This window comes from Tamandua tetradactyla, chromosome X (genome assembly GCF_023851605.1).
Source record: "Tamandua tetradactyla isolate mTamTet1 chromosome X, mTamTet1.pri, whole genome shotgun sequence".
Classification (NCBI taxonomy): Eukaryota; Metazoa; Chordata; class Mammalia; order Pilosa; family Myrmecophagidae; genus Tamandua; species Tamandua tetradactyla.
Genome location: NC_135353.1, coordinates 33086599 through 33311226, shown reverse-complemented (window position 1 = coordinate 33311226; position 224628 = coordinate 33086599). Strand labels below are relative to the sequence as shown.

General features: G+C 38.7%; 3 protein-coding genes, 1 non-coding gene and 4 pseudogenes across 16 annotated transcripts; 5 read left to right on the top strand and 3 right to left on the bottom strand.

Moving 5' to 3' along the window:
* Positions 1 to 13008: 13008 nt before the first annotated feature.
* Positions 13009 to 145195, top strand: SLC25A14 (solute carrier family 25 member 14). Of its 13 annotated transcripts, XM_077145895.1 has the most exons (16): positions 13009 to 13492; positions 13524 to 13781; positions 47529 to 47576; positions 68129 to 68316; positions 82407 to 82453; positions 83491 to 83680; positions 84544 to 84661; positions 108141 to 108234; positions 110696 to 110843; positions 120087 to 120181; positions 121667 to 121752; positions 126368 to 126463; positions 127851 to 127975; positions 136795 to 136930; positions 143867 to 143947; positions 144768 to 145195. In XM_077145895.1, the coding sequence occupies exons 8-16, from the start codon at positions 108171 to 108173 to the stop codon at positions 144807 to 144809; spliced, it is 873 nt and encodes a 290-aa protein (XP_077002010.1). In that variant the 5' UTR covers positions 13009 to 13492; positions 13524 to 13781; positions 47529 to 47576; positions 68129 to 68316; positions 82407 to 82453; positions 83491 to 83680; positions 84544 to 84661; positions 108141 to 108170; the 3' UTR covers positions 144810 to 145195. The 13 variants fall into 13 exon arrangements, with proteins under 13 accessions (XP_077002010.1, XP_077002012.1, XP_077002013.1 ...); XM_077145897.1 differs by lacking the exon at positions 68129 to 68316; XM_077145898.1 differs by lacking the exon at positions 83491 to 83680.
* On the top strand, positions 26578 to 28569 carry LOC143671768 (serine/threonine/tyrosine-interacting protein pseudogene; annotated as a pseudogene).
* On the top strand, positions 46681 to 46751 carry TRNAG-GCC (transfer RNA glycine (anticodon GCC)). The gene has a single exon. It is a non-coding gene; the product is annotated as a tRNA-Gly (tRNA).
* Positions 145196 to 154299: 9104 nt separating the features above from the next.
* On the bottom strand, positions 154300 to 155345 carry LOC143671765 (heterogeneous nuclear ribonucleoprotein D-like pseudogene; annotated as a pseudogene).
* A 13432-nt stretch (positions 155346 to 168777) lies between these two features.
* Positions 168778 to 170098, bottom strand: GPR119 (G protein-coupled receptor 119). Its single transcript, XM_077145421.1, has one exon. The coding sequence runs from the start codon at positions 169783 to 169785 to the stop codon at positions 168778 to 168780; it is 1008 nt and encodes a 335-aa protein (XP_077001536.1). The 5' UTR covers positions 169786 to 170098.
* A 3554-nt stretch (positions 170099 to 173652) lies between these two features.
* Positions 173653 to 174149, bottom strand: LOC143670871 (S-phase kinase-associated protein 1 pseudogene; annotated as a pseudogene).
* A 19363-nt stretch (positions 174150 to 193512) lies between these two features.
* LOC143671764 (non-structural maintenance of chromosomes element 4 homolog A-like) lies at positions 193513 to 195827 on the top strand (annotated as a pseudogene).
* A 3128-nt stretch (positions 195828 to 198955) lies between these two features.
* RBMX2 (RNA binding motif protein X-linked 2) lies at positions 198956 to 210824 on the top strand. The gene is made up of 6 exons (XM_077147050.1): positions 198956 to 199033; positions 199240 to 199355; positions 200723 to 200774; positions 205589 to 205718; positions 208220 to 208397; positions 209783 to 210824. The coding sequence occupies exons 1-6, from the start codon at positions 199029 to 199031 to the stop codon at positions 210283 to 210285; spliced, it is 984 nt and encodes a 327-aa protein (XP_077003165.1). The 5' UTR covers positions 198956 to 199028; the 3' UTR covers positions 210286 to 210824.
* The last annotated feature ends 13804 nt before the right edge of the window (positions 210825 to 224628 follow it).

Here is a 224628-nt window from a genome sequence, read left to right as displayed (position 1 = left end):
TCCACATCCGACCTTCAGTTAGATCGGATTTTGCCTCAGGCAGATGACCAGAAAACATGTATAAAACCAAAATTCCAATTTATTCTTTTTTTTCATGAAAATAATAAACTGCCAAGAAGATCAGAAAATTATGATAAACAAATTTTCTAGCAAAGGAAAACCAATAGAAGAAGCCAAATTATAGCAAAAGGATGCATTGTGAGAATGGAATTAGCATGTGGGAAATTGTTTGGTTGATTTTTACTACTCTGTCCTTAAACCTCTTCCCTAGCTTCTAGAAAACCACTCTTGGTTCTCTTGACTTACTGGTCATGTCTTCTCACATATTTTCTCCAGGACAGGTATTAAATGAGGGTTTATTCCTGTATAGCCATTTTTTTTTTGCAATTTTTAAATTGTTATGAATTCACATAACACAAAATTTACCAATTTTATGGATGGACTGTATGGTGTGCAAATATATCTCAATAAAATTGCATTTAAAATATTACCATTTGAAAGTGGTTTTTAGAATATGCACAATATTGTGCAAACATCAACACTATCCAATTGCAGAAGATTTCCAACACTGCAAAAAGAAACCCCATACCTGTTAGTAGTCACTTCCAATTCCCTATCTTTCCACCCCCTGGCAACCGTTAATCTACTTTGTGTCTGTATGGATTTGCCTATTCTGGACAGTTCATATAAATGGAATCATATAATATATGGCTTTTTGTAACTTCCTTCTTTCACCAAGCACAATGTTTTTGGAGTTCACATATATGGTAGCATGTATAGGCACTTCATTCCTTTTTGTATTATTATTGTTATTAACTTATTGAAAAATGCAATATAGGAAGCAACACCAAACACATATCTAAACATTGCAATCACTTCTCTTACATCAAAAGGTCAAGATAGGGTGGGCCACGGTGGCTCAGCAGGTAAGAACGCTTGTCTGCCATGCCCGAGGACCCAGGTTCGATTCCCGGTGCCTGCCCATGTAAAAAAAAAAAAAGTCAAAATAGCAGACCTAATCATTGGCTATTTAATCTAAAGATTTCTACTAATTTGATTCTGCTGCCATAGTTCTTATTTCGTCAAGAAGTCTAAACAACTACTTGATATGATTCATAATTTGGAAAAAATTTACAAAGTTCCTTCATTCTTGTCACCAAAGTAATACATTTGAGAGAGATTTGTAAAAACAAAACCAGCCTGGGGCTGAGATCTTAGGCAAAGGTTTCCGGCAAGCATCCCTTGGTGTTCGGCAAGCCACGGGCTCTGACTCTGCTTCTCAAGGTGGACTGTTGGCTCCCCACCTCCAGCTGCCCTGCAGAACTCATGGTGGTGTAGCCAGAGTTCAGGTCTGCTTGGTGGGTGGGGGTGGGTGGCAGGGACCTCATGTGGCTTGGAGGAAATCTTTATTTTTTAAGAGAAAATAAAACTGAAGTGAGAGTTGTTAATGTGGTGTGTCTGAGTCACTTTAAGAAAATTGCTGCCAAGTCACTGACCCTGGAAATGTAATTTTCCTCCCTGTTTTTCACCATTTCCACCTAGACAGAGTCTGTGTTTCTTCACACATGCGCACACACACACAAACAAACACACAACTGCCAAACCCCAAGATCTGTTGCCTGAGAGGGAGGAAAGGAGAGGAGGCTTGGAAGGAAACCCCTTGTCCAAATCATGGCTTCTGAGGTCTGGAAGGGCATTAGTTTCTACTTCATTCGTTTTTATGGTTGCATAATAGTCTATATATTCTATAATTGCAATATTCTATTGTATGAATATACTACATTTTATCTATTCATCAATTGATGGACATTTGGGTTGTTCTCACTTTTGACTATTATAAGTAATGCTGCTACGAACATTGGTGTAGAAGCTTTTGTGTGAACATACGTTTTTAATTCTCTTGGGTTTATACCTAAGAGTGGAATTGCTGGGAAACTGCCAAAGCAGCTGTACTATTTTATTTTCCCACCAGCAGTGTGGAGAAGTCCTTTCAAACTCAAATAATTACTCACTTTCCTCTTTATTGTGAAGAGCCAAGTGAACAATTAAGGTTCTATTTCTGTATAGGAGGGGCTTAATGGACACAATGTAGTTGGAAGTAGGTCTTAGAGCTTTCCCTGTACATAAGAATGAGAATCTGAATTATCAATACCACTGAGAGTTTGGGACCTAAATGACAAGCTGATGGAGAGTATGTAAAAATTAAACATGTAAGAAAGCCCTTATATCATTCTAAGAATGGTGGGTTGCAGAAAGCAGTTGAACAGAAAAACAAAATAAGAAAACAAGTTTCTCTACTTCTTCTGATATTTACTCCGAAGAGAACTCTTACAGGCTTATATTCAAAAGAAAAAAAATCATTCCAAAATCAAGTAGAAAACTGTGTGGGTGTTATATATTTTGCAGGGGGTGGGGCACTCTTGGTCCCAATTCCCGCTACTGTCTAAAAAGGCAATTGCAAAGCAAAATGATGCCTTCATAAAAGAAGTTTGTCTGTAACTCCTCTACCTACTTCGTGTGTGTGTGTGTGTGTGTGTGTGTGTGTATGTGCTCTGTATGGCGGGGGTCACATTTCATTTTTTTCTCATATGAGTGTCCTATTATTGTAGCACCATTTTGTTGAATTTTTTTGTTTGTTTTTTCTTTCTTTGCTTGTTTGTTTTGTTTTGGGGAGGTGCATGGGCTGGGAATCGAACCCAGGTCTCCCACTGAACTACCCTTGCACCCCCTTCTCTACCTACTGTTCTCTTCCCCTACCTACAAAACACAAGTGCGTGGGAAACTCATGTCTCCCCTTGCCTGCCTATGGCATCTGCCAGAGCTTGCCTTCTCCAGATAATCCCTCTTTTGTGGCCTTTCACTCTTATACCCTGCCTAATTCTTCTCTCAAACTTTACCTACCAGTAGGGATAACACTCAGGACTTGCTCTTTATAGCCGGCTATGGTGACTAACAAATCCGGGCTAACAGACTAGTTTTGCTCTTGAAGAGTAATGTACACAGGAAAGTATGGTGGTTCTTATTTCTTCAAGAATATCAGTTTGAAAGAAACATTTTATTAATTCACCTTCTGGAAATCGATAACATAACCATCAAGCACTGCTGCCCATGCTCAGCCTTTTGCCCAAACATTTGCTAGATGTGGCCTCAGTGACCCAAATGTTTGCTGATAGGGGCCATTTTCACAATGGCAGCATGTACTTTCTTGGATTTTTAGTTATTCATTGTATTAATGGTGCTAATACAATAAGTTTAAACTAAGAATGGGAGCAAAGACATGGAAATGGAAATGCTAAAATTAAATTCCTATTCCACAAATAATTTATGAATAATAACAAAAATGCAGATAATACATCCTGCACTGTAGTGGCTTGAGAGAGGTGATTGAGATTTATTTATCTTTTTTTTTTTCTTTTTTGCATGGGCAGGCACCGGGAATCGAACCCGGGTCTCCAGCACAGCAGGCAAGAACTCTGACTGCTGAGCCACTGTGGCCTGCCCTATTTATCATTCTGAAAGCTGTTGTGCCAGTTACCAATTTATTGCCTCTCAGTTCCAAATTCACTTTTCAGTGAAGGATGCTCTATGATACTAGACTTGACTTTTAAAACATTTCTCCCTATCGGTGAGCACAATGTTAAGCTTTGACATTAGAGAGTACTGGAGGGACATGGCACAAGGAAGGGAGCTCCTCTTCCTCTGCTGTGTTTTGCTTTTTTTCTTTTCCTTTCTTTTTTCTCTAGTGCAACGGCTCACCGTATCATCACATTGTATTTTTAAAAAAGATTTTTGGTGATAAATCTTCTCACACATGCACATACATGGTGTGCAATCATCACACTGTATTTTGCTTTTTCTTGCTGCTGCTGCATAGTCCATCAGCTGTGCATGTGTGTATAGGGAGCATATCTGGTGGTCCTCTGCCCCAGCTGTGCACGTAGAGCGTGAAGTTCTTCAGTGACTTCATAGTCCCAACCCAGGCCCATTGACCACCTCACCATGGCCCTCCTAATGTTGACACTGCACATTCTGAAACTCATGCTCACAGTGGGGCCTCAGCTTCCTCTGAGCACCTGCTCACCAGTCTTAGCTCACATGTACCTAAGTGAAATCCAGTTACCTGTTAGGATGTTCTTTCAGTAGACTAGGGAAGATATAATAGTGGCTTAAAGGAGGATTATTGAGGTGGAGATAATGAGAAATAGTTGAATTCCAGATATGATTTGGAGTTAGAGCTGATAAAACCTACTGATGGATTGGATGTGGGATGTGAATTTAAAAATGGCTTTTTTTTCTTTTTTTTTCCCAACAACTACTCTGTCCCTCCAGAGCACGCCCCCCCCCCGATGAAAAGAATAATAACTGAATGTGATTAAACTTAGTCCAGCTTGATAATTTAAATAGTCCCTTAAGCTAACATTCAACCCCCACCCCCCTTAGATAATGCTCAAATTCCATATAGTTTCCCCATCCCTGAATTTCTTCCTAGGATACTGTCTGGGCTTGCGAATGGAAGAATGGAGACCCCAAATAAGATTTCCTCTGTCTCCTCTTTTCTCGGCAGTGACCCCTATCCATCTGGATGCTGGTCACCCTGAAGGGCATTCAAGGCTAAAGTGTGTGGCTTGTGAATCTGGCGCTGCAGTCTGGGTTTATTCTGAATCTAGTAGCAATCCCTGGCTGATTTGGCCTCATCTCAGTTTCTGCTTGTTCCAGATCTTAGAATTTCCACTGCTTCCTACAGGTCAGCCCACAGGCTTTGGGGGTTCAGCCCTGGATCTGCTGTGGTAGGATCTCCACTCCACAACCAAATCACACAGGAACTGAGACCAGATCAGGGAAACTAAGCGTCACACCTGCCATCTGCCTGACCCTGAGGGGCTCACAAGTTCATTTGTTGCTACTGTACTTTGTGTTGGTCCAGGTCAGCTGAAGAAGTAGTCTCTTTCCAGAGCAAGATAGCAGTAGGAAAGGAAGAGGAAGAGAAAAGGGAGGAGGAGGAGGAAGAGGAAGAGAGGGGAAGAAGTAATGGAGGAGGAAAGAAGGGGAAGGTGAGAAGGGAAAAGAAGAGAGGGAAAGAGAGGAGAGGGGGAAGAGAGAGGTGAAGGAGGAGAAGGTAGAGGTAGGAGAAGGATGTGAGAGGGAAGAAGGGGGGGTTAGAAGGGAGGAGGGGACAGGAGGTGGGAGAGAAGTCAGGAGAGAGAAAAGAGAAGGAAGGGTATGAAGTGGAGAAGGAGAGGAGGAGGAGGGAGGAAAGTATTGGTAGGAAGAGATAAATATTCAAAGCCTGAAAAGAAACTGAATCCTCTCTTCTAGCTCCATTTCCAGTTTCTTTCTAGGCCTGGATTTATTTTGAATCTGATGTTCAAGGTAGGTGTTCTATGAACATCTGTCAGCTATAATATTCCCGAACACAGAGAGGCTTGAGGCAATTCACCCTAGAATATTTATTTGGCTGCCCAGGCAACCTCATGACATGTATGGAAATTATCTGTGATTTCAATTTACTCTACTTATTAGTAAAACTTGCATACAATTTTTATTTATTTATTTATTTTTTGTTTTGTCTTCTTTTTTCTCTTTAGGACTGTGGTTCCTTATGTTCCTCGATGGCTTTTGGTCAATTCATTCTCCTGAATATGGAGAAAGATTGGAGGCAAATACATAGAATGCTGAAATGCCAGCCCTTTGCCCTCAAAGCTGACATTGGTAAATTTTTAAAGCTAGTGCCCTGTATATAAATATCTTTCCCCGTCTGGCAATCATGATCACACATCCCTCCCCGACATTCTGACAGTCTACCCAAGCCCCAAGTCACCTAAACTCTCCCTGGTCATAAATTCGAAGTCCAGAAATGCTGGAGAAAATTGATTTTAGTGGTATGCTGGAGTTGACTCCTATTGACTTGTTAGCATTTCTTCTCAACTCACTCAGTGTTATCATGTTCGTAGCTTGAAATTAGCCATGATGGAAGTATTAATACCATGGAAAATCAGCAAATGCTGCCAATCAGAGCTTACTCATTTGTTTGTTTTAGTCCTGGTTTACTGGTTTACTCCTTTGTTTTAGTCCTGGTTTAGTTCTGGTTTACCTGGTTACTGTGTGCTGGTTTACTGGCACACTGGTTGAATCCTATGGCTTCAATTGCTACAGCCTATGCTTAACCAATAGGCATCTAAGGAAGCTCCAAATCTTCCTTTTAACTCAAAGCAGCAGAAACTTTAAGCATCCTCCTAATATTTATTGGAAGAAAAGTTTCTACGGGTATAAAATAAATAAGCTTTTGAAAACTATTGCTCTAGGCCAACTCACAAATTTTAAAGATGAGTCAGTGGAGCCTAGAAAAATTAAAATTGTTGTCCAGTATCACACAAAGAACAAGAGAAAAATGGCAGGTATGACCCTAAGAAAAATTTTTATTTGTGTCAAGGTGATGGTAGTTTTACTCATGACTGATATTGCACCATCACTGAAAACATTAAGACAACAAAAAAGGCAAATAATATACTAGAATTATTAGGAAAATAATTTTGACCCCATGGACTCTTTGAAAGTTCTCTAGGATCCCCAGAGGTCTAGAGACCATACAGTGAGAATAACTATTTTGCAGTAATAATAAAAAAAAAGAACTTCAGGAACATACATCACCCAGATGCATCTTACAAATATAATGTTGAATAAAGGAAGCCAGGCACAAAAGGCAGCATATCATATAATTCAATTTATATAAATTTCAAAAACAGGCAAAACTAATCTGGGGTGGGAAAAAGATCCTGGGACGGGGGCAGGCAACTTCTGGTTCTATATCATGATGGGTTGCACACTTAATATATGTAAATTTTAATATGTGGATGTTATACTTCAATAGAAATATAAAAAGAAATAGCATGAAAAAGCCCTTCTTTAACAGTTTTATATCTTTCTTTTTTCCATTTGAACTTATATTGTTCTTATACTTTCCTACAAAATTTTACCCTAATGAAATATATTTCTATATTTGAAGGTCTTTTATTAAGCATCCTCTAATACATCTATGAAATAAACTGTTCTAGTTTGCTAGCTGCTGGAATGGGAATACCAGAAATGGAATGGCTTTTAACAAGGGGAATTTAATGAGTTGCTAGTTTACAGTTCTAAGGCTGAGGAAATGTCCCAAATCACAACAAGTCTATAGAAATGTCCAATCAAAGGCATCCAGGGAAAGATACCTTGGTTCAAGAAGGCCGATGAAGTTCAGGGTTTCTCTCTCTCAAGCGAGAAGGCACATGGCGAACACAGTTAGGGTTCCTCTCTCATCTGGAAGAGCACATGGCGAACACGGCATCATCTGCTAGCATCTTCTCCTGGCTTCCTGTTTCATGAAGCTCCCCGGGAGACATTTTCCTTCTTCATCTCCAAAGGTCGCTGGCTGGTGGACTCTCTGCTTCGTAGTGTTGCTCTCGCTGAATCTCTCTGAATCTCTCATTCTCTAAAATATTTCCTTTTTTATAGGACTCCAATAAACCAATCAAGACCCACCAAAATGGGTGGAGACATGTCATCCCTTAATCCAGTTTAACAACCACTCTTGACTAAATCGCATCATTCACAGTTCTGATTACAGTTTCAAACATACAGCATTTAATAGAGATTATTCTACCTTTAAGGAATGGGATTTATATCAAAACATGGCTTTTCTTAGGGGGCATACTTCCTTTCAAACCAGCACATAAACCATACGAATATTTGTCAAGCAGATCAATTTTCAGAAAGAATTCATAGTGAAGGTGAAAATCTGGACATGATGGTTTGAAGATGATGGAGTACAACAGTCATATGGCATTTACTACCTTAAACTGCTAACTGACTTCACTAGATAGTTAATTCTGTGAAGACAGGGATGCATCTCAGTTCTTCCATAACACAGGATCTGGCACACAGTAGGTGACTCATCCATTCATCTTCTTATTCATTCATGCAACAAAGATTTCTTGAGCCTTGCAACCCCCCCATGAATGTCTCTTGATAATTGATAATTAGCAGGTGCATTTCAGAAAGAGTGTAATTTTCTTTTCTCCTGAACTCCAAGTACAGGTGTACTACAGGTCTCTTGTGAAAGCAGGAACACCAAGACACAGAGATTAATTTATCTGCCTTGCTTAGGTCATGTACTCTGTTGTGAGTACAGTAGGGATTAAGGCTCTTATGTTGCTTACCCTGAACAGAGGTGCTAAGGAAATTCATTCAGATTAACTGAGGTTCTTCATTTAAATGCTCTCATTTCCTTTCTGCTACATCCACGTTCTTGGATTCATAATTGAGGACCTGCAATACAAATTGGTTTACTTCCCTCTCCAGATACTGCCAGGATAAATTAGTCACCAAGAATCCATGATACCATCTGAAGCAGAAATACTATTAGTAGAAAAATATAAAATTCGTTTTATATTTCCACAGAGTGTAGAAGGTTTTTAAAGCATCTATTTTTTTTAAATAAGCATGAAAATGGGAACAAAAAATGGGAGATTTTTGAAATGTAAAAAAAAAACCATTAAAATTTCATTTTACTATATATCCTTAAGCGAGTGTTGACAAAGAAGGAAGGTAACAGTAATTTTTTTAATCTCCTGACAATGCATCTACAAGCCACTCTGCTGAATAAGAGCTGTCAGATTCTTAACTGTAAGCAGAGAAAAGGTAATGATGATGATACACAAACCTGCATCAGATACAGGCAGCTCCATTTTTGCTGTAATCATCCATCCCTGGCCTAGGTGGCTCAGCTGATAAGGCATACCATTAATAAAGTGCATTGTATCACAAATACATTGCCCTATACGGTGTTTATCTTGTTGGGAACTGTAATTGTATGAAATAAATGCCTCAGTGAAAAACATGATATGTTATATGCTGTGTAAAGATCAAAAATGATGTAGACTAATAATAGTAGTTGTTTGTGAAGGATTAAAACATGGGTTACACTGTATTAAGTTAATAACTCAACATAGCTGTTATGTTCTATTTCCACTCTGGTCCTTGTGAGAAAGCCTTGACTTTCGAGCCAAGCATTGTGGGAGAGACAAAGGTCCCCCACCAGAGCATCAGCTCCATGAAGACATTGGCTTATTCATCAATATTCCTCTAGCACCCAGCACAGTGCTTGGAATAGAGTTTAATATTTGTCGAATGAATGGGAGTGTAGGAAAGAAATGAAACAAGTTTCAGGTTTAAGCCAATTCATTCTCAGAGTTCCTCCAGGATGGGGCATAGAAAATTAGAATAGAACCCAGTCTCCAGGGAGTTGGGACTGGTGGATAGGGAATGGAAGCAGAGTCCAGCCAAGTGGCTGAGGATACCATGTGGCACTCCCATTGCCTGGATTTGGAGAGATAAATGCAGTGTATAGAATCCTAGGAGGAAAAAAAAAAAGAATCCTAGTAGGAAAAAATAAGGCATGCTCTTGGTCCTTGCATTCCCACCCTCACCCCACTTGGAAGTGTTTTTGTTATCTTTTTTATTCTGAAAAATAACATTTTATATATATATATATATATACACACACACAAAAGCAATAAATTTCAAAGCACACCACAACAATTAGTTGTAGAACAGATTTTGGAGTTGGGTATGGGTCACAATTGGAAGTGTTCTTGTATCTCTAAATCTGGATTTTCCTGGGACCACAAAGGGGCTTCAGATCTCCTCTGATTATCACTAATGGAGTGCCAGGTGGAATGGCCTGTAGGTAACTGCATGCAGTTAAGGGACCACTGTGAGGTGCCAAGACAAGAGCAAGGTCAAGGATCAATCAGATAGAAGGGCCTGGTCTTGAAAGGAGGTGGGAGAGTTACCAGTTCTAATTGAGATAGTAAAGAAAGAATATGAGTAAAGGTAGAACTTAGAGGCGATGACTAGAGATAGATTCAGAAGTGCTTTGTAGGAGGGGGTAATATGTAGAACCATTTCAAAATGGTGGAGAAGGTAGGTGAAGGAACTTCTTGGGGCCTAAGCCACAGCCACTTTTCCTTATTTCCTTCTGGCAAGATTTGATGTTACTTGTTGCATACCCTGACACGTGCTCTAGGAAGGTGGTTTCCCTCCCCAACATGCAGGGTGGATTACAATTAGTTTCATTCTCCTTACAAGGAATTAGTTTATGATGGCATGTGACACTATCTTGCTCAAGAAGACCCAAGGGATATTCTGCTATAGGCCTTTGAAAGGGGTTTCCTTCTTTATTTGAGAAAGCCAGAAGTTGGCAGGTATGGGAGGTTTCCTAAGCTGTTCATGCAAATACAATGAAAAGGGTCAGGTTAAGCAATGGGGATTTATTAGTTCACGGTTTGGGGGCTGGGAAAATATCCAAATCAAGGTATCATCAAGGCGAAAGTTTTTTTCCCCAAAGACTTTGGTATTCTGGGCCTGGCTGCTGGCATCTTTGGTCCTCAGCTCCTCTGTCATATGGTAATACACATGGCATCCTCTCCTGGCCTCTCTGTTTTCTCTGTTGAATTTCAGAGAAATTCTGGCTGCTCCCTGTGGCTTTCTCTCTCTCTCAGTCTAAATTTCATTCCACTTAGAAAGGACTCCAGTAAGAGGATTAAGACCCATCCTGATTGAGGTGGGCTACACCTTAACTGAAGTGACCTCATCAAAAAGTCCTACTTACAATCGGTTCATAACAACAGGAATGGATTAAATTTAAGAACATGTTTTTCTGGGGTAATATAGCTTCAAATCACCACAGGAGGCAACATCTCTCTTCTTTGCTGGTGCACCCTGTCTACATCTGATCTTTAGGAATGCAGATGCCATGGTGCAGCCATGATGGGGGATGGCGGAAGATATTACCATCATACTCAAAGTGGCAGCAGAAAGAAGAAATCCACTTGTGTCCTTGATGACATCATCGAGTATTCAATGAACTAAACCTGGAGCCATTCTCCCCAAAACTTATTTTATGAGATAATAACATTTCTTATTTGTTTTAAAATCACCCCTAATCAGGTATTCTGATGCTGGCATTTTTGTTGATACCTTGATTTTTTTAAAGTAGGAAGTGAGAGCACGTGTTATGAATGTGAAGTGTGTGATTTGTAAAGTTTGAAATAGATATTTCACCTTTCACCTATAGTCTCTGTTCCTTTTTCTCTCCTTCATCCCCTTCCCACCCCCACTTCCTATTGGACTTACACAAGGGCCAGGAAAGACACAGGACTGGACTCAGTAGGATCTCTCCCTTCTGACTGAGTCGTTCCTCAGGCTCATTGTGTTTGGCTCCTTTTTCCTGGAGGATGTAGTTCCTCAGTCACTCGAGTAAATGGGCTTCTGTGGCATTGCCCCATGAGTTCCAAAGACATACACATATATGTCTGAACCCCAGGTCACAGCTTTTAGGCTCAAACGAGGAGCCCCAGCTATAGCACCGTTTTGTGCCTGTGCCTGTACTTAGCAATGCTCTGTGGGTTTTGAGTATGAGTAGAAAGAGGATGAAAATGGTCCAGACTCAAGATTGGAACTGGCATAGGCAGAGAAGAAGGTTTGCATATGCAGGAGTGGCATGACTCCACTAGATCATAATCTCTATGAATGTCACATAGCACTAAGCCCAGAATATTGTCTGAGCACAGTTAGTGCTCAACAGATATATACTGAATTTAATTGAAATGATTGGCTTCCAAGCTGAAGGTCAAATGACATCCTTTTACAGAATCTTCCATCCAGAGAGTGATTTTCAACTGCCACTACTTTCTTCCCAAACAACAAAATTTTCAATACTTCTCCCTGTCAATAAAAACAAATCCGGACTTAGATAAGGAAAGACTATTCAGGAAGAGTTATTGCAATAGGAAGAATGCTGAGAACTCAGGAATGACAAGCATCTCAAAAGCAAGTACAAAAGGCATTTCTTTTATAGGGAGGGGTAAGCAGACCTTAGCAAAACGGAAGTTGGGCAAGCAAGAGGGCATGATAGAGGGGTGGTCTGGCAGGAAATATGTCTTCCTGTGGTCAGCAGATTCTCCAACTAAGTTGATAAAGGGGCATGTTCTGCATTTTAATACTTTCTTAGGCTTGGGGGCAAGCAGAGTTCAGGCGTCTGTGGGGAGGGGAGAAGGTTGACTAAAGTTTGGCCAAGACAAAGCAAAGAGTAAGAAATGGTCAGTTGTGAACATTTGATTAACTTCAATTATCGAAGTATTTTTTTTCTTTTTTTATTATGAATACAACATATATACAAAAAAGCAATAAATTTCCAAGTACATTTTAACAAGTAGTTATAGAGCAGATTTTAAAGTTTGGTACAGATCACAGTTCCATGATTTTTTGTGTTTTTCTTCTAGTTGCTCCAAGACACTAGAAACCAACAGAAATATCAATATAATGCTTCAGCATTTGTTAAATCCTATGTTCCTACTCATTTGTTAAATCCTATGTTCTCTATTATACTTCTCCTTCTCTTCACGTTTGTATGTTTGTCAAGATTTAAACTAATACTCCTCCTTCTCTTTAAATAATATATATACATAAAAGCAATAAATTTCAAAGTACATCACAACAATTAGTTGTAGAACAGATCTCAGAGTTAGGTACGGTTACAATTCCACAACTTTAGGTTTTTATTTCTAGCTGCTCTAAGGTATTGGAAACTGCATCAGAGTATTTTTATAACATAGTTGTGAGATAGGGAGTGGTAAGAATGGTTTTATTTAATTCAATTTATCAGGAAGAAACGACACAAAAAGATGATTTGACTTTGCCAAGATCTCATAAAGTATCTACAGCACAGCTTGGAAGGTCCATTAAGTTCCTGGTCGCTCAAGCCATTGTTCTGATATCTATTTATGTATTTGTTTTGATACATAAATGCAGATTCTTCCTCCTCTCTTAGTAGCCTGCTAATCACACAGAGCAATCATTCAGCAACATCGTGGGCCTCAGGGTCTGCAACATTCTTAAGAGCGAAAACAAGACACAGTACGGTATTTTCTCCCTCAAGCACACATATCTGTTGTGACCTCATAAGAATGAAAATGTGTATAACAGAGACTGGTGCTGTTTTTTTTTCCAGATAGAAAAATGGAAAGATATATCAAGTGTCCTCAATGGATCATAGCTGAAAACCAAGTGAGAAATCCTCAAGTTTCAGGATCCTTTTAATAGAGAACACACAAGACTGTCTAAAGCGATCTTGATCCAATTTCAAGAAAACCAGGAGGGAGGTCCTCTTTTTTCCTCCTCAACCAGAAGTCCCCTTTACATCACTCTTTGTAAGGCGTGTTACAAATCTTTGTTACGAAAGTCTGGACGGTGATGGAACATTAGCATTGATCTTGACAAAAAAAATGCTAATTGCTACTTTCCCGGAGGAGCACTTTGACTTTTTCCTCTACTTCACTTTCACTTTTGAGAACATCAAGATGCTCAGAAGACGAGCTCCAGGCCGGAACCGGAAGGAGGCCGGGAGATGAAACACTCCTGGGAACGCGGAGTGGGAAAGGGAGAGTGCCTAGGGGCGTGAGTTCTGGATTTGTCATTGTCCTCAGGCGTGAGTTCTGGATTTGTCACTGACAAAGGCTGCGGATCCAGCATTTCCGCCCCTTCGCCCCTCACCACGAGTGGAGCGTGGAAGGACAAATAGTAATTTCCCCGAACCTGCTGGACTGGTCTCAGGCTGCCGCAGCGGGAAATCGGGGTGGGCACAAAAGAAGCGACCGCCGGTAGTCCTGGGTCCCAGAGCATCTCCTCCCGGCCAAACACTGGACTATCCTTCCCTGGGAAAAGCGTTCAGTCCCTCACCGTAGGTATGATGATGAGCTTTTTTTTTGGGGGGGGGGGGGGAGGAATGGGAGTTGACAAATGCTTTTTCTTGGTCTATTGCTATAAGCGAACGACTTTTCTTCTTTAGCCTGTTGATAGGGTGGATGGCAATGAATGATTTTTGAATGGTGAACTAGTGTTTCATACCTGGAATAAATTCCACTTGTTTGTGGTGTATCGTATTTTTATACATTATTGAATTCGGTTTGCTAGTGTTTTGTTGTGGATTTTTGTGTCTAAGTTCATGGGAGATATTGGTCTGTAGTTTTCTCTTTTTGTACTATCCTTGGTTTTGATATAAAGGTAATTCTGGCCTCCTAAATAAATTGGGAAGTGTTACTTGGTATTTTATTTTCCAGAGGAAATTGTGTAAAATTTGATAATATTTCTGTTTAAATGTTTGGTAGAATTATCTAGTGAAACCATCTGGGCCTGGAGATTTCTTTTTGAGAAGGTTTTTAATTATAAATTAACTTTCTTTAATAATTATAGGGCTATTCACACTCTCTTTCTTGGGTGAGTTTTGTTTTTGATTTTTGCACAATTGTTCTGCTTCATCTGAATTCTAAAATGTATCTGCATAGAGTTATTTGCATTGTTCTCTTATTAACCTTTTGATGTCTGTATTAATATCCCCTGCTTCATTCCTGATATTGGCAATTTGTATCGTCTCTCTCTTTTTTCTTTGTTGGATTTGTTAGTGGTTTGTCAGTTTTATTGCTCTTTTCAGAGATCCTGTTTTCAGTATCATTGGTTTTGTTCTTTAAACAGAGGCCTTTTGGGAACTCATTACATAGAAGGAAAAAACTTGTGTAACAAATAAGTATAATTGTACTTATTTGAAATACCTAGAAAAGGCAAATCTATAGAGACAGAAAGTAGATTAACAGTTGACTGGGGCTAGGCATGGGAATGAGATTAACTATAAATGGGCCTGAGGGATCTCATTGGGGTGATAGAAATATTTCAAAACTGGATTATCATGATGGTTACACAACTTGGTAACTTTATTAAAAGCCATCGAATTGTACACTTGGAATAGGTCACTAATATTATATGTAATTTATATCTCAGTAAAGTTGTAAAAAATCCAAATAGTTTAATATAATGTGAATAAATGCAATAATAGAAGCATGTAGTCCTATCCCCTTTACACAGCTGAGGAGAATGAGGCTAAGGGATTTGTTCAAAGTCACATAATAGTTAGTGGTAAGGTTAGCATATGAATCTAGCCCTATTAAACGAAGATAAGGTCATTTAGTCATTAGAAGAGGTAATAATAAAAGAGGAGATACAGTGGTGTATTTAGGGAAGTAGATGCTCTTCCTATAAGTGGAGGTTGCCTCTCTTTCAGAATAGTTCTTACTCTGAGACAAAGATTACCTTGAGTGGTGACCTAGATAGCATCCCATACACGTACCACCAGCTGATGGGCCCGGCAAGCCTGTTAGCCTCTGGCAGACACTTTGGCTTGATCAGACTCCTTAATTCCAAGCAACAAATATCAGTTTTCAGTGATTTAAGTAGAAAAGGAATTGAGAGGCTCACAGATTTATTATGAGCTTTGAGAACCATGCTCCGAGCTGTGCAACCATGCCCTAAACCAGGCTGCAGAATCAGTCTGGTGAGAAGACGCTGTTACTGATGTTGCTGAATGTGCTGTACTCTGCTCATTCCTCTGCAAACCACCACTTCCCTGGGAACTCTATTTGGCTTGATCAGACTCCTTAATTCCAAGCAACAAATATCAGTTTTCAGTGATTTAAGTAGAAAAGGAATTGAGAGGCTCACAGATTTATTATGAGCTTTGAGAACCATGCTCCGAGCTGTGCAACCATGCCCTAAACCAGGCTGCAGAATCAGTCTGGTGAGAAGACGCTGTTACTGATGTTGCTGAATGTGCTGTACTCTGCTCATTCCTCTGCAAACCACCACTTCCCTGGGAACTCTATTTGGCTTGATCAGACTCCTTAATTCCAAGCAACAAATATCAGTTTTCAGTGATTTAAGTAGAAAAGGAATTGAGAGGCTCACAGATTTATTATGAGCTTTGAGAACCATGCTCCGAGCTGTGCAACCATGCCCTAAACCAGGCTGCAGAATCAGTCTGGTGAGAAGACGCTGTTACTGATGTTGCTGAATGTGCTGTACTCTGCTCATTCCTCTGCAAACCACCACTTCCCTGGGAACTCTATTTGGCTTGATCAGACTCCTTAATTCCAAGCAACAAATATCAGTTTTCAGTGATTTAAGTAGAAAAGGAATTGAGAGGCTCACAGATTTATTATGAGCTTTGAGAACCATGCTCCGAGCTGTGCAACCATGCCCTAAACCAGGCTGCAGAATCAGTCTGGTGAGAAGACGCTGTTACTGATGTTGCTGAATGTGCTGTACTCTGCTCATTCCTCTGCAAACCACCACTTCCCTGGGAACTCTATTTGGCCATATCTGTGGCTGTTGCAAGAGAGAGAACTCAAGTTGCTATCTTGCTTTAGGTGCCGTTAGCTCCTACCTCAAGTTGCTATGCAGGTTCTTTAATTAAGGACTTGTGTGAAAGGCTTGAGGAGGATTTTACCGTCTGCTCAGGATCCTTTCAAAGATCTGGTTTTCAGCACCACTGGCTTTGTTCCTAGCCATAGGCTTTTTGGGAATCACTATATAGCAGGAGTTTCTGATTGGTTGAGTGTAGGTCATACACCTGAATTCAGGCTGCAAGGGAGGCTGGTAAAGTACTTGACAACTTCAGTCAGTTTCTGTAGTGGGAATCTAGCTCTACTTTCTTCCAAGACTCATGCTGATGAATTTCTTACGTGCAGAAAGTGAATTCAGATGCTGAGCAGCCAGAAAAAATAACATGTGTTCTACAACCTTGTATAAACTGTGGTATACAGACCAACGGTATCAGCATCAACTGGAAGTTTATTAGAAATCCAGAAATTCTGGTCCTGTTCCAGAACTGCACAATCAGAATCTGCTTTTTAACAAGTACCCCAGGTAAATTAGTATGTACATTAATGTTTGAGAAGTGCTGCTTTACAATATACAATATGGGCTTCCTTTTAATTTTGAAAGATCAGTCACCATTACCCTCTACTTATCCATAGGATTGCCATATTTAGCAAATAGAAATACAAGCCACCCAGTTAAATTCGAATTTTGAGATAAACAACGAATAATTCTTTAGTATATGCATGTCTTGTATTTTATCTGACAATGCTACTCATCCACATACCCCTCTCTTCCCAAAATTAGCAAAAAGAACAAAACGAAGGAAATTAACATGTCTGCATATATGAACGCATGTATACCAGCTTTATACTTTGTTATAAAAGTATGAATGGGAGCAGGACATGTAAACTCTCCACAGTTTCAAGCACACTGAGTTCTGCTTAAGCATCCCGTGCCTGAGGTCCTGAAAATTTGAGGGTCCAATAACTTCCCGTATCAACTGTTCTGTAGAATAAGGGATTTAAAAATATATATGCTTATGAATTGCAGCTACTTTTACTTAATGAATTTTGACCAACATCACCTTTACCTCACAGAATCTGATTTACACTCCTTTAAAATATATATGAACTGAGTTTTAAAGGAAATATGTGGCAAAAATCCCTGCTGGTTTCCCTCTGGAGATTGCTTCATTTTCTTCCTAAAGAAAAGACCCATGTCTGGAAGTCTTAGAAAAATAACTTCCAAGTATTCTGTCTGGGAAAGAGGCAGATTATATGATGTATCAATCGCAATTAGAAGCAACATGTTCAAAAATAAAACTTTTAGTACTCCAAATTATATACCAATTGCATTTATTCATAAGATAGTTTAACTCACTCTAATATTTTAACCAGTCCAAACAGTGCGTAAAACAAAATAGGGAATTTTGAGTAGTTGAGAGAATGACTTTCCTTTTATAATTTTAGGGAGTAAAGGAGTTTTCAAGATAAAAATTTCTTGTGTAGGTGAAGAAGAGCCTTCTAATTATAATTTCCCCCCCCACATCTGTAAGGGTTTTTGTTTGTTTACATGGGCAGGCACCGGGAATCGAACCCGGGTTTCCGGCATGGCGGGCGAGAACGCTGCCACTGCGCCACCATCGCCCGCCCATCTGTAAGGATTTTAATGAACAAAGAAGTTGAATATGAACTTTCATATACAAAATAATTGTATAACTGGTAACCTCAGAGCCAAGTCTTAAATCTTTATCCACAAATTTCAGTGAGGGGTGGGGTGGGAGAATGTTAATCCTAATAAGTACCAAACTTAATTACAACTTTATATAGAAAAAAAACTTGGAGGAAAAATAGCTTTAATTTGAATAGTATTTTTTGAAACCAACGGCTCAGGCCAGCCCTTACAATTCTGAGCTTTACCCTCAATCTGATCTGGGATGAAAATGAAGATGTGGGGTTTACAGTTATTTCAAGTCTGTTTTTATGAGTCAGCCACATAGCCTCACTTCCGGAAAGGGAAGTCTCTGTATGATGACTACCACACTCTTCTGAAGATACCTGGCTAGCCAGAGTTGTTTTATATTTTTATTTTCTTAAAAATTTTTATTGATACAACAACGTACAAGCACATACATTCTTTTTTGTTTTTGTTTTTTTTAAATTAAAAAAAATTTAAACATAACAACATACAAACATGAACTTTCTTACCATATGGTCATTCCATTCTTGGTATATAATCAAAAACTCACAATATCATCACCATGATCATTTCTTAGAACATTTGCATCAATTCAGAAAAAGAAATAAAAAGAGAAAAGAAGTCATACATACTGTACTCCTTACCCCTCCCTCTCATTGACTGCTAGTATTTCCGTCTACCCAATATATTTTAACCTTTGTTTCCCCTATTTTTTTCTATACCCTTACCACTCCTTTTCATTGATCACTAGCATTTCAATCTACTAAATTTATTTTAACATTTGTTCCCCCTATTATTTATTTATTTTTAATCCCTATGTTTTACTCATCTGTCCATACCGTAGATAAAAGGGGCATCAGACACAAGTTTTCACAATCACACAGTCACATTGTGAAAGCTATATCATTATGCAATCATCTTCAAGAAACATGGCTACTGGGACAAGTCTCTACAGTTTCAGGCACTTCCCTCTAGCCTAATACACCTTAATCTAAAAAGGGGCTATCTATATAATGTGTAAGAATAACATTCAGGATATCCTCTTGACTGTTTGAAATCTCTCAGCCACTGACACTTTATTTTGTCTCATTTCTCTCTTCCCCCTTTTGGTTGAGAAGGCTTTCTCAATCTCTTGATGCTAAGTCTCAGCTCATTCTAGGATTTCTGTCCCATGTTGCCAGGGAGGTTTACACCCCTGGGAGTCATGTCCCATGTAGAGAGGGGGAGGGCAGTGAGTTTGCTTGCTGGATTGGCTGAGAGAGAGATAGGCCACATCTGAGCAACAAAAGAGGTTCTCTGGGGGTGGCTCTTAGGCCTAATTTTAAGTAGGCTTAGTGTGTCTTTTGCGGAGATAAGTTCCACATGAACAATCCCCAAGATTGAGGGCTTGGCTTATTGATTTGGTTGTCCTCACTGCTTGTGAGAATATCAGGAGTTCTCCAAATGGGGGAAGTTGAATTTTCTCCCTTTCTCACCATTTTCTGCTTTAGTCTTCACATGTAAGTTAAAGTTTTAAAATATGAATTACCATCTACTTTCAACACCCTGCAATATTGACATTCCTTTGTTCTTCCTCATGCAAAAACATTTTTAAATTTGTACATTTAGTCACTATCATTGTGCACTCTAAGCATTCCTAGATTATACCATCTCAGTCTTTAGCATCTATCTTTTCTTCTGGTTCCATTTGTGTCCCCCAGCCCTCCTCCCTCTGTCATTCTCACATTCAGCTTCATTTGGTGTACTAACATTATTGTGCTACAATTAGGAAGTATTGTGCTATCTATTCCTGAATTTTTACAATCCGTCCTGTTGTACAGTCTGTATCCCTTCAGTTCCAATTACCCAATCTCTACCCTATTTCTAGCTCCTGATGACCTCTGTTCTTAATTGAAATTCTCCAAGTTCATTCATTAACGTTAGTTCAGATCAGTGAGACCATACAGTATTTTGTTTTTTTGTTTCTGGCTAATCTTACTCAGCATAATGTCCTCAGGGCCCATCCATGTTGTTACATGCTTCATCACTTTATTCTGTCTTACAGATGCGTAATATTTCATCGTACGTATATACCACAGCTTGTTTACCCGCTTGTATGTTGATGGATCCTTGGGCTGATTCCATCCCTTTAGCCAGAGTTTCTTGACCATAGTTCCACATTTCCACAATACCATGCCAAAATTATAGTGTCAGACTTCCTCTGATAGGCACTCAGAGCCCTAGCACACACAGTATTTCTGGCATTTTCAAGCCTCAGAAAGTAAAAAGAAGCAAGACCTCCAGCTTCAAGTTGGCCGTTACTGCACCAGCATTAGTTAGAGAAGTTAATGAACACTTCTTTCCTCCCATCACTGATCGCCTTCCGGATCTTCAGCAGGTAGTGGCAGTTTGATAAACATTCCTTTCAGAAACAAATAGTTCAAACAAGTAATTTAGAGTTTCTGAAAAAGACCAGAGGGAAATGGCCGCTGCCCATTTATGTTTGCAAATGAGCAAGCAAATGATACATATGAAGAAACACACAGAGAAACAATTCGTAGACTAAATCCTGAATTTCCTGCATTCATAGGGAAGTAATTAAAAAAAAAACAAAAAAACAAGTATAGTTAGCATTTGTTCTTATGTGGGTTGAATAGTTCAGGGCTCTGAGCAGGCACAGCCCTGACAAACAGGCTTGTAAACAACCCTCTGCACACCGACTCAGGACTGGGGTGCAGTCAGATGCCTTGGGATGCACTTTTTTTTGTATGCTGAATGGTGGGGTCACATTTCATTATTTTTTCATGTGAGTATCCCATTATTGCAGCACCATTTGTTGAATTTTTGTTTGTTCGTTTTTTGTTTGCTTTGTTTGTTTGTTTTTTGTTTGCTTTGCTTATTTGTTTGTTTTTTGGGAAGTGCATGGACCGGGAATCGAATCTGGGTCTCCCGCATGGCAGGTGAGAATTCTACCACTGACTTCATGCACTTTTGACAACTCAGTACCTGTAAGAGAACAGAGGTGATGCAGGGACTTTTTTTTTTTCTTTTGTAGCTTAAGTGTTCCTTTATTTATTTGTTCTTTTTTATTGTGTAATATAATATATATACAAAGCTAAGAAAGAAAGAAGCACTCTTCAACAAGTAGTTACAGGACAGATCCCAGAATTTGTCATGGGCTACCATACCATCATCTCAGATTTTTCCTTTTAGCTGCTCCAGAACGTTGGAGGCTAGAAGGACTATATATACATATAATTGGTGCATGGTCCGGGAAAGGAATATATATATTTTATCATCAGTTTTTCTCTTTTTTTGGTGAAGAATAGCATATAAACAAAAAAGCAATAAATTTCAAAGCACAGCACAACAATTAGTTGTAGAACAAATTTCAGAGTTTGGATAGGTTACATTTCCACAATTTTAGGTTTTTACTCCTAGCTGCTCTAAGATACTAGAGACTAAAAGAAATATCAATAAAATGATTCAGCAATCACACTCGTTTGTTAAGCCTTTCCTTCTCTGTATAACTCCATCTTCACCTTTTATTGTATCATATAGTATATATACAAAGCAAAGAAAGAAAAAAGCAATATTTTTCAAAGCACTCTTCAACATGTAGTTACAGGACAGATCCCAGAAGTTGTCATGGGCTACCATACCATCATCTCAGATTTTTCCTTCTAGCTGCTCCAGAATATAGGAGGCTAGAAGGAATAAATATTTTTTTATTGACAAACAAAAACAACATATAAACACAAATGTTCTTAACATACTAACAGTCCATATGTGGTGTACAATCAGTGGCTCACAATATCATCATATAGTTGTGTATTCATCACCATGATCATTTTTTAGAACATTTGCATCACTCCAGAAAAAGAAATAAAAAGAAAAAAAAACCTCATACATACCATACCCCTTACCCCTCCCTCTCATTGACTACTAGTATTTCCATCTACCCAATATATTTTAACGTTTGTTCCCCCATTTTTTTCTATACCCCTTAGCATTTCCTTTCTTTAATCACTAGTATTTCAATCTACTCAATTTATTTTAACACTTGTTCCCCCTATTATTTAAGGAATAAATATTTTTTATCATCACAATAGACTTTTTTCCTTTTTTTGTGAAAAATAACATATATATAAAAAAGGAATAAATTGTAAAGCATAGCACAACAATTAGTTGTAGAATGGATCTCAGAGTTTGGTATGGGTTACACTTCCACAATTTTAAGTTTGTACTTCTAGCTGGTTTAAGATACTGGAGACTAAAAGAAATATCAATTTAATGATTCAGCAATCATATTCATTTCTTTAACCTTACCTTCTCTGTATAACTCCACCATCATCTTTGATCTTTCTCCCACTCTTTTTTATTTAATTTATTTTGTATTATCAAAACAAAACAACACACAAACATGAACATTCTTAACATAGAAACATTCCATGTATGCCATACAATCAATGGCTCACAATATCATCACATAGTAGTATATTCATCACCATGATCATTTTTTAGAACATTTGCATCACTCCAGAAAAAGAAATAAAAAGAAAAAAGAAAGAACTCACACATCTATACCCCTTACCCCTCCCTCTCAATGACGACGAGTACTCCATCTACTCAATAGATTTTAACCTTTGTTCCCCTATTTTTTCTATGCTCTTTATCATTCCCTTTCATTGTTCACTAGTATTTTCAATATACTCATTTTATTTTAACTTTTGTTCCCCCAATTATTTCTTTATTTTTAATCCCTATGTTTTACTCATCTGTCCATAAGGTAGGTAAAAGAAGCATCAGACCCAAGGTTTTCACAATCACATAGTCACATTGTGAAAGCTGTATCGTTATACATTCATCTTCAGAAAACATGGCTACTGGAACACAGCTGTACAGTTTCAGGCACTTCCCTCTAGCCTCTCTAATACCCCTTAATCTAAAGAGGGGATATCTATAAAAGGCATAAGAATAACCTCCAGGATAACCTCTCGACTCTGTTTGGAATCTCTCAGCCACTGACCCTTTATTTTGTCTCATTTCTCTCTTTTCCCTTTAGGTCAAGAAGATTTTCTTAATCCCTTGATGCTGAGTCCCAGCTAATTCTAGGATTTCTGTCCCACGTTGCCAGGGAGGTTTACACCCCTGGGAGTCTTGTCCCACGTAGAGACGGGGAGGGCGGTGAGTTTGCTTGCCATGTTGGCTGAGAGAGAAATTTTCTCCCACTCTTTAGGGGTGTTTCGGCTATGGCCATTCTAACTTTTTCATGTTAGAAGGGGCTGTCGATAATATGGGGTAGGAAGATGGAACTATCTGATGTTATGGAGAGGCTGGGCCCTCTAGGCTTCAGACTTATCTGGTCCAGGGACCCATCTGGAGGCTGTAGGTTTCTCGAAAGTTACCCTTATGCATGGAACCTTTGTAGAATCCTTTTTTTTTTTTTTTTCCAAATAGGAAGCCTGTATATTTTAAGCCTCAACATTTCATTCTGTATCCCCACCCCATCTTCTGGTAACCTATATTCTAGATTCTGGCTCTATGAGCTTGCTTATTCTAATTGTTTTAACTCAGTGAGTTCACACAATATTTATCCTTTCGTGTCTGCTTACTTCACTCAGCATGATGTTTTTTAAGTTCATCCATGTTGTTGCATGTATCAGTACATCATTCCTTTTTACTGCTGAATAATATTCCATTGTATGTGTACACCACATCTTATTTATCCATTCACCGGTTGATGGGTACTTGAGTTGTTTCCATCTTTTGGCAGTTGTGAATAATACCACTATGAACATCATGTGCAAATAATCTGTTTGAGTCCCTGCTTTAAATTCTTTTGGGTATATATCTAAAAGTGGGTTTGCCAGTTTATATGGTAGTTCTGTACTTAGCTTTCTGAGAAACCACCAAACTGTCTCCATAGTGGCTGCACTATTTTACATTGCCATCAGCAATGAATGAGTGTTTCTGTTTATCTGCATCCTCTCCAACACTTCTTATTATCCTTTTATTTTTTTGATAGCAGCCATTCTAATGGGTGTGCAGTGGTATCTCATTCTGGTTTTGATTTGCATTTCCCTAATTGCTAATGATATTGTGCATCTTTCATATGTTTTCTGGCTATTTGTATATCTTCTTTGAAGAGGTGTCTATGCAAGTCTTTTGCCCATTTTTTTTATTAATTAAAAAAATTAACTAACACAACATTTAGAAATCATTCCATTCTACATATGCAATCAGTAATTCTTAATATCATCACATAGATGTATGATCATCATTTCTTAGTACATTTGCATCGATTTAGAAAAAGAAATAGCAAGACAACAGAAAAAGAAATAAAATGATAATAGAGAGAAAAAATAAAAATAAAAAATACATAAAAAAACAGGACAAACAAACAAACAAACAAAAAACTATAGCTCAGATGCAGCTTCATTCAGTGTTTTAACATAATTACGTTGCAATTAGGTAGTATTGTGCTGTCCATTTTTTTTTATTAATTAAAAAAAGAATTAACAAAACAATTAGAAATCATTCCATTCTACATGTACAATCAGTAATTCTTAATAACATCACATAGTTGCATATTCATCATTTCTTAGTACATTTGCATCGATTTAGAAAAAGAAATAAAAAGACAACAGAATAAGAATTAAAATATTAATAGAAAGAAAAAAAAAAAACAAAAAACCTATACCTCACATGCAGCTTCATTCAGTGTTTTAACATAATTGCATTACAATTGGGTAGTATTGTGCTGTCCATTTCTGAGTTTTTATATCCAGTTCCGTTGTACAGTCTGTATCCCTTCAGCTCCAATTACCCCTTCTCTTTTTTTTTTTTTTTAATTAACGGAGAAAAAGAAATTAACCCAACATTTAGAAATCATACCATTCTACATATGCAATCAGTAATTCTTAACATCATCACATAGATGCATGATCATCATTTCTTAGTACATTTGCATCGGTTTAGAAAAACTAGCAACATAACCGAAAAAGATATAGAATGTTAATATAGAGACAAAAATAAAAGTAATAATAGTAAAGTCAAAACAAAACAAAACAAAAACCTATAGCTCAGATGCAGCTTCATTCAGTGTTTTAACAAGATTACTTTACAATTAGGTATTATTGTGCTGTCCATTTTTGAGTTTTTGTATCCAGTCCTGTTGCACAGTCTGAGTCCCTTCAGCTCCAATTACCCATTATCTTACCCTATTTCTAACTCCTGATGGTCTCTGTTACCGATGACATATTCCAAGTTTATTCTCTAATGTCGATTCACATCAGTGGGACCATACAGTATTTGTCCTTTAGTTTTTGGCTAGTCTCACTAAGCATAATGTTCTCTAGGTCCATCCATGTAGAATCCTTTTTCTTTTTTTTAAGTTTTTGTTTATAGTATAACATATATATAAAGCAAAGAAATAAAAAAGCAACAGTTTTCAAAGCACTCTTCAACAAGTAGTTACAGGACAGATCCTAAAGTTTGTCATGGGCTACCATAAGAGCCTCTCAGATTTTTTTCCTTCTAGCTGCTCCAGAATATAGGAGACTGGAAGGCTTAAATATTTTTATATCATCACAGTTGGCTTTTTTTCCCTTCATTTCTTGGGTGAAAAATAACATATATACAAAAAAAACTATAAATTTCAAAGCACAGCACCACAATTATTTGTAGAACATATTTCAGAGTTTGACATGGGTTACAATTCCACAATTTTTACTTCTAGCTGCTCTATGATACAGGAGACTAAAAGAGATATCAATTTAATGATTCAGCATTCATATTCATTTGTTGAATACTATCTTCACTATATAACTCCACCATCACCTTTGATCTTTCTATCCCTCTCTTTAAGGATGTTTGGGCTATGGCAATTCGAAATTTTTCATATTGGAAGGGGCTGTCAATAATATTAGGTAGAGAGATGGAACTACCTGATGTTCTGAAGAGGCTGGGCTAGGTTTCAGGCCTTATGTGGACCATGGACCCATCTGGAGGTTGTAGGTTTCTGGAAAGTTACCCTAGTGCATGGAACCCTTGTGGTATCTTATATATTACCCTAGGTGTGCTTTAGGATTGGCTGGAATGGTTTTGGTTGGGGTTTGGCAGGTTATGATAGGTAGCAAGGTCTAACTGAACCTTGCATAAGAGTGACCTCCAGAGTTGCCTCTCGACTGTATTTGAACTCTCTCAGCCATGGATTCTTTATTAGTTAGACTTCTTTTCCCTCTTTTGGTCAAGATGGATTGTTGATCCCATGGCGCTAGGGCACATATATATAAAGCAAAGAAATAAAAAAGCAATAGTTTTCAAAGCACTCTTCAACAAGTAGTTACAGGACAGATCCTAGAGTTTGTCATTGATACCTTTTAACTCTTTGTTTGTAAACCTAATCTAGAGGAAGAAAGATGTCTTTAATATATGAATGATGCACCCTGCTTTATAGGCTGGACCATAAATGGGCCAACTGACCGGGTTTTCTTTAAATATTCAATAATAGATAACATTCATAAGCACACCACCAGTCACTTATACATATTATTTCAATAAAAATAATCCAGTATTTAGTTTATAATAGAGTATAGTTACAAAATAAATAAAGGTTTTTCCCGCCATATAGCATAATAGTACATCCATAAGATGCAGCCATTAAAAAGCATCCTTACCACGGCTCCTTGGAGGTATGTCCGATTTCAAGACTGGAGCAGGTAATTACAAGATGATCCTGGAACATCTTGTCAGTGAGAAGATAAGTATCAGAGATCACTGGGTCATGTGAAAAAAGACTCAGGAGACATTGTGAAACTGCTCCTGCTGGTCAGAGGGGACCACTGGAGCATCAATTAAGATAATAACTGAAATGGATTGAAACATATCCACTCTGTTTCAATGCATTAGATCCCTTTTGGTACTTTTGGAAAATGCTGGGGAACTAACTGATAATTTTGGACAATGGAAAAGAAAAGTGAGAAGCAAGCATTTATCGCCACCTTTCATATGCATATTGTACCTTAGGGTAACACATAGTTAATAAGAGAGACGTTTCTCTTTACAGAAGTACACTTAATGGGTGAACAAGAAATGATAGAATGTCATCAATTTATTATCCTCATGAAACAGTGCATTTAGGCAATGATCTTCAATGGCTTTTAACTACACAAAGAGAGACAAACAGACATTATTTTGCTTCCTAATGTCAGTATACACTACCACATATGAAGAATTCTTGTGAAAAATCAAACTTGAATCTGATTAAGCTTCTGTATCTAAATAATCATTTACAGAAAATACAGAAGGTAAAAAACATTAAATAATATAATCAGAAAGCCCAGACAATGGAATACTCTATGACAAATAACCCAGAATTGCTTCAGCAAGTAACTTGAAAGAGGAGGGAGACGTTTTAGATTTAAAAACTCTTAAGACATCTCACACAAAGCAATGAGCAGAGCGTATTGGATCCCAACTGGAACAAACCAACAAAAACACTCATGAGGCAGAGTACTGGGGGTGGGAGGTGGCGGCAGCATAGCGGGGTCCGAGCCGTCCAATCCTCCTGTTCCTTGCTGTAGCTGCACCCAGGATCCTTTAGATTGCGTGTGTTAGTTGTAAGCCGGCCAGAACTCCGGCCCACCTGTTCTTCCTTGCACCGGCTCTGAGTTTGGCTGGCCGGGTAACTCGTCCTCCCACCCACCAGCCCATTGGCCGGGACCACGGAGGACGTGAAGCTGGAGTTCCCCACCCTAGCACAGTGCAAAGAAGATGCCGAGGAATGGACCCATTTCGTGAAACGAAAGATGCAGGAAATTTTACCTGGATTGTTTTTAGGTCCATATTCTTCTGCTATGGAAAGCAAGGCATGAACTTCGGGCTACATTCACCAAGAAACCTTATTAACCAACTTTTCTGGGCTTCTTATACTACAGAAGCATGGAATAACTCATATGATATACATAAGACAAAATACTGAAGCAAACGTTATTAAATCAAACTTTCAGCAATTATTTAGTTATTTAGCTTTGGATATTGCAGATAACCCAGTTGAAAATATAATAGATTTTTTTTCCCCCATGACTAAAGAATTTATTGATGGACGCTTACAAACTGGAGGAAAAGTTCTTGTCCGTGGAAATGCAGGGATCTTCAAGAGTGCTGCCTTTGTTATTGCAGACATCGTGGAAACATTTGGAATGAAATACAGAGATGCATTTGCTTTTGTGAAAGAAAGAAGATTTTGTGTTAATCCTAATGCTGGATTTGTCTGTCAACTTCGGAAATATGAAGCCATCTACCTAGCAAAATTAACATACAGATGATGTCACCACTACAGATAGAACGGTCATTATCTGTCCATTCTGGTACCATAAGGAGTTTGAAGAGGACACATGAAGAAGACGATGATTTTGGAAACATGCAAGTGACAACTGCACAGGATGACTGACTCAAGAACAACAGTATAGAAGATATGAATTTCTATTTGGGAAGGAGAAAATACAAGAGGCGATAATAAAGTGAAATGGTAAAACAAACAAGCAAAAACAAGCAATTTCTTTTCAAGTATATGTTGCTTCCAGACATGTTTCTCTGCACTCGTTCAGCAACACTTTAAGAAGCTGTTGAACTTCTGCAATAGATGGCACTGATGATTTTACTCCTTTTTAAAAAAATTTTCACTTTACGGTTTTATTGTAAACCAAGAATTTTGGACTTGCAAAGAGGTATTATTGCAATAATGCATTTTTCATACTTGAAATGTATTTGTATGATATAAAGTTATTACTTTAAAGAAAATGCAAGTTAGGGGGATTTGTTCATACAATTTGGGTAATTTATAACAAAAGAATTTACTAAGAAATTCATTTTGTGTTTTATATATATTATATATTTAAAATAATCTTACCATTCAGTTTTATGATGGAGCCTTTTACAGAAACATTAACAAAATGCAGGAATCTGCCCTTTTTTTCTTTTTTAGCATAATTCAATATGTTAATTGTCCTTTTATTTTCCTAAACTCTTCTTTTTTTTTAACCCAAGCTCTTCTTGAGCCTTCATTAATATTCTTTAAATCATGTCATTAGCTAATTTTCCTTACTTTAATGTGATCCAGTTATTATGTCCTGTCCTGTTACCTTCCTAATTTGTTTATTCCATTAAAAAAGTTTAATAGAGGAAGATGTTTTACTTTGTAGTATCAGATTCTCCCCCACAAATGTTAGTGTTAGATATTTCAAGTGGCTTCCCTTTTTGCATTACTTTTATCTATTCTTTTGAGAACATGTTTTTTGGTCTGAGATGGTTCTAAATAGAATATAAAACACCAGTGTAGCCCTATTTGCTTTTTTACCCTAAATGAAACCCAAAAAAGGAAAGTGCCTGGTATCATTTAAAATATAAAAAGATAAATCCTTATGGCCTCCAAAAAAAACCACTCATGAGAAAATTGGAGGAAATCTGAACACTGAGTATTTGATTGTATTAAAAATTATTATAAAAATGTAGGTGTAATAATGGTATTGTTGTATTTAAAAGTGCTGTTATTTTTTAGCTATGTCTAATGAAATATTTATGGATGAAATTATTTGATTATGGGATTGGTTTCAATTAATCAAGAGATAGAGATGAAGCAAAATTGGCCATGAGTTTAATAATTGTTGAATCTGAGTGTACGTACATGGAAGTTAATAATACTATTGTGTCCACTTTTCTGTGTGTTAGAAAGTTTTCATAAGTGTAGTTTATAAAATTATATTTAGAGTATGAACTCACTTCTAGTTCTGAAATATATATTATATTTGTATATGGACACACACACACAAGATTAGAAGAGAAAGGAAACATACAAAAAGTCCTTAGTTACTATCTGGATTTGGTGGGATTAGAAATGAAATAACATTTTTTTATTGGTTTTTGCATTTTACTTTTAGAGAAAACACTTTTATTTTTGGTATGCTGTATGGTGGGGTCACATTTCATTATTTTTCCATTTATAGTATCCCGTTATTGCAGCACCATCTGTTGAATTTTGTTTGTTTGTTTGCTTTGTTTGTTTCGCTTATTTGTTTGTTCTTTGGGAAGTTTATGGCCCAGGAATCGAACCCGGGTCTCCCCTGTGGCAAGTGAGAATTCTACCACTGAATGACCCTTGCACCCTCGAGACATCATTTTTTTTATTGGGATATAATTCAAATACAACACAATTCAACATTTTAAAGTGTAAAATACAAGGTTTTTAGTATATTCAAAATGTTGTGCAACCGTCACTAGTATCTAATGCCAGAACATCTTCATCATGTTGAAAAGGAACCCTGTACACATTGAGCAGTCATTTACTATATCCCCTGTTCTGGACTCCTATGAAACCATACTTCTACTTGCTTTCTCTATAGATTTGACTTTACTGGACATTTAGTGTAAACAGATTCATGCATTATGTGGCCTTTTGTATCTGCTTTCTTTCACTTAGTATAATTTCAAGGTTCATCCATGTGGAAGCATATATCAGTACTTCATTCCCTTTCATGACTGTATAATATTCCACCATATGGGTGGACCACATTTTCTGTATCCACTTGTCACCGATCGACAGTTGGGTTGTTTCCATTTTTTGCCTATTATCAAATATGCTTTTATGAACTTTCATGTACAAAGGTTTCTGTAAACACATGTTTCCAGTTCTCTTGGGTATATACCTAGGAGTGGAATTTCCAGGTCTTAAGTTAAACTATCTGTTTAAGTTTGTAAAGAATTGCTGAAGTGTTTTCCACAGTGGCTGCACCTCACATTCCCGTCCAGCAATGTGTAAGGGTTCCGATTTCTCTACATTCTCTCCACACTTGTTATTTTCAGTTTGTTTTTTTTCCCTTTGGGTGCATGGTCCAGGAATCGAACCCAGGTCTCCCGCATGAAAGGTGGGCATTCTAACCACTAAACTATCTGTGTACCCTTTTCAGTTATTTTTTTAACCATTTTTTTTATTGTATGGTAACACATATACAAAGCAAAGAAATAAAAAGGCAATAGTTTTCAAAGCACTCTTCAAAAAGTGTTTAACGGATACATCCCAGAGTTTGTCATGGGCTACCATATGATCCTCTCATATTTTTCCTCCTAGTCTGCTCCAGAATATAGGAGATTAGAAGGCTTAAATACATTTTTATCATCACAATAGACTTTTTTTGCCTTCTTTTTTTGTGAATAACATATATACAGAAAAGCTATAAATTTCAAAGCACAGCACCACAATTAGTTGTAGAACATATTTCAGACTTTGTCATGGGTTACAATTTCACAATTTTAGGTTTTTACTTCTAGTTTCCCTAAAATACTGGAGATAGCAATTTAATGATTCAGCATTCATGTTCACTTATTAAGTCCTATCTTCTATGCATAACTCCACCATCGAGTTTGATTTTTCCATACTTGTCTCTTTAGGGTTGTTTGGATTATGGCAGTTCTACATTTTTGCTATTGGAAAGGTCTGTCACTAATATGGGGTAGGGAGATGGAACTATCTGATGTTCTGATGAGGCTGGGCTAGGTTTCAGAACTTATCTGGACCAGGGATCCATCTGGAGGTTGTAGGTTTCTGGCGAGTTACTCTAGTGCCTGGAATCCTTGTGGAATCTTATATCTTGCCCTAGGTGTTCTTTAGGATCGACTGGAATGGTCCTGGTTGGGGGTTGGCAGGTTAGGATAGGTAGCAAGGTCTCCCTAAAGCTTGCATAAGAGCAACCTCCAGAGTAGCCTCTCGACTCTATTTGAACTCTCTCTGCCACTGATACTTTATTAATTACACTTCTTTTCCCCCTTTTGGTTAGGACGGAATTGTTGATCCCATGGTGCCAGGGCTGGACTTCCTGGGAGTCCTCTCACATGTCACCAGGGAGACTTTTGGGGAGGGCAATGATTTCATTTCATGTATTTAAAAAAATTATTAATAAAACCAATCTACATACAATATGAACATTCTTTTATTTTTTTTCATCACATAGTTGTATATTCATCCTTTTCACTTATTTTTTTTTCCTGGTGTTTTTTTTTTTTTCTCATGGGTAGGCACTGGTAATCGAACCCAGGTCTCTGGCATGACAGGCGAGAACTCTGCCTGCTGAGCCACCGTGGCCCGCCCTTTTTCAGTTATTTTTTAATGGCAACCTTAGTTGGTATGAAGTGATACCTCATTGTTATTTTAATTTGCATTTCCCTAATGACTGATGATGTTCAGTGTCTTTTCAAGAGCTTATTGGACACTAGTATATTTTTGGAGGAATGTCTATTCAAGTTTGTTTTAGTTTACTAGGCTGTTTAAAGCATATACCATGAAATAGGTTGACTTAAAGAGAATTTTTCAGCTTATAGTTTGATGCCAAGAAAATGTCCAAAGGTGGTTGTGCTAGTTTGAAGCTGCTATGTACCCCCAAAATGCCTTGTTCTTTTAATTCATTCCTAAGGGTGTAGACCTATTGTGACTAGGTCCTTCGGATTAGGTTGTTTCAATTGAAATGTGACCCACCTAACTCAAAGTTGGTCTTAATACTTTACTGGAACCCTTTATGAGGATAAAAGACAGAAAAAAAAAAGCCCAAAGAAATACCCTTGGAGAGAGAGCTTACAGAGGAAGAAAAGCCCAGAAATGCTGAAAGATACTAACAGACACTCTGAGAGAGAGCCACTTGGAATCAGAGGCTGAAAGTGATGAAACTGGGGCTTGAAGGACCAGCAGATGCCAGCCATCTGCCTTCCCATGTGACAAAGGTGTCCTAGATGCCAGCGGCCTTTCTTCAGAGTCCAGGTATCATGCTGTTGATGCCTTAATTGGGACATTTTCATGGCCTAGGAACTGTAAATTGTAAGCCAATAAATCCTCGTTGTAAAAGCCAACCCATTTCTGGTATATTACATTTTATCAGCTTTAGCAAACTGAAACAGATTTTGGTATGAAGAAGTGGGGTTTGGTGAATTGCAAATACCAAAAATGCTGGAACAACTTTATAAATGGATATGGGGACGATTCTGGAGGAATTGTGAGATGCTTGATAGAAAAGGCCTAGACTGCTTTGAAGGGACTGTTGGTAGAAATACGGATGCTAAAGGTACTTCCTTTGAGGCCTGAGACAGAAATGATGAATGTGTTATTGCAAACTGGAAGAAAGACGACCCTTGTATTAAAGTGGCAGAAAATTTGACAAAATTGAGTCCTGATGTTGTACGGAAGGCAGGATTTGGAAGTGATATTATACTCTGGGATGTATCCAGGCATTATATCAATCTATACAGGATTAAAGGCCCTCTTTCTTATTCTGGGCTCCGTGTGTTTGGATTGTTTAAATGATCTATCCAATTTGTCTGTAACATTTTGTGTGTCCTGTCTTCTAGTTCTCTAATTCCTTCTTCTGCCTGTTTAAATCTGCCATTGTATGTACCTAATGTATTTTTAATCTCTTCTATTGTGCCTTTTATCCCCATAAATTCTGTTATGTTTCTTTCTTTCTTTCTTTTTTTTTTGCATGGGAAGGCACTGGTAATCAAACCCAGATCTCTGGCATGGCAGGAGAGAATTCTGCCACTGAGCCACCGTCGCACTGCCCTGTTATGTTTCTTTTTATACTTTCAAATTGTTCTTTATGCTCATACATTGTTTTTTTAATATCCTTTATCTCTTTAGCTATTTTTTCCTCTATCTCTTTGAATTGATTTAGGAGATTTGCTTGAGCATCTTTGATTAGTTGGTCCAAATTCTGTATCTCATCTGAGGTTTTAATTTGTTCCCTTGCCTGGGCCATATCTTCCCTTTTCTTACTATGGCTTGTAATTTTTTGCTGTTGTCTAGGCATGTGATTACCTTGATGAGTTTACCTTGAAGCTAAGTTTCTGTCTTGGCTAGGGTTTTATTGTTGACTAGTTTTGTGGTCAGGCTCTTTTTTGAAGCTTGGTTCCCCTTATTCTAAACATTTAGAATAGCCTGTATTTAACTTATCAGATTTTTTCAGCTTTTCTTCACTCGATTTTTGCCCTGGGTATGTGGTACAATTTTTAAGACTGCACTGTTTGTGCAATTGTTTCACCTCCAGGAGAAAGCTTCCTTTCCTCTATTCCTTCTCTGGAAATCTTGATCTGTTTTACTTGTTTTTGCCTTTATGGGTTTTTTACATTCCTTTCCTTTTCTGGCTGTTTTTTCCTGGAGGGCAAACTTTGAGAGGAGGTTTCACCCAGGAGAGGACTTGCCCAAGTCAGGATCTCCCCACCAAAACTGGGTCAGGGACCCACAAAGGGGGCACAAACTGTGTCCAAAGTGTCCTGGGAGCATATCAAGAAGGCTGCTGGAAGCCTCTTTGACAGCTTCCCAAATCTGTGCTTTCTTGGCCTGCCCAGCTAATACAGTACTTCAGCTAACCATCCCATGTAGCTTTGAGGAAGCACTGCATTTTAAAATTTCCACTGTCTCTACCCCAGTCTGGGGCAGGGAGAAATAATGGTTGCTGCTGCCTATTTCCAAAGTAGGTTGAAACACTAGCTCAGGGCTAGGACCCAGCGATCCGAATTCCCTAATCAAAAACCATGATCAGTGACCCACTATTCTAGGGGAAGAGGATTTTTTTTACAAAGGAGAACTTGTGCCTTTATTTTTTTCCCCTATATCCAAGAAGTTGGAAGGTTGACAGCTCCTGAGCCATTTTTTAAAATTATTTTTGTTGATAAATCTTCATACATATACATTCCATACATGGTGTACAATTGATGGCTCACAATATCATCACATAGTTGTATATTTATCACCATGATCATTTTTTAGAACATTTGCATCACTCCAGAAAAAGAAATAAAAAGGAAAAAAAAACATACACACAATTGACCATGAGTATTTCCATCTACCTAATTTATTTTACCTTTTGTTCCCCCTATTATTTGTTTTATTTTATCCATGTTCTTTTTTATTAATTTTTTTACAATACCAAAAAACACCAAACAAATGCAAACATTCATACCTTTTGATCATTCGGCTCTACATATGTAATCAGTAACCCACGATATCATCACATAGTTGCATATTCATCATCATGATCATTTCTTGGAACATTTGCCTCTATTCAGAAAAAGAAATAAAACAAAAACAGAAAAACTTTTTTTACATACCATACCCCTTACCCCTCCCTTTCATTGATCACTAGCATTTCCAACTAAATTTTTTTTAACATTTGTTCCCCCTATTATTTATTTTTATTCCATATGTTTTACTCATCTGTTGATAAGGTAGATAAAAGGAGTGTCAGACACAAGGTTTTCACAATCACACAGTCACATTGTGAAAGCTATATCATTATACAATCATGGGAAGAGGATTTTTATGTCACTTTCCATCCCCCAGTGAGGCAGCCAGGGACTGAATCCCAAGGTGGCCTACTGCGTAAGTCAGGGGTGCATGCCTGCAGCTACTGTGTGGGGAGATCAACTCACTGTTTTTCACTGGAATTTTTTGCCTTTTCTTTTGCTCTTCCTTGGATGCTGTATTGTGTTCTTCTGTCTCTGGAGCATGAAAAAGTTGTTTCAGACAGTTTCTACCTGTTTAATAGCTATTTTAGTTAAAGGAGTGAATCCTGGAGCTCCCTATTCTGCTATCTTCCCTGGACCTCCCATTGCCCATATTTTTAACTGGGCTGTTTATCTTTCTATTGTTGATTTGTGAGTATTCTTTACATATTATGGCTATTAGTACGTTTTCAGATTTTGATTTGCAGACATCTTCTTGCTTTATGTGGGATTTTTCACTTTCTTGGTAGTTTCCTTTAAAGCACAAACATTTTTACTATTCTTTCTGAAGTTGAATTTGTCTACTTTTTCTTTTTGTGTGTGTGCTTTTGTTATCATATTTGTTAAATTATTGCCTAATCCAAAGTCACATAGATTTACATAAATGTTTCTTTGGAAGAGTTTATACTTTTGAACTTATATTTAGGTATTTGATCCATTTTGAATGAATTTTGTATAGGTATGGAATAAGAGTGCAAATTAATTATTTTGCATTTAGATATCCAGTAATCCATTCACACCATTTGTTGCGAAGATTTTTTTCCCCATTGAATGGCCTTGGTACCCTTGTTGAAAATCAATTGGCCGTAGGTGTCTGGGTTTATTTCTGGATTTTACTTCTGTTCCACTGAAGTATATTTCTAATCTTATGGCTGCCCCAGATTACTGTAGCTTTGTAGTATGTTTTGAAATTGGGAAGGGAGCATTCTCCAACTTGTTCTTCTTTTTCAAGACTGTGTTAGGTATTTGGGATCCTTTACATTTACATGCTAATTTTTTTTTTTTTTTACCTTTTATTTTGAAATACTCTCAAACTTGTAGGACAGTTACAGAAATAATTCAAATCTCATGCAGAGAACTCCAACATTATCATCCCCCCATATATCCAGATCCACCAATGTTGACATTTTGCCATATTTGCCATATCATTCTATCTATCCATCCATCTATCTGTCCATCTCTATTTCTATCAATCCATTTTCTGAAAAATGAGTACAGGTTGTACACATCATGCTCCTTGATCACTTAGTACAGTTATACACATTTCTTAAGAATAGGGATATTTACTTAATATCATAGTTATCAAGGTAAAAAATTTAACATTGATAAAAAGATTACAGTCTGTATTTCAATTTTTATATGTCTCACTAATATCCTTTTGAGCTTTTTCTCCTCCCTTGTTAGTTCCCATTCAGGATCATGTATTGCAACTGTTTGTCATTGTCTATTTAGTTAAACTTTTTTTTAATTGTGGGAAAATATATACAACATAAATTTTCCCATGTCAACCACTCCCTAGTATACCATTCAGTGGCAATAGTCACATTCACAATATTATGATATCCTCACTATCTTCCTTTACTAAAACTTTCCCATCTCCCCACAGGGAAACCCTACAGCCATTATGTGTTAACATCCCATTCCCCCTGTCTCCTCCACCTGGCAACCTGTACCATACTTTCTGTTTCTATTAGCTTGCATTTTCTCTGACAGTTTCTTCGTAGTTATCATGGGGCTCAAGTTGAACATCTCACATCTTTAAGAATTTTATTTGCTTTGTGTTTTAGTTCCTGTGGCTGTTCAAGCAAATACCATGCAATGGGTTGCCTTAAACAATGGGAACTTGTTAGCTCATGGTTTTGAGGCTAGGAAGAGTCCAAATCAAAGTGTCATCAAAGCGATGCTTTATTCCCGAAGGCAGACATACTGGGGCAGGCTGCTGGTGATTCTTGGTCCTGGGCTCCTCCATCACATGGCAATGACCCTGGCAGACTCTCCTTGCCTCTCCCTTCTCTTCCAGGTTCTGTTGATCCTCACAGCTAATTGCTTCCCTTGACTTTCTCTCTATCTATCTGAATTTCATTCTGCTTACAAAGGACTCCAGTAACGGGAGTAAGGGCTATACTGATGTAGGGCCACACCTTGACTGAAGTGACCTCATCAAAAGGTCCTACTTACAATGGGTTCACACCCACAGGAATGGATTAAGTTTAAACACAATTTTTTCTGGGGTACGTAGCTCCAACCACCACACTTCAATACCAACTTGACTTCAATAGTATACACAAATTATGTTCCTATACCTTTCTATCCCCCAACTTTATGTAGTTCTTGTCACAATTACATGTTTATACATTATGAGTCCCAAGCCACTGATTTATCTTTGCATTTAATGCATTTGCCTTTTAGATCCTATAAGAAGCGAAAAGTGGAGTTACAGACCGAAAATACAGTATGCTGGCATTCATATTTACCCATATCATTATCCTTACTGGAGATCTTTATTTCTTCATGTGGCTTCCATGTATTGTCTATTATACTTTCCTTTCAACTTGCAGAACTCGATTTCGGCATATTTTGTAGGGCCAATCTAGTGATGACAACTCCTTCAGCTTCTGTTTGTCTTGGAATGTCTTAATCTCTTCCTCACTTTGAAAGACTTATTTAGCAATTTCTTTTACTGACGTTTTCCACATTTCTGCGTTGTGTACCACACTTAGGTATACGTTGTGTACACATTTAGGATTTTTGTCATATATCTGTATATTTTTTATTAACGTAAATGTTTTTCTTAGTTTTCTCTTCTTTTTTTCTGCAATTTTTTTTTATTAATTAACGGAAAAAAAGAAATTAACCCAACATTTAGAAATCATACCATTCTACATATGCAATCAGTAATTCTTAACATCATCACATAGATGCATGATCATCGTTTCTTAGTACATTTGCATCGGTTTAGAAGAACTAGCAATACAAACGAAAAAGATATAGAATGTTAATATAGAGAAAAAAATAAAAGTAATAATAGTAAGAACAAAACAAAGCAAAACAAAACAAAACAAAAACCTATAGCTCGGATGCAGCTTCATTCAGTGTTTTAACATGATTACTTTACAATTAGGTATTATTGTGCTGTCCATTTTTGAGTTTTTGTATCTAGTCCTGTTGCACAGTCTGTATCCCATCAGCTCCAATTACCCATTATCTTACCCTGTTTCTAACTCCTGCTGAACTCTGTTACCAATGACATATTCCAAGTTTATTCTCGAATGTCGATTCACATCATTGGGACCATACAGTATTTGTCTTTTAGTTTTTGGCTAGACTCACTCAGCATAATGTTCTTTAGGTCCATCCATGTTATTACATGCTTCATAATTTTATCCTGTCTTAAAGCTGCATAATATTCCATCGTATGTATATACCACAGTTTGTTTAGCCACTCGTTTGTTGATGGACATTTTGGCTGTTTCCATCTCTTTGCAATTGTAAATAACGCTGCTATAAACATTGGTGTGCAAATGTCCATTTGAGTTTTTGCCCTTAATTCCTTAGAGTAGATTCCCAGCAATGGTATTGCTGGGTCGTATGGCAATTCTATATTCAGCTTTTTGAGGAACCGCCAAACTGCCTTCCACAGTGGTTGCACCATTTGACATTCCCACCAACAGTGGATAAGTGTGCCTCTTTCACCGCATCCTCTCCAGCACTTGTCATTTTCTGTTTTGTTGATAATGGCCATTCTGGTAGGTGTGAGATGATATCTCATTGTGGTTTTGATTTGCATTTCTCTAATGGCCAGGGACATTGAGCATCTCTTCATGTGCCTTTTGGCCATTTGTATTTCCTCCTCTGAGAGGTGTCTATTCAAGTCTTTTTCCCATTTTGTAATTGGGTTGGCTGTCTTTTTGTTGTTGAGTTGAACAATCTCATTATAAATTCTGGATACTAGACCTTTATCTGATATGTCGTTTCCAAATATTGTTTCCCATTGTGTAGGCTGTCTTTCTACTTTCTTGATGAAGTTCTTTGATACACAAAAGTGTTTAATTTTGAGGAGTTCCCATTTATTTATTTCCTTCTTCAGTGCTCTTGCTTTAGGTTTAAGGTCCATAAAACTGCCTCCAATTGTAAGATTCATAAGATATCTCCCTACATTTTCCTCTAACTGTTTTATGGTCTTAACCTAATGTTTAGATCTTTGATCTATTTTGAGTTAACTTTTGTGTAGGGTGTGAGATATGGGTCTTCTTTCATTCTTTTGCATATGGATATCCAGTTCTCTAGGCACCATTTATTGAAGAGACTGTTCTGTCCCAGGTGAGTTGGCTTGACTGCCTTATCAAAGATCAAATGTCCTTAGATGAGAGGGTCTATATCTGAGCACTACATGCTAATTTTGAGATTAGCTCATCCATTTCTGCAGAATGGCATTGGTAGTCTGATAGGCCTCTCCTTGAACCTATAATTCTATATGAAAACTATTGTCTTCCAATCTATTTAAACTTCTTCCCTTATATTTAGGTCTTCTTTAACTTTTACAACAATATTTTGTAGTTTTCAGTGTATAAGCTATATGCTTCCTTGGTTCAAATTATTCTTAAATATTTTGGTAAGAGATGGTGGTGATGATAGTATAACATTGTGAAATATCTGAATGTGATTAAAGGGGAAATACTAAATGATAACAGAATTAATTTTTTTTTGTATGGGCAGGCACCAGGAATCAAACCGGGTCTCCAGCATGGCATGCGAGAATTTTGAACTGAGACTTCTGCCACTGAGCTACCATTGCACCACCCAATTAAAAAAAATTTTAAAACCCATGTGTTCTGGTTTGCTAGCTGCTGGAATGCAATATACTAGAAATGGAATGGCTTTTAAAAGGGGAATTTAATAAATTGCTAGTTTACTGTTCTAAGGCCGAAAAAATGTCCCAATTAAAACAAGTCTATAGAAACGTCCAATCTAAGGCATCCAGGAAAAGATACCTTGGTTCAAGAAGGCCGATGAAGTTCAGGGTTTCTCTCTCAAGTGCAGAAGGCACATGGCGAACACAGTCAGGGCTTCTCTCTCATCTGGAAGGGCACACGGTGAACACAGCATCATCTGCTAGCTTTCTCTCCTGGCTTCCTGTTTCACGAAGCTCCCCGGGAGTCATTTTCCTTTTTCATCTCCAAAGGTTGTTGGCAGGTGGACTCTCTGCTTCTCATGGCTACATCGTTCTGCTCTTTCAGAATCTCCAAAATGTTTCCTCTTTTATAGGATTCCAGTAAAGTAATCAAGACCCATCTGGAATGGGTGGTGACATAGCTCCACCTAATCCAGTTTAACAACCACTCTTTTTTTTTTTTTTGAGGGTGTAATATCATATATTTAGGTAAAAACAAACAAACCTATAAGCAGTGCATATTGGTATATCCTGAAGGTCATTTGGCAATATCTATCAATTATTTTTTACATTTTTTCTTATTTATTTATTAATTTAAAAATTTAACAACAAACAAACAAAAACAATAACATATGATCATTCCATTCTACATATATAATCAGTAATTCACAATATCATCACATAGTTGCATATTCATCAATTCAGAAAAAGAAATAAAAAGACAACAAAAAAAATAAAGATTATACATTATACATACCATACCCCTTACCCCTCCCTTTCATTGATCACTAGCATTTCAAACTAAATTTATTTTAACATTTGTTCCCCCTATTATTTATTTTTATTCCATATGTTCTACTCGTCTGTTGGCAAGGTAGATAAAAGGAGCATCAGACACAAGGTTTTCACAATCACACAGTCACATTGTGAAAGCTACATCATTATACAATCATCTTCAAGAAACATGGCTACTGGAACACAGCTCTTCATTTTCAGACAGTTCCCTCCAGCCTCTCCCTTACATTTTTAAAAATTTATTTATTTATTAATTAAAAAATTAAGAACAAATAAACAAAAACGTTAACATATCATTCCGTTCTACATATATAATCAGTAATTCACAATATCATCACATAGTTGCATATTCATCATTTCTTAGAACATTTGCATCAATTCAGAAAAAGAAGAAGACAACAGAAAAAGAAATAAAACGATATTGGAGAAAAAATAAAAGATTATACATACCATACCCCTTACCCCTTGCTTTCATTTATCACTAGCATTTCAAACTAAATTTATTTTAACATTTGTTCCCCCTATTATTTATTTTTATTCCATATATTCTACTTGTCTGTTGACAAGGTAGATAAAAGGAGCACCAGACACAAGGTTTTCACAATCACACAGTCACATTGCGAAAGGTATATCACTAAACAGTCACCTTCAAGAAACATGGCTACTGGAACACAGCTCTACATTTTCAGGCAGCTCCCTCCAGCCTCTCCATTACATCTTGAATAACAAGGTGATATCTACTTAATGCGTAAGAATAACCTCCAGGATAACCTCTCGACTCTGTTTGGAATCTCTCAGCCATTGACACTTTGTCTCATTTCACTCTTCCCCCTTTTGGTCGAGAAGGTTTTCTCAATCCCTTGATGCTGAGTCTCAGCTCACTCTAGGATCTCTGTCCCATGTTGCCAGGAAGGTCCACACCCGTGGGAGTCATGTCCCATGTAGACAGCGGGAGGGTGGTGAGTTTGCTTGTTGTGTTGGCTGGAGAGAGAGACCACATCTGAGCAACAAAAGAGGTTCTCTTGGGGGTGACTCTAAGGCCTAAATTTTAAGTAGGCTTGACCTGTCCTTTGTGGGGTTAAGTTTCATATGAACAAACCCCAAGACTGGGGGCTCAGCCTATAGCTTTGGTTGTCCACACTGCTTGTGAGAATATCAAGAATTCAACTTGGGGAAGTTGAATTTCTCCCCCTTCTCACCATTCCCTGAAGGGTACTTTGCAAATACTTTTCCACTCACTGATCGAATCACTCTGGGATTCACTGGGGCATCACTCTGGACAAACCACCAAAAGCTCATGTCCTATACAAGATTCCAGTACTTATGGTGTTCAATCAAGCTATCTACATAAGTTATATTAGGAAACGCACTTGTTAAAATATACATTTTTTGACAACCACTCTTGATTGAGTCACATCTCCAGGGAGATGATCTAATTACAGTTTCAAACCCATAGTACTGAATAGGGATTAGAAGAAATGGCTGCCTTTGCAAAATTGGATTAGGATTAAAACATGGCTTTTCTAGGGTACATACATCCTTTCAAACCAGCACACTATGGAACCGCACCACACAAACAGTGAGCTCTAAGTTAAACCATCTACTCTATTTGATGGTACATTATAAAAATGTGTTATCAGTTGTAACACACCAGTGTTAAAATCAAATGTTCCACACCAGTGCAAGGTGTTAATGATAGGGTGGTGTGCTAGACTGAAGATGTTATGTACCCCAGAAAAGCCATGTTCTTTTTCGTAATCCGATCATGTGGGGGCAGACCCATCATTCAGGGTGGAAACTGATTGGATTGTTTCCATGGAGCTGTGCCACACCCAGTTGTGGGTGCGATCTTTTGATTAGATGGGAGATGAAACTCATTCAATTTGGGTCTTAATTAGTTTACTAGAGTCTTTAAGCTCATGAATAGGGAAAGAGCTCAAAAGTGATATAGATACAGATGCAGACACAGATGTTTGGAAATGCAGAAGCCGCAGGAAACCCCTGGAGGTGAGAGAGCCGACAGACGCTAGACAGGAACCAGAGTTGACAAAGACACAGACATTTGGAGATGCTTGGAGTGCCAGTAGAGAAAGCAGATGCCTAGACGTGGGCAGAGCCCAGCAGACATTGCCATGTGCCTTCCCTTGAGATGTTAAGCAAGCCAGAACCCAGAGTTTTGCCTCAGAGAAGCTAAGTGAAGGCTCGCAGGAGTTCAGAAAGGAAGCTATTGGAATCAGGACCTGGAAGCATAGGAACAGGGAACAAGGATCAGCAAATGCCAGCCACATGCCTTCCCATGTGACAAACATCAGCCTTTCTTGGATCAAGGTATCTTTCTCTGGATGCCTAGTTTGAACATTTTTATGGCCTTAGAACTATAAACTTGTAACTTAATAAACTCCCTTTATAAAAGCCAAACCATTTTTGGTATATTGCATTCTAGCAGCATCAGGAAACTGAAACAGGTGGTATATATAGGAATCCTGCATTTTATGCGTGATTGTTCTATAAACCCACAAGGTCTCTGGAAGAAAAAAAAGACAAAAAGTATTTTATCCTTCTGATGCTACTTTTTTTCAATTAAAAAAAATTTTTTAAACATAACAAAATGCAAACATGAACATTCTTACCATATGATCATTCCATTCTTGGCATATAATCAATAACTCACAATCTCTGAGGCTGTTTTAAATGGAATCGTTTTCTTCATTTTTGTTTCCATTTCCTCAATGCTAATATATGGAAATATAAGGGATTTGTTTGGCAGTTATATTAAGATATAATTCACATACCACACACTTAAGTTGCTTTAGTATATTAGAGATATGCATAACCACAGCCACCATCAATTTTAGAATATTGTCATAATTTCAAAGAGAAACCCTGTATGCTTTGTCTGTCAAAGCCTTATACCCCTATTTGCCACTACCCTAAGGAATGCAGAATCTGCTTGCTCTCTCTACAGATTTCCTTATACTAGACATTTTTAAAAGATGGAATCATACAATATGTGACAGTTTTTATCTGGTTTCTTTCACTTAGCACAATGTTTCAAGTTTCATCCATGTGGTAGTATGCATCATTGCTCCATTTTTTTTAAGGCATAAGTAGTAAAATTTATTAAAAGAGAAGTTTATTAAAGAGAGAGTGTACACGTTAGAGAGGTTAACACGGGCGTACCCAAGGGAGGGACACACACTGAATGGACTGGGCCAGATTGTTTTATAGGAAAATTTTGGTGGTAGCAGGTTTCCATAGTAACTTTTGAATACTAGGTGTCTTCTTTGTTCTGGGAGGAGATAGCTAGCAGAATCCGTGGTTTGGTATCACATACTTAAAATTTGTCTTTGGGCAAATGGTTAACAATCTTTCTTTTTTTTTTTTTGGTCTTTTTAAAACTGTATAATAATAGCATATATATAAAGCAAAGAAAGAAAAAAGCAATAAATTTCAAAGCACTCTTCAACAAGTAGTTACAGGACAGATCCCAGAGTTTGTCATGGGCTACCATACCATCATCTCAGATTTTTCCTTCTGGCTGCTCCAGAATATAGGAGGCTAGAAGGAATATAAATTTTTTATTATTATTATTTTTCTTTTTTGTGGAAAATAGCATATATACAAAAACCAATAAATTTCAAAGCAGATTTCAGAGTTTGTGGTATGGGTTACAATTCCACAATTTTAGGTTTTTACTTCTACCTGCTCTTAGATACTGGAGACTAAAAGAAATATCAGTATACTGATTCAGCAGTCATACTTGTTTGTTAAACCCTACCTTCTCCTTATAACTCCACCATCACCTTTGATTTTTCTCCCACTCCATTCTTTTTTCAAGACTGTAAAATATCCATTATACGTGTATACAACATTTTGTTTGTCTATCCATCAGTTGATGGACATTTGGATTGTTTCTACTTTTTGGCTATCTGAAATTGCAGCTGGAAACATTCTATACTAATTTTTTATGAACATATGTTTTCACTTCTCTTGAGTATATACCTAGGGATGGAATTGTTGGGTCATTAGGTAACTCTGTGCTTAACTTTGTGAGGAACTGATAAAACATTTTTCACAGGGGCTTCACCATTTCACATTTCCTTCAGCAATTTATGAGAGTTCCAACCTTTCTACACCCTAACCTATTACTTTCTGTTTGTTCCTTTACAGCGATCAGAGTATTTGTGAAATGACATCTCATAGTGATTTGCTTTTCATATTCCAAATGAGTAATGAGGTTGAGCTTCTTCTTATGTGCTTCTCATTCCTTTTTTTTTTTAACTTTCTTTATTGTATAGTAAAACATATATACAAAGCAAAGAAAGAAAAAAGCAATGGTTTTCAAAGCACTCTTCAACAAGTAGTTACAGGACAGATCCCAGAGTTTGTCACGGGCTACCATACGATCCCTCATATTTTTCCTTCTAACTGCTCCACTCATTCCTTTTTATATCTTCTTTGGAGAAATATCTGTTTAAGTCCATTGCCCTTTTTTTTTCTTTTGCTTGTCTCTTTGTTGTTGATATGTAAGACTCTTTATATATTATGGATTCTAGCCACTTATGATATATGATATGCAAATATTTTCTCTTATATTGTGAGTTATCGTTCATCGTCTGATAGTGTTCTTGGACGCACAAGAGATTTTAATTTTTTGAAGTACGATTTATTTGTCTTTTTTTTTTGCTTGTGCTTTTGATATCATATTTAAGAAATTATTGCCTCATTACTAGGTCACAATGATTTAAATTTATGTTTTCTTTTAAGAGTTTTGTTGCGTTAGCTTTTATGTTTAGGTCTTAAATCAATTTTAGCGAATTTTCCTATATGACATGGGGTAGGGGTCTAAATTCATTCTTGCGAATGGGGATGTCCAGTTGTCCTAGCACTAGCTGAAATATTTTCCCCATTATGTCTTGGCACCCGTTTTGAAAATAAATTGACCATACCAATATCAGTTTATTTCTAGACTCTCTTTCTGTCCCACTGATCTAAATTTCTATGCTGTTAGTACCATACTGTTTTGAATACTGTACCATTGTAGTAATTTTTGAAAATGGGATTATAAGCCCTTAAATTGTGTTCCTAATTTTTAAGTTTGTTTTCGTTATTTCAGGTCCTTTAAAATTCTGAATTTAAGATCAGCTTGCCTATTCCTACAAAAAAGGCAGGTGATTTTTTTTTTTAGCTTTTTATTGTAGTAACATATACTACTCAAAATTTCCCATTTTAACCACTTTCAAGCATACAATTCAGTGGTTTAAATTACATTCACTATATCGTGCTGTCAACACCAATATCCATTACCCCAATTTCATCACATATACCTTGCATTGAATCTGTAAATCCATTTGGGCAGTATTTCAAGTGTAACAGTATCAAATCTTCTAATCCATTTAACCTGAAAATCTTACAATCTATTTGGTCTTCCTTAATTTCTTTTAACATATTTTGTAGTTGTAATGCACAACACCTGCACTTCCTTTGTTGAATTTATTCCTAAGCGTGTTATTTTATTGATGCTATTTTAAATGGAAATATTGTCTTTGGTTTGGTCAAAGCTAGTTTATAGAGATACAATGGTTTGTTTAACAACTTTATTGTGATATAAATTTCATATCATACACTTCATCCATTGGAAGTGTACAATACAATGGCTTGTAATATATCCACAAATATGTGCCACCATTGCCACAGTCAATTTTAGAACATTAGCATCACCTCAAAAAGAAACCATGAGGAACGGTGCAAGGGTGGTTCAGTGGTAGAATTCTCGCCTGCCATGCGGGAGACCCGGGTTCAATTCCCGGCCCGTGCACTTCCCCAAAACGAAACAAACAAGCAAAGAAAGAAAGAAAAAACAAACAAAAATTCAACAAATGGCACAGCAATAACAGGATAGTCACATGGATAAAGAATGAAATGTGACCTCCGCCATACAGTAGACTACAAAAAAAAAAAAAGCAACCATGGTCAAGATGTCAGTACTACCCAAAGTGGTTTACAGATTTAACAGGAATTCAATAAAAATTCCAACAGTTTTCTTTGCAGAAGTGGAAAAGTTAATCATCAAATATATTAGAAAGGACTAGGGATCCTGAATAGCCAAAACCGTCTCAAAAAAGAAGAGCAAAGTTGGAGGACAATCACCTCCTGATTTCAAAACTTATTATAAAGCCACAGTAATCAAAACAAGTGTGGTACTGGCATAAGGACAGACATACAGTAAAAAGAAACAGAATTGAAAACGCAGAAATAGTTCCACACATATATGACCAGTTGATTTTTTTTAACATTCAAAAAATGTGTGTTGTTTTTACCATGTCATTTGTCATATTTCTCAATACCAATGTGTTCCCTCCTAATGTAATTTTGGTGATCCCCTGGGCTCATCTTATTTTCTTCCTTCTGGAATCTGTCATAAAATTTGTCATGAAAATCTCTAGATAACAGCTGCTTTTGCTATGTCCACACCTATCTTATTTAGTTTTTAACTAAATGCTCAATTGTCCCTTCACATTTACTAATTTCACAGAGTTGCTAAGTTTAACTCACCATTACTTGGATGACTAAAGTTCTGTTTCTTTTCCATCAGTTTACTGTATCCAGAACACAGAGAAAATCAAGATCCGCTGTCCAGTTGGTAAGGTGACATTTCAGATATTTACTAGCTTAAGTTTTATTTATTTATTGTTAATATGTATTATATATTGACATACCATGTTATAGAACAGATTTCAAAGTTTGGTATAGGTTACAATTCCACATTCTTTGGTTTTTGCTTCTAGCTGCTCTAAGGTACTGGAGATGAAAAGAAATATCAATATGATGATTCAGCAGTCAAACTCATTTGTTAAACCCATACTTCTCTGTAGCTCCACCATCACCTTTGATCTTTCTCCCACTTTTTAGGAGCATTTGGGCTATGCCCATTCTAACGTTTTTACATTGGAAGGGGCTGTCGCTAATATAGAATAGGGGGATGGAACTAGTTGATGTTCTGGAAAGGCTGACCCCTCTTCATTTCAGGACTTATCTGGTCCAGGGACCCATCCGGACGTTGTAGGTTTCTGGAAAGTTACCTTAGTGCATAGAACCTTTTTAGAATCTTACATATTGCCTTAGGTGTTCTTTAGGATTGGCTGGAATGGTTTTGGTTGGGGGTTGGCAAGTTATGGTAGGTAGCAGTGTGTAACTGAAGCATGCATAAGAGTGACCTCTAGAGTAGCCCTCGACTCTATTTCAACTCTCTTAGCCACTGATACCTTGTTTATTACACTTCTTTTACTCCTTTTGGTCAGGATGGCCAGTTGATTTTTTTTTCTCAATTTTTTATTAATTAAAACAGTTTTCAAGAAAGAAACACAAACATTCTTAATATATGCTCATTCTGTTCTACATATATAATCAGTAATTCACAATATCATCACATAGTTGCATATTTATCATCATGATCATTTCTTAGAACATTTGCATCAATTCGGAAAAAGAAATAAAAACACAACAGAAAAATAAAGCGAAAACAGAAAAAAAAATTTTACATACCATACCCCTTACCCCTCCTTTTCATTGATCACTAGCATTTCAAACTAAATTTATTTTAACATTTGTTCCCCCTATTATTTATTTTTATTCCATATGTTTTACTCATCTGTTGACAAGGTAGATAAAAGGAGCATCAGACACAAGGTTCTCATGGTCACACAATCACATTGTGAAAGCTATATCATTATACAATCATCAAGAAACATGGCTACTGGAACATAGCTCTACATTTTCAGGCAGTTCCCTCCAGCCTCTCCATTACATCTTGGACAACAAGGTGATATCTACTTAATGTGTAAGAATAACCTTCAGGATAACCTCTTGACTCTGTTTGGAATCTCTCAGTCATTGACACTTTGTCTCATTTCACTCTTCCCCCTTTTGGTCGAGAAGGTTTTCTCAATCCCTTGATGCTGGGTCTCAGCTTGTTCTGGGATTTCTCTCCCACGTTGCCAGGAAGGTCCACACCCCTGGGAGTCATGTCCCACATAGACAGGGGGAGGATGGTGAGTTTGCTTGTTGTGTTGGCTGGAAAGAAAAGCCACATCTGAGCAACAAAAGAGGTTCTCTTGGGGGTGACTCTTAGATGGCCAGTTGATTTTTGAAAAGGGTGACACATCCACTCAATGGATAAAGAATAGTCCCTTCAACAAATGGTGTTGGGAAAACTGGGTATCCATATACCAAAGAATAAAAGTGGGCCCCTACCTCATACCATATACAAAATTTATCAATGATAAATTGAACTAAATTAGGGACTTCCGGAGAAGATGGTGGCTTAGTAAGACGCGCGGATCTTAGTTTCTCCTCCAGGACAGCTACTAGGGGAGTAGAAACGATACAGAACAGCTCCCAAAGCCATGACAGAGATAAAAAAAGACAGCGTACCCCATCCTGGAATGGCTGGCTGGCTGAGAGAACCCGCTCTGGTGAGATCGCCGAGGGGCACGGGCTTCACCGGGCGGGGCGGCAAGCGGCCGGAGTCACTCCCTTCCCCCTCCCCGGGCCGGCTGGGAGAATTGGACAGGCGGTCCCCTCAAACCGTGGCGGCTGGTGCCCACACCACGCGCGGCCCCCCGGACCAACTGAGAGAATTGGATCGGAAATCCCCAGGCCGCGGAGAAAGGCGACGGGTGGGGGGGCCCTTCCAAACCCGTGACTCCCCGGGAACGTGCACTCTCCCGGGCGGGCCGCTGCGGCTGGCTCCCTCCCGCCAAGCTTGGCGCCCCAGGGCCGACTAGGAAATTCGGATGGGCGCTTTCCCGGGCTGCGGCGACCAGCGACCCTCCCCACGTTCGGACCCCGGGCCGGCTGGCACTCTTCCAAGCTGCTTCGGCTAGCGAACCTCCCGGACGGCGAGAGTTTTCCAAAGTTAAAGGACCCACAGCACCTTTTACTAGTGGGACCCGCAGACAAACGTGTGCCACGAGCGCCACCTACTGGGAAGGATAAGAAAAACAGAACACAGATATTTCACAGAAAAATCTTCCAACCTGTTGGGTCCAACACCCAGGGAAATCTGACTAAATGCCCAGAGGCCAGCAGAAGATAACAGATCATGCTCAGAAGATTGAGAATATGGCCCAGTCAAAGGAACAAACCAATAGTTCAAATGAGATACAAGAGCTGAGACAACTAATGCTGAATATACGAACAGAAATGGAAAACCTCTTCAAAAATGAAATCGATAAATTGAGGGAAGACATGAAGAGGACATGGGTTGAACATAAAGAAGAAATAGAAAAACTGAAAAAACAAATCACAGAACTTATGGAAGTGAAGGATAAAGTAGAAAAGATGGAAAAAACAATGGATACCTACAATGATAGATTTAAAGAGACAGAAGATAGAATTAGTGATTTGGAGGATGGAACATCTGAATTCCAAAAAGAAACAGAAACTATCGGGAAAAGAATGGAAACATTTGAACAGGGTATCAGGGAACTCAAGGACAATATGAACCGCACAAATATATGTGTTGTGGGTGTCCCAGAAGGAGAAGAGAAGGGAAAAGGAGGAGAAAAACTAATGGAAGAAATTATCACTGAAAATTTCCCAACTCTTATGAAAGATCTAAAATTACAGATCCAAGAAGTGCAGCGCACCCCAAAGAGATTAGGCCCAAATAGGTGTTCTCCAAGACACTTACTAGTTAGAATGTCAGAGGTCAAAGAGAAAGAGAGGATCTTGAAAGCAGCAAGAGAAAAACAATCCATCACATGCAAGGGAAACCCAATAAGACTATGTGTAGATTTCTCAGCAGAAACCATGGAAGCTAGAAGACAGTGGGATGATATATTTAAATTACTAAAAGAGAAAAACTGCCAAGCAAGACTCCTATATCCAGCAAAATTATCCTTCAAAAACGAGGGAGAAATTAAAACATTCTCAGACAAAAAGTCACTGAGAGAATGTTTGATAGAATTCACATGTGAAGCCGTCTGGTCCTGGACTTTTCTTTTCAGGAAGCTTTTGAATGACTGATTCAATTTCTTTACTTGTGATTGGTTTGTTGAGGTCATTTATGTCTTCTTGAGTCAAAGTTGGTTGTTCATGTCTTTCCAGGAACCCGTCCATTTCATCTAAATTGTTGTATTTATTAGCGTAAAGTTGTTCATAGTATCCTGTTATTACCTCCTTTATTTCTGTGAGGTCAGTAGTTATGTCTTCTCTTCCATTTCTGATCTTATTTATTTGCATCCTCTCTCTTCTTCTTTTTGTCACTCTTGCTAAGGGCCCATCTATCTTATTGATTTTCTCATAGAACCAACTTCTGGTCTTATTGATTTTCTCTATTGTTTTCAATTTCATTTATTTCTGCTCTAATCTTTGTTATTTCTTTCCTTTTGCTTGCTTTGGGATTAGTTTGCCTTTCTTTCTCCAGTTCTTCCAAGTGGACAGTTAATTCCTGCATTTTTGCCTTTTCTTCTTTTCTGATATAGGCATTTAGGGCAATAAATTTCCCTCTTAGCACTGCCTTTGCTGCGTCCCATAAGTTTTGATATGTTGTGTTTTCATTTTCATTTGCCTCAAGGTATTTGCTAATTTCTCTTGCAATTTCTTCCTTGACCCACTCGTTGTTTAAGAGTGTGTTGTTGAGCCTCCACGTATTTGTGAATTTTCTGGCACTCCACCTATTATTGATTTCCAACTTCATTCCTTTATGATCCAAGGAAGTGTTGTGTGTGATTTCAATCTTTTTAAATTTGTTGAGACTTGCTTTGTGACCCAGCATATGGTCTATCTTTGAGAATGATCCGTGAGCACTTGAGAAAAAGGTGTATCCTGCTGTTGTGGGATGTAATGTCCTATAAATGTCTGTTAAGTCTAGCTCATTTATAGTAATATTCAGATTCTCTATTTCTTTATTGATCCTCTGTCTAGATGTTCTGTCCATTGATGAGAGTGGTGAATTGAAGTCTCCAACTATTATGGTATATGAGTCTATTTCCCTTTTCAGTGTTTGCAGTGTATTCCTCACGTATTTTGGGGCATTCTGGTTCGGTGCGTAAATATTTATGATTGTTATGTCTTCTTGTTTAATTGTTCCTTTTATTAGTATATAGTGTCCTTCTTTGTCTCTTTTAACTGCTTTACATTTGAAGTCTAATTTGTTGGATATTAGTGTAGCCACTCCTGCTCTTTTCTGGTTGTTATTTGCATGAAATATCTTTTCCCAAACTTTCACTTTCAACCTATGTTTATCTTTGGGTCTAAGATGTGTTTCCTGTAGACAGCATATAGAAGGATCCTGTTTTTTAATCCATTCTGCCAATCTATGTCTTTTGATTGGGGAATTCAGTCCATTGACATTTAGTGTTATTACTGTTTGGATAATATTTTCCTCTAACATTTTGCCTTTTGTATTATATATATCGTATCTGATTTTCCTTCTTTCTACACTCTTCTCCATACCTCTCTCTTCTGTCTTTTAGTATCTGACTCTAGTGCTCTCTTTATTATTTCTTGCAGAGCTGGTCTCTTGGTCACAAATTCTCTCAGTGACTTTTTGCCTGAGAATGTTTTAATTTCTCCCTCATTTTTGAAGGACAATTTTGCTGGATATAGGAGTCTTGGTTGGCAGTTTTTCTCTTTTAGTAATTTAAATATATCATCCCACTGTCTTCTAGCTTCCATGGTTTCTGCTGAGAAATCTACACATAGTCTTATTGGGTTTCCCTTGTATGTGATGGATTGTTTTTCTCTTGCTGCTTTCAAGATCCTCTCTTTCTCTTTGACCTCTGACATTCTAACTAGTAAGTGTCTTGGAGAACACCTATTTGGGCCTAATCTCTTTGGGGTGCGCTGCACTTCTTGGATCTGTAATTTTAGATCTTTCATAAGAGTTGGTAAATTTTCAGTGATAATTCTTCCATTAGTTTTTCTCCTCCTTTTCCTTTCTCTTCTCCTTCTGGGACACCCACAATATGTATATTTGTGCGGTTCATATTGTCCTTGAGTTCCCTGATACCCTGTTCAAATGTTTCCATTCTTTTCCCGATAGTTTCTGTTTCTTTTTGGAATTCAGATGTTCCATCCTCCAAATCACTAATTCTATCTTCTGTCTCTTTAAATCTATCATTGTAGGTATCCATTGTTTTTTCCATCTTTTCTACTTTATCCTTCACTTCCATAAGTTCTGTGATTTGTTTTTTCAGTTTTTCTATTTCTTCTTTTTGTTCAGCCCATGTGTTCTTCATGTCCTCCCTCAATTTATCGATTTTGTTTTTGAAGAGGTTTTCCATTTCTGTTCGTATATTCAGCATTAGTTGTCTCAGCTCTTGTATCTCATTTGAACTATTGGTTTGTTCCTTTGACTGGGCCATATTCTCAATCTTCTGAGCATGATCCGTTATCTTCTGCTGGCCTCTGGGCATTTAGTCAGATTTACCTGGGTGTCGGACCCAACAAGGTTGGAAGATTTTTCTGTGAAATATCTGTGTTCTGTTTTTCTTATCCTTCCCAGTAGGTGGCGCTCGTGGCACAAGTTTGTCTCCCGTGTTTGGAAGGGATCCCCCCGGTCACCATTCTCCGCGGCCTGGGGATTTCCGATCCAATTCTTTCAGTTGGTCCGGGGGGCTGCGCGTGGTGGGGGCGCCAGCCGCCGTGGCTTGAGGGGACCCTGTGGCTCTTTTATTAATGCCCCTGTTGGTGTTTGGTTGGACCCAGTCCCTGCCACTGTCGGAAATTCCCTCCTATCCCTGGAGGCCTGCCGGTCGCCGTCCTCCGCGGCCCGGGGAACTCGCCACCGGACCAGGAAGCTGCCTGTGGGGGACGGGCACCAGTCGCCGGCCGCCGCCGCGGCCTGTGGAACTCGCCACCGGACCAGGAAGCCGCCCGCGGGGGAGGGGCGCCGGTTGCCGGCCACCGCAGCTTGGGTAGCCCTCTGATCCGAGACTCGTAGCCGGTCCAGGAAGCCGCCCGCAAAAGAGGGGCGCCGGCCGCCGCGGCTTGGGAAACTTGCCTCTCCGAGACTCTCAGCCGGCCCGGGAAGGAGGGAGGGAGGAGCTCCGGCCGCCAGCTGCCGCAGCTCGGGGAAACACGCGCCACTCGGGGATCTCACCGCAGCAGAGTCTCGCAGTCAGTCTAGCCAATCCAGACTGGGGTACGCTGTGTGTCCATTCCCTGCTGTTGCCCCGGGAGCTGTTCTGCACTGTTTCTCTTCACCTCGTATTTGCTCTGGAGGAGGAACCAAGACGCGCGTACCTTACTAAGCCACCATCTTGGCCCCGCCCAATGTATTGTTTTTTAGTATATATGTTATTTTTCACAAAAAAGAAAAAAAAGTCAATTGTGATAATAAAAAAAAATTTATTCCTTCTCGCCTCCTATATTCTGGAGCAGCTAGAAGGAAAAATCTGAGATGATGGTATGGTAACTCATGACAAACTCTGGGATCTGTCCTATAACTACTTGTTGATGAGTACTTTGAAAACTACTCCTTTTTTCTTTTTTTACTTTGTTTATGTCATATTATACAATAAAAAAAGTAAAAAATAGTCATCCTGATATGCGTGAAACTTTATCTTCATTGTTTTGATTTGCATTTTCATAATGACTAATGATATTGAGCAACTTTTCATGTGCATATGCATATATTTTCTTTGGAGAGATGTATGTTTGAATCTGTTGGCCATTATTTAATTGAGTTGTTTATCTTTTGTTGTTGAGTTGCAAGAGTGTTTTTATATATTATGAATAGTAGCCCCTTATCAGATATATATTTGACAAATATTTTCCTGAATTCTCTGGGTTGTTTTCACTCACTTGATAATGATGTCCTTTCAGGTACAAATTTTTGGGTTTTCATGATGTCCTATTTATGTACTTTTTTCTGTTTTTGTATTTTTTTTTTTTTTTTTTACATGGCAGGCACAGGGAATCAAACCCGCATCTCCGGCACAGCAGGCGAGAACTCTGCCTGCTGTGCCACTATCACCCACCCTGTTTTTTTTTTTTTAATATCATGTTTAAGACGCTGTTGCCTGATCCAAAGTTATAAGGACTTACGTGTATGCTTCTTTGTAAGGAATTGTTTTAGTTTCCTAAGCTGCTCCAGCAAATACCATGAAATGGCTTGGCTTAAATAATGGGGATTTATTAGCTTACAATTTTGAGACCAGGAAGATGTCTAAATCCAGGCATCATCAAGACAATGCTTTCTTCCCAAAGACTGACTGCTGGTGATCCTTGGCTCCTCTGCTACATGGCAAGGCACAGGGTAGAGTCTGCTGATCTCCTTTCTCTTCTAAGTTTGATTGATTTCACCTTCTTGCTTCTGTGGCTCTCTCTGTCTTCATCTGTCTCTTCATACCATTTATAAAGGACTCCATTAAGAAGATTAAGACCTTTCCTGAATGAGGTGGGTCATTTCCTAACTGAAGGAGCCTCATCAAGGGGTCCTACTTATACTGGGCCATCCCCACAGGAATGGATTAGATGTAAGGACATGTTTTTCTGGGGTAAATACAATTTGAAACCACCACAAGGTTCTATAGTTGTAGGTGTTACATTTAGTTTTCTGATTCATTTTGAATTAATTTGTGTATATGATGTTGGGTAGGGTTCCAAATTCATTATTTTTAAGGTGAACATCCAGTTATCTTAGAACTACTTGTTGAAAAGACTTTTTCACCACTGAATTGTCTTGACACCCTTGTCAAAAATCAATGGACTGTAGATATGTTTGTTTATTTCTGGGTCTTCATTCTATTTCATTGATACATATGAGTATCCTTAGTCCTGTGCCTTAGTGTCTTGTTCACTGTAGTTTTGCAGTTAGTTTTTAAATTGAGCCATTTGAGCCCTACAACATTGTTCTTCTTTTCAAGAAAGCTTGGCTATTTGGGATCCTTTTGCGATTCCTTGTGAGTTTTAGGACCATCTTTTCCATTGCTGCTAAAAGGCAGCTGGTATTTTGAAAGGGCTCACCTTGAATCTATAGATCAATTTAGGAGTATTGCCATCTTAACAATATTAGATTTTGAATCCATTCAACTGGCATGTAGGATATCTTTTATTTTATTTAGATCATTTTAAATTTCTTTCAACAATAATTTGTATTTTTTTTGTGTATAAGTTTTGCTCTTCCTTAGTTGATTTTTTTCCTGAAGTATTGATGCTTGCGTAAATTAAATTATTTTCTTAATTTCATTTTTTGATTGTTTATTGCTACTTTACATAAATATAATTGATTATTTTATATTGGTATTCTATCATGCAACTTTCCTTAACTCTTTAATTAGTTTATATTGTTTGGTGGATTCTTTGGGGATTTGTCCATATAAGGCCATGTCACCTACAAATAATGATAGGTTTATTTCTTTGTTTCCTATCTGGATGACTTTCACTTTTCTCTTCTTGTCTAATAGTCCTGGTTACAACTACCAGTACAGTGTCGAAGAGAAGTATTGAGAGTGGCCATCTTTGTCTTTTTCCTAATTTTAGAGGGAAAGCTTTCAGTCTATTATTACTAAGTGTGATTTTAGCTGTGGGCTATCCATAGATGCCCCTATTCAATTCCTAGTTTGCTCACTGTTTTTTATCCTCAAATGAATGGAATTCACAATTTAATGAGGAAAATAAAATAGAAAATAAAACAATATGGGCCAAGGGTGGTGTCATCAATATGGTGACATAAGATGTAAGAAAAAGAAAAGTCTCAGTAGGAAATTTCTGTCCTGTACCCACTGGTCCATTCCTTTCCCCTACATTTGGTCCACTACAGCTTAGGAGTCATATAGAGTCATGGCCTGGGTCCCTCCCACAGTAGACAAAGATTATAGAGCCTCTCACAGCAGTGGGTTAGAATATCCGGACCCAAGAACCCAAGTCCACACTCCAAAGAATAAAACCGGGCTTTATCTCACACAATATACAAAAATTAACTCAAAATGTACCAAAGACTTAAATATAAAAATCAGGACTATAGAACTCCTAGAAAAAAGTTTAGAGAATTTCTCTTGGGAACAATGGAATTATCTAAAATTAGGAAAGTTGATGGACTGTTGGCTTTGGCATTATATATGTGGCTGAGAGATGCAGTGACTGAGTAGACTGGTGAAAGATGGCATAAACATATGATTGAACACGGTGCTGCTACAAAAAGCGGGGGCACTAACAGACATTTGCATGTTGAAGATGTTCATAGCAGCATTATTTGCAAATGCCAAAAGATGAAAACAACCAATATGTCCATCAACCAATGAATGGATAAACAAAATATGGTATATACAAATGATGGAATATTATTCAGCTGTAAGAAGAAATGAAGCCGTGATGCATGCGACAAAATGGATAAACTGGGTGGACATTATGTTGCGTGAGATAAACCAGACATAAAAGAACCATATGGTATGATCTCACTAATATGAGCTAATTATAATAAGCAACTCATGGAGTTAATACCTAGAGTATAGGTTACCAGGAGATAGAACAAGGGTAGAGATTGGGGAGCTGATGCTTAATTTGTGCATACTGTTTAATAAGGTTGGTGGTAAATGTTTGGAAAGGGATGGAGGGGATGGTAGCACATGATCGTGTGAATAATAACAGCCCTGAATTGTGCGTGTAATTGTGGTTAAAAGGGGAAGTTTAGGGTCATGTATGTCACTAGAAGAAAAGCTAGAAGATGAAACGTGGGGCTGTGTAACATAGTGAACCTTGTGGATGATGAAGGTGGTTGATAGTACAAACATAAGAATGTTCTTGATGAACTAAAACAAATGTACATTATTGCAAAATTTTAATAATGGGGTAGTACATGGGGAAAAAACACCTAATACAGACTATAGACTATAGTTCGTAATATTTTAATATTCTTTCAACAGTTGTAACAAAGGTCCCACACCAAAGCTAAGTGTGAATAATTAAAGGTTATAAGTGGTCTAGGATTTTTATTTTTTAATTTTTTGAGCAATGGGAAATGTTCTAAAATTGATTGTGGTGATGAATGCACAACTCTATGATTATACTGGGAGCCATAGGTTATTGTACACTTTTGATGGATTGTAGGGTGTGTAAATAAGACTGTTTAAAAAATGGGCAAAATACTTGAGCGGATGTTTCTCCAAAAACAATAGTAATTTCTCCAAATGACTAAAAAGCACGTGAAAAGATGCTCAACAACACTAGCTGTCATGGTCAGGTTCATGTGTCAACTTGGGCAGGTGGTGGTGCCCAGTCGTCTGGTCAGGCAAGCGCTGGCCTGTCTGTTGCTATGAGGACATTTCATGGACTTAAACCATGATTCTGTCAGCTGCATCGACAGCTGATTGCATTTGTAATCAGCCAAGGGGAGTGTCTTCTGTAATGAGTGATGCTTAATCTAATCACCAGAAGGCCTTTCAGGATGATTCAGAAGAGACAGTCTCTCTTCCTGCTTCAGCCAGCCAGCCAGCCTCCCCTGTGGAGTTTGTCCAGACCCGTACCTGGAGTCGCCAGCTTCACAACCTGCCCTATGGATTTTGGACTCTTCCATTCCTACGGTTGCCCAGTCAGCCTCTCCTGAGAGTTCACTGCGGACCTTCACTGGAGTTACCAGCTTGTGGCCTGCCCTACAAACCTTGGACTCTACATTCCCATGGTTACGTGAGACAATTTTATACATTTTATATCTACAGCTATCTCCTACTGATTCTGTTTCTCTATAGAACCCTGGCTAATACACTAGCTATTAGGGAAATGCAAATCAAAACCACAATGGCGTATCATTTCACAGCCACTAGAATGGCTACTATTTGAAAACTCAGAAAATTACAAGTGTTTGAGAAGATGTGAGAAATAGGGACACTCATTCATTGCTGATAGGAATGAATGGTACAGCTGCTGTGGAAACAGTTTTAGCAGTACATTAGGAGGCACAGTATAGATATTCCATACAACTGACAATCCCGCTACTAGGTATATACCCAGAACATTTGAAAGCAGGGACAATTAACAGACATTTGCACACTGATGTTCATGGTGGCCTTACTTGCAAGTGCCAAAAGATGAAAACTATCAGAATGTCCATCAACTGATGAATGCATAAACAAAATGTGGTATATACATATGATGGACTATTATTCAGCTGTAAAAGGGAATGAGGTCCTGAAGCATGCATGACACGGTAGAACCTTGAGGATATTATGCTGAGTGAAATAAGCCAGACACAAGAGGACAAACATGGTATGATCTCACTTATATGAATTAATTGTTACAAGAAAACTTATATAGTTAGAATCTAGAATATAGGTTATCAGGGAATAGACTGGGGGTAGAAAATGGGGTGCTGATGCTTAATTTGTGCAGAATTTCTGTTTAAGTTGCTTGTGAGGTTTTGGAAATGGATGGTGGGGATGTGAAAAGGTACACATTAGTGTGAGTGTAATCAACAACACTGGGCTATAGAGGTGATTGTGGTTGAAATGGGAAATTTTAGGTCATATATGTTTCTAGAATAAAAATTAAAAAAAAACACAGGACTGTCTAACACAGTCAACCCTATTGTAAATTATAGGCTATAGTTAATGGTACAAATATAAGAATGTACTTTCATGAATTATAACAAATGTACATCACTAATACAGGGTGTTAATAATAGGGTGGTATATGGGAAAATATACACTTAATGTAAATGATAAACTATAGTTAATAGTATTATTTTAATATTCCTTCACCTGTTGCAGCAAAGGTACAACACTAATGCAAAGTGTCAACAGTAGGGGGTATATGGGAATACTGTATTTTTCACACAATTTTTGTGTAAACCTACAACATCTCTAATTAAAAAAATATTTAAAAAATAGGTCATATTTCATGGGCCTGAGTATTGGGTACTTTAAATGTGGTAATCCATGTAAATTGCTTCACACAGTGCCCAGAATATAGAATCTCTCAAAAAATGCTGGATACTACTGTTAACAAAAAGTACAATTATAAAAAAGTGTTATAAATTTTAACAAATGTTCCACACCAATGCAATATGTTGGTGATGTGGTGGTATATGGGAATCTCTTTTATTATGCATAATTGTTCTGTAAACCCACAGGTTCTCTAATAAAAATCTTAATAAACGATCAAAACAAGCAATATGTGTATAAATGGCATGAATAATTTCACCAGTTAGTCTCCTCTGTGACTGAGGATTTAGGCAGATAGGTATTTCTTCCTATGAACCAGTTATAACAAATGTTGTGAAGCTGGTTTTCCTTTACTCTTAGAACAAGCATGTATGTGCTATGAGGTATGTTTAACAGGAAAACATCAGCAGTACCACAGCAACAGCAGGGGTAAATAATGAGGGGAGGAAGAAGAGTTAAGGGGAGGTTTAGATTTCCTATTTGGTGAGGGTGTGTTTATTGGTTATCTTTCTCTTGGTAACAATGAAATTATCTGAAATTAAGAATGTTGATGGACTGTGGACTTTGGACATTATACATGATGCCTAATGAATTCCAGTGGCTGATGGATGCACTGACTTGGAAGTAGATTCGTGAATGATGGGGGATACATATGATTGAATATTGTGCTGCTAGAAAAAGGAACGAAGTTGTGAGGCGTGCAACAGTATGAATGAACCTGTGGGACATTTGGTGAGGCAAAATAATCCAGAAACAAAAGAAGAATTATTGTATTGTCTCCTTTAGAAAATGCTTCTAAGAAAACAGGGGCCTAGATTGTAAGCTTTTATAGCAGACACATTTAGTCCAGATTTGGAGAGGCTGTTTTATATATCTATAACCTGGTATTTGGAGATAAGAATGAAGCTGATCAAGTCGGGATTAAGGTCATTCAGAACACAGGGGTAGGAAGACATTGCCTATATTTAGAACCATACCTACTCTTTGACACCAAAGGAAGAAAAGATTATTTTGTCTGGGACCTAAATTTTCTGTAGCACATACTCTAACTCAACCTGTCTGGATAACTCATTTGAACAGTTGAGTCACAGGGAACCCAGAATAAGAATGAGGGCCTTTAATCCCATATAGTTTAATGTGAGGCCTAGATACATCCTAGAATATATTAAGCAATTAATCAAAAAGTATTGGCAAACATGACAAGCAAACTCACTACCCTCCCCCTCTCTGCATGGGACATGACTCCTAGGGGTGTGGACCTTCCTGGCAACGTGGGACAGAAATCCTAGAATGTGCTGGGACTCAGCATCAAGGGATTGAGAAAACCTTCTTGACCAAAAAGGGGAAGAGAGAAACGAGACAAAATAATGTGTCAATGGCTGAGAGATTTCAAACAGAGTTGAGAGGTTATCCTGGAGGTTATTCTTATGCATTATATAGATATATAGATATCACCTTTTTAGTTAAGGTATATTGGAGAGGCTGGAGGGAAGTGCCTGAAAATGTAGAGCTGTGTTCCAGCATGTTTCTTGAAGATGATTGTATAATGATATAGCTTTCGCAGTGTGACTGTGTGATTGTGAAAAACCTTGTGTCTCATGCTCCTTTTATCTATGGTATGGACAGATGAGTAAAACATATGGGTTAAAAATAAACAAATAATAGGGGGAGCAAAAAAAAAAGTATTGGCAAAGTCCCTTGAGGGATGGGAGAAAAAATATGGAACTATTAAACTTTACCATCAGGGACTCCACTGATACTGTGTCAAATATTAGGGACACCCAAATCAATAGGCCAAGCCCTTGATCTTGAGGCTTACTCTTGTAACACTTATGTAGGCAGCAGAGAAGCTTACCCTACCTATAGGTATGCCTAAGTTGCTTCTGGAAGACCTCTTTTGTTACTCAGATGTGGCCTCACTCTCTCTAAGCCCAACTCTGTAAGTGAAATCATTGCCCTCCCCTCTACATGGGACTGACATTCAGGGGTGAAAGTCTCCCAGTGGCATGGGAGATGACTCCCAAGGATGAGCCTGGCCCTGGCATCGTGGGATCAACAATTCCATCCCAACCAAAAGTTATACTTTTTAACTAATAAAGTATCAGTGGCTGAGAGAGTTCAAACAGAGTTGAGAGACTACTCTGGAGGCCACTCTTACACAAACTTCAGTTACACATTGCTTCCTGTCATAACTTGCCAACCCCCAACTAACACCATTCCAGCCAATCCTAAAGAATACTTAGGGCAATATATAAGATTTTACAAACTTTCCATGCACTGGAGTAACTTTCCAAGACCTGCAACCTCCAAATGGGTACCTGGACCAGATAAGTTTTGAAATGCAGAGGGCCCAGCCTCTCCCGAACATCAGGTAGTTCCATGTCCCTACCCCATATTATTGACAGCCCCTTCCAACATGAAAAAGTTAGAATGTCCATAGCCCAAGTACCCCTAAAGAGTGGGAGAAAGATCAAAGATGATGGTGGAGTTATACAGAGAAGGTAGGGTTTAACAAACTAATATGATTGCTGAATCATTAAATTGATTTCTCTTTTAGTCTCCAGTATCTTTGGAGCAGCTAGAAATAAAAACCTAAAATTGTGGAATTATAACCCATACCAAACTCTGAAATCTGTTCTACAACTAATTGTTGTGCTGTGCTTTGAAATTTATTGCTTTTTGTATGTAATTTTTCACAAAAAAGTAAAAAACATTGATTGTGATGATTAAAAAATATTTATTCCTTCTAGCCTCGTATATTCTGGAGCAGCTAGAAGGAAATATCTGAGATAATGGTGTCATAACCCATGATAAACTCTGACATGAGTTACATGACAGAATTGCAGGGTCTGTCCTGTAACTGCTTGTTGAAGAGTACTTTGAAAACTATTGCTTTTTTCTTTCTTTGCTTTGTATATATGTTATATTATACAATAAAAAAAGTTAAAAATAAAACAAGCATGTATGAAAGTCAGCAGTACCCCATACAGGAACTGTTTAAAAAGTTGAAAAAGTGATCAGGCTTTGAGTAGAGATATGAATGACGCTGATCTGGATAGGATTAAGGTAAATTAGAATATAAGGTAAAGGATGATATGGTTCATATTTTAAAATTTCAACTTCTATGTGAGACTAAAGGGAGAGAAGTTTATTTGGTGCAAAATTTATATTTTGGGTAGTGCATTTCCTAATTTCACTTGTATGGTCAGTTTAGTTGAACACATAAGTACATGGAAACTTGACTAGGGTGTGACATCTGGTTGGTTTGTCCAGGTTAGTGTGATGCCCTGATACATCTCAGAGTAATTTGGGCAGTGAATAAAGAAATTTTTGCAAGGTCCCCTTGGGGGAATGGGGAGAAAGGAGGAAATATTACAGTTCTCCATTTGGAGAATTTTTGATACTCTCACAAGCAGTGGAGACAACCAAATCAATAGGCTGAGCCTATTTGCCCCTATGAAACTTATTCCTGCAAAGGATAGGCTAAGCCTACTTAAAATTATGCCTAAGAGTTACACCCAGAGAACCTCTTTTGTTGCTCAGATATGGCATCTCTCTCTAAGCCAACTCAGCAGGTGAATTCACTGCCCTCCCCCCTACATGGGCTCCGATGAGCCAGGACCCATCATCAAAGAATTGAGAAAGTCTTTTTTGACCAAAAGGGGGAAGAGAGAAATGAAACAAAATGAAATTTCAGTGGCTGAGAGATTTCAAATGGAGTTGAAAGGTTATCTTGGAGGTTATTCTTATGCATTATATAGATATCCCTTTTTAATTTATAGTGTATTGGAGTGGCTGGAGGAAAGTACCTGAAACTGCTGAGCTGTGTTCCAGTAGCCTTGATTCTTGAAGACGATTGTATAAAGATATAATGTTCACAATGGGACTGTGTGATTGTGAGAACCTTGTGCCTGATGCTCTTTTTATCCAGTGTATGGACAGATAAGTAAAAAAAATATGGATAAAGAATAAATAAATAATAGAGAGGGGAACAAAAGGTAAAATAAATTGGGTAGATGGAAATACTAGTGTCAATGAGAGGGAGGGGTCAGGGGTATGGTGTGTATGAAGTTTTTATCCCCTTATTTCTTTTTCTGGAGTGATGCATATATTCTAGAAAAATGATCATGGTTGAAAGATCAAAAAGTAAAAATGGTGACTTTTGGGTTTCACTAAGTAGCAAAGCTTAGATTTTGTGTTCGCAATAGTTCAGTGAAAAAGGTTTTTTCAGTACCAAACATCAGCGTTTTAACATAATAGTGGGGATAAACTCCTAGGTTGTCTTTTGCCCTCATTTCTCCTGGGAGTGGAGACATAAACACTTCCTAGGATGGGCCAGGGATATATATATTTTTTTACCTGGATAAGAGAGGAGTTGTTGGGGGGCACTGTGTTCACTGTCAGCTCTGAGTCCCTGGATTTGGGTGGTTTGAAAGTATAGACTCAGAGTACTTTGAGGATCTCGGACCAAAAGAAAACTGTGCTTTATTTTCCAGCGTGTATTGTGTTGAGGCTACATATTTGATATAGAAGTTGAGGCCAGCATATTGCTGGAACAGAAGTACTACAAAGACTGAGAGGTATCTAGGAAAAGTGACGATGGTGTCATAAGGTTCAACTACCTATGTATGTTTGGGCAAAAGCAGTATAGCTAGACTTTTCAAGCCCATAGTAAGAACTTGGAAAGTCTAAGAGAGGGTCAGTAGCTGAAAAGGGATCTTGACAATTGGGAAATGAGGATTCATGGTGGGTGTCCACGTGACGTGAGCACACACAGACAGGGACTGGGAAGATAAATTACCTCGTCATTGGAGGATAGTTAGTGATACCCAGGGAATAGTTGCCTTCCCCCACCTCCATCTCCATTTCAGGATGATATCTACATTCCTTCCCAACTTCCAGGACATAGGTCAAATCTTAGAAGAAAGGAAGGAGAAGGAGCTTCCTCAACTAATTAGTTTCCTAGAGACTAATCAAAATTGGAAATTGACTCAGTTTACTTGAAAGTGAGTGGGTTATTACAAACATTATCATTGCTATTATTATTGCATCAAGGAGAATTGGAGTTTATAGACATAAATAAAAATGAATTGCAAAAAAAATTATCATGGTGAGGAATACATACCTATGTGATGATATTGTGAGTCATTGATTGTATACCATTTATGGAATGCATGTGTGTGAAGATTTAGCAATAAAAATATTAAAAAACGAAACAAAACAAGGATGAATCCCTCTGTTGGAATCCTCCTTCCCCAAAGTTTCTACCCAGTTCTACCATTTAGGTGTAGGAACTTAGCACTGGTATATGTACTTAAAAATTACCTGGTCCACCTGCTCATCTGATACTTGGGTCTTCACTATCAAAAATGACCATTGGGCCTGTATCAGTCAGATTTAACTGTTTTAAGTAACAGAAAACCCTGATTCTGCTGGCTTAGTCAATGAAAGTAGACCTGGATTCAGGTGTTTGATTCAGAGGCTCAAAAATGGCACCAAAGTGAGATTTTCTGCTGATGTTTTCTTGATGTCTGCTTTAACTTGGCTCTTACTTGTGGCTGGAAGATGGCTGCCCACAGCTCTAGGGGCTACTAGCTTCTTTGAGCACGTGCAGAAAGAGGGGGTTTCTGAAACTCTCCCAAAGCTCCCAGCAAATTGCTCCTCTCATTGGTCCACGTGTTGTCATGTTCCTTGTAGGCTAAAGTAGCCAGTGGGACTATGTTGATTAACTTAGATTGGAATCAATGTATGGGAATTTGCTTAAATTGGAACCACTTGCTCCAGGAGGGAACCAGGGCAGGTACATGATGCTCAAGAACAGGGAGCAGTAACCAAGATAAGGAGGAGTGGATATAGTACAAAAGGCCCACTGGATCCTGGTTTGGTCACTGATATCATGGAACCACCACCACCACCACCACCAAGCTACAGTCCCCTTCCCCCACTCCGGGACGTGGACAACTCTGGTTTTAAGAAAGTACTTCCATAGTTTCAGCTGAATTCACTTCCCTGTTAACATTCAGGTTAGAGCTCCAATGATATCGTGAGCCACTGATTGTAGACCATTTAAGGAATGTACGTGTGTGAGGATTTATCAATAAAAATATTTTAAAAAAACCAAACAAGCAAGCATGAATCCCTCTGTTGGGATCCTCCTCTGTCTTGCCATGTTGTTGCCCTCAGGTGTTGGCTGCCTTCTTCTAGTCAACTCTGATGTGCCTTTCTCTGAAGTGTCTCTTCTGCCTGGGTCTTATTGGGCTTCACTGTACCTACTGACCCAAAAGGTCAAAATGCTGGCTGCCAGTGGAGAAATCCTTGCTTCCATCTCCGAATTGAATGGTATTGAGATTTATTCTTCCTCAGGCCAAGTTCAGACCTTGCTCCAGATAAGGGCTGTGTGACAGAACTTCTCAAACACTGCTCTGTAAAGTGAAAGAACTTGCTTGATCCATTCCCTGGGACTCATCAAGCTCTGCAATTCTGTGGTCCGGAGGAGGATTTGGATGGGAGGAAGTGATAATAGACGTGGGGATTGAGTGAATGGATTGTTTGGAAACCCGAATCAACTATCTCCCGCATTCGGTTCGGCACTGAATTTGACCAATGCACCCTACACCAAGGCCTAACCCAAGTGGTCGGACTTCCCTTCCCCACGGCGCTCTTCAGCGCCAAGCGCTGGACAGTCTCTCCTCAAGGGAGCCTCCAATGTCCAGCGTGGTTGGCTCCGGGACAGCAGCCTTCAGCGCCCTCCGGCCGCGGGCTCAGAGCAGACACGGTCTGGGTGTCCCGGGTAGCTGATCTACATGCGATGCATTGGCAAGTGCCTCTCCAGCTGGCTGTGCCAGAGGCGGGAACTTGGAGAGCTCGAGGAAGTGCCGCTATGCCCACGGCGTAGTGCTCCCCAGGGAGGAGCTCTGGGAGAGAAGTTCGGCCCTTCTTCGCAGGGTGCCTGTACAACTCTTCCATCCGGCTCCGATCTCGGTGCTCCTCAACTTACTGCGGGCTTTGTCCACTGGCTGCGCCAGGGCCTCTTCCTACTCCCGCCGGCTTCTCGGCGTCCCCTCCGCTGGCCCCACCTCCTCGGCGCCAGTGGCGGGAGTGGACCGGGAACCCTGAGGTTAATTTGTGACTCTTGCCCGCATGGAGGGCGCAGGCGCAGGCACAGGACTTGACCCAGGAGTCAAGACACCGAGCGCTATTCCCAAGCCAGGGCCCAGCGCGGTGCTGAGACCGCTTCTCAGATCTGATAGCCTAGGCGTGCGGGGCAAGGTGAATCAAGGAGCTGGGCGGTGCAGGGGGAAGCCCAGGGCCGCTCTCGGGCCAGAGTGAACTTTAACGGCAGTGGTTGAACACGCATGAGGGGCGGCAGGTAATTGCGGGCTGGCAAGGAGGAGGGGGCGGGGGGGGCGGGCCTGGGGGGCAGCCGGGCGCGGAACCAGACAACCAGAGCGAGGCACCCCTGGACCGCTCTCCAACTCCAGCGCCCCTTTGATGGTCCCTTTAGGTTGGCGGCGCTGAGTGGGGCCACAGGCGCGAGTCTGCGGTTATGAGCCTGCGGGCGGCGCTCTCGACCTGCGCGCTGCTCTCTGCTCCGCTCCACCCTCCGCTTGGGTGGGCGCCCGGGCTCCTGGGCGCTCGGGAAAGCAGATGGCTTCGACCGGCGAGCCGGCTCCGTTGTCTTGGCAGGTCCAGGGCCGGCCCGAGGCGGGCAGGGCAGCAAAGGAGAGAGGAGGCCGAGCCCGGGTGAAGGACGGTGGGTGAGAGTGAGACTAGTTATAGGTGTTTCTTTTTCTTCTTTCAAACCAAGACCCTTGGGCATGCAGAGAGGTGCTTTCCGACCCCCCCCCCCCCCCCACGGCTGGGACCGTCCCCTCAAAGTGTCTGCCGAGCGAGTGGGTCACTTCAACTCTCCCCTCGCCGCCACTCTGCTTGGGGGTTGTCAAACTGACCCCTCACCCGGCCCAGGCCCCGCGCGCCCGGGTTCCCGAAGCGCCATAGGGTAGGGGTCCTGGACAGAGGGAGGAGGAGCCACTAGGAAATTTGAGAGAGAGAGAGAGAGGCGATGATTGCCAAGGCTGCCCCATCGCTCCGTGGCAGCACGGGAGGAACCGGTGGCTCGACCTACCGGGCGCAGATACTGGGCTTCCCCGTCCCCTGCCCACAGCGCTTTGGGAAGGAGTTGGGGGTACTGGAAGTCCACCTAGCATCCTCAATCCTCTTCCTTTTCCCCAACGCTCTCCTCCACCACCACCACCCCTCCCTCAAACACACGCACACTTTGGGCCTGAGCCGGTTTCTTCTGCCTTAGGAGCTGCAAGAATTGGCTGAAGATGAATCCCCAGCAGCATCGCGTGGCAGCTGCAGGGACGGAAGAGTTGCTGAGCGACCTTCTGGACGTTAGTGCGGTTATGAGAGCTTTCCGGGGCCTCTTGGGATTCTGCTGAGGTTTACACGGAAAGGAAAGAAAAGAAAAGAAGAGGGCGATCTGGACATTAGGTAACTTGAAATCCCATCTGCTTTGAACAGCAGTAATTCTCGGGGCTGGAGTCCAACTCCCCTCAGTTGGACGCCTGAATTTTGATGAAATGCGTGGACATTCAGATTTAAAGCTTTAATGCTAGAGGGGTCATTTGATTTAACAATGTAATCTTGAGTCACTCCGTCCCTGATGTTTATTAGGGATGTAGGGTTTAAATTTTAAAAAGAAAATGATTTTTTCTTCAACATCCCATCCATCTCCCTTTCCAAGATCTGATTAATATAGTTTATGGTACTTGAAAGATGTCAGTTACAAAAAAGCCAGTCCAGGGCTAAAATTTACAGCTGTATAAACTGGACACTTTTAAGACTGATTTGGATTTTTTCTTTTTTTGGGACATGGGCAGTAATTTAATGACTTAAAAATATCAGCTGAAAAAGTCAGCCCACTGCCTTTTTTATTTCCCCCCAAATTGCCTTTACATTTAATGGGTTGAATTTTTCTTTTCTTTTTTTTTGGGGGGGGGGGATGCATGGTCCGGGAATCGAACCCAGGTCTCCTGCATGAAAGGCGAGCTTTCTATTACTTGGGTTGAATTTTATTAATTCCTATTAGGGGGCAGGACCAAGAGCTGTTCTATATAACTGTGTTAAATAAAGAATCTTTATGCAGTAGTTTCATTGGACATGATTTTGACTGTGTGTGTGTAAAGGTAATGAGATATACTTAGTTCCAAAGTGAAAATCATGGGCAAAAATTTATAGTTTAAATTTAATAATCTTAGAATCTCTCATATAAGGGACTGGTTTTCCAGAACAGCATATAAGCAACATTTCCAAGTAATCTTAGAAAATAATGTCACTCAATTTACTTGCTGTTCTAGTTTGCTAGCTGCCGGAATGCAATATACCAGAAATGGACTGGCTTTTTAAAAGGGAAATTTAATAAGTTGCTAGTTTACAGTTCTAAGGCAGAGAAAATGTTCCAATTAAAACAAGTCTATAGAAATGTCAATGAAAGGCATCCAGGGAAAGATACCTTGGTTCAAGAAGGCCAATGAAGTTTGGGTCTCTCTCTCATCCGAGAAGGCACATGGTAAACACAGTCATGGTTTCTTCCTCAGCTGGAAGGGCACATGGTGAGCACAGCGTCATTTGCTAGCTTTCTCTCCTGGCTTCCTGTTTCATGAAGCTCCCCGGGAAGCGTCTTCCTTCTTCATCTCCAAAGCGCTGGCTGATGTACTCTCTGCTTCATGGTGCTGCAGCATTCTCTGCTCTCTCTGAATCTCCCTCATTCTCCAAAATGTTTCCTCTCTTATAGGACTCCAGACATTTATCAAGACCCACCCAAATGGGTGGAGACATGTCGTCACCTAATCCAGTTTAACAACCACTCTTGATTAAATCACATCTCCAGGGAATGATCTGATTACAGTTTCAAACATACAGTATTGAATAGGGATTATTCTACCTTTGTAAAATGGGATTTTGATAAAACATGGCTTTTCTAGGGTACATACATCCTTTCAAACCAGCACACTTGACTTATATTTTGTTGACAATTATTTAAAACGTTAATGGAATGGATATTACACATGAATGGAAATTTAGATTTATCTTCAAATGCTACCTGTTAGATGACTGAACTCTGTCTTACATTCAGATTATATTAGGATATCATTTTGAGTAAATTAAATTAGATTACTCTTCCTTCTGTAGTGCTCTTCTGTAAACTTACTTTCTATATATTTATGACTAATCTGCTACATTTTAAAGCATTTTCCCATCTATATATTTTTGTTCTTCTAACTATTACATTCATATTTTTTATAAACATTTCAGAAGGAAGGTCCGTTTTATCTCATAAGGAATGAGTATGAGACTGAAACAGAGAAAGCTTTATAAAGTTTTCAGCACAATATCTGGACTTTATTAAGCACTCTGAGTGTTAATTTCTGTTTTTACTTCTGGTCTCATGAAAAGTTACATACCTATTGTGATAGGAAACCATGTTAGGAATTCTTATAAGTCTTGGACACTCCTTGGGAGAGGCAGATGTTTTGAATTCCTAGTGAAGATGATGGATCTGTTATGGTTTTAAAATGCTCAATAAGAAGTTCTGTGAGTCAGGAAGATTAAATTCTGTTTATAAAATTGAAGTCATTGGAAAAGGTCACTGCATAAATAATCTCGGGGCTTGAAGATTATTGGGAAAGGAAATGAGACAACCCAGATTCTTATGATGATGCATAAGAGAGGATGCTTCACTTCCTCAAAATTGTTTAAAAGGGTTGGGGTACCTCACGGGGTAGTTTATGACACTTAAATGAGCTTATGTATTGTCGAGAAGTTAACATGATCAATAAATGTTAGTTCCTTTTGTGGGAAAATTTTCATTTTCATATATTCTAATATTTTATTTTGAGAATAACAAACTTGAAATGATTTCCCTCAATATATTGAACTGATATTTAAACTTAAATCTTCAAGTGCTTTCAAATTTAAATAATTATTTTAATGTGGTTATTATGTCATAATGTGCTGATTTTTGCATGGAACAGAGCATATTCTTAGTGTTTAGTATAGGTAGTTAGTGATTATGCAGTAACACACCAGCTGTCCTGAACCAAGTATCTTCTCTGCGCTGGTGATACCACTGCATCTCATTGGGTTTACTTTTCTGAGCCTTACTGTGTTAATACTATTCTTAACTTCCCATTAACCCTTTCTCCCTCTTTTCTTTCTCTGCCTCCCTCCCTCTCTTCCAGAAATACAACTAGTTTCATTAACAGCTTTATGGAGGTATATTTCACATACCATACTGTATTAGCTAGGGTTCTCTAGAGAAACAGAATCAGCAGGAAATATCTGTAGATATAAAATTTGTAAAAGTATCTCACATAACCGTGGGAAGGTAGAGTCCAAGGTCCGTAGGGTAGGCTGCAAGCTGGTAACTCTGATGAAGGTCTTTAGTGAACTCTCAGGAGAGGCTGGCTGGACAACCGTGGTAATGGAAGAGTCCAAAATCCTTAGGGCAGGCTGTGAAGCTGGCGGCTCCGATGAAGGGTCTGTACAAACTCCACAGGAGAGGCTGGTTGACTGAAGCAGGAAGAGTGACTGTCTCTTCTGAATCCTCCTTAAAAACCTTCCAGTGATTATATTAAGCGTCACTCGTTGCAGAAGACACTCCCCTTAGCTGTTTACAGATGCAATCAGCTGTGGATGCAGCCAGTGTAATCAAGATTTAAGTCCATGAAATGTCATCATAGCAACAGACAGGCCAGTAGTTGCCTGACCAGGCAAACAGGCACTACCACCTAGCCAAGTTGACACATGAACCTAAACATGACACATACATTTCATCCATTGGAAATATACAATTCAGTGGGTTTTGATATCTTCACAGATATGTGCATCCATCACCATCATCAGTTTTTAAACATTTTCATCACCTCAAAAAAAAAATACACTTTAGCTATCAACACCCTATACCCTCATCTACCTTAACATTAAGCAACTACTAATCTGCTTTTTTGTCTTTTCTGTATTTGCCTACTCTGGACATTTCTTGTCAGTTAAATTATATAATATATGGCCTTTGAAGTTTAGCTTCTTTCACTTAGCTTAATGTTTCCAAGGTTCATCCATGTGGTAGCACGTATCAGTACTTCATTCCTTTGTTTGGTTGTGTAATATTCCACTGTGTTTATTTTTCACTTGTTGGACATTTTTTCCCCCACTTTTTAGCTATTGTGGATGATGCTATGAACATTTGTGTATGTAAGTTTTTACCTTGCTTGGATGTATACCCAGGAGTGCAGTGGCTGTGTCTCATGGTTTACGGGTCTTTATTTAACTTTTTGAGAAACTGCCAAAGTGTTTTCCACAGAGGCTACACCGTTTTACATCCCCCAAGCAATGTCTGAAGGTTTCAATTTCTCCAGATCCTTTTCAACACCTGTTACTTTCCATATAAAAAATTATAGCCATCCTATTGGTTATGAAGTGTTATCTCATTGTGGCTTTGATTTGCACTTCCCCAATGACTAATGATATTGAGCATCTTTTAATGTGCTTAGTGGCCATTTATATATCTCCTTTTGGAGCAATATCTGTTTGAAGTCCTTTGCCCAGTGTTAAAACTGGGTTATCTTGTTGGGTTTTGAGAGTTCTCTATATATTCATCAGAGATATGATTGGCAAACATTTTCTCCGTTTTGTGTGTTGTCTTTTCACTTTCTTAACAGTACCCTTTGAGGCACAATTTTTTTTTATGAAGTCCAGTTAATTGATTTTTAATTTTGTTGCTTGTGCTTTAAGAAACCATTACCTGACATTCCCTGCTCATAGATAGGAAGGTTAAATATAATTAAGACGTCAGTTCTACCTAAATTGATCTACAGATTCAACGCAGTACCAATCAAAATTCCAACAACCTACTTTGAAGAGTTAGAAAAGCTAGTTACCAAATTCATCTGGATGGGAAAGAGACCCCAATAGTTAAAATATCCTAAAAAAAGAACAATGTGGAAAGATTAACACTTCTTGACTTTAAAACTTGATATCAAAACAGCACGGTACTGGCACAAAGATAGAACTATTGACCAATGGAATTGAATAGAGAGTGCAGAAATAGACCGCCAAATCCATGGCCAGTTGATTCTTTTTTGGGGGGATGGGGTGCATGGTGTGGGAATTGAACCCAGTTCTCCTGCATGGAAAGTAAGTATTCTACCATTGACCCACTCGTGCATCCAAAGACGACTGGTCAACTGATTTTTGACAAGTCCCCCAAATCAAATCCACTGAACTGGGACAAAATAGTCTTTCCAATAAAAGGGCATGGGAGAACTAGATATCAATAGCCAAGAGAATGAAAGAGGACCCTTACCTTATACCTATACAAAAATTAACTCAAAGTGGATCAAACACCTAAATATAAGAACTAACACCATAAAGCTTCTAGAAGAAAATGTAGGGAAACATCTTCAGACCTAGTAATAGGAGGTGGCTTCCTAAACTTTATGCCCAAAGCACAAGCCAGAAAAGAAAAAATAGGTGTTCTAGTTTGCTAGCTGCCGGAATGCAACACACCAGAGACGGATTGGCTTTTAATAAAAGGGGATTTATTTTGTTGGTTCTTCAGAGGAAAGGCAGCTAACTTTCCACTGAGGCTCTTTTCTTACGTGGAAGGCACAGGATGGTCTCTGCTGGTCTTCTCTCCAGGCCCCTGGGTTCCAACAACTTTCCCCGGGGTGACTTCTCCAAAGGCCTGGGCTGAGCTGCAAGTGCTGTGATGAGGACTGCTGAGCTGCTAGACTGTGCTACATTGCGTTCTCTCATTTAAGCACAAGCCAATTAAGTTAAACGTCACTCATTGCAGCAGACACGCCTCCTAACCGACTGCAGATGTAATTAGCAACAGATGAGATGCACCTACTATTGGCTCATGTCCACAGCAACAGAACTAGGTGCTTTCACCTGGCCAAGTTGACAACTGAATCTAACTACCACATGGGAACTCCTCAAAATCGAATGGTTCTGCACCTCAAAAGACTTTCTCAAAAAGGTGAAGAGGCAGCCAACTCAATGAGAGAAAATATTTGGAAATCACACATCAAACAAAGGTTTGATATCCTGTATACATAAAGAAATCATTCAACTCAACTCAAAAAATTGGTTCTAACGACCCAATTATAAAATGGGCAAAAGATATGAATAGGCATTTTTCTGAAGAGCAAATATAGATGGCTCAAAAGCCCATGAAGAGATGCTCCTTTTCATTAGCTATAAGGAAAATGCAGATCAAGACTACAATGAGATACCATCTCATACCTATAAGAATGGCTGCTATTAAACAAATAGGAAACTATAAATGCTGGAGAGGATGTGGAGAAATTGGAACACTTTTGCACTGCTGGTGGGTATATATAATGGTACAGCCTCTATGGAAGACAGTTTGGCGGTTCCTTAGGAAACTAAATATCGAGTTGCCCTATGACCCAGAAATACACTACTTGGTATATACCCAGAAGAGCTGAAAGTAGTGACACAAACAGACATTTGCACACCAATATTCATAGCAGCATTATTCACAGTCACTAAAAGACGCAATGCCAAATGCCCATCAACAGACAAATGGTTTTACAAAATGTGGTGTATATAAACGATGGAATATTATGCAACAGTAAGACGAAATGATGTCCTGAAGCACATGACAAGATGGATGAACCTTGAGGACATAATGCTGAGTGAAATAAGCCAGACACAAAAGAATAAATACTGTATGACACCACTTTTATGACCATGATAAAGGTAAAATCGGAGGCTTATATAGAATATAGGGGTCTTAGAGATACATAGAAACTAGAGATGGGTGAACAGTTAGCTAATGAAGTTGAACTCCAATGTAAGGGAATAGATAGGAGTGAAGGTGGTTCTCTTATGGGTCTATAAGTAATATTACCATATTGCAAGTGAACACGATTGAAAGGGATTGTATAGATCCATGTGTCCCACTGATTAACACTAGAAATATAAATGAGTTCTTGCAAGAACTACTTCAAAGATATGATTTGTGTACAAAGAATGTTTAAGTCCAGGGTACAGGGGGAAACTGCTATTGCATGCTATGGGCTATGTTTAACAGGAAAGCATCAGAAGTACCACAGCAACAGCAGGGGTAAATAATGGGGCGAGGGACAAGTGTTAAGGGGAGGTTTAGATTTTCTATTTGGTGAGGGTGTGTTTATTGGTACTCTTTCTCTTGGGAACAATGAAATTATCTAAAATTGAGAGTTTTGATGGACTGTGGACTTTGGGCATTATACATGATGCCTAATGAATAGAGGTGGCTGAAGGATGCACTGACTGAGAAGTAGATTGGCGAACGATAGCGTGTACATATGATCGAATATTGTGCTGCTGCAAAAAGAAACGAAATTGAGAAGCACGTAATGATGTGAATCAACCACTGGGACATTTGGTGAGGCAAAACAAGCCAGAAATGAAAGAACGATTATTGTATGGTCTCCTTCTAAGAAAACAGGGGCCGGGATTGTAAGCTCTTAAAGTAGACACGTTTAGTCTGGAGTGGTAATTATTATTTCTTGATTTTGAGAGGCTGTTTTACGTATCTATAGCCTGGTATTTAAAGATAAGATGAAGCCAATCAGGCCAGGATTAAGGTAATTCAGAACACAGGGGTAAGGATGGCATTGTCTATATTTTAGAACTGCACCTACGTTTTGAGACCAAAGGAAGAAAGGTTTATTTTGTCTGGAACCTAAATTTTCTGTAGCACATAATCTAATTCAACCTGTCTGGATAGCTCATTTGAACAATTCGTTCACAGAGAACCCAGAATAAGAATGAGGGCCTTTAATCCTGTATAGTTTAATGTGATGCCTGGATATGTCCTGGAATATATTAAGCAAATAATAAAAAAGTATTGGCAAAGTCCCTTGAGGGATAGGAGAAAAATTATGGAACTATTAAACTTTACCATCAGGGAATCCCCTGATACTGTGTCAAATATTGGGGACACCAAAATCAATAGGCCAAGCCCTTGCTCTTGAGGCTTACTCTTGTGAAGCTTATGGAGGTAGTAGAGAAGCTTACCCTACCTATAGGCATGCCTAAGTGTTGCTTCTGGAGGACCTCTGTTGTTACTTAGATGTGGCCTCTTCTCTCTCTAAGCCCAACTCTGTAAGTGAAATCATTGCCCTTCCCCCTACATGGGACATGACATCCAGGGGTGAAAGTCTCCCTGGCGGCATGGGAGATGACTCCCAGGGATGAATCCAGACCTGGCACTGTGGGATCAACAATTCCATCCTGACCAAAAGGGGGAAAAGAAGTGTAACTAATAAAGTATCAGTGGCTGAGAGAGTTCAAATAGAGTTGAGAGGCTACTCTGGAGGTCACTCTTATGCAAGCTTCAGTTACACATTGCTATCTATCATAACTTGCCAAACCCCAACCAAAACCATTCCAGCCAATCCTAAAGAACACTTAGGGCAGGGCGGGCCATGGTGGCTCAGCAGGCAGAGTTCTCGCCTACCATGTGGGAGACCTGGGTTCGATTCCTGGTGCCTGCCCATGCAAAAAAACCACAAAAAAAACAAAAAGCACCTAGGACAATATATAAGATTGTACAGAGGTTCCATGCACTAGGGTAACTTTCCAAAACCTGAAACCCCCAAATGGGTCACTGGATGAGATACGTCCTGAAATCTAGAGGGTCTCAGCCTCTCCAAAACATCAGCTAGTTCCATCTCCCTATGCTATATTATTGACAGCCCCTTCCAACATGAAAAGTTAGAATGGCCATAGCCCAAATACCCCTAAATAGTGGGATAGAAAGATCAAAGGTGATGGTGGAGTTATACTGAGAAGGTCAGGTTTAACAAACGAATATGATTGATGAATCATTAATTGACATTTCTTTTAGTCTCCAGTATCTTAGAGCAGCTAGAAGTAAAAGCCTAAAATTGTGGAATTGTAACCCACACCGAACTCTGAAATCTGTTCTACAACTAATTGTGGTGCTGTGCTTTGAAATTTATTGTTTTTTTGTATGTATGTTATTTTTCAAAAAGAAAAAAAGTCAATTATGATGATAAAGAAAATATTTATTCCTTCTCACCTCCTATATTCTGGAGCAGCTAGAAGGAAAATCTGCGAGGATGGTATGGTAGCCTATGACAAACTCTCGCATCTGTTCTGTAACTACTTTTTGAAGAATGCTTTGAAAACATACTTTTTTCTTTCTTTGTTTTGTATATATGTTATATTATAAAATAAAAAAGGTTAAAAAATAAAGAAACCATTGCCTAATCTAAGCTCATGAAAATTTATAGGTTTCTTCTATGGATATTATAATGTTAAGTCTTACATTTAGGACTTTGATGCCTTTGGAGTTAATTTTTGCATAGGATATTGGGTAGGGGTCCAGAGTCATTCTTTTGCATATAAATGTCCAGTTTCCCCAGCATTATTTATTTGTTGAAGACACTATTTCCATTTTTAATATGTTGCTTCTAAGTTTTCACTGGGCTGAGAAACACAATCGCCCCTTTTGCAAATTAGCCAAAGCTCATAAGATTTATGTCTAAAGTAAAAGTGAATAGACTAAGTCTAAAGAACTTCCCTATTAATGTAGTGAGTATTCACAAAAAAGTCAGACCTTATTTATTCATTCATTTGTCTATTTATTTTGTCTGCTGAATGGCGGGGTCACATTTCATTCTTTTTCCATGTGAGTATCCTTTTATTGCAGCACCATTTTGTTGAATTTTTGTTGTTTGTTTTGCTTATGTGTTTGTTTTTTGGGAAGTGCACGGACCAGGAATCGAACCCAGGTCTCCCACATGGTAGGCGAGGATTCTACCACTGAATTACCCTTGCACCCCCAAAGACCCTTTTTTATTACTTCCAGGTTTTTCAGTTGTATTATGGAACATTAAGAGTCTCATAGAATATTCTCCTTGAAAACTTTGTTTTCTGCTAATTTGCTTAATGGATTCAGAATTTTTATACATCTAAGTGAGCAGTCTAAATCAATGGGGTTTGTGTCTGCATACTCGTCTGAAGGCAGTGTGGAAAGTGAAGATCTCAAATTGTTATTGTTGAAAATCCTCATATTAAATCCAACTGAGTGGGATTTTCCTCTGATATTAAATCAGATGGCTATTGTTTGTAAAGTTGCTGTCTTGCGTTTTAGTGCTATGTTGTAAGAAGAAAACTATCTTTAAACACAAAAATCATGGTCATTGGGGTGAGATACTTCCACTGAGAAGCATTCAAAAACCCATACTAACTGAGGGAACAATAGATTCACCTTTCTATCTAGTGCTGTTACCAACCAATATGCTTTCTGAGTAGATAATGGGGTTGGAAGTATTTTTACTATATTAGTTGCTTCTTTTTCATTTTTATAAAGTCACACAATTTGGTTAGGTAAATATGATATATGATATGATGACTGAAATATTATATATATATATATATATATATATATATATATATATATATAATAATGCCATAACAGCATTACTTTTGGAACACTTTGCCATTATGGTGACTTTTTTAAAATTATTTATTATTATTATTTTTTTATTAATTAACAGAAAAAAAGAAATTAACCCAACATTTAGAAATCATACCATTCTACATATGCAATCAGTAATTCTTAACATCATCACATAGATGCATGATCATCGTTTCTTAGTACATTTACATCGGTTTAGAGGAACTAGCAACACAACAGAAAAAGATATAGAATGTTAATATAGAGAAAAGAAATAAAAGTAATAATAATAGTAAAAAAAAACAACAAACAAAACAAAACAAAAAAAACCTATAGCTCAGATGCAGCTTCATTCAGTGTTTTAACATGATTACTTTACACTTAGGTATTATTGTGCTGTCCATTTTTAAGTTTTTGTATCTAGTCCTGTTGCACAGTCTGTATCCCTTCAGCTCCAATTACCCATTATCTTACCCTGTTTCTAACTCCTCCTGGACTCTGTTACCAATGACATATTCCAAGTTTATTCTCGAATGTCCGTTCACATCAGTGGGACCATACAGTATTTGTCCTTTAGTTTTTGGCTGGACTCACTCAGCAGAATGTTCTCTAGGTCCATCCATGTTATTACATGCTTCATAAGTTTATCTTGTCTTAAAGCTGCATAATATTCCATTGTATGTATATACCACAGTTTGTTTAGCCATTCTTCTGTTGATGGACATTTTGGCTGTTTCCATCTCTTTGCAATTGTAAATAACGCTGCTATAAACATTGGTGTGCAAATGTCCGTTTGTGTCTTTGCCCTTAAGTCCTTTGAGTAGATACCTAGCAATGGTATTGCTGGGTCGTATGGCAATTCTATATTCAACTTTTTGAGGAACCGCCAAACTGCCTTCCACAGTGGTTGCACCATTTGACATTCCCACCAACAGTGGATAAGTGTGCCTCTTTCACCACATCCTCTCCAGCACTTGTCATTTTCTGTTTTGTTGATAATGGCCATTCTGGTGGGTGTGAGATGATATCTCTTTGTGGTTTTGATTTGCATTTCTCTAATGGCCAGGGACATTGAGCATCTCTTCATGTGCCTCTTGGCCATCCGTATTTCCTCTTCTGGTAGGTGCCTGTTCAAGTCTTTTTCCCATTTTGTAATTGGGTTGGCTGTCTTTTTGTTGTTGAGTTGAACAATCTCTTTATAAATTCTGGATATTAGACCTTTATCTGATATGTCATTTCCAAATATTATCTCCCATTGTGTAGGCTGTCTTTCTACTTTCTTGATGAAGTTCTTTGATGCACAAAAGTGTTTAATTTTGAGGAGTTTCCATTTATTTATTTCCTTCTTCAGTGCTCTTGCTTTAGGTTTAAGGTCCATAAAACTGCCTCCAATTTAAGATTCATAAGATATCTCCCTACATTTTCCTCTAATTGTTTTATGGCTTAGACCTAATGTTTAGATCTTTGATCCATTTTGAGTTAACTTTTGTGTAGGGTGTGAGATATGAGTCTTCTTTCATTCTTTTGCATATGGATATCCAGTTCTCTAGGCACCATTTATTGAAGAGACTGTTCTGTCCCAGGTGAGTTGGCTTGACTGCCTTATCAAAGATCAAATGTCCATAGATGAGAGGGTCTATATCTGAGCACTCGATTCAATTCCATTGGTCGATATATCTATCTTTATGCCAATACCATGCTGTTTTGACCACTGTGGCTTCATAATATGCCTTAAAGTCTGGCAGTGTGAGACCTCCAGCTTCGTTTTTTTTTCCTCAAGATGTTTTTAGCAATTCGGGGCACCCTGCCCTTCCAGATAAATTTGCTTATTGGTTTTTCTATTTCTGAAAAATAAGTTGTTGGGATTTTGATTGGTATTGCATTGAATCTGTAGATCAATTTAGGTAGGATTGACATCTTAATTATATTTAGTCTTCCAATCCATGAACATGGTATGCCCTTCCATCTATTTAGGTGTTCTGTGATTTCTTTTAGCAGTTTTTTGTAGTTTTCTTTATATATGTTTTTTGTCTCTTTAGTTAAATTTATTCCTAGGTATTTTATTCTTTTAGTTGCAATTGTAAATGGGATTCGTTTCTTGATTTCCCCCTCGGCTTGTTCATTACTAGTGTATAGAAATGCTACAGATTTTTGAATGTTGATCTTGTAACCTGCTACTTTGCTGTACTCATTTATTAGCTCTAGTAGTTTTGTTGTGGATTTTTCCAGGTTTTCGACGTATAGTTATCATATCGTCTGCAAACAGTGATAGTTTTACTTCTTCCTTTCCAATTTTGATGCCTTGTATTTCTTTTTCTTGTCTAATTGCTCTGGCTAGAACCTCCAACACAATGTTGAATAATAGTGGTGATAGTGGACATCCTTGTCTTGTTCCTGATCTTAGGGGGAAAGTTTTCAATTTTTCCCCATTGAGGATGATATTAGCTGTGGGTTTTTCATATATTCCCTCTATCATTTTAAGGAAGTTCCCTTGTATTCCTATCTTTTGAAGTGTTTTCAACAGGAAGGGATGTTGAATCTTGTCATTATGGTGACTTTTAAAAAAAGGCGGACTAGTACTAAAATTTAATATCTGTTTCTGAAACTGAGAAACGAGTAACCCCCAGGGGCTCCTCAACAGTGTGTTGGGTTTACTTAGAGGCCCTCCTAATTAGGCAACTGGTAGAGGAGAAGGAGATAGCTTCAGTTACTCATACTTAATAGAAAGGAGGCTGACAAACATGCAATGATTATATGGTCTTTAATTATAAATGTGCCATAAAAATGGTAGGGTGGTGTATTTAAAATTGAATTCCTTTTATCTTACTACCAATAAGGGGCTTTCCTATTTCTACAAAAAATCTTGCTAGGATTTTAATAGGAACTGTGTTCGACTTATAGGCCAATTTGTGAAGAATTAACATCTTTATTGTGTTGAATCTTCCAATTAATGAACATAGTGTGTTTCCCCATTTATTTGGGTCTTCTTTGATTTCATTCATCAGTAGTTTTTAGTTTGTTTTTTTTTTTTTTTACATTCAAGTCCTGTACATGTTTTGTTAGATTTATACACAAGTATTCCATTTTCTTTGGAGCAATTATAAATGGGATTGCATTTAAAATTTTGGTTTCCATATGTTCATTGCTAGTATGTAGAAATACAGCTGATTTTTGCATGTTAATCTTGTATCCTGAAACTTTGCTGAGCTCAGTTATTTGCTCTATGGAAAGTTCTTTTTGTTTTGTTTGTTTTGTTTTTGGTAAATTCTTTGGGATTTTTAATGCAGATCATCATGCCATCTGCAAATTGGGGCAGCTTTATTTCCTCTTTTCCAATCTCTTTGCCTTTATTTTCCTTTTCTTACCTTATTTCGCTGGCTGGAACTTACAGTACTAGATTAAATAAGAGTAGTGAAAGTTGGACATCCTTGCTTTTGTTCCCAGTCTCAGGGAGAAAACATTCAAATTCAATTTCTTTTATTGGGCCCTTCAGGTTATTTCTTTCTGTTTGAGTAATCTGTTTGAGTGATCAAACAGTTTGAGATCAAATCTGAAGTCATTGCTTTGGGCCTTTTGTCTTTTCTAATATATGTATTTAGTGTTATATGCTTCCTTAATCTACGTATTGCTTGAGTTCATCACACACTTTTATGTTGTGTTTTCATTTTTATTTAGTTCAAAATACTTTCTAATTTCCCTTTTGTTTTCTTCTAGCAGTTAACTACAGGGATATATGTGCAATTTTTCTGTCTAGGGGAACCGAATTTGAGTCTCAGGAACTGAGGCTCAGACGGGGGGCTGGTGACGTATGCACTTGTGCTAACAACTGTCAGTGGCAGCTGAAACTCAGGACCCCGATAATGAAACCAGGTTCACATCATCAATTTTGATGTTTGGGTAAAACAGCCCTGAGGAACTGGTACAGCATGGTTCACCGATCTAGGTGTGCACAATAAAATCCATCAGTGAAGAGAAGAATACCCTGAGGGCTAAATTCCCAGGGGTTGGCTAAGGGTCAGTCATGGTTGTTGATAATAGACATTTATTGAGTGCTTATGATGTGTCACCTCTGTTCCAGGCCTCTTACGTGGATCATCTCGTTTGAATACTTGGTAGCTTCATAAGGTAAGTGCCATTAGGGTCCTTGTTTTCTCAGGTGAGGAAACTGAGGGGCAGGGAGGAGATTGGGTCCTTATCCAAGACCACACAGCTGGGAAACCTGGGCCAAAGGATAAGTCACCATAATGGCAAAGTGTTCCAAAAGTAATGCTGTTATGGCATTATTATATATATATATATATATATATATATATATATATAATATTTCAGTCGTCATATCATATATCATATTTACCTAACCAAATTGTGTGACTTTATAAAAATGAAAAAGAAACAACTAATATAGTAAAAATACTTCCAACCCCATTATCTACTCAGAAAGCATATTGGTTGGTAACAGCACTAGATAGAGAGGTGAATCTATTGTTCCCTCAGTTAGTATGGGTTTTTGAATGCTTCTCGGTGGAAGCATCCCACCCCAATGACCATGATTTTTGTGTTTAAAGATAGTATCCCATTATTGCCGCCACATTTGTTTAATTTTTGTTTGTTTTTCTTGTTTGTTTGCTTGTTTTTGGAAAGTGCATGGACTAGGAATCGAACCCAGGTCTCCTGAATGGCAGGCGAGAATTCTACCACTGAACTACCCTTGCACCCCTGCTATATTATTCTTTAAAAGTAGTTATGGATGGAAGAAGATTGGATATTATCTAGAGGGTGACACAGAGTTAGAAGAGGATTTTTGGGGGGTAACATGTGTAGGTCATGAAGCTGACAGGAAGGATAAATGGAGAGAGTGAGGTTGGTTTTCAGGAGCAGCCGGAGGAACTGAATGAGGAAGGAAGGTCTATGGGTAGGTAGGAGGTAAGACAATGTTTGTTAGCATCTACAGATTACATAAAACACTGAAAGTCTGAACAGTGGTATTGTGTAATGGGGATGGTGGTTAACATTTTAAAAAAATTTCCATTGTGCTTTTGTGTCTTGTTTTTAATTTATTTTTTATTTTCCTTTTCCCTCTATAAAGATGAATAACTTTTTAAGTCAGGGGAAAATGTTACGTGTCATCAAAGCAAAATCAGAAAATTTGTTTCCCAATGCAGGAGGATTGTGAGTTAGAGGTACCTGGGGGTACTGAGGCTGGAGTTTGTGGCCCCCAGCCAGGAGCATATGATCCAGACAACGCACATCACAAGACTTAGAGTATAAACATGCATGTGTTCCCAGGGAGAGGACTCGAAGGAAGTTCTCCAGACTGTTTAGAGTAGCAGTCTTTGGATGTTTGGGTTTCAGGTGATTTTTACTTTCTTCTTTATGGTTTTGTGTATAGTTAAATGTTTTATAATACATATGTATTTTTTAATAATCATTACAAAGTATAAAGCTGTTATAATTTTGAAAAATAAATATCATCTTCAGCATAGGATATAATAGTCCAGCTATACTCTGTGTTGATAAAATCACATCTTAGGCTCTTATTCTCCTGCTGGCCTGCAGGAAGCACATGGGCAGCCTCTAGCCAACAGCAAGCAAGAAACTAAAGCCCTTATGCTACAGCTGCAAAGAAACGAATTCTGCAGCAACCTGAGCGAGCTTGGAAATGGATTCTTCCCCAGTCAAGTATCAAGATAAAAACATCCCAGCTATGTTTGCAACCTTGATTGCAGTCTTGTGAAACGTAGCTCTTTATAGACACTGGGTATGAGATTTTATAGGGTGTACGGATTAAAAATATCTTCTCCCAGACTGGGAATTGCCTTTTCACTCACTTAATATTGCCTTTTCTTGTATGCTGTATGGTGGGGGTCACATTTCATTCTTTTTCCATGTGACTATCCCATTATTGCTGCACCATTTGTTGAATTTTTTTTTGGAAGTGCATGGGCCAGGAACTGAACCCAGGTCTTGCATGGCAGGCAAGAATTCTACCACTGAACAACCCTTGTACCCTGTTGATATTGCCTTTTAATGAAAATAAAAAGGTTCTTGATTAAATAAACACATACACATGCACACATACAAACATATCTTAGATTTAATGTCCAATCCTGGACATCTGACAGTGTCTCCCCCACCCCCACCCCCAACCTTCACCCCCTTCTCAAATAGTCGGTGCTAATAGAGTAGTTACTATTGCACTTCAATTTGTCTTATAGGAACTGGCAATTAGGACGGTGGGAGATCTGGACAACTTGCCCTCTGAAGACTGATTGAGAGGATGTCAAGTTTGTGGAAGAGGAAACTGCAACTGCGGTAGTGGAGGATACATGGGAGGTCAGTTAAAGGTTGGAAGTAGAGAGGAAGGCAATTAACATTTGCTGAGTTTGTGCTAAGTGCCTGAAGTTATGCTGGGAACATTATTGTATTTAGTTTTAAGATAAGGAGAGACTCAGCTTCCCAAAGTCACGCAGCTAGAAGAGTTGGAGTTTGGTTTCCAAAAGGTCTTCTTGCAATTCCATGACTAGGTATACAACCCAGATAATTGAAAACTGGTACTTCAAATACATGCATATGCATGTTCATAGAGGCACTATTTACAATAGCCAAAAGGCAGAAGCAGTCCAAATGTCCATCAGTGGGAATGATCATCAAATTGTGGTATATATATACAATGGAAAATTATTCAGTAATAAAAAGAATGAAGTATTGATATATACGATAACTTGATGAGCCTCCAAAACATTATGCTCTCTTTCCTTTTCCTTTTTTATATTTTTGGCAACTGATTCTTAGATATGGTCCGGCTCAGCTCAAGCCCATTGTGAGCTTCAAACCACACACTCTCCCCTGGCCCTCCCCTAGATCCTTTCCTATTTGATTACATATATATATATCTATATTATAAATATATATATATCCTTGGGAATGGAATTTTGACTTTTAGGGGGATAAAAACTTTATGCTTGGTGAAAGAAGGTGGCAGTCACAAAAGATCACATATTGTATGATTCCATTTATATGTAATATTTAGAATAGATAAATTCATAGAGACAATGCAGATTGGGGTTGACCGGGGCTGGGGGGTGGGAGTGGAATAGGGAGCACTGCTTAATGGATATGGGGTTTTCTTTGGGGTAATGAAAATGTTTGGGAGCTAGATAGAAGGGTTGGTTGTGAAAATTGTGAATGTACTCAATGTCACTGAATCGTACACTTTAAAATGGTTGATTTTATGTTATGTAAATTCACCTCCACTTTTTTTTTAAGTCTCTAAGTCCAGTGTTCTTTTCATTCCTTATGAAAAGAACTGTTTCTCTGGAGAGAGTGGAAAGTGGAAGGCACATCTTGGTTTATTATAAATGAGAAATTTCTAACAGAATTAACCAATAGAATATGGACTGACTCGTGAAATATACTTACACTGGAAATATTCAAGCAGAAACTGGATAGCTGGCTAATATGAATATTATAGAAGGGATTGTTTATTGTACTAGCTTCAGTGACCTCTAAATTGCTTTCCAATTGGAAGATTCAGTGTATCTATCCTCTTGAATAGCTCATCTTTTGGAGAGATAAGGACTCGAGCATAACACAAGACAGAGTAGCATTAGGAGGAGGATTGTGGGAAGATGGCTGAGTGGGAAGTTCCAGATATCAGTCCTTTCACCAGGACAACAGGCAGGAACTGTCTGAATCAACTATTTCAAAATTCTGGAGTCCAGTAGAACAGCATTCAGGGAAGAACAGGAGGAAAAGGCTGGTAAATTATGGTAAATACCAGTAAATTATTCTTTCTGTGACAATTACTATTCAACCAGTCCCTACTTTTGTGGCAGGCAGCAGTGGGGTCCGGCTCCTGGCATAGCTTGCTGGTGCCAGAATTGATATAAAAATCTACTTCCCAAGATTCAGGGTAGGCACAGACCAGTCGCTGATCACAGCTTTTGATAAGCTACTTCAGCTCACTGGGGACCCAGCTCTGAGGGTGGCCATCATTCCAACCCACCCTGTACAAAGGTGGCAGTGGAGACCTAATGACAGTATACCTCCTCAGAGCTGCAGAGGAGAGTTGAAGGGCTGCGTTTGCTGGGCGGGCGTCAGATCATAAAAGTACAGCTTTGAGGAGATGTGGAAGAATCACCTGCCATCCTTCCTGTCTCTTCCCTCATCCTCTCTCCAGGGCAGTTTGGGGGCAGCCAGCCCTCACTTTGTAGGTCCCTGGCATTTTTCCAGCTGGGAAAGACTGACTTGGGAAACTCCTCTCCAGTGTGCCCCACTCCCAAAATTTCCTCTCCAGGCAAAAGCACCTTGATACAGCTAAAGCAGCTGTGGTGGGTGGGCCTGGTGCAAAGGCTTACCTGCTTTAAGCCCCGCAGCGGAACATCCTGGAGTGGGAGAAGATCTGTCTGCTGGAAAGTAGAGTGGGTATTCAAACTCCTATAAACAGGGAAGCTCCTGAGACTACAAGCAAGCACAAGCCCAGGACAAGACACAGGATCAGAAAAAGCAGGAAGGACTCTATACTTTGCATTTGCCTTTGGCAGGACTTTCTGATAGGAGGGCTGACGATCAAGAAAATAAATCTCAGGGAATAAATTCCAGATATAACATTTTAAAATATTAAACTGTATAGGGTGCAACAAGAATACAAGACAAACAAAGAAAAAGGAAATGATGGCCTATCTAAAGGAAGAAGATAAAAATTGAGAAAACATCAATGAAGAAGAAGAGACTGTAGACATACTGGACAAAGACTTTTAAAAAATGATCTTCAGTATACTCAAGGAGATGAGAAAGAACTAAAGGATATCAGGAAAACAATGAATGAACAATATGAGAATCTCAGTTAAGAGATAAACGCTCCATGATTGGAATTACCTGTGACCCTCTTTGTCTATCATATATGACAATTATTTTTCCCAGTCGAAATAATGTGTTTTAACTTTATCTTACACAACCTTGTAATTGTATGTAATCAATCGTATTAAACTTTTCTCTTGGTAGTTCTTAAAAAAAAGAGAGAGAGAGAGAGAGATAAACACTGCAAAAAGGAACCCAAACAGTGCTAACTACTGGAGTTCAAGACCACAATAACTGGGTGCACAGGTAGTTCAGTGGTTAGAATGCTCGTCTTCCATGCGGGAGACCCGGGTTAGATTCCTGGAGCATGCACCCCTCCCTGAAAAAAAAAAAAAAGATCACAATATAACTAAAATGGAAAATTTCCAGGAGGGTTTCAAAAGCAATTTGGACCTGGCAGAAGAAAGCAACAGTGAACTTGAAGACAAGACAATTGAAATGAATCAGGCCGAGAATAGAAAGAAGAAATAATTCGAAAAACTGAAAATAACATACCAATGTACATATTGTGGGGACACCAGGAGGAGAAAAAAGAGAGAAAGGGGCAGAAGGAATATTTAAAGAAATAAGGACAAGCTTCCCAAACTTAGCAAAAGAAGTGAATATTCACATCCAAGAATTCCAGAAAACACCAAACAGGTTAAACTTGAAGAAGAATATGTCCCACCATGTACTGATCAAATTCTCAAATGCAAAGGACAAGGAGAGAGTTCTGAAAGATGCAGGAGAAAAGCAGAGTGTTATGTACAAGGAAGTCCCAATTGGATAAGCGCCAATTTCTCATCAGAAATGATGGAAACAAGAAGGCAATGAGTTGAAATACTTCAAGTACTGAAAGAAAACAACTGCCAACCAAGAATTTTATATCTGGCAAGACGTTCTTTCAAAAATGAGCAAGAGATTAAGACATTCCCCGATAAGCAAAAACTGAGGGGCTATTGTTTCTATACACTAGCAGTGAACAACTAGAAAAAGAAATCAAAAATAAAATTCCATTTACAGGGTGGTGCACTGGTGGCTCAGTAACAGAATCCTTGCCTGCAGTGCCGGAGACCTGGGTTCGGTTCCTGGAGCCTACCCATGTTAAAAAAAAAAATTCCATTTACAATAGCCACTAAAATAATCAAATATCTGGGAATAAATCTAACCAAGGATGTAAAGGACTTGTATGCAGAAAACTACAAAACATTGCTTAGAGAGATAAAAGAAGACCTAAATAAATGGATAGACATTCCATGTTCATGGACTGGAAGGCTAAATATTGTTAGATGTCAATTCTACGCAAAAAGATTTACGGACTGAACACAATCCCTATCTTCTTTGCAGAAATGGAAAAGCCAATCATCAAATTTATATGGAAGGGTAAGGGGCCCCGAATAGCAAAGCCAGCTTGAAAAAGAAGACTGAAATTGGATGACTCACTCTTCCCTATATTAAAACTTATTACAAAGCCACAGTAATCTAAATAGCACGATACTGGCACAAGGACAGATATATAGACCGATGAGAATCGATTTGAGAATTCTATCCTCATATTTATGGCCAACTGATTTTTTAAAAATATTTTTATTGTAAAGAGCAAACAAACATCCACTCCTGATATACAAACATTCTTGACATAGTTACAATCAGTGACTCACGATATCACATAGTTGTGTATTCATCACCATGATCAGTTTTTAGAACATTTGCATCTTTTCCAGCAAAAGAAATAAAAAAGAAAAAAGAAAAAGCTCATACATGCCATACCCCATACCCCTCCCTTTCATTGAGCACTAGTATTTCAACCTACTCAATTTATTTTAACCTTTGTTCCCCATTATTTGTTTATTTTCTTATCCATAATTTTTACTCATCTGTCCATATCGTAGATAAAAGGAGCATCAGACACAAGGTTAACACAATCACACAGCCACATTGCGAAATCTATATCATTATACAATCATCTTCAAGAAACATGGCTACTGGAACACAGTTCTACAGTTTCAGGTACTTCCCTCTAGCCACTTTAATACACCATAAACTAAAAAGGGGATATCTATATAATGTATAAAACAACCTCCAGGTTAACCTCTCAACTCTGTTTGAAATCTCTCAGCCACTGACACTTTATCTTGTCTCATTTCTCTTTTCCCTTTTGGTCAAGAAGGTTTTCTCAATCCCTTGATGCTGAATCCCAGCTCATTCCAGGATTTCTGTCTCACGTTGCCAAGGAGGTTTACGTCCCTGGGAGTCATGTCCCATGTAGAGGGGGGAGGGCAGTGAGTTTGTTTTCTGTGTGGGCTGAGAGAGAAAGAGGCCACATCTGAGCACAAAAGAGGATCTCTGGGGATGACTCTTAGGCCTACTTTTAAGTATACTTGGCATATCCTTTGAAGGAATAAGTTTCATAGGGGCAAACTCCAAGATTGGGGGCTCCTATGGCCAACTGATTTTCTTTTAACTTTTTTTTATTGTGACAAGAATGGTATGGTCACCTTTAGAAAATGCTTATAAGAAAACAGGGGCCTAGATTGTAAGCTTTTAGTGCAGACACATAAGGACCAGAGAGGTGGCTATTATTTCTGGATTTTGAGAGGCTGTTTTATATATGTATAACCTGATATTTAGAGATAAGAATGAAGCCAAACAGGTTGGGGTTAAAGTAATTCAGAACATAAGGGTAAGGAAGACGGTGTCTGTATTTTAGAACCACATATACTCTTTGAGACCAATGGAAAAAAGGTTTATTTGGTCTGAAACTGAAATTTTCTGTAGTGCAAAATCTAATTCAACCTATCTGTATAGCTCATTTGAACAATTGAAACACAAGGAGCACAGAATAAGAAAGAGGTCCTTTAATCCTGTGTACATTATTGTAATGCCTGGATACATCCTAGAGTATATTAAGCAGATAAACAAAAAGTATTGGCCAAGTCCCCTGAGGGATGGGAGAAAGAGTATGGAACTATTAAACCTTACCATCAGGGAATCCCCTGATACTATGTCAAACTTTAGGGACACCCAAATCAATAGGCCATGCCCTCGATCAGGAGGCTTATTCTTGTGAAGCTTATGTAGGTAGCAGAGAAGCTTAGATTACCTATAGGCATGCCTAAGAGTTACTTCTGGAGGACCTCAGTTGTTGCTCAGATGTGGCCTCAGTCTCTGTAAGCCCAACTCTGCAGGTGAAATCATTGCCCTCCGTCCTACGTGGGGCATGACATCCAGGGGTGAAAGTCTCACTGGTGACGTGGGAGATTACTCCCAGGGGTGAATCCAGACCTGGCACCATGGAATTAACAATTCCATCCTGACCAAAAGGGGGGAAATAAGTGTAATTAATCAAGTATCAGTGGCAGAGAGAGTTCATATAGAGTTGAGAGGCTACTCTGGAGGTTGCTCTTATGCAAGCTTCAGTTAGACCTTGCTACCTATCCTAACCTGCCAACCCCCAACCAGGACCATTTCAGCCGATCCTAAAGAACACCTAGGGCAATTTATAAGATTCCACCAGGGTTCCAGGCACTAGAGTAACTTGCCAGAAACCTACAACCTCCAGATGTGTCCCTGGTCCAGATAAGTTCTGAAACCTAGCCCAGCCTCTACAGAACATCAGATAGTTTCATCTGCCTGCCCCATATTAGTGATAGACCCTTCCAATATGAAAAATTTCGAATCGCCACAGCCCAAACACCCCTAAAGAGAGGGATGGAAAGATTAAAGGTGATGTTGGAGTTATACAGAAGATAGGATTTAACAAATGAATATGAATGCTGAATCATTGAATTGATAACTCTTTTAGTCTCCAGTAGTTTAGGGCAGCTAGAAGTAAAAACCTAAAATAGTGAAATTGTAACCCATGTCAAACTCTGAAATATATTCTACAACTAATTGTGGTGCTATGCTTTGAAATGTATAGCTTTTTTGTATGTATGTTATTTTTCAGAAAAAAAGAAGGAAAAAAAGTCGATTGTGATGATAAAAAAATACTTAAGCCCTCTAGCCTCCTATATCCTGGAGCAGGTAGAAGGAAAGATATGAGAAGATCATGTGGTATCCCATGACAAACATGGGATCTGTCCTGTGACTACTTGTTGAAGAGTGCTTTGAAAACTATTGCTTTTTTCTTTCTTTGCTTTGTATATATGTTATACTATACAATAAAAAAAGTTAAAAAATGATATTAGCTTCATAAAATGAGTTAGGTAGACTTCCTTTTTCCTCAGTTTTTTGGAAAATTTGAGCAGGATTGGTGTTAGTTCTTTTTGGAATGTTTGATAAAATTCCTCTGTGAAGCCATCTGGCCTTGGGCTTTTCTTTGTAGGAAGGTTTTTGATGACTGATTGAATCTCTTTACTTGTGATTGGTTTGTTGAGCTCTTCTGTTTTCTTCCTGAGTCAGTGTAGCTTGTCTGTGTGTCACCAGGAGTTTGTCCATTTCATCTAAGTTGTCTAGTTTGTTGGCATATAGTTGTTCATAGTATCCTCTTATGATTTCTTTTATTTCTTCAGGATCTGTGGTAATGCACCCCTTCTCAGTTCTGATTTTGTTTATTTGCATCCTCTCTCTTTTTTTCTTTGTCAGTCTTGCTAGTGGCCCAACAATTTTAATTGATTTTCTCAAAGAACCAACTTCTGGTTTTATTGATTCTTTCTATTGTTCTTTTGTTCTCCCATTCATTTATTTCTGCTTTAATCTTTATTTCTCTTCTCCTATTTGCTTTGGGGTTAGTTTGCTGTTTTTTCTCAAGTTCCTCCAGGTGAGCAGTTAAGTCCTCTATTTTTGCTCTTTCTTGTTTTTTAATATAGGCATTTAGGGCAATAAATTTCCCTTTCAGCACAGCCTTTGCCACATCCCGTAAGTTCTGATAAGTTGTATTCTCATTTTCATTCATCTCCAGACAGCTATTGATTTCTCTAGCAATTTCTTCTTTGACCCACTGATTGTTTAAGAGTGTGTTATGTAATCTCCATATATTTATGACTGTTCTTATTCTTTGGTGGTTAATGAGATCCAGCTTCATCCCATTGTGATCAGAGAAAGTGCTTTGAATAATTTCAATGTTTTAAAATTTATAAAGACCTGTGTTGTGCCCCAGCATATGATCTATCCTGGAGAATTCTCTATGAGCACTAGAGAAGAATGTATATCCTTGTGCTTTTTTGGGGGGTGCAATGACCTATATATGTCTTTTAGGTCTAATTCATTTATCAAGTTGTTTAACTTCTCTGTTTTCCTTGTTGATCTTCTGTCGATTGTTCTATCTATAGAGGGGAGTGGTATATTGAGGTCTCCTACTATTATTGTTGAAACATCTATCCCTCCCTTCAGTTTTGCCAATGTCTGTCTCATGTGCTCTGGAGCTCCTTGATTGGGAGCATAAGCATTTATGATTGTTTTATCTTCTTCATGAATTGACCCTTTAATTAGTATATAGTGTCCTTCTTTGTCTCTTATGATGTCTTTACATTTAAAGTCTATTTTCTCTGATATTAAGATAGCTACTCCTGCTTTTTTATGGTTACAACTTGCATGGAAAGTCTTTTTCCATATTTTCACTTTCAATCTATTTGTATCCTTGTGTCTAAGATGAGTCTCTTGCAAGCAGCACATAGCTGGATTATGTTTCTTAATCCATTTTGCCAATCTGTGTCTTTTAATTGGGAAATTTAGTCCATTAATATTCAAAATTATTACTGAAAAGGCGTTTCTTGATTCCATCTTGTCTTTTTTATTTTGTTTGTCTGGGTCTCCTCTGGTGTTTTAATTTGGTCATTAGGTAGGGTTATGTCTGTGTGCATTGTGATATGCTTAGTGATCGTCTGCTGTCTTCATGGCGTGTAAATATCTTGATTGATTTACTTTGGGAGTTGATTTCTTTCAGTAGTCTAAGGCCTTGTGTTTGCAGGATGGTTGTGCAGCACAGATCAGGGTACAGGGTGGGGTACTCAGTGCGGTGATGTGTTTCAGGACAGGTGTAGGCACAGATTGGGGATGTTATGCTGACGCTTGTGAACAAGGGTGCCCAGCGGCCAGGGAGGATGTAGCTGTGTAGGTGCACCGGTCTGGGGGGTGTAACCCTAGTGTGCGCTGGTCTAAGGCACAGCGCCATTTGTACTCATGCATAGAGCTGTGGCAGCAGGTTGGCGTTATGCCTTTGTGGGCTGGGGGCAGATGTGACCCGGCTGCGCAGATCAGCACTTTCTCAGAGCTGGCAAGTGTGGGTGAGGGCCATGCGCATGCGTGGTTCCAAGACTCCAGTAAAGTGTGTTTCCCAGAGCTGAATGACATGATTGGGGGCCCGTGTGCATGCGTGATCTTAGGAGCGCTGTAAACTGATGCGCAGATCTGGCGAGGAGCGGGGTGGGGTGGGGTGGCGGGTGAGGCTGTGTGACACTATGGTTAGGGGGGCAGCAGTAGCCTAGGTATGGAGGTTAGTGCCCGCAGCCTTTATGCTCTGGCAACAGCCTGCAAGGAACAGGGATGGGGAGGTAGTGCTTGGGAGGGGTGCAGGAGTGGTGGGTTGGGCTGCACTTGGGGTGGGGGTGTGGGGCAGGTACGTGACCTGGCGACTAGTGGGGTGGAGGCACCTGGAGCATGTGGAATGGGAGCAGGTGAGGTTCAGGTGCTTGGGGTGTGGTGTGAGTCACCGGTCACAGGGCTGCATTGTTGAGGGTAGTGTGCCCAAGGAAAGCAGCCTGGTTTACTTCCTAGTCCCGTGTACCCGTCTGTGCACTCCTGTGGGCTCCACCACTCCGTGCCTCCACGCCAGGGTTCAGCTTTCTGCCTCTCAGTTCCTTGGCCTCTGCAACCAGGGCTGCCACATGTGGTGCAGAAGGCACTCCCAGGTCAGCCGCACTCCTGAATTGCCGCCTCAGTCGCCCTCCTGTCCCTTCTCTAACTTTTTCGTGGAGCAGAGCTAATCTTGAGTTACTCTATTTAGCCATGTTCCTGGAAGTCTCCTCCTGGCCAACTGATTTTTGTAAAGACAGTAACGACTACTCAATTGGGAAAGAATATCTCTTCAGAAAGGGGTACTGGGAAAACTGGATCTACATCTGCAGAAGAATGAAGGTGGACCCTACCTCACACCAAATACAAAAATTAACTCAAAATGGATGAAAGACCTACGTATGAGACCAGAACTATCAGAGGCCAAGAAGAAAACATAAGGAATCATATTTAGGATCTTGTGTTAGGCAGTGGTTCCTTAGCCTTTACACCCAAAGCACAAGCACCAAAAGAAAAAAATAGATAAATAGAACCTCATTAAAATTAAAACCTTTTGTGCCTAAAAGAACATTATTATGAAAGTAAAATGACAGCCTACACGATGCGAGGAAATATTTGAAAACCATTTATCTGATAAGGATTTAATGTCCAGAATATATAAAGAAATCCTTCAACTCAATAGCAAAAGACAAAGAACCCAATTTAAAAATGGGCAAAAGAGTTTAATAGATATTTCTACAAAGAAGATATCAAATGGCCAAAAAGCATGTGAAAAGATGCTCAACATTATTAGTATGCCGGTTTGAAAGTATTATGTACCGTAGAAAAGCCATATTTAATCCTGATCTGATTTTGTGAGAGCAACCGTTTCTTTTAATCCTGATACAATATTCTATGTAGATGCTTTTGATTAGATTATCTCCACAGAGATGTGACTTGCCCAGTTGTGGGTGTGACCTTTGATTAGGTGGAGTTGTGACTCCACCCATTCCAGGTGTGTCTTGATTAGTTTACTGGAATCCTTTAGAAGAAGAAATGTTTTAGAGAAAGCTCAGAAACGACAGAAGCCTCAGAGCTGAGAGAGCAGAAATGACAGAGCCAACTGAAACTTTAGAGCAGAGCTGATAAAAATACCAGCACTTGGTGAACAGAGACATGGATGTTTGGAGATGCTTGGAGTCCAGCCGATGTAAATGTGAGCTGTTAAGCAAGCCAGAACCTGGAGAGAGCCAAGGGAAGCCAAGAGATGAAAGCCAGCCTTGGAAAGGCAAAGTGCGGATCCCCCACAGGAACAGAGGCTGAAAGCAAGGGAGCCCAGGAGCAAGGGACCAGCCTTCCCAGCTGACAGAGGTGTTCCTGACCCATGGACCTTTGTTGAATTTTCCTGGATGCCCTAGTTTTAATATTTCCATAGGATTAGAACTGTAAACTTGTAATTTATTAAATTCCCCTTTTTAAAAGCCATTCCAGTTCTGGTGTATTGCAATCTGCCAGCTTACTAACTAACACAATTAGCTACTGGGAAATGCAAATCAAAACCACAATGAAATACCATCTCACACCCACTAGAATGGGCACTATTAAAAAGCGAAAAATACAAGTGTTGGAGAGGATGTGGAGAAATAGGAATACTCATTTATTGCTGGTGGGAATGTGAAATGGTGCAGCTGCTGTGGAAGACAGTTTGACAGTTTCACAGAAAGTTACATATAGAATTACCATATGAGCCAGCATTCCCACTACTAGGTATAAACCCCAAAGAATTGAAAGCAGGTACTTGAACAGATATTTGCGCACCGATATTCATAGCAGCATTATTAACAGTTGCCAAAGGATGGAAGCAACCCATGTCCATCAACCAATGAATGGAGAATCAAAATGTGTTATATACATACAATGAAATATTATTCAGCCATAAAAAAGGAATGAAGTCCCTTTAAAGCTTATTATAAAAGCCACAGTGGTCAAAACAGCATGGTAGTGGCACAAAGACAGAAGGACTGACCAGTGAAATAGAATACAGGGTACAGAGATTGACCACCAAATTTATGGACATTTGATCTTCGAAAAGGCCTCCAAATCCACTGAACTGGGACAGAATAGTCTTTTCAATAAATGGGTATGGGAGAACTGGATATCAATAGCCACAAGAATGAAAGAGGACCCCTACCTTACACCCTATACAAAAACTAATTCAAAATCGATCAAAGACTTAAATGTGAGAGCCAGTACCATAGAACTTCTAGACAAAAATGTAAGGAAACATATTCAAGATCTAGTAATAGGAGGCAGTTTCTTAAATTTTATACCTAAAGCACAAGCTGTGAAAGAAAAAAGACAAATGGGAACTCCTTAAGATCAAGAGCTTCTGTGCCTCAAAGGACTTTGTTAAAAAGGTGAAGAGGCAGCCAACTCAATGGGAGAAATTATTTGGAAACCACATATCAGATAAAGTCTTGATATGCTGTGTACTTAAAGAAATTATACAGCTCAATAAGAAAAGAACAAGCAACCCAGTTATAAAATGGGCAGAGGAAATGAACAGGCACTTTTCTGAAGAGCAAATACAGATGGCTAAAAAGCACATGAAGACCTGCTCATCTTCATTGGCTATAAGGGAAATGCAAATTAAGGCAATGAGATATCATCTCACACCTATAAGAATGGCTGCTATTAAACAAACAGGAAACTATAAGTGTTGGAGAGGATCCAGAGAAACTGGAACACTTATTTACTGATGGTGGGAAGTAAAATGTTTCAACTGCTGTGGAAGTCAGTTTGGCGATTCCTCAGAAAACTAAATATTGAGTTGCCCTATGACCCGGCAATACCAATACTCAGTATATGCCCAGAAGAGTTGACGGCAGTGACACAAACAGACATTTGCACACTGATGTTCATAGCAGCACTATTCACAATTGTCAAGAGGTGGAAACAATCCAGGTGCCCATCAACAGATGAGTGGATAAACAAAATGTGGTATATAGATACGATGAAATATTATGCAGCATTTAGACAAAATGATGTCTGAATACATGTGACAACATGGATGAAACTTGAGAACATAATGTGAGTGAAATAAGTCAGACACAAAAGGACAGATACTGTATGATTCCATTATTATAACTTTGATAAAAACCGCCAGTGTTTTGGAGCAGCTAGAAGGAAAAATCTGAGATGAGGGCATGGTAGCCCATGACAAACTCTGGGAACTGTTCTGTAGCTGCTTGTTGAAGTGTGCTTTGAAAATTATTGCTTTTTTTCATTCTTTTCTTTGTATATGTATGTTGTATTTTATAGCAAAAACAGGTTAAAATTATAGGCAGTTATAGTAATATTAGATAAAATAAATTCCTGACATCAAAAATTTGAAAATATTTAGTAACATAGCTCACTACTATAGCAAAGTTGATATTTGTAATAACTTTTTACTTCATATTTTGAGAATGCACACAGTTTTGAGTTTATCAAATGGAATTTAAGATAATGTTTATATTTAGAATATAAGAAACTCTGATGTCTGTATCTGTAGATTTTTTCCTTCCTTGCTTTAATTTTAAATTGGTTTATGAAACATACTGTACAAACAGGCTTTACATGACTACTTAGATTTTTTTTAATATGCCTATGGATAAGCTAACTAAGATATCCATTTTAGGTGGTTAAGATTTCCGTATGTTAATTGTAAAAATATTAGTATCTTCATATTTTCCTAAAATCAGGACAATATTTAGTAACATAGGTCATTACTATAGCAATGCAGATATTTGTAAGAACTTTCTACTTGATATTTTGAGAACATTCACTTTTGACAGCTGATCAAATGGTTATCTAAGTTAGTGTTTAATACTTAGAATTTAAGTTTTTTTAATACTTAGAATTTAAGTAATTTTTTGCTATCTGAATTTGTAGTTTTTTTCCCTTGTTGCCTTAATTTTAACTTGGTTTATGAAACTTACTGCACAAAGATAGGTTTTACAACAATTATATGGATACTTTATTTAAATATGCCTATGGTTAAGCTAAGATATCCATTTTTGGTGGTTAAAAAAAAAACAAGTGAAGTCCGGACGCATGTGACAACATGGATAAACCTTGAAGATATAATGTTGAATGAAATAAGCCAGACATAAAAGGACAAATATTGTATGATATAATTATGATATAATTAGAAAAATTGAACTCAGTGTCAGAATCTAGAAAATAGGTTACAAGGGGGAACAGGGTGGGAGTTAGGAATAGGGAGCTAAGGCTTAGTATGTACAAAGTTTCTACTTGGAGCACTGGAAAAATTTTGGTAATAAATGGTGGCGATGGTGGCACGACATTTTAAATGCAATTAACAAGCATTGAAATACATATCTGAATATGGTTAAAAGGGGAATGTTAAATTGTATATATGGTAACAGAATAAATTTTTTTTTTTAATTCATGGAACCACAGTATAAAACCAGTGAACCCTAAATTACGTCATGGACTTTAGTTAATTGTACAGTTATATAAAAATGTACTTTTATTAGTTGTAACAAATGTACTACACCAGTGCAAGGTGTTAATAATAGGATGATATATAGGAACCGTGTATTTTATGCATGACTGTTCTGTAAATTCCATACATTCTCTGAAGAAAAAAAAAGAGTATCTTCAAATACTGGTCTCTGTGATAGAGACTACAAATAGAAGGTGAATAAAAGGCACATGACCACTTTGATTATAAGAATTAGATTTTTTATGTTGTAGTTTTGACATGCACAGTCCTGTAGAAAAACTAAAATAGTGATGATTTGCTCAAGGGGAGGACCATAATTCTACCAGGTTTAGTGACTTGGATGTGGGGGTCATGTCCAGGCCACCGCTGGTCATAAAATCCATGTCATCGGAGACAGTGTAGTCCTTCCAAATAAGACAACCTCTGAGCTACAACTCTCCTTGCCTGGCCAGAAGAATGTGTTTCGCTGAGATGTGAATTAAAGGGAATTCACATTTTGGAATGCCTGCAAATGTTTCTTATGTTACCTTTATTTTTAATAAGGAAGTTTCTGAAGTTAACAAGGGTATTATTAAAATTGAGAGGCAGTATAACAGTGTTGAAGAGCATGGCCCAGACTTGAGTTTGAATCCTAGCTCTGCCACTCCCTAAGTATTCTCTTAAGCTCTTACGACCTCTGTTTTCTCATCTGTCAAAAGGGGGAAATAATAGTACCTATTTTATACGGTAGATGTAAGCACATAAAGCTCTTGGCACCACCCTTGGTGCATGTTAAGTATTTCCTAATATCAACTAATATTATTGTGTTTGCTTCTTGATGAAACTTCTCAATAGCAGTAAAATAAACCAAGATGTGAAATAAAATGAGAAAGATCTGTTTGCAGCAAAGGTATTCCAAACATTTATTTATTCAACAAATAAAATGTACTTTCCTTTGTTTTACTCACGCGGTAACCTCTAACTTACTTTGCATTTATACTCAACATATGAACCCTAACTATTATTACGTACTCCCCTGTGATTACAGACCTTCCGAGAGGCCTAAACCAGGATTTAACTGAGAGGCTCAAGGAATCACCCAAAGGGGTTTGTGGTGAATCCTTCTGGCCACCTGGTGTGGGTGGGGGATAGAGCCAGAAGCAGGTCATAGGCCCTCTCGTTATTTTCTTGCAGATCGTGAGATGCGAATGAACTTGCACCTGTGTCTGTGGCGTTTCTCTTCTTCAGTTTCTTCCTCATTTAATTTTGTCTTGCCCCTTTTTCCGTTTCCAGCTTGATCTTTCACAGCTGAAACTTCGGACTAAACTGTGAGCTTCAAGTACAGGACCTCAGTCTAAATCTTCAGTCGTTGACGAGTGTGATGCCCAGTAGGCGCTGAGGTTTATTTGCTTCATCGATCTGTATTTTCTTTCCCGCTTCCCCCTTTTCCTCATTTCCCCACTTTTGTTTTAGGCCCGTTGCCCCGCCCCCTGCCTCGTTTCCCCTCCTTTTTAGTACTCTGGGCGCCTTGCCCCGCACATGTCGCCCCGCCCCATCAATCCGCGTGTCCCGGCTATCCCCCCTCTTCATAAATTTATGTTTTTATTAGAGAAGTCGTAGGTTTACAGAAAAGTCGTGCAGAAAATACAGTTTCTGTACTCACACCCCCACCCCACCATACACTTTTCCCTATTAACATTTACATTAGTGGGTGCCTTTGTTACAACTGTTGTAACAATATTATTATAATTACTATAAACTATAGTTCATAGTTTACATGAGGGGTCACTGAAAATTTGATCCGCTATCCCCTCTTCTCTTCCTCCGTCCCTCTTGCCTTTTCCCCCTCGCTCTGCCACGCCTTCCCTAGTCCTAATACGCTGGGGGTTGGTGGGAAACGCGGTCACCAGATGATCCCTGTTCCCTCCACTGGCGAGCGCGTTAACTGCAGAAGCCGCCAAACCCTCCCGCCTTAGCTCCCTCCACCTACACTTCTGCAAAGTGAGGCTGCCCACTCTGGCCCTGGCACCATTAGCCTGCCCTACTCCCCTCCTTAGACCCCGGGTCAATGCTTCTTGTTTCGCGCCTTCTTTTTTGGCGTGGAGGAGGCCGAGTTGGAATGTCTGCGCCAGCGTTGCCAGGGCGACGCCGTGGTTACTTCCGTCGGCCTCAATGCTTCCGGGTTGGCTTTGCGGTGGCATTTCCGTCTGGGGGAGCCTTGGTTTCCCAGTCGTCCGATGAGCCCGAGCAGGTGAGGGGGGTGCTCCTGGACTTCCAGGCTGGGGAGCGGGGCTGGGCCGCGCCAGGCCGCGCGGGGCCGGGCTGGCTTGGTTCCCGGCCTGGGAGGGGCTTAACGGTCCTCTGGTCTCTCTCTCCCCTCAGCTGAGTCCCTTCCCTGTCTTTCACTCTCCTGGAGTCGGTGGTTTTACCTCTTCGATTGAACCCTGCTTCCTCGACCCCCCGGGAGGCCGCCTCCTTCAGGCGCCTCCCTTCTCTCCGGGAGCTCGTTCTGACAGCTGAGGAACTGGCAAGATCCTGCTACCCAGAGGGTGAATGGGTATCTTTCCCGGAATAATCCTAATTTTTCTAAGGGTGAAGTTTGCAACGGCGGCCGTGATTGTAAGCGGAGTAAGCAAACACCTCCATTGTATTAGTGTGAGGAATGCTATTGAAAGATGTCCCCCTTCAGTTTCTACCTCCTGCCACTCTTTGAGGTTAAGGCATCTATTAAAATGCAGTTCAGTTAGTTAATCGGGATGACAACCATTATCAAATTGGATTAATTGCTCAGACAAGGTAACAGCAGGGGCATTTATAGTTTTCTGTCGGTGATTCCTTGGGTTTTTCCAGGCTAGGAATGTCTAGAGTCATCGTGAACTCTTCTCTCCCTTCATTCCCTGCATCATCAAATTCCTTTGTGTCTCCATTTGAGAAGTTTTCCTCTAATCTCACTGCCAACAAACATCTTCGTGTGCTTTATTTCACACCATTCTAGTCTGCCTGCCTCCCCCGTTTGTAATCCACTGTGCTTGCTACAGCCCTATTAGGCTAACTAAAATATGGATTTCCTCAAGTCACTTCTCTCTTCAACAATTTACAGCATCTAACCACCCCTCACTCCTCTGGTTTCCAGCCTTTTACCATAACCTGCATCTTATCATACCTCTTGTCTGATATTGTCTCAGGCCACAAGGGAATTCTCTGTTCCAATTAGGTGGCACTTTTCCTTCTCCTCAGCACAAACCATACTGATACCTGCCTCCATCATGCAGTACATGTTCCCACATTTATGTCTTTGTTCATTCTGTTCCATTCCCTTACTCCTCTCCCTTACCTACACCTATCCAGATTCTACCTTCCCTCTCTCAAGACCCCATTTAAATTCTCTCACCTCCACAAGCCTTTTCAGATTATTCAAGCCCATACTGATTGTCTCATTTTCCATACTTCTCTTGCTCTTATAGTTTGTGCAGTTTACCTCTTAATTTTGTCTAATGAAATACTTTGATGACTTCTACTCTAGTCTAAGCTCTTGAAAGGCAAGTACTATATTTCATACAACTTTTATCCCGCCTCCTTGATTATCTAGGAAAGATAGGTTGAACGGTAAATATTGTCATGGTGTTAGAACAGATGTGTGTGTGTGTGTGTATGTGTACGTTTTAACAAGATGGTTATATCTATAGCACGTTGCAAGTTTAGGCATTTAGTATGCCTTCAATAAATATTTGCTTGGTTCTCCAGTGTTACCTCCTGAATCTGAGACTCTCTATTGCCTACCCTTTTTAAAAAATATTGTTATTGAGAAATATCCACACATGTACAGTCAACCATATTATACAATCAGTAGCTCACAGTGTCATCACATAATTATATATTCTTCACTGTGATCATTTTTAGAATATTTACATTACTCCAGAAAAAGAAATAAAAGAAAAGAACTCTTACATTCCATACCCCTTACCCCTCCCTCTCATTGGCCCACGGTATTTTTAATAATTTTTAAATTATTTAAAAATATGGCAAGAAAGAAACACAACATTCTTAACGTATGATCATTCCATTCTACATATATAATCAGTAATTCCCAATATCATCACATAGTTGCATATTCATCATCATGATCATTTCTTAGAGCATTTGCATCAATTCAGAAAAAGAATAAAAAGACAACAGAAAAAAATTCATACATACCATACCCCTTACCCCTCCCTTTCATTGATCACTAGCGTTTCAATCTAAGTTTAACATTTGTTCCCCTATTATTCATCTTTATTCCATATGTTTTACTCATCTGTTGATAAGGTAGATGAAAGGAGCATCAGACACAAGGTTTTTACAATCACACAGTCAACATTGTGAATGCTTTATCATTATACAATCATCTTCAAGAAACATGGCTACTGGAACACAGCTCTACATTTTCAGGCAGTTCCCTCCAGCCTCTCCATTACATCTTGACTAACGAGGTGATATCTGTTTAATGTGTAAGAATAACCTCCAGGATAACCTCTCGACTCTGTTTGGAATCTCTCAGCCATTGACACTTTATTTTTGTCTCATTTCGCTCTTCCCCCTTTTGGTTGAGAAGGTTTTCTCAATCCCTTGATGCTGAGTCTCAGCTCATTCTAGGATTTCTGTCCCACGTTGCCAGGAAGGTCCACACCCCTGGGAGTCATGTCCCATGTAGATGGGGGAGGGTGGTGAGTTTGCTTGTTGTGTTGGCTGGAGAGAGAGGCCACATCTGAGCAACAAAAGAGGTTCTCCTGGGGGTGACTCTTAGGCCTAATTTGAAGTAGACTTGACCTATCCTTTGTGAGGTTAAGTTTCATATGAAGAAACCCCAAGATTGGGGACTCAGCCTATAGCTTTGGTTGTCTGCACTGCTTGTTAGACTATCGAGAATTCAACTTGGGGAAGTTGAGTTTTCCCCCTTTCTCACCATTCCCTGAAGGGGACTTTGCAAATATTTTTTTTATTCACTGTTCAAATCACTCTGGGATTTATCGGGGCATCACTTTGGACATAAATACCAACAAAATCTCATGTCCTACTCAAGGTTCTGTGTACTTATGGTGTTCAATTAAGGTGTCTACATAAGTTATATTAGGAAATGCACTAGCCAAAATACGAATTTTGAATGTACCGAATTTTTAATGCCTACCTTTACTTAAGGAGAAAGCAAGAAAAGTGCCCAGGTTTCCTGATCACATCTTTGGAGGGTAGTGTAGGGCAATGTAACTTTTATTCTAGGACATAACTTACTCTTACTTTTTAGGCTATCATTTTCCTTATTTAGATGTTCAGAACATAGTCTGCATTTTAAAGACAATTTTCATTGGCGTCTTCATGTAATAGAAGTACTTAAAGTACTATATTTCTATTTTAACTTAGATATGCTTCTCTCTTTTTCACCCATATCTGGGGATGGCCCTCACAATTCACAATAAGTTTTAGAAGGATTGGAATGTTTTACACAAGTAATTCTCTGCAACAAAAGAAAGGGAAGAACATTAGTAGGCAGCGAATCTTAGGATCATGAGAATGCCATGATTTATTACTGGACATGTAGGTCTAGTGAGTCAGGTCTAGTGAATTACTATTCTGGTCTCCCCCAAGATCTTTTACCTGTAGGCTGTATGTGTGGATAAAGGATGTCACACTGGAAAACTAACCAAGTATTTATTGAAAGTCTTTCCAGTTCTCTGCAAGCTGTTGTGAGGGTTATAAAATGTGCCTTGAGACATGGATCCTACATCGTTAAAACAGGAAATAACATGGTACCAATAGAAAATAGATCTCATTTTAGTTATTTTTATGCCTGAGGTTAAGATATAGAAGTGATAAAGGAAGTTTCCAAAAAAAAAACAAAAAACATTGCCCAATTGTAGAATAGGTGAGACATTACATACAAGCCTTATGTTAAAGAGATTTTCAGTGACAGCTTAACAATTCACTAGTTCAATATGGCCCACAAAAAGTGGCTGCAATTTTCAGCTGTAGTAATTGGAATATAATATATAAAATGAGGAAAATAATTGTGGATATTTAGTCTGAGGACGATAAGATGTGGGAGAATATGATAGCTGTTTTTAAATATTCGAAGACTTCCCTAGGGGAAAAAATAAAGTTGCTCAATATTGCTTCAAAAGAATGGGTGACAACTAGAGGAAGGCTGATTTTTGGCTCAGTCTGAGGGAGGACTAAAATGAGACTTAATCAAAGATGATACAGGGCTTCTTCCTAAGGTGATTGTTTCCTGGCATTGGCAGAAAAGGGATTTTATTATCGGGTGGTTGTGGGGAGCTGCTGGTGTTGGCAGTAGTGGTGGTAGCAGTGTTGGATTTGGCTAGCGGTCCCTGGATCTGGATTTCATGGACTAATAGAACTTAAATAAAAATGTTAAGAAGGGACACAAATAAAGGATAATCAGTCTTACTTTGTCAAGTAAGAGTACTAAGCAAAGTCAACTACCAACTGCTATTACCATGATTTCTTACAAGAAAGGTGATTTTTTTTAATGCTCCAGGAGTAGGAAGAATATAATTGCCTAATAATAGACAGTGCTTTGAAATAAATACATTTAGCTGAAAAAATGGTATTAGATGCTCTTTTAAAAAATTTTTGCTTCAGAATTGTGAACTTTTCATTAGGGTTACCACTGAGCTAACTGACCTGAGATGCAGTGACTGGTCTTGCTGCTTCCTGCTATGGCCCTGCCCTTTGCCTTTCACAAATTCATTATGGCTCCCTGAACCCTGAGCACATTTTTCCCATTCAAAGGCTGGACAGCAGGTATTAAGCATTATAGATGCTTACTCTGTAATGAGAAACATTGAAAGAAGTTGTAAAGAGAAAACTCTGGAGAGAAACATAGCAAAAGACTGTTTTGGGGAATCTCTAAATTGGCGAATGATGAGTGCATTTTTTTCTTCACAAACTCAGATTTGCATGACCCTCACTTTTCCATGCCTGCTCTCACACCATATGTATCATGTTTTACTTTCAATTCTAATCTTAATATGTGGCATGGCTGAAATGTTCATAAGTTATCAGGAAACTTATTTTGAACTGCAGCTGATATTTGAAGTGCCTATTTCTACTTTGCTTTTTAGAATTCCTCTCAACAGCTTTACTCCAAAAGGGCTAGCTATTCCAGACTCTGTATGTTATATGGGGTGGCTGATGACACTATGCATTTTCTTTCTTTTTTTTATTTGACACTATGCGTGTCAAATGAAGTTTCTATAATTATTTGTATGCCCTGTAATTGAAACATTAGTCTGCATGTTTGCCATCCTTTCTGGAAAATTGTTCTTCTGTGTTTAGTTACAGAGAATTCTTTATGTGGAAACGAAGCAAAACCTTGTCACCCCTAAAAAGAGACTATGATTCAATGGTGCTAACCTCAGATTGGGCAACAGGAAGTGGGCAAGAAATATATGTTAAAGCATAAATTTGGGCACTTAAATTTTCAAAAATGAAATAATAATAATAGCTAACAGTTATAGAGCTAGGTGCCAGGCACTTTTCTAGTTGTTTACATATATTATTTACCTTTCACAACAGTCCTATGATACAGTTTTTTTTAAACTTTTTTTATTAATTAAAAAAATTAACAAACAAAACATTAAGGTATCATTCCATTCTACATATACAATCAATCAGTAATTCTTTTTTTTTTTTTTTTTTACATGGGCAGGCACTGGGAATCGAACTCGGGTCTCTTACCTGCTGAGCCACTGTGGCCCACCCAGGAATTCTTAATATCATCACATAGTTGCATATTCATCATTTCTTAGTACATTTGCATCGATTTAGAAAAAGAAATAAAATGATAATAGAGAAAAAAAAGATTATACATACCATACCCCCTTACCCCTCGCTTTCATTTACCACTAGCATTTCAAATTGAATTTATTTTAACATTTGTTCCCCCTATTATTTATTTTTATTCCATATGTTCTACTCTTCTGTTGATATAGTAGCTAAAAGGAGCATATGATACAGTTTTTATTGTTATTCTTATTTTGAGAAAATACAGATAAAGGAGGTTAAGTAACTTGGCCTAAGGTGACTGAGCTAGTAAGTGAAGTTGGAATTTGAACCCAGGCAGTCTGACTTCATAGTCTTTATCTATGACTGCAAAAGCCAGTTGAAGTTGCTATTGAAATTCCTTGAAAAAACAAGGATATTCACTTATATAACCACTTTAAGTACAGTTACCAAGTTCATTAAATTTAACATTAAATATTAAGCTTATAGACTATGCTCCAAATTTTTTCATATGTCCCAGTAATGTCCTTTGGGGACTTTTCTCCTCCATTAATATTAGACCCAGTCCAGGATCATGTATTGCCTTTAGTTGTTCTCTCTTTGATTATTTATTCTTTTTACAATTCCACAATTTTAGGTTTTTATTTCTAGCTGCTGTAAGGTGCTGGAGGCTAAAAGAAGTACACAATACTGTGAAGCGCTGAAAAAGGAATATTTAAAAGAATCATGAGAGTCCATCCTAAAAAAAGAGACTACTTTCAGCTGGACTAGTAGGTGATGCCTAGAGCAGTGGTTCATAAAGCTTGGAAGCATCAGCATTATTTTGGAACTCACATATTCTCAGGGTCAAACTCAGACCACCAATCAGAAACCCTAGGGGTGGGTCTCAGCAGTCCATGCTTTAATAAGCTTTCTAGATCATTCTGATGCATGGTAAAATTAGAAAATCTCTGGCCTAGAGGCTGAAGCAGTGGGTAAATATAAAATCTGTGAGACAAAAATCTGAGAGTGGCAGAACTGGAGGAAAAAGCTGAAAAGATTGAATATGACATGTCTAAAGTGGATGGAGATGAAGGGAAAGATGAGGGAAAAATATATTATTAAAGATACATGTTGGGTGGGCCACGGTGGCTCAGTGGCAGTGTTCTCGCCTGTCATGCTGAAGACCCAGGTTCAATTCCTGGTACCTGCCCATGCAAAAGAAAAAGATACATGAGTGTTTTTTTTTTTTTTAAATATGGGCAGGCACCGGGAATCAAACCCGGGTCCTTGGGCCTGGCAGGCAAGCACTCTTACCTGCTGAGCCACCGTGGCCCACCCTACATGAGTGTTTTAAATGATCAGGCAGAAGGAAAAGGAGAGCCACTGAATGAATGTATGTTAAATGTCAGAGAAGAGTGAGACATGGCCCATATTGCTGTCATTTCTCTGGGGGCAAGAAGGAAGGTGAAAGATACTTTGCTCAGCCTAGTCTAATAGGGAGTAGTTGAGTATAGCTAGAACTGTCTAGAAGAACTAAAGCCCTAAAGTTCAGTGGAAAGATGAGAGGGCTAAGAATATGAAAGGATGCATGTGAGTGAGTGCTTTGCATCTGAATCAAGCCAGTTGAATACCATGAACTGCTTTTATGAGATGCCTCAGCCTATATAATTTGAGGTCCAGTTTCCTTCACTTTTAACTGTCTAGTTGTATATCTTAAGTTGGGTGTTCTGGATGTACTGAAGCCTCCTCTTTGGGTGGGGACAAAGATAACACTAAAAGTACAGAAAAAGGTTTGAGTGAAATCTCATGCCTATTCTTACAGAATGACAGTAAGAACAAATTCTGGATCACCCAGCACATAGAACAGGATGTCCCATTTTGTATCATTCCACTTGGTAGGATTTTCCCTGTACATCTGTTTTCTTTGCCATTTTGTTGCTGTAAATTATATGATCAAGTATTAACAAATGCTCCTCACTCTTGTGCCTTGTTCTGATTTCTGTTTGTTTTTAGCACCAGAAAAGTACCACTGTAAGCCATGAAATGTCTGGTCTGAATTGGAAACCCTTTGTATATGGCGGCCTTGCCTCTATTGTTGCTGAATTTGGTAAGAATGTGAAAATTGACAAATCTGCTCCTTTTGGTATAGATGGTAGATTATGGTGGCAGTTATTTTTGGTGAAAACTACAGAAAAACTGAAAAGAAGTTTACCTTGTTTGTTTAAAAAATTATTGTCTCAAAGCCATCAAATAATAATTTCTGAGAAAGTACTAATAATGGTATGCAAGTGAAGTTAAGCCAAACTTAGGAGACTTTTTTTGATGATTCATTAATTCGCTCGGCCTAAGTAATATATGTAAAATATAGAGGGAGCTGGATAAGATAAAATCACGGCTTCTGCTAGATTCCTGTGCTAAGGATCTCTCCCCAAAGTTAAATTGTTTGTAATTTTTTTTCTTATAAACCAAACTTCTTTTTTAATAAACATGTGACCCATTTTATAAGAAAATTGAATTATAAATAAGATTGGTATCTATTTGATTTTTAAACTTTTTAGTTTGAAATAATTTTTAACTTACAAGACAATTGCAAAATAATACAACCCCCCACAGAGAATTCCCATATACCTCTCCACACATATCTACCAACTTTTACTATTATGGCACATTTGCTGTTTCATTCTATCTATCCATATTTATATCTTTTTATTTATCTCTTTTCTAAACATGTGAGAGTAGGTTGTATACATCATGCCCCTTGAACACTTAATATTGCCATGTACATTTCCTAAAAACAAGGCTATTCACTTATATAACCACTTTTAAGTACAGTTACCAAGTTCAAGAAATTTAATATTAAATATTAAGCTTATAGACTATGCTCCAAATTTTTTTCATATGTCCCAATAATGTCCTTTGGGGACTTTTCTCCTCCATTAATATTAGACCCAGTCCAGGATCATGTATTGCCTTTAGTTGTTATCTCTTTGATTATTTATTCTTTTTTTTTTTTTACAATTCCACAATTTTAGGTTTTTATTTCTAGCTGCTCTAAGGTACTGGAGGCTAAAAGAAATATCAGCATAATGATTCAGCACTCTGAATTACTGGTCTAGGAACCCAACTGGAGGTGGTAGGTTTTGGAAAGTTACCCTAGTGCATGGGACCTTTGTAGAATCTTATATAATGCCCTAGGTATTCTTTAGGGTTGGCAGGAATGTTTTTGGTTGGGGTTTGACAAGTTATGGTAGATAGCAATGCCTAACTGAAGCATGCGTAAGAGTGACCTCTGGAGTAGCCTCTCGAACTCTATTTAAACTCTCTCAACCATTGATACCTTATTTGTTACACTTCTTTTCCCCCTCTTGGTCAGGATGGTATTGTTGATCCCACGGTGTCAGGGCCAGGCTCATCCCTGAGGGTCATCTCCCATGCCGCCAGGGATACTTCCATCCCTGGATGTCATGTCCCATGTAGGGGGGAGGCAGTGGTTTCACTTGCCGAGTTGGGCTTAGAAAGAGAGAGGCCACATCTGAACAACAAAAGAGGTCCTTTGGAGGTGACCCTTAGGCATACCAATAGGTAGGCTAAGCTTCTGCACTATATGCATAAGCTTTGCAAGAACAAGCCTCAAGATCAAGGCCTTGGCCTATTGATTTAGGTGTCCCTAATGTTTGGCACAGTATCTGGGGTTTCTATTTGATTTTAATTTTGAAATATTTTTAGATTGTGTTATTCCATACTCTCTTTCCTCAACTACCTGTAAGTAACTACAATCCACCAATCTTTGTTGACTTTCTTTGCATATGTTCTGGTGTAGTGATATCAAGTTTATCAGTGACCAGCGCTACATAATCACTTTGTTGATTTTGGACCTTGAAATACTCCTGGAAATATATTTTATTAATGTAATGGCCACCTCTGTTTGTTGACATAATGAGAGAAAGAAGGTTGGTTAAAGAAACACAATTTTTTCCCCTAGTATTCTATGGTTATTCTTCCTGAATTACCTAAGGAACTAGGATGAGTAGAGCAAAGTAGGATTTTGCTGTTATCTTCCATCATATTAGGGAACTGTTCATGTCTTGTTAGCAGATAAAAGAGAAAACAACAACTTTGAAATAGTATTTGAAAGTAACTGGAGCAGCAATAGCATGCTTTCCATTTTTGTGAAAGGTTGGAGAAATTTTGTGGGGGGAGAGGTAGGGAAAATTGAGGTTATGGGGGCAGGGGAAAGAGACCGATAAATGCCAGATTGTAAGCTACAGATGAAATTAAAACAACTTCTAAGTTATTTTAAATTTACAGTATATTAGAAGAATCATAAAGCACTTTATCACAGTTTCAGTTATACTGTGGGTCAAATCATGCTGTCTAGATATAGTATAGGGTGTTTTACTTTGCCACATACAGCCCTCATATTCTGACAGTGGTATTCTAGTAGGGGTCCTCTGTATGTTTTAAAAAGGATTTTGTCTTATCTTTTAAAAATTGCCACTGGCTTACATTCAGCCAGAATTTAATTGTTGCTCTTTGGAAATAATTCTAAATGAGTATGTCCTTTATAGGAACTTTTCCTGTGGACCTAACCAAAACACGACTTCAAGTTCAAGGCCAAAGTATCGATGTCCGCTTCAAAGAGATAAAATACAGAGGGATGTTTCATGCCTTATTCCGAATTTATAGAGAAGAAGGTATATTGGCTTTGTATTCAGGGTAAGATTGGATACTTTCCTTCCATCATGATTAGAAGAAACGATGTAATTCAGCTGACTGATAATTTGTGCCCTTTATGGTCACCAGTTCAACTTGTAATACAATATTGATGCGTCAGTTTATATTTCACCTGCTTGCAAGTTTTGAGCTTTGAATTTTGTGTTCATCTGGCTATAAGTGTTATGTTTAAAAATGGGTATATCATTGCAACATTGATTTTCTCCTGTTTTCCTGAGGGTCATTGATAGCCATGAGTTAAAGCAGAACAAGTTCAATGTATCTATCTCTGTGACATTCTTCCTGAGTTGGCAAACACTGACTTCCTTTAAAATTTTCTTCTTTAAAGAAATATTGTTCTGGCAGTTTGAACAGAAAATGCAGATAAAAGAGAGGAAGAGACATCTCTTTTCTTTGGTCAACTTTTGATTAACCATAAATTTGTGGCTTATCGTCCAGTTTGCAGTTTATCCATTGCCAATTGCCTAGGCTCCCAGTTTATGTGCTCAGAAGATGGCCATGGATTTTATTATTAGCCTACGCTAGACTTAATTCAAAAGACAATTTTGTTGGGAAAAATATCATATAACACATTCTGAAGCTAAGCTAACTGTGATTCATGGATCTTCTGCTTCACCTTGCTCTTTTATCACAGTGTATAATCACAAGGTATTTGTTTCTCATAACGCACAATAAAGTTGAAAATATGCGTATTTAGTTTTAATTTTTTAATCCTAACAGTATGAACTATTGCTGTCTTTCTGTTTATAACTCCTAAAATATAGTTCTGCAATTTGGAAGAATCTCCAGGGAGGTATGAATGAGAATACATTCCGTTTATAAAAAGAGCTTAAATAGGATGAGATCTTGGCTCCAGAACCTCCTTGTTTATAGGCTTAAAGATGCATCTGAAACTGTTAAGAAGTAGAGATTGATTTTTTAATGGTGAATATAATTCTTTTTATAGATTGTGGATTCAATTTGCTAATAATTTGTTGAGGATTTTTATATCTAAGTTCTCAAGTGATATTGGTCTGTAGATTTATTTTTTTTGTTTTGTCTTTATCTGGTTTTGGTTTTAGGACAAGACTAGCCTCATAAATGAATTGGGAAGCATTCCCTTCTCTTCTGTTTTCTGTAAGAGATTGTTAATTCTTCTTTAAATGGAGATAGAACTCCCCAGTGAAATATTCTGAGCCAGGAGGTTTATATTTTGGGTGCTTTTTAAATGATGAATTGAGTTTCTTTATCGGTTATTAAGACTGTTCAGCTTCTCTTTCATCTTGGTTGAGTTTTCATAGTTTGTGGTTTTTGAGTCTATTTCTTCTAAGTTGTTGCATTTATGAGCATAAAGTTGCTATTAACCTTTTAATTGCTGAAGAATTTGCAGTGTTATCCCGTTTCATTGATACTGGTGCTTTGTGTCTTCTTTATATCTTTGTGAGTCTTACTAACAGTTTATCAATTTTACTGATTTTATTTTTTGAAGAGCCAGCTTTTTATTTCATTGATGTGTCTCTATTTTCTTATTTTCACTTTCTTTGATTTATGCTCATATCTTTATTAGTTTCTTCCTTCTTCTTGCTTTGGCTTTACTTTGCTCTTCTTTTTCTAGTGTCTTGAGGTAGGAACTTAGATAATTGATTTGAGACTTTTCTTTTCTAATGTAAACATTTCATGCTGTAAATTTCCTCTCAGTGCTGCTTTGGCTGTACTCCACATGTGTATACTTTTAATTAGAGAAGTTGTAGGTTTACAGAAGTCATGTAAAATTTAGAACTTTCCCACATACCCTGCTATTGGTGACACTTTGTATTCGTGTGGTACCTTTGTTATAATAGATGAAAGACTATTAAAAAATACTCTTAATTATAGTCCATAGTTTACATTATGTGTATTTTCCCACATATTCCACCCTATTATTAACACCTTGTAATGGTGTTGTACATTTGTTATAATTAATGAAAGAACATTTTTATATTTTACTATTAACTACAGTCCATTGCCCACAACAGGGTTCGCTGTGCTATATTGTCCCATGTCTTATCTTCTGACTTTCCTTCTGGTAACATAAACAACCCCAAACTTCCCCTTTCAACCTGATTCACAAACACAATTCAGCACTGTTAGTTAAACTCACAATAAAGTACTACCATCACCATTATCCATTTCCAAACATTTACAATCAACCTAAATAGACAATTTTTTTAACTTTTTTATTGTATAATATAACATATTTACAAAGCAAAGAAACAAAAAAAGCAATAATTTTCAAAGTACTCTTCAACAAGTAGTTATAGGACAGATCCCAGAGTTTGTCATGGGCCTTCATACGATCCTCTCAGATTTTTCCTTCTAGCTGCTCCAGAATATAGGAGTATTTAAATATTATTTTAAATATTCTTTTATCACCATAGTCAGTTTTTTCTTTCTTTTTTGTGAAAAAATAACATATATGCAAAAAAGCAATAAATTTCAAAGCACAATACCACAGTTAGTTGTAGAACATATTTCAGAGTTTGACATGGATTACAATTCCATAATTCTAAGTTTTTACTTCTAGCTACTCTAAGATACTGAAGACTAAAAGAGATATCAATTTAATGATTCAGCAATCATATTCATTTGTTAAATTCTATCTTCTCTGTATAACTCCACCATCATCTTTGATCTTTCTGTCCCTCTCTTTAGGGGTATTTGGGCTATGGCCATTCTAACTTTTTCATGTTGGAATGGCCTGTTACTAATATGGGATAGGGAGATGTAACTATCTGATGTTCTGGAGAGGCTGGGCCTTCTAGATTTCAGGACTTATCTGGACCAGGGACCCATCTGGAAGTTGTAGGTTTCTGGAAAGTTATGCTAGTGCATGGAACCCTTGTGGAATCTTATATATTGCTCTAGGTGTTCTTTACGATTGGCTGGAATGGTCCTGATTGGGGGTTGGCAGGTTATGATAGGTAGCAAGGTCTAACTGAAGATTGCATAGGAGCAACCTCTAGAGTAGCCTCTACACTCTATTTGAACTCTCTTTGCCTCTGATACTTTATTAGTTACACTTCTTTTCCCCCTTTTGGTCAGGATGGAATTGTTGTTCCAATGGTACCAGGGCTGAATTCACCCTCGGAGTCATCTCCCATGTCACCAGGGAGACTTTCACCCCTGGATGTCAGGTCCCACGTAGGAGGGAGGGCAATTTTCATTTGCAAAGTTGGGCTTAGAGAGAATTAGTCCACATCTGAGCAACAAAAGAGATCTTCCAGAAGTAACTCTTAGGTAGGTTAAGCTTCTCCACTACCTACCTAAACTTCACAAGAGTAAACCTCAAGATCAAGGGCATAGGCTATTGATTTGGGTGTCCCTAAAGTTTGACAAAGTATCAGGGGATTTCCTGATAGTAATGTTTAATAGTTCCATATTTCCCTCCCATCCTTCAATGGACTTTGCCAATACTTTTTGATTATCTGCTTAATATACTCTAGGATGTATCTAGGCATTACATTAGGCTATACAGGATTAAAGGACCGTTTTCTTATTCTGGGCTCCCTGTGTTTCAGTTATTCAAATGAGCTATACAGATAGGTTAAGTTTGATTGTGTGCTACGGAAAATTTTGGATCTGGACCAAATAAACCTTTCTTCCTTTGGTCTCAAAAGGTATGTGTGGTTCTAAAATATAGACATTGTTTTCCTTAGGCTGTGTTCTGAATTAGTTTAACCTCAACCTGATCAGCGTCATTCTTTTTAACCCTTTCTTTTCTTTTAAAATTAAAAAAAAATACCTAAAACCACCAAACGCAAACATTCCCAACTTTTGATCATTCCATTCTACGTATAATCAGTAATTCACGATATCATCACATAGTTGCATATTCATCATCATGATCATTTCTTGGAACATTTGCATCTATTCAGAAAAAGAAATAAAAAGAAAACAGAAAAAAATTCATACATACCACACCCCCACCCCTCCCCCTCATTGATCACGAGCATTTCAATCTAAATTTATTTTAACATTTGTTCCCCCTATTATTCATCTTTATTCCATATGTTTTACTTATCTATTGATAAGGTAGATAAAAGAAGCATCAGACACAAGGTTTTCACAATCACACAGTCACATTGCGAAAGCTATGTCATTATACAATCATCTTCAAGAAACATGGCTACGGGAACACAGCTCTACATTTTCAGGCAGTCCCCTCCAGCCTCTCCACTACACCTTGACTAACAAGGTGATATCTATTTAATGCGTAAGCATAACCTCCAGGATAATCTCTCGATTCTGTTTGGAATCACTCAGCCGTTGACACTTTATTTTGTCTCATTTCACTCTTACCCCTTTCAGTTGAGAAGGTTTTCTCAATCCCCTGATGCTGACTCTCAGCTCATTCTAGGGGTTTTCTCAATCCCTTGATGCTGAGTCTCAGCTCGTTCCAGGATTTCTGTCCCATGTTGCCAGGAAGGTCCACACCCCTGGGAGTCAGGCCCCACGCAGACAGGGGGAGGGTTGTGAGTTTGCTTCTTGTATTGGCTGGAGAGAGAGGTCACATCTGAGCAACAAAAGAGGTTCTCCTGGGGGTGACTCTTAGGCCTAATTTGAAGTAGGCTTGACCTATCCTTTGTGGGGTTAAGTTTCATATGAACAAACCCCAAGATTGGGGGTTCAGCCTATAGCTTTGGTTGTCCACACTGCTTGTGAGAAAATCAAGAATTCAACTTGGGGAAGTTGAATTTTCCCCCTTTCTCACCATTCCCCAAAGGGGACTTTGCACATACTTTTTTATTCGCTCTTCAAATCACTCTGGACAAACCAACAAAATCTCATGCTCTACTCAAAGTTCCATGTACTTATGGTGTTCAGTTAAGCTGTCTACATAAGTTATATTAGGAAATGCACTAGTCAAAATATAAATTTTGTACCAAATAAACATTTTTTTTGCTTTAGTCTGACACATAAGTTAAAATTTAAAAATATTAATTACCATCTATTTTCAGCACTCTGCAGTAATGACATTCCTTTGTTCTTCCTCATGCAAAAATATTTTTTAAATTTGTACCTTTACTCACTATCATTATACACTCTAGGTATTCCTAGATTATACCATCTCAGTCTTGATCATCTATCTTTCTTTCTGATTTCATTTGTGCCCCCAGCCCTCCTCCCTCTATCATTCTCACATTCAGTGTTTTAACCTAATTGTATTACAGTTAGGTGGTATTATGCTGTCCATTTCTGAGTTTTTACATTCAGTCCTGTTGCACAATCTGTATCCCTTCAGCTCCAATTACCTGATATCTTACCCTATTTCTATCTCCTGATGGTCTCTGTTACCAGTGAAATTCTCCAAGTTTATTCACTAATGTCAGTTCATATCAGTGAGACCATACAGTGTTCGTCCTTTTGTTTCTGACTAATCTCACTCAGCATAATGTCCTTAAGATCCATCCATGTTGTTAACATACTTCATAACTTTATTCTGTCTTACAGCTGCATAATGTTCCATCGTATGTATATACCACCGTTTGTTTAGCCACTCGTCTGTTGATGGACATTTTGGCTGTTTCCATCTCTTCGCAATTGTAAATAATGCTGCTATAAGCATTGATGTTTCAAATGTCTGTTTGAGTCCTTGCCCTCATGTCCTCTGAGTAGATACCTAGCAATGGTATTGCGAGGTCATATGGCAATTCTATATTTAGCTTTTTGAGGAACCGCCAAACTGCCTTCCACAGTGGTTGTACCATTTGACATTCCCACCAACAGTGGATAAGTGTGCCTCTTTCTCCACATCCTCTCCAGTACTTGTCATTTTCTGTTTTATTGATAATGGCCATTCTGGTGGGTGTGAGATGATATCTCATTGTGGTTTTGATTTGCATTTCTGTAATAGCCAGGGAAGTTGAGCATCTCTTCATGTGCCTTTTGGCCATTTGTACTAAGTAGAAATTTTATACAAGTTAAGCATCAGCTCTTCATTCTCTACCCCCATCTATCCCCTGGTGACTTATATTCTAGATTCTAACTCTATGAGTTTGTTATAATTAGTTCATATGCATGAGATCATACCATATTAGTCCTTTTGTATCTGGCTTATTTTACTCAGAACAATGTCCTACTGGTTCATCCGTGTTGTTGCATGCATCAAGACTTCATTCCTTCTTACAGATGAATAATATTCCATTTTGTGCATACACTAGATTTGTTTATCCATTCATCAGTTGGTGGACACTTGGGTTGCTTCCATCTTTTGGCATTTGTGAAAAATGCTGTTATGTATATCATTGTGAAAATGACTGTTTGAGCCCCTGTTTTCAGTTTTTCTGTGTCTATACCTATTAGCAGGATTGCTGGATTATACAGCAATTTTATGCTTAGCTTCCTCAGGAACCACCAAACTGTCTTCCACAGCAGCTACACCATTTTACATTCCCACAAGCAGTGAATAAATGTTCCTTTGTCTCTACATCCTGTCCAGCACTGGTAATTTTTTTTTTAATAGTGGTCATTCTAGTAGGTATAAGACGATATCTCATTGTGGTTTTAATTTGCATTTCCCTGATCATTAATGATGTGGAGCATCTTTTCATATGCTTTTTAGACTGTTATATTTCATCTTTGGCAAAATGTCTATTCAAGTCTTTTGTTCATTTTAAAATTGGGTTGTTGTCTTTCTGTTGTTGAGTTGTAGCATTTCTTTATCTATTCTGGATATTAAACCCTTATCATATATGTGGTTTCCAAATATTTTCTCCCACTGACTATGTTGCCTTTTCACTTTCTTGACAAAGTCCTTTAAAGTAGAAAAGGTTTGAATTTTGAGGAAGTTCCATTTATCTATTTTCTTTCTTTTGCTGCGTGTGCTTTGGGTGTAGAGTATAGGAAACCATTGCTGCCAAAAGATCTTAAAGGCGCTTCCCTACATTTTCTAGGAGCTTTATAGTTCTGGTTCTTATATTTAGGTCTTTGGCCCATTTTGCATTAATTTTTGTATAGGGTGTGAGATAATGGTTCTCTTTCATTCTTTTGTTTATGGATATCCAGTTCTCCCAGCAGCATTTGTTGAAGAGGCTGTTCTGTCCCAGTTGAGTGAATTTGCCAGCTTTGTCAAAAATCAGTTGGCCATAGATGTGAAGATCTGTTTCTCAACTGTCAGTTTGATTCCATTGCTCAATATATCTAGCCTTATGCCAGTACCATGCTGTTTTGACCACTATACCTTTGTAATATGCTTTAAAGTCAATAAATGTGAGTCTTCCATCTTTGCTCTTCTTTTTCAAGGTGATTTTGGCTATTCAAAGCCTGTTACCTTTCCAAATAAATTTGTTAATTGGCTTTTGTATTTCTGTAGAGTAAGCTGTTAGAATTTTGATTGGGATTGCATTGAATATGTAAATCAATTTGGTTAGAATTGACACCTTAACAATATTTACTCTTCCAATCCATGAACATGGAATGTCCTTCCATTTATTTAGGTCTTTCATATCTTTTAGCAATGTTTAGTAGTTTTCTTTATACAGGTCTTTTATATCCTTGGTAAAATTTATTTCTAGGTAATTGGATTCTTTTGCCTATTCAGATCTGCTGTTGTATGCTTCTAGTGTAGTTTTAATCTCTTCCATTGTGCCTTTAATTCTCATAATTTCTGTTATGTTTCTTTTATACTTTCAAATTATCCTTTATGCTCACCCAGTGCCTTCTTAATATCCTTTAACTCTTTAGCAGAATTTTCTTTCATCTCCTTGAATTGATTTAGGAGATTTGTTTGAACATCTTTAATTAGTTATTTCAGATTCTATGTCTCCTCTGAAATTTTAATTTGTTCCTGTGACTGGTCATATTCCTCTTTCTTCCTGGGTTGTAATTTTCTGCTGATGTCTAGGCATCTGATTATCTTGATGAGCTTACTCTGAAGGTCAGTTCCTCTAGTCTAGAGTTTTATTGTTGTTTGTCTTTGTGTTAAGGCTCTTCTTTGATACTTAGTTCAACTTGTTCTAGACCTTTAGGATCTCCCAGGTCTTGGTTCAACTTGTTCTAGACCTTTAGAATCTCCCAGGTCTAACTGATCAGATTTTTTTTTCAGCTCTTTTTCATCTGATTCTTGCCTTGGATATGTGGTACCATTTTTAAGATTTCACTATTTGTGCAATTGTTTCACCCTCAGGAGAAAGCTTCTTTTCCTCAGTTTCTTCTTTGGGAATCTTGATCTGTTCTATGTGTATTTTTTAACCTCTATAGTTTTTTGTTTCATTGGGTTTTTTTTTTTTTTAATATTCCTTTCATTGCCTCAAGCTACTTTTGCCTGGCATGCAAATTCTGGGAGGAGGGTCACCTCAGAGAGGACTTTCCTAAGTTGGTATTTCCCAGCCAAAACAGGTGCAAGAACTCAGGACAGGGATGCAGACCAGCTCTAAAGAGCCCTGGGAAGAGGGTCAGTAAAGATACCAAAAGCCTTTTTGACAAACCCTTGAAGCGGTCTTTTCTGTCCTACCCAGCAGGTGGCACCCTTGTGCAAACTGTTCCCCACAGTCCACGGGAAGCACTGTGTCTTTAAAATTCCACCATCTGTGCTTCTCCATGTTGTCTGCAGCAGCTAACCAGGGACCAAAACCCAAGGTGACGCCCCTGGAGCTTGGGGGATGAACACTGGCAGCCACTATATAACAAGCTACTCATAGTTTTTAACTGCAGTTTCTTAGCCTCTTCTTCTGGCTGTTACCTGGATGCTGTACAATGGTCCCCTTTGTTCTCCAGAGCCCTTGAAGAGTTGTTTCAGAGAGTTCTAGCTGTTTTAGAGGAGTGAATCCTGGAACTCCCTACCCAGCCATCTTCCCCAGAAATTCTGCCCCACATATTTTAATATGTTGACATTTCCTTTTCATTCAGTTCTGTGTATCTTTATAATTTCCTTTGAGACTTATTCTTTGATCCATGGATTGTTTAGAAGTTTTTTGTTAAATTTCCAAAGGTTTGAGGATTTTCTTATTGTTTTTCTTATTGATTTCTAGTTTGATTCCATTATGGTTGGTGAAGATACACTATATGATTTTTGAGCTTTGTTTTATGACCTAGGATATAGTCTATCTTGCGGAATGTTCTATGAGTGCTTGAAGTATATATTCTGATGTTGTTGGGTAGAGTGAGATGGGTATTGGAGATAAATAGATTGTCTAGACATGTAACATCTGCTAATGTATGTTGAGTATAATTGGCTTTTTTTCTTTCTTTCTTTCTTTCTTTTTGCAGAATTGCTCCAGCTTTACTAAGACAGGCATCATATGGCACCATTAAAATCGGCATTTACCAAAGCTTGAAGCGATTATTTGTAGAACGTTTGGAAGGTCAGTATAGACCTCTCTCTCTCTTTCCAGGTGATACTCAAAGGGCTTTAAAAAAAATTGTAGGCATTTTATTTTATTCATTTTTTTAGCGGTTTTATTCATGTTCCATGCCATTCATCCAAAGTATACAATCAGTGGCCCTTGGTATAATCACATAGTTATGCATTCACCGCCACAGTGAATATGAGAACATTCTCATTTCTTTAAAAAGATTTTTGAAATCACATGTTTAGTCAAAGTGTTTCATTACAGGATTCCTGAGAATGGCTGACAGTCATTTCAAGACAAAATAAGCTTGTACTGACTTGGGAGAAATTCTTGCAGAGGTGATATGTTGGTTAGGGGGATGTGTTCTTCAAGTTTATCCCTTTTGCTATTGCTAAAAAAAAGTTGTCTGGCCATCTCAGGGAAATATGAAACAGTTTTGTCCAGAAAATTACTGCTGTTCTCCTCAGCGAGAGGACTTCAACCATAGGAATTTTTCAAGCTCCCAATTTTGAAAAACTTTCCTAAGGTAGAATCATTTTAGATTACTGTAATCTAGATTCTGATGTACTTATGGCCACCTTACCCGCATTCAGGATTATCACATGTCTCTATTTGTCACTGTGGCATTTCTAGCCTGATACTCTGTTAAATGATTATTTTACCACAGGCTTGGGGCTGTTGGATGTTTGGGGACAGCTGGACGGCCTTTCGGTTAGTAATGCCCTTTGCATCACTTTCTTGTTCTAAGCCAACTTTTTCTCTAGCCTCTTCTCTGGGGAGCCTGAAAGGTCCTCCTCCCTAACCTCTTTCTAAACTAATTTACTTTCACAGAGTCTTCATGTGGGTTCTGTTTGTAGTCCTCTTCATGGTGGGGAGGAGTGGTGAAGATTGAATTTTCACTTTCAAGCAATATGCCTTGCAGTTTCTTTGTTCTTTTTTCTAGCTTAGGGGATTTAGTTCCAAATGACTCCTTTTGCACATGTGACTATATAAGCCTTTTGTGAATAAATAGTGGGTAGGAGAGATCTAAGTCCAGTCAAAATTAATATTTAGATAAATTTTTTTCTTTTAGATATAAGACTTAATCTTTTACGTTCACTTTTCAAATCTTCAGAGTTTGCTGATGATTCCCAGAAAAAAGACTAAAAAAACACGTTTCTTCTTTAGAACTTTGAAATGGTTGAAGGGAAAATATCTCAAAACCTGAATTTATGTGGGATATTGGCAGTTAAGTAGAAGAATAGGACGTGTTCCAGTGTTCTATAGAAATAACAGTATATTTTTAGTACAAATAATTTATATTCTATAATTTTTATATGTTTCTCTACTGATTTGGGATCTAGAAATGTTTGAGTTTCTTTATTTTCATAAGCTTTGTAGTTCATTTTAAAAGTCAACTCTCTAACCAGGGTTCTCTTTCTTGGATAGCTCAATACTCTGTTCTCAAAAATTAGTACCTAACATAAACAGAGTTTTCTTTTTTTTTCCTTCTTTCAGATGAGACTCTCCTAATTAACATGATCTGTGGGGTTGTGTCAGGAGTGATATCTTCTGCTATAGCCAATCCCACTGATGTACTAAAGGTAAGAGAGATCTGGTGACATTGAGTGTACACAGTGTGATGTAAAAAGAACATGAGCTTGAGTTAGACTTGGGTTCATATCTCTGTCTCTTGCCAGCCATAATCTTAGGCAAATCACTCAACCTCCTTAAGCCTCAGTCTCTCATTTATAAAATGAAGTGAATGGAGTATTTATGGCATAGAGCTCTTAAGGATTAGAGATAATATATGTAAACTGCCTCTCGTTGTACTTGGTAGGCTCAATAAATAGTAGCCAATTTATTATGCTATATATGAATCCAGTGGTCTTCAAATTGGGATATGCAAACTCCTATAGGTTCTCAGAGATTTTCCAAGGAGTATGTAGTTTTAAGGGAATCCATTTGTAGATCCCTTATTTCCATTTGTGTTCTTTCCTGTGACTAATTTGAGAATATATCTGTGTTTACAGTAGCCCCTTTCTCAGTTTACAAAAGAAAGACCTATCTCCCACTCATTCCAGCTCTTACAATGATATAATGCTCTGTGGTGTAAATGCCTGGGATACAAAATAAGGATAAATAAAAATGTAGATTGGGGGGAAGCTGCCTTTAATATTTAATTGAAGTGCCTTAAATCTATAGTGCCTCTGTCTTACCAGTATTTCAATTCAGGGAGAAATTCTGCTTTAGAAATAGTATATTTTGACCTATGTTGGGTGTTCTAAATTCATAAAAACCAGAACAGTTTAGGTTAGTGGTGCTGATTTTTTAATATTTAACTGTAATGTTTTCTGGGGCTACCAGATTTTTCAAGTTACAATGAATAAAAATTCATGGGAAAAATTATGTGATTTCTTTCAGATTTCTACCAACTCATATAATGAAACATTAATTTTAATAATATTCTTCATCTTATAGCTTAAATAAATATTTCCTTCTTGTTAACTTATTTAAACTTCTGATGAATTAAAAGCATGCAATATGTGATTAAAGTATGTGAGAAGATACCAAGTTTTTAAAAAACTTGGTGAGAAAGAAGAGAACAAACGCTCTGTTTATTTGAGCACTGTTGAAACCACAGGTGGTTAGGTTAGTGAAAGAGAGATCTGATTTAAATCAGTGAGTTTCGAGAACTGAGTGACTTGAAAACAGCACATATAAAAAAAAAACAGTGGTGGTTGTTGGAGAAAGGATATGAAATGATCTTTCTGGACTAAAATGAAAATAATTTGGCTACAGAATTCTGTATCGCTTTAGCGTTACAGAACAAGTATTTATGAACAGAATTGGCTATATCCTAAAACTTGAATATTTGCAGTATAATTATACTTGTTAGAGTGTGCTTTTCAAGAATAATGATGCTTAACTCTCTAAAACTTCCTTTCTTGTTCATTTTGATTCTAGGCTTAATTACCTAAAGTACCCTTTCCACCATTCACTTCAATTTCCTGTCTCTGGCAAAATTAGCAACCATTAACCAATGCTACTATCCACCTTTTCCTTTCTTATGCCTAGATAGACTGAGTGATGCTGGCAGGGAGGGAGCAAATCATAATCTTAGACTGTGACAGTTCAAATAAATGATTTATAATCTCAATCCTTTCACTGATCTTTGGCGGGCTCCTTCTATCCACAGTAACATTTTAAACCTTCAAACCTTCTTTTTAAATCTTCATTCCTCTTACAGCAGACAGCCCCACTTCCTATGGCTTCACCTTCTACCTCTTAACTTCTTGTCCTTTTCATGCCTCACCTATAAACTTATATAAATCTATAACCCATTCTTACCTTGTCTGTACTCATCTCAAAGAGATTCCCCAGACCAGTAGCATCAGCATACCCTAGGAACTTGGAAATTCTGGGGTCTCACTCAACATCTACTGAATGAGAAACTGTTGGATGGGCCCAGCAGTCTGTTTTAACAAGCTGTTCTGGAGATTCTGATGCACAATCAGGTTTAAGAACCCTGGCTTTACTTTGATTCATTCGCTTCTGTTTCTTTAGGGACCTTTCTTTATCATTTACCCTCTTTCTCTCATACTTTTAACCTCTTTCCCTTTACTGATTACTTCCCTTCAAACTATATGTATGTTCAAGTCTCTGTATCCTAAAATACCTTCCCTTGAACCTCTGACTTCCTCAAAACATCACCCTCTCTCTTTTCTTCCCTTCTTATCCAGATTTTGAAAGAAGTCTTTACCTTCCATATCAGCTACAATGTCCATATTATCCAATCCAGTGGATACTTTAGTTCTCATGTTATATAACCTATAGTAATTCTACCTACTGAAAACTGCCCTTTGATTTTGATACCACTATATTTAGATTCTTCTACTTTTTATACTTCGTAGTTTCATTTGTGGGCTTTTTATATCTTAAATGTTTTTCTCCTCCCACCCAAGATTATCTTTAGCTCTTTTCTCCTCTACAGTCTTGCCCTTTTTGACTTTTTACATTCTCAAGGCTTTAGCTCCCACTGTATCAGTCAAGATATAGGCTAAGCTATTGTGACAAGGAAGCTAAAAAATGTAAGACCTCAAAAAGATGTGAGTTTATTTCTCTCTTATATAACAGTCATATGCTGAGAGCAGTTTATGCTTGTGGGGCAGCCATCCAGGACCCACATTGCTTCCTTTTTGTTGCTCTACCTTCTCCTAGGACAAGGGTTGGCAAATTACTGCCTGTGGGCCAATTCTTACACGCTGCCTATTTTTGTAAATCAAGTGTTATTGGAATACAGCCATGCCCATTAGTTTCAATGGCAGAACTGAGTAGTTATAACAGAGGCTGTGTGGCCCACAAAACCTGAGGTATTTACTGTCTGGTCCTTTACAGAAAGAGTTTACTGACCTCTGCCCTGTGTTATTGTTTTAACCTGTGCAGTTGAAGTTGGGTCACCATCACACCTGCATTCCAGCCCATGGAAGACAGAGAGTCAAAGGAAAGATATTTTCTTTTTTAATCTTTAAATGTATTTTCGATGAAAAATTTAAAACATACTAAAAAAATATAGAATAGTTGAGTACAATGAACATCTTTTAATGCATCACCTTGTTTCAACAGTTCAGATTTTACCACACCTGCTTCATTATTCCTTTGTCTCCTGTTTTCATTATTTTAATACACAACCCAGACATTGTCATTTTACCCCCACATGTTTTGATATGCATCTCACAAAAGATTATTTCTTATATAACCATAATGCTGTTGTCACACTTAACAAAATTAACAGTAATTCCTTTGGTAGCATCTGATATCTAACCTATGTTCAAATTTCTAGACTGTCATATATATTTTACAATTAGCTTGTTTGACTTGAGACCCATTGGGTAGTTATGTTTTGTAAATCCCTTTTACTTTAGAGCACCCTTCTTCATCTACACACACCCCTTATTTTTTCTTTGTGCCATAAACCTTTTGGAGAAACTGGATCAGCTGTCGTGTAGAATGCCCAAGTTCTAGATTTGTCTATTTGCTTCCTGGTGGGGTCATGTAACTTAACTTGTTCCTCTAAACCCTACATTTCTATAAATGGCAGATATCTCAGAAGGTCATACTGAAGCATGTAAGGAAGCACACGATGTTTGGATGTCCCGGTTTTAGGGATGTTAGATTGATCAATGGGTTAATGTGTCAGCCTGATTCCTCCTTTGTAAATTTCCCTGTCAACCCTTCATTTAATGGTTCCATCATTTGGTGATCTTTATCTGAATCGGCTATTTAATTTAAGGTTACAAATGGTAATTTCTTATTCTCTCATTCATTTCAAGTTTCTTAGTTAGAATTCTCCTACAAAGAAGACATTTTTCTCATTAAGTAGGCCTACTTGGTCGTTCTGAAATATAGCCATTTTTTTTTTTAAGCAAGAGATGGAAGTGTTCAACCATTATTTCTGCTTACATTTCATTGGCAAGGACTTGGTTCCATGTGCTAAACCTGGCTAGGAGGAAGGCTGAGAAATATAGTCTCTAACTAGGGGGCATGTGCTTAGCTCAAACTCTATCACTCTATTACTATTGAAGATAGGGAGAATAGATGTGGGTGGATAGCTAGTAATCTGCCACAGCCATCCTTATAATATCTATGTCTTCAGCCTAGACTTACCAGGTCATCCAAGCTAGAAACCTAGATCATCAATAATAAATATTGATTCATTCTCATCTTGATTCTCCTTCAATGACCTGATTCCTTCTGGTATTGGATCAGGTACCAAGTTCTGCAGATTTTACTTCATGAATATTTCTTAAATCTGTCCCTTCCCCACAATTCCTCCTTCAGGTCCTCCTCATCTTAGCAGCCTCCTAACTGTTCTCTTGACTCTAGTGTGTATCCCCTCAAACCATCTCCCATCTGAATCCAGAGTGATCTGTCTAAATCCATATTTGACCTACTATTTGTTGCTTCTTTGTCTTTGTGCATGTAAGCTCTCTTTCTGCCTGCGTTGTGTCTTCTCCTTTTCCTGGTGAGCTCATCCTTCAATACTATGCTCAGCAAGAGGGTCAGGACTAGGGTGAGACAAGTTAGGCATTCCCCTTAGGTGTATAATGTAAGGGGACACCAAAAAAACCTCACAAATCAAGATAAATAATATTTTATTGCAATATTTCTAAAAATTAAAATTAATACAAAAAAACATGTTCACTTTTCTTATTTTAGATTCGAATGCAGGCCCAAGGAAGCTTGTTCCAAGGAAGTATGATTGGCAGCTTCATCGATATATACCAACAAGAAGGCACCAGGGGCCTGTGGAGAGTGAGTACTCTCAATTCCTAGAATTTACAAAGAATAATTTTTATATAAAGCCATGATATTGTGAACTCTTCTTATACTGTTTAAGATTCTTGGGTAACCCAAAAAATAAGGTAAGAAGCTCCTCATCACTTACAAAAGGATCACAACTTATCAATCGTCTTTATTTCTGCTCATGTTTGGAAGTTATATGTGTGAGAGAAGTTATTATATTATTCAAGATAGCTGTTTTGGTGATTTAGTTCTTCAATGTATTTTTTTGCCAATTTTGTAATAACATAGCAATGTGTGACTATGAGAGTCTTGTGTGTTTATGTTCAAAAGTTACCTGAAACAACTTTCCCCCCTCATAAAAAGTAAAAGGTGTGCTATGAAATATGAGAATATGCAGACAAGGAATTTGTATGTATTTCCCTCTAATTAAAAAAAAATTGTAGGTGTATATATGTGTGTATATGTATATATGTGTATGTAAAGTTAGAATAACACTATATATAATTTTATGTCTTGCCTTATTTAACATTATAAATATTTTTTTGTGTCATTAATATTCTTTAAAAACATGACTTTTAGTGGCCTAGCAACCATGTGTTGCAGTGAGAGCTGTAATTGGAATATTGTGGTGTTGAATAATGCTGCTATGAATATGCACAAATTTTTGTTTGGACATATGTTTTCTTTTCTCTTGGGTATATACTGAAGAATGGAATTTATGGGTCATATGGTAACCATTTGAGGAACTGCCAGATTATTTTCCCACCAGCAATGTATGAGGGTTCCAATTTCTTCACAACCTTGCCAACACTTGTTATTGTTAATTTTTTTAATTGTAGCCATTATAGTGGGTGTGAAGTGGTATTTAATTGTGGTTTTGATTTGCATTTCCCTGATAGTTAATGATATTGAGCTTCTTTTCATGTGCTTTTTGGTCATTTGTATATCTTCTTTGGTGAAATGTCTATTCAACTCTTTTGTCCATTTTTTAATTGGGTTTTCTTTTGATTCTTCTATTATAAGCGTTCTTTATATATTTTGGCTACTGGCCCATTATCAGATATAAGATTTGCAAATATTTTCTCCCATTCCATGGATAATCTTCACTGTCTTGATCGTGTCCTTTGAAGCACTTAAGATTTTAATTTTGATGATTGATCTATTTTTTAATTTTGTCACTTGTGCTTTGTGTGTCATATCCATGATTTTATTTTTGGTATAAGTTAATTGGGAAATAAAAGTGTTCCAGTATCAGTAGTTGATTTGAAAGTGTGATCTCTGTACTTCAGACTTGGATTTTTCTGGCATTTTCAACCCCCAACCTATGTTTTGCACATTCAGACTATGTCAGTACCTGTGTATTTTATTGGTGTCTAATGTCACTTGTGTTTTGTAGGGTGTGGTTCCAACTGCTCAGCGTGCTGCCATCGTTGTAGGAGTAGAACTTCCCGTCTATGATATTACCAAAAAGCACTTAATATTGTCAGGGCTGATGGGAGACACAATTTTAACCCACTTCATGTAAGTATGCTAGGTGGTCCCCATTCTACGTTTACAGCATTTTGAGCACAAAAATCCTTTCATTAAAGTCCTCATATGAAGTTGGTAACTGGAAATCGATGGCCTAAGTACCCTTGTCTCTCCCATTACCAGAACTTCACGCCTTCTGATAAATGCGCATCTCACAAAGTGCTCAGATGGTTTGGGCACTTGGGTACTTAGGGGCAATGTCTAATACAGCAGCCCACCCATCATACATAGCCTCTATATCTAATAACCATCTCTTTTATTTTCCTTGGCCTAATTTTGGATCAGAAAATAAACTTTTCTCAAAGGAAATCAGAAAAAAATGGTGAAATTTTACAGGGCCTGTGAAAGTAAACCATAGTACTTTGGCTGAAGACTGTGTTGCTAACATCCTACATTTTCTTCATCTTGCAACCTTTATGGTAGTTTGCTACTCAAATGCATTTGGCATATGATGCTGTAGTTCGAAAAATGTATGTAACTAGTAGATGCTATGTGACACTGCCTGCTTAGGGATCTTGTTAGGCTTATAAAGAGTGAGTGCCCTTTAAAACAAGTCTGTCTGAATTTCAGATGGAAAAGTGAAGGGTGCAACTTTTGAATGGTGTCTCTTTAAAAAACATTTTCTTTTTAGATTGTAATGAAAGAGCAAGTGGCAGGTGTTATCTGATGGGTCCAAGTTATTGTGCATTTATGTTTGGTCTAATTTCTATTTAAGTGGGCAGGGGTGGAAGCGGAGGCATCTATTTTCTTTTTTTTTTATTTTTTTAATTTTTTTTCAATTTTAAAATGCTTTTTATTGTGAAATATATATACAAAGAAAAGGAAAAAAGCAGTAATTTTTATAATACACTTCAGCAAGTAGTTACAGAACAGATTTCAGAGTTTGTTATGAATTACTGTTCCACTGTTTCAGATTTTTCCTTCTAGATGCTCTAAAATACTGGAGGCTAAAAGAAATATCAATAAAATGATTCAGCATTCATACTCATTTGTTAAATCCTTTTTTCTCTGTTATAACTCCGCCTTCTCTTTTGATCCTTCTCCCAGTCTATAGGGATCTTTGAGCAATGCACGTTCTGACTTTTCCATGTTGAGAAGGGGTATCTATTGTTAAAGGATAGAGAAATGTTATTAGTTGATAATCTAGGAGAGGCTGATCCCTCTGGGTTTCAGGATTTATCTGGCCTAGGAATCCTCTGGAAACTTTAGGTTCCAGGAAAGCAAATTTAGTGTATGAAACTTTTTTTTTTTTATTAATTAATGGAAAAAAAGAAATTAACCCAACATTTAGAAATCATACCATTCTACATATGCAATCAGTAATTCTTAACATCATCACATAGATGCATGATCATCGTTTCTTAGTACATTTGCATCGGTTTAGAAGAACTAGCAACACAACCGAAAAAGATATAGAATGTTAATATAGAGAAAAAAATAAAAGTAATAATAGTAAAAACAAAACAAAACAAAACAAAAACCTATAGCTCGGATGCAGCTTCATTCAGGGTTTTAACATGGTTACTTTACAATTAGGTATTATTGTGCTGTCCATTTTTGAGTTTTTGTATCTAGTCCTGTTGCACAGTCTGTATCCCATCAGCTCCAATTACCCATTATATTACCCTGTTTCTAACTCCTGCTGAACTCTGTTACCAATGACATATTCCAAGTTTATTCTCGAATGTCGATTCACATCATTGGGACCATACAGTATTTGTCTTTTAGTTTTTGGCTAGACTCACTCAGCATAATGTTCTCTAGGTCCATCCATGTTATTGCATGCTTCATAAGTTTATCCTGTCTTAAAGCTGCATAATATTCCATCGTATGTATATACCACAGTTTGTTTAGCCACTTGTCTGTTGATGGACATTTTGCCTGTTTCCATCTCTTTGCAATTGTAAAATAACGCTGCTATAAACATTGGTGTGCAAATGTCCGTTTGAGTTTTTGCCCTTAATTCCTTTGAGTAGATTCCCAGCAATGGTATTGCTGGGTCATATGGCAATTCTATATTCAGCTTTTTGAGGAACCGCCAAACTGCCTTCCACAGTGGTTGCACCATTTGACATTCCCACCAACAGTGGATAAGTGTGCCTCTTTCACCGCATCCTCTCCAGCACTTGTCATTTTCTGTTTTGTTGATAATGGCCATTCTGGTGGGTGTGAGATGATATCTCATTGTGGTTTTGATTTGCATTTCTCTAATGGCCAGGGACATTGAGCATCTCTTCATGTGCCTTTTGGCCATTTGTATTTCCTCTTCTGATAGGTGTCTGTTCAAGTCTTTTGCCCATTTTGTAATTGGGTTGGCTGTCTTTTTTTTTTTGATTTTTTTTTATTAATTAAAAAAAGAATTAACAAAACAATTAGAAATCATTCCAATCTACATGTACAATCAGTAATTCTTAATAACATCACATAGTTGCATATTCATCATTTCTTAGTACATTTGCATCGATTTAGAAAAAGAAATAAAAAGACAACAGAATAAGAATTAAAACAATAATAGAAAGAAAAAAAAACAAAAAAAACAAAAACAAAAAACCTATACCTCACATGCAGCTTCATTCAGTGTTTTAACATAATTGCATTACAATTGGGTAGTATTGTGCTGTCCATTTCTGAGTTTTTATATCCAGTCCCGTTGTACAGTCTGTATCCCTTCATCTCCAATTATCCCTTCTCTCTTTTGTTTTTTTTTTTAATTAACGGAAAAAAAGAAATTAACCCAACATTTAGAGATCATACCATTCTACACATGCAATCATTAATTCTTAACATCATCACATAGCTGCATGATCATCATTTCTTAGTACATTTGCATTGGTTTAGAAGAACTAGCAACATAACCGAAAAAGATATAGAATGTTAATATAGAGAAAAAAATAAAAGTAATAATAGTAAAATCAAAACAAAACAACACAAAACAAAACAAAAACCTATAGCTCAGATGCAGCTTCATTCAGTGTTTTAACATGATTAATTTACAATTAGGTATTATTGTGCTGTCCATTTTTGAGTTTTTGTATCTAGTCCTGTTGCACAGTCTGTATCCCTTCAGCTTCAATTACCCATTGTCTTACCCTGTTTCTAACTCCTGCTGAACTCTGTTACCAATGACATATTTCAAGTTTATTCTCGAATGTCCGTTCACATCAGTGGGACCATACAGTATTTGTCCTTTAGTTTTTGGCTGGATTCACTCAGCATAATATTCTCTAGGTCCATCCATGTTATTACATGGTTCATAAGTTTATCTTGTCTTAAAGCTGCATAATATTCCATCGTATGTATATACCACAGTTTGTTTAGCCACTCTTCTGTTGATGGAGATTTTGGCTGTTTCCATCTCTTTGCAATTGTAAATAATGCTGCTATAAACATTGGTGTGCAAATGTCCGTTTGTGTCTTTGCCCTTAAGTCCTTTGAGTAGATACCTAGCAATGGTATTGCTGGGTCGTATGGCAATTCTATATTCAGCTTTTTGAGGAACCGCCAAACTGCCTTCCACAGTGGTTGCACCCTTTGACATTCCCACCAACAGTGGATAAGTGTGCCTCTTTCTCCGCATCCTCTCCAGCACTTGTCATTTTCTGTTTTGTTGATAATGGCCATTCTGGTGGGTGTGAGATGATATCTCATTGTGGTTTTGATTTGCATTTCTCTAATGGCCAGGGACATTGAGCATCTCTTCATGTGCCTCTTGGCCATCCGTATTTCCTCTTCTGAGAGGTGTCTGTTCAAGTCTTTTTCCCATTTTGTAATTGGGTTGGCTGTCTTTTTGTTGTTGAGTTGAACAATCTCTTTATAAATTCTGGATACTAGACCTTTATCTGATATGTCATTTCCAAATATTGTCTCCCATTGTGTAGGCTGTCTTTCTACTTTCTTGATGAAGTTCTTTGATGCACAAAAGTGTTTAATTTTGAGGAGCTCCCATTTATTTATTTCCTTCTTCAGTGCTCTTGCTTTAGGTTTAAGGTCCATAAAACCGCCTCCAATTGTAAGATTCATAAGATATCTCCCTACATTTTCCTCTAACTGTTTTATGGTCTTAGACCTAATGTTTAGATCGTTGATCCATTTTGAGTTAACTTTTGTGTAGGGTGTGAGATATGGGTCTTCTTTCATTCTTTTGCATATGGATATCCAGTTCTCTAGGCACCATTTATTGAAGAGACTGCTCTGTCCCAGGTGAGTTGGCTTGACTGCCTTATCAAAGATCAAATGTCCATAGATGAGAGGGTCTATATCTGAGCACTCTATTCGATTCCATTGGTCGATATATCTATCTTTATGCCAATACCATGCTGTTTTGACCACTGTGGCTTCATAATATGCCTTAAAGTCAGGCAGCGTGAGACCTCCAGCTTCGTTTTTTTTCCTCAAGATGTTTTTAGCAATTTGGGGCACCCTGACCTTCCAGATAAATTTGCTTATTGGTTTTTCTATTTCTGAAAAATAAGTTGTTGGGATTTTGATTGGTATTGCATTGAATCTGTAAATCAATTTAGGTAGGATTGACATCTTAACTATATTTAGTCTTCCAATCCATGAACACGGTATGCCCTTCCATCTATTTAGGTGTTCTGTGATTTCTTTTAGCAGTTTTTTGTAGTTTTCTTTATATAGGTTTTTTGTCTCTTTAGTTAAATTTATTCCTAGGTATTTTATTCTTTTAGTTGCAATTGTAAATGGGATTCGTTTCTTGATTTCCCCCTCAGCTTATTCATTGCTAGTGTATAGAAATACTACAGATTTTTGAATGTTGATCTTGTAACTGCTACTTTGCTGTACTCATTTATTAGCTCTAGTAGTTTTGTTATGGATTTTTCCGGGTTTTCGACGTATAGTATCATATCGTCTGCAAACAGTGATAGTTTTACTTCTTCCTTTCCAATTTTGATGCCTTGTATTTGTTTTTCTTGTCTAATTGCTCTGGCTAGAACCTCCAACACAATGTTGAATAATAGTGGTGATAGTGGACATCCTTGTCTTGTTCCTGATCTTAGGGGGAAAGTTTTCAATTTTTCCCCATTGAGGATGATATTAGCTGTGGGTTTTTCATATATTCCCTCTATCATTTTAAGGAAGTTCCCTTGTATTCCTATCTTTTGAAGTGTTTTCAACAGGAAAGGATGTTGAATCTTGTCAAATGCCTTCTCTGCATCAATTGAGATGATCATGTGATTTTTCTGCTTTAATTTGTTGATATGGTGTATTACATTAATTGATTTTCTTATGTTGAACCATCCTTGCATACCTGGGATGAATCCTACTTGGTCATGATGTTTAATTCTTTTAATGAGTTGTTGGATACGATTTGCTAGAATTTTATTGAGGATTTTTGCATCTATATTCATTAGAGAGATTGGTCTGTAGTTTTCTTTTTTTGTAATATCTTTGCCTGGTTTTGGTATGAGGGTGATGTTGGCTTCGTAAAATGAATTAGGTAGTTTTCCCTCCACTTCGATTTTTTTGAAGAGTTTGAGGAGAGTTGGTACTAATTATTCCTGGAATGTTTGATAGAATTCACATGTGAAGCCGTCTGGTCCTGGACTTTTCTTTTTAGGAAGCTTTTGAATGACTAATTCAATTTCTTTACTTGTGATTGGTTTGTTGAGTTCATCTATTTGTTCTTGAGTCAAAGTTGGTTGTTCATGTCTTTCAAGGAACCCGTCCATTTCATCTAAATTGTTGTATTTATTGGCGTAAAGTTGTTCATATTATCCTGTTATTACCTCCTTTATTACTGTGGGGTCAGTAGTTATGTCTCCTCTTCCATTTCTGATCTTATTTATTTACATCCTCTCTCTTCCTCTTTTTGTCACTCTTGTTAAGGGCCCATCAATCTTATTGATTTTCTCATAGAACCAACTTCTGGTCTTATTGATTTTCTCTATTGTTTTCATGTTTTCAATTTCATTTATTTCTGCTCTAATCTTTGTTATTTCTTTCCTTTTGCTTGCTTTGGGATTAGTTTGCTGTTCTTTCTCCAGTTCTTCCAAGTGGACAGTTAATTCCTACATTTTTGCCTTTTTTTCTTTTCTGATAAAGGCATTTAGGGCAATAAATTTCCCTCTTAGCACTGCCTTTGCTGCATCCCATAAGTTTTGATATGTTGTGTTTTCATTTTCATTTGTCTCTAGGTATTTACTAATTTCTCTTGTAATTTCTTCTTTGACCCACTTGTTGTTTAAGAGTGTGTTGTTGAGCCTCCATGTATTTGTGAATTTTCTGGCACTCCGCCTATTATTGATTTCCAACTTCATTCCTTTATGATCTGAGAAAGTGTTGTGTATGATTTCAATCTTTTTAAATTTGTTAAGACTTGCTTTGTGACCCAGCATATGGTCTATCTTTGAGAATGATCCGTGAGCACTTGAGAAAAAGGTGTATCCTGCTGTTGTGGGATGTAATGTCCTATAAATGTCTGTTAAGTCTAGCTCATTTATAGTAATATTCAGATTCTCTATTTCTTTATTGATCCTCTGTCTAGATGTTCTGTCCATTGATGAGAGTGGTGAATTGAAGTCTCCAACTATTATGGTATATGAGTCTATTTCCCTTTTCAGTGTTTGCAGTGTATTCCTCACGTATTTTGGGGCATTCTGGTTCGGTGCGTAAATATTTATGATTGTTATGTCTTCTTGTTTAATTGTTCCTTTTATTAGTAGATAGTGTCCTTCTTTGTCTCTTTTAACTGTTTTACATTTGAAGTCTAATTTGTTGGATATTAGTATAGCCACTCCTGCTCTTTTGTGGTTGTTATTTGCATGAATTATCTTTTCCCAACCTTTCACTTTCAACCTATGTTTATCTTTGGGTCTAAGATGTGTTTCCTGTAGACAGCATATAGAAGGATCCTGTTTTTTAATCCATTCTGCCAGTCTATGTCTTTTGATTGGGGAATTCAGTCCATTAACATTTAGTGTTATTACTGTTTGGATAATATTTTCCTCTAACATTTTGCCTTTTGTATTATATATATCATATCTGATTTTCCTTCTTTCTACACTCTTCTCCATACCTCTCTCTTCTGTCTTTTCGTATCTGACTCTAGTGCTCCCTTTAGTATTTCTTGCAGAGCTGGTCTCTTGGTCACAAATTCTCTCAGTGACTTTTTGTCTGAGAATGTTTTAATTTCTCCCTCATTTTTGAAGAACAATTTTGCTGGATATAGGAGTCTTGGTTGGCAGTTTTTCTCTTTTAGTAATTTAAATATATCATCCCACTGTCTTCTAACTTCCATGGTTTCTGCTGAGAAATCTACACATAGTCTTATTGGGTTTCCCTTGTATGTGATGGATTGTTTTTCTCTTGCTGCTTTCAAGATCCTCTCTTTCTCTTTGACCTCTGACATTCTAACTAGTAAGTGTCTTGGAGAACACCTATTTGGGCCTAATCTCTTTGAGGTGCGCTGCACTTCTTGGATCTGTAATTTTAGGTCTTTCATAAGAGTTGGGAAATTTTCAGTGATAATTTCTTCCATTAGTTTTTCTCCTCCTTTTCCCTTCTCTTCTCCTTCTGGGACACCCACAACACGTATATTTGTGTGGTTCATATTGTCCTTGAGTTCCCTGATACCCTGTTCAAATTTTTCCATTCTTTTCCCGATAGTTTCTGTTTCTTTTTGGAATTCAGATGTTCCATCCTCCAAATCACTAATTCTATCTTCTGTCTCTTTAAATCTATCATTGTAGGTATCCATTGTTTTTTCCATCTTTTCTACTTTATCCTTCACTTCCATAAGTTCTGTGATTTTTTTTTTCAGTTTTTCTATTTCTTCTTTTTGTTCAGCCCATGTCTTCTTCATGTCCTCCCTCAATTTATCGATTTCCTTTATGAAGAGGTTTTCCATTTCTGTTTGTATATTCAGCATTAGTTGTCTCAGCTCTTGTATCTCATTTGAACTATTGCTTTGTTCCTTTGACTGGGCCATATTCTCAATCTTCTGAGCGTGGACCGTTATCTTCTGCTGCTGGCGTCTGGGCATTTAGTCAGATTTCCCTGGGTGTCGGACCCAACAAGGTTGTAAGATTTTTCTGTGAAATCTCTGGGTTCTGTTTTTCTTATCCTGCCCAGTAGGTGGCGCTCGTGGCACACGTTTGTCTCACGTGTTTGGAAGGGATCCCCCCGGTCACCGATCTCTGCGGCCTGGGGATTTCCGATCGAATTCTCTCAGTTGGTTCGGGGGGCCGCGTGTGGTGGGGGCGTCAGCCGCCACGGCTTGAGGTGACCCTGTGGCTCCTTTATTAGTTTCCCTATTGGTGTTTGGTTGGACCCAGTCCCTGCCACTGTCAGAAATTCCCTCCTCTCCCTGGAGGGGTGTCGGTCGCAGGCCGCCGCGGCCTGGGGAATTCGCCACCGGACCAGGAAGCCGCCCGCGGGGGAGGGCCATCGCAGCTTGGGTAGCCCTCTGATTCGAGACTCGTAGCCGGTCCAGGAAGCCGCCCGCAAAAGAGGGGCGCTGGCCGCCACGGCTTGGGAAACTTGCCTCTCCGAGACTGTCAGCCGGCCCGGGAAGGAGGGAGGGAGGAGCTCCAACCGCCACAGCTGCCACTGCTCGGGGAGTCGCGCGCCTATAGGGGATCTCACCGCAGCCGATTCTCGCAGTCAGACTAGCCAGTCCAGACTGGGGTACGCTGTGTGTCCATTCCCTGCCGTGGCCCTGGGAGCTGTTCTGCACTGTTTCTGTTCACCTAGTAATTGCTCTGGAGGAGGAACTAAGACACACGTACCTTACTAAGCTGCCATCTTGGCCCCGCCTCCCAGCATCTATTTTCTTACGTTTCCATCTTTAGTTCCAGTTTTACATGCGGCTTGGCTGGGGCTCTGGCCTCGAATCCAGTTGATGTGGTGCGAACTCGCATGATGAACCAGAGGGCGATCGTGGGACACGTGGACCTCTACAAGGGCACTTTGGATGGTATTTTAAAGGTATGCACACTGTGGACTTGGGTTAGATTTTTAGTCGTCTTTGACATCCCACACCTTCTTTCAATTCTTATTCTTCGTTGCTTCATTCTGAAGAGGGAAGAATTGTTAGCAGCCTTTCAGAGTCATTCCCAAGCAGAAAAGCTATTCTTCTTGGCAGTCTGCTGATGCACGGTGTCTTTAATATTATTTCAATGTGAATATTTTAGGATGTGGGATATTTTTATTAATAGTACCATGTAGAATTATCGATAGAAAAGACTCAACATAGCCTGCATTTTCCAACTTCAGAGAACACAGAGACTGTGATGGAAAGCCTGATAATTGTTTTGAGGTCAAGGTTGTGCTATAGTCCACATTTTGGCTTTGAAAGTTTATTATATATTATGTTGTAGGAATCTGAATGTCATAAATGTACTATGTAATCACTGTTGATATTATTACTACAAAAAACAAATTCAGGACTAAAATGTGCTATCTCCATATGGTTTCTCTGCTGTTACTAGTTTAATTTAACAACCATTTATCGTATGCCAGGCACCATTCTACTAGGTGCAGATAAGTTATAGCACTGTAGGTATATAAACATAATCAATACAGTCTGGTAAGTGATAAACTCAGGGTGCTACGGAGGAAATTTTTAACCCAATTTAGGAGTGTGGGGTAGGCTTCTGCAGATGGTTAGTCTTTAAATAATAACAGCTTACATTAGGACTTTACTGTGTGTCAGGAACTGTCCTATAGAGACTTACATGTATTAGTACATTTAATCCTCACCATTTCCCTAAAAGATGGATACTAAAGCACTGAGAGATTAAGTTACTACCCAAGGTTTCACAGCTGGTAAGTGGCAGAGCTGGGATTTAAATTCAGACCATCTGTATTCAAACTAACATTATGGTGCCTTGCTCATGTTAGTAACTAGGGGTTAGTTGGGTTATAAAGGGTATTATATGCTCTGCAGAGCAGAGGTATTTGGACCTTTTTTTAATTGACAGGGAGCTATTGAAAGATTTTAATCAGGCCAGATTTGCATTTTAAAAGGTCACTCTGGCTTTGTAGATAATGGATCTCAGACTGTGGTTCTCAACCTGGGGTGCACATTAGAATCACCTGGGGAGCTTTTACTTCTCCCTTGTCTACCTTACACCAATTGTCTCAGAACCTGGGTAGGACACAGGCATCAGTACCTTAAAAAAAAAAACTAAACTAAAACTTAAAACTCAATTGATTAACCAGTTTTTAAGTTTGAGGACCAAAATAACCCTTTAACAGTGTTGCTAGGCATAAGTATTTTTAAGGTTTCCCCAGGTAATTGCAGTGTTCATTCAAGTTCTAAGAGGACAAGCCAGGAGCATTGGCTCTTAAAAACTTTAACATGCCTAGGTCACCTAGAGGGCTTCTTAAAATGCAGATGGCTGGGCTCCATCTCTAGAGATTCTGATTCAGTAGATCTGGGTGGGACCTGAGAACTTGAATTTCTAAGTTCCCAGGCAATACTTTTGTTGTTAGTCTGGGAACTGCACTTTGAAAACCACTGACCTAGAGAGAGGGATGCTAATTAGAAAGCTCTCCCAGTAATCTAAACAAGAGGGAATGGGGGTCTGAATTTAAGAATGTAGTGGGGTCATAGAGGGACAGAGTTGAGAGTAATTTAGTTGATAAAGTAAACTTTATCAACCTCAAAGATAACTTTCAGGTTGTTGGTTTTGATGACTAAGTGGTGACAGTCATTGACAGAAGCATCACAGGAACAGGAACAGATTTTGTGGGAGACATTATGGTTTTGGAGACATAGCTTGATGTGCATGAGGAACATCCACTGAATATAGTTGGATATACTAGTCTTAACCCAGGGGATACTTCAGGGATATAGGTAAGAGCCTGGCAAATCACTGATGTGTAGATGGTATATAACTATGGAGAGATTTGATCAAAGAGAGCCTGTAGAGGAGCCCACAACTTTTTTGCCTTCCTAGCACATCAAAATAGTTTAAAACTCTTTTTGGTAATAATGAGGTAGAATATTATTCAGCCATTAAAAGGAATGAAGTTCTGATACATGCTACAAAATGGATGAACCCTGAAGGCATAATATTAAGTGAAATAAGCCAGACACAACAGGATGAATATTATATGATCTCATTTAATTGAAATACCTAGAATAAGCAAATTCATAGAGACAAAGTAGATTACAGGTTATGGGGGTTAGGAGGACAGGGAGTTATTACTTAAAGGATACAGAGTTTCCCTTTGAGGTGATGAAAAAGTTTTGATAATAGATGTTGGTGATGGTAGCCCAATATTGTGAATGTAACTAATACCACTGAATTGTATACTTGAAAGTAGTTAAAATGGGAAATTTTAAGTTGTATGTATGTTACTGCAATAAAAAGTTAAAAAAAAAAACAAAAAACGAGTCACTGAGGCCCTGTGATTCTCAGACCCTGGGGAGTATATAGTTTGGCAAAAGTCCTCCTTGTGTTTCTGCTGTGTACACCCTTCCTTTTGAAAATCATTGGTGTAGAAAGAAGAGCAGTGGGCTCTTGGGGAAATAAAATTAGAAACAAAATTCTTCTCCCAACCCAGAAAAGCCCTCTACAAAGGTAGACAAAAAAGAAAACAATTTTATTACTGAGTAAGTATTAATCCAGAATCCACTAAAGAGATTGCAAAGACAGAAAGACAGCTTACCCATTTTATGTAGCTAAGCAGACACTACCCATTACATATATGCTGTCTAGGTAGTTCTTATATCATTATGACCATATGTAGATTTGCAATTTGGAGCCACCCACCCCTTGAAATTATACATGTCTCTGCAGGAAACTGGAAGAGTGGGGTGCTGTGTTCCTTGATGATTCCATTTCACAGCAATGCCTCAGGTTCTTGAGGAAATGTTCTTGAATGATAAGTTTTGAAAGAAGCTTATTTAACCTTTTAAAAAGACATACATTTCAAAGGAACAGAGAAAGTATCTATAATTACAAATTTCCTAAAGTAAATACTGAAAGAAAAGAAAGGGAGGAAGGAGTCTCTTCCCTTATTTTCAACAGGGAGAAGTAAGCCTCTTATTTTTAATTTGTATTTTCCTTTACAGGACCAAGGAAAAACATCGGGGAATACTAATTTTTTAAGGGCTGGACAGGTGAGGATCCCAGGAAAGATATTAAAAGGGAATAGTTCAAAAGATATGAGGAAACTTAGAAAAGAATAGTATCAGTATCATGGCAGCCAAGGGAGTAATGAGTGTCATGGAGACATAAGTGGTTATTTAATGTCAAATACAATAGGTCTAGCACAATAAGAACTGAAAAGTGTTGGCTGGATTTAATCTTTTTTAAAGGAGATTAGATGGATTGGTGTTTGCAAAAGCTGGATCGCTGTGGATTGAGGAGTGTGTTCATTCATTCAATGAAAGAAATTTAAGTGTCTTTTGTGCTAGGCATAGTTCTAGGTTGATGGGGATACATTGGTGAACAGAAAGGACTCTGTCTTCATGCCACCTAAATTCTAATAGGAAGAGATAGGCAAACACATAGGTAATGAGGATAAGGAGACAAGTATAAATGCTTTCAAGAAGGTTGATTAATAAGAAATAGAGGGTACTAATTATACAGTAATATGTAGCATTTACTGAATGTTTGTTATGTCCCAGGCACTATGTATATTCTTTAACTCTCTCAACAATCCTATGGAGTGGATATTATTTTATAAATGAGAAAGCATAGGTTCAGAGCAGCTAAGTAACTTATCCAAGATTACACAGCTAATAAGTGGAAGCTCTGGGATTCAAACCAGCATCTGTCTGATTCCAAAGTTTGTCCTTATAACCACTGTGCTGTGTTGTATCTACAGAAACATTTTCATATTGGACATAACTTTTTTTGGTAGTAACTTTTTATTGCTTGCATGAAGAAACACCCCCATTTATTGACTTTATTTCTATTCCTCAGAGCCACCCTGTGAGTAATTTTATTAGTCCCATTTTATAAATAAGAAACTGCAGCTTAGAGAGGTTTAATAAATCTTCTGAGAACCCTTAGTTGATATGTGGCAGAGCCAGGATTCAAATCCAAGATGGTCAGCTTTCCAAGATCCCACCATTCTGCTACCCGTTGGCTACTCCCTTTGGTAGCAGTCCTCTTGGATAATTGTGGCTTTTTGGCACCACTTATGATAGTTGGTTCATTCAGCAGTGGTGTCCAGTAGCAGCAATAGTAGTTTCCAGAGGTTCTTAACAATTTCTAGGGATAGTAGGTCACAGCATCCAATCTCAGTGATTGAGGGTGCTAACTTGATTCCAGTCACAGAAACTTTCAGGAGTGCTTATGTCTAGCAGGAGTTTCTGATTACAGCCTTAATAGATGTTCTCTGTTACTCAAATGGCTCTTGAATCCCTTCCTTGTCTGCTGGATAGCTCAAGATGACCTTTCTTGGCACTGTCTCTTTGTAGTGGAATTCTTACTGAGCCTTCCAGTAATGGCTACTGTAGCTATAAAATCATTTATCATTAATTGTAGTAGAAACTGTTGTAACTATCCTTCACTTAACCAACTGCTCAAATTAACCAACATTCTCCTTGTAAAGCATCCTTACTTAATTCTCACAGCTAACAGGTGATTCTTCCCATTCACGGCTACCTCACTAGTTCTTGTATATTTTAATTTTTATCCAAGAGTCATTTATGTTTGGTGTCAACATACTTAATGCCAGCTTTATTTATTAGTATAATTATTTATTCAAATATTAATGTAGAACAATGAAATATATGTGATAAAAAATATGTTTCAATGAAAACTAAATTGGATACAGATGTTTTAAAGAGAAGAAGGCTTAGAGATATATGACATACCCAAGATTCTAAAAATATTTCCAAAAGATTACTGTGGAAAGATGTAGTAAAGGTGAGTTGCTAAGGAAATGCTTTGAAAGTAGTGAGACAACTGTAAAATATTGGGAAAAATTAAATATTTACAAAACTCTGTACTTGCATTACTTTGCAAGTATCTTTAGGTTCTCTATCTTTGTTAAAATAAATTGGAGATTATAGAGGATATATAGAGGTGTGTGGTTTATACAGGAAAAATAACCTGAAATTCATTCAGCAGACCTGTTTACCCCGAAGTCTTTAGGTCTTTATCAGGAGATTTTCAAATTAATGTGCACTTAGATGTTTTAAGTTAAAATAGGACATTTAAGATATGTATGAATTATTTATATTCTCTTTGTTGATGAAATTTTGAAATAAATAACCAGGTGCCTGTTCTTACAACACTAAAGAGTTCTTTTACGGCATTGATTTACTCATTCAGTTACTGACTGGTAATGTTCTTTAAAAAATGTTTCCTCTATATTGCCATGTATAATACCATCTTTTTTTTTTTAACGTGAGTAGGCACTGGGAAACCAGCATGGCAGGCAAGAACTACCAGTGAGCCACCTTTGCCTGCCCACCATCTTTTTTTTATTTTGCATTTCATCTTTAAGAGTCCCAAAACTCTTTGGTGATTGGGGATCATGCATTCATCCCTGACATAGACAAGAATAAGTGTAAATTTCATCCTTTCACCCCCATCTTAAAACCTTTTACTGCTTCTCATTGCCTGAAGGCTCTATTTGATTTGAGCCCAATTTTGTTCTTCATTCTTATCTCTGCCACCCTTACTCCCTCACTGTCCCTCGTGTACCTTTCATTTGGCTAGCTTCTGCTCATTTTTCAGATCTCAGGTTGAACATGATTTTTTTCACAGCGGCCTTCCCTGACCACTGGACTAGGTTATATGTGCATCGTTTTCTTGTACGTACTCTATCATAGCATTTGTTATATTTTTAAAAACATGTTTATTGAGGAATAATTCATATATAATAAACTCACTCATATAAAATGTACAATTCAGTGGTCTTAGTATATTCATGAGCTGTGCAACCATTGCCACTAAGTTTAGAACATCTTTATCACCCCAAAAAAGAAACCTGTACCCATTAAAAGTGATTCCTCATCACCACCCCCCAAGCCCTAGACAACCACTAGTCTACCTTCTGTTCTCTATAGATCTGCCTGTTCTGGACATCTCTTATAAATGGAATCATTCAATATGTGGCCTTTCATGACTGGCTTCTTTGACTTAGCCCCGTGTTTTCAAGGTTCATTCATGTGGTAACATGTATCAGTGCTTCATTCCTTTTAATTGCTGAGTAATACTCCATTATATGTATAGACTATATTTTATTTGCATTTATTTCATTTTATTGTAATTGCTTTTAATGTCTATCTGCCCCAGTAGACTCTGGGTTCCATGAAGGTAGGACCATGTGCATCAGTTTCTTACCATGTGGGCCTCTCCTCATGACATGGCATCTGGCTTCCTCCAGAGCAGCTGATCCAAGAGAGAACAAGGCAGAAGCCCTATTATGTATAAAATATCCTTTATAACCTAGCATTGAAAATGATATGCATGTACTACTGCTGTATTCTATTGGCCACACAGGTCAGTGCTGATACACTATGGGAGGGGCTACCAAAGGGGATGAATAATTGGAAGTAGGGATCATCAGGAATGATCTTGGAAGCTGATTACCATAGATGCTTTCTCTGCCTTATTCATTAGAACATTCCCGACATCAAGAAAAATGCCTTAAGCCTTAAAATCATAACAACAAAATTAAGCATTTCCTATTTTAAAAAGAATGCCTTCAGTATAACAGATGCTCAGTAAATATTTGTGGAATGAATGGGTGGTTGGATTTAGACTATATACATTCAGAATGTATGTCTTTAAGAAAAAGGCCATTTATGGAGCCATAAATGGCTGGGATGGAGGTAGGAGTGATGGTGGGTGGGGTAAGGAGGGGGGTGGAGAATTAACACTAAAATAAAAGTGACAATTTTAAAGAGAAAGGGGAACTCACTAGTTTTCTTTAATATCTTTCCCCCAGATGTGGAATAATGAAGGTTTCTTTGCACTCTATAAAGGATTTTGGCCAAACTGGCTTCGACTCGGACCTTGGAACATCATTGTATCCTTTTAGAACATGCGAATGAAAGCAAATGCTTTAAGCTCCCAGGTGATTCTAGGGCATGGAAAGGAAAATTTGATTATTGAACCTTCAGGCGAGTGAGAAACTCAGTGTCCTAATGGTGACCATTGAGGATGGAATTAATTAGAGAAGCAGCTTTCAGATGGGGGCTAATCTAAACTAAAGGGGGCTATGAAGTGTTTGGAAGGCATGACAGAACATGCCCACAGGAAAGTCCATGCTGAAGTGGTCCTTATTTCCTACCTCTATAGGATCTGAATCACTGAGAAATAATAACAGGACAGGAAACATCATCAGGCAAGGGAATCAAGAACAGAGTAGGGCTCCTTCCTTTAGTTAGCGCCTCCTGTATTCAGAGACTTGCATCAGGTACTGTATACCATGATGTGAGCATTGCTGGGCTGAAAAGTAATAAAACATGCATTCCTTGCCCTTGTGTAGTTTATAAACTGAGAGAGTTTCTCCCCCCTTAAAATTGCTTTGATTACATATTATCTGTTGTTGGTGATATTCTTGGTTATTTTTATATAAATGTCCAGTTTGCTCCTGAAGACTCTAAAGTATATTACTGTTTTAATCTATTTATATTGTTAAATGCCAGCAATCATAATGGGCCATGATGGGTATTCAGTGCAGGATTGATTTGATAGATGATGTTTTAAAAAATGGCTTTTTAAGCAAAAGCATCTTAGGAGAGCACAGAGCGAGTACCTCAATTTAAGAGAATGCAGGGTACAATTTTAGATTGGGGTTTGGCTTTTGGTATCAATCCAGTGATCTTCCATGACTTACTTCTCAGTTTTTTATTACATATGAGCAGCTCAAGAGGCTTCAAATCTAAGGACTGAGTTAAATGTGAGCCCAGCCCTGCCAACCTTTCTACTCTTCTCTTCTCTTTTCTCTGTGTTCTAATGTATTTTGACAAAGTTTTAAGTGTTTACTGAACCCCAAGAACAATAGGATGGTTCAAAAATATTAATGTGTTTGCGTTACCAAGTTAACTTTTCCCTGAAAGGAAGCGTTAACATTAATACTCTGGCCCCAGATTGGTATCTTCTGTGAAGATGGATACAGATGAATGATTTTCAGAATGGTCTTCTTTCCAAATGTGGGTTAAATATAGTTGGTTAGCCCCAGACTTGGGCTAGAGCAGAAAGCATAGGCCAGGGCAGTTACAGCTATGTATGTTACAGACCTCAGTTCTCATTAAAGTATTTATTGGCAGAATCACTGGCTTTGTCTTCATTTATTCTCTGCTCCTTTGCCAACTCTATAAGTTACATTCTGCAGAACATGATAAAGAGAAGGTGGCTATAAAATTGAGAAATATGTATAAGGCAGAGTTTGGGGCTTTGTACCTAGATTCTTAAAGTATGCATTTATGAGAATAGAGAAAGTGCATTATGCTTCACTGTGGCCATTCATTATCATAATGACATTTACCTCTAAAAATCCGTCATGTAGTTCTTTGCTAAACATGAATAAACAGGCAAGTGACTCATTTGGAAGTTTCTGCAAATAAATGCAAAAAAAGAGAAAAGCGTAAAATAGAACCTCATGCCTAGGCATCTAAATGTCTTACAGCCAAAAATTCTGGCTACTTTCTTGTACTAGAGCAGTGCCTGGCACAGCTTAGGCACTCAAATATTTGTGGAATGAATAGTTTGGTTCTTCATCTTAATCCATTCATTCATTTGTTTAACAAGCATTTATTTTGTTTCTACTGTGTCTGAGATGCTGGGACTATAAAAATGAGTAAGGGATAGTTTGTTTTCAAACTCACCGTATGGTGGAAGAAACAGATATGTAAATAAATGATTATGGTAGATACCAACTATTGAGTGAAAAATGAACAAAGTACTGTACAAGGCCAGAGGAGTGGCAGCCAGTTACCTAGTTGGATTTGGGAAAGGCTTCATAGCATATGTACCGTTTTGAATCTGTGGTGAACCCCAGAAAAGCCATGCCCTTTAATCCTCATTCAATATTGCTGGGTGGGAGCATTTTGATTGTTCCCATGGAGATGTGACCCACCCAGTTGTGGTTGGTAACTTTTGATTAGATGATTTCCATGGAGGCATGTCTCTACTAATTGAAGGTGGAGTTGCTTACTGGAATCCTTTAAAAGAAGAAACATTATGGAGAGAGTTCCTTTGTGTAGAGCCATAAGAAAGCCAGCAGATGATGCCATGTTCGCCGTGTACCCTTCCAGCTGAAGGAGAAACGTTGAATGCCATCAGCCTTCTTGAATCAAGGTATCTTTCCCTAGATGCCTTTGATTGGACATTTCCCTAGACTTGTTTTAGTTGGGACATTTTCTCAGCCTTAGAACTGTAAACTAACAACTTATTAAATTCCCCTTTTTAAAAGTTGTTCCGTTTCTGGTATATTGCATTCTGTCAGCTAGCAAACTAGAACAGCATATGTGATATTTGAGCTGAGTCAAAGGAAGAGTCAATGTTACCATGTGGATAAGGCCAAGGAAGGACATTTCAGGCCAGGGGATTTCACATGCAAATGCTCAGAGTTGTAAGAGGGTATTCTAGTTTGCTAGCTGCCGGAATGCAATATACCAGAAACAGAATGGTGTTTAAAAGGGGAGAATTTAAGTTGCAGCTTTACAGTTCTAAGGCCATGAAAATGTCTAAATTAAAGCAAGTCTATAAAAATGTCCAAGTTAAGACACCACCAAGAGGTTACCTTCACTCAAGAAAGGCCAATGAAGTTCAGGGTTTCTCTCTCAACTGGAAAGGCAGATGGAGAGCGTGGTAAAGTCAGCTGGCTTTCTCTCCAGGCTTCTTGTTTCATGAAGCTTCCCTGGGGCCATATTCCTTCTTCATCTCTAAAGGTCTCTGGCTACGTGGCACTTGTGGTTCTCATGGCTCTGAAGCTTTTTCCAAAATGTCAAAATGTTTCCTCTTTTAAAGGATTCCAGTAAACTAATCAAGAGCCACCTGGAGTGGGTGGAGTCACATCTCCCTCTAATCAAAGGTTAATACCCACAAAATGGCTGAGTCGCGTCTCCGTGGAGATAATCGAATCAAGTTTCCAACCTACAGTACTGAATAAGAATTAAAAGAAATGGCTGCCCCCACAAGATGGATCAGGATTAAAACATGGCTTTTCTAGGGTACATAATCCTTACAAACTGGCACAGAGGGCAAGGTGTTTTGGAAGAATGGGGGAGGGGTAGTTCAGTGCGGCTGAAATGTAGGGCAATGGTTTTTAAACACTAAGTGTGTCAGGATCACCTGAGGATCTTCTGAAACTATAGATTCTTGGAACCCATTCTCTGGGATTCTGACCCTATTTAATGCAAAGGCATTTGCTTTTTTTTTTTTTTTTGACTTTTTTTATTGTATAGTATAGCATATATACAATGCAAAGAAATAAAAAGGCAATAGTTTTCAAAGCACTCTTCAGCAAGTAGTTATAGGACAAATCCCAGAGTTTGTCGTGGGCTACCATATCATCGTCTCAGATTTTTCCTTCTAGCTGCTCCAGAATATAGGAAGCTAGAGGGTAAATATTTTTTTATCATCACAATTGACTTTTTTCCTTCTATTTTTTGGGTGAAAAATAACATATATACAAAAATGCTATGTTTCAAAGCACAGAACCACAATTAGTTATAGAACATATTTCAGAGTTTGACATGGGTTATAATTTCACAATTTTAGGTTTTTACTTCTAGCTGCTCTAAAATACTGGAGACTAAAAGAGGTATCAATTTAATGATTGATTCAGCATTCATGTTCATTTGTTAAATCCTATCTTTTCTGTATAACTCCATCATCCCCTTTGATCTTTCCATCTCTCTCTTTAGGGGTGTTTGGGCTATGGCAATTCTAAATTTTTGATATTGGAAGGGTCTGTCACTAATACGGGGTAGGGAGATTGAACTGTCTGATGTTCTGGAGTGGCTGGGGTAGGTTTCAGGATTTATCTGGACCAGGGACCCATCTGGAGGTTGTAGGTTTCTGGAAAGTTACTCTAGTGCATGGAACCCTTGTGGAATCTTATATATTGCCCTAGGTATTCTTTATGATTGGCTGGAATGGTCCCGGTTGGGGGTTGGTAGGTAGCAAGGTCTACTGCTTGCATAAGAGCAACCCCCAGAGTGGCCTCTTGGCTGTGTTTGAACTCTCTCTGCCACTGATACTTGATTAATTACACTTCTCTTCCCCCTTTTGGTCAGGATGTAATTGTTGATCCCACAGTGCCAGGTCTGAATTCATCCCTGGGAGTCATCTCTCACGTTGCCAGGGAGACTTTCACCCATGGATGTCTTGTACCACGTAGGGGGGACACAATGATTTCACTTGCAGAGTTGGGCTTAGAGAAACTGAGGCCATATCTGAGCAACAAAAGAGTTCCTCCAGAAGTAACTCTTAGGCATGCCTATAGGTAGTCGGAGCTTCTCCACTACCTACATAAGCTTCACAAGAGTAAGCCTCATGATCGAGGGCATGGCCTATTGATTTGGGTGTCCCTAAAGTTTGACACAGTATCAGGGGATTCCCTGATGGTAAGGTTTAATAGTTCCATATTCTTTCTCCCATCCCTCAGGGGACTTTGCCAATAGTTTTTGATTATCTGCTTAATATACTCTAGGATGTATCCAGGCATTACAATAATGTATACAGGATTAAAGGACCTCTTTCTTATTCTGTGCTCCCTGTGTTTCAATTGTTCAAATGAGCTATATAGATAGATTGAATTAGATTATGCACTACAGAAAATTTGTTTCAGATCAAATAAACCTTTCTTCTATTGGTCTCAAAGAGTATGTGTGGTTCTAAAATATAGACACTGTCTCCCTTACCCCTATGTTCTGAATTATTTTAACCCCAACCTGTTTGGCTTCATTCTTGTCTCTAAATATCAGGTGTTACATATAAACACAGCCTCTCAAAATCCAGGAATAATAATCACCACTCCGGACTTAATGTGTCTGCTCTAAAAGCTTACAATCTAGGCCCCTGTTTTCTTATAAGCATTTTCTAAAGGTGACCATGCCATTGTTGTTCTTTTGTTTCTGGCTTATTTTGTCTCACCAAATGTCCAACATGATCATTCACATCATTGCATGCCTCACAACTTTGTTCCTTTTTGTAGCAGCACAACCTTCGTTCATAAGTATATACCACCATTCTCCAATCTACCTCTCCATCAGTGCATCCTTCAGCCACCCACATTCATCGGGCATCAATGTAGAAGGCCCATAGTCCACAGTCCATCAACATTCTCAATTTTAGATAATTTCATTGTTCCCAAGAGACAGAAAACCAATAAACACGCCCTCACCAAATAGGAAATCTAAACCTCCTCCTAACTCTTGTCCCTCCCCCCATTATTTACCTCTGCTGTTGCTGTGGTAGTGCTGATGGTTTCCTTTTGAATATAGCTCATAGCATGCAATAGCAGTTTCCCCCCCTGTACCCTGGACTTAAACACTCTTCATATAAGAACTATATCTTTGAAATAATTCTTATGAGAACTAATTCATATTTCTAGTGTGAATCAGTGGGACACGTAGGTCTATACAACTGCTTTCAATCTTGTTCATCTTCAATATGGTAATATTACTTATAGACCCACTAGAGAATCACTTTCGCTCCTATCTATTCCCTTACATTGAGTTCAACCTCATTAGCTAACGGTTCACCCATCTCTAGCTTCTATGTATCTCTCAGCCCCTATATTCTGTGTTACAAGCCTCTGATTATACCTTTATGCTGGTCATAAAAGTGGAATCATACAGTATCTATCCTTTGGTGTCTGGCCAATTATGTTCAGCATTATGTCCTCAAGGCTCATCCATCTTGTCATGTGCTTCAGGACATCATTTTGTTTTCCTGCTGCATAATATTCCATCATATGTTTATACCACATTTTGTTGATCCACTCGTCTGTTGATGGGCATTTGGTTTGTTTCCATCTTTTGGTGATTGTGAATAATGCTGCTATGAACATCGGTGTGCAAATGTCTGTTTGAGTTGTTGCTTTCAGCTCTTCTGGGTATATACCAAGTAGTGCTATTGCTGGGTCATAGGGCAACCCGATATTTAGTTTCCTAAGGAACCGCCAAACAGTCTTCCATAGTGGCTGCACCATTATACATTCCCACCAGCAGTGCGTAAGTATCCCAGTTTCTCCACATCCTTTCCAACATTTATAATTTCCTGTTTGTTTAATAGCAGCCATTCTTATAGGTGTGAGATGGTATCTCATTGTAGTCTTTATCTGCATTTCCCTTATAGCTAATGAAAATGAGCATCTCTTCGTGTGCTTTTGAGCCATCTGTTTTTGCTCTTCAGAAAAATTCCTATTCATATCTTTTGCCCATTTTATAATTGGGTCATTTGTTCTTTTGTTGTTGAATTGAATGATTTCTTTATGTATACAGGATATCAAACCTTTGTCCAGTGTGTAATTTCCAAATATTTTCTCCCATTGAGTTGGCTGCCTCTTCACCTTTTTGACAAAGTCAGGCATTTGCTTTTTGTCACAAGCATCTGGTCCTTAGACTACACTTTGAGAAGCACTGGTAAGGAAGTGTGGGCTAGAATGAAAGGAAATAAGGAAAGAGTGCCTAGAAGGGCCAAGTTATGAAGGCTTCTATTTCCCTTTTAAAAAGTTCCATTTTATCCTGGAGGGAGCAGGCAGGTGAAGGAAGTTTTAAAACAGGGGATAATATAATCAACTTTTTTTTAAAAGGAGGATAAACCCTAGCAGGAGGGTACCTGGAAGGGAACAGCGCTAAAAGGTTAAGACCCACTTAAATCCACGCCCGTTATGTTATAGACAAAGTGGGATACAGAAGAACTAAGAAAATTTGTCGAAAGTCACATCACAATATTGTGGTAGATTTGGGACTTGCACATACTTAATCAGGTTTCATCCCTGTCCAGCATTCTTTCTACTACCCCACAGTCCCTTTTTATCTTTGTCAGTCTAAAGTACTTCCTCATACTTATTATTTAAAAAAAAAAACAACCTTTAACCACTCTTGATCAGGGAAAGGACAATCTCAATGTCAGCTTGTCACCTAGTCATATATTTGAATTTACAAGATTAACTACCCTAAAGACACTGCACCTACTGTTTTTGATAATACAAATTAAAATTAAACAAACCCCCTTCAGTTCCCTAAGGTTGCCATGTTTAAAGAACAGAGAATCCCTTGTGAGAGCCAACATTGGTACTTGGCTTAGGTGTAAGGTCAAAAAATAACAAAAGAACAAACAAGGCTAAGAACATTTTATCTTTTTTAAAATTTTTTTTTTAAGGGAAAGGATTGTTTTTTATTACGTAAATTGTTTTGTATGGAATACAATCAATGTTGTTGTTATTGTTTCTGTGTTTTCAGAATAGTTTTTGGTAATTAAATCCAATGTTTTTTTTTTTTACATGGGCAGACACCGGGAATCAAACCCAGGTCCTTGGGCATGGCAGACAAGCACTCTTATCTGCTGAGCCACCATGGCCCAGAACATTTTATCTTAATAGCCCAGCAAATACAAACATGATTGGAAAAAAAGAAATGTTGCAGGCACTCAATTTTTATAACAGGTTCATCAACATAAAAAATATATACTTGTTTGTGAAACCAACTAGTTTGCATGTGTGCATCTGTGTAAACAGTATTTTTCTTAATGATCCCAGCAAGCTAATGTGCAACCATGCAAACAGACTTTTCCCTAAACCAATTAACTATACTGAACACAAAATTCCAAGTTTGATTGTATTTACCCAAAAGGTTTTCTAAGACGAGAGATTGCTGTAATGTTATAAACAGCTACACTAAGATTTGCACTAATACACAAAAATTTAAAGTATTTATTTTCCACTACTCCTTCCTATAGCTGAATATGGAAATGCTTAACTACTCAGGCTCATGCAACTGCATTAAAAATGATGGGATTTACTACTATGACTTTTTCTAAGTCATAACCACAGGAGCAATTAACTCCATTACAGCTCCCTAAGAATGCCCAAAGAGAAAACATTTTGTTCATTTCAGTGGTGGCTATAGCATATCCTCCCTCAATTCATTGATTTGGTTTTTGATGAGGTTTTCCATGTCTGTTCGTACATTCTGAATTAATTGTTTCGGCTCCTGTATGTCACTTGAATTGTTGGTTTGTTCCTTTGACTGGGCCATATCTTCAATTTTCCTAGTGTGATTTGTTATTTTTTGCTGGCATCTATGCATTTAATTACCTTAATTAGTTTATTCTGGAGATTGCTTTCACTTCTTTTATCTAGGGTTTTCTTGCTGGATGAATTTGTTGTCTTATCTGTTCTTTGACATTCTGTTCAGCTTTAGGACCTTTAGCTTAAGTTTTGTTTAACAGAGGATAATTTTTTAGTTCTTGTTTTCTTGTTTCTTGCCCTGCTTGTGTGGTGCCTTCCCCCCCACACACACTTAGGAGGGTCTACTTAGATATTATATACCCCAGTCAGATTTTCCCAGACCAAACTGGCCTCCTTTCAGGAGGAAAGAGTCACCTGTGTCAGTTTTCCCTGAGGGTGAGACCCAGCGGGTTGAAAGACTTTCCTGTGAAGTCTCTGGACTCTGTTTTTCTTATCCTGCCCTGTGTGTGGCGCTTGTCTGACTGCAGGTCCCACCAGCATAAGATGATGCGGTACCTTTAATTTTGGCAGACTCTCCCTGCTGGGGGCGTGGTGGAGACAGAGGAGAGGTTGTAGGCTGGTTTTAATGGCTTCAAATTACCAAGCCCTGGTGTCTGAATTCCTTGATGGAGGGATTCCACCTGAGTTGGGCTTCACCCCTCCCCTGGGGAAGGCACAGTCTCCAGACAAGCCCCCAAAAGAGCTCACTTCTGCCTATGCCTGGGGCAGTTGCAGCCTGAAAAGTCCTGCCGCTGTATCCAGAGGCAGTCAAGCCTTTGTAGATACACAGCCACAAAAACCTCTGTTTCCTTTTTTTTTTTTCACCTTTTTCTGTCAGTCCTGCCCCCTTGGCGCCGGGGCAAAAATGAGCAACCTCCGCTTTGATCAGGTTCACCTAAGCTGGGGGCCTATTTTTAGTAGTCAGAATTTGTTAATTAGTTCCACAATTGGCGTTTGATTGTGCCCAGTCCCTGCTGCTGGTAAAGTCCTTTCCTTTCCCCTCTGGGAAGCGGCCTGTGGGGGAGGGGCGCTGGTCGCTGCAGCTTTGGGAACTCACGGTTCGGGGTTGGTGGTGCTCGCAGCTGGTCCAGCTGGTCCAGACTGGGGTACGCTGTGTGTCTGGTCACTGACGTGGCCCCAGGAGCTGTTTTGTACTGTTTCTGGTTATTTAGTAGTTGTTCTGGAGGACGAACTAAAATGTGCACATTGTTCAGCTGCCATCTTGACCCAGAAATCCGTGGCTATAGCATAATACCAACATAATACAATTTTACTTTGCCACTACTCAAGTATCTTACAGAGTAACCAAGTTTTGTTTCATTTTTAATGGATAAATTTATACCTGTCTGCCAAAATCCTTTAAACTTGCTAACTACTTTTGATACTTTTAAATTCAGTTAGGTATACCTCGTACTACAGTTTTACAGTGCCCTTTCCCTGTGTCTACATCTGGACATTTTGACATAATATTGTCATTAGCTAAAGTTTTTTCTAGATCACTGACTCTGAGTCCAAGAACAAGCAAACCATAGCAAATGACTTTCTAAATAGGAACGATACAAAATCCTTTTTACTTATAAAGGGGCCTACTAATGTTTTCTTATTAAAAAGCTGTTTTTTTTTTTTTTTTTTTTTTGGAAAATGCAATCACAATACCATGACGGTGTCTTCAGATAGAGGGAAAAGGGCATTACTCAACAGCGTGGTGGGAGCCTAGGATAACAGAGAGAGGAAGCCTAGAACACAGAACACATTTACAAAAATGGGGAACAGGATGACACTGACGGGCTATTCATAAAGGACCACTGTTCCTCTCTATGGAGCAAAACTCTCTACAAAATAAACCATGCCTTCATTATTGCTTATTTAAAATTACATTTTTACAGAGCTATTTAGTACCTGACATGGAAGAACAATCACATAAGGAAGCATTTATTTGAGGTTTAACATGAATTCATACAAACAGAATTTATATAAACAAATCCATACCGAGGCATAACACAGGTAGCAAAGGACAAAGTCAAAACAAAGAAAACCAAATGGCAGCTATATACAGTTGGACAGTTGTGTCTTGCACTAGAAAGTCTTTTACAAAATAAATAATGTTAGATCAACAGAAGACCAATCTTCAACTTTGTCCGGCCAGATGGGTTGCTGTAGTATTTCCTCCTGTTTTCTCCAAGGTCCTCCCTTTAGTATGACTGGTAATTGTTTTGGTGCTTGCAACCCCCTCACGATGGCTTGCCATATGTCCTGTTGGCCACTGTAGTCTGCATATCCCTGTCCATATCCATAGTTCCCATAGTTATACCCAGTATAGTCATATCCGCCATAGCCGCTGTAGTTCTGATCACCACCATAGACACTACTGTAATTTCCATATCCTGAATCATAATAGTTATTAAATCCTTGGTTCCAGTTTTGGCTCTGACCTCGTCTATGACCCCTAGTAACACCTCATCCAGTAGCTGCAGCTCCTCTTCCTCCTTCTGTTCTTGCTGTTGCTGCCTATGTACATACCTCTTTGAGTTGTGCAACTTTGATTTCACACTTCCCAGAACCAATTTGATGATATCTGCTTTCTAATAATTTCTTTACTGGCTCTTCATCTGTGTATCTGATAAAACAAAATCCTCTTCTTTCATTTGTTTTTGTATCCATGGGAAGTTCAATATTTTCTCTCTCTCCAAATGCTCCAAAATATTCTTTTATGTACTCTTCAGAAGTATCTGGACTCAGTATACCCACAAAAGCTTTTTGGGGGGTTCTTTCCCTTTTAAAGCCTTCGCCCTTTTGGGGTCTATCAATTAGCCATCCAGTTTGTGTTCTTTGAGTTCCAAAATCTTATCAACACTAGCAGCATCTTTAGAAAGCACAAATCCAAATTCTCTTGATCTTCCAGTGACTGGATCTGTTTTAACTGTGCAGTCTACAACCTCTCCAAATAGAGACAAATAGATCTTTCTTGTATCCCAGCTCAAGCTTCCAATAAACATTTTACCGTCATCCTGGTGATTCTTGCTTACATTAATCTTGGATCCCTCTGCGAATTCCTCTATTTGTTCTACTCGTTCATGTCCTCCATGGTGGCAGAGTTGTCGGCAGCGGGGTACTGTTGTGCAGACCAAATCTGGGTAGCAGTGGCAGCAGAGTGTTGTACAATGAGTAGAATGGTGGTGGAAAAGCCATCGTACTTACTTTTCAAACTTTTACTACACCAGTCAAATACCCCACTCATCCCCACATGGATGAGCAAAAGGAAAGTCATTTTACTACAACAAAACAGGCTGGAATATACTCTCTCTTTTTTTTTTTTTCAAATGCAATTTTCTTGAGATATATTCACATATCATATAATCATCTAAAGTATACAATCAGCGTTCACAGTATCATATAGTTGTGTATTCATCATCATAATTTTTAAACATTTTCTTTACTCCATAAACAATAAAAATAATAAGATGTGGGTTATGAGAGAAGGAGGGAGCAGGGTTTGGGGAGGAAATCAGGATTTTTGTTATGTACATGTTAAGTTTTAAGTGCCTATTAGATTCTAATAGCAATGTGGAGTAGGCAGTGGGACACAGAAATAGAGAGTTCAGAGCAGGGGTATGGGCTGGGGATGTACATTTGGAAGGCATCAAAATGTAAATGGTACTGAATGAGACCACCAAGGGAGTGAATGTAAATATACAAATGTCCAAGAACTGAGCCTGGGGCACCCCAACATAAAACTGTTCAGGGTAACCTCTGTAGAGGACACTGGCAATGACTAAATGCTCAGCCTGAAGTTGTCTAGAAATGTGTTGTTTAGAAATCGGTGATGGAAAAAGGATAAAAGGGACAACGAGAGACAGTTACTTTCTTTTTTTCTTTTTTTTTTTTTATTAATTAAAAAAATTAACTAACACAACAATAGAAATCAATCCATTCTACATATGCAATCAGTAATTCTTAATATCATCACATAGGTGTATGGTCATCATTTCTCAGTACATATGCATCGATTTAGAGAAAGAAATAGCACTACAACAGAAAAAGAAATAAAGTGATAACACAGAGAGAAAACACAAATAAAAATAAAAAGTACAAAAATATATAAGAGAAAAAAAAAACAAAACAAACAAAAAAAAAACTATAGATCAGATGCAGCTTCATTCAGCGTTCCAAGATAATTACATTACAATTAGGCAGTATTGTGCTGACCATTTTTTTTTTTTTAGACGTCATACCATTCTACATATGCAATCAGTAATTCTTAACATCATCACATAGATGCATGATCATCGTTTCTTAGTACATTTGCATCGTTTTAGAAGAACCAGCATTATAACAGAAAAAGATATAGAATGTTAATATAGAGAGAAAAAATAAAAGTAATAATAATAAGAACAAAACAAACAAAACAAAACAAAACAAAAACCTATAGCTTGGATGCAGCTTCGTTCAGTATTTCAACATGATTACTTTACAATTAGGTATTATTGTACTGTCCATTTTTGAGTTTTTGTATCTAGTCCTATTGCACCGTCTGTATTCCATCAGCTCCGATTACCCATTATCTTACCCTGTTTCCAACTCCTGCTGAACTCTGTTACCAATGACATATTCCAAGTTTACTCTCGAGTGTCGATTCATATCATTGGGACCATACAGTATTTGTCCTTCAGCTTTTGGCTAGACTCACTCAGCATAATGTTTTCTAGGTCCATCCATGTTATTACATGCTTCACAAGTTTATCCTGTCTTAACGCTGCATAATATTCCATCGTACGTATATACCACAGTTTGTTTAGCCACTCGTCTGTTGATGGACATTTTGGCTGTTTCCATCTCTTTGCAATTGTAAATAACGCTGCTATAAACATTGGTGTGCAAATGTCTGTTTGAGTTTTTGCCCTTAATTCCTTTGAGTAGATTCCCAGCAATGGTATTGCTGGATCGTATGGCAATTCTATATTCAGCTTTTTGAGGAACCGCCAAACTGCTTTCCACAGTGGTTGCACCATTTGACATTCCCACCAACAGTGGATAAGTGTGCCTCTTTCTCCGCATCCTCTCCAGCACTTGTCATTTTCTGTTTTGTTGATAATGGCCATTCTGGTGGGTGTGAGATGATATCTCATTGTGGTTTTGATTTGCATTTCTCTAATGGCCAGGGACATTGAGCATCTCTTCATGTGTCTTTTGGCCATTTGTATTTCCTCCTCTGAGAGATGGAGAGACAGTTACTTTCAATATAAAATTTAAAGAAAGGTACTTTGAAGCTGATGAAATGTTTAGCCAAAATACCCAAACGGTAAGGATTGCTGCTTTCCTCGTAGCCATTGTCATGGGCAGATGGTCCAAATGAAATTGCTATTTTTATTTTTAGTATAGTATCCTATCACTAGTCATGAATTAATACACGATAGCCTCATGTATTTAATGTGGTGAGTAGAATATTTTGATTGACTGAGCACTAAGGGCTAACCATTTCTTTTTTTTTTCGTTCTACATATATTATCAGTAATTCACAATATCATCACATAGTTGCATATTCATCATCATGATCATTTCTTAGAACATTTTCATCAATTCAGAAAAAGAAAAAGAAAACAGAGAAGAATTCATACATTCCGTACCCCTTACCCCTCCCTTTCACTGATCACTAGAATTTCAATCTAAATTTTTTTTAACATTTGTTCCCCCTATTATTCATTTTTATTCCATATATTTTACTCGTCTGTTGATTAGGTAGATAAAAGGAGCATCAGACACAAGGTTTTCACAATCACACAGTCACATCGTGAAAGCTATGTCATTGACAATCATCTTCAAGAAACATGGCTACTGGAACACAGCTCTACATTTTCAGGCAGTTCCCTCCAGCCTCTCCATTACCTCTTGACTAACAAGGTGATATCTATTTAATGCGTAAGAATAACCTCCAGGATAACCTCTCTACTCTGTCTGAAATCACTCAGCCATTGACACTTTTATTTTGTCTCATTTCGCTCTTCTCCCTTTCAGTCGAGAAGGTTTTCTCAATCCCTTGATGCTGAGTCCCAGCTCATTCTAGGATTTCTGTCCCATGTTGCTAGGAAGGTTTACACCCCTGGGAATCATGTCCCATGTAGACAGGGGGAGGGCAGTGAGTTTGCTTGTTGTATTGGCTGGAGAGAGAGGCCACATCTGAGCAACAAAAGAGGTTCTCTTGGGGGTGACTCTTAGGCCTAATTTTAAGTAGGCTTGACCTATCCTTTTTGGGGTTAATTTTCATATAAACAAACCCCAAGATTGGGGACTCAGCCTATTGCTTTGATTGTCCTCACTACTTGTGAGAATATCAAGAATTCTCCACTTGGGGAAGTTGAATTTCCCCCCTTTCTCACCATTCCCCCAAGGGGACTTTGCAAATACTTTTTTACTCACTGTTCAAATCACTCTGGGATTTATTGGGGCATCACTCTGGACAAACCTATAAAATCTTATGCCCTATTGAAGGTTCCATATGCTTATGGTGTTCAATTAAGCTGTCCACATAAATTATATTAGGAAATGCACTAGTCAAAATATAAATTTTGTACCAAATAAACATTTTTTGCTTTAGTCTCACACATAAGTTAAAAATTTTAAATATTAATTACCATCTGTTTTCAACACCCTGCAGTAATGACATTCCTTTGTTCTTCCTCATGCAAAACATTTTTAAATTTGTACATTTAGTCACTATCATTATACACTCTAGGCATTCCTAGATTATAAGGGGTTAACCATTTCTATAGTGAAATAAGCCACAGTAAGAGTGCCCTGGGAATTAAAGATGGATTTACCTCTTATTGTATAATATTTGGAGGGGATTATTTCACATGTCTAAAGAATAATCAGAAAATAATCACCATATGGTTCCCTTAAGTAACAAGCTGTCCATTGTGCATTTCACTTATAGTTTTTGACTGAAAAATAACTTTTTAGGTTCATTTTGGATATGAAGTGGATCCACCAGTGTCTTTTGAAGGTAGATTGGGAAAACATCTTTCAGAATCTGTGAGTTCAAGGAAATAATTAAAGGGACTAAGGACCTTGGTTGAACGCTTCTTTGCAAAAAGAAAAAAGAAAAAACTTTCTAAACAATCTGCTCAATTAATCTGTAAACCTAAAACTGTTTTCAAAAGTCTGTTACTTTTTTAAAAACTCCTCAGAATGAAAAGTAACACAATGATAAGCAGGCGCCATTGATTTGGGAGATAAATATTTTTTTCCCAGTCGAAAAGCCCAGGATATTAATAAGACAGGCAATAACAAATGTTGAGGATGTGGGGAATTTGGAGTGCTCATAACATTGCTGGTGGGAATATGAAATGGTGCAGTTGCTGTGGAAAACACATTGGGAGCCTCCCCTACCCCGCCCATGAAGTTAAATATAAAACTACCATATGACCCATTGAAAACATATGTCTGCACAAAACTTTGTACACGATGTTTCAGTGTTTCCACTGAAACTATATGCCTAGATTTGTCTACACAAAACCTTGTACATGATTGCAGCATTATTCATAATAGCCAAAAGGTAGAAACAGCCCAAATGTCCATCACCTGATGTATGGATATATAAAATGTGGTATATCCATACAATGAAATATTATTCAGCTGTAAAAAGGAATGAAGTACTGATTGATGCTACAACAAGGGTGAACCTTGAAAACATTATGCTAGTTTAAAGAGGTCAGACAGCCACATATTGTATGGATTCCATTTATATGAAATAACCAGTATAGGCAAATCCATACAAAAGAAAGTAGATTAGTGGTTGTCAGGTGCTTGGGGAAGATGGGAAGGGACTGCTAACAGGTACAAGCTTCCTTTTTGGGATGATGAAAATATTCTAAAGTTAGATTATGGTGATGGATGCACAACTTGTAAATATATTAAGAACCATTGTAATATGCTTTTAAGCAGGCGAACTTTATGATATGAAAATGATGTCTCCATAAAGCTGTTTTAAAAACCCAGCATGTTGTAGAGGTTCAAAAAAAGCAGAAAATACTGAGAGATCATTCTTATCCTTGGTGAACTACAAAATAGGTTGTGGTCCACATGCCAAGAATGTGGGGTTTTTAAATTAAAACCCACTAGAAATAGGGCAACCTCTTTATTTGTTCTAAGAGTTCTAAAGGAAGGAAGGCCTTTGTTTTAGCTAGTCTTTGTTAATAGGGGAAAAACAATTTTATCTTTTCTCCCTTAACATTTATAAAATTCTCACTGCTGACTGACAGTAAGGACCTGCCCAAGTTGGGATTACTAGATGCTCTGTTGTTCGTGCAGAGATTATTTTCTCCTTAAACTCTAAACCAAGTATAGATAATCCTTGATATCTGTATCTATTTTGTATCAGTCTCTGAGACTTTTTAAGTTTTTATTTATTATTAGAATAACTTTACAAAACGAGTCTCCCAACTATTTACATTTCTTTATAGCCTCTTCTGATCTCTGATATAAATATGCAGTTTTAAGTGTTATTATCTTTTGATTTAGTATTTTTCTCCAAGAGCACAGTACATTATGAAGAAGTCTCTTGAAGATCATCTTTCAGATCTTTTTACAGAATGAACTTATGTTCTGCTACTCTAATATTCTCAAAGACTATATGTAAACATAAAATGTGTGTCTGAGACTGGTTTGTACAGGAAACAGGACTTTGCTTCTAAAAAGCTTTTATGTATACTTTCATGGAAAATCCTCATTGTTTAACCATTTGGGGAGCATAAATCGTTGAATAGATCATGTCTGTGTATTGTCTATAATGACTGAAAAGCACATAAATGTAATCTACTTTGAATTTTGTAAACAAACAAAGAACAAAACTGTAGGTTATCCTTGTCCTATCCATCTCAAGTTGTGTGTAAGTGCGCACACGTGTATGCGACAATACATTGTAAAGGACAGAAATTACTTTTAAAAAATAAAAGAAAATAGAGACCTGAAAAAACCCTGAAAACATCAGCATGTGGTTTGGCTTGATTAAGCTGCTATGTTAGGATGACCAGTGAGGGATTTCAATGAAGCTGCTTGGTAACAAAATACAGACTGGTTCATATTAAAACCAGATAATCATTTGGCTATTTTCTTTTGGAATGAGTAAATCCATCATGTTCCCAGGTTCCTGAAGCTCAAACAACTGACATTTCTGATCAGGAGATACTTGAGTATTGTTCCAGGTCTGAAGGGATGTCATGATAAGGTCTGTAGGCCATATAATAAAAAACATTTTCAACATTTTTCTTTTTTTTTTCTTGAGAGGATGGAGACAATTCATATAATAATAATAGCTAATACTTATGTGGTTTTTATTACATGCTAGATACTGTTCTAAGTGTGTTATGCTCATAAAATCCTGTTTAACATCCCAACCACCCTGTGAGTATTCAGATGAGAAACTGAGGCACGGAGAGATGAAGTACTTTGCTACTAGTGATGGGCAGAGCCTTTTCTCTAACCCAGGTAATCTGACTCACGAACCCATGCTTACAATCACTACACCAGAAGTGTACTGCTTTAGCCTGGCCCAATCTCACTTAAAGTTTATGACAGGGGAGTAGTAAAAAATATTGATTTCAGTAATTCGCCTATCTTTATAGCAGTCTGGGAGAAGGAAGGTCAATAGTTTTTGCGGCTGGTCACTCTTTGACACTTACCTGTAATACTGGATTTAGATTCTTTTCCTGGAGAATTGTAACTGTGAAGCTATTATTTTATCTCCACTTTCTGCTGCTTCCCTTCTTCCCTCTGTTGACCTTTCTCCACGACCTCCCTCCTCACTCCTCCACCCCTTCTTCCTCTAGTCTAGGTGAGCATAGCTGACTAGATTTGGCATACAGGGTTCAGAAAGACAGTCTTGCTCTGGGCTATGACACACCAGAATAACTTGAACTTGTACCTGCTGTATGTTATACCAATTATTGAATACCTTGAAATATTGGCACAGATGCCAGTTAATTCGAAATTCTAAAGTTTGGGCATGGAGCTAGACTTGTGGTGACCTCTTCCCACTCTCTCCTCCAATGCAAGGAAGTATATTGTTAAGTTTGTAAACAAATTTATAGGAGGAGTGATTAAACTACAAAGAAACTGACTGTAAATAATTCCTCTCTATTCTCTAAAGCATATCACTTAAGAGTGATCAGCCTCAGCAATTAGGGAGATCAGCTCAGGCTCTCAGCCCTGCATGATTTTAGTCTTTCCAGTGTCCTGGAGCAGATGAATCCTGCCAGCCCCATTGGGTAGATGGGGTTTGGAAAGAAACAGGAATTGCTTTGTCTATCAGTATTGTTGTTAGCCTAGCCAAAGTCAGGATATTACATATAAGTTAGAGTCATAAAATTGCTTCAAAAATTTTTTTTACAAACATCTCAGTCAAAGTGGCTATATTAATCATTATCCTTGAAGTTTCACTGTAAAGGATATTTCTTCTATTCAGTGTCTCAGCATCAGACTTCAGTTGTTTTTTTTCCGGCTGTGCTTTACCCACTGTAAACACTCTTCATGCATCCTTGTCTCCCGCATTTATTTAATAAGTAAGAAAAACAATTTAACACATTCATTGAATAAGAGTCCTAAGAGACCTGGTAATCTTAAAGGAATAGTTGGATTTTGGGATAAGAAATGTTTAAATTGTGAGTCTGTTTTTCACATTTGAATGGCCATAGTTGTTCAGCTCTTAATTTCTCGGTTTATTTTGTGTCTGTGTGTGTGTGTGTGTGTGTGTGTGCTGTATGGTGGGGGTCATATTTCATTCTTTTTTTCCATCTGATTATCTTGTTATTGCAGCATCATTTGTTGAATTTTTTTTTTTTGGAGGGGGGAGGTGGCGGAATGCATAGGCTGGAAATCAAACCCAGGTCTCCCACATGGCAGGTGAGGATTCTCCTACTGAACTACCCTTGGACCCCCTCGGTTTGGTTTTTATCCCTCCTTTTTTTAACCACTTCTATAGATGACATGACGCCAGTTTCCTTTACTTTAGCAAGTGCTTTCTTATTTGCTGAATGGCTCAATGGACAAATCTGCAAAACAATACTACAGGTGGTAAAAACACATTGAACAGTTTTGTGAGACAGCACTGCATTTTACTGGGCCTGTGACTATGTTATCTCAGCGAGTTTATCAGCTTTTTAGTGCCTTAAAGTCAACACAATTGAGACAGAACTGGAACGGATAGAGGTTTATTATAGTAAATGGGAAATATGATCCAATCGTGGGATTTCTGGGAAACATACAGCACATAAGAATAAACACCAACAGTTAGACAGGGAGATCAGCTCAGGCTCTCAGCCCTGCATGATTTTAGTCTTTCCAGTGCCCTGGAGTAGATGAATCCTGCCTGCCCCATTGGGTAGAAGGGGTTTGGAAAGAAGCAGGAACTTTGTCTATTAAAACAGACTCTTGAAACCCTTGGCAGGTGCGTTGTTCGTTTCTAGGACTCCTCATGAGAAGGCTCTTTGAGCCCAGTGGCTGATTATGGACCCAACAGCTTGTAAATCCAGTGGACATATGGCTGGATAGTAGCATATTAAGCTTTTATCCACTTTACCCTGCCACAGTTGATCCATTAGGTGGAGCCCATCTTTCCCTTTCCGCAAAGCTGTGAGACTAGGGCTTCCAGGCTTCAAGTGTATCAAGGCCTGCCTTCTAGTGCCACATAACAATGGTTTCATCTTCTCATGCCTACTGAACATTTCGTGGTATTACACAAAACAACTACTTTAGTGGATTTTAAGGGTAAAAACACACTGAAATTGCTATCTGGATATCACTGTGCTATACAGATGATGGAGTTGCTTACTCAGTGAGGAATATTCTTAAACTGCTGTGTCCCATTTGTCCAGATTTTTCCATTTGCAAGAGGCAGATAAACTCTAGCCACAGAATGTATCAAAAGGTTTCCTTTTGTAAAACAAACAAATATAAACACTACCAGATAACTCCCTCGACGTTATTTATGCTTTCATGAAGCCATGCATATGCCCTGTGGCAGCACTTTTATTTCTATGAGATATTTATATCAGTGTGGTCTGTTCATTTATGGCACATTTATGATTTCTCTTAGCAGATATCCTAGAAAGCATTATACCTCAAGAAACGCTGGCAAAAAAAATGAATCAAAATTCTTATATATGTTAATACTCTGATCTAGTACTATCGCTTTGGAGAATTTTTCCTAAGGAATTCAACAGATTTATACACAAGTGTGTTTACAGTGGTTTTATAACAGCGAAAATTTGAGAATGACCCACATGCGCAACTAGAGGGAAATGGTTAAAATTTCATAAACTCATGCTGAAAAAACATGGAACCATTATAAATCATGTTTTTGAAGAAGACAATGTCATGGGAAATTGAGTACAATGTAAAGCTAAGTGAAAAAATTAGATAAAAGAGAATAAAGGTGGTCACCTCTGGATCTATTATTATGGGTGCCTTTATGATTTTCTGTATTTTCAAAAAATTGCACAATGAACAAAAATTACCTTTATAATCAGAAAAGAATAATAAACAATATACATGCATCTATGTATATGTCTAAGGAAAGTCCCAGCAAAGCTTGGGAAAGTTTTAGCACCTAGCTCTCAATAAATGTTTGTGGGTAGGTAGATAGACAGATGGATGGATAGATGGGTGGGTGGATAAATGAATGAATGATAGTTTACACTTATAGGCTCCACTATGGAGTTTATAGGACTGCATAAATAACAAATGGTGATTTGTTAGTTTAAAGGAGAAAATTCCAGACCAGTCATCAGTTTGACGGGAGGCATGGAAGGTAGAGTGTGTGTGTGTGTGTGTGTGTGTGTGTGTGTGTGTGTGTGTGTGTGTGTGTGTGTGTGTGTGTGTGTGTGGAGGGGAGGGTGTCACAAAACAGATGATTGGCTGATGGTAGCCAAGAAATTATGGTCTGGCCCTGAGTCCTAGGCTGCTCTTGTTGCCCAGTTATTGACATCATGTTTCCTCTTGCTCTATGAGGATCCTTGAAGTATCTCTTGTGCCTGCTGTTTTCATCCTGGTCTCCATTCAGGTTGGCCACAGAACATAATGAGAATGAAATCAAAGTCATGAGTTTAATTTCCATTGGAACCACTTAACACTTCTCTTTTAGAAGGAAGATATTCTGAAACTAACTCTGGCTGGTTTGGTCTCAGAGATGTGGCTTATTAGTCATGTGGATAAGCAGAAGAGTATGGGTAGATCAGGGCAACTTCCCTCCAACACTTGTGAAATGACTCACAGTATCCCTGGCTATGTGTTCTTATATTCTTAACAATAGTCCTCTGAAATGGAGGTGCAAAATACATAGTTTTAGCTCCTCAGCAAATTAACATAAAGCTTAATCATGCCAAAATTTTTTTTCAAACTAAATTTATTTTAGCATTTGTTCCCCCTATTATTTATTTTTATTCCATATGTTCTACTCGTTTGTTGACAAGGTAGATAAAAGGACATGTCACAATTTTTATGGCAAGCTTCACTATAAGCTGTTCATGGAAATTATAAATGGGACTGATTGACCTACATCCTATCCTAAGACGTCTTAATATCATTTGGATATTTTGTTCAAAGTGCTGGACAGAATCTGGCTTCTTTGCAAATCCATTAGGAGACAATATTGAATATGTGAAGGAAAGCGAAATGTTTCCCCTCCAATGCATTCTCTTATCTGTGAAGGAGCCTGCGTCAAAGCCATTAGACTTTTGCCTGGCATTCTGTTTCTTTGCTCTTGGTGGTTTATTCAACACAGTGTTCATAATTGGGATTACTCTTAAAGCCGAGTATGATAAGGATATTGATACCTTTTTTTGCATCTGCTCTGTCTTGGTATTGTTAAGGTATTAGACTTACTGTTGTCTTTTTCAATTTGTCACCTGTCATCACTCATTTTTTAAAATCTTAGGAGTTGAGGAATTTAGAGTTTTGAGCCTAATTGTCCTTGCCCTGGAGGTCATAATATCTGAATATAATGAACTCCCTTAAATTGGTCAGCTGACTGCTTTATTCTTCAGGATTTTCAAGGAAAAGGAAGAGAACTCACATTTTTTGAGCACTTACAATGTGCTGTTCTTTTACTAGGCATTTTTACATTCATTATCTGGGTTAATTTTCACTATAACTGTATAAGGTAAGCCTTAATACTCCAGTTTTACAGATGAGGAAATTCTAGCTTTGAGACCTTAACTAAATCATAATTTGAACACTGCTCTGTTGGACTTCAAGGACTGGGATTTTCTACTACACATACTGACTCCCAGGGATAGCAAGGTTTCTTAGCTGACCCTAATAGACTGATCGCTTAACTTCCCCTCAGCTCCTGCCCTTCTCCTGTAACTTAAGTAATTTTTATTCTACTTTATGGTCCCTTGGCGGGATCAATCCTTTTCAGCAAGACTAGGAAATAAAGCCACTTTTGAACTGCCAGTGAGGAGGGTGTTGGTGTGAGCCTGCTTTAGATTCTGTCCAATTACCCAGTTACAGTTTGTATTTTACCCAATTCCCAGTGACTCATAACCCAACCCAAGAGTGAGCAATATTCCTGGTATAACTGTTACTTCCTGGATGCTCAGTACTTCAAGGCACATTGGGTTCCATTATCCACTTGAGACCCAAGAAGTTCTTCCGTTGTAGGAACAGAGCATACTGTTGTGAAGCAAGCACGTTCCTTCTTGGGCCAGAGCGGTAATGGTAAGCAGAGCAGTTGCAAAAAGATCTACCAAAGGAGGGTTGATGTGTGTTAGAATAGATCACTGTGAAACATGTCATTTGGGGCTGGAGGGAGAGGGTGAAGGATAGGGAGAGGGAAATTTTCAAGAAATTGAAAGGGATGATCATTATGCTCTGAGCCACTGATGAAAGAAAGTTAGGAGTTAATCCAAAGCTAAAGGGAATTAAGAAAACTCAAGTGCAAAACATCACGGTGTGATGTTATTCCTTAGAGGAGAGGATGACTGTGAGAAGAGTTTTGAGATTTGAATGAAATTTTTACAAGGGCCTCTTTGAATAAGCCATTGCATATAGGACTTAAATAATCCTCAAGCCATCACTTTAGAGATCTGGAAGGGTGAACCCTTTTCTGCTTTTCCTTGGCCTTGTCACAGTGGCCCAGAGACCCCAGGGCTTGGCTTTCCTTGAAGTCAGTCACCAGATTCCACTTCACATCTCTTAGCTTGGCCTTTCCCTACCAAGGTTGTTTTGGCACCACATTCCAGACAAATCAGTCTATACTGTTTCTGTTTCGTCTTGCCCTCTTTTGCTGTCAACTCAGCAGCTTTATAGGGAGATGATCCATTTTAGGGCCTTGAAAGCCAAACACTCAAAGAATCTGCTGTGGATACCAGGAGATTGGGGAAAGGGAAGCTCAGGAAGGCCAGGTTCCTGGGTTTCCTCCCCATTCTGTTCTTGAGTGTCTGCTGTCAGGGTTGCCCAGAGGGAGCCTCAGCATAATTGCCAGCTGCCAACATAGTCATTTTCTGCATCCCACAGAAAGCAGGATGAGGTACTTGCTCCTCAGCTGGTCTCCTGTGCCATTCTGGTGACATCTCCTGGAGGGACAGAGTTTTTAAGGAAAATGAAAATTTGGAAGTAAATGGAAGGTCTAGCTCTGAGGAGCAAAGTGGGCCCAAGGTGGAGTGCATGGCAGCACCTGCATTTGTAACCACTCCTTTCCCCTCTTCCCTCTAGTGTCTCAGGATTTGTGGTCCATCCATTGTTATCAGCAAGGGGCTACAAGTGACATATCAGGCCAAATGAGGGTAAGGGCCATCACAGACTTCAAACAGTGGTTGATTGGGAGGGGATAACAGAAATAATTGCAAGATTGGCTATTTCCCAAAGAAACACTGTTTTGAGCATCGTGAGGTATGGGCAGAGACAAACTTTGAACTCTAATTTGGGTTCCTACATTTTATGCAAACTTACTATATAAAATCCCTGATTCATACCACAGGTAAGTGGTGGGGGAAGAAGGTACCGGGATTCTGCACTTTACCAAAGCAATCACTATAGGAAATGGTTAAAAAGAACAGAACTTCGTTTCTCTAGTGCTGCCCTGTCCAATATGGTAGCCACTAGTCATATATATGGCTATTGAGCATGTGAAATGTGGCTGGTCTCAATTGAGACATTTTGAAAGGGTAAAATACACCCTGGATTTCAAAGACTTGGTATGAAAAAAGTATGTCATTTAAAAAATATTTTATGATGTATTGAAATGATATTTGGGATATGCTGGGTTAAATTAAGCAGTAAAATTAATTTCACCTGCTTTTTAAAAACACCTTTTTAACATGGCTACTAGACGAGTTAAAGGTATATGTGGCTTGCATTATATTTCTATTGGACAGTGCTGCTCTGGTGTATTCAAATATAGGATTTGAGTTATAAGCATATTTTCAGTAGTGCATTTCTTGCTATAGGTAAGGAGACCTATATAGGAGAAACAGGCCCATTTCAAAATGGACAGAGAGGAATAGAGGTAAGTGATTATAGAAGAAAGTCTGGACCCTGCCTTAGTTACCTCCCAGCTCAGGGTTGAGGTCAATTGCCTGAGGCAAGTACTCTCACTTTCCTAGCTCTGTCTGATCTAGTTGGGGCCCAGAGAGGGGAGGGGGAAGGCACTTAGGAACATCTCTGCCCTTACCGTCTTAGCCATCAAGTTGTGAGTGGGAGATAGTGACGATGTGACAGGAACTTTCCCTCGGCCCCTCTGGGCCACCATCTCTGGCAGAGAGAAGGTGGAGGAATGAGGTGAGCCCCTTCTTCATTCCCAGGGCCATCTGGTAGAGCTGCTGCCGTACCTCCTTCTGCCAATAGGCATAGATGAGTGGGTTGAACAGGGAGTTGCCCACACCGAGCAGCCACAGGTACCGTTCCAGCACTGGGTAGAGTTGGCACTCCTGGCAAGCCACCTGCACAATGCCAGTGATAAGGAAGGGGGCCCAGGACAGAGTGAAGCTCCCAATGAGAATCGTCACAGTGCGGAAAGCCTTGAAGTCACTGGGTGTCCTTGGGGGCTGGTGAGTTCCGGCCGCAGCTCCCACGTGCTCCATTTTTCGGATCTGCTGGTTGTGCATGGAGGCAATCTTGAGCATGTCACAGTAGAAGAAAACAAAGAGGAGCACGGCCGGGAAGAAGCCCACACAGGACACAGTCAGTATGAAGCGGGGGTGAAACACAGCGAAGAAGCTGCAGTATCCTTTGTAGTTGGTCTGCTGGAATATGGGGACTAAAAGCGGGAGGAAGCCAATGAGGTAAGACACCAGCCAGAGCCCTGCAATGCAGGCCCCAGCTACAAGCCCACTCATGATCTGGAAGTAGCGGAGGGGCTGCTTGATGGCAAGATACCTGACAAAGGCGATCAGCATGACTGTCAGGACTGAGGCAGCTGAGGAGGAAGTGACAAATGCCATCCGGAAGCTACACAGGGTCTTCTGGGTGGGCCGAGCAGGGCTGGAGAGCTGGTCTGTGACTAGGCCAGAGATGGCCACGCCAATCAAGGTGTCAGCCACAGCCAGGTTCAAGGTGAAGCAGAGACCCACACCATCGTTCTTCTGGATCGACAACAGCAAAACCACAGCCACTAGTGCGTTAGCAGCAATGATGAGAGAGGACAGCATGGCGAGGATCACTCCAAATGGGAAAGAGGCCTCCATGTCTTGAAGATGCAGAACTTCTGTTCACCAGGGCATGCTGACTTGCCAGCTCAAATTCTTACGTGCCAGAGGGGAGGGAACCGTGGGTTCAGAGCTTCAGCACAATTCTGGCCAGTGCTGGCAGTCCAGGCTGGGAGCTTGCCATCTTTGGGATCCCGTGGGTGGTTAAGGATCACTCACTCCCTTCTTTCGTCCTCATCCTCCTGCTTTGCGGGCTCTCTGAAGGCAGCAATCCCAGTGCAGAACTCCCCCTGAGCCCTGAGTTAGTCCCTCCCCCTCCAGCAACCAAGTTACTAGACAACTCCCAAGTACCTGTACACCATCTCGTCACACTCTCTCCCTTCAGTGATGCTTCAGGAGCTTGGTTTGGGGGACGTTCATCAGGTGTCTGCAACAGAAGGTATAATTGATTCTAAGCACACTTCTTCTTCCTCCATAGCTTGACATTATCTCAAATTCTAATTCTCTCACCATGTGCAGCTTTCCCCCTGTTTCAGAGCCTTTGGAACTCAAATTGTTGAGGATTCAGAAGGGTGGGGAAAAACAAGGCAAAGAATTGTCAATTGCTGTCATTCTGTTTTGAATAAAGCCCATTTCCCTGAATAAAGCTGCTGTCTGTTGGGTATACTCACCGAGAACATTTTTTTTGCGCCATGTTCCACCTGGTCTTTGTGTCGTGAGTAGAGGCTGCCAGGCTTGCCTTTCTTGATCTTGAGGAACTGAGGTGTCTCTGGGGAAGGAGGAGAAGAGGAGATGGGCTGAGTTCTGGGATGTGTGTGCTCTAAGGTTTGGCTGTGGAATTTTCCATTTTCCCAGGATAGGACTTGTAGGGATTAGGCCAAAGGGCAGAGGTGTAGCTGAGGCAGCTGACACTCAGGGAGGGTGGCTGTGGAGGTTAGTCCTGTTTTAGGTTGTATATCTATTTGCTCAGGGACATTAGAACTAACCTTTTGCCTGGTACTCTCATCTTGGATACCAAGAATAGAGGGGTGGGGAGGAGAGCGGTTAGAAGCTTATTTACTCAGTTCAGGTGAGAGCACAAATTGGAAAGGTTAGTGTTTTAAGTGAGGGAGTGGACAGCAAGGTGCACAGTTCGAGGCAAATATTATATTCCAGGATGTTTTGACAGCCCGAGAGTGCCTTTGGCAGATGTCTCTTCCACAAATGATCAGAAAGGCTGTGTCGTGGGGGCTTGTTATTCTGGTCGCCAGCCTGAGAACAGGTCTTACTCTTTGGTGCACCCATTAGGAGGCTAATTCCAGTTGCTTAGCACCTGAACTAATTTTATACCTGGACCTCAGATGAGCTTTTGTTTCCCCAGCCCAACCTCTAGTATGGAATTCTGCTTGGAGTTAAGCTGGCTCTTTTCAAACACATGTTCAAACGTTAGAGTACATCAGGATCACATTTAGTACTTGTTAAACTACAGATTGCTGGGCCTCATTCGCAAAATTTCACATTCAAAAGGTCTGGGGTGGACCCGAGAATCTGTATTTACTACTGCTGCTGGTTTGGGGACCCCACTTTGAGAATCACTGGTCTAATGCAATGATTTTTTTCCCCTCCGGGTTCTGCCATACATTTTAATGTTAAAGATCAAATTATTATTATTATTATTTAATTTATTTATTAATTTAAAAAAATTAACAAGCCAAATAGAACATTAACATATATAATCAGTAATTCACAATATCATCACTTAGTTGCATAGTCATCATTTCTTAGAACATTTGCATTAATTCAGAAAAAGAAAAAGACAATAGAAAAAGAAATAAAACGGACACAGAAAAGAAAAAAAAGGTTATACCTACCATACCCCTTACCCCTTGCTTTCATTGATCACTAGGATTGCAAACTAAATTTATTTTAGCATTTGTTCCCCCTATTATTTATTTTTATTCCATATGTTCTACTCGTTTGTTGACAAGGTAGATAAACGGAGCATCAGACACAAGGATTTCACAATCACACAGTCACATTGTGAAAGCTATATCATTATTCAATCATCTTCAAGAAACATGGCTACTGGAACACAGCTCTACAGTTTCAGGCAGTTCCCTCCAGCCTCTCCATTACATGTTGAATAACAAGGTGATATCTACTTAATGCGTAAGAATAACCTCCAGGATAACCTCTTGACTCTGTTGGGAATCTCTCAGCCATTGACACTGTGTCTCATTTCACTCTTCCCCCTTTTGGTGGAGAAGGTTTTCTCAATCCCTTGATGCTGAGTATCAGCTCATTCTAGGATTTCTGTCCTACATTGCCAGGAAGGTCTACACCCCTGGGAGTCATGTCCCACGCAGACAGGGAGAGGGTTGTGAGATTGTTTGTTGTGTTGGCTGGAGAGAGAGGCTACATCTGAGCAACAAAAGAAGCTCTCTTGGGGGTGACTCTTAGGCCTAAATTTTAAGTAGACTTGACCTATCTTCTGTGGGGTTAAGTTTCATATGAACAAACCCGAAGACTGGGGGCTCAGCCTATAGCTTTTGTTGTCCGCACTGCTTGTGAGAATATCAAGAATTTGACTTGGGGAAGTTGAATTTCTCCCTGTTCTCACCATTCCCCGAAGGGGGCTTTGCAAATACTTTTCCACTCACTTATCGAATCACTCTGGGATTCATCGGGGCATCACTCTGGACAAACCAACAAAATCTCATGTCCTACCTGAGATTCCAAGTACTTATGGTGTTCGATCAAGCTATCTACAAAAGTTATATTAGGAAATGCACTAGTCAAAATATAAATTTTATAACAAATAAACATTTTTTGCTTTAGTCTCACACATAAGGTGACATTTTAAAATATTAATTACCATCTATTTTCAGCACCCTGCAATAATGACATTCCTTTGTTCTTCCTCATGCAAAAACATTTTTAAAATTTGTACATTTAGTCACTATTATTATACACTCTAGGCCTTCCTAGATTATATCATCTCAATCTTTACCATCTATCTTTCTTTCTGATTTCATTTATGTCCCCAGCCCTCCTCCCTCTATCATTCTCACATGCAGCTTCATTCAGTGTTTTAACATAATTATATTACACTTAGGTAGTATTGTGCTGTCCATTTGAGTTTTTGTATTCAGTCCTGTTGCACAGTCTGTATCCCTTCAGCTCCAATTACCCAATATCTTACCCTATTTCTATCTCCTGATGGTCTCTGTTACCAACGAAGGATTCCAAGTTTATTCACTAAGATCAAATTATTTTTTACATGCATATAGTATGAATAGTTTTCCCCACATGGGAATAATGATTATAAAAAGATGACATACTACATAGGTTGTCTTTTTTAATTGAAAAACTACAAACTCCCTAGTTATATTTCTCCCCCAAACCACACACTGATTAGTAACTGCATTTCTAGCCAACATATTCAAAGCTGAGAGAATTAAAAATACAAACACAAGTCCTCAGATCCAATTAAAAATGTTCACTCAGAACATTTACCTCAAACAGCCTTTCTTCGGTTTGCAACTCATGAATAAAGATGAACACTTAGTTAATTCTACGTCAGAGAACTTTTTCCAAGTTGTTTTTATTTCCAATGCCAAATTTTAAAAGGCCACTAGACTGACGTTACCTGAACGGGAAACTAGGCAAAAAATGCTTTACATAAAGAGGGAAAGCCCAAAATGCTATGTCTAAAAAGAACCCACAGTTCAGTTTTATTCAGAGCAAAAAAAAGTTTTTCTCTCATGCTAGAAGAAACTCAGCCATAGGCTTGGAATCTGTACTCAAACTACACATCGAATGAGGACAATATTCTGCTAATACAATTGATTTGCTGCTGCATAAACAAAGCAGTGCAGCTAGTATTTGGAACAATCCTTACGTGTGTGTTACAGTGTCAGGCACACTTCACTTCTCTTTACACCACTGGTTCTCTCTGTGTATCTGGGCTTCCTCCTCTTCAGTAAAGTCGTTTTTAATATTGAAGTTCTTGCAAATCTCCTTAGGAGTTTTTTTCCCCCTTGATCATATTGGCAACGGTCTTGCATGTAACTTCAGGCAAACCCTTGATGTCTAAGTCGTTTGCAGCCAGAATAAGTTCAAAAAGTGTCCCCTGGCAACTTGCAGGAATTCTTGGTCCCAAACAGGGCTATCATGTATTCGATTTTCTTTGTTCTCATCATCATCAGGAGGAGGAGGGGCGTCTTTGTGGTGGGTGCACCGATGAAGGACATTTTTAAAACATTGCTGCATTAACATTGGGTAGAGGAACTGGGTCATCATCTCCTTCATCATCCGTCCCCAAATCTTCTAACATGATCTTCATAGTCACAGATTGTTTGACAATTTGCATGTCAACTTCAAACATCTTCTCCATCAGAACTCTGCACCTTAATTGTAGGCATGGGGTTTGGTCTCAAGGAGTCAGCGGGCCAGAGGCTGATGCGAGTTGGGTGGCCCTAGCACAATAAGAAGGAAAAAGCAGAGAACAAGGCTACTCTAGTGCAATGTTTTTTAAAAAGAATTGTATTGTGGTAACATATATTAACATAAAATTTTCCATAAAATAACAAAGTTTTAACCATTTTTAAGTGTGCAATTCAATGGCATTAATTTCATTTACAGTGTTGTGCTACCATCACTGTAGCATTCCAAACTTTTTAATCATCCCAAGCAGAAACTCTGTACCCGTTAAGCAATAACTCCCCCCTCCCCCCTCCTCCTCTCATCCCCTGGGAACCTCTAATCTGCTTTCTGTCTCCATGAATTTGCTTATAGCGGGTATTTAATATAATTGAAATCACAGTGTATTTGCCCTTTTGTGTCTGGCTTATTCAATTAGTCTAATGGCGTCAAGGTTCATTCATATTATAGCATGTATCAGAATTTCATTTCTTCTTATGACTGAACAATATTCCTTCGTATGTTTATACCTCATTTTGCTTTTCCACTCATCTGTTGATGGACTCTTGGGTTGTTTGTATCTTTTAGCAATTGTGAATAATATCATTATGAACACTGGTGTACAAGTATTTGTTTAGGTCTCTATTTTCAGTTCTTTTGGGCACATGCGGAGGAGTGGAATTGTTGACTAATGCAGTAGTGCAATGGTATTTTAAAAAATTTTTGTTTTAGTAACATATATACAGCCTAAAACTTCCCCTTTTAACCACATTAGATGCATAATTTAGCAGTGTTAATTCATTCACAATGTTGTGCTACCATCACCATCATCCATTACCAAAACTTTTCCATCAGAGTACAATGGTCCTTACTCTTAGCTGTACACTGGAATCACTTGTAGAACTTAAAAAAATATATTAATATTTGGGTCTTGCCCCAGGAGATTCTAATGTAATTAACTGAGGTGTGGCCTATGCATCTGTTTTATTTTTAATGCAATTATATTGAGATATATTCACACACCACACAATCCCTCCACAGTGTGTTTCACAATATCATCACATAGTTGTGCATTCATTATCACAATCAATTTTAGAACATTTTCATTACTCAAAAGAAAAGTAAAATAAAAAACCAAAATATCACGTATCCTTTATCCCCCTCTCCCCCATTACTGGCCACTAGCATTGGTGTGCTACGTTTGTACTGTTGATGAAAGAATATTAAAATATTACTAACTATAGTCCATAGCCTGCAATAAGTACATTTTCCCCCATATAGCACTTTATTATTAACTCCTTGTAATAGTGATGCACGTTTGTTGTAGTTCATGAAAGAACTTTTTAAATATTTGAAATGTCGATCACAGGCATCGTCCACCACAAGAATCGTTGTTTTATAAGCCCTATGTTTTAACCTTTAGCTTTCCTTTTAGTGACATACACAATTCTAAACTTCCCCTTTCAACCACAATCATCCCCACAATTCAGTGCTGTTAATTACACTCACCATAATGTGCTACCACCACTATCCATTCTCAGACATTTCAGTTCAACCTACTTAAAAATTTTGCACATATTAAACATCTGCTTTCCATTCTCTAGTGTCATTCTATCTCCCGGTAACCTATATTCTAGATTTTATCTCTATGGTTCATATTAATGAGATCATATAATATTTGTCTTTTTGAGTCTGGCTTATTTCACTCAGCCTAATGCCCTCAAGCTTCATCTGTATTGTTGCATACTTCAGGACTTCATTCCTTCTTACTGCTGAATAATATTCCATCGTAAGTATATACCACATTTTGTTATCTATTCATTGGTTGATGGACACTTGGGTTCCATCTTTTGGTAATTGTGAATAATGCCACTATCAACATTGGTATGCAAATGTCTATTTGCGTCCCTGCCTTTAGATCCTCTGGGTATATCCCAAGTAGCAGGATTGCTGAGTCGTAAGGCAACTCTATACTGAGCTTCCTGAGGAACCGCCAAACCATTTTCCATAGCAGCGGTACCATTTTACAGTCCAACATCAGTGAATAAATGTTCCTATTTATCCACATGCTCACCCACACCTGTGGTTTTCTGCTTGTTTAATAGTGGGCTATGCATCTGGGGTTTTAAAAGTTCCCCAGGTGATTCTAATATGCAGCCAAGTTTGAGACGCACTCTCTGTGCCAGTTTGAAATTATTATGTACCCCAGAAAAGCGATGTTTTAATTCTGATGCAATCTTATGGGGGCAACCGTTTATTTTAATCTTGATTCAATACTGTAGGGTGGATACTTTTGATGAGAGTATCTCCCGAAGCTGTGGTGTACCCAACTGTGGGTGTGGCCTTTTGGTTAGATAGAGATGTGACACCGCCCTTTCAAGGTGGGTCTTGATTAGTTTACCGGAGTCCTTTAAAAGCGGAAACATTTTGGGGAAAGCGCTGAGCCGATATAGATGTTTGGAGACTGAGACAGAAATAGCCTAGGTGTTAAGCAATGACTCACAGAAATAGCCCAAACCTGCAGAGAAGAAATTTCTGGCCCCACCACATGCTAAGCTAAGAGATGAAACCCAGAGTTGTGTGCCAGAGGAGCTAAGTGAATACCCACAGACGCTTAGAGAGGAAATCACTGGCATCAGAAGCTGGAAGCAATGGGACAATGAACAAGGACCAGCAGACACCAGCCATGTACCTTCCCAGATCAGCCTTCCTTAAGCCAAGTTATCTTTTTCTGGATGCCTTAGTTAGGACTTATTTATGGTCTTAGAACTGTAAACTTTAACTTATTAAATTCCCTTTTTAATAGCCTTTCAATTTCTGGCATTTTGCTTTCCAGCAACATTAGCAAACTAATATACCCTCCAATGGCAAAAATGCAGGCTCTGGAAACAGACCACCTGGGTTCCATTCTCATTCCCACCCCCCCAACCCTGTAACTTTGATTGGACAAATGAATCGAACCTGGGTCTCCCGCGTGGAAGGCGAGCATTCTACCTCTGAACCATCCATGCGCCTTTTTTCTTTTTTTTTTTCAGACTCTGCATTTTAACAACTCCCTAGGTGATCTGTATGCACATTAAAGTTGTCATTTCCTCTCTCCCAACCTCAGGTGCTTGATTCTATTAGTTTCCTATTGCTGCTATAATGGATTGCCACAGATTAAGGGGCCGAAAACCACACAAATTTACTGTCTTGCAGTTCTGGAGGTGAGAAGTCTGAAATGGGTCTTACAGGACTAAATCAAGGTGACAGCAGAGCTGGGTTCCTTCTGGAAGATCTAGGGGAGAATCCAATCCTTGCCTTTTCTAGCTTCTAGAGGCCACCTGCATTCCTTGGCTCCTGGCTGTATGATGCGGACCTCTGCTGCTGTCACATCTTCTCTGTCTCTCATCCTCCTGCTTCCCTTTTATCCATACTCTTGTGATTGCATTATGCCAATTCTAATAATGCAGGATAATCTTCCCATCTCATGATCTTTCACATGATCACATCACTAAAGTCCCTTTTGCCACATAAGGTAACATTCATATGATCCTAGTATTAGGATGTAAACATTTTTGGAGGGCTGATCATTATTCTGCCTTCCATATCAGTACTCTCTGCTGCCAAGTCTCTTCCCCTCCATCCCCCACCAGGTGCCCTTCTCAGTCTACTCTCCTCTGGCCCATGCTCTAGTATAGACATCTCTTTCTTTTCTTTTAGTCACCCAAATGTTCCTGTTTTCTATCGTGGCCTCTCAGGAACCCACAGCTGATTCAAACTAATCTGGGTAGCCTTGGAAAATAGTGAACTCCCTGATGTTGGAAGTATGCAAGCAGCGGCCAAATGCCCATCTTTCCTGAAGGCTTTGGAGGGAATTCCTGCAGTGGTACAAAACACAACTGCTCCCATTGAGTTGTCTTTCAGTCCCTACACTGTTTATCTATTTTTAATGGGTCCCCGGAAATCTTTTCTGTCCTTGATTTTCCTCCCTTCTTTTTTTTTTAACCTCTTCCTCCCCCTGCTGTGTTTCCCTTGATCTTTTCTATCCCCTTTGCCACAGCACCACAGGGTTTCAGCTGTGTATCTTAGGGGTGTGCCCATTCTGGGAGGTCAAGTCCACAGAGAACAGGGTCAGTCACTGGCTCCTTCCTGGGGGGTTGGTGGTTGGTCCATATAGTCCTACTCCACTGGAAAGGAGTCTGCGAAATGGTGCCTCTCCAAGGCAAACAAAGCAGGAGTGAGAAAGGGAAGGAAATCTGCGGATAAGAGGGATTATTCTCTGGTTCAATGATCCCGCAGTAGTAACGGTGGCTGTCAGCAATGCTGCAGCTATATGCTTTATCCACACCAAGGGCATGGAGCCCAGGGCTGGAGATTTCAGCTGCAAATGGGACTGAAGGAGGAGGCAGGCTTCAACAGAGCCTGCCGTCGGAGCCCAGGCTGCTGGGTCAAGAGCTCTGGGAAGGTATCCAAGCCAAGTCACGCCTGATTTCTCATGGTTCCCAGACCAGCCCCGCACACCTGCCATGGTTTAGCTGCAGTCTTCCCAAAGGACAAAGGCAATAGTGACATTACAATCTCTTGCTGAAATAGGCTGAGCTCCCAATCTTGGGGTCTGTTCATCTGAAACTTAACCCCACAAAGGATAGGTCAAGACTACTTAAAATTAGGCCTAAGAGTCACCCCCAAGAGAACCTCTTTTGTTGCTCAGATGTGGCCTCTCTCTCAGCCAACACAACAAGCAAACTCACTGCATTCCCTGTTTCTACACGCGACATGACTCCCAGGGGTATAAACCTCCCTGGCAATGTGGGACAGAAAGCCTAGAATGAGCTGGGACTTAGCATCAAGGGATTGAGAAAGCCTTCTCGACCAAAAGGGGGAAGAGTGAAATGAGACAAAATAAAGCATCAATGGCTGAGAGATTCCAAACAGAGTCGAGAGGTTATCCTGGAGGTCATTTTTATGCATTAAATACATATCACCTTGTTAGTCAAGATGGAATGCAGAGGCTGGAGGGAAGTGCCTGAAACTGTAGAGCTATGTTCCAGTAGCCATGTTTTTTGAAGATGATTGTATAATGATATAGCTTTTGCAAGGTGGCTGTGTGATTGTGAAAACCTTGTTCTGATGCTTTTATCTATGGTATGGACAGATGAGTAAAAAATATGGATTAAAAAATAAATAATAGAGGGAACAAATGTTAAAATAAATTGGGTAAAGGGAAATACTAGTGGTCAATGAGAGGGAGGGGTAAGGAGTAAGGTATGTATGAATTTTTTCCCTCTTTTTATTTCTTTTTCTGGAGTGATGCAAATGTTCTAAGAAATGATCATGATGAATATACAACTATGTGATGAAAAAAAGAATGTTCATATTGTATGTTGATTGGTTTTATTAATAAAAAAATCTCTTGCTGAATGACTAAACTGGTACATACACTATTGTGAAATATTATGCAGCAGTTTGAAAAGAATGGGATAGGTTTATATGGGCTGACATGGAGAGACCTCCAAGACATATTGTTGATTAATAAAAGCAAGGAACATTAATATGCAGAGTTTGAGCATGCTTTTGAAAAAAAGCCAAAACCCCAAACAGGGGGAAAAAGGGTAAAAAAAAATTGGGTAGATTGACATACTAAGGGGCAGTGAGAGGGAGGGGTAAAACGTATGGGATGTATGAGTTCTTTCTTTTTTTCATGTCTTTTTCTGGATTCTGGGGTGATGCAAATGTTCTAAAAACGATGATGGTGATGAATACACAACTATGAGATATGATATTGTGAGCCACTGATTGAATACCATGTATGGACTGTACGTATGTGAAGATTTCTCAGTAAAAATATATATACTTTTAAAAAGTTTTGAGGAGCGGTGCATGGGTAGTTCAGTGGTTAGAATGCATGCCTTTCATGCGGGAGACCCGGGTTCGATTCCCGGACCATGCAGCCCCCCCAAAAAGTCTTCAAGACTCTCAAAGTGGGTAACAGTCATGTGCTGCATCTCTGGAAAGGCCCAGCATCCCTGTGCCATCTTCTCAGCAGAGCTCAGAGGGCCCCTGTGCTGGATGTGGGGGTGGAGGCCTGTAGGATCCCCCGTCACCAGGGAAAGGAAGCGCCCCTCCCCCCACATCTACTGATTTGGATTGTGTTTCGGGCACTTGCCCTGCAACATGGACCTCTGTCACTTCAGTTTCTCATCTCTGGTTGCTCCTAGGAGAAGTTAACCGTTTGACCTTTTCCAGTTCCTTTTTTTTTTTTTTTTAATTCTGTGGGTAGAAGGGTGTATTCAATAACATACAGCATGCTAATTTTTTTTTTTTTTTTTGCATTGGCAAGCTACGGGAATCTCCGGCATGGCGGATGAGAATTCTGCCAATGAGCCACCGTTGCATCACCCCATGCTAGTTTTCTTTTATATAGTGCAGAAACGTATAAAAGAAAAATTAAAATATTGTTCCCACTCTAGAGATAACTGCTGTTAACAGTTTGCTTTGTGTCCTTCAAGGCTTTTTTCCTATGGTTATGAAGTGTGTGTGTGTGTGTGTGTGTGTGTGTGTGTATGTGTGTAGAAGTGGTTCATATGCTATATTCATTTATATATGAGGCATTTATAGTCATACAGTACAGTTAATATCCTAATAAAATGAGAGCCCACCATAAGAAAAAAACAAACATATGCATGTATAAATGGGATTGGGGTGTGTGAAGACTTGACTGTCACAATACTTTAAATCTTTTTCACTTGTATATTTTCACAGTGAGAATGTGTTCAAGTAATTAAAATATTTTCCTATACCAGGCACCATTTTGCAAAGGGCCTTTCCGGACCACACACACGCACAAAATGTATACACATTCACACACACACACACACACACACACACACACATAAATTTTTTGCTTTTCCCCATATGTTTTTTTTTTTAACTTGGCTGCAGTTGTAGAGAGAGATATGCATGGATTGGGAGAAATAATAGGGGAGAATAGGGTAGGAGAATTGTATTATTTGAGACTTTAGTCTCTTTTTGGATGAGAGGCACTTTCAGGAAACAGCACTGGATTTTTGGGGCATCTGAGTCTTCATGTAGCAAGAAATATACCAGCTACCATTTATGGGGCCTTAAAGTGACAGATACTGTGCTAAATATACAACACAGATTCTCATTTAATCCATATAACAATTCTACAATGTAAGTATGATCAATACCTCGGTTTTCCAGATGAAGAAACCAGGCACAGAGAAAGGGTGACTTATTTGCCCAAGCTTGAAAGTAGTAGGTGTTGGAAATATACAGACAGGCCAGCAGCTTATGTGGGAGCTGTGGACAACCACCAAGAGTTTGTCCAGTCTCACATCGACAATAAGAGACTACATATCATCCTCTTATCTTGCCAGTTTGTGCCTCGGTGCCTTTGCACATCTATTGCCACTGACTTTCAAGTTTCAACGTTACACTTTGGGGTTTTTCAAAGATGGGTCTGCTGAGAACAAGCAGAAGCCTTTCTTTGGCGATAGAGCCAAGTGATCCAAGGAGTAGGATCATTTTTATTCTGAGTCCAAGGAAATGCACACATCCGGACTTACCTCTCTCTCCATTTATCTTTCCACTTCTGCTTTCTGCTCTTGCTATTACCTCTGTAATTTAGCATGTTATTATCTTTCACCTGCACTATTGTAGCCTCTTAACTGCTCATCCCATCTTTCCCCATACTAACGTCTCCCACCCCACTATGTTTACAGAGTGCCTACTCAGTGCTGGTTACTGTGCTAAGAGAGAGCTTTTTATATATTCAAGTAACACTTTGTGAACAAGGTGTTGTTATTCCCATCTTACCAGGGAAGAGGCTGAGGCTTGGAGAGGTGAAGGGACCTGTCCAAGGTTACCCAACTAGGAAGGGGTGGCCGAACTGGGATCAAAATGCAGTTCTCCTCATTGGTCCAATGGCAGAATAATGGCCCCTCAAAGCTACCCATGTCCTATCCCTAGAACCTGTGAATATGTGATCTTACATGGCAAAAGAGACTTTGCAGATGTGATTAAGTTAAGAGTCTTGAGATGGGGAGATTATCCTGGCTTATCCATGTGAACCAGTGAGGTAATCACAAGAATCCTTATAAAGAGTCAGCAAGAGATTGGAGTGATGTGAGGAACGGACCATGAGTCTAGGAATGCAGATGGCTCTAGAAGCTGGAAAAGGCAAGGAAATGGGTTCTTCCCTAGAGTCTCCAGAAGGCATCAGTCCTGATGACACTCTTTGACTTTAGCCTAGTGAAACTGATTTCACTGACCTCCAGCATTGTAAGATGATAAATTTGTGTTGTTTTAAGCCCCTACATTTGTGGTAATTTGTTACAGCAGCCCAGGTAACTAGCCCCCTGGGCTAAAGCATTAATATGAAAAGATAGTTCAAAAACTGCTCTCTGCATTATATAAGATTCCACAAGGGTTCATGCACTAGAGTAACTTTCCAGAAATCTACAACCCCCAGATGGGTCCCTGTACCAGATAAGTCCTGAAATGCAGAGGGGCCAGCCTCTCCAGAACATCAGATAGTCCCGTCACCCTACCCCATATTATTGACAGTCCCTTCCAACATGAAAATGTTAGAATAGCCATAGCCCAAATACTCCTAAAGGGTGGGATAGAAAGATCAAAGGTGATAGTGGAGTTATACAGAGAAGGTAGAGTTTAACATATGAGTATAAGTACTGAATCATTATATTTCTTTTAGTGTCCAGTATCTTAGAGCAGCTAGAAGCAAAAACCTAAAATTGTGAAATTGTAACCCATATCAAACTCTGAAATCTGTTCTACAACTAACTGTTGTGCTTTGCTTTGAAATTATTGCTTTTTTGCATATATATATATATATATTTTTAAGTTGATTGTGATGATAATTGCACAGCTATATGATTTTGTGAACCATTGATTGTACACTTTGGATGATTACATGGTATGTGAATATATAATATATAGCAATAAAAAATTAAAAAAAAAAACAGAAAAAACAACAACCCTGGGCCCTGGTTATATTGCTGCTTGGCAGTGGCTCCTGCCTGAGGAGCATTTGGTTACATTACCCTACAAAAGTTCCTACTTCGCAGGGAATGAGCAGCTTGCAGGTCCCAGACTTCAAAATGCAAATGACCAGGAAGACCAGCAGAGGGCACTCAGCAGAGAGAAAAGCATCCTTGGAAAGCCTTTGCTCCTGCCTAGCATTATTAATAGGAAGGGTCTCTAAAAAGAAAGACCCTTTTAGGTGCTTCCGAATTGCTCTGATTGTGTTGCATCTTAGCTGTGCCTTCATGCGGGCCAGCTCTCAGAGGACCTAGCATGGTGAGCATGAAGACATTTTCATTTGCTATTTAGGACTTAGAACCTTCTTGCTCCTTTTATTTCGACCACTGGGAATAGTACATGGGAATCCTTCCCTTGCCTGCAGAGTAAAAGTTGGGTAATAATAAGTCACACACATTTTGGTTAATGCCCATGACTTGTGGAAGGGGTGCGGGGGTGGGGGAAGGGAAAAAATATTCAACTAATTTTTTGCTTTTTCCATTGAAAGTCTTTCTTGAAAGGTATTCTTGGGTGATTTGCACTCAAGGGGCCATTCTATGCTGGATTTTGTGTAGCAGCCTTCAACTCTCGGACAGCCATTACCAACTTTTTCCTGAGGAAGAACTGGTTTAGTTCACTGCTTGGGGTGGGGGTAGGGATTGTGAAGCTGCGGAAAGGGCAGTGAGGGATTCATAACAATGGATGATGTATTTAGATCCTGAGATGAAGTAGTACCTACCACTAGTAATACCTACCTCTCATCAAGCCCTATGCTGGGTAATCTAAATGCATGATCTTATTTTTTTTCAATCATTCAATTAATATTTATTGAGGTCCTTTTGTGTACCAGATAGTTCTAGATGCTGGGGATCTAGTGGTGAATAAAACAAAACAAAACTATTGCGGTCATACTAGTTGGAGGAGACAGACAATAAAAATACTAAATATGTAAAATATATATAGAAAGTATAAGAAGGTGATAGTGCTATGGAAAAAACGTACAGGATAAGGGGGATGGGGATTTCTGGGGTTGGGGAGGGAGGGCCCACTAGCATAATAGCAAGCTATCATTAATATCAATATTTATTGAAGCCAGATTTCACCCAACCCAAAAAGTGCAGTTTATCTCACCTCTCTATATGTGGCCAACTTCCATAGTAACCTACAACTATGCCAAAATATTCTAGGAGGTGCATTATCTTATTTAATCCTTGCAGTATCCCTGTGAGGGGATATATCCGCGTTTTATAGATTGGGAAGCTGACACAAAGAAGTAAATTGCCCAATATTCCACAGCTAGTGAATGGTGGAACTTGTATTTAAACCCAGGTCTGCCAAAGCTCAGAGACTTTTCTCCGGAATGTTAAGTTGCTCACCAGAGTTACAGTGAGAGCTGTGTGGCATCATCCTACAGCTTTGACAACCCATATCAAGCCTCATGGAAGAGCTCCCACCACACATGAGAAATATGCTGCCAGCCTAAATGCAAAGTCATTGTGACTTGAACCATGAGAGTTCCATACCGTGCGTCATCTCTGAGAGCTTTGTATTACTTCTCAGCATGTCTTTCTGATTACACATCTGCTGTAGATTTTTAAAAAATATTTTTATTGTGAAATATAATATGTATAAAAAAACCCCAATAAATTTCCAAGTGCATTTTAACAAGTAGTTATAGAATAGATTTTAAAGTTCGGTAGGGGTTACAGTACCATGGTTTTTCTTCTAGCTGCTCTAAGACACTGGAGACCAAATGAAATATCAAAATGATTCAGCCGTCATACTCATTTGTTAAATCCTGTCTTCTCTGTTATCCTCCTTCTTCTCTTTTTTTTTTGTAAAAAATAACAAACATAAAAAAAAGCAATAAATTTCAAAGTACATTGCAACAATTAGTTGTAGAACAGATTTCAGAGTTTGGTATGGATTATAATTCCACAGTTTTTAGGTTTTTAAATTCTAGCTGCTCTAAGGTACTGGAGGCTAAAAGAAATATCCATATACTGATTCAGCACTCATACTCATATGTTAAACTCTACCTTCTCTGTGTTACTCCACCATCACTTTTGATCTTTCTCCCACTCTTTAGGGGTATTTGGGCTATGGCCTTTCTAAATTTTTCATGTTGGAAGGGGCTGTTGATAGTATTGGGTAGATGGATGGAACTAGTTGATGTTCTGGAAAGGCTGGCCCCTCTGCATTTCAGAACTTATCAGGGACCCATTTGGAGGTTGTAGGCTTCTGGAAAGTTACCCTAGTGCATGGAGCCTTTGTAGAATCCCATATATTGCCCGAGGTGTTCTTTAGGATTGGCTGGAATCATTTCGGTTGGGGTTTGGCAGGTTATAATAGGTAGCAATGTCTAACTGAGCTTGCGTAAGAGTGATCTCCAGAGTAGTCTCTTGACTCTATTTGAACTCTCTCAGCCACTGATACCTTATTTGTTCCACTTTTTTCCCCTGTTTTGATCAGGATGGCATTTTTGATCCCATGGTGCCAGGGCCAGGCTCATCCCTGGGAGCCATCTCCCTCACTGCCACGGGACTTTCACCCCTGGATATCATGTCCCAGGTAGGGGGGAGGGTATTCGTTTCACTTGCGATGTTGGGTTTAGAGAGAGAGAGGCCACATCTGAGCAACAAAAGAGGTCCTCCAGAACTAACACTTAGGCACACCTATAGGTAGGCTAAGCTTCTCCACTACATATATAAGCTTCACAAGAGCAAGCCTCAAGATCAAGGGCTTGGCCTATTGATTTCAGTGTCCCTAATTTTGGCACAGTATCCGGGGTTTCCCTGGTGATAAAGTTTAGTAGTTACATATTTTTTCTCCCATCCCTCAAGGGACCTTGCCAATACTTTTTGATTATCTGCTTAATATACTCTAGGATGTATCCTGGCATTACAATAATTTATACAGGATTAAAGGACCTCTTTCTTATTCTGGGCTCCCTGTGTTTCAGTTGTTCAAATGAGCTATACAGATAGGTTGAATTAGATTATGCACTAAGGAAATTTCAGTTCCAGACCAAATAAACCTTTCTTCTATTGGTCTCAAACAGTATGTGTGATTCTAAAATATAGACACTGTCTTCCTTATCCCTATGTTCTGAAGTATTTTAACCCCAACCTGTTAGGCTTCATTCTTATCTCTAAATATCAGGTTATATATATAAAACAGCCTCTCAAAATCAGAAATAATTATCACCACTCCAGACTTAATGTGTCTGCTCTAAAAGCTTACAGTCTAGGCTCTGTTTTCTTATAAGCATTTTCTAAATGAGACCATACCATTCTTGTTCTTTTATTTCTGACTTATTTTGTCTCACCAAATGTCCCATATGTTCATTCACATCGTTGCATGCCTCACGACTTTGTTCCTTTTTGTAGCATCACAACTTTCATTCATAAGTATACACCATCATTTAGGTGTTCTTTTTTTTTTTTTAGTTTTATTCTTATTCTTATTTTTTATTTTTTTGAAGTATGAAAATGTTCAAAAATTGATTGTGATGAATGCACAGCTATATCTTGATACTATGAATCATTGATGTACACTTTGGATGATTATATGGTATGTGAATATATAGTATATATCAATGAAATTATATAAAAAATAATATGATACTGAAAATTTAAAAAAGGTTCTACATTTATAACCTCTCAGCATCTCAAATCTCAGTTTCCCGCACACATAGCATATATGCAGTGTACTTATTGCTTAATTAAATTGAAAATACCAAATTCATACAATTATGGCTACTTTAATGAAACAGATGTGGGTGGGGAAAGAGAGGATTTTATTTTCCCTTTGTGCCTTTCAAACTGTTATAATTTTATTATCTTTATTTAGGCAACACTTTTTTTTAATGCCATATTACCTTGACAGAGAAATTGTAACCCTTATTTTCTTGCTTTTGTCTTTCATTCATTCACTCGACAAGTATTTATTGAGCAGCCACTATGTGCCAGGCACTGCTCTAGGTGATGGGGTTATAAGAATGAACAAGGCAGGGTGTGCAAGAATAGCTTAGTGGTGGAATTCTTGCCTGCCATCTGGGAGACCCGGCTTCGATTCCTGGACCATGCATTTCCCAAAAACAAAACATACAAAAGCAAAAACAAGAAAACAAACAAACAGATTTCAACAAATGGTGCAATAATGGGATACTCACATGGAAAAAGAATGAAATGTGACCCCGGCCATGCAGCATACCAAAAAAAAAAAAAAAAAAAAAAAAGAATGAACAAGGCAAACAAAGTTCCTAACCTCTTGGGGCTTATAGTGTCGTTGGGGAAGAAGGAAAATAAACATATAAATGTTCATCCAATGTTGGTAAATGCCACGAAGGAAAAATGAAGCAGGATAAGGGGACAGAAAATGACAGGCTGTTGCTATTTTATAAAGAGTGGTCCATCAAGGAAGCCCTCCCTGGTAAAGTGACATTGAGGCAGAGACCTGTAAGAAGATGGGGAGCAAGACATGTGGGTATCTGGGAGAAGAGTGTTCCAGATAAAGAGAATAGTAGGTTAGGAGTGTATTTGGGAAAAAGCAAGGAGGTAAATATAGCTGAAGGGAGCAGGAAAAGGGGAGAATGATACATTTGTGTGTACTTAACCAAAACTTATTTACTGCCTACCACATACCAGACACTGTGCTAAGTACTCCTTACAGCAGCCCTATAAGGTAGATACTGTCATCCCTATTTACAGATGCGGGAACAGGCACAGAGAGGTTCAGTCATTTGCTATAGGTCACACAGCTAGTATATGGTAGAGCAAGGATTTGAATCCAGGTAGTGTGGTTCAAAACTCTACTCTTAACCACCACACATGACACAAAAGTGGGGGAAGAAAGCAGCAGATCATGCAGGGCCATGTCGGTGTAAGTTAAGTAGTCACTGAAGGATTTTGAGCTGACTCATATCTTAAGATCATTTGAACCGCTGTGTTAATTACAGACTTGAGGGGGGTGGCTAGCTGCAGGAAGGTCAGTTAGGAACTACTGCAAAAATTCAGGCAAAGAATGATGCTGGTTTGCCTCAGGGTGATAGCAAGTTAGGAAGTTTGCCCCAGGGTGATAGCAAGTTAGGAGGTGTTCCATGGTGGCATTTCTTTAAAACCAAAAACTATATTAAATAAACATAAGAACCCATATGACATCAATATAAAGGCAATCCTGTGTTTGTCAGTGCTCAGGAGCTGGGCTTTATGATGAGGATACTACTGTGAACAAGACCACAAGAGATCCTGCCTTTGAGGAGCTCACAGTGTTGCAAGATAGTTACATAAATAAGTAACTCTAATTCAAAGTGATGGGTGTCATGATGAAGGTATCCATTAAATGCTATTGCAATCAGATGATAGAGCAACTAATTCTGACTTCTGGAGGTCAGAGGGAGCTAGGAATGAAAAGCAGATTTTCAGGGAAAGCTACAGAAGGGCATGTAACAGTTAAGCTGGGCCTTGAAGGGGTCACAGTGTAGATGAAAGACACAGGATGGGTGTCAGACAGAGGGAGCATTCAAGCAGAGGAAACACCAAAGGTGTTTAGTGTATAGTGTGACCAGAGGATGGGATGGGGCAGGGCAGTAATAGCTCAAGATGAGAATGGGAAAGTTCAGGTCATTTTGTGAAGGGCCAGCCTTGGAGATAAAGCTAAAAAGTTTAGATTTAGATCTAAGGCAGGAGGAAGGCTGGTTTCAACAAAAGTACCTGAGGGCCAATAAAGGAATCTGTGGTGGAGGATGACAGAGGAAAATGAAGACACAGAAGGAAGTAGTACTCAAGAAGACAAGAGAACAAAAGGTGATTAACATCGTCAAACACTGCAGAGAAGTCCTCTTCTTGGTAGAAGGACCTTTAATTTTTCAGTGTTTTTACCCACTTATTTCAATCGATCTGAATTATGTCACCATCTGGAATAGTTGATTCAAGAGGACTCATAAATTCAATGAACATGCCATCTAGTATTTACCTGTTCCCAGACTGGGACATAGGGGTTTTGCTCTCTGATGGATGCAAAACATGAGCCTAAAATGGTGGATGTGGGTCACACTTTCCTTGGTTTGAAAGAAGCTGATTAAATGTATTTGTTTAAAAGTTCTGTTCCTTAATTGTAGGTTGCCTGGGGGAATAAAAGGATTAAGAAATGATGCTTTTATGTTAACAGAGATCTTATTACCTCTTCCAGGGATATTAATCTGAGACCATGCATGGGCTTCAGGAAGTCTATAAGGACCCTGAAGTTGTTTGTACAACGGATAAGTCCCTGATCAAATGCACTTTTCAGGAGAAGGTACATAGCTCCTATCAGATTCTCAAAGGGTTCCATAGTTCAAAAACAACGGCTAACTAAGGACTACTGCCTTAGAGCATCTAAGGAGTATCTAGGAAAACCTGTTATCCATGGATAATTGAGAGCTGACTGTTTCCTAAGCTCAGGAAGAAGCTGTTGCAGGAATCAGCATCAGTTTTGTGAGTCTGACTTTGAGAAATTAGAAGCACAGCTTCATCCCCATTGGTACCACCCAGGTTCAAAACAGCTGCTTGCTCCCAGGCAATCTGATGCTTGGGTAGAATCCTGAGGTGTTGGACAGAGAATCCCAGATTCTGGAGGAGGAAGAAGCAAAGTTGTTTCCAAAGTACCGTTGGCTGTCATTGTTCACTTTTCATCCACTGCCCAGGTCAAAGGAGTAGCTTTCCATACCTCAAGCACACAAATTTCAGAAGCTCCCAGGGTTCTTGATGAGTTGGCTGAAGAGCAGGTTCCAGGTAAGGAAGTGAGAGTTGAGAGAAATTGCTGTGGGAAGTAGATGGCTCTGGTCCAGGTGAAGCCCAACCTGTACTCACAAATCACATTTACTATAAATTCAAAATGTGAAGTTACTATTGGCATGCAGACCCTGGAGCATGCATGCTGCACGGAGCTGATTCAGACCATTGGGTGGGATGGGAAGTAAAGCCAAGCCAGTCTAACCAGGATTGGATGAAAAAAACAATTTTTGAGGGATGAAAGGAGACCACCTGGAGCAGGAGTTTCAAAATGGTCACCACAATTGGACCTAAGCAGGTCGATCTCCAAGCCAGTGATGGACGTGTGCCTACCCCCTATTCTTCAAAAGCTTCCTTGTATGGTCGGCTTTTGATCATTTTCCCTTTTGATTATTTTCATTGTTGTGAGCCAGACTTTTCTGGTGTGTTCTGTTGCTGAACCAGATCATAGGATGGTACATAATGATCAAGGTGAAGAAGCTAGGCACCAAGGAGTGCAAAATGAAGCACTGATTCAGGAATAGGAGAGAGTCGACAGATTAGGGAAAGGAGCGGGTGGGTCCTGAAGCAGAGAAGCCAGATAATTAAGACACAGAGCAGTGAAAACTAGAACCTAGTATTTAGAAATAAGAATGACGCCAACCAGGTCAGGGTTAAGGTTATTCAAAATACAGGGGAATGGGAGACATTGTCTATACTTTAGAACTTCACCTACTCTTTGAGATCAAAGGAAAAAAGATATATTTTGTCCAGAACCTAAATTTTCTGTAGCACATAATCTAACTCATCCAGTCTGGATAGCTCATTTGAACACTTGAAACACAGGGAGCCCAGAATAAGAATGAGGGCCTTTAATCCTGTATAGTTAATGTAAAGCCTGGATGCATCCTAGAATATATTAAGTAGATAATCAAAAAGTATTGGCAAAGTTCCTTGAGGGATGGGAGAAAAAATATGGAACTATTAAATTTTACCATGAGGGTAAATCATACATTGAACTAAGATTTGGGAATCCCCTGATACTGTGTCAAACATTAGGGACACCCAAATCAATAGGCTAAGCCCTTGATCTTGAGGCTTACACTTGTAAAGCTTACATATGTAGTGGAGAAGCTTAGCCTACCTATAGGTGTGCTTAAGAGTTACTTTTGGAGGACCTCTTTTGTTGCTCAGATGTGGCCTTTCTCTCTCTCTCTCTAGGCCCAACTCTGCAAGTGAAACCATTGGCCTCCCCCGTACGTGGGATATGACATCCAGGGATGAAAGTCTCCCTGGTGATATGGGAGATGACCCCCCAGGGATGAGCCTGGCCCTGGCAATGTGGGATCAACAATGCCATCCTGACCAAAAGCGGGGGAAAGAACTGGAGCAAATAAGGTATCAGTGGCTGAGAGAGTTCAAATAGAGGCGAGAGGCTACTCTGGAAGTCACTCATATACAAGCTTCAGTTAGACATTGCTACTATCATAACTTGCCAAACCCCAACCAGAACCATTCCTGCCAATCCTAAAGTATACCTAGGGCACTATATAAGATTCTACAAAGGTTCAATGTCCTAGGATAGCTTTCCAGAAGCCTACAACCTCCAAATGGGTCCCTGATAAGTTCTGAAATACAGAGGGGCCAGCCTTTCCAGAACATCAACTAGTTTCATCCGCCTACCCCGTATTATCGACAGTCTCTTTCAACATGAAAAAGTTAGCATGGCCATAGCCTGAATACTTGTAAAGAGTGAGAAAAAGATCAAAGGTGATGGTAGAGTTACACAGAGAAGATAGGGTTTAACATATGAGTATGAGTGCTGAATCAGTTTATTGATATCTCTTTTAGTCATCAGTAACTTAGAGCAGCTAGAAGTAAAAACCTAAAATTGTGGAATTGTAACCTATGCCAAACTCTGAAATCTGTTCTACAACTAATTGTTGTGATGTACTTTGAATTTATAGCTTTTTTGTATATATGTTATTTTTCACAAAAAAGAAAAAAGAAGAGAGAAGGAAGAGTATAATAGAGAAGATAGGATTCAACAAATGAATATGACTCCCGAGACAGTATATTGATATACTTTTTATTTTAAAAAATAATTGTAGATTAGGGTTTTCTATGAGATTCTACAAAGGTTCCATGCACTAGAATGGGTTTCCAGAAACCTACAACCTCCAGATGGCTTCCTAGACCATATAAATCCTGAAATGCAGAGAGGCAAGCCTCTCCAGAGCATTAACTAGTTCCATCCCCCCCCATCCCATATTATCAACAGCCCCCTTCAACATGAAAAAGTTAGAATAGGCATAGCCCAATACACCTAAAGAGTGGGAGAAGGATCAAAGGAGATGGTGGAGTTACACATTCAAGGTGGCATTGCTTACTGGAGCCATTAAGAGGGAACCAGTTTAGAAAAAGTTTTAGAGTCACCAGAACCGTCAGAGCTGACAGAGCCAACAGAACAGACAGAGCCCAGGGAAAGCCATTGAAGAAGCCTGGAAAGAAAGCTAGCAGATGTCACCATGTGTCTTTCCAGCTGAGAGAGATATCCTGAATATCATCAGCTTTCTTGAACCAAGGTATCATTCACTAGATGCCTTAATTTGGACATTTTTATAGCCTTGCCTTAATTTTGATATTTTCTCAGCTTTAGAACTGTAAACTTGCAGCTTAATAAATACCCTTTTATAAAAGACACTCCAGTTCTGGTATATTGCATTCTGGTAGCTTGCAAACTAATGCAGATGGTATGTGAGTATATAATATACATCAAGAAAATTGCATTAAGATAAAAAATAAAAATAATTGTAGACGGAAATGAATGTTGTGTTTGGCAAAAGAGTTAATAAAAGTATTTGATTCAGACAGCTTATAGCATACAAATACTTATTTTTTAGGAGTATAGTTAACAGACAAATTTAGGTTAAGGCCTTAAATCCTGTGTGGAACAGACACCAAACACATTAATTAAGAATTAAATATTGATGCTCTCCCCCCCCCCCAAAAAAGAATTAAATAGACACTAAAGCACTTATTACATTAATTTAACAATTAATCAACAATTTGTTGGACTTTGAAGGGATGGTCAACAGGATTGAAGAAACAGAAGTAACTGAAGGATACCTCCGTAGGGGGAGGAGAAGAAGGCTTAGATTTTTATGAAAGGCTCCGCAGCATTAAAGAGATTTGTTGAGGGGGTTAATAGTCTTTGCGGGGGAAATAGAAAGTTTAGAAGGCTTTTTGTGGAGAAGGAGTATTTGGTCTAAACAACAGAGTGACACAGAGAAGAGTGAGATTTAAGTGCACAGAAGGCTAGGGCATAGGGAATTTTAGGTCATTTACTATTATGCCACATAAAACTTTCAAGTTTGGTGAGAATTTGTCAAGTAAAAAGTGCTGTTTTCCAGCCAGTGTTTTTGTTGTTTTAAAGGAATTTGGCTACAATTGGCCAAATTGAATTGCAGAGTTTAAATTTTAATTAAATGGAGGGGGGATTGTTATGTGTTAGGGACTTTCCTTACTGGAGGCTTATGGAGGTCTGCTTATTCTGTTTGTGAGGCTAATGGTTACCAGCTCCATTGGAGGCTTACGGGCAGGTGTAGCTTTAAGTGAGACTAGCTTACCCAGATCCATGATCCAGTAACAACAATGAAGCAGGCATCTCCAGTTTGTTGTCAAGGACCAGGGACGTGCGTGCAGCCCTTCACTCAGGGTGTCCCCCAAGCTTGGACTGCTGCATAGGAAAATGCTCTTGGAGCTGGAGAGTTTTGACTGAGCACTCAGAATTTTCAGGCCAATAAAAATGCTCAGGGAGCTGGCTGGGGCACGTGTTAAAGCGGGCCCAAACGCTACAGGGTGGTCATCCATGGGACACAAAACTCTCAAGGAGAGGATCTGGGCAAAAATCTGTCACTTACCTAGGGCTGAATTAGTTGTAGATGTCTTAATACTGTGGATGTAAGCCAGTGTCATGTCTAGATGGTCTGAGCCTGTGAAATCAAGCATCAATCACATGGAAACCATAGCAACCATGTGGTTCGGGGAATGGAGTGACTGGGAGGCTGCTCCCACAGCCCAGAGAGGCCAGAAACTCAAACCTCAGGCTAAATTCCATTCCCGGGTTCTGGCACCAGACGTTAGGCATGGAGTGATTTAAGGATTCCACAGGAGACACCGAGTTAAAGATTAACAGATTTATTGAAGGAATAAAGCAGGGAGGAAGTAGGTGGGAGAGAAAAAGGGAGAAAGCAGGTAGAAGCCTGAAATTGGCTCCCGCCTGGGGTGCCAGCAGGAAGAAAGCGAAAATGGCTCCAGCCCTTTGTTCTGGGAGCTGGATTTTAAAGGGACAGTGATGCCAGGAGGGGAGGGTTCTGTTGTTTCCTGATTGGATGGGGGCTTGTAACATGTTTATATCTGGATCCTTGGACCTGCCAAGGATGCTGAGGAGTGGGGCTGAGGGGGGCTCTGCATCAAGAGTTCCTTTTGCTTTTAGAATTTTCTTTCTGAAAACCAACAGTGTCTAACTTGAGAAATGAAAGGCACTCCTTGAGTAGATCTATAGATGTGAAGCCTGGCGTGGGAGCAGAGAGAGAAAGGACTGGAGAATAGGAGCTGGGGGGAGTATAAGAGTATTTAAAGAGCTCGGAGGGGCCAAGGACTGGGCTGGACCTGCACAGGGATTGCAGCCACTCCTACAGCTACTTGCTGCTTGTTGCTGTTACCAGGTCCTGCTGTAGTGTGGTGCTGGAGCGCAGGAAGGCCCAGGAGTGCCTGAGTTTGGAGAAAGCAGAACTGTTGGATTTGGGGGATGAAAGGGTGGACCCAGCCAGCTTGGAGGTACAGACTGACCATGGCCTGTGCTGCCAGATCTGCTATCAGTACCAGATGCTCATCAACTCCATCCAAAAAAAAAAAAAATGCCAGTGACAAACTAACAGAGGTCCTTGAAGAGGCCAACACTCTGTTTAATGGAGTATCCTGTGCAAGAGAAGCAGTTCCAGATGCTTCTTCTTTTGGCTTCAGATTTGGGAAAAGAGAAAGCAACGTAGCTGCGCTCTGATCTCAATTCCTTTGATATGTTAAGATATGCTGAACTCCATTGGCACAAATGGGTGTAAATCTGCTAGAAGCTGAAGAACTCATCCGTGATGAAGATAGTTCTGATTTTGAACTCATAGTCTATGACTCCTAGAAAATATCAGGCAAAACAGCAGAAAACACCTTTAATAAAACCTGTATATTCCACTTTCTGTTGGGTTCAAAACAAGGAGAGCTACCTGTACCAAAGGCAAACATCTATTATCCAAAGAAAGTTTGCATGATAGAAGAGAAAGAGAGCATTGCCAGCCCAGTTAAAAAGAATGGAAAAATCTCATCAAGAAGCAACAGAAAAAGAAGTGGAAAGAATCTTGAGATTGTTGCAAACCTATTTTCGAGAAGATCCTGATACACCAATCTCATCAAGAAGCATAGAATAAAGAAGTGGAAAGAATCTTGGGATTTTTGCAAACCTATTTTTGAGAAGATCCTGATACAACTATGGCATTCTTTGACTTTGTGGTTGATCCACATTCATTTCCTGTACAGCAGAAAACATCTTTCATATTGCTTTCATTCTAAGGGATGGTTTTGCAAGATAAGACTTAACCAAGACTGACTGCCCCAATAATAGAGCCTGTTAATATTAATGAAGAAAGTGAGGGAATTGACCAAAACACCCAGATTAGGAATCAAGGAATTATAGCTTTGATTTACCAGGACTGGGATGAGACTGTGAAGATCTTTGAGATTTCAGAGACTGCAACTGCCTCTGTTCAGAGATGGCAGAGACTAAGAGTTTGATGCCAGCTGAAGAACTCAAATGGATGGAAAACAGCATGTATTGCATATATTGTATGAGAAAAACATTTTTTAAACTTTTTTTATTGTATAATACGACATATATACAAAGCAAAAAAAGAAAAAAAGCAATAGTTTTCAAAGCACTTTTCAACAGGTAGTTAGAGGACAGATCCAAGAGTTTGTCATGGGCTATCATGCCATCCTCTCAGATTTTTCTTTTTAGCTGCTCCAGAATATAGGAGGCTAGAAGGAATACATATTTTTTTTTATCATCACAATTGACTTGTTTTTTGTAAAAAATAACTTATATACAAAAAAGCAATAAATTTCAAAGCACAACACAACAATTAGATGTAGAACACATTTCAGAGTTTGGTATGGGTTACAATTCCACAATTTTAGGTTTTTATTTTTTGCTGCTCTAAGATATTGGAGACTAAAGGAAATATCAATAGAATGATTCAGCGATCAAATTTGTTTGTTAAACCCTACCTTCTCCACTATCACCTTTGATCTTTCTATCCCACTCTTTAGGGGTATTTGGGCTTTGCCTATTCTAACTTTTTCATGTTGGAAGGGGCTGTCAATAATATGGGGTAGGGAGATGGAACTAGCTGTTGTTCTGGAGAGGCTGGGCCCTCTAGGTTTCAGGACTTATCTTGTCCAGGGACCAATCTGGAGGTTGTAGGGTTCTGGAAAGTTACCCTAGTGCATGCAACCTTTGTAGAATCTTATATATTGCCCTAGGTGTTCTTTAGGATTGGCTGGGAATGGTTTTGGTTGGGAAGTTATGATAGGTAGCAAGGTCTAAATAATAGGTAACAATGTCTAACTTCCAGAGTAGCCTCTTAACTTTATTTGAACTCTCTCAGACACTGATACTTTATTAGTGTATAAGTAAACATTTTTTAAGATATTATTTTTAGTAAAATGCAGATTTTGATAGCTAAAAATAAAGAGCTAGGAGGTATGTGATAATGACTTCGAGTAAGATGATAACTGGAAATGATGCATTTTATAGATACTGCAGTGGTACAATTTTTAGGACTTGGTGAATAATTGGATGGTTTTCTCGGGGTGAGAAAAAGTGAATGCTGAAACGTGACACCCATGGTTTTGATAAAAATGATGTTAGTGTTGCCCAAACTATGGAAGTCAGGAGGAAAAGCTGCTTCTGAGTGTGGTGTGATTTGGGGAAGTGGAGAGATAACTTTGGCTAGCCAAATTGTTTAGTCCTTCCTTGCATTTGTTTAGTCCTGCCTTTTGCTTTCTTAGCATTGCCTGCCAAACCTAGATCTGAGCTCTGCATACAATAGGTGTTACATGAATGTTATTGGTGGAGATCACCAATCGCAACCTTGGATGGCAAACCCTGGTCCTCCTTGTGTCCTCCTCTGGACCTCTGCCCCCTTTTATCTCTGACTTATGGAAATCTCCAGGCATTATTTTACAATATTTTCTACTAACTGGAAGCATATCCATGGAGAATCTAACACGGCTTTTTTACCTATTTCAGGCTCTCCTCGGGTGATCAACCCTCCCAATGTGCTCTGGATTTTCAAATTTTACCACTGAAAGTCCTCACTCCTGGGCAAACCAGGATGGTTATCAGCTCTCCCAGCTTCAGAACACACTGCTGAATCCACCACCTCAAGAGCAACAGTCTTCTTATGTTCTCCTCAATCTTAATTGTTCTTCCCTTTGGTTGGTCTCAACCCTACTCTTGGGTTCCAGCTTCTTTTTAAATGTGGATGAGTGAGCCCCAGGTGTACCCCCAGCATTCTCAATTCATAGTTACTTTAAGAAGCCAACCAGATAATGCTGCATGCTAGCTTACCACTTTGCAGCGGCTACTTCAACACTACAACTAAGCAACCTGAGATTTCCAGGAGCAGATAAAACCCACATGCAATCTGTCATTGTTTAGTTTTCATTGCCAAGGTAATCCTACAAAGTTAATGAATAGCTGAGTGGAGATAGACACAGAATGAATGAGTAGACACTATCATAAGTAGGCAGCCTCTGTTCTGTTGCTTGGCAGTAAATGTGTACATGGTGAACCACTTGAGGGTAGAGTTCTCAAAATCATCATCATCGATAAAATGTTTTTATAAAGGGCCTAATTTCTGTGGCTCAGAGCTAGGCTTACACAGAAAACTACATAGCTCTGGATCTTCACTTTTAAAACATCATGGTTCAAGACCAGTCACTGATTTGGAGACATGCAAGATGGATTCAAACCTTCATGGTTTATATACCACCATCCCTTCTACTGGGTCCTAGATATTTCTGGAATGACCTCTATTAGGCAAATATATCTTATCACCTCAATTACATTATTAGCTCCTTGGGGGCAATAGGGCTAGCCTCATAACTCCTAGCTACAGGTTCTAGTTGTACAGGACAGATAAAGGTGATAGGCAAGGACTGATTAAGTCAACCTGACCGGATGGGCAGAGTCGGAGTCTCTTTCAAGCTAATTCCTTTGAACCTCGGTTTCTTCATCTATAAAATGGAGATGGTAATTGTATCTACTTCATGGGGTTGTTGTGAGAATTGACAGACAATACATGTTAATTGCTTAGCACATAACCTGGCATTGGTTATCACATTATCTGCTCAAATGTTAGCTATTAATTTGGCTTAAGTAGAAGAGGCCATGGAAAAGGATGAGCGTAGCAGCTCTCACAAATTTGGGATATTCAATTTAGCACAGTCGGTTGCTTATGTATTGGGATTTGAGGGACGACAAAAGATTTACTCACTCACATATATCCTACATTTTTGTGCCATAACTTCTAAACATGATGAGTATGTGGGTGTGACTCCTGGGAGTGAGGACCCGAGCGGGACCTCGGAAGGCGAACCTGGAGTGGGACAAAAGTCGCCACATCAGGCATCTTCTTCATTCAGTAAACATTTAAGACCAACCCAACCAGTGCGAGGTATGATCCAGGAGCTGGGGACCCTGTAATAGACCAGACTCACACCCTTGTCTCATTTCACTGAGGGAAGGAGGAGGGACTAGAAAAAACTTTCTTTTCTCTTACTAGAAGAGACAGGGACACCGAGCGAAGGAAACCTTTTCCACGCTTGTGCGCAGGCGCTGCACGTCGGCGCGCCCTCTTCCGCCGCACGCTCCGCCGACTCCAATGGGCTGCGGCGCCGGGACTGCGCATGCGCCTTGCAGCTTCGCCCGGACGCTAACGCCCAGGTTGTAAGCTCCGAGCCGCGGAGATGAAGTAAGGCGGTACCTTCCTTCTGAGGAAGCGGGATCGGACTTCCGTGGGTGGCCTTCGAGGGCTGGGGCGGTCGAGCGTCTGCGGTTCCAAGGAGAGGGAGAGGCGTGGTAACTGGAGAGTCTAGTGCCCTAGTTTTGCCTTCCCTTAGGCTGGGCCGCACTTACTTGTCTCCTTTTCCGCACTCCCCCCCCCCGCCCCCCCCGCAGCGCCTTAACCAAGGTGAAGTTAATCAACGAACTGAATGAGCGGGAGGTCCAGCTTGGGGTGGCGGATAACGTGTCCTGGCACTCCGAGTACAAGGACAGCGCATGGATCTTCCTAGGTACGGGCCACATCCTTCTCCCCTGTGTTCCTCAGCTTCTGGCCGGTTTCCTAACGCCTTCGCTCTGCTCCTCTCCACATCCATCACCCGCTTTTATCCATCTGCTATCCACCCTTAAACCCGTTTTCCATACCTTTTTTTCCTCGATACTCACGGGAGTTACTATTCCTGTTATCTGTTCTCTGTGCTAAAAACCTTGTACGGGACTTCTTGAGATCCCCCCACCCCCCCATATACTGTTGAAACTGAGGCGCAAAGAAGTTAACCGAAAAATTTTAAACAACATAGCTAGTAAATCGAAACTATGGAATTCTGAAACTCAAAAGTCTTAAACTTAGCTACTATCCTATATTACTACTAACCCCACTCCTTAGATTTTATTCTACTCATCTGATTAGCTGCTGCCTTCTGTCCATGGCCGTATTGCCATCCCTTATATTCACTTGTGTTGTAACCGATAATTCTGTACTTTGTTCAGAGAGATTATTTATTGCACCAGGGATTGTGCTAAGCACTCTATGTGCATTGTTTTATTTAATTCTTATAACAAGTTCATGAGGTAAGTACTAATATCCCCATTTCACAGATAAAGAAAGCAACATTTGAAGTGAAATTTGTTTCCTATGAAATGGTTGACGGTTGTTTTTCTAATCCTTAGTCTGTGTGGGTGGGATTAATATTAACATTGACTGGATTATAGATTTTAGCTATAAATTTGTGGGTAAAGAGCAGATGAATCCAAGATATGTTTGTGGAAGCAGAGTTTTGTGCTGTAAACTATCTGCTTTGTCTACGATTTTGCGTGTGAGGAGGACTGAGTGATCAGTTTAGCTTGGTTAATGATGACCCTGGTCTTTGCACACAGAGCTAATCACTCTATTTTCTGTACTACTTCTGCACCTTAAGTATACCTCTGTCATTGTATCAGACCGTGAGTTCTTCGAAGGCAGAGCCTGTGGCTCACTCTTCTTTACACCCTTTTTTTTTTTATTATTTTTAACTTTTTTATTGTATAGTATAACACATATACAAAGCAAAGAAATAAAAAAGCAATAGTTTTCAAAGCACTCTTCAACAAGTAGTTACAGGACAGATCCCAGAGTTTGTCATGGACTACCATATGATCCTCTCATATTTTTCCTTCTAGCTGCTCCAGAATACAGGAGGCTAGAGGGCTTAAATATTTTTTTTTTATCATCACAATTGACTTTTTTTTCCTTCTTTTTTTTTGTAAAAAATAACATGTATATAAAAAAGCTATAAATTTCAAAGCACTTCTTTACACCCTTAATGTCTGACCTAGTGCAGGGTCTGTAGTACACATTTGAGAAATGTCTGTTGAACTGAAATGTGGTTTCCTCTTCTAGGAGGACTTCCTTATGAACTGACTGAAGGAGACATCATCTGTGTGTTCTCACAGTAAGTTCCCTTAAATTTTTTGCTTCCTGGGTGGACAGAGTAGTTTGCTTCCATAATACATTTTATGGCATCACAAAAGCCATTTATTTGAATTTTAGTGGGGAGCACTAGGGCTTTTGCTCTAGTCTAGAGCAGTCCCAGGACATTTGATTTTAGGATTCTCCCCTGTAGATGATGTTAGTGGTTGAATAATTTGGGGGGCTATCTTGGGGAATTACAGTAAATTTCTATCGCTTTTTCACTGAGGTGTGTTCAGCCTGGGCCTACACTGGAATAGACTGGAACTGCCAGGAAGATACCATGTTGGACCCATCTCCTTGGCATCCTGTAAATTGGGGATAATCCATGATCACAGGGCCCTTCCGGGCCCACACTCGTGTGGCATTGTAGGATTAGGAGCAAAGCATGGAGGAATTGGGGGAAAATGTGAAAGGTTTAGATGGTGGTTTGCTTTCTTTGTTTCTAGACGAGTGTAGGGTTAAGGAACAAAGCTGATCTCTTTACCCACAGGCTGATGAGAGAAAGAATGAATAGGAGAACCTTATATTCTTCATTTTGCTATGAGATGGTAGCAGCAGCAACTGTGGGAGAGGGTGTGTGCAGCTCACACTAGTAGTGTCAGTGAGTATGAAAGGGTTGGGCAGCTCACACACAAACCCAGAGCTAAAGAGAGTGGTTAGACAGTCCACAGGGCCAGAGAGCCTTTGCAGCTCACAGAAGCAGAGACCCACGGCCTGTGGATTGTGTAGCCCTCTGGGGCTAAGAGCCTTTGCAGAGAGGTTGGACGACATGACGGAGGACCTTGGCAAAAGGGGCTGAGCAAGCAAACACAGGCAGCATAACCTGGTGGAGGAATTGCCGTATCAGGACAGTTGGGCTGTCCCTTAGGCAGAGGTCCATGGCAGAGCAGTTGGGCAACTTATGGGGCAGCAGGCTTTGGCCAGATCATTGGGTGGCAATATAGGGCAGAAGGCCATGGGAAAGGATTGGGCAGTGCACATGAGATAAAGACCATGCCAGGGGGCCTGGGCAGCCTACATAGGCAGAGAGCCCTGGCTAGGACTGAGGCTGCTTTCTTCAGCTTTGGGGCTTCGGGAAGTTCATGGCAGGTGCAGCCTATAATTTCTACCTCTTTGTGTGGTAGTACATCAGACTTTCATCTTGAATTGAGTGGTGATCAGCCAGTGTGTATGCTTATTCTCATTCTCTATTCTGGCTATGTACTATGTACTTTGCTTTCTATGAAGATTGCCTTTGCTACTGATACTAACAGTGGCTTTCAAATTAATATTTTCTGATAATGAAGGTAACGTATAGTCTTATAGAACATTTGGCAAAAAGAAAAAGTATAAAGTAGAAAAGAGTGTACTTGACTACACAAGGAAAATCTCAGCATTTTGGTGTATTTCTTTATCTTTTTTAAAAATGTTGGGCATTTTCCCAACTTTTTGCTATTATAAATTATACTGTAATGTACTGTAATTATAGTATATAAATTTTTGTATGATTCCCTGATGATTTCCTTAGGGAGATTACTGGATCAATATGTTAACATTTTTACGATATTTTGTAAACATTACCAAATTGTTCTCTGAAAAAGTTATACTAATTACTGTTCTCACCAGTATGCACAGTTTTCTGAACCTTAATCAACAGTGGTTATTTTAAGAAAATTTGCTTTTTACTTTGCTTTTATTTCATCATTAGTGAGGATGACCATCTTTTCATATATTTACAGGCCATTTATTTTTCTTTTTCTTTGTAAATCTATTTATTGTCTGCCTACTTTTTTCTATTGGTGTATTCCCCATTTTAAAATTGATTTCAGAAGATCCCTTCGTATATTAAGGATATTTAACTCTTTGGTATAATATTTTGTCATGTGTTATATGCTATGGGCTCATTAAAAAAATTGTTGTGTTACAATACTTTACCGTCATTATTTATTTATTTATTTATTTATTTATTTTATTTTATTTTTACATGAGCAGGCACCAGGACTCGAACCCGGGTCCTCTGGCATGGCAGGCAAGCATTCTTGCCTGCTGAGCCACCATGGCCCGCCCCATTATTCATTTTTGATGCTCAAATTGTCTCACTGAGTTACCAGGAATCCTTTCAAGCTCAGCTCCTGTATTCTTTTTTAAAAAAACTTTTTTTTTTTTTTTTTACTATTATATAGATTTTATTCAGCTTTACCAGTTCTCCTGATGTGCTTTATAGCTAAAGGAAAAAAAATTGCTTTCTGGTCTTTTATCTGTAATATAAATTGTAAATATTTTCTTGTAGGTTGTCATTGTTCTTTTAACTTTGCTTATTGTGATTTTTTTTTGCTACGAAAAACAATTTTATTATTTTTTATGTATTCATTCCTTTATATGTTTATATCATCATATAGCAAATTTGACTTTTTTGAAGTGTACAGTTCTATGAATTTTAATACATGTGTATAGGTTTGTGTAACCACCCCCACAATCAGGATGAAGAATAAAGTTCCATCACTATAAAAACCTCCCTCTTGCTATCCTTTTATAGTCACTCCCTCCAGTATTTTATTTCATTGTTATGTGGTCAAATTTATCAATCTTTTATTGCTTCTAGATTTTCTGAGTCATAGTTAGAAAGCATTTCTCCCCACCCACCCATCTATGTTCTCTTCTAGTACTGGTATAATTTCCCTTTTTACTTGGAAATCTGTGATCCATTTGGATTTTATTCTGGTGTACAGTATGAGCTATGGATCCAATATTATATTTTCCCAAATGGCTATGCATTTGTCCCAGCACCATTTATAAAACAGTCCATCTTTTCCCCAGCAAACGAGGATGCTTTCTTTATCATATTCTAATTTTTCCGTATGTACTTGTGTCTCTTTCTTGGCTTTCTATTCTGTTCTGTTGTGTCTGTCTATTTATGTGCCACTACCATACTAGTTTAATCAGGGAAGCTTTTCAGCTTTCCGCGTCTTTAATATCTGGTAAGGTTACTTCTTCTCATTGTTCTTTTTTTAGGTTTTCCAGTTATTCTCAAATTTTTATTTTTCCACAAGAATTTAGCGTCAACTTATATAGCTCCAAGGAAATGAAACTTGTACTTTTATTGTTATAAGTTAAATTTATGCATTTACTTGGGTTTAGTATCTTTATAATGTTGAGTCATTCCATCCGAGGACAAAGGCTGTTTTGACATTTGTTCAAATCTATGTTCGTGTCTTTCGGAGTTTAAAAAATGTTTCTTTATATAGGTTTTGGGCATTGCTTATTGTTAAGTTTATTTCTAAGTATTTTTTTTTTCTTGCTAATACAAATGGGGTTTTTCTTCCATTATATCTTCTGATTATAAGAAAACAATAGATTTTTGTTAATTTTATATCCTATGATCTTAGTTGTTTTATTGTTGGCTTTTATCACTATCATTGATCTCTTGGGTTTTCTAAATATGCTATCATATATAATCCTTAAACTGCAATAGTTTTATTCCTTTTTCATTTCCTATATCTGTTTTTCTCTTGTTTAATTACATTGACTGATACTTCCAATATAGTGTTAAGTAGTTTCTGACGTTAGTAGAATTGCCTCTAATATTTTCTGTTAAATAAGATGCTGGATTATAGGCTGAGGTATATATGTATGAACATGTTATATTGTATCCATCAATTCCTATTTTACTTTCATGCTTTATTTTCTAATTTATAAAGCTTTAGCTTATATGGGATTTATCTTTGTATAAGGAGTATAGTAAACTTTTAAAAATAATTTCTGCTTTTATCTTTATTTCTTACTACCTGCTTTTCTAAGGTTTGCTTTCTTTATTTATATTCATTCTTTCCTTTTTTAAAGGACAATAACATTCTTTAAGGTCACCGGTTTTCCTGAGTATGGTTTTAACTATATCCGATAAGTTTTGAAATTTATTCTTCTCATTTTGGTGATTTTCTAAATAGCCTGCCATTGATTTTTTTCTTTGTTTCACCTTCTCTTTCATCCAATTGTTTGTTAGCAAGGAGAGAAGGTTTCAAGTTTTAGTTAGTAGGACATTTTTTGTTTAAAATATTATATCCAGTTTATTACATTATGATTGGAGAATATGGCTGATTCTTCTTTTTGTAGGTAACTGAGGTTTACTTTGAGACCTAATCTGTAGACACTAGTAATACATGTTTCATGAATTCTTGAGAAATTATTATCTCTTTGTAGAATTCGGGGTCTGTATATTGACTAGTTTGACTATATAAATATTTATTAATAGTGTAATTATTACATTAGTTAGTGATTATGTATTTATTATATGTGTATATGATTATATATTAATTAGTTATATTAATATAACTAATGTTATATTACTTAATTCACCTGACCTTATTTTACTTTTGCCCACTTTATGTGTTATGAATTTAAAGTAGTGCGTGAAAATTTTCCATAACTTTCTCTAGTAGTTTCTCTTTGTATTTCTAACATTTTTTTAAATTAAGATTTTTGTTTCACTAATTGATACATGGTTTAATGATTTAGAGCTTTGTTACATTTTATGTATTTTTACTATTTTCAATATAAAATAACCCTCTTAGTTCCATTTAATGCCTTTTTTGGGCTTGAATTAATATTCTGTCTTAAGATCGTCATTACATTTTTTGATTGGGTGTTCGTGCTATATATATCCTTGTCTAACTTCTTATTTTCACCCTTTATACATTGTCCTGTTCTCAAAATGTCTCCTGTGCAGACTATATCGTGTGAATTTTGTTTTTTTCATCCAACCTGAAAGTTTTTGTATTGTTAAATCAGTAGTGTCTTACTCTTTTATAAAATATGTAGATATGGGGAGATTGTTAACATTAATCTTGTGCGAGACAAGAAGACTGGGAAATCCAAAGGATTCTGTTTTCTCTGCTATGAAGATCAGAGGAGCACGATTCTGGCCGTTGACAATTTTAATGGAATCAAGGTGAGCATGCGAATTAAGCAGGATTTGGTTGAACTTTTTCTGTGGATAGGAGTTAGATTTCACTTTCCACCTGGACCTTACAAGGCTCAAGGACAGTGCAGGTCAGCCAGAGTGCTGAAAAGCTTGCAGAGGTGTGGGGACACAATGGCCATGAAATGATTCCAAGAAATAATTCCATTGGCTCATGGCCCTTGTGGGCCTTGTTATTTTCACTCATCTTTTAGCAAACCCTCTCCCCAGGATGCATTGGTACCATTCCCTTCCCCTACCTCTATTTTTCATCATTCCTTTCTACCCCCCACTCTCATCTTTGGTGTTTTGGAGAATGAATAGACTAGCAAACCTTGCTCTTCCACATTGTCCTGTGTCAGGGAATTGCCTTGGGGCTATATAATGACTTCATGACCTGGGTCATAGCTGTGTATATCTGTCATACACAGCATATTGGATCTTGGAAATTCTCTAATTAAAATCCCGGGACAAATCCTACAAAAGTCACTCATTCTTAAATTTTCTCTGCTCTCTTTCCTCTTACCCCACCCTTATAAGCAAGGCATTGCGCAGAAAGAATGGGGATGGGGCAATTCAGGTTTATCTTTGCTCCACATAGTTAGTCCCTACACTTATATAGGACAAACATTGCAGTTGAATGAGCATTGACACAGGGTGGGTGGCCAGGGTGACTTTTTTTGTGTGTTATTTTTTTAATGCAATTTTATTGATATATAGATATATAAAATATATTTATATACCATATAATCATCCAAAATGTACAGTGATTCATTGTATCATCATATAGCTGGTATTCATCATCACATTCAGTTTTTGAACATTTTCATTACTCCAAAATAAGAATAAGATTAAAAATAAAAGCTAAATAAATAAATAAATAAATAAAAAGAACACTCAAAGCATCCCATCCCCCCATCCCCCTATTATTTATTTATTGTCTTTATTTTCTTACTCATCTGTCCATACGCTGGATAAAAGGAGTGTCAGTCACTAGGTTTTCACAGTTGCACCATAAAAGCTATATATTTTTATAGTTGTTTGTATAACATGAAGAATCAAGGCTATTGGATTACAGTACAACAGTATCAGGGTATTTCTGTCTAGCTACTCCAATATACCAAAACCTGAAAAAGGATATCTGTGTACTACATAAGAATAACCTCCAGAATGACCTCGACCCTATTTGAAGTCTCTCAGCCATTGAAACTTTATTTTGGTTAATTTATCTTCCTTTTTTGGTCAAGAAGGCTTTCTCAATCCCACGATGCCAAGGCTAGGTTCATCCCTGGGAGTCAGGTCCCAATTGCCAGGGAGATTTATCTCCCTTAGAGTGATGTTCCAAATAGTGGGGAAGGCAGTGAGTTTATCTGTGGAATTGGTTTAGAGAGAGAGAGGCCACTTCTGAGCAACATAAGAGGTTCTCTGGGGGTGACTCTTATGTGTAATCATATTTTGTTTTAGCTCCTTTGCAGGAATTAGTTTCACAAGCCCAGGATTGAAGGCTTGGCCTATTAAACTGGTAGTCCCCAATGCTTGCAATAATGTCAGGTCTTTCCCAGGTGGGGAAGTTTAATATTTCGGGTGGGATGACTCTTGACTTGGAGAGCTTGTCACTGATTAGACCAATATGGAACAGCCAGAGACTGTAGGACAGGGTGGGATAAGGCCCTAAGCTTGATTTTTTTTTTTTTTTTTTGGCATGGGCAGGCTCCAGGAATTGAACCTGGGTTTCTGGCATGGCAGGCAAGAATTCTGCCACTGAGCTACTATTGTACCACCCAGGCCCTAAGCTTGATTTTTAAGGGACCCAGTAGTAAAAGGGACTCACTATAAAAGGAAGGTATTCAAAAATGCTTTGAAACGGGAAATAGGATATAGATGATAAAAGCTGCTCAGTCTTAAATGTTAGAATAAATATCTTCTCTTGTATTGGGAGAATGGATGAAAGCCAAACTTTTCAGATTTCTGATGACTCTTGTCTACAGAGTAAGGCTGCCTGAAATGGAATGTTTTGTTGTTGTCTCGTCCTAATTGTGCCAGATATCTGAGAAAGCAGCTGAAGCACTGAGGTGGATTTCAGGAATTCCTTCTAGCAGCCCAGCTTTGCTAGGAGATGTTTCACTGTGAACTATGTTACAGATTTGAGAGTAAATCGTTCAATGTGCATCTAAACTTTTGCAATATTCCTTGTTATTTGGACTTTGGAGTAGTCCTTCCCGGCTTTTCATTTCATGGCCCTTGATATTTATATGCCACACAGGCAGAGATGGTTGAGACTGCTGGCTCAACTGCCTCAGGGGGTCCAGCTGCTCTGGGCCAATATCTATGTATACGTAACTGTGACCAGTTAAGTCCGCCTTAGAGATTTCCCTAGAAATATAACTAGTTAGAAGGTAATGATTGTGGTCCAAACCATGATTCTCTGTAACTGGGTTCAAATACTTTGATATGAGGGCTGTCTTTGCTGAAACATTGCCTGTCTTGCTTAGATCAGAGGAAGAACTATCCGAGTAGATCATGTGTCTAACTATCGGGCTCCTAAGGACTCAGAAGATGTGGATAATGTGACCAGAGAGCTCCAGGACAAGGGCTGTGGGGTTCGTACCCCCTCACCATGCTCATCTGAGGGCTTTGAAGATGAGAAACCCACGAAAAAGCACAAAAAAGGTAAGTCAAGTGAGACCCTGAAGAAGAGTCTGAGTAATCTTAGTGTCTGCTCTTTCTGGCATTCACTGATAATTGATAATCAGCTCTTAAGTGTGAAAAGGGAAGGTGCGGGAATCTTATTTAACTGGGAAAGGGAAAGTATCAGTTGAAGATCACAACACGTGTCTGAGTTTAGGACTACCAGGGACAAATCTGTAGTCCAACCAAGTCAACTTTATTGACTTGTTGCATTGAAGAAAATTAGACAGCACTGTCTCAGTAAACAAGGGAAAAGTTAGAGTTACTACAGGATTTTAGGGAAGGGTGGAGTTTGGGTGAAATATCAATGAAACAGAGTTTCATAGGCTCAAAGTAAGGCAGGACTGTGAAAAGGAGTCAATATCATGTCAGGACCCAGGGTCCTGATTCTTTGGAAACTACAAAGTTAATATAAATATGCACTGCTTTGTTCAGAAACCCTTTATCTTAAGTTCTACACCTGTGTTGCCACTGTATCTCTGTGTCAGAGTGACTTAGATCCTCTAGGCCAGAGCAGGGATCTTTCATTCTTACTGATATACTTTCAAACGGCACATTTTTTTTGATAGACCGTGCTTTCAGAGATGAGTAAGAAAGCAATGGTCTCTCAAAGAATGGGTTAATCAGACACTTTACAGCCGTAGCATGTCCTTGGGAGAAATAGTGTTTCTTTTTAACTTTGCAATGGTTTTATCTGTGTCCATTATTCTGGCCTGATGTCTTGCAGGGCAGGTTTTTACTTTCTCAGTCTGAGCTAATTTTTACTTTCTCAAAGGTAAAAAAACAGCAGTAATTCAGTCTTTTTTATTGGAGAAAGAGAAGATGTTTGATTTATCTGCCTCTCAAACTTTCGAATAGGAGACGTAAAGTTTAGATTCTGAGGGCTGTAAGTAACTACTTTTGTAGCAAGCTGTTTAATACTCATAGTCGCTTATTACTAGAAGTGTTGATTTGATTAACCACAGTCCATAGCTCATTAAAGCTTGAGGAAATTCTGTTCTGAATAGTATAATAAAGTGATATACAGGGGTAGGATGAAATGATATTCTGGGCCTATAATACTCCAGGGATCAAATCAGATTGAGAACTGGACCTCTACTATAGGTAGAGGTTCCTCACCCTGAAAGCACAGGGTTTGCTTTGTGCAGCAACTTGATATATTGTGGGTGCAGATATTCACCTTGGCTTTGCTGAGGCACTTTTCTGGAAGTGTTGACCATGTCTGCTTTGTGCCGCTGCCAAGGATGATTTTCTTTTGCATATTCTCCATCTCCCAGCATATCAACAGTGTTGAACTATAATATCTGTATTTGAAGAAAGGAACTTTGTTTTTCCTTCTCATTGATGGCCTCCTTTTTTTTCTCCAGATAAAAAGGAAAAGAAGAAAAAAAAGAAAGACAAAGAGAAGTCTGACAGGAAGGCACAGGCAGAACAGCCGTCCTCCTCCTTACTACCCAGAAGCAAGATGTTAAAGGAAAAGGATGACCCTGGCTCTAAAAAGCATAGCAGCAAGAGCTCAGAAAAGGGTCAGAAGTCGGAATCCAGAGAGGGGCGGAAGCACTGCTCCACATCCTCTGGGGTCAGGATTATTTCCCATAATAGAGCAGAGGACCTAGAGAGGGAGCCGAAGAAGGAGAAACCCAGGCATAGATATAAAACCTCAAGCAGGAGGGAGGAAAGAGAGGAAAAGTACAGGGATAGGGAAAGAGATCGAAGCTCAGACCCACATTCTAGTTGGCACAGTGGTCGTTCAGGAAGGCACAGTCATAGAAGTAGAAGTAGGAGTCGAGAGAAATCCCATAGGTATAAAAGGGCCAGGCACTCAAGGGATTGGGAGCTCTCTAATCTTAGTGACCGAAGGCATTACTGACTGGAGCTGCTACCTGCTCAGCTGCTCAGTAGATTTAGAGATGAACCACAGTTTTAAATGCAGTCAAATTTAGTCATCCTTTTGCTATTTACTATGTTTACATGTAACATTTTGGGGCTGAATTTTTTAATCCCTTTAATATTAGTCATTCCAAATACCCAAATTTTTTTAGCACAGTTCATTGTCCCTGTCAATACACTTGTACTTAACAGAGTAATTTATAATGAGAGTGCCAGAAAAGGGGAAATGCCAGTCAGTTTTGTTTTTTGTGCTAGATGTTTTGAATCTAGCATTGTAGATCTTTCCAGTCAGCAGGTAGGACTGTAGAGTAACGGATGTGGCTTACTAGGCTAGGACAGCTTGGTGCCCGTGTTAAGATCAGTGAGCTCTCCCCGCCCTTCTTTCTTGAATTTTTAAATGTCATTTTTCTTTCTTCTTGGGGGGGTTGATATGTTTTTCCATCTTTTTTCTTGTGATGTATTTATTTTTTTATGAAGTTGATATTCATATAATATAAAATTAAATAATTTTAAAGTGAACAGTTCTGTGGCATTTAGTACATTCAGTAGATTCGCGGTGTTGTGCAACCACCACCTCTCTCTGGTTCCACAATATTTTCTTTACCCCAAAAGAAGACTCCATACCTGTTAAATAGTCACTTCCCTTTTCCCCCTCCTTCTAGCCCCTTGTAACCATCCGTCTGCATTCTGTCTCTTTGGATTTACGTATTCTGGATATTTCATATAAGTGGAATCATACAATATGTGTGACGCTTGTGTCTGGCTTCTTTCACTTACCATATTTTTGAGGCTCATCTGCATTGTAGCATGTATCAATTTCATTCCTTTTTTTGGCTGAATAATATTCCATTGTATGTATATACCATAATTTGTTTATCCATTCATCTGCTGATGGACATTTGGGTTGTTTCTACCTTCTGGTTAGCGAGCTCCCTTTTTTGTGTTCCATATGTACCAGATAACCTCTGGACTTAGTCCCCTTTTCAAGCAGCTATTCTTGCTTGTCCAAGCTCACTTGGTCAGCTCCACTGCATATCTCCACCTTTAAACCCATTTTCCGTATCTTTTTCGTGGATGCTTACGAGAATTCCTGTTAGTGCTTGGCATTCACTGTGCTAAAGAGTTTGTACATGGCTTCTTAGAGACTGTTAACATTACCTTCCCCCTTCCCAATACACAGCTAAGGAAAGTAAAGTGCAGCGAAGTTAACTGACTTTGTTAAGGCCACATAGTAAGCCCAACCTATGGGATTCTAGACCTCATTGTCTTAGACACCACCCAACTCTCCTCTGCTCCTAGAACTCATTTTCCTCATCTAACTAGTCCTGTCTTCTGTCAGATTCTATGTAGAGCTGACTTCTGTGGAGGAGAGAGGGAAGGAAGGTGGTTAGGAAAAGTCTTGGAATGTAGTACACTTCTAAGAAAGTTTTGACAAGGCCCTTGGTAAGTCCTTGAAGCAAAGGCACCTGTCAGAGGAGTCTTTGCTTTTGGGCCTCCATCTCAGCTTCTGTAGCCTATCTGTTCATTTGCCCATCCTGCCAGTTACATGGTAGCCAGTGATGAAGTCCCATGTCACCTGGCTGATTCATTTTGTCTACTTGATTGTTGAGCACCTCTTTCAGGTGGGTCCTCTCTGAGGGGCATTAACATGTGATACAAAAATCTCCATACTTTTGCCTACTCATATGTCCATCCACATGCCTTTGTGTCTGATCTTCCAGTCCTTTTCCTTCCAGACTCCCAACTAGATGGCCACAGTCTTGGCTACTGCCCAGGAGTTTGTATATATATTGTATAAAAAGTCACTTCAGACCACTTTGATACCAAATAATAGTCAAATATGGCTGTATCTTAAGCTTGCACCCACATGTTGAGCTGACCCATTTGTAAACAAAGCTCAGGTTTTTTCCTCCTTCAGCTGGTTGTATAGAAAACCCCATAAGGCCACATATAATAGCATCCACCTCTCTTGCATCTTTCAGGCCTTTAATAATGGCCTTAATCTATTCCATCTCTTCCTGGCATATGATACTGCTTTTTTTTCCTTCAATTTTTCGATTTTTTAAGTACCAAAAACACCAAATAAAGGCAAACATTCCTATTTTGATCATTCCGTTCTACATATATAATCAGTAATTCACAATATCATCTCATAGTTGCATATTCATCATCATCATTTCTTGAAACATTTGCATCTATTCAGAAAGAAAGAAAACAGAAAAAAATTCATATATACCATACCCCCCATCCCTCCCCCTCGCCAATCACCAGCATTTCAATCTAAATTTATTTTAACATTTGTTACCCCTATTATTCATCTTTATTCCATATGTTTTACTCCTCTGTTGATAAGGTAGAAAAAAAGAGCATCAGACACAAGGATTTCACAATCACACAGTCACATTGTGAAAGCCATATCATTATACAATCATCTTCAAGAAACATGGCTACTGGAACACAGCTCCACATTTTCAGGCAGTTCCCTCCACCCTCTCCACTACATCTTGACTAACAAGGTGATATCTATTTAATGTGTAAGAATAACTTCCAGGATAACCTCTCGACTCTGGAATCTCTCAGCCATAGACACTTTAATTTGTCTCATTTCACTCTTCCCCCTTTTGTTCAAGAAGGTTTTCTCAGTCCCCTGATGCTGAGTCTCAGTTCATTCTAGGGGTTTTCTCAACCCCTTGATGCTGAGTCTCACCTCATTCCAGGATTTCTGTCCCATGTTCCCAGGAAGGTCCGCACCCCTGGGAGTCATGTCCCACGTAGACAGGGGGAGGGTGGTGAGTTTGCTTGTTGTGTTGGCTGGAGAGAGAGGCCACATCTGAGCAACAAAAGAGGTCCTCTTCGGGGTGACTCTTAGGCCTAATTTTAAGTAGGCTTGACCTATCCTTTGTGAGGTTAAGTTTCATATGAACAAACCCCAATTTGGGGACTTAGCCTATAGTTTTGGTTGTCTGCACTGCTTGTGAGAATATCAAGCATTCAACTTGGAAAGTTGAATTTTCCCCCTTTGTTACCATTCCCCAAAGGGGACTTTGCAAATACTTTTTTATTCACTGTTCAAATCACCCTGGGATTTATCAGGGCATCACTCTGGATAAACCAGCAAAATCTCATGTCCTACTCAAGGTTCCATGTATTTATGGTGTTCAATTAAGCTGTCTACATAAGTTATATTAGGAGATGCACTAGTCAAAATATAAATTTTATACCAAATAAACATTTTTTGCTTTAGTCTCACGTAAGTTAAAATTTAAAAATATTAATTACCATCTATTTTCAGCAACCTGCAGTAATGACTTTCCTGTGTTCTTCCTCATGCAAAAACATTTTTAAAATTTGTGCATTTAGTCACTATCATTATACTCTCTAGGCATTCATAGATTATACCATCTCAGTCTTGATTGTATAATACTGCTTTTGATTTATGTATCCACCAGGGTTCTACCAGAGAAACAGGTCTGGTAGGAGCTTACATAGATTTATTGCGAGGAATCGACTTAATGCAATTATGGGGTCTGGCTAGGCAACCGAGAGATCTGTTAGGGCAGGCTTGCAGGCTGGAAATGTGGGCAGGAGCTGAGACTGCAGTCCACAAGTAGAATTTCTTCCTTAGGGAAATCTCAGTTTTGCCCTAAAAGCCTTCAACTGATTGGATGACGCCCACCCGTATTACTGAGGGTAATCGCCTTTACCTATGGTCAACTGATTGTGATGTTAGTCACATCTACAAAATGCCTTCACAGAGACACTTAGATTAGTGTTTGGCTGAATACCGGTACTGTAGCCTAGCCAAGTTGACACATAAAACTAACCATCACAATTTACTATTTTGTCCATCGATGGGGTGGTGGGGGCAGTTTCAGAGGTTTCCATTTGGACTTCCTCACTATGATAGCTTTTACCATACAGACCAAGGATTCATGTCAGGATTACTCCCAGCTACCAGGTATATAAATTCTAATTACACACTTGAGGACTGGGAAAATGACTACTGGCTATGTCTGCAGAGCCAGCAGGCCCACTGTGAGTGTGATTTTGGTGAGGACTTCAGCTATTACTTGGTCTCCATAAACTTTCAGGCTAACAGGAGGCATGGTGATGTTTCAGGGCTTCTGGAATCAGTGTCAACTCAGATTTTTAAAAAATATTGAGAAATACCCACACAGATACAGTCCAACAATATTGTATAATCAGTGGCTCACAATATCATCTCATATTTGTGTATTCACCATGAACATTTTTAGAACATTTGCATCACTCCAAAAAAGAAATAAAGAACTCATATCCAATACCCCTTTTCCCTCCCTCTCATTGACCCTTAGTATTTCAATCTACCCATTTTTTTACCCTTTATCTCCCCGTATTATTTATTTTTTGTCATTATTTTTTATTCATCTGTCCATACCCTGGATATAAGGAGCATCAGACACAAAGGTTTTACAGTCACACAGTCATATTGTAAAAGTACATAGTTACACGGTCTTCTTCAAGAATCAAGGCTCCTGGAACACAGCTCAACAGTTTTAGGTCCTTCTAGCCACTCCACTCCACCGTGACCTAAAAAAATATCTATATAATGCGTAAGAATAACTTCCAGGATGACATCTCAACTCTGAAATCTTTCAGGCACTGAAACTTTATTTTGTCTCATTTCTCTCTTCCTCCTTTTGGTCAAGAAGACTTTCTCATTTTGATGATGCCAGGTCCCATGGGAATCATGTCCCACATTGCCATGTAGATTTACACCCCTAGGAGTCATGTTCCATGTAGTGGGGAGGGCAGTGAGTTCACCTGCCAAGTTGAGGTCTCATTTGAGCAACAAAAGAGGCTCTCTGGTGGTGACTCTTAGGCATAATTATCAGTAAGCTTAGCTTCTCCTTTGCAGGAATAAGCTTCATAGGGGCGAATCCCAAGATCGAGGGCTCAGCCTATTGAATTGGTTGTCCCCACTGCTTTTGAGTATATCAGGAATTCCTCAGATGGGGAAGTTGAATATTTCCTCCTTTCTCTCCAGTCCTCCAAGGAGACTTTGCAAATATACTTTTATTCTCTGACCAAATTACTCTGGTATGTTTTGGGGCATCACACTAACCTGTACAAACCAAGATCTCACTCCCTAGTCAAGATTCCATGTAATTATGGTGTTCAAGTAAACTGACCATAGAAGTTAAATTAGATAATGTATTACCCAAAATATAAGTTTTGCACCAAATAAACTTCTTTCCCTTTGGTTTTGTACAGAGGTTGAATTTTGAAAACATGGGCCATATCATTCTTTACACTGTATTTTGATTTACCTTAGTCCTATCCAGATCAGCTTCATTCATATCTCTAGACGAAGTCTGATGACTTTTTCAGCTTTTTTAACAGTTGCTGAATGGGGTAATAGTGACTTTCATAGTTTTAGTGCTCAACTCAGACAACTCAGATTTTGAGTTCAGTGTTCCTTGAAATGTCTGGATGCTGTCCTTTCCCTGGTGTACATACACCCAAGTAAATGGGCATAAACCCCAGATGGTTAAATAGAGTATCCTAAAAAAGTGCTCCTAAGTCTATGAATTCTTGCTTTTCTCATCTTATATTCCAGCCCTCTTGGTATTACACTCTCCAAAATCCAAACCCAGGGGTACTCCATTGTTCTTCCCGGTACATGTCAACTAATTCTCGCAGTTCTTTGGTCTATAATCTCTTCTCCTTTATTAGGTACGGCACTTCCCCAGCCAGGGTATGCTGGGATTTAACTCTGGTTATCAGCTTAGCAATGGGGGGTGGGGGGCAGCATTGGGAGCAACACCTTAGGGAGTACCCTTTTTCTTGTGGAGGAGTGGCTTCTGCAGTATTTGCCAGCCCAGGATAAGTGCTAGCTCTTACTAGGACCATCTCTATAAACCAGGGGTTGGGGAGGAGTGACTGTAGAATCAATGTCCAGCCAGATATCCCCATCCCACATTTCAGAGTCCCAGGTTTTCCCAACCAGGGTCATGACTTAAGCAAAGCAGACCTGCTATGTATTCGATGTTGAACATGTAATGTCTGGTATTCTGCAACATCTTCTCTTTGTTGCTCAACTATGTCTACTTCCCCACTGCAGGAGATAAGGGCCTCTTTGTAAGCTACCACATCTTGAGCTGTCATTCATTTCTGTTCACCCTTCTGCAGGGAATGCACTCAACTTAACAGTATCCAGCCATCTCTGCTGTCTTTGTAGATCTTATTCTGCCCATATTTTTCAAAAGTCTAAATCATCAGACCTGCGAGGACAATCTCCTATGTTTCCCCAAGTCATCTCTGGAGAAATATTTAATAGTTGGATTGCGATCATAAAATAGGTTATAAAAGCAAGTCATACAGCCCATTCCAACATGAATAAGTTAGAAAGGACATAGCCCAAATACCCCTAAAGAGTGAGAGAAAGATCAAAAGTGATAGTGGAGTTATACAGAGAAGGTAGGGTCTAACAAACGAATATGATTGCTGAATCATTAAATTGATATTTCTTTTAGTCTCCAGGATTAGAGCAGCTAGAAGTAAAAACCTAAAATTGTGGAACTGTAACCCATACCAAACTCTGAAATGTGTTCTACAACTAATTGTGCTGTGCTTTGAAATTTATTGCTTTTTTATATATATATTATTTTTCACAAAAAAAAAGAAAAAAAGAGTTGATTGTGATGGTAAAAAAATATTTATTGGGCCACGGTGGCTCAGCAGGCAAGAACACTTGCCTGGAATGCCAGAGGACCCGGGTTCGGTTCCTGGTGCCTGCCCATGTATAAAAAAAAAAGAGATATTTATTCCTTCTAGCCTCCTATGTTCTGGAGCAACTAGAAGGAAAAATCTGAGATGATGGTATGGTAGCCCATGACAGACTCTGGGATCTGTCCTGTAAGTATTTGTTGAAGAGTACTTTGAAAAGTATTGCTTTTTTCTTTCTTTTCTTTGTATATATGTTATATTATACAACAAAAAAAGTTAAAAAAAAGCAGGTTGTATTTTTCAGTAGGATGTATTCAACAATTACATTTGTGATAAGCATTTGCTATTCTATAAATTAAGTATAATTAATAGTATGTCACCAATGATAGATTGGCCCCAAGATAAATCATTAAAAAAACTGAGATTTCATGCCATGTCATTAATATTAAGGGATAAAGCCATATGGTACATGTTAATGTTATTCTAAAGTGTACACATGTCACACAAATATGTAGCTGTATACATTGTATATTTAATCTAAAACTGATATACCCTGTATAATGAACGTTAGTTAAAAATTGTGTTACATTTTGCCAGCTTAGAATTTAGAAGAGTATTTTGGGGCTGACTGAAAATGACTTAGCCTTTTTAAAGAAACTGTTCAAAGAAGTTTGAACTAACACTTTCTTTTTTCTCAGCACTAGAGAAGAATGTATATCTTGGTGTTTTGGGGTATAATGACCTATATATATATGTGTTAGGTATAATTCATTTATCAAGTTTCTCTATTTCCTTGTCGATCTTCTGTCTGGTTGTTCTATCCATACAGCAGAGTGATGTATTGAAGTCTTCTACTATTATTTTGAAATGTCTCTCCCACCCTTCAGTTTTGCCAATGTTTGTCTCATATAGTTTGAAACTCCTTGATTGGGAGCATAAACATTTATGATTGTTATTTCTTCTCGCTGAATTGTCCCTCTTATTAATATATAGTGTCCTTCTTTGTCTCTTATGATGTCTTTACATTTAAAGTCTATTTTGTCTGATATTAGTACAGCTACTCCTGCTTTATTTTGGTTACAAGTTGCATGTGACATCTTTTTCTATCCTTTCACTTTCAATCTATTTGTACCCTTATGTCTAAGATGAGTCTCTTGTACCAGGCCGGGTAGGGGGGTGGTAGTGGGCCCTTCCTGTTGGGCTGGATTGTACATATGTTAATAGTGTGAACACAACACCACATTTTTATAATTGTGATTAAACTTTATTGTTCAAAAAGAAAGATGAACCTCTTGTAAGCAGCATATGGCTGGATAATATTTCTTAATTCATTCTGCCAATCTGTATCTAATTGGTAAGTTTAGTCCATTAGCATTCAAAAGTATTAATGTAAAGACATTTCTTAAATTTACCATCATATCCTTTGGATTTTGTCAGATCTACATATTCTTTTCCGTCTTTCTCTTTTTATCCTTTAAGTTACCCTTACTGGTACTCTTCAGTTCTTTTCCCTCTTCCAGACCTCCCTCTCCTGTTTTTTTTTTTTTTTTTCAGCCGATAGAATGCCCTTCAGTATTTCTTATAAGGCCAGTCTCTTGTTGACAAATTCTCTCAGCACTTGTTTGACAATTTTAATCTCTCTCTCCTTTTTTTTTTTTTTTTTAACTTTTTTTGTTCACACAAAAAAGTAACATATATATATATATAAAACAATAAATTTCAAAGCACATCACAACAATTAGTTGTAGAACAGATTTCAGAGTTTGATACGGGTTACAGTTCCACAACTGTAGGATTTTCCTTCTAGCTAAAGGAAAGTCTTGGAGACTAAAAGAACTATCAATATAATGATTCAGCAGTCAAACTCATTTATTAAATCCTATCTTCTCTGTTATAAGTCCTCCTTCTCCTTTGATCTTTCTCCCACTATTTAGGGGTATTTGGCCTATGCCCATTCTAACTTTTTCATGTTGGAGGGGGCTGTTGATAATATGGGATAGGAGGATGGAACTAGCTGATGTTCTGGAGAGAATGGCCCTTCTGCATTTCAGGACTTATCTGGTCTGGGGACCCATCTGGAGGTTGTAGGTTTCTGGAAAGTTACCCTAGTGCATGGAACCTTTGTAGATTCTTATAACCTTAGGTGTTTTTAGGATTGGCAGGCATGGTTTTGGTTGGGATTTGGCAAGTTATGATAGGTAGCAGTGTCTAACTGAAGCATGCATAAGAGTGACCTTCAGAGCAGGGTTGCCTCTTGACTCTTTTTGAACTCTCTCAGCCCCCCACACCTTATTTGTTCCACTTCTTTCCCCCTTTTGGTCAGGATGGCATTGTTGATCCCACAGTGTCAGGGCAAGTCTCATCCCTGGGAGTCATCTCCAGTGCCACCAGGGAGAGAGTCACCCCTGGATGTCATGACCCACATAGGGGAGAAGACAATGATTTCAATTGCAGAGTTGGGCTTAGGGAGAGAGAGGCTACATCTGAGCAACAAAAGAGGCTTGCCAGAAGTAACTTTTAGGCATACCTATAAGTAGTCTAAGCTTCTCTGCTCCATATAAAGCTTCACAAGAGCAAGCCTCAAGATCAAGGGCTTGGCCTATTGATTTGGGTGTCTCTAATGGTTGACACTGTATTAGGGGTATCCTCAGTGGTAAAGTTTAATAGTTTCATATTTTTTTCTCCCATCCCTTAAGTGATTTGCCAATACATTTTGATTATCTGCTTAATATACTCTGGGATATATCCAGGCATTACAGTAAGCTATAGAGGAATAAAGACCCTCATTCTTTTTCTGGGATCCCTGTGTTTTGATTATTTAAATGATCTATCCAGAGAGGTTGAGTTAGATCATGTGCTACAGAAATTTGGATTCTGGACAAATAAACCTTTCTTCCTTTGGTCTCAAAAAGTAGATGAGTTTCTAAAATGCAGACAATGTCCTCCTTACCCCTGTATTCTGAATTACCTTAATCCTGACCTGATTGGCTTCATTCTTATCTCTAAATACTAGGTAATACATATATAAAACAGTCTCTCAAAATCCAGAAATAACAATTACACCTCCAGACTAAATGTGACTGCTATAAGAGCTTGCAATCTAGACCCCTGTTTTCTTATAAGTATTTTCTAAATGAGACCATACAATATTTCCTCTTTTCTTTCTGGCTTATTTTGCCTCACCAAATGTCCTACAGGTTCATTCACATCATCACATGCCTCACAATTTTGTTCCTTTTTGTAGCAGCACAATATTCGATCATATGTATACACCATAGTTCGCCAGTCTACTTTTCAGTCAGTACATCCTTCAGCCCCTTTCATTTATTGGACATCATATATAATGTCCAAAGTCAGCAGTCCATTAACATTCTCAATTTTAGATAATTTCATTGCTCCCAAGAGAAAGATGACTAATAAACATACCCTCACCTAACAGAAAATCTAAGCCTCCCCTTAATTCTTGTCTCTTCCCCATTATTTACCCCTGGTATTGCTGTGGTACTGTTGATGTTTTCCTGTTAAACATAGCCCCTAGCATGCTATAGCAGTTTTCCCCCTATATCCCAAACTTATACCTTCTTTCTACAAGAATCATACCTTTGCAGTAGTTCACGCAAGAGCTTTATATTTGTAGAGTTAATCAATGGGACACATGGGCCTATACAACCCCTTCCACTCATGTTCACCTTCAGTATGTGTCCGCAGCCGTCTCGTTCGGCTTCTGATCCCCGGCCGGCGAAGGGAACAGGAGGGGAGAAAGAGACAGGCGCAGGCAAACCGACTCGAGTGATAAACACGGGTTCGAGGCACGCAGCGGTTGTGAGCACAGACCTTTACTGGAGTTAAGCTTGCATTCTCTGTTACAGGTTCCACGCGGGACAAGATACCCCGCGGGGGAACAACCTCTATGCGGCCGTCAGGTACGGCTCCCTGTGGGTCGTCTCCACCCACCCTGTCCGGGTAACCTCTTATATACTGTGCCCAAACCCAATAGGTTAGTGCCACGTATACAGAGGTGATTGGAAGATAGGGTTGGTGGGCGCGTACGTCATACGCGGAAACAGGATGCGGGCGCCATCTTGACTCACTCGATGGGCGGGGGGAACTCTAGAGCAGGCTGCAGCGCGACCACTAGGCCTGACCCGGGAGGCGGCTCTCCACAAGTATGGAATTATTACTTATAGACCCTGTCATGATTAGGCACGTGTGTCAACTTGGCCAAGTTGTGGTAGCTGCTTAGCTGATTGGGCAAGTGCTGACCTGTCTGTTGCAATGAGGACATTTCATAGGATTAGGTCATGATCGCGTCAGCTGCATCCACAGCTTATTCCATTTGTAATCAGCCAAAGGGGAGTGTCTTCTACAATTAGTGATGCTAAATCCAATCATGGGAAGCCTTTTAAGGAGGACTCAGAGGAGACAGGTTGCATTCCTGCTTTGGCTGGTGAGCCTCTCCTGTGGAGTTCATCCAGGCCATCCATTGGAGTTGTCGGCTTTGCAGCCTGCCCTGTGGATTTTGGACTCTGCATTCCTACGGTCACGTGAGACACTTTCATAAATTTTATATTTGCAAGTGTTCCCTGTTGATTCTGTTTCTCTAGAGAACCCTAACTAATACAGACCCACTAGTCAACTGCCTTCACTTCTATCTATTCCCTTATACTTAAGTTCAACCTCATTAGCTAATTGTTCTCCCATCTCCAGCCTCCATGTATCTCTAGGTCCCCTACATTCTGTATTATAAACCTTTGATTTTACCTTTTTGCTGGTCATAAAAGTGGAATCATACAGTATCTGTCCTCTTGTGTCTGGCTTATTTCACTCAGCATTATGTCCTCAAGGCTCATCTGTCTTGTCTTGTTCTTCAGGATGTCATTTTGTCTTACTGCTGCATAATATTCCATTGTATAGTTTTTCTTTATTATTATTTTCCATTGTATATATATACCACATTTTGTTAATCCACTCGTCTCTCGATGAGCACTTGGATTCTTTCCATCTTTTAGCAATTGTGAATAATGCTGCTATGAACATCGGTGTGCAAATGTCTGTTTGTGTCGTTGCTTTCAGATCTTCTGGGTATATACCAAGCAGTGCTATTGCTGGGGCATAGGTTTCCTAAGGAAACTTCCATAGTGGCTAAACCATTATACATTCCTACCAGCACTGCATAAATGTCCCAGTTTCTCCACATCCTCTCCAACATTTATAGTTTCCTGTTTGTTTAATAGCAGCCATTTTTATAGGTGTGAGGTGATATCTCATTGTAGTCTTGATCTGCATTTCCCTTATAGCCAGTGAAAATGAGTGCCTGTTCATGTGCTTTTGAGCCATCTGTATTTGCTCTTCAGAAAAATGCCTACTCGTATCTTTAGCCCATTTTATAATTGGGTTGCTTGTTCTTTTGTTGTTGAGATGTATGATTTCTTTATGTTTATAGGATATCAAACTTTTATCTGATGTGTGATTTCCAAATATTTTCTCCCATTGAGTTGGCTGCCTCTTCATCTTTTTTTTTTTAACTTTTTAAAAATTGTATAATTCAAAATACATACAAAGCAAAGAAAGAAAAAAGCAATAGTTTTCAAAGCACTCTTCAACAAGTAGTTACAGGACTGATCCCAGAGCTTGTCATGGGCCACCATACCATCATCTCACATTTTTCCTTCTAGCTTTTCCAAAATTTGAAGGCAAGAAGGAATATATATAATTTTTATCATCACTTTTTTCTTTTTTGTGAAAAAGTGCATACATACTAATAAACAATAAATTTCAAAGCACAGCACAACACCTTAACTACATTTACCCTTACTATCCATAAGCAGGAATGTCTTTCCACCTATTTAGATTTTCTTTGATTTTTTTTAGCAATGTTACGTAGTTTTCTGTTTACAAGTCCTTTATGTCCCTAGTTAAGTTCATTCCTAGACACTTGATTCTTTTAGTTGCTATTTTGAATGGAATTTTTTCCTTAATTGACTCCCCAGTTAGGTAATTGCTTGTGTACAGAAACATTACTGATTTTTGCACATTAATTTTATATCCTGCTACCTTGCTGAATTTGTTTATTAGCTCAAGTAACTTTGTTGTAGATGTGTCAGGATTTTCCAAGTAAAGTATCATGCCATCTGCAAATAATGAAAATTTTACTTCTTCCTTTCCAATTTGTATGCCTTTTATTTCTTTTTTCTGTATGATTATTCTAGCTAGAACTTCTAGTATAATGTTGTATAATAGTGGTGACAGAGGGCATCCTTGTTTCATTCCCAATCTTAAGGGTAGCTTTCAGTCTCTCTCTTTTCTAGTTTGCAAGCTGCTGGAATGCAATATATAAAAAACAGAACAGCTTTTAAAAAGGGGAATGTATTAGGTTGCAAATTTATATGTGAAAATGTCCAGATTAAAGCAAGTCTATAGAATGTCCAAGCTAAAGCATCCAGGGAAAGACACCTTGGTTCAAGAAGGCCGATGACGATGTGAGGGTTTCTCTCTCAACTGGAAAGGTACATGGCAAACATGGCAGCATCTCCTAGCTTTCTTTCCAGGCTTCTTGTTTCATGTATCTCCCCCTGGGGCATATTCCTTCCTCATCTCCAAAGGTCTCTGGCTGTGTGGGCTCTGGTGGTTCTTGTGGCTTGCTTGTTCTTTCCAAAAAATGTTTCCTCTTTTAAAGGATTCCAGTAAACTAATCAAGACCCACCTGGAATGGGTGGAGTCACATCTCCCTCTAATCAAAGATTAATACCCACAGTTGGGTGCATCACAGCTCCATGGAGATAATCTAATCATGCTTTCAACCTATAGTACTGAATAGGGATTAAAAGAAATGGCTGCCTCCACAAAATGGATCAGGATTAAAACATGACTTTTCTAGGGTGCATAATCCTTTCAAACTGGCACACTCTCTGTTGAGTACAATGCTGGTAGTGGTTTGTCATATCTGCCCTTTATCATATTGAGAAAGTTGCCTTTGATTCCTAACTTTTGTCATGTTTTTATTAGAAAAGGATGTTGAACTGAATGAAGCTGAATGTGAGAATGATAGAGGGAGGAGGGCTGGGGGCACAAATGAAATCAGAAAGAAAGGATGATGATAAAGATTGAGATGGTATACTCCAGAAATGCCTAGAATGTATAATGATAGTGACTAAATGTACAAATTTAAAAAATGTTTTTGCATGAGGAAGAGCAAAGGAGTGTCATTAGTGTAGGGTGCTGAAAATAGGTGGTAATTAATATTTTAAAATGTCACCTTATGTGTGAGACTAAAGCAAAAAATGTTTATTTGGTACAAAATTTATATTTTGACTAGTGAATTTCCTAATATAACTTATGTAGACAGCTTAACTGAACACTGTAAGTACATGGAACCTTGAGTAGGACATGAAATTTTGTTGGTTTGTCCAGAGTGATGCCCCGATAAATCCCAGAGTGATTTGAACAGTGAATAAAAAAGTATTTGCAAAGTCCCCTGCTGGGAACGGTGAGAACGGGGGAAAATTCAACTTCCCCAAGCTGAATACTTGATATTCTCACAAGCAGTGTGGACAACCAAAGCTATAGGCTGAGCCCCCAGTCTTGGGGTTTCTTCATATGAAACTTAACCCCACAA

Bases quoted from the DNA above. Each gene is read 5' to 3' on its own strand.
- GPR119 (XM_077145421.1), bottom strand. From the start codon at position 169,785: ATGGAGGCCTCTTTCCCATTTGGAGTGATCCTCGCCATGCTGTCCTCT.
- RBMX2 (XM_077147050.1), top strand. The intron at 199,356-200,722 runs GTACGGGCCACA...TTCCTCTTCTAG, and splicing joins CAGCGCATGGATCTTCCTAG to GAGGACTTCCTTATGAACTG. The intron at 200,775-205,588 runs GTAAGTTCCCTT...TAAAATATGTAG, and splicing joins ATCATCTGTGTGTTCTCACA to ATATGGGGAGATTGTTAACA.
- SLC25A14 (XM_077145891.1), top strand. From the start codon at position 100,438: ATGCTTCTTGTTTCGCGCCTTCTTTTTTGGCGTGGAGGAGGCCGAGTT. The intron at 108,235-110,695 runs GTAAGAATGTGA...TGTCCTTTATAG, and splicing joins CTCTATTGTTGCTGAATTTG to GAACTTTTCCTGTGGACCTA. The intron at 120,182-121,666 runs GTCAGTATAGAC...TCCTTCTTTCAG, and splicing joins ATTTGTAGAACGTTTGGAAG to ATGAGACTCTCCTAATTAAC.